Source organism: Cloeon dipterum, chromosome 3 (assembly GCF_949628265.1).
Source record: "Cloeon dipterum chromosome 3, ieCloDipt1.1, whole genome shotgun sequence".
NCBI lineage: Eukaryota > Metazoa > Arthropoda > Insecta > Ephemeroptera > Baetidae > Cloeon > Cloeon dipterum.
Window position 1 is genome coordinate 18,039,465 of NC_088788.1, and position 208,267 is coordinate 18,247,731.

At 39.7% G+C, this 208,267-nt stretch overlaps 27 protein-coding genes across 31 annotated transcripts; 11 read left to right on the forward strand and 16 right to left on the reverse strand.

Moving 5' to 3' along the window:
* Positions 1-2,670: 2,670 nt before the first annotated feature.
* LOC135940729 (uncharacterized) lies at positions 2,671-4,877 on the forward strand. The gene is made up of 4 exons (XM_065485751.1): positions 2,671-2,785; positions 2,988-3,056; positions 3,114-3,345; positions 4,055-4,877. The coding sequence occupies exons 1-4, from the start codon at positions 2,744-2,746 to the stop codon at positions 4,624-4,626; spliced, it is 915 nt and encodes a 304-aa protein (XP_065341823.1). The 5' UTR covers positions 2,671-2,743; the 3' UTR covers positions 4,627-4,877.
* A 92-nt stretch (positions 4,878-4,969) lies between these two features.
* On the forward strand, positions 4,970-6,802 carry LOC135940728 (uncharacterized). The gene is made up of 3 exons (XM_065485750.1): positions 4,970-5,508; positions 5,559-5,751; positions 5,805-6,802. The coding sequence occupies exons 1-3, from the start codon at positions 5,419-5,421 to the stop codon at positions 6,794-6,796; spliced, it is 1,275 nt and encodes a 424-aa protein (XP_065341822.1). The 5' UTR covers positions 4,970-5,418; the 3' UTR covers positions 6,797-6,802.
* Positions 6,803-8,748: 1,946 nt separating this feature from the next.
* LOC135939527 (uncharacterized) lies at positions 8,749-10,208 on the forward strand. The gene is made up of 3 exons (XM_065483983.1): positions 8,749-8,926; positions 8,983-9,037; positions 9,097-10,208. Exons 1-3 carry the CDS (start codon positions 8,873-8,875, stop codon positions 9,699-9,701), a joined length of 714 nt encoding a protein of 237 aa, XP_065340055.1. The 5' UTR covers positions 8,749-8,872; the 3' UTR covers positions 9,702-10,208.
* A 300-nt stretch (positions 10,209-10,508) lies between these two features.
* LOC135939257 (uncharacterized) lies at positions 10,509-12,887 on the forward strand. The gene is made up of 4 exons (XM_065483535.1): positions 10,509-10,600; positions 10,649-10,886; positions 11,294-12,025; positions 12,306-12,887. Exons 1-4 carry the CDS (start codon positions 10,562-10,564, stop codon positions 12,548-12,550), a joined length of 1,254 nt encoding a protein of 417 aa, XP_065339607.1. The 5' UTR covers positions 10,509-10,561; the 3' UTR covers positions 12,551-12,887.
* Positions 12,557-19,367, reverse strand: KLHL18 (Kelch like family member 18). Its single transcript, XM_065483534.1, has 11 exons — positions 19,071-19,367; positions 18,805-18,958; positions 17,503-17,633; positions 17,242-17,382; positions 16,951-17,149; positions 16,738-16,898; positions 16,256-16,392; positions 14,780-15,002; positions 14,512-14,728; positions 13,336-13,505; positions 12,557-13,272 (listed from the first exon to the last, which is right to left on the reverse strand). The coding sequence occupies exons 2-11, from the start codon at positions 18,949-18,951 to the stop codon at positions 13,017-13,019; spliced, it is 1,782 nt and encodes a 593-aa protein (XP_065339606.1). The 5' UTR covers positions 18,952-18,958; positions 19,071-19,367; the 3' UTR covers positions 12,557-13,016.
* A 1,693-nt stretch (positions 19,368-21,060) lies between these two features.
* Positions 21,061-24,815, forward strand: Eh (Eclosion hormone). 2 transcript variants are annotated; one of them, XM_065483537.1, is made up of 3 exons: positions 21,061-21,142; positions 23,230-23,302; positions 24,371-24,815. In XM_065483537.1, the coding sequence occupies exon 3, from the start codon at positions 24,371-24,373 to the stop codon at positions 24,602-24,604; it is 234 nt and encodes a 77-aa protein (XP_065339609.1). In that variant the 5' UTR covers positions 21,061-21,142; positions 23,230-23,302; the 3' UTR covers positions 24,605-24,815. The 2 variants fall into 2 exon arrangements, with proteins under 2 accessions (XP_065339609.1, XP_065339610.1); XM_065483538.1 differs by lacking the exon at positions 21,061-21,142 and adding an exon at positions 21,785-22,113.
* A 616-nt stretch (positions 24,816-25,431) lies between these two features.
* Positions 25,432-33,994, reverse strand: LOC135938343 (uncharacterized). The gene is made up of 12 exons (XM_065481958.1): positions 33,767-33,994; positions 33,524-33,647; positions 32,967-33,459; positions 32,664-32,911; positions 32,505-32,599; positions 32,017-32,189; positions 29,122-29,307; positions 27,685-27,761; positions 26,359-26,550; positions 26,198-26,295; positions 25,710-25,882; positions 25,432-25,653 (listed from the first exon to the last, which is right to left on the reverse strand). Exons 1-12 carry the CDS (start codon positions 33,828-33,830, stop codon positions 25,570-25,572), a joined length of 2,007 nt encoding a protein of 668 aa, XP_065338030.1. The 5' UTR covers positions 33,831-33,994; the 3' UTR covers positions 25,432-25,569.
* A 749-nt stretch (positions 33,995-34,743) lies between these two features.
* Positions 34,744-37,347, reverse strand: LOC135940020 (uncharacterized). Its single transcript, XM_065484661.1, has 6 exons — positions 37,117-37,347; positions 36,005-36,608; positions 35,638-35,918; positions 35,459-35,571; positions 35,001-35,185; positions 34,744-34,932 (listed from the first exon to the last, which is right to left on the reverse strand). Exons 1-6 carry the CDS (start codon positions 37,179-37,181, stop codon positions 34,828-34,830), a joined length of 1,353 nt encoding a protein of 450 aa, XP_065340733.1. The 5' UTR covers positions 37,182-37,347; the 3' UTR covers positions 34,744-34,827.
* Positions 37,348-40,214: 2,867 nt separating this feature from the next.
* LOC135939473 (uncharacterized) lies at positions 40,215-42,163 on the reverse strand. Its single transcript, XM_065483877.1, has 6 exons — positions 41,972-42,163; positions 41,408-41,891; positions 41,121-41,350; positions 40,967-41,061; positions 40,464-40,633; positions 40,215-40,408 (listed from the first exon to the last, which is right to left on the reverse strand). Exons 1-6 carry the CDS (start codon positions 42,085-42,087, stop codon positions 40,313-40,315), a joined length of 1,191 nt encoding a protein of 396 aa, XP_065339949.1. The 5' UTR covers positions 42,088-42,163; the 3' UTR covers positions 40,215-40,312.
* Positions 42,164-42,775: 612 nt separating this feature from the next.
* Positions 42,776-45,706, reverse strand: LOC135939472 (uncharacterized). Its single transcript, XM_065483876.1, has 5 exons — positions 45,399-45,706; positions 44,216-45,277; positions 43,402-43,496; positions 43,160-43,332; positions 42,776-43,102 (listed from the first exon to the last, which is right to left on the reverse strand). Exons 1-5 carry the CDS (start codon positions 45,554-45,556, stop codon positions 43,013-43,015), a joined length of 1,578 nt encoding a protein of 525 aa, XP_065339948.1. The 5' UTR covers positions 45,557-45,706; the 3' UTR covers positions 42,776-43,012.
* Positions 45,707-45,873: 167 nt separating this feature from the next.
* Positions 45,874-47,312, forward strand: LOC135939474 (cytochrome c oxidase subunit 5B, mitochondrial-like). The gene is made up of 3 exons (XM_065483878.1): positions 45,874-46,035; positions 46,248-46,321; positions 46,925-47,312. Exons 1-3 carry the CDS (start codon positions 45,954-45,956, stop codon positions 47,129-47,131), a joined length of 363 nt encoding a protein of 120 aa, XP_065339950.1. The 5' UTR covers positions 45,874-45,953; the 3' UTR covers positions 47,132-47,312.
* A 1,296-nt stretch (positions 47,313-48,608) lies between these two features.
* On the reverse strand, positions 48,609-99,437 carry Galphas (G protein alpha s subunit). The gene is made up of 10 exons (XM_065486539.1): positions 99,375-99,437; positions 97,801-98,028; positions 97,549-97,621; positions 75,222-75,276; positions 75,036-75,155; positions 73,160-73,257; positions 54,065-54,193; positions 53,827-54,006; positions 53,140-53,338; positions 48,609-52,602 (listed from the first exon to the last, which is right to left on the reverse strand). The coding sequence occupies exons 1-10, from the start codon at positions 99,415-99,417 to the stop codon at positions 52,456-52,458; spliced, it is 1,272 nt and encodes a 423-aa protein (XP_065342611.1). The 5' UTR covers positions 99,418-99,437; the 3' UTR covers positions 48,609-52,455.
* LOC135941201 (death-associated protein 1) lies at positions 98,755-100,293 on the forward strand. The gene is made up of 3 exons (XM_065486541.1): positions 98,755-98,976; positions 99,150-99,270; positions 99,704-100,293. The coding sequence occupies exons 1-3, from the start codon at positions 98,925-98,927 to the stop codon at positions 99,855-99,857; spliced, it is 327 nt and encodes a 108-aa protein (XP_065342613.1). The 5' UTR covers positions 98,755-98,924; the 3' UTR covers positions 99,858-100,293.
* Positions 100,174-101,405, reverse strand: LOC135941200 (coiled-coil domain-containing protein 103). The gene is made up of 4 exons (XM_065486540.1): positions 101,146-101,405; positions 100,804-100,954; positions 100,477-100,694; positions 100,174-100,423 (listed from the first exon to the last, which is right to left on the reverse strand). Exons 1-4 carry the CDS (start codon positions 101,310-101,312, stop codon positions 100,294-100,296), a joined length of 666 nt encoding a protein of 221 aa, XP_065342612.1. The 5' UTR covers positions 101,313-101,405; the 3' UTR covers positions 100,174-100,293.
* Positions 101,406-102,056: 651 nt separating this feature from the next.
* Positions 102,057-106,514, forward strand: LOC135938454 (protein CASC3-like). Its single transcript, XM_065482095.1, has 6 exons — positions 102,057-102,172; positions 102,592-102,917; positions 102,973-103,158; positions 103,582-104,105; positions 104,938-105,449; positions 105,521-106,514. The coding sequence occupies exons 1-6, from the start codon at positions 102,074-102,076 to the stop codon at positions 105,824-105,826; spliced, it is 1,953 nt and encodes a 650-aa protein (XP_065338167.1). The 5' UTR covers positions 102,057-102,073; the 3' UTR covers positions 105,827-106,514.
* A 38-nt stretch (positions 106,515-106,552) lies between these two features.
* LOC135938453 (probable phospholipid-transporting ATPase IIB) lies at positions 106,553-115,664 on the reverse strand. 3 transcript variants are annotated; one of them, XM_065482092.1, is made up of 17 exons: positions 115,496-115,664; positions 114,403-114,623; positions 112,732-112,876; positions 112,558-112,671; positions 112,103-112,501; positions 111,624-111,812; positions 111,451-111,572; positions 111,173-111,395; positions 110,834-111,079; positions 109,730-109,891; positions 109,498-109,674; positions 109,271-109,441; positions 109,033-109,221; positions 108,418-108,848; positions 107,770-107,936; positions 107,502-107,705; positions 106,553-106,770 (listed from the first exon to the last, which is right to left on the reverse strand). In XM_065482092.1, exons 1-17 carry the CDS (start codon positions 115,505-115,507, stop codon positions 106,637-106,639), a joined length of 3,306 nt encoding a protein of 1,101 aa, XP_065338164.1. In that variant the 5' UTR covers positions 115,508-115,664; the 3' UTR covers positions 106,553-106,636. The 3 variants fall into 3 exon arrangements, with proteins under 3 accessions (XP_065338164.1, XP_065338165.1, XP_065338166.1); XM_065482093.1 differs by lacking the exons at positions 114,403-114,623; positions 115,496-115,664 and adding an exon at positions 113,089-113,401; XM_065482094.1 differs by lacking the exons at positions 114,403-114,623; positions 115,496-115,664 and adding an exon at positions 112,959-112,978.
* A 115-nt stretch (positions 115,665-115,779) lies between these two features.
* Positions 115,780-158,078, forward strand: Dyb (Dystrobrevin). The gene is made up of 18 exons (XM_065486582.1): positions 115,780-115,942; positions 147,556-147,737; positions 148,413-148,626; positions 149,190-149,275; positions 149,333-149,484; positions 149,684-149,792; positions 150,024-150,190; positions 150,251-150,375; positions 150,441-150,542; positions 151,334-151,460; positions 151,673-151,714; positions 151,903-152,018; positions 152,077-152,257; positions 153,243-153,579; positions 156,124-156,177; positions 157,091-157,257; positions 157,575-157,622; positions 157,681-158,078. The coding sequence occupies exons 2-18, from the start codon at positions 147,593-147,595 to the stop codon at positions 157,783-157,785; spliced, it is 2,277 nt and encodes a 758-aa protein (XP_065342654.1). The 5' UTR covers positions 115,780-115,942; positions 147,556-147,592; the 3' UTR covers positions 157,786-158,078.
* LOC135941238 (uncharacterized) lies at positions 127,822-145,402 on the forward strand. 2 transcript variants are annotated; one of them, XM_065486585.1, is made up of 2 exons: positions 127,822-128,200; positions 143,182-145,402. In XM_065486585.1, exon 2 carries the CDS (start codon positions 143,256-143,258, stop codon positions 144,045-144,047), a length of 792 nt encoding a protein of 263 aa, XP_065342657.1. In that variant the 5' UTR covers positions 127,822-128,200; positions 143,182-143,255; the 3' UTR covers positions 144,048-145,402. The 2 variants fall into 2 exon arrangements, with proteins under 2 accessions (XP_065342657.1, XP_065342658.1); XM_065486586.1 differs by lacking the exon at positions 127,822-128,200 and adding an exon at positions 141,894-142,482.
* LOC135941236 (ATP-dependent RNA helicase DDX24) lies at positions 155,445-161,965 on the reverse strand. The gene is made up of 11 exons (XM_065486583.1): positions 161,680-161,965; positions 161,368-161,628; positions 161,178-161,303; positions 160,879-161,124; positions 160,679-160,824; positions 160,360-160,621; positions 159,774-160,133; positions 159,603-159,720; positions 158,645-158,825; positions 158,438-158,592; positions 155,445-158,223 (listed from the first exon to the last, which is right to left on the reverse strand). Exons 1-11 carry the CDS (start codon positions 161,836-161,838, stop codon positions 158,090-158,092), a joined length of 2,148 nt encoding a protein of 715 aa, XP_065342655.1. The 5' UTR covers positions 161,839-161,965; the 3' UTR covers positions 155,445-158,089.
* Positions 161,966-162,234: 269 nt separating this feature from the next.
* LOC135941237 (ethanolaminephosphotransferase 1-like) lies at positions 162,235-169,616 on the forward strand. The gene is made up of 8 exons (XM_065486584.1): positions 162,235-162,497; positions 165,233-165,301; positions 165,357-165,549; positions 165,811-166,073; positions 166,207-166,361; positions 167,036-167,216; positions 167,276-167,461; positions 168,367-169,616. Exons 1-8 carry the CDS (start codon positions 162,450-162,452, stop codon positions 168,427-168,429), a joined length of 1,158 nt encoding a protein of 385 aa, XP_065342656.1. The 5' UTR covers positions 162,235-162,449; the 3' UTR covers positions 168,430-169,616.
* On the reverse strand, positions 168,548-170,203 carry LOC135941239 (coiled-coil-helix-coiled-coil-helix domain-containing protein 7). Its single transcript, XM_065486587.1, has 3 exons — positions 170,044-170,203; positions 169,883-169,981; positions 168,548-169,823 (listed from the first exon to the last, which is right to left on the reverse strand). The coding sequence occupies exons 1-3, from the start codon at positions 170,095-170,097 to the stop codon at positions 169,713-169,715; spliced, it is 264 nt and encodes an 87-aa protein (XP_065342659.1). The 5' UTR covers positions 170,098-170,203; the 3' UTR covers positions 168,548-169,712.
* An 832-nt stretch (positions 170,204-171,035) lies between these two features.
* On the reverse strand, positions 171,036-171,630 carry LOC135939657 (cuticle protein 12.5-like). The gene is made up of 2 exons (XM_065484144.1): positions 171,473-171,630; positions 171,036-171,413 (listed from the first exon to the last, which is right to left on the reverse strand). Exons 1-2 carry the CDS (start codon positions 171,482-171,484, stop codon positions 171,120-171,122), a joined length of 306 nt encoding a protein of 101 aa, XP_065340216.1. The 5' UTR covers positions 171,485-171,630; the 3' UTR covers positions 171,036-171,119.
* A 4,064-nt stretch (positions 171,631-175,694) lies between these two features.
* On the reverse strand, positions 175,695-176,479 carry LOC135939123 (cuticle protein 16.5-like). The gene is made up of 2 exons (XM_065483327.1): positions 176,345-176,479; positions 175,695-176,254 (listed from the first exon to the last, which is right to left on the reverse strand). Exons 1-2 carry the CDS (start codon positions 176,354-176,356, stop codon positions 175,841-175,843), a joined length of 426 nt encoding a protein of 141 aa, XP_065339399.1. The 5' UTR covers positions 176,357-176,479; the 3' UTR covers positions 175,695-175,840.
* Positions 176,480-179,961: 3,482 nt separating this feature from the next.
* On the reverse strand, positions 179,962-180,981 carry LOC135939655 (cuticle protein 16.5-like). The gene is made up of 2 exons (XM_065484141.1): positions 180,832-180,981; positions 179,962-180,727 (listed from the first exon to the last, which is right to left on the reverse strand). Exons 1-2 carry the CDS (start codon positions 180,841-180,843, stop codon positions 180,107-180,109), a joined length of 633 nt encoding a protein of 210 aa, XP_065340213.1. The 5' UTR covers positions 180,844-180,981; the 3' UTR covers positions 179,962-180,106.
* A 2,236-nt stretch (positions 180,982-183,217) lies between these two features.
* Positions 183,218-184,237, reverse strand: LOC135939656 (cuticle protein 16.5-like). The gene is made up of 2 exons (XM_065484143.1): positions 184,088-184,237; positions 183,218-183,983 (listed from the first exon to the last, which is right to left on the reverse strand). The coding sequence occupies exons 1-2, from the start codon at positions 184,097-184,099 to the stop codon at positions 183,363-183,365; spliced, it is 633 nt and encodes a 210-aa protein (XP_065340215.1). The 5' UTR covers positions 184,100-184,237; the 3' UTR covers positions 183,218-183,362.
* Positions 184,238-186,473: 2,236 nt separating this feature from the next.
* LOC135939879 (cuticle protein 16.5-like) lies at positions 186,474-187,494 on the reverse strand. Its single transcript, XM_065484483.1, has 2 exons — positions 187,345-187,494; positions 186,474-187,239 (listed from the first exon to the last, which is right to left on the reverse strand). The coding sequence occupies exons 1-2, from the start codon at positions 187,354-187,356 to the stop codon at positions 186,619-186,621; spliced, it is 633 nt and encodes a 210-aa protein (XP_065340555.1). The 5' UTR covers positions 187,357-187,494; the 3' UTR covers positions 186,474-186,618.
* Positions 187,495-189,276: 1,782 nt separating this feature from the next.
* LOC135939881 (cuticle protein 12.5-like) lies at positions 189,277-190,290 on the reverse strand. The gene is made up of 2 exons (XM_065484484.1): positions 190,135-190,290; positions 189,277-190,040 (listed from the first exon to the last, which is right to left on the reverse strand). The coding sequence occupies exons 1-2, from the start codon at positions 190,144-190,146 to the stop codon at positions 189,423-189,425; spliced, it is 630 nt and encodes a 209-aa protein (XP_065340556.1). The 5' UTR covers positions 190,147-190,290; the 3' UTR covers positions 189,277-189,422.
* Between the last annotated feature and the right edge of the window lie 17,977 nt (positions 190,291-208,267).

Below are 208,267 nucleotides of genomic sequence, written 5' to 3' on the forward strand. Positions count from 1 at the left end.
CTGACATTTTTTTTTAAATTTACCATTTCACAATTTATTTATTTCCTTACATGCCACAAGCATTGGCTATGAATTCTTACAGTTTTCCTCTAAAAGAAAAAGGTAACTTAATATTAACAAGTCAAAAGTGTTTTATGAGGGCTATCTAGCAGTGGACTGGACACGCTGTTAGCGTTGTCCTTAAAATACTTGACAACTCATTCTCGTTAGTTTTTTTGGCATGTATTAATTTTTGACAGCTGCAGAGGAGTAAAACCGATTTGATTCGCTTTCGGCTGTTCGAAAGTCTGATAACACAATTTATTTACTTTTATTATTTGCTTTTTTTCAGCATGTTCATTGGTATTGCCGCTCTCGCCTCGTTCTTTTCGTGCATAAAACGCGGCAGCATTTAATGCATTCCTTTCAATAAAGATCGACGCTTGCTCTCTCTTACACACACGCACACAGCACTCGTGCCATAAAAACTGCAGGGGGCGATAATGCGCGCTTCGATGCAATAATTGCACCTCGTCGGCGCTCAAATAAATGCCAGCAGACCGGATCCGGACTTTCTTGTTTCGCGCGCGAGAAGTTTTACAGCGTCAGGTCTCATTCACATCATAATCGCGCACGCCTTGAGCAACTTTGTCGCGTCTGCGATGCATTAAAATTTTACTATTATCACTTCCGAGGTGAATTTTTATTATGACCAACTGACCGGTGGTCTTTTATTTGCGCTGGACGGCGTCTTGAGTGAAAAAATCTCACCGTCTTTTGTCTGCACGCTGACCTCGTAAAGTGCGAGGTCCTTTTGCAGCTTCTGTCGCACCCTGCACGTGTGAAAATATTTGCGGAAACTTGTCTCGTAAAGCATTTTTTATTAGGCTGGACCAAAAAGGGCAAATATTTATTATTCCGGCCAGCAACTTTGTAATCGCCAAGATGATTTTTTTCTTCTCCTCGCTGCATGCATGCGGCGAGATGGATTTTGTAATATAGCAGTTTTATTATTTGCAGGCGCAGGGGGATATAAATTTCCGACTGAGGAAATTGTTTGGCAAATTGCCTCGTTAAAGCCGACCAGGCGTGAAATAAGGACGTGATTTTCAGTTGCTGCATGTGTGCCGGTCCACCTCGCTCGCCAACCGATTGAGCGACCAAGCATGATTGTATGTTTATTCAGATGAAGAATGCCATGCATGGAATTTTCAGCCATCACCATTGAAAGTGTTGGAATATGGAATTTGATTGCAACGAGAAGAAGGGACTATAAAATCAAACAAAAATAAATTAAATAGTACAGATGGCACTTCAATATAAATTTTTAGTTGATGTCTATAGATAGGCTATTGACAAATATGCAGGGAATTTTAAAAATTGTTGAAAAGTAGGAAAATTAGAACGTATAATCTATAAAAGACTTATTTCTTTAATTGTTAAAAACGTGGAAAAGGCAATGACGATATTATTTATTCTGCAGACATGCCTACCTTGAGTACGAAGATAAATCGTTTTTAATATGACATCTATGGGAAGTAGATTGAACCCCCGAGCATTTCGATAAATAAGTTTTTAAGAAAACGTTAGGTAAAGGGGGGAAATTGCTATATGAAATGACATAATTTCTCTATTTAACAGAAATTTTGGTTTTGGTCTTTATAGTTTTGATTTTATATAAATGCGGGTAAAATTTGATTTTGAACCTCATATATAATTATGTATAAAAAATATATTTTTATTCCGCTGCTAAACATTTCCTCGATAAATCAAATGATTTTCATCTTTTATTATATTAAAGAAATCAACTCTTGAGAACTTGCAGGCTTCAGCCTCGATTAAATCGAACGCATCCAGATCGAAGTCAAGGAAATTTCATTTTGCTTCTCCAATAATAGAAAGGATGCAGTTCCAGCAAATAATACAGTAGAAGGTTGAGAAACACGCAATTTTCCAGTTAGGATGTATACTGGCTGTTTATTAATAGGTAAACGTCATTCGCAGCTTTCATGCAATGATTTATTCCGAGGCTAGATTTCTTAATGAAACCTGATATAGAGTAATAAAAATATGAACTTCAAATCATTTATTTATAGACTCTAAAAATAGTACTATTATTTTATAATCAAAGGTAGGTACGTTAAGAAAAACTATTCATTCAGGTCAAAACTCGAATGATTCGAAAGTCAATCCGCAACAGGTTTTATGAAAGAAACGCTGGAAGAAGCCGTAAGTCTGTCGTTATTAGCCGGCCGCCTGGAAGTTATTCAACATGTTGATCATCGGCGTCGCACAGCTAATCTACTCTAATTTTTGCAGGCAGTCACCAAGAGAAACAAGTTATTTAGAAACGAGCGCTGACGACCCGTGTCACACGTTTTTACTAAACATATTCAAAGAGTTGGGTAAATTTAAGCTTTACATTTATACTCAACGAAAGAAATGGAAAAAATTAATAGTTATCCAAACTCACCGAAACAAAAATGCAATAATTATTTTATAATAATCGCAGAACATCAACAACCTTCTTGCACTTTAATTGTTAATCAGATTTAGACGTTAGTTGGCTTTAAAATTTTAGCTACCTTTGGCTGTGCTTTGTGACAAAGAATTATTCTAGCTCGTTTCGATTTGCAAACGTGACGTGTGCAGCAGGAAGCCACCAGCGCCGCTGCGCTGGGAGTTGTGCTAGTGGACTTGCCGATCACCAAGGCTAAAAGTACGAGGCCTGATTTTATAATAGAAAATATGAGCTGAATTCAATATGCAAGATAGCTTGTTGACGGTGATTGGATTATCTATGATTGTGAGTAGCAAGATTGAAGTGAAAATGAGCAAAAGCTGGCGTAATCTGTTTGTAGCCTGATTGAATGACTTATTATGATTTGGTTTGGTGGATTTGTGCTATTGCTATATCAAAATGGCGCATCAGAATTTATATTCTTTTTTACTACACAACATATACGCTAAACCAGATGATATAAATTGAAATAAGACTTCTTTTTTAGGCATTTGCAAACATTGTTGGTGGAAACGACAATATCTCAAAAGATAATGCTGGAATTACGGAGGAACAGGTATACAGGAGCAGTTTATTGTTTAATAAATCGTTTTTAATGAGTTCAATATTGCAGACTGAAGTTTCAGATTATAATTATGAAAAGAAGATACTGTTTGTGTCAGAAAGTATGGAAGAATTGTTTTTTTCTGGAGCATCCGAAGTTTTAACACTCCTCACCAATGAAATCGGATCCAACTTAGACAATTTTAAAGAAGCAGTCCCAAACAATTCATATTTACAAAGGCACTTGAGGAATATCATAGTTGAGAATGGCAGAGCAATGCTGAATATTTCCAAAGTCCACAGTAAGAAACAACAATCTTTTAATATAATATGACTCCAAACCATTGACTTATTTTGCACGAAAAAAACGTACAAAGCACTACAAAACAAATCCGATCCGTTTTTACATGGCTAGCTTTTTAAGAAAAAGTCATCATCTAAACTCCTCTTTTTCCCAGTGACAGAGCACTTCGCAAATTTAATACCGAATTTTTCCCTAAAAAAACAAAAAATTGTGTATAATTGAAAGATTACAGACTTGTTGCTACTTTTTTAAAGGTTGAGGAGTTGGCTTCAATTGGATTTTAGTCACAAAAATCAGACCTTAAAACAGTAAAATAAAGAAGCAATTGTCAGTAAAATCTCTCAAAGTAAACTTCTTCGTAAATTGTTTTATTAAATCTCATTTTAAAAACAGATATCTAAAAGAACAACACGTCACTAAGTCAAATTCGGAAATTAATTTGTACCCTTTGTGATTGATGCTTAAATGCTCTAAATCGGTGATCAACAATTTTAACATCATAGGCTAAAATTGATCAAGAAATATTAAATTTATAAAAGCAAATTTATAATGTTTCCCAGATTTTCTGACTGTTGGATAGTGGGATTTCTCTTTTTAATAGCATTCTGGGGGTAAAACCACTAACCAGTCTTGCTGGCAAATTTCCACCCTTTTGCAAAGTCTTGATTAAAAAATACTTATTTTACACCTCTCGGATTTCCTTCAAGGTCGTTTAACAAGACAAGTTCGCAAATTCGTGGTGCGCTGCTGCGGATCGAGTTCGTGCTCGTACAGTTCGCGACAAAACCAGCGTCGCACCGGCTTTGGAAACGGCTACGGCTTCGGCAACAATGGCATGGGCGGTTTCAGCCCCTGGAACGGCTTCCAGTCCAACTCGAACGTGAACCGGGGCTCTCAGGGTTTCGCGTCCAAGGCCATTGCCATGGTGCTGCCGAGCGGAGTGAGCATTTCTTGCCCCGGCTGTGCCCCTGGCTGGCAGCAGAACCTCAACTTCGGACACGGAGTTGGTTTCATACCTATCACGTGTCCAGGGTGTCCGGCTGGGTGGCAGCAGATGCTCAATATGGGGCCCGGCGTGGAGTTTGAGGAGGAGACCACGACGGTGACGACGACCACCACTGTGGCAACCACTGTGGAAACAACCACAGAAGAAACAACCACGGAAGAAACAACTACTGAAGAGACAACCACGGAAGAGACGACAACAGAGGCAGGAGGAACTACTGCTGCGAAAGGGGGAGGGTTGGGTGACCTCATTGGAGGATTCCTCAGCGGGTGATAAAAGACCGTGCTATCAGTTTTTTTGAGTTCTAAAGAAGCGTGGAGTTTGATCTATGTTTTAATCAGTTATTTTGAAGATAAAATAAAATTAATTTATCCTCATTTGAAGCGTCACTTTATTTTTATCTTCACAGATGTCATCCTGGCGTGAAATCTTCAGCATTATATGAATAACTTAAAATTATTAAGAAAATGTAAAGCGTTTTCTATGAAGAATAAAGAAATAATAAATTTTACCCCTGGAACAAATTTGAAATTAAATATTTTTTTCTAAAAATAAAACAAAAATTTGCTTCTTTGCTCCTTTCAAATAACAACGAAAACTGATTGCGTTAATCCGCAGATAAAGAGCCACAGTTTAAATTTGGCTATTTTTCTTAAAAAGATTCATAGCCGAGGCCGTAATAGCTCAACAGCTGGGAGGCATACCAGTACCGATTCGCCGCAATTTCTGGTTTTCGCACCTTTCCCGCGGCCTTAGGAACAAATTTAATGTCTGAACGTTTCAATTAAAGACCTCAGTGCGGGCGAAAAAATGGCCACATTAGGCCCAAGCTCCTCTGCGGCCACTCGGGGGCCCCATGTTATCCGCTCCGTGGTGTTATTGGGACCCGGAGAACTCATAGCCCACGGAAAGTGTTGAGCAGAAGTTCTTAGAAAATAAAATTATAAGAGACCTATCCTGAAGCCCTGAGTGATTAAAAACGAATAAAACGGGGATATTTTTCCAATATCTCTCTCGTGACGTAGTGGACACAGGATGTAGCAGCGGAAAGGCACTGTTGAAATCATGCCAGTAGTAAACAGTTCCCCATTGGGCACAGTAACATTTGGTTGTGCTTTTGATTTCGACTATCGTGACATGGAATCCAAGCTATTGGTATTAAAGTTTGTTACTAAAATAGTATTTATTAAATATGAAATCAATAGCAAACGTTTATATTTATTTTGATCGCCAACAACGACCTACTGTTGATAGATGGAAGGCCATATTCCACGCCATACAACCATAATGAAACAAATAATGGAACAGAGGGGGATTTCTATATTCCACCATACAGATCAATATTTTTGACAGGAAATGAACATTTGTACAAGTCAAACTACACAATAGGTGGAAAAGGTGAACTTTATTTAAATTTAAAACCACTCAAAAAACCGTATTAATTAATTTAGAACTGCTGAAACGACCGCGACGGGCATATGTGTCTACTTGTTGCGGCTCAACTTCATGCAATAGCGAATACATTTTGTCGCAAAGACGCCAAGCAAAGTACGACATTGTTGGCTTTAATCAGCGGAACAACAAGCTGTACGTAAGAAAACGTAATCGGCGGCCTAAAACAACACCAGCATTTGCAAATACCAATAACGCAGGCTATACGGCAGTTGCACGAATCGTGAACAACGGCCTCAGCATCTCTTGCATCGGCTGTCCTGTTGGTTGGCAGAAAGAACTACGGGTGAGGGACATGGTCGGCTCCATTCCCATCGCGTGTCCAGACTGTCCGACTAACTGGATGGAATATCTGCCAAACTCCGATGAGGAGGTAACCGAAACTCCACCATATGATGAATATAGTGAAGAAACCCCCTCGACTGAGGAGAGTTATCCTGCAATCACCATTGATGAGAATGGGAACCCAATAGAAATCGTCACAGAAATCGTGGAGGTGGATGAAACTGACCCAGACACTACTTCTGAAAATGAGTTAACAACAGTCGAAGAATCAACAACTGTAGAGGAAACAACAGGAGCCAAGAAAAAAACAGTCGCCACTACTAAGAAAATCGTTGCGTCCAATCACACAACAACTCCTTCACGGAAGGTTGCGAGCGCAGTTGTAACTACAGTGCATCAAACAGCCGCCTCGACCACTAAAAAGGCCACTACTACCTCAAAGAAACCAACAACTAAGACGCCTGCAAGGACTACAAGTCGTACAACGACTACAGCTAAATCAGCTCCTATTACCCTTCCAGGCGGGATGACAATTCCACCTGGCCTAAATCTTCCTGGAGGAATGACCTTACCAAAAGGATTGAATCTTCCAGCAGGAATGACTATGCCTCAAAACCTTCCAGGTGGCATGACATTACCACCTGGATTTAAGATTCCAGACAAGCTACCGTCGAATTTAGGAGATCTTGCAGCCCTTCTTGGCTGATAAACGCTACCCTGAATATAATTGAACAGATTATTTGTTATTGTCATGTTTCTTTGCAATTCATTTTAATAAAGGTAGTTGACAAATTCCTCTGAGATTATAAAAACAGTTTTATTTAATTCTCCATAATATTATTATTTGAGGCTCACCAAGCTATGGTAGCAGAGATTTGCGATAGGAAAAAAATCATAGAAAATATTCTGTAATTTAATAGGCGATTTCGACGATCTCCTAAAAATCCAGTTTTTACTTGTCTAAATTTGGCAATTTGAATAAAACTTGCCAATTTTTTCATGCAATCGGAAATTGAAAACAGTTTTTACTGACAAATATATAAATTAAGACCAGTCATCTCCTTTAAATGTGATATAAAATCTCTTTTAGGAACTGTCACACGTTTCTGATAACATTAAACAAGCAAAAGGTACAAGGTCCTCCCGCCAAGGCCCTTGACTTTGCCTCGGAAAATTTGGAGCAAGGCTATATTATGGTCCTTTTCCGATTTCCTTTGTGAATTTCAATTCCAGCTCTCAAATCAGCACTGATGGACGTCAGTGGCTACAATATGCTGGTGACTTTTTAAGTTTGAAAATCTTTTAAATAAATGATTTTTTTTCGCAGATGTGCCTGTTATTTTTTGGTATTATTAGTGAGAGCAACTTGAGTTCAATAAGAACTAGGAGGACTGATTATGATAACTTTCAACACATTTCCAGACAGCAATTTGAACCATTAGAGTCTATAAAAAATGAATTACCTTACGAAAGAGTATTCCCAATTGGCAATGAGAATATTTTCAAGAGCAATCACAGCCGAATCAAAAGAGGTGACTTTTAAAGCAAATTATAAATTAATCAGAAACAAAATAAATTTATGTTTTTCCATGTCAATTAAGCAATATTAAAACGGTCTAGGAGGGTATACGTTATTAGCTGCTGCGGCTCAAAAACTTGCGATGCCGACCAATTGTCTGTCACAAGAAATCAATTCATGTACGACGTTTTGCAAGTCCACAAAAATAAGTTGGTTGTCAGAAAGCGTAAGCAACAACCAAAGAGCGCCTTCAAGGCAACCGCTGCGATGAAGAACGGTGGAATCAGCATTTCCTGTGCAGGTTGTCCCGAGGACTGGCAGAATCAACTTCGTATGGGAAATAGAGTTGGCAGCATTCCCATCGTGTGCCCAGGCTGTCAAAAGGATTGGAGGAAATATCTTCCAAGCGAGTATTCAACCGAACTCCCTCAAGTCAACCGAAGAAGTGTACAAAATAGCACAGCAGATGAAGAAAACTCAGACGACGAAGGAAACACCACCGACGAGGAGCAAACCATTGAGGTTGTTACAGAGGAAGAAGCGGCAGATACCACCACCGAAGAAAACACCGAGAGCGCAGACTACCGAAAATTCAGCACTGGAGGAACCCAAAATTGACGAAATCATAAGCACAGTAAAAGCGGTACAGAAAATAAGACAACGTTTTCTTCAACCACTATAAAGAGGGAAGAAACTCTCAAGTAGTACCACGTCTGCCCTAACCCTTCCAGGTAGTCTCACCTGGGCTAAAACTACCAGATAAACTTCCATGTGGCATTACAATACCTAAATAAACTATCAGCGGGGATTAAAATACCCGCAGATTTGGGAGGGCTCATCGTCCTTCTAGGCTGATATTGTCTAATTTATTTTATTGAATGATATATTAATAAATGTGCCTACCAAATCTATTTCTTCACTATCTAGCTTCCAAAAAAGCAAAGACTGACATGACTCTGTCTTGATATGACTAAAAATATACGTCATAGACATTTTGTATCAATTTAATTTTTAAAAAATTTAAGAAATCATGAAACTTTTTCAGTAAATTTTACCTTGAAAAATGGACCCTTGCTACCGAATGTTATAGTCGCGCGTGAGCAAGCATTAGTTATAACGACTGACAGTCGAGTTGTGGTTTCGATAGATAGCGGAAACAACGGGGAAAAGTGGCGCTCGATCTGATACAGAATTTTCATAGAACTGAAATCGCAGTTCACAACTATAACGCTCTGGAACACTCCATTATACTATGCAAAAAATATGGAAATCAGATGTTATATTACTATTGGTGTGATACTAATCTGTAGCTTACAAGTAAGTAAATTAATTATCTTAAAATTAAATGAGCTAAAGTTTGATACATTTTTCAGCAAACTTTTATGAATCCTGTGGACACGATTCATCTAGTAGACAAAAGAGCACTAGGTATTACAAAATAAGTTTAAAAGAGTTTTGACATTGTTTTACAAAATCAAAAATTTTAGCACGGAATTCAAACCAACCTCGGCGTAATCAAAAAAAATGTTGCGGAAATCAAAGCTCAGTTGGGAGAAAGGAAATTAATAGCCGTCTGGAAAGTGAACAAAAGAAATTGGAAGAAAAAATAGTGAGCGAGATGCAGTACATACGACCAAAAAAGCGTCTGCGGGCGAGACAAGGCGGAAACGGCGGACTGAGTCGGCTGCGCGCCTACGGCGTCTTCACCGATCAAGGAATCCACATTTCCTGTGCAGGGTGTCCATCAGGGTGGCCCGACATGCTGACCGTCTACCCTGAGTTCGAGGTCGGCATTCCGATTACCTGCTCCAATTGTCCGACCAACTGGCCCGGAGCTCTCAACTTGCTCGGGGTCGGAGGGGACCCATCGTGGGCCCAAAGCAATGATCCGCCGATCAACGGGGACAGGAATTCTGGCAACAATTTCATGACCTTCGACACGGGCAGCAATTTCGGTGGCGGGAGGGACAATGCTTTCCCAGCGAATGAATACGGTGGCGATGGAGGCGATAATTTATATGGTAATCTCGATGGAGTAGATCCTAGCGATTTAGGACAGAATGAAGGGCTACCAACATCGGACATGACGTAAGAAGGCAGATCAAGATAAAGGTCTCAGGGATGGATGCAGAATATGAAGCTTTGTTGTGCTGATTCTGAATTTAAAGCAATTCCTATGCTAATTTAAACAATTGATTTAATGTGGTGCGATGCAAATTAAAGAGGGTATTGTTCACTGCAAAACTCTGGAAAATCCTTGTTTTCCACGATTTAACTATAACCCTTAAAGATTCATCTATAGTCAAAATTGACCTAGGTCAGACTGTAAATGTTTTAGCTAAGTGTCTACAAAGTTAGGTATGCTTTTCAAAAAGTGAGGACTGTGAAATCTTGTTTTATTTCCAACAAAGAGTTTCCCCAAAAAGTGCCAGATACCGTTGGATAGATATATCGACGAAAAGAATAAAAATCTGTTAACAAAATTTTGAAAAAAAAATAGCCAAATTTTAATTGTAGCAAAAGGTATTCTTTTGATTATTCCACAAACATAGTAGAACAAATTGTTTAAACTAACAGCTTGATCACTATCTAGGCTACTATTCTAGTAATTTTCGTATCAATCTACTGCTATTTATTTTGTGTAATATTCAAGGATAAAAGATTCGATAAAAATAATAGACTCTGTTGAATTTATTTTATGGGTTGCTTGTTGGCTCTGCATTAATTATACCAAACAATACAAGATTCAAAAATTGAATCACCGATTCCTAGTCTTTACTTTCATTATTTGGATTATTTGAAACTAGGAGCAAACAGGACGGATACGAGGGACGCGGATTTTTAGGCCAATGGCAAGTAACACCGTCCACCATCATCATATCAATGCTGGTGACGTAAACCAGTCATTCCAGTTTCACTCTGAAATGCCAAAATAATGAAACAACTGGCGTTATGTGCAATTATTTTGTTTTTCTGGTTTTGATTGTTTACGTGAGTTAAGTTGATTAAATTAAACACAAAAGTTAATTATTAAAAAAGATTAAGGTTGAGGGAGGGAACCAACACAGGAGAAGCGAGGACAAAAAAGAAAGTGATAACAATGACAACAGCTTCATGCGGCTCCAGAAAAGCCACCAAGAGAGTCTGGCAGATTTTCAAGCAAGCAACGAAGACAGTTTGTCGTGGAGAACGTATTTTTGGGACGCATTCTCGAACGTCTTCGTGGTTCAGCAAGAAAGAAAATACAGAAATCTTACTGCCAACTTACCACACCTCGGTAAAAACGATTTATTCTTGATTTTTTTACTCCCGACACTTTTATTTTATCAAAAATGAATTTGAATTTAATCGCATTTATAAGGCTAAGCATTTTCCTGCAAAACAAAACAATATGAAGAAAATTAAAAAAAGTCCAAATTTTCTAATGGATCGAATCGAAAAAATCTGAAATTTATTTCAACGTCAGCACCCTGACACATTCAGATCGTTTTTCGGGTATTGAGTTTAGTGCACTCTCCGACTAAGAGAATCCATCTATTAAAAATTCATAATTTGATTCTAGATTTGATAATTTATTGCCTGAGAATGTCATATCCCTTAATAGTGAGTGCGAACAAATTCAAAATTTAATTTTAATTATAATGAGAGGGAAGTGACATTTTCCTAAATTTAACTAAATTTCAGTCCGAGTAAGGCGCTCAAAACGACGCAAATTTGTCGTCAAGTGTTGCGGGTCGAATTCCTGCTCTGAGGAGAGCGCCGACAGCTACGAGAGGCGACAAGGCGAAAAAGCGCGCAAGCAGCAAGAGACAAACATCGTGAACGAGCTGCAGTACAAGAGAAGGCGGCAAATGAAGAAAAATCCGCAAAGGAACCTGAGCCAGTTGCATGCGTACGGAGTCCTCACCGAGGCCGGCATCCATATTTCCTGCTCGGGATGCCCTTCAGGGTGGCCTGACATGCTCACCGTCTACCCTGACTACGAGTTAGGCATCCCTGTGAGTTGCTTCAACTGTCCAAACAACTGGCCCGGCGCGCTGAACCTTCTGGGCGTCGGAGGCGACCCTTCGTGGACCACCAACCAGCCCTCTGGCTTTGGTCAAGGAGGGGGCGGGGGAAATAATTTCAACGCCTTTGATACTGGCAGCAACTTCGGCGGGGGCGGCAATGGGGCCGGCAGTGTTCCACCTTTAAACGGGGGCGGCGGGGACGGACCTGACTACGGGGAACCTACAGATGAATATTCTGACCAGTATGATACTGAGCCGACTTTAATGTTTACCAAGGGCCAAGGATTGTCAACAGTTGCGTCTGCAGCCCAGCCGGCTCAGGAAAGTGGAACAAGTCAAAATGATGACACGACCACTGAAAGTGAATATGAGGGCGACGGAAGCGACACTTATTATGATGAAGAAGGTAGAATTATTATTTTAAGGGGTTGAAGTCAAAGATAAATGTTAAGGGCTGTGAATTTTAAATGATTACAATTTTATACTTAGCTTCCAACTGTCATGGGATGACCAAATGAGTGTTAATGATGAAATTTTTATGCCATTTAAACCACACTCAAAACCACCTCAAACAGTCTAAATTGGCTTTAAATCCATCTATAGAGCTGTCTTTTACGTCTAAAAATCTAAAAATTCCATTCCTACTTCCTCAATTAGTACAATTAAAATTTTACGACATATTTCAGATGAAACTACAAACGAGACTACGCTGGCTTCCAAGTCTGAAATAACAAATAATGTCAAAACAACACTTGGAGCAGCCAAAGGGACAGCTGGGACAACTACTAAAGAGTTAACAACTACCGATGTAGAAAGTAGTGCCGATGATGCAACTGAAGCAGGGGACGAAGAAGACACAAGTGAGCTTAATTCTACAGCGGATGCCACATCCCAGCCAGCAGAAGAGGGAGTAGATTTTGGGAGTAAATGAAACCAGTTTGATAACGTGCATATTAAAAAATTTCAATTCTATTGGTGTATAATACAAAATCTATGCAATCGTGGAAATTTGAAAACAGAATGTCTTTGGCAATCACAATAATAAACAGCTAGAAAGATTCTGAGGGAAAGCTCTTGGCAAGAGCATTGCTAAATTTAAAATTAACGCATTTTCGTGAGCAATACATTGCATCGAAACCCCTGCCCAGGTTACAATAATTAATGGAAGATGTGAATACAACACAAGGACATGTCTGTACCACTGGCAAGAAAGGAAATCATTACAGTCTTGTGAATAGTTATCAAATAAATTTCCTTCGCTGAAACAATTCAAATCCTTTGGATTTACATTAACTATCAATAATTAGTACTTTGGAAATGCATCAAGCTAAACGTAGACAAGACATACTAGAAAATTTACAGTGAAAGAGACTGCGGTTCTCATTACAATTATACCTCTAGAGACTAGTTTTCATAGATTCCCAGGGCTGGTGAAGGGCAGAGGACACCATTGGAATGACCCCGACGCCAACTCCTCCCTCGTGAGCACACATGGACGAGACGAAATTCCATTTGTTGATCTCTGGATCGTAGCATTCGACTGTGGACAAGTTGCTGACGCCATCATAGCCTCCGATGGCCCACAGTTTGCCAGCATTCGCCACCAGCGCCACTCGACTGCGCATCACATTCATGGGAGCAATGAAATTCCATCTGAAAAATAGCGAAAATTTTTAAATAAGTACTTGGATCATTGCGGAGATAGAGAAAACGCACTTGTCTTTGATTGGGTCGTACTGCTCCACTGTCTCCAGAAACGTGGAGCCATCATAGCCGCCGCACACATAGAGCTTGCCATTTAGGGTTGCCACGCCGAGTCGACACCTCTGGGTGAGCATTGGGGTCACTGAGGTCCACTGACCAGTGTGAGGCGAGTATCTCTCCACCTGAGGAAAGAGTCCATGGAATATGAGGATCTATGAATATGAGCTCTGATTGTTAACTAGGAGGTTACTAGCGAACGTAAAGCAAACTGAAGGGGAAAAACACCCAAACAAAAACCTATTTGAGGCATTGAATAAATTTCCAATTTTCATTGTTTCCAATCAAAATAATGCTCTTTGCGAGCGGTTTAATGCTTGAATTGACATGCTACGAGCAAACGTCAGGTTATTTCAATAGCTGGATTTTCTGTAAAAAAAATCCTAGGTTTCCAAAGATTGGGAAATTTTATGTATTTTTTACTTGTGTATTCATAGCAAATTGCCTATTATTTGCAATTTAACCATGAGGAAGCAACCAGGAAAACGCTCAGGAAACGCCACGATGAGTCAAAATTACGGTGAATATGAATATATCTTGCAAGCTTTCGACTTGGAATTTCCAACAGTGTGCAAACGCAAACTATGCAGAACGAACCAATACAGAGACCATCATGCGTCGTTAAAGTAGCTATAAGTTTTAACTTAGTATAGTTCTCAGTAAAGCTGCCGTGCTTTTCTGGGAAATTTTCACAAAACCTGGTGTTTACAACACCTCTCTAAGCCCCAATATTTATCAAAAATCAAAATTAAGTAATAACAAAAATTCAAAAATAGCAGACATTATCAAATCTCTCCTGCTGGGAACCACCCTTTTATAATTTCAGTTTAAAACTGTGGGGGTTCTCTGTTTTTCTTTTGCCACACCATGTTTGCAAGTCCAGTTTTCAATACTTTGTGTGCAAGAGAATAACACATCCCCCCAGCGTGAGTGAAAATATTATGGCAGAACAAATCCATTTTTAAACTTTGCTTTAGATAACAAACTTGAAGGTGTCTTTGTCTGTCCGCAAAATAAATACAATAAATAAACATGAAAATTTTTTTGTTAAGAGTCCTGTTTGCATTCAAAATATTAATTTCATGGCCACAATTCACAGCTATCTCTGACGTTTGATTTATTTAAACTCACCGAGTCAAAAATCGACAGCCCATCATGGCCTCCTAGAGCATAAATGTGGCCTTCGAATGCAACAACACCTCCAGCGCTTCTGTGCTTGGTCATCTCTGGCACGAGTTTCCACACGTCCCTGTCCGGGTGGTAGCACTCGACGGTGGATAGGGAGGTGATGCCGTCGTAGCCGCCGCACACATACAGACGGTCGCCGAGAGCAGCAGCTCCAACAGCGCTAAACGTAGTTAAATTTGAAATCAAGTAATCCACATAACGAGGACTTTACCTCCTCTTGTAGTGCATGGGCGCGACTTTGTTCCAGGCTTTGAGAACCGGATCGAAGACTTCCACGGTGGACAGCCTCTCCGCGCCGTTGTAGCCACCGATTGCGTACAACTTCCCTCTCATTACGGCAACGCCGACCCGGCTGCGCAGCATGCTCATCGGTTCGGCTTGGTCCCACCGGCCAGTGATTGGGTCGAAAGCTTCCACAGTGCTCAGAGAGTCGCCTTTAAGTAAAAAAACCCAATAAACTGTGTATTTCGAATTCAGCGTTTTATGAACAGTAGAGGTTGATAAATTCGGGAAAACGCAGAAATTATTATTAGCGAGTTTTCCGACATTTTTGCGCAAAAACAAGTGGTGTATTTTTCTTCCATTGCAAAATTGGCAAACACTGGATGAGAGAGATTTGATCTTTAAAAAAAACCTGAAGCTTAATGCTTGACAGAATAACAAATACGTTAAATTTCAGTCCAATCTTGATAGACCAAAATCAAATGATTAGGTTGATCAAGTCCGTCAGTTGTTAAAACCACAGTGGATTAAGACTATTTGAAACGGTAAACAACATGCAGATAATAATCTTGTTAATTTTTGCACAACTTAATTCCAGCATGGCTTTACATTCCCATCTGCCTGTTATGATGGTATCATAATTTAATCGAGGATAAATTCGACATTTAATTACCATGGAAAACCAACCTTGAGTTCAGATAAAAAAGCTCAAGCTCTCTTATGAAGAGACTTTTTGAAATTTAAAACATGAATTGGTCTGTGGATTTCAGCCTATCGACAATTTTTATTTTCAATCGTCATGGCATGATGAAATGAGCACAAATTAAAATTTAATCCATGCCAATAATAGGATAACAGTTTGTGGGAAAGTGCATAGTTAATTATGTTATGCGTCAGGTATTTTTCCTCTAGATAATTTTTTTTGTGAAAATTTTAGCCCAATATTACTTAAGCCTTGTCTGTTTTGATGGTTTATAAAGAGCACATGAAAGTAAATACATTATGCGATTCTTATAATTACGATCAAAACTGGCGTTCAATTCATGTAAAAAGATTTGTAAAATTACAAGTTTTCTTTGTTTCATTCCTGCTGTTTGGAAGAAAATTCACAATTTTCAACTTCAATTTCATTCTTAAAACTAATAAATTAAAAATAATGCAATTTTTAATTGAAACAATTAAAATTTGTCTCAAAATTGTGGTGTCACAAAATCTTCTAATTTGGCTCGTAACACATATTTTTTTTATTTTTCACCAGAAAAGAGTCTGAACACAGCTGAATATTCAGCGAAAAAACTATAATAAAATGCCAATTCTTTCTTACAGTTATAATTTTTTCCAGAATAAATACAACTCCTCCCCCTGTCTTTGAAATTTAGTGCAAAAATCGAACAACCTAGCTGATAAACACAAAAATGTTTGTGGTAAATACGTTATGCACAAATTCAACGCGGAAATTACCTACCAGATTTGGTCAGACCACCAACAGCGAAAATGTGGCCAACCATGCAGTGACAACTTCTCAAGCGGGTTCGAAACCCCTGAACTAGTCCCCTGCGCTCTGGAAGAAGATGGTAGTCCCTCGCCTCATCAAGCAGGTCTCTAAAAAATGAAATTATTGTAAAAACAATATTTATTAGCATTTGTTATTTCAAACTTAGGGTGGATCAAAAAAAGTTTCAAGTGGTTTAATAAAAATTTGATCAACTTTCTAACTTATCTAATCTTGTGTTTTTAAAATTCCCTCAATTACAAGTGGTCACTTTTTAATGCAGGCTTCCTGGCTCAAGAGGATCCACTTTATCTTATCTAACATGCAAGGCTTTAAAGATCTACAAAATGCAAACATTAAAAAAAATAAAAAATATATATCACTGGTCACGGTTGTTCACTAAACAAATATAATTTTAAGTACATACACGATAAAGACAGGATAAAAAATAATACCTGCACTGATGTGATGCCTTGATGAGTTCCTCAGTGGCAACCCTATCAGCCAAGTACTGCGGAGTGAGTAGTGGAAGTCGCACTAGAGAAAGCAGTTGGGGAAGATGTTGCGTTCTGTTCGGCTGGTCTTTTTTAACCCAACGAATGACAGCTTCGAACACCTGATAGAACACACAATTGAAATAGCCATCCAGTGTGATTGGTCATTATTACAGTCTCTTCTGAGGCGACGTGGAGTTGGTCGCTGGAAATTAGATCCGAGATGCTTTGGATCGGCAGACTGAGGTACTCAGCGGTGACGGAAACCTCAGCAAAATGGTGTTGGATGAATTTTTCAGCTGCCTGTACGAGCGCCATGCAGCTCAAGGTGTCGGCAAAATTGCAAATGCCCAACGCGTTTTGCGGGTGTAATCTGAAACGTTGATAAAAATATTCAGACTTGTTGACAAAGAGTGCTTGGCCAAATATAAATAGGTGGCCTCATTAAGCGTGAGTTAGACGTACTTTCCCATTAAGAAAGAGGCGCACGCATCGCGCACTTTGTGCAACTGCAAGAACGAGGCGCCGATCATGAGGCTCTGCACGTTGTTGTTGTCGATGGTGACGCGGCCGCTGTACGAGAAATTCACCAGCGCCTCCAAAGCTCTGAAATGATAGGCGCTGCTCAATAATCCGACCATATGGCCAAAGTCCAGGACGGATAAATAAATGCACCGGTTGCATAACCAGAGGCAAAGTTCTCGATAAAGTGAGGAAAATGCATACTCAGCGTCGATGCCTTGAATGGTTATATCTCGCTGCTTGCTCTCCACCATGTCGTTGGTGAACATGGCGTTGAAGTATGGAATGGTCGAAGCTAACACAATTCGGTGTGCGGTAAAGCTTTGATCGTCAACCTGCGCCCACATAAAAAATTGTTGGTTATTAGAGAAAAGAACGATCAGAAATCTCCAGTAATAAATTATTTAACAGTCTACTTTCAAGGAGCCACGTAGGCTGTTTTTTTAATTAAATTTGACTTCAGTCTTGCTTTTTACTACATTAGTATAGAAGTTAGGAATACTTAAAATAAACGCAGATAAATTACAAATTTATTAATTTTGACGTTTTAATCAGTGTCAATTTCAAAAAGGAAATTGAAACTACACAAGTCAAAGAAGTTTACATTTTAATTAATAATTTAATAAGGATAGATTCATAATGACGACTTTGCAAGATTTTACTAAATGAGAAGAACATAAATTACAACTACAATTTAGATTAAAACATCTGGAATTTTTAAATAAAAGAGACAAGAGATTTTACACTCTTCAGAAAGAGTTTGACAGTTTCAGAAATTTTTTTACTAGCAAAGGGAACTGTGAACCCTGCGTGTTTTTCACTCTGACATGCTGTTTTTTCCACAAATGTGTTCCATTTTGTGATATTTGGAAAGCCCACCAGTCCAAAGTACACAATCGAGCATTGTTTGCGAGTTACAGACTGTACAATTAATTTTGCAAACTTTCAAATCAATTAAAATATACATTTTTTTATTCGTGATTACTTCTGGTGAGACGAATCGATTGATAATTTTAACACGAAATTAATTTTAAAGATCGAGTTTTACGCAACAAATTAAGCGATCAAATATAAATCTGGTAAGAAATCAATTTTTGGCAAAAAAAAAACTGATTTTAGATATCATCTGGGAAATTTAGTTTTTTTTAGTAAATATTCTGACATGGGGTTGGCATTCCATGAATCGCGCTCATTTTGAGTCGATTAAAGATAATTAAAATAACTAAACGCGCAGAATACTAAAATAAAAATGGACAGTGAAATCGTATTAGCATGGCTGTACAATTCAGCAATAATTGAATTCAGAGAAAAATAATTGCAAAGTCTGTCTAAAGTACGGACTTAAGTTTTATGCATGCACTCGCCGCGCTCAACAAACAATCCATGTGAAGATCAGAATAAATTATTACTAATCCCATTAGTAATCAATTGACACCGCCAGTTAGAAATACATAATTTCTTGGCAAACACCACGACGTTCAATCGCAACCAAAATCGGGAGCTCACCTTGAGAGTGACGTCGCAGAGTTTGCCCTGACGCCGGATGTCTTCCATCAGGGCGAACCCTTGGGCAAACAGCTCCGGGGGTTGTTGGTAAACCACCCTCTCCTCGTCCTCGGGCTCCAGCTTGAGATTCTGCTTCAGCAAGTCCATTTTACCGCTGACAACACGAGAGAAGTGATAATTCACAGACAAGCGGACGTCGAACGAAAAAAATTGTAATCGGATGGTGACAGAAAGGCAAAGTCCGAGAGGTCATTGGTGGCGCTCACCGTGCTGTCTCTCGTCTTTATCGTCGGGCGGGGCGAATTCCTCTCGATTGTCTTCTCAGAGCGACGTCATGATGCCGAGTGGACAAACGTGCGCTCGTGTCCGAACAGTGGCACCACGCGTCAGACGCCAGACGAGTCGACGACGTTTCGGCTCGTTGGCTCCCTTCGCTTGCTTGTTGATGTTTTGTTTCCGTTTTCGTCAGCTGCGGTCGATCTGTTGCCAAAGTGGGCGCACCTCACGCTTGATGCCATCTGCCGGTGGGAATGGAACTGCGAACCAACTGCAAGTTTTGCCACAAACGGCGCCAGGGGAAATAATGAAGAATGGTGCAAGTAGTAGTAATAATTTCTTCTGCTAAATTTACGAAATTTACTTCTTTTAATTTTTACATATAATATAAAATTAAAATAGGAATTATTAGTGAGTACTTCTGATTCTTCTATATTTTTTTTTAAATAAAAGGTGAGAAGGGTTGGATGATAAATTGGCAATAAAGTATTAAATGACTCATCTACCCTTATTATTGCATAGAAATTTTGCAAAATCTGTAGTTTACAATTAATTGTTTACTGGCCCTGATTTGACTATTGCAAATTGTGAGAGTATTGCTGAAAACGCAAAAAATATATTCGATTCACTTGTTTCAAGAACCAATAAAACGCTTTTTATTTTTGTCTTGGATAAAGATCTACTTGAATTAACAAATTGATTTTGTTTATTGCACCAGTTTGCATTTTAAAATTATTTGTTTTTCTGATCAACCTTTAACATAAAATGTCAGAATTCGTAATTAATAAAGTAAAATATTATATTGATTTATTTTTATATAATTAATCATCATACATTTATTTATTTATTTCTCCGATCATCTATATTACGAAAAAGTGAAAAAATTAAGGCACATGTACAAAGCCAACAGGTTGCTAAAACGTGCAGGCAAATCAAAAGATAGTCGAGTCGGACAAGGCCTACACAGTTAAATATATTAATTTAACCGAACTGGTTCTTTGCAACATCCGGCAGATACAGAAACCACATCAATCTGATACATTATTTCTTCCCCTTTCAGTCAAAATAAAAGCCAAATAATCTTTTTAACTACTCTTGAGATCAATGCCCTCTGCTATAGTGGATTTCTTCAAGGCGTTTGAGCATTTCTCTCGTTTCTTTTAAAGATCCTAGTTTCGATTTCGCTCACAAATAAGCGTATTTACAAAATATATATCAATTTTACGTTGCAAGTGCAGCCCATTTCAAGGAATTATCGGCTGTTGTTTTTCGGCTTATTAATTACATGTTATGCAATGAAAAGTAAAGCGTGGGCATCTAAAATATTTGATGCAACATGAGAGGAAAATTGCAGAAGGTCATCTTAAATTAATCACGCTGGCGCCCATCGATAAAATATATAGTCTTGGGGCAGTCCACTCCTTAGACTAAATTTACTTTCTCGCACGTACCATTGTGATTTAATAACGGTTCTGAGAATCAATAAATAACCCTATGGACTTGAATGAGGTTTGGCACACATTTAGTGGCGCCAGAGCAGATATGACTTTCCAAAAAGCCTTGGTCGATATTATGCAAGTGAAAATCTTTATATAAAGTGACATCACACAATATACAATGTGTTTGGTGTCTTGCATAAACGTTTTCTTACTAATTCAACATTGTCGCTTGATGAAATACTTTCCTCCTATTAATCATGGGAATCCCAACTTTCTTCATAACTCTCAAAAACATTTGATCTCTATTGCGAATCCACAAAAATGTTTGAAAACTACGAATTGATTTTCAATCAAAATTGGCATCCAGAATTAAATCTGCTAACGCGTTGAGTGGGCAGCCGGCTTTTCTGACCGGCCGCCAGCAGAGAGATAATCAAATTGCGTGCGAACGCTGAGGAAGCGGTAATGGGTGAGAGAAAAAGACTGTGGGGGGCCGAAATGAGTTTTGCGAGCAGCAGGAAGGACCAGAGATTGCTTTGTATTATATAAACCGTCCTCCTGCCCCAGGATGGATCAGTTCGACTGCCGTCTCAGAGCCCACTCGACGACTTAGCTCCTAGCTGGTGAGTACTCCTCTCTTACACCTTCTGCTATATTGAAATATACTATACTGTCAGTGGTCATAGCTAACAGCATAAATTCTATCTGGGATAATCTTCTAGCCATTCTAAATTAAATGATAGAGGATAGTTTGGTGTCTTAAAATTTTCGGAGTTAATTTTTTATTTTTGAGACACAAGTTAAAATTGCCAAGATAATAATTCTCACCGTGAAGGAAAAAACCCGGATCTAAGTTCGGGCTGAAATTTTTTTTCTTACACTGAGATTGGCAGTAGGCTTCGATCTCACGGTGAGACGAATTTTTCAGTCAATATTTTGGCCTCACGGCTGGATTTAATATTTAAGTTTATCACATGTGCGAAAAAACGTTGGTGCTGAAATGACGTTTATTCATCATATGGGAATGCATGAGTGAGTTTAAAAATTTGTTTGAATTAATTTTTGCAAGAAAAAGTGCACGCGGAAAGTTTGCCGGGAAAAACGGTATCCAGAGAAAACGTTAGGCAAGTAAGTATATACATTAATGGAGAATACAAGCCACCTACAATGTCAAATTTCACAACTCTCGCGGTTTTTCTGAGAAACTAGTTGGATTAATAAAATAAGTAAATAAATAGTATTTTACCTCATCACTCCTCTCGGCGGCGTTTTGCAAAAAGGATTGCGTACCAGCAGAGCGTACGGCTACAGGCAATAAAAATAGTTTGCAGCGGTGCTGAGCCAGCACGCACACTTACTTCCAGATCAATTTTCTCGGCGACTGATGGATGCGAACTGTCCCGCGCCAATGCAACCCCTCGTTTGCCGATTCCGAGCACAAACCATAACCACGTCTCGGAACATTTTCATTTGCCGCGTGCGTCGAGTGAGTCGGATGCATTTTAAGCTAAGATAGCCGGCGCGTCTGCTGCTTTAGAATGTTTGTGCCTGCTCTGCGCGAGTCGAGATGAACTTGCCCTACTGAACTACAAAGGTAAATAAGGCATTTGCACTGCTCTCTCTGACGTAGACACGCATAAATCTCGACAGTGTGGCCGCGGAGAGAAAGTGATTTGATTCGGTCGGGCAGCTTCAGTTCCCCGTCGAAATTTCGACGCCGGCAAGGTCGCGACGGCAGGTTGACAAGTCAATTAAATTATTCCACGTGCTCGCTCATTAGCGTGGTAAAACGAGAAGAGAAAAAAGAACAAGTGCTAGAAGCAGGAAGCCGAGCTTTTTATACATATTCTCACTTTGCTCATTAAAATGCGTCTGCCGCCTGCTCCTTGATGAGGAGACTTGAATGACAGGATCCGCGCTCATCACGCAGCATCCGTCTAGTACTTTCGATTCTACTCTCGTCTCATTCTCACAATCTAAAATTCGAATTGAAGTTAATTTTAAAGCTTCGAATCCTACAATTGAGAAAAGCACTTTCAACTATCAGAACTTTTGCAATTTCAAATTCAAGTCATGACCGCTGGGCAAATTTGTTCGTTGACTGCGATGAATTTAAATAAAAATTGTTTGGCGAAGCCGTGAGCACGTTTTCCACAACACGACGATGCCCATCCCATAACACACTAGACGTTTTACTATGCTGCTCCTGACCGTCGTCACGTGTTCAATATACCTGCTCGTATACTATTTTTACGCCATTGTATCGGATAATCAGACGAGCGTGACGTTTGTGATTGATCTGATTGAGATGCAGTCGGATCGCTCTCTTCGTGTCCACTTTGGCATCCAGGAAGTTTCCCAGCGCGCACTGCTCGGGCTCTTTGGAAACGTCTTTTTATTTTATTGTCCACATCCGTGCGTGCGCGGTAGTAAAATACTCGAAAAGGCCTTGCCTCCTTCATTCATCAGCCAGCCTTGAGATTATTTCGCCGTCCATCTGCCGCAAGCTCTTCGGCCCTTCCGCATCCTTTTAATCCACCTTACCGTTTCCAAATCGATATTTTTCTTCAAAATTCGGATTTTATCGTTTTAGCAAACACTTCTGAACGCGACTAGGGAATTTTTTAAGTATGCTCGTGTTGCTGTCAAGCAGTTATTATCGTTCGGAACGAAAATTGATTACTATAATATGCCTATTTTTGTTGCGCAGGTCAGTGCCGCCAGAGCAGCAAATCCAGACAACTGTCGGTAGCAGTCAAATTTCTTCTCACCTCAGCAAAAAGGTGAGGCTTAAGCTGTTTCCAGGAGCAACACACCAAAATTTCCACAGTGCTCTTTCTACAGAGCAATTACAATCGCTCTTATTGCGTTCACTTCCCAGGAATTTTTTAACTACCACGCCGATAAGCTCATTTTCAGTCTCAAGTCATGTCATAGCTGTCAATTCATTTCAGCCTTCACCAGGTTAGACAGGAAACGTTTTGCTTTTCCTAGATTACTTCCCAGACCAAATCTGTATGCGGATTGAGATGGATGGAATATCCCGTGCAATTTTCAATTGCTTGTAAGGATATTAATGTCCAGTTTGACCTTTTACGTCAAACCTCATTGCTTATTAATTACATTTTTAAAGGCCCACTGAGGTGAACTTTTTCCCCATTTTGTAATTGAAACGGACTGTTAGGATAAATTGTTTGGTATCAAATTATTTGCGATTACCGACCATTGAATCCCAACAAAGGTTTTATAACTTCAAAGTGCTCCTCTGTGTGCCTTTAAGAATGTGTTGAACCAGAATTTAACTGAAGACGTCAATTAAGTCAGAAGCACACGAGGGCGTCATAATTTATCAGTTGAAATGAAATGAACCTTTCTAGGTGTTTATTTTTCCGTATTTCTAAGGAAGTATCCTGCTCAACTAGCTGGTTGCAGCCCTAATTCAGTTATCTTCAGCCCTTAGAGAATTTTTTTGAAGTAGGGCTAAAGCCATCATCAGGAGGAAAGTTCTGTAGAATTACGGAAAAATAGCTTTATACACCAAGCATGCTTATTTAATATAAAATAAACCAAAATTTAATAAGATATAACTGAGCATCGATGATCAAGTAGTCTTTTTTGATTAGGATGGGATTAAAATACAAATTTATTAAAAAATTTCACAATTGTATGTATTATACAATTTTTAAAACGATTTTTTAGTTTTTCCATTTCTTGTTCGCTTTTGAGAGTGGCCATGTAAGATTAAAATAGAATTTTGGCAATTTTAAAAATAATTAAGCACATGGCAAAAAACTAAGTGGCGAAAAAGTAGCTTCACAGAGCCAACTGCAGAATTAATCGGTTCGTTTCAGATGCGCGTGAACACTTTGGTCTTGGTGGTCGTGCTGCTTGCGTGCAGCGTGTACCTGGTCGAGGGTAACCCGCTGGCCGTTTGCATCCGCAACTGCGCTCAGTGCAAGAAGATGTTCGGAGACTACTTTGAGGGTCAAATGTGCGCCGATTGGTGCATGAAGTTCAAGGGCAAGCTGATTCCGGATTGCGAGGACATTGACACCATCGCGCAGTTCCTCAACAAGCTTGAGTAGCAAGCGCCCCAATGGTCCATATCCCCGATCTCTTGCATGCTGAATTTTAGGCACGCTAATCGTTACGGTTTTGTGACTGCCGCTCATGATTTGCGAAATCGTTTTTTTTCTAGTCAGTCTATTCCACTTCTCATTTCTGTGATATTTAATTCTGAATCTACTAATTTTCCTGTAGTGTAGAATAATAAAAATAATCATGAAAATGAACTGACATCTTGAGATTTCATTTAAAACTCCCTTAAAAAAATTTCAATACGGACTACGTACGTCAACAGAAATGAATGTTAAGACGCTTAGTATTTTTCGAGTTCCTGATCATCATGAGACGAACAAATGCGGAGTATGAATCATGCCACTTAAACAACACTTTGAAACTGTTTAATAACAGCATATTATATACCTGTCTAAGCTGGCTACATTTGTACAGAGTATAAGTACATAATTATGTTTTGCACAAGTTTAATTCTCAAGATTAAAATTTCTGGCGATTCTTTGAGTTTGGAAGAAAAAAATTGATCAAACTTATTTTTTCATATAAAATTTCTGTCTACATTTCTAGTAAATAGCTGCGGGAAAATGATAGTATTTCTGCGAAAATCAAGCAATTTTTGAGGTAATAATGTAAGAAACAGTCTAAATTAGCTAAAAGACCCCCCATACCATTATTTAATTTGCACAAAATAACCTAAAAGTAGAAGACTATTTTGCAAGTAAAGAACTATAAAAGGAACAACTTGACCTGGTGATTTATTAATTTTTCTCAAAGTCACGCGATAGTGTTTTAGCTTTTTTCCATTGCCTTAAAATGTTAAATCGAAATAGTGGAGTATTATTTGATAACGGCTTTTATTAACTTGCTACATGCAAAGTGAACATTAATGTCAAGCTAGGATCAATTAAAGAAAAAAATGGGTTGAAAATCAAATGTTAAGCACCTAGCTTGAGAGTAGTATAGTTGTTAGAATTCAATTGTATCTCTCGGCTCCAGCTTTGGCCAGACGATCAGACATCTCATTTCCATGGTTGTTGGAGTGGGCTGGCACATATTCCTATAGATTTTGATACAATGAACAGATATTGTAACAAAATTCCAACAGACACTTACAAACTTCACATTCATGCCACTCATGGCATTTTTCAGCTCCTGAAACTGCGACTTGTTCTCCACAGGCTTGTTGGCAGACGTGGTCCAACCATTTTTCTCCCACTTGGGCATCCACGCATTCACACCTTTGACCATGAAGTCAGAGTCAGTGCGAATACAGATTCCAGACATATCTAGAAAATTTGAAACAAAATGAAAATTAATACCAGTTACAATTGAACCATAGTTGCCAGTATTCCTGACTGCTTGTGTATTTTTGAACCCCTATTTTAGGTAAACAGCAGTTTTTAAAATAATTTGGGGTGGAAGATTATAATGCCATTAGTGAACAAAAATTATGGTTGACTCGTTAAATTGTCCACAAATAATCAGTTTTTTTTTTAAAAAATGGCACACAATTAAGCACAAAATTTAGGGAAATTAACAAAAATTTCAAACATTAAGTAACTGTAAAGCTACTTAAAATTAAAAATAAATCGTTCCCATACTTGCATCCTTAGCTTGTTCGCAAGCTCGAGTGGCAGCTTGGAGTTCAGCATTGTTGTTGGTTGGTCTGGCATTCCCCCTGAGCGGCTCACTGATGTTGCTGGAATGTAAGAAAGATAAAAAATTAGTAATTAATTAAGTAATTAATTGATAGAGAACTCACTGCTTGCTGTCTGGACCAAAATAGGCTCCAACTCCAGCTTTGGCGCCGGCCCTTCCATTGTTGAGGCAGCTGCCGTCAGTGTAGACAATGGTGCGGCCTTGACTGTCATATTCGTAGCCGCTGCTTTTAGACCCAGAGCCCTTGCGATAGGCCATTTTTCTTAACCAATTTGGTGCACAATTCGTTTCAAATCTGTTAAAAAGAATCACAAAATTATAATACAGCCAATAACAACCCAGTTTAATTTAATTTCATGTAGCCTTTTTGCGCTTATGTTATAAGAAAAAACTGAGACTAGTAGGGTATAGCTGTTAACATTAAAAAAAAAATGATACGGACACGCCGCGTTTTAAACGAATAACTTAAATTTAATTTAAAAAATAGAGGATTTAGTTGGCACGCTGATAAAAGACAATCTTAATTTGTTTGATCTCTATAAATAGCATATTTATTTTGCGGGTGTTGAAATCACTACATAATATCCCAACCACGACTTCAATTTTTGCTACAGGCAGGGCCGAAGTCACTTTCCACAGCACATATTATACGGACTGAGAAGTCCAGGGTGTCTTGTCTCTCAAGACTTTCTTTTTTCCTTGAATGCAGATCTACTCTGTTGCGCGCCCACAAACAATCTTTAACTAGGTTGGAGGAAAATAACCAATTTTTGGGTCGTGCTATTTAATTGGTTCACATAATAATGAACGACCTCCTCTCTACCGCTTTAGAGCTTGTCAAAAGTGGCAGGCACCCCAACTTTGGTCATAAATCTACATTTGAGCATGTATTATTTTCTAAGAACACACATGTGCATGTCAAATCGGTCTTGAATGGTCCTACAAAATAAAGTCTCTGTGAGGAGAATGCGGTAAAGGAAGTCGAGTGGCTGGTGTCAGCGAAGAGGAAACAAGAATGAGAAGGCAAATATGCCGCAAAACTCAGCAAGAAGAATAACGAGAGCAACGGGCTGTCATTGCGTTTGCGTTAGAGTTAAAGGAAAAGGAAGACTATTACGACTATGTATTATATAATTTGTATTAATAATACATTATACATACATATGGAAAAGCTGCAGTTTTCGCCGCCGAGTTACAGTTTTCGCCACCCCTACTTTTACATGGGATTCTCATAAGAACTGGCGAGATGTGTAACGCGGCAGAAACTGTAACTTTTCCATAATATGTGTATTATGTATGCACATAATTACATATGTAGGCAAATGAAATTAAAATTACATAGCGATGGATGAGGGTTGCATGTTTAAAATACATACATAATATGATACATACATACGTAATATGTATGATAACATAATTATGTACATACCTGAATCCTGGATGCGGCTTGTGTGAGAGCTGCGGTCGAGGACACGTCAGGACAGAACGTCTGCTCAGAGAATAGTGAGTGTGAGTTAGGGTTGGCAATATCAATATCGATATATCAAAAAATTTTGATATATCAAATATCATATCAGTTATCATGGCTGATATTTGATATATCATATCAGGCTGATATTGATATCTAAGTCGGATATCAAGGTTGATATTAGTTGACATTTTTGACCGACAGATGGCATTTTTCATGCCGGTTTTCGCATAAAAGTTTAGGATCAAACTGTACTTTCCGTCCCCAAACATGGGCGTAACCGATATTGTAATTTTCGCAATGCACAAAGGCGCGAAAAATGTCTCAGCTGATCGATCACAGATGATCTCTCAGCTGTGGTCAGCTTATAGTAGCTTTTGTGTTGAATGAAAATTAAATTAAATTGTTTGTAAACAATGGTCAGCAACGTCAGGTAGGTCAGGTTAAACCCTGACAGCAATAAAGGCCCCCCACGCCAGCTGATCGGTCACAGATGACCTCTGTCAGCTGGCAGTTACCACATTTACTTGTTGAATTAAAATGATATGTAACAAATTGTTTGTAAACAATGAATTTTGATTTGAATGGTGAATAATTAAGAACTTATTGTAACTAATTCAATCAAAATGTGTACAAATAACGCAAATAATATTGCGAAAATTGCTCTGATGATGGCATAGCCTCAAATTAAAAATTGAAATACTTCATACAAAACAGCTGCTACGATTTAAAGTAATTTCATTCTGATTTCTCTTATGTGTATCTATTAAACTCAATTATTTATTACCAGATGAAGGTTGAAAAGCACATATGATGTGGAGAAAAACACCCCAATATTTTAATTTGAAGATAAATTGACGCTCTCACATTATCAGCTGATATTGTAAACATCAAACTTAAAAATTAATTTTAAAATGGCACAATTAAATTATAATATTTTATTTATTACCTAATAATAGCTATTAATTAATTAATTAGACACCCATGTGGCGGGTAGGGGGGAAGGGAAAGCAGCCAGATGCAAATTTTGGCGCCATATGGTGGGATCCGACACACCCCCTTCTCAAACATCTGTTTTAAAGGCGCGCAACATTTAAATTATTTGAATACTCATCACATATGCCTGTGGAAAACCGCCATTTTTCAAATGTTTTCTTATCTAACCGATATTTATGAAAAAACCGGTGTAAAATGCTTAAAAAATCGGTTTTTAAGCCTTAAAAATAGCCATAACCGGTTTCGGTTCATCCGGCAGCCATTTTTTGATCATCTGGAAATATCATCGTTGATATATCAAATTCTGATATTTTTTCGCTGATATATCAGTGATATTGATATTTCAAATATCATATCAAATATCGATAATTGATATTGTTTTTTTCACAAAGTCACAACCCTAGTGTGAGTGACTAAGGGTAAGGGTGAGCTGGGTGAGGGAGCAGTCTGCTTGTTGCTGCTTTTGAAGCGAGTGCCGAGTGGTGCTTGTGCTTGGTAAGTGGCGTAAGTGCTTGGTGAGGTTGTGCTTGTGCTGTTGCCGACTGCTTTGTTGCTGTAGCCTGTGCAACGTGCTTGCGCCTTGCTAATCTGCTTTTACAGCATATTTTCGGTGTCCTGTGGTTGTGGTTGAGTTTGGCTTGGCTGATGCCGAATCAAGAGCGAGCAGTTCTGCGCAGGCTGAGTATATTATTTTTATGATAACCACATTTAAAATATATTGCTAGGTTGCCGACTGCATTTTTACGCCACATCATGGATTGCGTTATGTACAGTCTAATCTATGTATGTACTCTTATGTATGTAGTCTGACAATTTGTCACACCATACATATCCACCACCCACGCCACCCACGCATCTAATCTATCACTGTCAATGTAGTGGGTGCGAGTGCGAGATCTCACGACTGTCGCTGTAAAATGCATTCTTCATGGTACTAAAAAATTGGTTCGGGTTAAATTTCCCATTTTGTATTTTGTAGCTATGCAAGCTACTCACCATACTACGTCGTGTTTAAAAATTAATTTATTGCTTGGAAGGGACGATGAAAAAACGGAAAAAACATAAAAATGTGAATTTCATTTTGTCACGCTCATATATGAATATAATTTCCCAGTAAACAAGCTAAGCCTTAAAATAATAATATACTTAGAGAACGAGCTGCTTTGTTTTCTAAGTCTGTACTATTTAATAGCCTATTTTTTTTCTCAAAAGAGAGATGAGTGAAGACTGAAGAGATGAAAAACATTTCCCCCAAGGCCAAACACATCTCGAGGGTTGCGGAAAGTCACGTAACAGCAATACCTCGCCACAAATAAGTCGGAAAATTTCAAATTTTGAGTTGAAGTTCATTTTAGGTGCCTAATTACATTTTAACTTCTTTCAACCCACATTGCTGACGAAGTATATTATGCATCAGTTTTTATTCCCGTGCTTACTAAAGAGGGCTAGAGGAAAACTATTGTCGATATATTTGTTTTCCATCTGTCTTATTGTTAGTTAAAGACTTAATAATCGAGTCTGCCTAATTTTTCTCTTAAGACCTTTCAGTAAAATTCAGGGATGCCGCGTGTAGCGAAGCGTGCCGTACGCTGGACAGACTTGTATTTAATTTGGTAATTTGTGATTCCGCAGTTCCAAAATTTAAATTAATAACATTAGGCTTGTTTGGCAAAAGTAAATTTATGGAAATGGCTAATTCCCTGCAACTAAATTATCAATAAAATTATTAATAATTGATCAAATTCATAGAAAATGGTAATAATGTATAGGACAAAGAAAAAAAGCATCAAATGCGCAAAATTGTGGAAAACCCCCTTAAAACAGTTTTGTTCGATATAGTCAGTTTTTCTCACAATCAGGGTTCGTGAAAACCCGCATTTTTTTGGAGAAACCAACAGTAACGCAAATAACTTTTTGCGAGTTTAATTTTTTTAAAAACGCTATCATATACTTTGCGCACAGAGATACGTGAAAGTTTTGCACTTTTCATTATAATATAGCTACATGTGAGTGAGGAATTTATAAATTCCTTCTCTCAAACTTAAACTATTTTCAAGATTTTTATCAATTATATTATTAACTGTGGTCTCTGGCCACGTCAGAATAAATACTCAAACAGCCAAGCGAATGCTTTTGTGGATTTTTTTTCACAATTAATTATAAATGGATATTGCGAGAGATTAATTGCCGTGCGAAAAATTGCTAGAGAAGGCAGGATTTGAAAATTTGAAAACATTATTGCAAAAAAGCTCCCTTTAGAAAAAAAATCATAAGTTTCATAATTAATATCAGAATAATAAATAATAGGTCTCATTGTGAGGAAAATTTGGGAGATGTGCAAAGAGCAGCGAGGGCGAGCGCCCAAGGCAGCGGATGTGAAGACATATGTATTAGTTACATGTGTTTTAAAATGACGAAGAGTGTGAACGCCCAAATGCAGCGTTAAGTAAAAAGGTCTCTGGTGAATGCTTTGTCAAGTGTAATGGCATTTAGATGGAATGTGCTGCGTATGTGAAAAAACGCAGTCTGTGTGGCAGTAGGGCCGCTGTGGTGTTACAGTCATGAAAACCTCTCCATATCAGTTTTTCACGCATTTATATCCTAAGAATAGCTAACTAGAAATTTAGGTTTTTATTTAGCACACTATTTATTTATGGAGTTGAAAATCTCCAGCTATTTATAGATTGAGTAATCAAACACAATAATTTACCAGCCCCGATAGAATGTTTGCCCCCTAAAAGTTTTTACATGAAAATTTTTACCTAAGAAAAAGGTTTTAGCCAGCGTAAACCGAAATTTTTCCATACTATCTATTTAAAAGCTTCTTTACCCTCTGCTCAACACTTCCTGTGGTCTGTGAATAACTCACCGAGTCCCATTAACACCGCCGCAAGTGCCCAATTCGGCCATCTCATCACCTTTCCTCGCCAAGGTCTTTTTATTTGTCTTGAAAGGTCACATCAGAAAGTGACAAAGGCGGTGCCGTGTTGCCCCTACGAGACATTGCCAAAAGCAATATTGTGTTGTGTGAGACTTAAAATTTGTATGCTTTTTATAATTCACTTTTCATTTTTATTCGTTTGATTCTCTAGAATAATACCACGTAACAAAGTTTTCGTTCTCAAATTCGCACAATTCTCCAGTATCAAGTATCACTTATTCTTGCATTGTCGCCTGCAAGGCCAACTTTAGAGCCATGTTAGAGCCATAATCTGTGCGAGAAATGATATGAGTCTGAAATTAAACACAAGGTAATTAGAACAGTGACGATAACCTTTTCATTTTAAAAGAACTTACCCACTTAACTGTCAAGCCTTTCTTTGCTTCATTTAGACACATCAATCCTTCCTTCAGAACAACAGGCTGGTTGCTTAAATTTAGCCAGCCATTTTTTTCCCACTTTTTTTGTAACTGAGTTACACCTTTGAATAAGAGTGAACTGGTTGTATGAATGTTGATCCTCGCAATATCTAGAATGATAAATAATGGCATATTTATATTTGATTATCTCTATAACATCCCGCATTGTAATTAAATCTCTTGGTTTAAAAGGACAGGAAATAGGAGAGGTGTAAATTCACGTTTTCCTATATTGCTCCAGACATGTTTCTTGCTTGGTGCTTTGCCCATTTAATTATTTAAAATGTCAAAACTATTAAAATAAAAATTGCAGCTTATCTCATTTTTACATGTGTAAAATTATCCTATTTTTAGTCAAAAAAATATCAAGAGAATTTGCGGAAAATTGAGAATAAATACCAAAATAACTAGAAATTGTCACTCACTTGACAGTTTAGCCACTTTGCAGGCTAATATTGCAGCCATTGCTTGAGCATTCGCGCAAGTTCTTGCCTTCAAAGGCAGCAATTCACTAATATTTCTAAAATCAGCAAAACAATAATTTTAGCTATTAACTTTTAAGTTGTATAATATCCACTGCTTACAATTCGTTTCCGTCACCAAAAAATACTCCTAGTCCTGATTTGTTAGCAGGATCAGAGTTGAGCAAGACGCCACGTATGTAAACTTTACAGAAGTTTTTGTTGTCATATTCGAAGCTTCCTAATTGTTCTGTATCCCTACCCTCATAATGTTGAGATATTTCTTTAGCTAATGTAGAGGGGGTTTCTTTTTGAAATCGACTCCGTTTTTGAAGTTTGGCTGCTTCAAATAATGACGAATTTAACTCGCGCTGTAAAAAGAATCTATGTTTGTTTACTTCATTTAATCAAGTAAGCTCAATTTACCTCCACTTCTGCTTCAAGTCTCTCCATATTGGTAATCACTTCTTTCATTACATTCAGGCTGTCAACCTTATCCTGAACAGACTGAGTAATCTTCGAAATTTCCTCTTTGAGTTCGCACTGTTTTTTCCTCAGCCTCTCCACCTCTTCATTCAGCTTTAAAAGTTCCTCTTTTGTTAGCTCTTCGGCTTTCTCACTTGAATCTCTTTTACTTAATTTGGGCTTTTTGGACTGCTGATTGTGAGCACTGCATTCTTCAGCAACAGTTCTCTTCATGGAAGGGGCGGTACGAGTTTCAACAGGCTTAGCTTCTGCTGCTGAATTATTTGCCGTAACTGCTATTTCTTGCTTGAATTTTTTATTTGACACATTGAAATTTGGCGTGCCCGCAACAACATTCGCATATCTTTTAACATATTCTTCGGCATCTTCTAAAGTCGAAAACGATCTGTGGTGGGAAAAGCTGACTCCTTTGGTTTGCTTGAGACATTCCTGACTGGAATATTTAATTGTTATTGTTCGCGTGCAGGAGTGAAGTACTTCTATTATGTTAAACTTACTGTGTGGCGAAAATTCCTCTTTTCTGGCCAACTCCAACGGCGTAGAATTTTTTACTCTTTTTGTTGCCGACTTGTTTTGGTGGAGTTTGGTTGCTGCTTGACACTGATTTTAATTCCTCTGCCTCTGAAATGGATCAATGAAAAATAATATTATGTAATTCACATTAAAAGAGCTTTATCGTTTCTATCTTAATATAATTATAACTAAGCATTTTCCGATGTTGTGATATATTATGTGCGCACTTTTAGCTTTCTTAGACGCTTTCCGTTTGATGGCTTTCCTTTTCCTTAGTTTTGCTTTCGACATAGTAATTTTTCTATTCAATGCAATAAATCCGGTTGCTTGATTTGTGCAGATAGGTTGAGATCTAAAAGCTCGTCGTTTCTATAAAATTTAAAATCGACTATATTTGACCAAACAGTGAGATAAACAAGACACACGACACACGTGTGGTTGTGTACGTTGAAGATGTAGCCGTGCTGTAAAAGTAGGCGTAACCATAACAAAGCGTGGAGGAAGGTGGCGGTAAGGACTAGAGGGATTTGATTGCTCGCTCATTACGTTTTTATATTGTAATAATTCTTCTCTTCTGTGCCAAAGGAATGATGAGATGAATAGATGAGAACTATTGATCCTTATAGTTTCGAACTGGTGGCGGTAAAATTGGGCATAGCTCCACTCCACAGCCAAACTCAATTTTCCTTGTTGCAAGAAAAGGGCAATTACCTCAACTACTATCATTATTTGGACAGCAAGAATATAAGTGACCATTGAGTGAGCGCAATTTCATTGTCGCCTAAGGACGATTTGAAAATTTCAGATATTTCAATTCCACGTTGAATTTCTCCATTTCAGTTTTGCAGCAGCTTTTCACTCCTTGAGAGTAAAATTCGGAAAATTATCAATGTCATTTAATGAAAATTTATAATTATACTAGCATGACAAAATTAAAGGGACTCTAAACTCGGGAATAAACGTACAAAATACCAAATAGTTTAATTGTAAGATCTAAATTATGCGCTGAATTATTTGTTAACTCTGGCACAAGTTGGATAATTATCACTTTTTCATTATGACGTGAATCTAAGAAGCTACAACTTTGAAGGTGTAGTTAGGATAAGTATGTGCACCCGATTACAAGGTGGAAGTAACTGTGATGGAACAAAGCGCGTGCGTTTTCTTATAATAATAATTTTATTGTAAATTGCATTTTTATTTAAAAAAAATATTAAGAAGTGTTTCTGTCGTCTCAAACTCAAAAATTTCTATGTATTGTTTTGATAAGTCACAAAATGAACCATGATCATCTCTTCAAACATTTTTCTGCTGCTTCTATCGCTAAACGCTCGGACATGGTGTTACCACTGACTCCTCTGCTCTTTTTGTAATTTTGGGGTTTCACCAGCGTCTATAATTTACAAAGTAAGTTAGTCAAATACACCTCAAAAGTAATAGGTTTAATTTTGGAGCACTCACCCATTTCACCTCCAAGTCTTTTGTGGATATCATCAAGCGTTGCAGTGCGTCCTTCAAGCTTGGGTTCACAGGCTGGTTGAAAAAATCTTCCCGAACCCAACCATTTTCCTTCCAAATTGGCAGGTCCTTCTTGATACGTTTTAGCATTGTTTTACGACTTGAGAAGATATGGATTTTAGGGATACCTGAAACATTTTTTGCAGGGTACCGTAAAAAGGGCATTAATTCACAGAAGAGGCATAAAGATCATAAGTTCATGTCAACAAATTTTTGAAATTAGGCGTATGTATTCATATTTTAGTGAAAAAATAAGATAAACAATATTTTATTAGGGTTGCCATTTTTGGTTTACTGTCTGTTAAGAAGCGTCATGTTTAGTTCAATTCCTCTCAATTCCTCAAATAGAATATTTTTTTTTTCAAAATGGTTCTTTGGAATTTTGCATTATGAAAAATTACCCAATAATTTGGCCACATTGCAGGCAAGAGTAGCAGCTAGCAAATTTACGATTGTTGGTTTTCTATCCATGTTATTTGCTTCCAAAAAGTCTTGGATAGGCTCACTCATGTTACTGAAAATAGATAAAAATAGAAGCGTTTCGTTATTTTTATTTTTTTTTAACTATTACACTACTTACTATTTGTTTCCGTCGCCAAAAAATACACCAAGTCCTGCTATTAACTTTCCTTGCTGTTCACTAGCCAAAGCGTTTGTAAAGGCAATGCAATAGCCATCGTCATCATATGAAAAGTCAGTGCCTGTTTGTTCATGCGACTCAACATTGGGCTTCGCCGTCACATCAACAGAATTGTGGTCAGTACTTGTTGGCATCGACTTCGAAGCTTGTTCCTGAACACGACTTTTAGCTTTGATTGCGATCAGATTAATGACATCCAAAAGATACTTTGTTCTTTGAGCCTGCAACAGAAAAACAATGACAAATTAATATAATATAGTTGTTGCAAATAATTCTATTGATTGAAAACTCAAATTTGGATGCAGACCTCCAGTTTTGAGGTCCTATTTTCCACAGCTGCAATTTGCTCTTTAATCGTCTCCAAGTAGGCAGTACTCATTCGAACTTGGTTCACACTTTTTGCAACCTCTTCTTCAACGTCAGCCTGGGTTTTCTTCAACTCTTCCATGCTTGCTTTAATTGTTTTCAAGTCTGGAGCAATAATTTCCTTGATCGAAGGCTCAACGCGTGCGACTAAATTATTTTCAGCTTTTGAAGGCTTCGACTCCGCTGACAAGCAATTATTATCAACAGTTGTAATTGTTTCTCCTTGAACAGAGTTTTTCTTCTTTCTCTTTTGAAGGGGCTTCTCCTCGTGGTCAGGAGCAAGCCTCTTCTTCGCGGAACTGGACTGGCTTTCACGTGGAGAAAGAGTGGCAACGTTTTGCACTTGTAGTTGCTCTTGATGAGATCCATTTTTAAGTGCCTTCTTTTTCTTTGCTTCAAGCTTAATTTCCTCCAATTCTTCTCTGCGAGTCGCAACAACCTTAGTAGCTTCCTTCCTACTGTCGAATTTCTCGATGTACATCGTTTTAGCCTTGTATTTTGGTAAAGTTCTCTTCATGTCATCCATGGCTTGTAGAGCCCTGGCACTGTCCAAAAATTAAATAATCAAAATTCATCAAACGGAATGAGTTTGAACGAAAGATTTTGTATACCTACAATTAATTAATATTTTTTAACAAAATATGAATGGCTGTGGGTGGGTCTGAGATGGGCTTGTCACCTCAATTGTCCCCTCACTCTTTAATATGATGTGTATTTATGTTCCAGCTTAAAATTGAGGGGACACATGAGGTGACAATAAACCTATCTCAGACCCTTCCTAGATATATGTAGATAATAATATAATAATTATATTGTGTACATCATAAATTATATTGTATGATAACGTCGCACCAGGCGGTTAATCTTTGACATGCGGTCAGCCTCATAGCCACCGTAAATTTGGTTGACTAACAAGAAGCTCTGTGTACATTATGTACTCCAAAAAGTACAAGTACCAGAGAAAATAATTAATGCCTCTACTACTTGAAACTATCTTCTTCAGTTGGAAACTGGGCACTGGGCAAACGTCAGTATAAAATATTTATTACATACCTGGTGCCGTAGATACGCCCAGGATGATGCTCTCCGAGAAATAAAACATGAGCTTGCTTCGGCATTTTAAAAGTAGTACATGAATTGAATGTTATTGTAGAATTATCAGAAAGCTTGCATGTGCCACTAACTCCGTTTTTCCGGTCTTGATTAAAAGAGAGTGAAGAGAGTCTAGAAACTGAGAAACAATATTGTTGTTGATTCGTGTAAGTAGACCCAGGGTAGACCGCATGCTTATGCTTGCTTGTTTCTTCGCAGTCAGCTGTGTCGTGTGTCGGCGGGGATCGAGACCAATCAGGACTACTCCGTGCTCCTTGCATCGTCATTCAAATATCAATGCGCGCGCATTCCATACGAAATCCACTTACTAATTATTGTAACATTCTGCGAGCAACCACTGCTTTTTAACTTCAATCATTTTAGATTTCAACGTTTTTTTTCCTATTTTGTATCATTATTCATTAATCTTAAACTCACACTTCTTGTTTTGCTACGGAAGATTCATATTATGAGGTAAGGGTAGAGCACCTTTCAATTGGTGGCCAAGAAGTGTGTGAGCGAAATTAGTTATTTTTCCATGAATAATTTTTTTATATTTTTATATTTTGGTGTCTGGTAACATAAAAAATAATGGATAAAATGTACCAGTAAACTTGTTTGTAATAACTAACATGTTAATTTGCAGTATTTCTCATTTTTAACTTACACATTACACTATTCAAATTAGTGCTTTGCGCGGGTCGCGGGTTTGAGGGTTGAACCCGCAAAACCCGCACCAAACCCGCGGGTGCGGGTCCAGATTGTCAGGGCGACGTGACCCTAAGACATCAGTAGCGCGAGCAGTGAAGGTGGACCAGGTGTCGTCACAAATTTGGTGTGACACTTCAACGAAAACACCTCGCCCTTTGGTGGGACACCCGCGTCATTCACTTCTTGCGGTGGCTGATGTCTTAGGGTCACGTCGCCCTGACATGCTACTGCGCTAGAGCCCCTCACGACCTAGAGTCATTGTCGCTCTGTCGTCGCATAACGTTTCGCCGCCGCACCGCCGCCTGTCTGAAACGCCTTGGGTTGAAGTGCCTGCAAGAAGAAATGACGTGCCGCAACCTTTCATCTGCGATGGTCCGGCAGTGCGCATGGGCGCACAGGTGAACTTCAGGGTAAAGGTTAACACCATTAGGTGGAGGCACTACAAGATTTTGCAAATCCAATATGGCGGATTGCGGGTGCGGGTTGGTGTTGTGCGGTTTGGTGCGGGTGCGGGTTGACTCGGCAAACCCGCAACTTTTATGTAATTGACCAGTTGCATAAACCTTTTGTTATTAAAGCCGCCAACAGATGGCGCAACCACAGACTTTTTTTAAAAAATTTTTGTTTTAAGCGGTTTTAAGGCATTTCCGATGCGATTTCAGACACAATCTAGCTATTTTGCTTTTTTAAATTATTTGCTTTTTTTTGACGTGCTGAAAACCAAAATCGGTTCAGCCATTCGCCGTAGAAACGTTGAAACATATTTTTTTTATTTCAAATAATAGTTTTTCACGATTCTACGGCGATTGGCTGAACCGATTTTGGTTTTCAGCACGTCAAAAAATAGCAAATTAATTGAAGAATGCACGGTAACTAGATTGACTCTGAAATCGCAGCGGAAGTGCCTTAAAAGCGAAAGTCTACGGTGGCGCCATCTATTGGTGGCTTCAAACACTTAGGGTTTATGCAACTGGTGAATTGAGCCAAATCTCTGAACTCAACAAATTGTTGTCCAGGGGTCGATGGATTTTGATGAATTTTTTTGCTTTAAATTTGCCCTAATTGAACTAAAAATCAGTTGAGAAAACCCCGACTTTCCAATTTTTGCGGGTTTTGCGAGCGTTCAAAGATCAAAATCTGGGAATTTTGAGTATTTCATAACTTTGCTCAGGGTGGTCCTAGAACAAAAATTAAAAACCCCGTAAACTCGTCTTAACGAGGCAAACAACTTTTACATTGACCTCAAGGTGGTAGGTCAAAGGCCAAGGTCACAAAAATTAATTTTTAGATTGTAAACTCAATTTTGAAAATGAATATATTGAAATTTTTATGGTACGTATTTTTTGTAAATAGGACCACCACAATCCGAGATTCGGGTGTACAAAGTTTTTTTTATCGAGACGGGTGCAATAAAATGCTTGATGAGCACCAAATCTCGAATTCTGCACTAAAAATCTTGTCGCAATTATAAAACAAAATATAAAATCGAATTATACCCCTTTAGTGCACTTAGGGATGTCGAGAGGAGTCTAACGGTATGTGGTTTTTGAAATTCGGATGATTTGAAGTCGACATTTTTTGGTCAATCACCGTTTTTACCTACCTCGACAAACAAGGGTTTTAGAATTTTTCATTTTTAATTAAAAAAAATTAGGAACAACGCCATTCCAAATTTTAACGTTTTTAACTTAATTTATGTGTTCTACAAAACGGTTTTGAAAAAAATAAAAAATTTCAATATATTTATTTTCAAATTTAAGTTTTAATTCCAAAAATTAATTTTTGTGACCTTGGGCTTTGACCTACCACCTTGAGGTCAGTATAAAAGTTGTTTGCCTCGTTGAGACGAGTTTACGGGTTTTTTAATTTTTGTTCTAGGACCACCCTGAGCAAAGTTATAAAGTACTCAAAATTCCCAGATTTTGACCTTTAAACGCCCGCAAAACCCGCAAAAATTGGAAAGTCGGGGTTTTCTCAACTGTTTTGCGCGGGTCGCGGGTTTGAGGGTTGAACCCGCAAAACCCGCGGGTGCGGGTCCAGATTTTGCAAATCCAATATGGCGGATTGCGGGTGCGGGTTGGCGTAGTGCGGGTTGGTGCGGGTGCGGGTTCAAATTTTGAAAAATATATGGGTGCGGTTTGGGTGCGGTACGAAATAAGCGGGTTCGGTGCGGGTTTGGGTTGAAAATTTGTACCCGCGCAAAGCACTAATTCAAATGGATAAAGGCTTTCTTCAGCTGCTGTGCCGAGTCAAGTCATTTTGATGGACATGGCCGAAATCTTAACCTACCTAATGAGTTAGACTACTATAATATAAATTGGAATAATGATATTGTACAAATAAATGTATAATTTTTCAATAATCTATTTATTATTCTTCATTAATTCAGAGTTAGCCAAATTCTAACTTATTAAAAGTTGAGTTTCATAATAGGCACAATAGTTACTCATTCAGCATTTTGCCACGGGATAATATTAGCTGCTTTCATGGCCAGCTGTTTAGCCATTCTACAGCCATGCGCATCTGCACCTCGAACGTAAGTCTAAAAATATTGAAAGGGTACATGATAATGTGATTGCTTCTAATGTAAATCTTACCCATTTAATATCCAAGTTTTTCTTTGCTTCGTTCAGACACATCAATTCACACTTTTGCCTTTTGAGTCTTGTATCAAGCCAGTGACGTCCCTCCTGTTTGGCTGGATTATTTTCAGTTCCAAATCTGTATATCGCGTGACAGTAGGTATGAATGTTTATCTTTGAAATATCTGTAATGGAAAATGATCAATATTATCAATCATTATTTTCGCAATAAAGGAAATGCGTGGCATTGAATTAGTGAACAAGAATATTTCCCAGATTAATGCTACAGATATTATTTCCCGATTGACACATTCATATGACTCTGTACTATGAGGAGGTTACATAAATTGTAATCATAACTAGATCAAAATATATTCTGAAAAACACCAGCTTGTCACATTTTTACTTTTTATGTCCATCTGCACCTCATGTGACTGGAGAGCTAAATTATCATTAGCCTAAGATATAATCAAAGCCATACCCTAAAAATATGGAAATATGTACAACTTTTAACTTACTAGAAAGTTTTGACGCATTGCAGGCCAGAACTGCTGCCAATATTTGAGCATTTATTGTATACTTCATTAATTCGTTAATCGGTTCGCTCAAATTTCTAAAGATAGCAAAAAAATTATTATGCTTAACAAGCACCCAAGTTGAATATCCACTTACAATTTACTGTCATCGCCGAAAAATACTCCTAGTCCCCCTTTACAACTAGAATGATTGTTTAAGCCACTTATGTAGATTTTACAGTAGTTGTCATCATCGTATTCTATGCAATCACTTTGTTTTTTATCCTCATGGTCAGCATATGATTTCACTCTTATTGCTTTTGAGGGGTTTTTGTGTTTTTTCGGATTTGGAGGTTCGGATACTTCTCTTGACAAATTCAAATCACGCTGTAATAATGAAAAGCTCATTTTTTTAATTAATCAAGTTATGTAGCTCAAATTTACCTCCATTTCTTCTGCATATCTCTCCAGAATGGAAATCTCTTCTTTCAGGATATACAGGCTCTCTGCCTTCGCCTGAATATACTGAGTGATCTTCAAAATTTCCTCTTTGAGCTCGCTTTGTTTTTTCCTCAGCCTCTCCGCCTCTTCGTTCATCTTTAAAAGTTCCTCCTTTGTTCGCTGTTCAGCTTTCTCACTTGAACGTTTTTTACTTAATTTGGGCTTTTTGGACTGCTGAGCACTGCTGCCTTCTTCAGCAGCAGCATTCCTCTTTGTGGAAGGTGGGGTACGAGTTTCAACAGGCTTAACTACTGCTACCGAGTTATTTGCCATTTTCTGATTGAATTTACTATTTGACACATTGACATTTGGCGTTCCTATAGCAACATTCGCATATCTGTCAAGATACTCTTCAGCATCTTGTAACGTCGAAAACGATCTGTAGTGGGAAAAGCTGACTCCTCTGGTTTGCTTGAGACATTCCTGTCTGAAACATTAAATAATTATTATTGTTCGCGTGCAGGAGAGTGACTATGTAATTATCAGCTTCATTGACGTTATGCTTACCTTGAGGCAAAAATTCCTCTTTTCCTGCCAACTCCTACGGCGTAAATTTTGTCAATCTTATTGTAAGAGACTTGTATTGGTGGAGTTTGGTTGCTGCTCGACACGGACACCGACATAATAATCTTACTATTCAATGCAATTTTATGTTGTACCTTTTATGTGCAGATTAGTAGAGCTTTAGTACATAGTTAATTAAATGGGATTTTGATCCAATGAATACAAACGTCTGGATGATCAAAGAATCAAAAAGCGAGTCAATGAACCAAGCTCAAGCATCCAGGCAAAAGCAAGACACACATATGCATGTGCATGTGGGCGTAACCATAATAAAGAGCGGTAACGGACGGAGCGGGAAGACTGAAAATGAGGAACTCGATAAAACAACAACTACTATTATACTATAATATTAATCAATACATAATTATTATTGCTTTATGGCGCCAGAGATAATGGGGAACGAGCAGAAAGTTGTTCGATTGTAAGAAGCTACTCGAGGAATTTTTGAAAAAATAGACTTCCATTCAATGACCGCTCTTTAACAGGAAAATTTAAAGTTAATTAGAAATTATCGATATTATTAATTGAAACTTTTAAAAATTGAAAATTCGTTTGGTTGTAAAATAATTAGCTTCAATGGATTTAAAATTGGAATAAATTGTTCTCAGATACAAAAATCAGATTCAACTGAAGCACTGATTTATTAAGTTTAAAATAAAAGTGAATGAGCAGTTTCGTATCTTATGGGTATCTGGCACGAATGTTTGTTTTTGGTGTGGGCAAATTATATTAAAACATTTTAAAAGATATAATTGTATAGCTCCATTTTATTTCCATAATTGATGCCTGGTTCCTGTCAAATCATCTTTGCATTATAAAATGTGATCAACAGTATAGTGATTCAATTTAATCAGGCATGCTCATCAATATAAAATACTGAATTCCTAGTAAAGTAGGTCTTTGAAGATCAGCACACAGCTTAGTGGTCATTTAATGGTCAATACAAATATTTTTTTTTTAAATCACTAATTGATCAGAACAGGTTTAGTCTGGGACGTACTGTTCAGCTCCTTCATTTGCCAGACGATCTGCCATCTCATTGCCATAGATATTTGAATGACCACGCACAAAAGTCTGAAAAAAAAATACATTCTCACTGCCTGATGATGGAAACAATCATGAAATGCATACCCATTTGACTTGCAAGCCCTCCATGGCACTCTTGAGCTTCAGAAGCGGCACTTTGTTCTCAACTGGCTTTTTGTTGGCTGTGAGCCATCCATTTTTCTCCCACTTTGGCATCCAGTTTTCCATGCATTTGATCACAAATTCCGAGTCGGTGTGAATATTCAGTTTAGTTAGTCCTGCAAGCATAAAAAAGAGGTTCGAGCAAAATACTAAATTTAAATATGTCAATAGACAAATTTTAATACCTATTAGTTTGCAAACATTGCAGGCGAGTGCTGCAGCCATGATTTCTGCATTGATGTTGGTTGGTCGCAGGCCTTTGAGCGGTTCCTTCATATTGCTGAAAATAATGAAAACTTAGGATGAAGTATTAGACAAAAAATGCAGTACATTCGTAGAAACTAGTTTATCCATTAAAATATCAACGATTCATGGAACAAAGATAATCTTCATTTCAGAAAGCCAAAGATTATTATTATTATTGCACAAGACTGAACATTGCAGATTAGAAGATCAGAAGACTGATTATTCTTGTTTATTCTTACAATGGTGACAATGGTCATATAAGAGATATATAAGAGAGTTCGAAAAACCCAACCACCAACTACAAATAATTTAAAATATCTAACCATTGAAATAGCTCATTACAGAATTCGTAGAGTTAACTTTAAGATTTACTTCAAAAATAGTTTAATTCTAATAATCCCTTAGTTGGTTTGATGTAAAATTGCAGGAGAATGAGAAAGTGAAAGGCATTCTGGATTTTGGGACCAGTGTCTGCAAAAACCTGAATGTTTTCGCTTGAATCCACAGCAACTTTTTCCAGAGTTTTCTGCATTTTTGCGCAAGTTTCCAAAAAAAAAAAAAAAAAAAAAAAAAATGAATTTAGTAGGCAATTATGAAAAACTTTTTCAGGCTTTTGTTCATGGTCACTGAAATATGAACAAAATATTAATTTAATAAAAATCAATCTTAGTGCCATTGCTTTGGGAAAATTAGAGTGGTAAATACTGGGTGGTTAGAAAAGCAAAGATGAAAACAGAATAACAATGCACTCACTATTTGAATCCATCTCCAAAGAAGACTCCCAATCCTGCTCTGGCATTCGGCTTTCCGTTGTTTCTGCAGCAGCCGTCCGTGTAGACAATGCAGTAATTCTCATTGTCGAATTGATAGCCGTGCTCGTTTTCTGTCTCCTCAGTTGGAGCTGATGATGATGATTGATCAGAGGGTCGTGCAGTCTCAATCAGCTGCGTTCGTCTCGGCGCCTGGCATTGCATTTGGATGCGGTTCACAGCGTCCTGCAGAGAAACGTCCTTCCCACCATCCTTGTTGCTGATCTGTCTCTCAAACAACGTGATTTGAGATCTCAGAATAGCCAATTCGTCAGTCTTGACTTGCAAGGTCTGCACGACGTCCTTTAAGCCGTGTTCCAGGCTGGTATACTTGTCTTTCAACCATTTCAGCTCCTTGCGGAGTTCAGTCAGTTTGTTCCCTTCAGGTTGGTCAACAGCCATCGAAGGCCCGGCCTGTGGCTCCTCACGGAGAATTTCGGCTGCTGGCTGTGGCACTTCGTCCTGGGGCTCTTCACTTTGGGACAAAAGTTCCGCTTTGACTATTCGCCTTGTGTTAGCGGCCTCGGAAGTCTGAGGGGCATTTCCAATCGGAGGTTGGTTTGAGGGCCCGGGAGCACGTTCCACAGGCTCCCTTTTAATGGTCTGCTGTGCAGGCCCAATTGAGCCGTCCAAGTCGAGAGTCCTCTTCGCTGTTTTAGCACTCAGAACCTCATCTAAGAAAGCCAGTCTTTTCTTGACCCTGAAGCGTTGGTCCAGCTCTGCTGCGGTTTGTGTAGAAGAAAGAGGATGCAGTGCAGTAGCAGCAGCAGCAGGTGGCTGTTGAGTTGCAGTGGCACCACGTTGCGGGGCTGTAGACGGAGCGCTGGATTGCGTTTGAGACATGGTTTGTGTGGGGAAGTTGTATCTGTAGTCTTTTGTAGCAGGTGTCATTGCTTGTGATGTTGGACTGCTGAATTGCTTCACATAAGCGTCCGCCTCCACCATTGTGGAGAATTTCCTGAATTTGGCGTTTTTGTATCCATTAATCTGGCTCTCGCATTCCCTCCTGAAAAAAACACGTGGAACATGAGAAGTGCATTTTACATTTTAAACGAAATTCCGGGTTATGTAGGGTATTTTACACGCAAAAAGATCATGAACATTTTTCCCTTTAAGTGTATACATACCAAGTTAAAAAAACTCCTCTCACATGTCCCAGGCCGACCGCATAAAAACATTTTTGTTTTCCAGCCATGGCTGAAAATGCACTTTGGATCCCTTGGATTCGCTCTTTATGTCTAGAAAATGCGGAGAGGAAAATTTTCTTCGACAAACTAACAAGCATGCGGATCCATCAAACGATTCTGACTTGATATTTATCCAAGCGAGGACTCTTGGAAAAAGACGCAATCGTTGGCTCACTCAGGAGAGTACATAGAGCTTAACTCTCATTGTCAGTTTCAGCTTTCAGGTACGTTAATATAGTGTTTGTTTACCGCACGTAGATACATATGGTTAAGCTACAGTTTCTGCCGGGTTACAAATCTCGCCAGTTCTTATGAGAATCCCATATAAAAGTAGGGGTGGCGAAATCTGTAACTTCGTGGCGAAAAGTGTAAGTTTTCCATACACATGAATGCTTGCTGAGCTGGAGAAGAGACACGCCTCCTTTCATTCTGCTAGTTGCTGCTCTCTTGCGGCAGCTTAGCGTATCTTCCACTTGGATTCGACCTTCGAAGAAAATGGCTGCCCTTTGCTGCAGAGTTTTGGCCCAGACTTCTCGCCGAAATGTGATTTATTCCACCGCTAGATACGCCAACAAAAGTGAGTTTCGATTTAATAATATGTTCTCTTCGTGCCGATTGAAAATTTCGCTCGAAACAGATTGAAATCGGCACAGACACGGGTGGTCACAAATCCCGGTCGGGCATCGATCGTCTGTGTCGTTGAGAAAGACCTTGCCGGCTGGAAAACTTTATTTCCGTCAATTAAGGGTTGTATTTAGTGAAATAACTAATATCTATTTCTTTCTGCAGTGATGGCGGATCCATTGGAGCACGCTACCGGCCTTGAGAAGAGAGAACTTCTGGCCGAGGCTGCGGGCAATGATGTACGTGACCCTGTGCCAAAATTTGCACCGTCCTTAACTAAATGCACCTTAAGAGTCAAAGTCCTCCCCCAAATCAAAAGTATTTAGTTTTAAAGTATTTCTTAAGCCATTCAATTCAAGTTGGTTGAAGTTTAAAATCATTTGACCTAGCTTATTCGTATTCTTATCTTGTTAAAAATAATGACTTGAAGATATATATTAACTTCTATTTTTAAGTGAGGGTTAAAAAGTAATTTTTAGTAGGGAATGAGTAATAATTTCCAGAAGAGTTTTGGTAATTATTCTTATTTTTTTTTAATCTGAACAAAATATTTTTGCCGTAGCCATGATATTATATTTATTACTTTATTTGGAGATGAGCCATTCAAAACCTGTTTGCCTAAAATAGCAGGTCGCCTTTTATCTCGGTAAAACTAGTTGTTTCAAAGCAGATGTGCAAAAAAAACTTCATCTTATGTGAACAGGGTACAAAATTGCTTGATTTTTCTTCGAAAGACTAAACCGAAAGTCTCAGTTGTTTTCTCTTATTTTACCTAACACAACCTCCATTAGTGCATCTTTTACAGTAGAGCTCTTTTTAATTACTCTTATTTATCTTTGCAGAACCCTTTCGATATGAAAATTTTTAAGCGTGGTCCTGGTACCAAGGACAGCCCAAATCTGGTGCCCTCGTGCTTCGAGTCGAGGATCGTGGGCTGCGTGTGCGAAGAAGATGCTACCTCAGTCAACTGGATGTGGCTGCACCAGGGAACCCCCAGGCGATGCGAGTGCGGCTACTGGTTCAAGCTGACCAAGCGTGCCCCCGTATAAATCTAGGGCCAGCCCGTCATGTATAGTTCCCAGCCATTTCCTTTGTTAAATTACTTACAGATGAATGTGGCGGCCGAAGCTCCGCGAAGTCCACCTTTCGTGGAGCTGCACGGCTGTGCATGTTATTTTCTCGAGTAAATGATGCATTGTAATTATTAAATAAACAACTTACAAGTTAGAATTTCTGGCTTTAATTTAATTTAATATGTACAATATTCCATTTAATTGAAGGATTCAATGCACTATCAGGAAAATTTAATCAAAGTCTGATATCAACTGTCAGCTGTTCAGGCGTTGAAGTTGATTACGTAATATTTATTGAGCAAAGCTAGTACAGTCCAAGTTAATTTGATAACGTTCAAAGGAAAAAATAGTAAAAAAAATCAATCTGTTTTCCTAGCGAGCAATGGTGTTTTAAACATCAATAATAATTGAAACTTAATTTTCAAAACAGTATAATTTATAATCTAAAACTATTTCGCTGAAATGGAGTCAAGAATTTCTCAGTTGAATTGAGCCTGCAGATGAAGAAAATGTTTTTTCCTTGAAATATTTAAATCGGACTTTGATTTCGTATATTTATATTTTTTACTTATCTGTAAAGCTCTTTAGTTAATTTTTATGCTCCAACCAGATCTTTCTTGACGGTCTGTGCCCTTTTTCCACTGCAGGATGGGACTGCAAATTTATCACTAGCTTTTTCAGTTTTCACACAGCAAAACTAATACTCTTACATTTTTATATAAACAAAAAATTTGTTTCCTTGTCTGGCCATAATTAATTTGTCAATTATTTGGTTTTTAATTAAATAAAATTGAATATACGCAATTTAACAGTGAATATTTCAATGTGTTGCACCAGTGGGGCAACTATTACCCCATGATTGATGAGATAACTGAGATAATTATATGTATATTCCTTTCTATAGAGAGGGGATTATATTTTTCCTTTATACTTTTAAGACTTTGCTGAACTAAATTGGATTTCATAAGCTATTAATATTTTTACGTCGAGATTGCAGAGAAATTGAATTAGATCTGAAATTGCAGCAGTGGAAAATAACCTAAAAATTGCAAATGAACGGCGGCGCCATTTTTTGGTAGCTCCAAACATTTTTGAATTGGCAATATTAATTTTGTTTGATGCCGAAGGAAAAATTTAATGGCCTATATATATATATATATATATATATATATATATATATATATATACAAATTTAAACCCTTACAAATCTGCTTTCAAATCGAGATTAAAAAGGGATTCTATTAATTTTTACTTACGTTGAATTTAATACATATTAAATATGTTTGCTAAAAAGTCTGTTAATATTTATCTAGAAATTTTTTCAAAATTAACGGAACAACATTAACGGGTACGCAGTCCTCGTAAAAGTTAAAAAAATAAAAATTATTTTTTCAAATAGTTTTTCTTGTGTGTGTAAATTGTTGGTAAAAAGCGTGTAAAGGAAACTTGGCTGTTATTCATATATTTGTATATATATTTTATTTTTTATGCTTTTGTCGTACACTAAAAAGTATCAACATATAACTTTTTACCTATATAAAAGAGAAGGCAGGGGGCATGAGGGACAACAATACAGGCTCTTGACTGCACTCAATAATCGTAAAGAATGTTTCACAGCGATTGAATAGTAAATAATAAATTCATCATCTTCATCTTAATGAGAAAACAAACCAGTAACTCGCTAGATATTCTTTTTTAATTCGTCGGCCTCGAATAGGGCGCGCGAATTGTTTGTGTTTAACCATAATCATCTCATGCTGTCGCATTCACCTCCACATCTTTAGCATTTTATAGACAAATTATGTGTAAACAAAAAATAGTTTGTCTCATCACTATTTCGATCATTTAGTCGCTAGAACATCCATTGCAAAAGAACCGAGATTGCAAAAACCTTGCCGCGGCTCTCTATAATTCATCTTTTTGAATTCTTTCTCTTTTATATGAAAGTGAGTCCAAACTCCAAAGAGCACGTATCATGCATGCACGCGCCAGAGAATTGCTGAAAGTGTGTCTGTCTGTGTGTGTACGTACGAAAAATTAAAAATTCTTCTCAACAAATAGTTTCCATATAGCATTATTATCGGAGGTCGGTATCAAAAAATGGTATTCACGCGCGATAAGGGGGGCGTTTATATATTTATATCATAGAAGCTGCTTCTTTGGAGTTCGGTTCGTGGCCCATTCGCACAGGAAACAGAAAAATTATTCACTTCATCCTCTTCTCATTTTAGCTGCGGTTATTATTTTTCATCTTGCATTTCCTTACGTAGACGACACAGTTTGACAAAAAACATTTTCAAACACTTCAGATAATTATAATTTTTGTACAAAATCACAAAAGCAGAGAAATATCTTTCTCGTCAGCATTCCTCGAAACACACACGCTCACTGAGATATACATACAAATCAAGTTACACTTTCGTCGTCGTTTTTTTTGCTCATAGTTGCCATTTGTTTGTGTGTCCAGGTGAAGCCAATGACAATCAGGATTGTAATGTGTGTGTGTGTGTGTGTGTCAAATAAATTAATGTGTGTTGTTTATTATGCATTAGTGATCGCGTTTTCACCTTTTGTGTTGAGTGTGTGTTTGTGATTTTTTTTTTAATTTTAACTCTCGTGTTTTATTTTTTCATTTTTTCTCCAAGCAGACATCTTACTTCATGTACGTGTGTGGTTTGATCTCCGTTAATTTCTTTTTAACTTTATAGCTGCTCTCAAGTGCAAAAGCGCGAAAGTGTGTGGCTGAATATTTTTTGTTTCGTTTCATTTAGCTCATTTCCAAACACGTAAAAGCTGTCAACTCGCATCTCGCTCAGTTCGGCATTGTTTTTTAAGAGGATTTAAATTTCCATTTGAGGAAAATTATTACTTTCCCTTGATGCAAATTCAAACCAACAATACTGACCTGGCAAAAACTACAAAATGCATTTGTAAGTTATTCACATGCAAGTGTGCCTCGTGGCAAAATATTTGTAAGGAATGAAAAATTAAATTTCGCTCTGCAGGCAAAACTTAGTATACAGCTCTTATTCGCAAAGTACAAAATTTACTTCCAAAAATCTCTCACTATATCGAATGCGAGACTGGCTCGCACGCGTTTTGCTTGATTTCGGGCGGGGAAAGAATAAGCTGCTCCGCAAAAGACATGAGTTTTGTTATTTTCTTTTCTGTCGAGTTACACAATCAGTTTGCTCTTTCACGATGAGAGGAGTTTCTTTGTAAACACTTACACTCTGTCTGTATTCTCTAACAACCAACACATTGCACAAATATTTTTACGTTTTTAAATTTTATTTTGATTTCTTCTTCCCAGTCCTGCTCTATTTTTAAAATTATTATTTTTTATAACTTTTTCAACACTGTTAACTCTTAAACACCCATTTCTGGATTATCTGCTGCTGCTGTGTTTGTGTTTGTTTTCTCTCTTATTTTCTTTTAATACTGCTAAACTGCTACTCTTTTTAAACTCGTACCCATCGAAAACAATACAATCAAAATAATTAATCATGAATTGTCTAAAATATAGAGTAAAGTGTTTCTTAGAAACAAGCCAATCAAGTCTGACACGCGCCTTTAGACTTTGTCCCTTAATAGTTACACAGGGCAACAGACTCTACGTCGTGAGAAAATCTGCTCTACGAAAAACCCAAAAAACTGATCCTATTGCATAACTGCAGCGCAGAGATGTGTGTGAGTGTACGTGTGTGTTCAGTGTGTGATTTGTTTTAACTTGAAAGTCACATAATTACTTTGACGTGTATGGCAATCACACTTGATTAAGTCAGAGTCGCAGTTATAGAAATCAAAAGGACTAGACATGTATTTTTTTCAATTCCTGCTTGTCTGAAAACACATCGTCGTTATCTAACTTGTGCCTTATAAGGAATTTCTGCTTCTTCTGAGAGTTAAAGAAGAGGTCCTGAACGCGGGCCTCGGTTTTTTAAGCTTTACATGGTTTGTTTTGTTACTCTCTTTCACACGGACTCTTTCTTTCTTTCGTTCGTTCGTTCGTCCACTCACAAAATCAAAACTATACACACCATCTCCTCTTTTTACAACAATTTTGTGCATCTGCCGCTGAAGAGCCACAACAACATTAACAACAGTTCACAATGTGCTCGTCACCTATATCGCAGAGAATCATATTTCGTAACAACAGAACGTAAAAATTATAAACACAATCATTATTAAAGATGCAAATGCAAATCCTGCTCGAGAAGGGCGCGCAGACACGTGTGTGTATGTGTGTGTGTGAGATTGGTGAGAAAGAGAGAGAGAGAGTGAGAGAACAACAAAAATAAAAGAGTGACAAACGAAGCACCTGGGTGTGTGTGTGTATGTATGCTGGGTTGCAGTAATTTGTGCCGTAAATTCAGTCGCATTTTAGTCAGCACCACATTTCTGATGCACTAAGAGGGCAAAAATCAACTATGGCACAGCGTTTGGAATCGGGCAGGCTCACAATCAGCGACCTGCCTCACAGTGCCCCTTTTTGTCTACACACTTTGATAACAATTTTTTTTTCCAACAACAGAGTCGACTGTTTTAAATGCAACAAAATCTAGCTCCACTCGACAGGAAATTAACATAAAATGTGTGTAAGTTGGTGCAACATAACATTGGTCGAATGTGTGTATAATTATAATATTCCTAACAAAACACAGCATAAAAATACGTGAACTGATAAAATCTCCAAGCGAAGAAAACAAATTCTGTTGTCAGGAATCTGTATAGTTTGGCCAGATACGTGTAATGTCATCGTCAACAGCATAAAATATATAATTGGTAAAAAAACAAAACCGTGGGCAGAGATGAATCCCCTTCTTCGAACTCGCAGCACACTCTCCGAAAGTAAATTAAAAATGTAGCACACTGCATAGTTGGCCCACTGTGTGTCAACAAACAACGCAACTTCTTCCTCTCTCCGTCGATCGTGACAAGGTGGCCTCTTTTGCTTTAATCGCTAATTAATTGAAACTGCATTATTCTCACTGCGCAGGTTTTTTCTTTTGTAGTTGTAGGAGAAAATAAAATGGAAACTCTCATCTTGCTCTCTCTCTCTTTTGTCCTCTGGATCGTCGTCGGATTCTCCTCTTCTCTTCGTATATTAATATTATAAGCTTGTTTTGTCGCGCCAAAGAGTGTGTGTGTGTGTTTATGTGTGTGTGAGTGAGTGTATGTGTGTGTAAGTTGTTTCTTCAACCGCTTCTTCTACGGACGCTGCAGACCTTTGGGTATTTGAATGTGATGCAGAAGTGAGGGGCGGCGGGGGCAAAAGGAAAAGTCAAAGAGCCTCGACATCACAACAGTTCGTACTGCCGCAGGTGCATCCTTTGGATGATGTCCCGACAGTCGTTAAACACCCTCCTAATGTTCTCTGTGTCTACGGCACACGTAAAATGTGGATAGCAATAGTGCTTGCCGTCACCACTTGCTGTGCTGATGCGCTGTTCAGGAACACACACACATAAAACATTATTTTAGCATGATCATCTCAAAATAAAAAGTCAATTTAGTTCAAGGAATTGACAGGGAAATCTGCATACCGACCGGAATTAAATGTATTTTTTAGTCTTTATTAAAAATTACCATGAAAAGTCTGATTTTGGCAATTTTTTTTACAAATTTTACTGATAATTATTCTTATGTTGGCTCAGTTAAGAGCTTGTGTCTAGCCAGGATTTTCATGTTTTTCCATTAAGGTTTTGTTTTGTTCATAACTAAAAAACAATGCTTGATAGAGCAATTGTGATCAAAGGCTAATGTTTAAATTACAAAAGTATTTTTTTGCACAAATGTTAGGCGCAGAAGAACCGCAGGGTTTCCTTGGAAGAACAAAAATTATAATGAACTATACTGCGATAATAAATATAACTCAAAAATTAAAAAAATGATTATTTCAGCACAACATAAAGTCTAAAACGTCGAATTCCTTGTTAATTTGTTGTAAGAAAAACAAATTATAGAATAGCAAAAATACAAACCAGAAACTCATCTCGAATGAAATATTTTGCGCGGATCACTTCAATGTCCTCCCCTGGCTCAAAAGTGGCATCCATGGGGGTTTGGTAGCGTAAGAATTCCTGGAAGTAGTCCTCCAGCTTGGACTTTCCAGCCTTGATTTTCTCAGCCAGCAAGTCTTGTTTGTTAAGGAACAGGATCACCGAAATTGTTCTCAGCCATCTGCGGAGCAACAAATGCACTCATTATAGTATTCTTCAGCTCCAGAAAATATCAAGTCGTTCATTTATAAAAATTAGGAGAAAACTTCCAGATTTTAAAACATTTTTTTGTCATTTATTCACCAGCTCCGAAATCCTGTAGTTTTTTAAGCCGCCAAAAGAGAACCACCGTGTATTTACGTTTATTAGGTACATTAGCAGCGATTTTAACAAATCAAAAGAAATAACGCTAAGTGCAGAATGTACATCAGCAGGATTGAGTCCTGATTGTCCTGAATCGCAGCGAAAATGCCTTAAAGTCGTAAATGTATAATGGTGTCCTCTATTGGCGGCTTCAAACTCTACAGATACTTTCGCAATGAATGAATTAAAAACCAGGGGAATGTGCGCAGCATAAAGTATGCATTTGCACAATATTTTTTCTAGGAAGTGAGTAGAATAGTGGCGGAGTAATTGCACTCTGGGAAGAGAAAAGAGAGCGAGCCTCACCTATTGTTCCATATGCTTTTAAAAAGGTCAAGTGACTCCCTGAGCCTGTTTTGTGTGGGGTCTTCCCGGAGCACCATGTTGTAACTGCTGCACGCCGTGACGAAGATGATGGCCGTCACGTCGTTGAAGCACTGGATCCACTTCCGCCGCTCGTCCCTCTGCCCTCCAACATCAAACATGCTGCAAATTTCAGTCGGTTACAAATTGCACCCATCGCCAAACACCCTGCACTACTTACTGAAAATTAACTTTGTCCACTTGAAACCGGGTTTCAAAAATTCCTGAGGTCAAAACACGACACCTAAGAATGTCTTGTTCCGAGGGAGTGTAGTTGGGTTTTTTGATTATATGAACCTGATCCAGGAAACTGAAAACAGAGAAGAAACAGACCATTACAAATTTTGCGTTTAAGAAAGAGGTTTCAGTAAATAATCAGACGGTTGCATGGCAAAATTTTGATCGTTTTCAAGGGTTCATAGTTCAGATAAAAATTCCAAAAACCCTATAGAGGAATTTAAGGATAATTATTCTCATTCAAATTTGCGTTTTATTGAAAACCGCACTTGATACTAGATTATAAACTTTTTTATAAACTTTCATTTACATCTCTAAAACAAACGTTCTTGTTTGAAAAGATAAACGTAAATCTTTTTGTAAAATAACAATTATTACTTCGATTTATACCCAGGGATAATTTTATCCCACTCTCATTTAAAGATTGAGTTATTAACCAAAATCACGATTTAGGTTTTATAAAAATGATAATATTTCAACGATGCATTCAGAACAGATGATTTAAGATCAGTTTTTACGCTGTCTAAACTTTCTTGAAATTTCATAATTCGTGCTCATCGAAAACTTCGTACATCACGTCCAATCCAAAATAAATGCGGCATTATAGACTTTGATCCAGACATCAGCGGCCAAATCGAATTTTTGCAAAAATAGCAAGTGATTGATAATGGCGAAATAATCGAGCCAATCAATTGTGTTTGTTGTGTCTAGGTAGTGGGGTGGTCGGGGGCGAGTCGGACGCATCCCCGGCCCAACGAGCGGGAGGGCGGGCGGCTGAGCGAACGCGAAACGAGTTGGTGTTGTAGGTTGGGTTGCATAGCAAGGTCATCTGTGTGTAGAGCTTCCCTATAACAGGTCGATGGTGTCTGGTGCAATACATAAAGCAGCTCACTGAGAGGGAGACCCACCGCTACCACTCACTACCACCACCGCTCTATATTGATCTCTCTCTCTCTCTCTCGCAGGCACAATATCTGCTGCGTTTGGGCATTTTTAAAGCACGCCGCCGCACACAGGCGAACTTGGCTCGCTCTTCTCTCTCTTTCTCCTCGCAACGATTTGTTGTGGTTTCTCGGCGGCAGCAGTTGGCGGTTTCGCTCTGCTATGTATTTTCTTTCTTTCCTCGCTATCCGCGCGCACGGCCTGGAGAAATTTTGGGGCCGACACCCGCTCGCGATAATTTTTCGGGCCAAAGCTCTGATCAAATAAGGCACCCTTTGATATTCGGCTTGGAAAGCAAACATTTACTAGATAATCGGATCGGCTAATCCCATGGCAAACGCCGCCGCCGCGGCGGCGGCTCAAAAAACGATTTTTACGAAATAATGGCCTCATTTTATCGTCCATTTGCGAAGCTGCTACAATAGAGAACATCTTCCTGATATTTTAATGTCTGTCGAAATTTTCAAGTTATGGGCTGATTTTCATACAGGTTTCGTGAGGGTTGAAAATGAAAATGAAAGGATATTGGGGATTTGAGGCAAAAATAGTTTGTTTTAAAATAAGATCATCGTTGATTGAATTTTGATGATTGTTTATAAGATATATTAATAATTATATTTAAGGGGTGATGTAAAGAATTCAGAGAACACTTCAGCATAATACTAAAATGTTGATATCTGTTCTTGTTGCCGAGCCAGTTTGAGTTACATAATAAATAGAACAAGTGATTGTATTTTGCCAAAAAACTGTGGCAAAGTTACCAAGTGAATTGGTAATATTGTTGCAAAAAAGCGTTTAACGGAAAAAGAATGCACCTCCATTTTCAAGATTCATTGAAATTGCACACTATTTAAATAATCAAGAGCTGCCTTGTTGCAGCCGAGAAACACCGGCTGAAAATTATTTGGATTTATTTACTGCTTTTTCATTTAAGTTACAATTTAATTTAAAAAGCCATAAACCATTACAAAATATCAAAACAAGAGGAAATCCTACAGCAGGTCAAATCTTTCTTTGATTGTTAAAATCAACCAAAATAAAGAGGGAAAATCTGCTACTTTGAGTTTTTTGTATTTTATTTTTGGCAATTCAATTTTGTGGAACGCTTGAATGAATTCCACATGCCAAAGGGCTTTTTATTCGAGCTCATCCATTTCATTAATTTAACTCTTCAAATAACTAAAATCGTTTAAGCCCACATATTTATCTTTAAAATAAAATATAATATACTGAGAAAACTCTTCTGCGGAAAATGATTTTCCTCAAACCACTCCCTCTTTCAACAAAGTCGTTGGTTAAATTTCCATCAACAGTTTTTCAAGAATAGCAGTTTCATCTTGATAGCGCAAAAGTGTCTTCCCCTATTTTCGTTCAACCTTGGCCTTGTTCGAGAGCAGCGTCATTAAATTTCCATACATTTCAAAGCGAGACGAGGCGCAGGGGCAGGGGAAGCTAAACTTTCTTTTTGGCTGGCGGCCCAAGGCTTTGTCTTTTCCACCCTGGGCCCATTCTGGCCGAGTTATTGCACCGCTGACCGCATGCACAAGGCTGCTCGGATCAATTCGCTTGCACGACAATTAAAAGTGGAAAGTTGAAGCAAATACTCTCGCGCACGAAACACGCGTGCAACCTTTTTACAACTGACCCTATTTTTGAGGCATGGCTATTTTCAGCCCCTTTTCCTGCCGCGACGCGATATTTTCGGCCCAGATTTGCGGGGCGAGAGGTCAGACGCTGCATTTTGACCTTGACAAGGACGGGGAAAGAATGACTTGCTTTAGCTTTTCTCACAAGACTGATAGAAGTTAGAGTAAAAAGTAAAATGACTTCGCTATGGAATTAAAATTTAATAAATTCTTAAAATTTATTATTCGTAGATCAATTAGATTGTTTAAACAGGAATTTACCAATATACCTCAATTACAAAAATAAAAGCAGGAAAAAATGTAAAGAAAAATCAGTGATAAAAGGTGTGGAATTTTTCCCAATTTAAAATGAATGCTGATTAAGCGTTCATATTCATATTATTTTTTTAATTTTCAGTGCAGGCAACTCGATCATTAAAATTCAGTTGCATTATGCTTATTTCTCTCCACCGTTATTAAAATTTCGTATGTATCTGATCCTGTGCCCTCTTTAAAGTTTCTGAAATAATTGGAATATTTTGTGAAATTTCTAATTATATGTATTTTATTTTTTTTTTATTTTCGATACACTAAAGATTCCTGACAGAATGAAAAAAACAGGTATATAAAATTGATTTTTTAAAAGAATATTTTTAATACGTTTCAATGTTATCCAAAATTATTTTATAAACATAAATATATTTTCCAGCCGGGAGATAGCTAAAATATATGCCACCCAAGAAGTGTGTCCAAAAGTGGCCATCTGATCGAAGAAAAGAAATCGAGAGAATTCAATTATTTGCTATTTCGAGCAAACTAGCTCTCGAGCAGTTGGCGCGAAAAAACGACAAACAATTAATTGGCGAGCACGCCTTCGAATTGCTCGGCTCGGTGGGTGGGCGGGGGCGAGCGGGGGTTGAGCCGAGGGGTGGGTGGGTGGGCGGCCGGGCGAGTGGAGGCCACGGTCGGACCAGAGTGAGAGAGAGAGAGAGAGAGAGAGAGAGAGAGAGAGAGAGAGAGAGAGAGAGAGAGAGAGAGAGAGAGAGAGAGAGCGCGCGCCATTGTGCGGTCCTGAAGTTCAGATGGTGCATTCGCACCGCGTGACGTCACACACCCAGGCTCAGCCAAATCAAACCGTCACACGCGCGCGGGGGTGGGAAATGTATTGGGGCTGCTGCGTGGGTGTGAGGCGGCGGCAAGGCGGGCGGGCGGGCGGGTGAGCAAAGCGAGAGGGTGGCGTTTTTAACAAGCCTCTCTCTCACAACTCGCGGCGTGCCCGGTTTTGCATGCGAACAGAGCCACCGACGACGACGCTCGACGACACCCACCTCCGGAATCTGCGTGCACGCCGCTGGAATTCGCGCGCTCGAAACCGTACCGTACACACACAACCATTGTATTTTTTTATACATTTGTTGACGAGTTTCACAGTCAACGTTTGACAATACAAAATAAATAATAGAAAATATTGTAGTTTTTCTATTGGATAGGAGTTCAAAATATTCGGAAGTGTAAGTTTCTAAGTTTCCACCCTTTTATTTAATCAAAATTTCTCTTGATTTGCAGGAGGCAGAAAAATTTAGGAAGCGCTAAAGGCGAGGTAAATAGTTTTAGGTACCAAAATTTTGAGGATACAAAAAATGCAATAATATTTGTAAAAATTCCATGTCTTCGCGCAAGAAATTAATAAAAAATTGATTATTAAAATAGTAATAGCTACAGCGGTGATTGCACGATTGCCATAACAATGCTACACTGATCGTGGTTTTGAATTCACCCAATTCATATTTAAATTACGCTATCACTGCCTGGGGAGCTGTAAATTTACCTAAATTAAAAATAAATAAACTGTGTTTTGAAAAGCATAAACGTGATTTCTTTCAATTTTTTAATATTCATTTTTATTTTGTTCAAAATTCACAAGTTCTCTGGATCACCCAGATACCCAGATGTTAGATAATATAAAGCATTGTCCCCCAACAACACACAATGGAAAAGCCTCAATTAAAAGAGAAAAACCAACTACACCGTCCGGCAATGCTATTCTTGATCAGCATAGTGTGATTGATTACGTTGCGCACTCATGCAGCGAGATACACTCTCCATCTCCATATGAAACAATTTAAATTAGCCGGGCAGCATGTAACTGCGGCGTAAAAATAAACAAGCGCGATTACGTGATACGCAGCTGCCATAGGCTGATCAGGCAACTGGCAAGGCCTTGTAAAAATGGAGCCTCTTGAGCTGTGTGTTCATACGTACGCTCAAACGCACAGTTATTATTGATGATGGAATTCGCTGACAGCCACACCTGACCTCCGTGATTTCGGTTTCACATTATTTAGCTTATTCAGTCCACGCAGCCTCCGCACCCTGAGGTTTGGCAATAGCGTAATGACATCACTTGAAGCGATGAATGTAATGTTTTAAGGTCGTTTTCGATCATAATTGGAAAGGTTCTATTTTCACAGAGAGCAATCGGGGCCACATCCTAAACGTCACGTGTGTTCGACCGCAACAAAATATTTATTTGTTCGGAGAAATTAAGCGGCTGAGACCTATTAAATGCATGAAAATGTAACGAGTCTTGAGGGCCGGTCTGGCACTTTTCTCTTTATTAACAGGCTTAAAGTGGACTGATGCAGACCAACATTTGTAAAAAATTGTTGGCAACGATAAGCAGTTGTTAGCTTAACAATTTGTTCTACTAGGTACAGTAATCAAAAGAGGACCTTGCTATGGTTTAAAATCAAATTTTGCTAATTTTCTGCTAAATTTAGAGAGCTTGACCACAATTTCTTGGCAGATTTCGAGATCTATCCAACGGTGCATGCCAATTTTTGGGAAAATCTTTGTTGCGGGAAACATAATAAGATTTCAAGTATAATCGTTACCGAATATTTTATGAATTGACTAAGGATTTTGCAGTATCAGTTCTCTGTAAATTCTCAGAAAATTGGGGTTTCTTGTTAAACGATCAAACCATAACATCTATTAAAAACAGTAATTAGGAATAATTACACTTTCCTCTGAATAATTATATTATCAGATCTCCATCAAACTAGTTAAAGGACAAAAGTTATTCCTCATTATAATAAAACTATAGGAAATCGTCTGGCGCTAAGTGCTCGCATGTCTGTTTCGTGTGTGCAGTGGCGACCGCCGACGACGTGGACAAGAGCGAATATTGGCAAAGTCGTTGTCAGCACCGATAGAATCGGGCCATAAATCTTCCCGGAACACGAATTGCGTCTGAACAGAAGGAAAAATTCACGTGAACCGACGCATCGGCTGGAGCGATGATGTAAATAAAAGCTTTTAACAATATTATCCTCGTCATCGATGCGCGCGATCGTCCTTTTGTGCAACTCATAAAACGGAGCGCGCACAGCACACACGACATCACATGTCTGGCTGACGTCAAGTGAGTATCTCTGCGTGCGTTCAGCGCGCGCGGACAATCGTTTTCGTGGCGATCACGAACGGTCGCCGGCCGATTCATAATTCACGGACGAGCAGGAAAAAAAGTTACAAATCCGCTCGGCCCGTAATGAAAATTAATGGCACTCGCAGATGAGCGCGGTATAATTATCGAGATTGATGCGCACGCAAGCTTAAGATTGACGCGACAGCAAGCTTCTAGCCAGCCAGCATCCTGCTGTATATCCGTGTTGGCCAATTTTAATTAATGAACGAAGCAGGGTGGCTTCTGCATTTCCTAAGATGGATGGAGATGGATTTTGATATGGCTGTTGCAACTTGTGCTTTGTTGCGTAAACAGGTTAATTACAAAATTAACCATATGTGCGAAGCCCCCTTAGAAATTTAAGCTACTAATAGATAGTGCCAACGGCTTTACAATTTTGATGCAATTCCACCTCTTTTTATATGACGACAATACTGTGACAGCTTCCTTGCTAGCTAAGAGATCTTAAATGACAAAAAAGAAGTGAAACATATAGGCCCGAAAATGGTTTTTGTGTAAACCTCATTCAGAACTCTTAGGGTTTTAGCGCATCGTCTAGTTAAAATAAAATCGATTAACTAATGATTAATTTAAAACATTTTAAGTGCAATCTATTGGAGATCAGTTTCTTGCTCTTGTTCTCATATAGTATAGTTTTTTAATGACCCATAATTTAAAAAAAAACAACCTCTGTAACTGAAGATTATATTTTCTATTTCTCATTCATGTCAGGCAATTTTTATGATTTTTATACATTTGTCCTTAAAATTAAATCGTATGCGTGTCAAAACATAAAAAAGCATACAAAGCATAAAAAGAGCTGATACTCCTCTTTTGAATAAACTGGACTTTAACCGTTTTATAAATTAAAGTATAATTTAAAAAACCCTTCCGTCGGGTAACTGGTGCAAGTCGGCAGGCAGACTGCACCTGGGAAGAGCAGGTTCTGGGCCGACTGTGAGGCGGAGAGAAAGAGAGAGAGAGAGAGAGAGAGAGAGAGGCTGCTGTGCGCACCGAGAGCGTTTCATGCCGAGTGACTCGTTACACTTATCGATCTGTCTGTTGTGCAGAGAGAGAAATAGAGAGCGTGGCCCTCACTCACTCACTGACTCGGCGGCGCGCCTTCGTCCACACATATCCATCGGACTGCCGAATGAACGAACGAGCCGGCTCATCATATAATTTGCGTCTGGCATACAGACTCACGCAGTGTGTGGCAGCTAAAAATGACTCGGCGTGTGGTCAACCGAAGCACCGGTCTCGTCGCTGCTGTCGTGCATGTTTGCATACACACTGTGCACATATTGGGCCGCGGAGAGAGAGAGTGTGCACATAAACCGGAGCCCCGGCACACACTGCTTCATCCAATATTCATCCCCGCGACCGTGTACTGTGCCACGGCTGACCTCGAGTGTGCCAATAAACAAAAGGAAGCGCCCGTCCGTTTGCTCTGCTCGTTATGTGCACGCTTACTTATTAGTTGCTGGAGAAAGGGTCGCCTGCCCGCCTGCACGCCCGCCCGCTGCCCGCTCACCGAGTAATCGGCCCGTCTCGCGCACAATCCTCTACATTTTGCGCGCCTCTATGCTTTTTCGAAAACGTACAAGTGTCTGCTGCCTAATTATCCGTTGCGAAACACGAGCACAGTTTGTTTTTGCACCGTGCGCAACTGGTATAATTCGGGCGCACGAAAAACCAAATTATTTATTTCTATCTGACGTGCTGCTTTCGATTTGCGTGGACTCGTCACGTGTTTATTTTCGAAAATGCGTCCGTGTAATTCGAATGCCAGCGAAACTGAAATCTGACCTCTTCCTGCCGCGCCTGCTAAAAATACTCGATTAAATGAGGAAGGGCGAGATCTTGACATGATTTCGATTCCAGTGTGCGCATAGCAGCGCCGTCTCGGCTCAAAAAATGCAAAAGGGATGACTCATTTCGCAGGTTGTTGACTTGAATTGATGTTTAATTTTAACACAATGTCATGACATGTATGAGATCATCATTTCTGACTCCCTGTGCCCATCAGCATAAGTATTTTTGAGATTGCAGAACTCGTATTACCATTTCACAAGCCTTTGACAAAAATTTGAGGAAACCGATCCCTGGAAATAAGCTAAATAAGACTCTAAACAATCAATTAATTTAGTTATTCACAAGAGTTCCTCATTTAAAAATTAAATATTTTAGAGGACATTTCTGGGATCAGGTCTTTCTTGGCATGGTACAAAAATGGATCAGGTGGAAATTGCTAAACCAAGGAAGAGGTTTACATCTGATGCGTCAACCCAAAAAATAGGAATAAAAAACTTAAAAGACTTATTTAACACCCTTTCCATATTTTAAAATAAACTAACATTTTTTAATCTACCCTGATTACCTTATTTACTAATTAGCCTGACGTTAACTCTGTAAACTGAAAGAATTTTCAATAAATATTTAAAATTTTGTATTCTTTTTAAAAAATTTATTTTTTCATCTGCATGGAGACAAAACAATACTTAAGACATTATCGCTATCGGACTTTTGCCCTTTTTAGAGTTAAATATCGAAATTTTCACTCCCCTGAGCCACTACTCATCAGATTCACGTGCAACGCTTGAAAGCCGCCAGGGCTGTCCATTTCTGGTCATTTTGAAAAGGATTCAGACGTTGCACAAAGTGTCGAGGGCAGAGAGCAACAACAAACACACCAACCCTTTGAACGAGGAATCGCACGGGCGCATAAACCAACGAACGCGGCCGGCGTGCGTCTCGTACGTGTGCAAGTAATGTACAAACGACGCGGCGAGCAAAACCACATTGCACAGCAACCAAGTGCGAGAGAGAATCTATTGCGGTAGAGGAAAAGTGTGTGTGTGTGTGTGTGTGTGTGTGTGAGAGAGAGAGAGAGAGAGAGAGAGAGATTTGCTCTCGGTGGTGTTGGGGCGGCGATTATTTTTAGCACGCACTCGAGTTAATTTGAAATTCACCACTCTATTTTCGTGTATTTGTGTTTACAGTTGCCGCGAATATTTAGCAGAAGGGCAACACGACGAGCATTTCACTCTACATAAAAGGGCGAACGGCCCTCTTTCGCACTCCGTCACTGAACAAACATTATCCGAGAGAGGAAAGGCAGTCCGTTCTCCGTTCGACGGATGATTCAACCGACTCGTCGACTCACGCAGCCGGGTTAACCCCTCTCCGGGGAAGAGCGAGGCTTAATTTGTTTATCTTCCCGGCGACTAGCTCATTAAGATTCGCGAACAGCCAGCCAGCCAGCCGTTCCGGTCGCTCGCTTGCTCCGCGAGCCGGCTGCTGCACGCACTCCGGCGCTTTCTCGATTGCGGGAGACGCGCGCGCAAAAATTGAGCACCGAACGACAGATAATTGGATCATTCGGAAAATGCGGCAGCAATTAAGTGGAGACGCTGTTTGTATTTCCATCTTTCCACTTTGTTCATCTCTAAGAAAAAATATATATATTTCATTCTCCAGCTAAACCTGTATGTTATCTCTTGATGGGTTTTTTCTTATTTAAAATTTTGTTTTGAATGACTTTCATATTTTCATGTGCATAAATTCAGCCAAAACCTGTAAGGGAATTAATGAAGTATAGACTAGGCCGATATAAAAAATGTTAGAGATAGTAAATAAGGAAATAAATCTTTGGATGGAATGATAAATTTTCCCTTGATTGTTGAGCCCCCTATTTGAATAATAGTAAATATGTGCAGATAATAATAACAACCCGTAGTCATGGATCAATTGTAGTAATCAATCTCTGCACAAGTTTTAATTTTATTTTATCAATACTGGCTGCAGAATCTCACTCCTTCTAGGGACTTATTTTCTTATTTGACACTCCTTACAAATATTCGCATGTGTCACTCTTGCTTCATTTGATAGATGTATTCAGCCATAATTTACGTGATCATATTTTAAACTCTGCAGGTACCACAAAAACAAGGCACTGTTTGACCTTTGTTTCGTTTCATTGAAATGACGCCCGCGCATTTGGCAAAGTGACCTTAACCAGCAGTTTCATAGTGGGTGGTCTTCTATAGAACTTTTTTCAGCCAACTTTATCAAATAATCCTCACTTGACATTTACATCATCTCCAGTATCACCAACACTACAACCCAATTGGAGCATATAACTTGGCATTTGTCTTTTTGCTGTTACCACTCGGCTTGCAAATTTACTTGCAAAGGGAAAAAACCACAGTTATGAACAGAACTGTTGTTTGTATTGTAACAAATTAGTCATGAGCAAATAGCCTTTCTAGATATCCAGATTTTTTAAGCCTCACTCAAATTGAAAATCAAAGCTCAATAAGCAATGCGGATGTGAGAGAGAAAATAATCGAATCACCCACATATCACGCGAATCAGCCTTTGAGTTTGAGAGTGCGGGTCCGCAAGTAATTCGTAGCGTACAATTCAATTAATGCGCACTTTATTTTGGTGCGTGGGCTGCGTCATGTCGGTATTTCGGTTCAATATCGAAAAGGTGACGCCGTGCATGCTAATGAGCGAATGTTATGTCAATGAATAAGCGCGACACGAAACCATTGTGCCACTGGCGCGCGCTGCTACATATAAATACCAATTACACGAGGCTCATGAAACGCAGATTGTTCTCTGCCGGATTTCATCGGCATCCGACCGACCCTTGTTACGCAACCTTTGCAGTGCAGACGAGGTTGCATTACCGTTCAGGCTGAAAATATATACACCGAGGGTATGGCTTGCGTCCGGTAGGAATGCCTGCAATCGAAATCGCACCGCAATAAAGCCACAATGTAAATGGGTTTCAAGAGTTTTTAAGTGCGTTTTGTTTTTTTAATTTTAATTAAATTCCTTAAATTCAAAGCAAAGCAATTTAAAACCCTTATGATCAATGCATGAACCGAGCCTAAAGGATTTGAGTTCCTTGTGATTAAAAAAATCAAGGAGTTTCCCCGTCATGAGTTGAGAAGATCTTGTCTAGAGGAATCAATGTTTGCCAGGAAAAACCGTCAAGCGATGATAATTTTCGAGAAATTTATCATTAACTGAATTTCGGCTGTGTAGCTTGTTTTTTAATCTTTTCTTCCTTGGAAAGTTTAAAAAAATCATCTCAACTAAAGCCAGCAATGCAAATTATTATTTCTAAAAGTGAAATTAAACCGCAAGGTCCCCTTTTCTGGAGTCAAATATTCGGCGTTTGGGTCAGCATGGAATTGAGCCCATTGTCAGACCACAAGTAGACGCGAGGGGAACTCGATCCGTGGTCCAATCCCTCTCGTCATTCCGGCCTGATGGGACTGAAATCAAGTGGGCACAATGGAGGCGGGCGTTATTTTGGGCAAGCGTATTTTTCAGCTCCGGGTCGGGATCATACGCGCACTGCTCTTTTTTATTTTTGGAAGAACTAACTGGCGGCGGTGGCGCGGTGTTGATCCCACCTTGCAATAAAATAAAGCCGGCCTCCTCGGCTGGAGGACACATTCGAAAATTGACGTCAACAAGTTGACGAGGTGGTGCGAAGCCCGTGTTTTTGTGTGTGTAAATGACGACACTAACTATGGAGCAAACAAGTCTTTAAATATATCCGGCAGCACGAATAAATACAAGTGCTGGCGGGCGCGTCGCCACCGCCGCATGGGGATGAAAGGGGTAAAAATAGCACTTGTGCGTGCACTCGGTGAGTGCGATCAATTGGTTGCATATGTATCGGGGCGAATGCTGTGTTTTCGCACGCAAATCACACTCGGCCGCTCGCTCGCTTGCTGCTTGGTCAGCAGCCGCTGAAAAGAAGTGTCGCCCGAAATACCCGGCAAACGTCCGAAATAGACTTTCGTGACTCGGTGCGATTTTTAACTCCATTAATTAGGGAAGCCCACGCCGCTTCGATTATAAAAATGGAGCCTCTCTCTCTGCGGTCTGCACGTCGTGACATTCTGCAATTCGCACCTCGGGCCTAATCACGATCCTGAGCGTGCGGTTGATGATCCTTGGTATTTGCACAAGAGTTTTCACTTCATTTTTTCTCTTTGAAAAGCTGGTGACAACTCAGTACCCTTTGCATCTTTGCAACTAATATGACTCTGGGAAATCTCGTTTGCTTCAAAATTGTCATTACAAGATTGGCTGTTCAAACCATTAAATAAAAATTAAATGCCTGAGAGTCTATTGATGCACTTTTATCTCATCGATTTCGTGTGTTAAGAAAATATTTTAAAAGTCAAGTTTACAAAACAAGTTCCTCAAATTTTTGAATCAACCAAACAAAGATTAAATTTAGCGATAAATATTTTTTAAGTGTTAGGTAAAACTATACAAATCATTAACAGAAGAACAAACAAAGATCTAGATCACGAAAAAGTTCATTTATGTGTGAAAAAGACGTTCAATGATCTCCCTGATGGTGGATATTTATGTAAATATATGTTCGTATAAACTCGTTAAATAAAAAAGAGGAATTTTGTGAGTGAACAAAAGAGCGATTGTGAATTACCAATGAGGGTTTGACTGTTTTATCTACATCTAAAGAGCGTAGAAAAACAGATGAAATGCTCTCATTTTATCTCTGGCACCATATCTGCTGACAAGAATGTTTGTACAAAAATAATCGTATGAATTGAGGAAGAGGGAAATCAGCATTATTATCCTGCTAGGGCGGGTAAACAAGATTTTCATAAAAGAACATGGAAGGGTAAAGTTTACTTGACGCGGAACCAGGAAGTAAAGCAAAAAGCGGCCAACTTCCCCGAAGGCTTTTGGCGGGCGGGGAAAAGGTGCGAATCAAAGCCCGCAAAGTGCGTCGGCCGGCGGTTCCATTGAAGGGCAGGAGAGCGACGGGAACGGTGCCCATTTGAGTAATTGGACTGAGCAGCAGGACAAATCAATTTTTGTCCGCCTTAGGCAGACAAAATATTCATCAACTCGGTCGTCATGCCTGTGGGCCCTCATCGCAAACGCACACGCACGCCGAGTCAGCCAGCCAGGATGGATTTATACACATTATGAGTGAACGAACGCGCGCGCTCTATGCCCGGTCTAAAAATAGCGCGGGCAACATGGTTGGTGTACTGCCAGTGGAGCGCGAAACGCGCAGTTCATATAAATTTGGAGGGTGCCATCATAATCATTATCAGAACGGCGAGTTGGATCCCATTCAGAGGGATGATTCACACGCAGGAAATTTGCGTCCAGAAACCCAAGGAGAGAGCGAGCGAGGAAGTTGGGCCGGGGTCGCACGATCCGGTGACGCCAAGTGGAGATAGGATATTATCTTTGGTTCAATCCGCATGAGCGCAAACTACGAAACGATTGCGTTCTATTTAATTAAAAAATCAGCGTTAAAGACAATTTTTTAGGAAAAAAGGGACTTGCAACGTAGAGAGGGTGAATGGCACTTATAATTCGTGATTATCTGGTTTGATTTATTCAGCAAACAGAAAGTAGTTTACCGATTCCACCAGGTGGTGATTAAGAAACTTCTGCAATTAATGATGTTTAACAGGTAAGTACCTCTGATAAGACCCGAGAGGCTGAATTAACTACTATCCATTACGAGTATGTGCGAGATATTTTTTTCTTTTAATTTGTGTTAAAAACAAATGAACCGAGTTATTTTGAAGCTCATTAAAAGTTACGACAGATTGCAGGTAGATCGCAGCTCATACACTATTTGTTTGAATGTCACCGAGAGCCGCAAACGTTCCAGAAATATGTACTTAGAGACGGACGGACTTCTCCTGTACAAACTTTCGTACCGGGGAAATGCTATTAATAGAGTCAACCTTGCCGAAATACCCACGCAGAACGACAAAAGGTCGGCAAAGTTTGTTGTCGGTTGCGCCGCGACATAATGCAAAAGACACGGAGGCCCGGGAGGCGCGCGTGTTTCGCGAAATCTAAATTTGTTGCCGGATTTTCAGCATCATCAGATAAGCAATTTTCCAGCAGACTTAATTTGGAAGTCGGTGCGCGCGAGAGTGAAATCGATACTTGAAGCTCGACGGAAAAGTCTCATTTGCAAGCGGCTGTGCAAACAGCACCCAGCGCGCGCCACTGCGAGCACCGAGTCAGTTTGAGAGAGTCACATTCAACAGTTTTGCGAGAGCAGGGATGCACCACCGCAAAACTCTTAAATGAGGCTCGCGAGAGCGGCTGACGTTTGTGCGTGAGCTCGCACCCGCCGAGTGCTCCTTTCGAGCCAATTGAAATGTGTCCGGCCGTTCGCAACGAAAGTTTCCATTTTCCTCACGATTTCGTCACACCTCGTCTTTGCAACACCAGTGGTCATGAGTGCAGCCGTGATGAAATCATTACTTATCGTCCGGCGCGCTCTAAATTGAGTGCCCGGCTTGAATAATTGCGAAATTGGCTCGCCGAGATTAATGATGCCTGCCTGCACTCGTTTATTTTCCTACGTCCGTGCGTGCGCCGAGAAGGAAAAAAACTTTGCCCGCCTGTGGTTGCCGTTAATTATTTTGTAAACTCGGGCTCCGAATCCTTCGGATTCATTATGGATGATTAACTATGTGGGGGAATTAACTCGCTGAAAGGTCACAGCAAGCTCAAATTGGTTCGTTAAAATTTTTCTTACAGGAGCTATTCCTTAAAAAAAAAAAAAAAAAACAGGATTTGCAGGAAATTTTAGATTAAATGACAGGCGTTTTCTCGCACTTTTATTACAATACTATTCTCAATTTGAAATGACTATTAAATAAAAAAAGAGGCGGTACCAACCTCAGCAGGACAGAATAAAATATTTGGGGATTAGCATGGCTGAGAATTTCATACGTTTTTATATCTAGTGACCTATGTTTTTAAAACGGTTATTGAATTTTTGACATATAATTCACACCTATTAGAGGAGACAAAACTGATGAAGAAAAAAATTGCTTCATAGGTCTAAATTTGAATCTACAAATGTCACGAAACAGACTTTTTGAAAACACAAGAAACATTTTTGGATTGCAAATCTGCAAAATATTTTTGGGATGAAAACTTCTCCGTCGACTTAAAAAAATTATCACGCAAAACTAAAATATAGCAATCAAGCAGGAATTTAAAGCCAATTTCAACGATAGTTAAGAAGATTTAATTATTACGGTTCCGGTTCCAATAGCTTTGTGCTCATTTGATGGTTTCGTGACGATTGGAAGTTCAGAATAAAAACGGATGATCGCCTGAATTCAATTTCTTTTGAAAACAATTATTAAATTTTAAGCTGTTTTAACAAGTTAACTGGAAAGAAGGAGCGGTGTTTGCCTCATGTAAAAAGTGAAAAGCTTAAAATGAGGGCATCGGCAAAATCTGTTTCCCGTGTCGGTCAGCCGCACCGTGAGCGAAAAATCACTTGGAGAAAATTTGACACTCCCGTTGTGCACGTGATTGCGGCAGGGTCTCAATAAAATAATTGGCCACTCGAAGCGTCTGAAGCGGCCGTTGCTTTTTATTCGTTGCTGGCCGCGCGGCACCATGTGTGTATTTTGTTTTGCGCGCTCGACGCCGCGTTGTGACACACAAAAAGACTAACACCCGCGACGGGGGGTTCTCGGCGGCGTTGTTCTTGCGAATGCAATTTGTTGGTCGGGGTGTCGTGACCTCCCGAAAGCAGCAGCCGCGTGTCGAACAGCGTGCCGTAGGTCGATCCATTAATATGAAGCACCGACGGGGGGCGACGAGAGAGTGAATAAAAAAGGCCCGCCTCCGCCTGCCCGTCGCTAGCTCGGCACGCGTGCGGCCGCTTGTGCAACACCAGACCGCGCGCACCACTTCACCCCCGTGCTTCTTTATCTCGAGCAAATATGGCTAACGTGTTGTTCCGACGAGCTGCTTTCCCGAGATAAAAAATATCACGAGGCAAATTATGTCTCGTTTAGACTTTGATGCCGAGCGGATAAGCAACGTATAATGGATGAAGGGTGCACCAGGTTGAACCCCCGAAGCTCTCCAAGATTGATGAATTCGTTCGTCACTGAATTATTTCGCCTCATGCATAAATATGGGGCATTTTGCACCTTGTATCAAGTCAACAAGCAAATAATCGACTCTTGTAGGATCATGGATCTCGAAATGAAAGAAATTCGAAACAAATAATTAAGTAGATATCTACTGGAAAACCATTAAAAACACTCTGCAATATTGGCTCCAGCAAGTGGTCCATAAAATCTTTTGTGATTAAATCTGATTAATCTGATTAAAATTTCATCTACAAAGAAGCAAAAATTGAGTCTCAGATATGGCCCAATTTATTAAAAATTTAACTTTTATCTATAGCCCACGTTTTTGGCTTGATTTCAAATCCTGTTGTTGGATCTATCCAACGGAGTGCAAATAACGAGGTAAAACTTACCATCTGATGGAAAGAACCATGATTTTCAAAAGGGAGACAGAGCAAACTTTTTTTTATGAAACGGAGCTCCGGGATAAATATTAGCTTTAACATAATTATTAAATAATATTTAAATTTAAGTTAGAAATGGTGTTTTAGATTTTTTCAGTTCAGCTCTACAAAGTTTGATGCTGTGTAGAGAATGCAGTTTGAAGATTATGAGAGATTGCGGGTTATTCGTCATCTAAAATTCGTTTTCTAACACATAATCAGAATAAATAATATGATGAGATAAAAATAAATGGATTAGAGTTTATTTGTAAATTGACTGTTCTTTCTAGTGCAAGTTTCACCCATCATTTTACTGTACATCAAATAGCTGCAAATGCTTTTTTTATGTTCTAACTCATTATCACTAAGCGAGCCACAAGCGAGTGCGCTTTGGCGAATATCACTTTCATCTATCTGCTAGGTTTCTGACGATGAGTGACAGGAACTCCACCTCAGACCACTTGATCCAATTAATTTTCAGACGGCACATAAGAGGCATGATAATATCACGCACTAGTGACCTTTCAATTTTCCCTTCACACCCAAGAAATGTCAGTTTCCTGTTTCTAATGCATTCTTCGATTCCCTCATAACTACTTTCACCAGGAAACAAGTTAGAGACCTCCTGGAAAAACTGCAAAGCTGACAGGTTTCTTCTGTGCGTCTGATTGAATTTTTGACAATTTATGACGAATCGTGTAATTTTAAGACTTTTGAGACGTATTTAAAATCACGAATAGGGATTTCAAAATCGTCTAAATTGCTCACTAGACCAAATAAACACCTTACAAACGCGGAAAACGGTCCCGCTTTTGGTGCGTCTCAGATTTTTCTGCGAAAATTTACAATCTCTCTATAGATTAAAAAGTTTCTTATTCAAACCGGATGGTTCTCGAAATTGAGTAAAAAAGTAAAATTCACGTTGAGATTTATTACTTTTTAGCCGTTACTAGATTTTCAAAGTGATAATCACACAATAAGGCTTCGAATCACAATTAACGTGTCTCTTCAAATTTGTTAGTCTTGTCATCAAAAACTGATGGTTGAAGGCCGAGTTAGTTTTTTTTTTGTAAATAAGTTAGACTGGGAAATTTTGTTAAAAAGGAAAACTTCCCGTTTGTGATAAATTTTTGTCGAAAATGATTGAAACTCACGAAAGAAACCAAATGAATTGTACCTTGAAGTTATTATTACGTAGAAGTTAGTTTTAAGTATGTTAAGGAACTGGAACATCCCAAAATGTGATTTTACTGGCAAGGAAATCACCAAGAAAAATTGGTGAAAAAAACAGCAGTTTTTTCGCGCAATAACCTTAAATTTCCAACCTTACAGATCCCTGTGAGGTTGCGCGGGCGGAAGTGTATTCGGGCTTTTCGCCTGGCTGCCAAACAGAGCGGGTTTCGTTTCGGTGGGTCGGGGGCAGTGAGATGGGGCCAAGAGAGAGTATTGGCGGCGACGGCGGCAGAGGCGGCGGAGACGCCCGCAGCTCGGCTGGCTGAGCCAGGGAGGGCCTACATCGATCGGGAGGGCGCTCGCTCCGTCCGTCGGCCGCCGCCGCCGTCGTTCCCAGCTGGTTCACGCACTCAGCTGACGCCGCACGATATACGTGCATTCGTGCCCGAAAAGCCCCGAGCCGCGTCCAGAGTCCCTCCGTCCACCGCCCCCTTCCCCCGAGTCCGTGCGTCGGGCGGGGCTCGGGTCATGGGGCCTCCCGGGGCCAAGGGCTGCGGGGTGTGGAAAGGTCGCGTCGTCGTTTGTTTGGGTTGGCGGCCGGCGGAGAGCTGCGCCACACCGAAAAGCGGTGGCCCACTCGCCGCCGTTCAGCCCGCCGACGCACCCCATTCACGCGTTCCTCTCTCAATTAGTCTGCCAGCGGCGCAGTCGATGATTTTCACCCTGAGATTTGTCCCGCTGTGCGAGTGGCAAAGACAATTCCACGATTTTATTTTTTTTTTGCAATTTTTGCAGGTTTGATTTAATATTTGCTCAGACTTCAATTGGGAAGAGACAAGTAAATTAAGTGGAGGGGAATACCTTTGCACAATAAATCGATACGAAAATGCAACCGCCACTGTTTGAGCGCTTTTTTAACAATTTTAGCAGGACTCATATGACATATAGAAATAAAGATCGTCGGTTTAATTTAGGAATATATTTTTATAATTTTCAATTGGAAAATATATGAATATTGTTTTAAATATCTTACCGCATCTAGCTTTTACTCCATAAATTTCCTTGCGAACAAAATTGGAATTTTACCTTCAGTGTACCGCAGAAAAGATGAAATTTCTGTCCTTGCAAATTTAAATATAAGTGATCAGCAAATTGCATAAAAGAACCAGTTTTAAATTTCTCATTTCACTGCTAGAATTGACTAAAAAACCCATAAAAGTCATAAAATGCCAATCGATTTCTCTAAATGAGCACGTTTTTCGATTTACTGTACCCCAGTTGATTTTTTTTACGGAGAATCAATTTCAACCAGTGTTCAGTTGCGAAGCACACGGAATGCCGCAGTGCAACGTGATGCAGTCTGATCGCCATTTGCTCAAGGACTCATTAGAGCACTTTAATGGAGCACCTTCTTTCCCTTTATCCGACTACAACTACAAGAGAGAGAGAGAGGAAACAATACTCAACTATTTGGCGCAGTCTATGAGCTGATATTCATTGGACCTTTCGTAGCACGCTTGCACCCCTCTGTCCTTCCATAATCTTTCTGTATGCTCGTAGAATTCCTGAAACACGAGGCAAACACATTGATTAAATTTTCAGGGAAGCGTCACGAGCATGCTGGCCGCTGCACAAACACACACACTCACACACACGCAGCAGCAGCAGCAGCAGTAGCGCCAGCGATTTCCACTCAACGAAAACAAGGCAGTGTAATTAACAGGAAAGGAAACTGAGTCGCTCGTTCTCTCTGTCAGTCGGGCGAGCACCTCTTTCACGCGCCATCTGCAGATGAGATAGCTTCGGAACGAACACTTCACTGGATTGCCGATTTTCCTGCTACGCGGATATGTGCTTCAAAGGTGTTACCGAGAAAATACTTGACTTTGAATTTGATTGCGAAAATTCTAGGAAGTGGAAATACTACACGCCAAATAATATTTCAGCAATATAGACGAAATTTGATAAGAACAAAGAACTAACATCCTTGGTTTCAAATTAATACGTTTTTATTTTTAAAAACTGCCAGAGGGTTCGGATAAACGCAAAATTTGCTATCAGCCATTTCCAGCAAAACTGCAGCATCACCGACAGGCCGAGTGAGAGTACATACATATTTTATTCGTGCTCAAATAAAAGGTGAGCTCGCGCGTTATCAGCTGTACAGAACGCTGGCTGGCTGATAAGGCGAAGCAGCAACAGCCGCAGCAAATGTGCTACAAAAAAGACTGTGTTCCGTTATCAACAGCTTGCATCATTAACTGGGCCGAGTGAGAGAGACGGCAGCCGCTAGATGGAATAATAAAACGAAAGGGGCCGCGCGGCTGCTCTTGCTGTGCTCGCCTGATTTTCGGTCCCAAAGCAATGCAAAAAAGAAGCAGAGAAGATCGAACAGCGCCTGCAGAGCATGAACGTACGCAACCGTTTGCACTCGCGCGTCACGCGGGTCAGTCGACCGTTGCAGGGGCCGTGAGCAGCGAATTAAATTCAATTTAGTTGGAGGCATTAATTATCAAAACGAATGTTATGAGCTATTGAGTGAAAAACAACTGTCTAAAAATAGTTTCACGATAACTTTCTGTTTTTTTTTCATTCTGGATTGACAAAAGTAGACAATCATAATTCGATTAAAATGTTTTGGGAAAAATTAAAAAAATGTAGCAAGATTATTTGACTAATGCTGGGTCAAATAAGATGTTTTTTCGTTGAATATTTAAATCATCAAGAATATCAATAATGATTTTGAACAAATGCGCCAAAAATTAAGATACCTTAATTAAATTAAATTTCAATATCTTTAATCTGATATTTTTTGCAATCTCTGGCTTAATTCCATCTTATAGTATCACTTATGTATCAATAAAATATTCAATTTTGAATGCAAACAAGCTCGACTTTTGATGAAGGATGAAGAACGGTGATAAAGAAACTCTTAAAAACCACTTTGCAGACTCTTTTGGCGTCAGAGAAGGGAGCGATTTGACATTGTTTTGATGAGCCGGCTTATTTTGAAACCACTGTGTCTACGGTTATTTTTGCGTCAGAGCCATTTAAAAAAATTAAACGAGTACTTTCAACAAGTAGAGCTCTTCGAGAGTATTTTGCAATGTAAATGAAACAAGGTGAAGCAGAGAAAAGAAGAAAAAAAGTCAAAGTTGGACGGGCCAAGTAACTTTGACAATCTGCGTGTTTGTACTCGGCAACTGACTCGCCGCGTATATTTTAAGGAGCCTGCTCGTTACTCAGCCCGTTTGCAACGACACTAGGCCGAGAGAGAGCGATTAATCTCAGATTCCTTTCGTGTTTTTTTTTTACTCGGTAAGAGTGCGAGTAATGTACTTACTGAAGGGTAGTCGAAGTCGTGCTGCGACGCCACATCCTGGATATAGTCTACACTGCCCTGATTGGAGTTGTGTTCCAACGCCACAGGAGGAGACAGGGTGCTCATGGCGCCTGTAATAGTCTGTCGGAACAGAGAAACGCAGCGATTTAATTGCCGGAATGACGGCGCTGGCTGGCTCATACTTACAATTATTGCATCTCTAATGTTCTTCTTAATATCTTCTATCTTTTGTCTCTTCTCTCTGAAAAAACATAACGAGGCGTTAGTTTCGTTACGAATCAGAGCGGCTGAAGATCGATATTTTTTCGGTCCACTGGGCGAGAGGGTTAATCGGAGTTGGCCAAAACAATTTCGAGAGGGCAACACGAGCTGCTCCGACAGCTGTGTATATATGTGGGCCGCTTTCATTTGATTGGAGACCTGAATTGTGTGTGTTGTGTGTGTGATCAGCCTACTTTGGGTTTGATACAACATCACCGAGTTTTAAAATCCAAGTTGCAGCACGTGTGATTGAGAGAGAAAAATAAATCAAAATTTCCTCTGATGCGAAGAGGTTGTTTACAAATCGGAGTAAGTAGGGCAAATTTGCTTGGAGCTTCTCCTTTAAATCGTTGCATTTACGGCACGCGAACCTCGAAACCGGAGCTGCAACCGTCTCATCTTTGATTTCGACACCAGCGAGCAGGAAAGGAGGAAAGAAACGCGTGCATGCACGGATCGCGGTGGAAATCTGACGAAAAATCGAGGTAAATAAATAAGGAGAAATTACGGCGGGCGGCGAGGGAGACGCAAAAGAGCGCGTGTCTCGCGCCAGCAAAGCCTTTTTGCAAGGCGGCCGAGGGTGGATGGGCGGGTTGGGGCGGGCGGGGGTGCGGGTGAAGCGCGCGGCTGGCTGTAGGGGAGGGTGGATGGATGGAAGGGTTATGCAACCAGCGCCTAAAATAGAATTCCGTCCGTCCGTTATCGATTACCACCACCGCCCGCCGGCACACCAACCTAGCATTGGCCGCTCGAGTGTGTGTGTGTGTGTGTGTGTGTGTGTGTGTGTGTGTGTGTGTGTGTGTGTGTGTGTGTGTGTGTGTGTGTGTGTGTGTGTGTGTGTGTGTGTGTGTGTGTGTGTGTGTGTGTGTGTGTGTGTGAGCCGTGTTCCGACCGGCCGACGCATTCGTCGCAACTCACTGGCACACATGCACCCCAGCACACCACCGACAACCACTCTCACTGCCGGCCGGCAACCTAGGCCGCCAGACCGTGGCCTGTTTTCGCGCATTTTGGAGCCGCAGACGAAATTTTGGGACAATTTTGTAGTTTTGGGCCAGGTCAGGGCTTCTTTGATTCGGCGGCGGGTTCATATTTTCGTTACTTCATTTACGTTTTAGTGAAATAAATAAATTTAGCGGGGTAATGAATTATTAATATAGGTTTCCTTTAGCGTCCAGTCATTTTACTAGAGCTCACAAACATATTTTATTTTTTTATTTTTTAGAGGACGTTTTATTGGAAAATAAAAAAAGGAAAAATCGCTCATTTTATATAATTTATTTTTTGTTTTTTGCGATAGCTGGTTTCTCAATTACCAGAAAATTCCCCAAAAGCAGGGAAACAGTAAAAATTTAAATTGCAGGAAAGAAATACACACTGAAAGGGGGAAGGAATTAAGAAATCCGCTTGCCACGAGGCCCTGCCGTCCGAAGAAAACAATTTCCGTTTGGCTTTTAATAAAAAATGCGCCCAGCTTACATTTAGCGGGAGCTAGGTAGGAAGGTAAGCGAAGGAACGAACGAACGAGCGCGCACAAAAAATACGCTGGAGAGAAGAGGCGAAATAAGCGAGCGGCGCGCATTTTCTTGGAAATAACGCAGGCAAGAGAGGCACGTAACAATACATGAAAGAGTGAGCTCGAGAGGTTGCTGCCGAAATAACATTATGCAACAAACAAGCACGGCAAGGAGGAACGAAGCCTCAGCCAGCTGAATTTTTATCGAAAATTGCAGTCAACGCACAAATAAAGCAAAGAGCCAAAGGCAGACGTGTAGAGATGAGTGAATGAATAACGACCGGAACGCAGTTTTTTCCTAGTTTATCTGATCGTGCTTTAATTTGCATTTTATATTATCGGAGAGGTTTTTATGCACTTTGAGTGGATTGATAAAGGGCATAATAATTTATGGCTACAATAAGCAGTCGCTTTGCTGGTTTTAATAATTTGTTTCTACAATGTCAAATAATCAAACGCTTGAACATTATCTAGGCAAATTTTGATTTGTCTCGTCTAGATCTGTCTAACGGTGCATGAAACCTTTCGGGGAAAGTCTTTGTTGCGAAATAAAATAGAATTTCAAGTAGGGAGACAGTCCTCACTATTTGAAAAGCATGCTAAGTTTGCTGCCACTTTTCAGCAATTGGCATTGGAATAATTTTCAAGCGTAGCAAACAAGACAAAGAGTGAAAATCCGACGGTCTCACGCTGCTAGTTAGCATTTTATTGCAGCGGCCAAATTATTATTTATGGCGAGTGAACTGCGAGGCTGCTCATTTTTCTCTTTTATGGCCGCGCGGATCAAAAGATCGCTTGTTTCATAATCGATTTCTCTGCTCTCAGGATCAGAACAGGGGACGAGTTTATTGCTGGGAATTCGCCAGTGACGTGAGAAAAAGAAAAGCCCGGCCTGTCTCTCTATTGCACTGATCTCCCTCTTTCTTTGCACTCGTTGTATGTGTACACTTTTAATTAAGCGAGCCGTGTTTGTTTAGCCTCAGAGAAACCTGCTCCGTTTGCCTGTACACGTACAACCAACCGTCAATATACATGTGCGACTGGATGCAATTTAGCTATTAGACTGGCAATCAATTACCTCACAGTTAAACGTTTAACTCTGGGCATTTCGGGGAAAAGTCTGGCTATGTTCTCTGGGTCATGTTCTTCGCAACAAAAAGACCAACACAAAGGTACAAACATTTCCTTGGGTGGCTCCACTGAACTCGAACTAAAAGACGAAGACTCTTGCAAAAAGTTAAGCATGAGACAGGTTCACGCCGACTTCTCCAAACAGTGAAATTTGAGTTCTCATTGCAGGGAGTACCAAGAGCTGATAATTATTCAACTTGCTGGACTTAGTAAGGTTTTCAATGAAACGTAATAAATATATTTTGCACCAAGTCGAATCTTGTACTGCATTATGTGAATGAGGAACAAGCAGCTGCATGAAATTTATTTTACTCGTAAGGCAAGCAACCTTTCCATTGCTTTTAATATTAACTTTCTTCTTCGACGTGGCTAAAACAAGTTCATCTAACAATATGTATGAATATTCATCCCTATTGCAGTAAATGAAGTTTGAGTCCCAATTTTACCCGCAATTTTTATAACGATGACGAAGATAATACAAATAGGAAAATAAATCTATAGCTCGAATGACATGATTTCTAGAACAAGACTTAACTTCTCAAAAAAGGAACTACTTCTATCATAGTTCCCTATTTTATTTTTGTAAGACAAATTTTCTTGTTATTTTGAATAAAGTGAAATGGTACAAATTTAATGTTTGACAACAAGGCTAGACTTCGAAAGTCTTACAGAAAACCAACCAACCCTAACCTGCCATATAGCTACTGCTGTCCTACTTAACTAAATTTACATAAATGCGACTGAATTACCCTCCACAACTACAAGGCCTCAATTGTGCACAATCTAGATAACAGAGGACAAATAAATCTATTTTCGTCCACTCTCACAATCAGTGAAATTCCATCTCCTTAGTGAGTTGTTTGCATTATACGAACCAAACATAATTTTTCTAAATTTAATTGCGCTTAGTTTTACAATTTCCCGTAGCTAAGATTACAAGAAATAGTTATAAGTAGTTTATTGACATTGGTGATGTAACGGTGGCGGCCCGCGAGTGCAAGGTGGTGTGCTTATAGGTGTTAGTTGGCACTGGCGCACACACACGGTTGGAAATAAATACCAGCCAGCCAACGAGCAAATAATGCACGTACGTACGGCTTCTCAATGGCATGACGACGGACGGACGTACAGCTAAAAAGATTTCGCGCAAAACACAACAAAACGAGACAACTCGCGTCCGGAACCAACCAGCTTTGATTCCTGTGGACTCGTTGGGGATAAATGAATTTGATACTGCTGTTGTGAAACCAAATTTCTGATAAATAACCGTCTGAAATGATTTGGGTCTCTGATCAAACTTGATTACAGGCAAACGCGAACGGCAGATTTCCAAGCCGATACATTTCAAAATCTCTGCGTGAAATTTCAGCCCGGGGAGGAGTTGAAAACGCTGGCCGATCGGAATCACAAGAAAGAATTTTGTGGCACAGTAATTTGAACAGCGGGGCAAAAAACCAGCTGCAAAGTTGTTGAGTCACGTAATTCGAGTCTGCGGCCAAGACGGGCAATCCTCCTCGCGCGTATAATTACACGACTGGCCCAAGTGCGGATTTCTATACGCATGCTAATGTGCACGCAACGCCACTCAGGTAGCGAACGAGCGAGCCAGCATCACACCTTAATCAGCGGAACGTGGCAGCCGAAAAAGGTCACCGTGATTATGTCGACCGGACCGACCACTGTCCATGTCCATACATCTCGGACGGAAATTGTTTGCAGTCGGAGAAAATAAGTCGCTGACGCACGAGTGGCTGCCTCCTATAATAGGACTAGTGTCTATGGTCACGTATGCTATGTATCAAGGCGTCGTATTTTTAAATCTGGGCCAATTATCTAAACAATCGTTAAATAAATTAAGAGCTCACTGTTCAGGCACAGCAATTTATAGATTTTCACTGTGCGTGGCCTATTTTTGTCTATTCGCACAAAACTAACAAGGGTTCCGCTCTAGCATGCGATATTTTAATTTAATTAACGTGCACAATAAACGTGCAACGTTTAGAAGGGCGTTTCAGACAGTAAATTTTGTTGGGAACACTTTAAAAAAAACTGGTTAAATTGTGGTGATTTTGCAAAGATGAATCGAATGATGGGGCATTTTTTACTTTCCAAATTTTTCGGAGAATTAAAGATCACTTTAGGGCAATGAATTATATATTTTTAATTTAACATGAATTTCCTAAAACAATTCACCTTTTTCCTTATACAAATTTGTACATTTAATTATTGGTTTTATCATTTATAACATGCTTTCTCCTAACACGTATTAGGCAAAAAAATTGCATTTCAGAGCGGAACGAACCCAGGGGTTCTCTTTTAAGCCAACAGGCTCTGCTGGCTAGTGAAGCAATTTGACTTTGTACACAAATTAATGCTAATTTTCCCGTTTAAAATTCAACGATTATGGTCGTGGCTCGTTGAGCAAAAAATGACATTCCTGCGGATGAATCAGATTCCGCGAAGCCATCGGCAGAGACGAGTGAATGAATGTGCCAAAAAAAGGCTGCAAATCGCGGCCAGTCTGCAAACCGGCTGGCGAGCGTCTGAACAGGCCGCCTCGGGCTGGCAATCTCGGTCGATTTTGGCCGCTGCAGCCGCCGATGTGATCGATAGGCGGTGCTGCTGCACCTGTGAGAGCCAGCCGATCTTGGAGGCCTGCTGCACGCGCGTGCCGCTGGAGTCGGCCTCTTTATAATTATAAACACGCGGCCGGTGTGCTTGCCGACAGAAATACCCGTGCAAATACCTTGTGACGTCACCCCAGCACCGTCGAATCTAAAATTACTGCGTTACATCAAAGTGCGCCTCGCGGAATGACGAGGGAGGACGGCGGCGGCGGCGCTCTCTGCGGCCGCACCAACATTACTCATAAATTCATTTCTGCACAGGCTGGCCATTTATTATTTTCCTCTTTGAGACGCGCGGCCGAAATTTCCGAGTCCCGTCGCGCGCGCGGGTAAATATTTTGAAACGATAACCTTTTCGGCCCGCTGGCTGCGCGTCGCCGTCAAAGCAAGGGCTTCATTCGGCTCCAAGCCCAAGCCGCGCGCGACACATGCGTACGTACGCGCTGCCACAGTGCAGTGTATGAATGTGTGCAAATATATATTGGGTGTGCGAACGCACACCAAACAGACAGGGCGGGCGTTTCGCAGTCTGCAGATTCGGCTGGAATTCGAAGACCGTCAAGGCCTGAATTGATTCGTGTGATATAAATCTCCAGTAATTGGGTCGGTAAGCAACCACAAGAATAGATCCGCTATCGTGAACTGGAACTGAGTATGAAATATTGGTGAGCACTGCACGTGCAATTATTTTTCCTTTCTTTCCAGCGACGTGTCTCAAGGACGAAGCTGTAGTTTTAATTTTGATATAATTCAGCGCCGAAAATAATGAACAGCAATTTAATTCATTCTAGAAAAAATGGTTCAACGAATATCTAAAATAATATTTTTGCACATTACAAGCCCAGCCAATAGGCAATTCAGACGACAGCTGACACATAGCAAAATTGTGCATACAAAAATTAGTGTTGCAAACAAGATAACCTTTAAAATAATTGGCATTCAATAAAATTAATTTTAAAATTTTCTCAACAGATCTAACATTAAAAATACGATTTTCAGTACAATATTTTAACCGGACAAATAGACAGCAGTGAGGGTGTTATTTATATGAACGGGCAATACATTATTTCAAGAATTTTGGAAAAAAATCCAACTTGAATTCTGGTCTAAAGAGAGACCTAAATATTTTGCCGTCTCAGCATGGCTCGCGTGATCACAAAATTCGGCAATATCATTAAATTTGCTCCTCCCTTTAATGAATGCGAAGAATGCAGCTAAAAGTAATTTGGAAAACACGGCGTGCTGCACGCGGTGGCATTAAGAATTGATTTCTCAATTAAGCGGCTCACTCTCGAGAGGCTAGTCCATCGCCATCAATCATCCCGAGTTGGCGTTTCACTGATCTTTGAAGATGCTAATCTGCAATGCATCTAATTTAAATATCCACACGAGCTGCCTATTGTTTTCGATCGTTTACGTCAGATAACATACACACTCGCAATAAAATACAGAAGGCCGCTGAGCCGTGCACATGTACTTTAATTTGTACTGCTTTTATTTCCACGGCGCGCGCTTCTTTAATCCGCCACGGCATTCCTCAAGTGTCATGCACTCGCGGCGGATGATAAATTTCTTGCGTAGCACTCAGCATCGTTCGTTCCTTGTTCAATGCTGCGTATTTTATCCTCGTTATTTGTGTTTACACATTCAGAAAGGCGGCAAGTGCAGACAGAAAGATGCCGTCTGTCAGGGTTGAGCACGGCTCTTGTGCGCGCCGCGACCTTCGAACAATTGTAACCTCATTTGCGGCCCATTTGAGAAACGATTCGCGCGCGCGTTGGCCAACTGATGCCGATCGGCAACATGCAAATGATTGACGATGCTTTGGCAGTATAAATATTTTCGATTAGAAATTTCCCAAGCAGACTGTGCTGTCTTTGTGTCAATCCACTGAAACATTTAGCTCGGAGGAATTTCATGATTTTAAAAATAGGACTATGTTCAGGGAAAAAATTGTTAAATTTTTTGTTGTTAGGTCGGTTTATCTAGTTAGGTGAAAACTTGACAGTGCGGAACTCAAAATTAACGTTGAAATCTAATTTTGATGAATATTTGAGGATTTGGTTTCAGATTAAATTCAAATTTTAAGGCAATTTCAAGGTAATTTGTAAAATAGAGACTATTATTATAGAGATAGTTATTTTGTGCCCTCCCAGGTGTCAGCGGCGGCTTCTCGAAATCCAAAGATTTACATGTTAAATTTGTATAATAAACTTCCAGCGCAGATTCGGGGTGTGCCGCAGTTAGACGAATTCGAGAAGCAGTTAAAGATTTTTGTTTATGCTGACAAATTTTATACTTGTGATGAATATCTCGATTTGAGAGCACCAATGTAGCGAAACACACACTCGCTTGCGACACAAACATAACGAAATGTTTACACTATGTTTCTTCTATCTATTGTTATTAATATTTTGTTGTTTGAGACTCATTTGTACATGCGCGGACAGAAATGGAGAAGCTTCGATTTTTGTACCGCTGTGTAATACAAATAAAGGAAATTAAATTAAAATTAAAAATTAAAAATAGACTGGGATACAGTTATTCAAGTGGAAAATAAATTAAAATATAATTTTATCTGAACAAAAGAAGAATCGATATTTTTTTACAAGATTGTACGATCATTGCAGAAATAATTTAATGTGCTAAATTACAATAAAATTGTTACACTTATCTCTGCGTAATATTTTTTCAAATATTCTGTCTTGGAAAAAGAATCCATTCCATCATAAGTTTATATTTGTATTTAGTTAAAATTTCTCCACTTCAACAGCAGAAGGTGTGCCAGAACAATTTTTGTCACTCTAAGAGATTTTTCATCAAGTACATGTAAAATTAGCGAGTCCGACTGACCTCTAATAAAAATGCACGACGGCACGCTCTCTGTGCATGCGACAATGAGTGTCATTTGATGAGCAAACTAACAACTAACTGTCTGCAGCTGCAGCGGTGAACTTGAACAATGGTCGGCGCCGAAATAGCGATTAGCTCACTGCGAGTGCTGTCAAATGCACGCGTTTGGCGAGTGCACTAATTAACAACACACGTGAAAAGAAGGAGGACCTTGCAGCGCGAGCCAACAGCAGCGAAAGCGAGTAGCCGCGTGCGGAAAAGCAATTTATCGAAGTCTCAATTGCTTATGATTTATTATTGGCACTGCTGCAGCTGCGAGGGCTTTCTGGAAGCGCTCCACCAGAGCCAGCAAGCCCGACCGCATTTCCGAGAATCATGGGGGTGCGTGGGCTGTATTGCACAGCGGTGCTTCCTAATGAGCCGGCCATTGTCATTATTATTCCGATTCTGCACAGCATTCCCTTTGGCTCTGATTTCACTTTGAGCACACATTGTTCTCGGAAACGATCCAGCGATTTTTCCTGCAGGCCGGGACGTTTTCAACTGAGGAAGAGCGACATACGCGTAGGTTAATGAAAAAACACGCCAAACAGACGATCATCAGTGCTGCGAAGAAACGGGAAAATGCTGACCAGCGTGGGCGCTACTAGTATTTATAATGAAGTAAAAAACGTTTTCCAAATAGGGAAACTGCTTGTTCTAATAATGTGTATATTGGTTTCTAGTATTTATTTTGCTGCTCAGCGTTTGAATAAATAACAATCCACTCAAAGGATATCGTAAATGGCAGACAGTTTGGTCCGTTACACCCCACTAAAATAAAGATATACTTCCAAACGAAATAGTCTCGTGCATTGCTTGTCAATTTTACATATTTAGGAGCCATGAATGTCGTTAGAATAAATTCGTTTCGAATTTCAAATACGACGACAGTTAATTTACCAAAAAATATTATTCTCATGAAAATGCTGTGAAGTAATTCTTTTAAAGTGGGAACTTAACAATTATAAGAGTTGATTTTGTACGCATTTGATGTTTTCGTAGTTTAAGGTTTATTATAATGGCGACTTATAACTAGCGATCTTTACAATCCAGATCGCGGCATTTTGGCAATCAGATTTAAACACTAAATAACGGAAATGTTATTTCACCAGCCATAAATCCAAATTCTGAACGTCTACAGAGGCAAGTTCACATTTTTTCCGGTTGTTACGTAACAAGTCAAGGCTGTCTATCTCCTGGGGTGTTTCCTAAACTTGAAGTGCAGTGGTTTTTATGGTATTTACCAGTTTCGTGCGGGGTTTTCGCTATTCCATTGATTTAATTTCTCTCAACAATTTGCAAAGATTCTCAACAGTTCCGGTTAAGTTTTTTAAAAGTTTATACCAAATTAAATAAAAAATCTTCAAAAAATGCTTAATTCTCACGTCTAATTTCTCATGATTATATGAAACTAAATTCATCCAACGAACTGTCTATGCAAATAAACCGAGAATATTCACTTGAAGTGATTTTCCGTTAAAATTAATTAAAAAAATATCGTTGCAAAATTGTCTCATTCGTATGCAGTTCAAGCGTCGAGAGAAAAGCACCGGTTGCGGCTACAGGTCATCTCGGTGAAAAGAACCGCGCCTGGCTGGCTGGCTGTCTGGCTGCTTGGTTTGCAGACAGCAGCAGCCCGCCCTTGTTTCGCTCTCCACTCGTCGTCGGTGCGGCGTGAACATCATCTGAGGTTGCCGCGAATAAATTAAATTGAAATTCAATGTGCCTCGTCACAACAGATTTAATTAGATTCGGAGGCATGTCGTGCTTACATGCTCTTAGATTAATTAAGTTTGACGGATGCCGCCTCCGCTGTCGCCGCCGCCGCGAGAAATCAGCACTTAGTTAGGCCGCCGCGGAGCGGAGAAGACGCTGTGTGCGTGTATCTCGGATCGCGCCTTCAAATTGTCGTGTTCCTGCGAGCACCGCCGCGTCTGCTGATCTCGATCGAACTAGTTTGACCCTTCGCGATCTTCTAACGTGTTGATGCATTTCAAGCGAAAATGATTTTCGCTATGCAGAGATGATCGTTTACTCAAGATAAGAAGCGGCTAAATATCTTGTCCTGACGCACCTCTTTTCAAATATTAAATTTTCTAGATCTGACGAGGCTTTGATTTTGATCGTAATTAACGGGCTGGGAGCTGAGAGGTTCCACTTGCTCGTTTTTGCACCTTTCCAGCGGCTTTATGGACAAATGTTTGGCGTTTCAATCAAAGACCTCGAAGCGGGGTGTCGAAAAGATGGTCATATTCAGCCCAAGCTCCTCTGCGGCCACTCGAGCCTTATGTTATTAGCTCAGTGGTGTTTTTGGGAGCTCATAAATAACACGGTATGTGCTGAGCCGAGATCCAAAAACGTTGTTACTCTGCTGGACAGCTGGTATATCAATTCAGGATGGCCATGCTTTGTACTGTATTGTCAATTGCTTTCCTTTCGAAATTGCACCACTTCTCAAATTGGGAGAAGCAGACTCCTACAGGATGCATTTTCCATTATTTGTGCGGTATCGACCGACGTCGGACAAATGGAGCGCGCGTGATTTAATTAAGCATATATATACATAGTCCTTCCCGCTTCGCTGGCCGGGGCTCTCCAATAATAATAATAATAAGCACGACGACGACAACAATAATGCGTGTGAAAGGTTACGGGGCCAACCTCCTTTGCAGCTGGTGCATTCGACAGACCGCGGGACAGAGGAGTCAACGAGTGTTTTCCATTAGGCTGGGGCCAAAGGTTGGGACTCTTATTTGTCAATTAGACCGCTTGGGCACAAACAAGAAACAAACTTGCCTCTTATTCTGCCAGCGCAAATAATTTATTCTCTCGCACGCGGCGGGCGCCTTTCTAAAAATATGGGTCTCGAGGCGCGACAAAGAGGGCCTGTGTGCAAACACACTTTACACTTGTTGGTAAAAACGGCATTGCTTCACTAGAAAAAGAATTGCTTGCTTGCTTGCTTTGAAGGTCATTTAAGTTAAGCTTAAATGTATGTTTGTGTTCATCTGAATACATGAAGATGAATTGTTTACTGCAGTTTTGTTAGAGTAATTGTAGAGCAGAAAAAAAAACTGAAATAAGATCGATCGCTTGTATTATGTATGTGCTATGCTATTTCAGCATGTTTAAGATATTTTCGCTTTAAATAAAAAAGTGGAATCAATAGGCAATTAAATACCAGTACTAAAAGAAACTCAAATCTTGTAGAATGTTACATGAGCATCCCAAACAACTATGGATTGATAAACGACAAATAGCTTTTACAGTAAAAAGATACAGAAACTGTGTGAATGTTTTATTGCATTTTCTCTTAAGTGCATCTCCTGAGGGAGACATTTTGTGTACCATTAATAACACGTACACACAATAGCACTGCGTCCAGGGTCCTGGGAGACCCTGATGAAGTTCCCAGATATTTTCTTCCAAAACAGCCAACGTTTTGAGTTCACACCCTTCCTGGACCCTTGAGGGATGTTCAAGAATTGCTCAAACTATTGAGTTTAATTTACATAAAATACTCGATTTACTTCTGTTCCTCATTTTATTTCATTTTTTTTCTGAGGGAAAAGTCCGGTTAAATTAGCAAGACTTAGATTTTTTGTATTAATTAAATATCATCCAAGGAATTTCTCATTTATTTTTCATTTTGGAGCTCAAAATTAATAACCTGAGAACAAATTAGATGTTAAGTCAAAAGTCAAAGTATCATTGCCCTAGCTTGTAATTCGAATACAAACTGGAAACACCCGATTTGCTTACTCTATTCCGCGTGGCACGAAAACATGGATGGGCAAATCCGGCTTATTCGCGTCCCAAAATAGGCGGCGCTCATCGCACTTCGAGGAAGCAGCCCGAATCGAGACAAAAGCACCTTGTTGGTGGAGTGCGCCTGCCGTAAGCGTCCTTCCCAAATTATTCGCACACGGTCGAATTCTGCGAACACGCGCGCGCGTGCAAATTTCAATCCGCTCGGGACCCTCCGAACAGATGCGAAAGTTGGCGACGCACTTTCTGGACTAGAGCGACGTGGGGGCGTTTTGCTCGCTCGCTGAACCAACGGCTTTAATCGTGCGACCTTTAAACTTTGGAGCACAGCACCGGCACCCACGCATGCAACACGCCGTGCAAACATAGCCCAACTCTACCTGTTGGGGCTGGCGTTTCTGCACAGGTGCTGCTGCTGCTGCACCATTGTCTGCCTTTTGTGTTAGTGCGATGGGTTAATGTACGCGCTGAGGCGTTGGTGAGATTCGCGGGCCTACATGCCGCTTCATTGAAATCTTCCTACATTTGCGTCTGGGGAACGCTTCGCCGTTTCCGCCATTTGAATTTTCCTAGAAAGGCCGTTTACCTCGGCGCATTTTTATTGAAATATTTTTTTAATGAAGAATTCAAATTCCAAATTTTGTCCGTGAAGCGAATAATTGTCAGCTTTATTGCTCTATGATTGTTTAAACTGTTTTTAGTCTAGCAATAAAGATGTGGGAAATTTGGTCACTTAGAGGAACTTGTCCAGAATTTCAATTCCACGTAAAAATAACCCGTTTGGAGTATCCAAAAAATATATATTTAACACGTAGCAAAATGTTAATATCCCAAGGAAATAAATTGTAATGCTTGCCATGTTCAGAACATTATGATACTAATTGTTTTTTGGAAGCAGATAGCAGAAGGTGTTGTGCAGTAGATGGAAATAAAAAATTAAAAGAAGAAAATGAGAAGAATTGAGCTCTAATAATTTTAAGATATACCCATTCCATATGGTGGAGACCGATAGGAGGAAAGAAACTGGTTGTTAGTCTAGTTCACAAGCAGCGATCGAGATAAGCTTTTGATTGACTATTCCAGGAAGCAAAACGATAAACCCTAGTGAACAAAGCAAACAAAGGCTCTTTTAGAGGATGGCATAGAAACGTACAATTCAAGTGCCTTCAACAGGTATAAGCTGAATTTTAGGTCGAATCTATGATTTAAAAGATAGCTAAAATATTTTTCTCGGTTTCAAGCAATTCAATCCATTTTTAGGATTTCACGACATTTCTACGTTTCGACATCCTTATATTGATGCGATAAAGTTAACAATAAGATATCAGCTTTGAAAAAGTTACACCTGTTTACAGCCTCCCTATATTAGATATATAAGCCTACCGTTCTGACGCCTTACAGCCACAATCAAAAATCAAATTTAAAAAGAAGGAAAATGTAACCAGACTTAATATTAGCGCAAAAAATACATCCGCTAAACCCCTATATTTTTGCAAGTTTCCGCATTTTTCCCGAATTTGACCCGCGAAATAGTCGTATTTTACGTCAAACTAGACAAAAATCAAATTTTGATCAGCCAGCAATTGAAATTTTTGATCTTCAATATAAAGCACGTTTTTCGGAAAAAATGCGCAAAAGTGGAATTGCAGAAAAACATACAAAAAGGATTTTGGCGATGCAGTGGGGTTTTCGGAAAAATGCGGGTTGTAGCAAACCCTGTGAACGACACGCACCAGACGATTTTTAAAAAGACTAGCAACCGTTTCCACCTGATTTGCAAGGGGGTGCGGATTTGGGCCATTCGTGCTGATTATTGGCAGCGTGCGAATTGCGAGCCGGGCTGTGCTGTGCGACCTTGGCTGCCTGCCGTCTGTGTGTATGTGTGCTGAGCCGAAAAACACACCGTAGAGAAGAGGAGGAGGAGGAAGAAAAGAGAGTGCGCCCCTGCGCCGCTAACCAGTGCGAAAACACACACAGGCGGCGCGTGCTTCATTTTCGCCGGCCATTTGTGTAATTAAGTCGCCCATTTGTGTGCGTATTAAGCGCAGCGCCGACGAGCGCGTGTGCTTGTGTGCTCGTGTATGTATTTACTCTGCACCTGGGCAAGGTCGACGCGAATTAACAGCAGCCAGCAGCCGGCGTGTTCAAACAGCTAGCTTAAAATTAGCACTGATAACGAACGGAGACGACAAGTAGAGCACACATTCACGGGCCACGCGCGTCTCCTCCCTCGCTCTGGCTTTTCGGCAACTTTTCTATGCAGCTTCTGATTGTGCTAATGGCTTTTCGCTGTTGCCCTGCACCCTCCCGACCAGGACAAAGCGCATTTTTCGCTCGTGCGCTCTTGCACTTGACAAATTCTGCTTGCGGCCGACCCCGAAAGGCCGGGGACTCGCTGGCATCAAAGCTACCAGGTCCCGGGGAATCTTGATTTGCACGCCTGCGTGCGGTTTTGTGTCAAACAGGAATGCCTTGTTTAGGATTCAATAGACAAATTAGCAAAGTTAAATAATATATAAAAAGTGAGGAATCCGAAACAATTTCAATAGTTTAATTCAAAATTATGATACGGATTTTATCCTCTAAGAAAAAACTAGAATTTGCAGTTATTTCTGGCCGATTATTTCCCACTTCCAGTTTCAAGAAAATCTTTTGTTTTATATCCATATATTTTTTTTTAATTTTCCCTAATTGTTCCTAAATTGCCATTGCATTAAATACTTATTGACAGCAAGGAGGATAAAATATGTTTTTAAAAAGATAAGATTTTGGTATATCAGTAAATTTTTATCATGAAAAGTCAAAATATAATATTAAAAAATACTTGCAGATTCAAATTGAAGTTAAAAAATAGGAAAAAATGGTATGTAAATACACATTTAAGTTATAAATGTGAAATATTGAAATAAAAGTCCACTACAACATTAGAACATTTAACACTAGACATTAACCGTCAATCTTCAAGGTAGAAAATAGTCAAGATGGATAATAATGCAACCATCAAGATAAAATTAAATAATAATAATCTTTAAGATTAATATCACCTTCTTGCCAAACAAAGGCACTACGTGACATCATTGATATTTTCGACTTGCAAAGGGCAACTCGATTGGAATGCACTGCACATTTTGACCTCTATAAAATTGGCTCGTTTGGAATGCTACGCTCAATGAAAGGTAAACTACACTTCTCGGAGACGACCACCTGCGCTCTGTTCCATTCAATTGCAAGCACGGACGTTAAGTGTTAGTGTAATTTGTTCTTTCTTAAGATGAGAAAAAATAAAATTTATCTCGTTGCGTTTTAACCTGCGCTAAAAATACCGTGTGAATAAACAGGTAATAATTTCTTTATTTTATGCCAGAATACAATACAAGGGAAAACGACACGCGACTAATGAAAACAAAGCAGCGCAATGTGTGGTCCGCGCGCTTCAAAGCAATCTGCCAACGACGACTGGGTGTTTTTATCACTTTACAACGACTGCGGCGGCGGCGGACATAAAAATTACGTCGCCGAGGCATTAAAATAAAATTATTGTTGTTGTCATTTTAAAAATAACATCTGTACCCGACAGAGCAGATATTGTTTCCACGCGTGCGTCTCACATGTCACAACTGGGCCTGCTTTGTTAAAAGAATAGAAGATCCTGTTTTGCTCGCGCGCACTGCAAACAAGCGCCTATTTACTGGGGGAAGACAGGTAGGAAAGTTCGGCCGCCGAATGTTGAGGAATAGCTGCGAAACTCGAGGAGCATCTTGTGAAAAAATGCACATAGGCGCGACGCCTGTTACACGATCCTCGTATCGCCAAACACGTGGATTTTTGAATAAGAAAAAAATGTCGTGTTCATTTTTTTTTAAACAGAACTGAAAGTCCCGTCGCATTTTGTGTGATCGCATGAGTGTCGAAGACAATTCAGTTAAAATAACAAAGTCTTTATTTACAAAAGTTATGATAACCCGTGCGCTGTGTTTTACAACAACATGTACAAAAAAGGAAATGTGTTACAATCAGCATAACATAAAAAATAACAGCAAGACTTTGATGCTCTCCACGTAAGGCGAGACCTTGGGGGTGATGTCACGACAACTGAAAAAGGTCAAGCAACTCTTGGTATATAAAATGCCGATGAGATGAATAAAAAGCTATTTTCTCCGTGATCTTTGGTGACAACTTTAAACTTTTGGTGTTTGGAATTTATTTCCGGCGACAGGCGACATTGATTCAACAGTGCAAAAACACATTGAAACCTTGCAAATTACGGCATGAAGTCTTTGTGAAACATGCCCAACACGATCGTGCTTGAGCTTCTAATCGTATTTCGATTTGCAAAACCAAGACAGATGTAATCGCGTTCGAATTACTCAACAAGTAATCTCTTTATTCGCGTCCTTTTTGTATACGCGTTCTGAGAGTAGTACCAATTCTATCACCACGATCCAATAATAATCACAACGCGCGAGTGCAGCGGCAGCAGGTGCAAGTGGCATTGGTGCACTTGTGGTCACATTTCAATAACGGCCATTAGAGCCGCGGTGACACATGCACGCGGCGCAGCGAACGCTCGGCCTTGCTTTGCGCCGCTCGTTTAATAATAAAGAGCCGCGACTTCTGGTGGCCCCCTGTCAGTGAAAATGATTATTGTTGTGCCATTAGCACTCGATTATGCACACCAGTCACATCGGCCAGCCTTGGAGCGGATAGTTCTCGTTGCATTTCACCTTTTTCCGCTGACTGACCGGCCGCCCAACCTGAGTAGCACTTCTCTTGCATTTTGCTCCTGATCGCTTCAGTGTTGGGAATGAACGCATTTTTTCAAATACGGTTTTGACTTATTTCAACCAATTTCACATACATGAATTTTTTCGTTTTTAATCACTCAAAAATTATTTTTAGAGCATGTTCGTTTAAAAAATCTGGGGAAAATAAAATCTCTAATATATTTTACTGCACAAGACCGATATATTGTAATTCAGAGCACCGAGATAATATTAGCGAATCTCCAAAAAGAAAAATAAATCTTTCTTCTGGAATTAGCTGGAACCAATTATTTCGGAATTTGGTGTCAAATTATTATTTTTTTTTCAATAACATAGCCTTCGTTAAGTTATTAGCTTACGTCAAAAATCCGATTTCAAGTAAAAAAATGTGTTGTGGCTCTACGACACTCCTGATTCATTCAAATAAACTGTAATATCCTACGTGTTTTGAATGGCCGATATTGATAAAATACACACTCTATTTAGAGCTGAAAAGTATTTTACATTTGGCTAAAACATCACTAACTAACATTTCTACCAAAAGAAGTAGTGACTTCTTTTTGTGCAACCTAGATTCGTAAGAAATTGGGAAAATTGAGTGGCACAAAAACGATAAAAACCAACACGCTGGATCGCTTTGCACTGGCGCACAATGTGTGGCATTGTGCTGTTGAGAGCTTTACTTTTGCAGCCTGGTTTGCAGGATAGCATCAAAACAAAACACTTATTCGCTGAATGCGTGACCTTAACCAGGAAAAAGACGGAGGAAAATGTTTTCCATTTGCGAAAGTAAAGCATTTTGAGCCCAAAAGCCTAAAGAGGAGCAACATTATCGCAACAACGCAATCCTTGAAATATGTTGCTACAAGCTCAAAATCAATTTACGAACACGAAATGCACTCCCCGGAGAACAAAAGTGCTGGCAGACCGGCGTTCGTTTAATTTTGATAAGCCAAGGGGCAAACTGCTAATTGAAAATACGCCATTAGCCTGGCACAAAACAAGCTGTTTGGGAGACAGTCGAAAAACAGAGCGTGAATAATCGAAGGCTGTGCATGCACGCTAGTGTTGCGTTGTCTGCTCGCATATTATTTCGCAATCACTGCTTTTTGATCGGATTAATTGAAATGCTATTGTGTCGCGGGCAAAAATTGAATATGCCTGCAATTAATTAAGGATTAGACTCTTTGGCCTGTCGTCTGGTTAATAATCCTGTGCCTGAAATTAATATCCACGAGGCGCGGCCACTTTCTTTTCCTTTTCTTCGCTCCGACAAAGAAAATTGGATCGGTTTGAGCTGAAATTCACAGGCTCTCATTAATCAAAAACTCGTTAGGCGAACCTGGAGCGACCGACAACAATTAGCCGAGGTCAAGATACGCCATCAATCTCTGGGTGAGGCTCGCGTGCAACATAATATTCCAAATTCACGGGCAGAGGAGGAAAAATCGGCACCGTCCCACGCGTCCATAAGTCCTCTACTCGCTAAAGAGGATTCAAAGACATTTCATAATTCATTCACGTCTCTTTTAGTTTTCTTTTCCTCCTGGGGAAGCGAATCAGTCTGGAATTTTTATGTGCGGTTTACTAAGTACCAAATATGACTACACAATGACAGTAATAAGCACAACACAAATAAGGATACGAAGCAAAGTCAAAAACGTCCATAACTAACGGTAGTTGAAGAACAGTCTTTGACCAAAACATTGTAGCGTTTGCTAAAATGGTATTCTTAAAGAAGTAAAAATCTGATATAATTTGAGAGCTTTTATGCACTATCGTAGTGTGTCGTAGAAACGAATTTTAACAAAAATTAGGCTCCGCTTTAAGAGACGGGTCGCGCCGCCGGTCTCGAAAAGGCACATAAGTGTAAATCAGTGCTATGAAATTACGGTGTCGTGTTTCCCGCTCTCTGCCGGCATTTAAATAACGCGGCCACTTACGGCTGTGTGTGTATTAGGTTGCACGCCGCGCTCAAGCTTTTTATTGTGCGTGCTTTTAGTTGAAAAATCCGCTGCAAAGTGGGCATTAAAAACGCCGTCCCACCCACACTGCGCCGCGCCAGCGAAAAAGACGCCCACTCGCTACTCTTTGCGGCCGGCCGGACTCCCAGCCGCATGTTTGTGTGCGACCGGTCTTTTCGCAAACGTCTCGACCGCTTTTATTCAATTAACTCCTTCTCTCCGCAGCAAGAGCGCGTGTGACTAATTTTTCGGCTTTGAGTTGAACTCGCCGTCCGTCACGCAGATTGCATCTCCATTTCGCGCAGCGCATTGTGTTTTGTGTAGTAGAGGAATTATCGAAAAACGCGTACAGGTAAATTGGACACATGTTCCATTAAGCTGCGTCAAAACAGGGTTATAAGAAACAAAAACTTCTAGAAAAATGTAGTCTGAGTTTTTTTTCCAATTTTTTTTTCAATATTTTACAGGCAATTTTAAAATAATTTTGGCCATTACATAGACTTCAGCTCCGGGTAGACAAAAAGTTCTGGCAAAATTGAGAGCATAGCATTGTTTCAAATCGAGAAATTTTTAAAATATAGCCACCAATTTTGAATTCTTGCAAGTAAAAATTAACAATTAATTTCTTGCATGTTGTGCGCAAGAAAACTAGGGTGACGTTAAGCAAAAAGTAAGGTGTGTGCGTGCGAAATTAAAAAGAACCATTCTGTTTTTGAGCAGTTAAAGCTGTGCTGATCAGTCACAGCATCAGGCGTAGTGGCTAATTAATGGGCGACATTAATAGTGTACAATAAAAGTCGAAGTCTGCTGTTGTATTACGTTTCAATGATTTTTTGTTGGTTTCATAAAAAGGGATCAAATGTTTTTGATAGCGAAACATTTTGAAATGCTTTATCCTTGCTTCCATTTCAGAAAGTTCAAAATGTTTGTTATATGACTCAATCATTTAGACTTCCTATCCCCTATCCTTGATTATACATTCTTCCGAGTTTGAGTCACACCTCTCTAAATCTAAACATGGAAATATATCTAACAACACAGGCTCCCGTTTTACCACCCGGCAAGTATTTCAGGGAGATATTTTTTTACTTGCATTTAATTGAAGCTAAATTAATATATTTTTGTGACACATTATTTCTAATTAATACTATCCTGACACCAACTTAAGGCTAAGTTGAATGTAAATCACAGAGAAATAAAAACTCTGATGCTGCGTACATTATTTTAAATACGTCATAATTGAATTTTTTACTCTTGTAATGGTTGACCAAAACAAGTCAGCTTTTTTCACAAAGAGATATGACTGTGTTCACACGACACGCCTGCAATGCTTTCCACTTACTGAACCCACCAATATGAAATTAATTGTAAACTCCAGCATTTATTTTTTTAATAATTTCTTGTACACTTTCGTGTTGAATAAATTATATATTCATTAAAAAAATAACAATAGATTGCCACCTGATCGAGAAAGTTTCAAGTATGTTGTAAATGTGACACTAATAGAACGTACTCATTGTCTCTTTCACATTTAGTTGAAAGAACCGTGACAATTAGCAGCAGCTATTGCAAAAAGGCAGAGTAAAATCATTTTTGTTTGGACAAGCCGACCGGCGCAGTGTGATTCGGCGTAATAATGTCCGTGTCACGACGCAGACAGCCCTGAAGAGCCTTCTTTGCATACTTGCGCCGGCAATAGTCCTTTTAACGCCGACAGCCGTGCACAATGTGAAACAAATTTCGACACCGCGTGCTATATAATGTACACTCGAGTGTGAAAAAAGCCGTGGATTTCAAAGGATCGACATTTTATCACTGTGTTGTGTAATAAATAGTGTCACTAACTGTTGATGGTCGATACCGAAAGTTTTTTATTGAAATAAAATGGTAAAAATATATAGGATTTATTTTCAAAAGTGATTTCTTCTTCGGAACCACGGCATTTAATTACGGTTTAATGAGGATCATTATATCATGATTATTGCTCATCATCAAACAAATTAACAATCTGATCAACTGTTCACTCTAAATTTTTCAATGTTCTTTAAAAGATGCAAAGACCTCAGCTCTCATTTTCGCTTTTGCACAAGAAAATATCCTTATCAAAACGTGACTCGCGGCGAGAGTTGCGAAACTCGCGCTCCAGCTGCAGAAGCATCAGTTGCGGAGCTCAAATCAGTATGGCAAACAAAAGTCTGCGTAGACGGCACCTGTGCTCTCAAACGCGGCAGCAAATTATGCCTGCCCGACCATTTTGCATTATGCACTTTGAACCACCGCAACAGGTGAACGACGCGTCAAAAATGCAAGGCGGATTGTAGCAGTCGAAACAATTAAAAACGCAATTAGTTCACCATGAAATTCGAATGAGTCAGGGCAAATAAGAACGATATTATTTGTGTTTTGCAAAACAGATAAGATGCAGCTGAGAATTTTCAACATAAAATTCTTTGGCTGAGTGAGCAAGACAAAAAACAATCTAAGCAAAAGAGGAATGAGTGTTTTTCTCAAAGAGGAAGAAATTTTTCAAGTTTTCCGCAAAATATTGAATCATGGCACATCATTAAAATTGCTTAATTATTGCCGTAACAAGGTAATTCTATGGAAATACAAGTTTGTGAAGAGACACAATTCATTGATCAACCAGAAGAAGAAATAATGATGATTACGCAAGCATGCAATATTTTTTGATAGCCACTCACTGCAAACTTATTATTAGATATTAGGCAAGGAGCATTTTTTTACTCGAATTGGATTGCGTCTGATTGATTCATTTTAAAATTCTACTCAGTATTTATCAAAATGACAAGTTTTTTAGGTGTTAAAAAAATCCCAATTTACCTAGAGAATTACTTTTCAATGTTGTAACATTTTAAAAATATAGCTACTGGTCTAGTCTTTATCATTTCATACTTTCTCTCGAGGAGGAAATTTGAATTTTTGCTTCAAATTACGATTGTAATTATTTCTTAACAATTCAAGCGAAATTTCCTGGCGGATCTTTGCATTAAATAACTGTATCGGATTCGGAGACAACCGCGACAATTTCTCCAGCAGCCAGCCCCAAATGGGAATTATTTCTGAATTTCAATTGCATTGGTGAGGGTAAAAGGGACCGAATTGGGTTGCAGGAGAGCAAGGTGCGGCTTGAGTCGCGTTTGTTCGCTGACTCGATCTACGGCCACCCCTTCCCCGGCGGTGGAGCGGGCGGGCGGGCGGGCGAGCAAGCGAACGAGAGTATGTGTGAATGTGTGTGTGTGTGTGGTGTTCGCAGGGGCAATTACGCGAGAACCGAAATCGTGATTAAGCCCCAAAACAGAGAGATACTATTAATAAGCGTAATCGCACTTGACATTCTGCGGCAAATGTCAAAAGTCGCGCGGGCCAACAGCTGATGGGTGTCGAGCGGTTCGCAGCCGCTGCGACCGACTGGGGCGAGCGGGCGGGCGGGCAGCACACCCTTTAAAAATGGAGACGGCGGGGGGTGCGCTGCCGAACCACCCTCGGGGGCCGACTGGACGCTCGGGCTGCGAGCAGCGGAGCCGCGGATGGGACCGAGAGAGAGAAAGAGATAATGTGGAAACTTACTCTTCACTGAAGCCATTGACGTGCAGAATCCTCATCTGCTTGACTATTGTGCTCTTCCCAGATTCACCGGCACCTTGAGGGGGAGACACACGGCAAATTAAAATAAATCGATAAATGAGCAATCGCAGCTCGCACAGAGGCAGCGGTGCGAAAACGAAAACAAGGCGTTTCGGGGGCGGACGGGGGTGCGGGCGGGGGCCTCGCGGGCCGGGCTTGGGGCTCTGGGGCTGAGATCTCAGTGCTTTTAAATACCTAATAACAATAGTCTGTGCGTGGCCCTGTAGACCTGCTTGTCCTTCTGGATCTGCTGGTTTATCTTTTTGTTCGCCTCTTTACGTCTTTTGTTTTCTTCTTGGTCCGCTTTTGAGCTCGCACTTCCAAAACAACCCATGACATCAGGCCAGCTCTCCAGGAATATGGTGGCCGGGCAGCACCGAGGGAAGTCAGCTTGCTGCTGCCTCTCGTTCGCCAAAAGGTTCCCTATTTTGTAGCGGCACAATGAATGAAATCAAAACGGGGCCACGCCACAAATACACTGGAAACGCGACCAGCACGGCTGCATTCAACACAACACCATCACTGATTGCCGCTGCGCTAGGTACCAAAACCAAAGATAAACACTATGCGACTACACACTCCTCTTTAATCGGTCACAAGACATAAAGAAGTCCACTTTCCCACACACTGCCGAGTACCTGAAAAGAAGGGGAACCCGAAAAGAGGGGATGGTGCCTAAAGGAGGTGTGGCACTGGGCAAAATCGGTCCGAGCAGCAAATGGGAGCCTCAGAGTTCCGATTGCAACTTGCAGAGGGCATTACTGCTCGCGCCCAATCCTAATTTTCCTTCAAACGCGCTTCTGTGGGAGACTAGTGGATGTGATGTGAACAGATCAAGCGCTATGCAACCCGCAGCACAATCGATCAGTTCAGACAGTTATTTGCAAACGTTAACCGGTTTTTTAAGGTTTACGCATCTTGAAATATTACAGTTGATTTGATACTATATTTTGGCTGCTTTGCTGTAAAATAATAGTTAATATGTAGTTATTTTAAAGGAGGAAAATATGTTAATCTTTAAAAATCTTCGGAAAAAGCAATTATTCTTCATCCCACTTCTCCTTTGATAATCGGTTTTAATATAGAAAACCAATCAAAATCTCTTTTCCCCCTGCCAGTCAGGCTTGGCAACATTGCAAAGACAGAACATAGGACAACAACGCCATAAGCCAGGGGACAGCCGACGTGCGACGTGTGCGATCTCTTTTGACTGCTTATCTTCAAATTTTTCAACGCGTAGAGGTGTGTGATATTGCCAAGTGAGCAACCACGCTGACTGCCCGCATCTTTAAAAACTGCGTAATTTCCCAATCGTGAAGATGTCTTCGCCCCCGAATGATTCTGAGCTGAAGGGTGGACATCCTCCTGCAGGTAATGCATTTCGAAGCGTATGTTTTGCTTAGTAACACGAATCTCAAGCATTCCTGCGCCACAACTTCTTTTAATGCTCTGCAATACAAGTCGGCTCAAGGCTGACGGCAAACGTGCTGACCGTCAATTTAACAATCAATTTAAATTCTTGACGCAGTATGGCTTTTTTGCAGTTAAGGTCGGAGGAATGCGAATCACGCAGCACAAACCCCCCAAAGACGCGGCAGAGGGTGCTTCCAAGGAGAAGGACGAAATTATTGATGACACCACCAATGCTCTGAAGATTTCCACTAGGTACAAAGTTCAGATACACTTGCCAACATAGCAAATTATAATTAACACGCATATCATATTATGAGAATATTTTTTGCTGAACAAAATAAAAACCTAAAATTCACCTGTGATATTTAAATCTTCTGCTCGAAGCTTCGCAGGATTCATTTTTTATATAAAAAAATTATAAACGTTCCAAACAATCAAATCTTAATTTGAATGATTTATTTCATTGTTAAAAAAAACAATTTTCCACTAAATCGCGTATTTTTGCCTGCATTACAACCTGCAATAAATGGATGATAATAATAATTTCTATTAGTTTCAACTTCCTAATTTTAACCTGATTTATAATAAATGTACTCAAAGTTATTATTATAAGAAAAGTAAAATTTAGTAGTTTTCCCCCAAATTTTTAAGTGCAAATTAAAACGATGCCCTTTTTTAATTGCAGTCCTCCCAAAACGGTGAGTGTTTCTGGAGCTCCTGTGCGAGGCAACGCTGATTTTCCAGTTGAGGCGGTGCAGTCGTTCCATGACAAACCTCAGCCAACTCATGATGCCAGACCTGCCGCTAGGCCTAACATTATCCACCAGCCCAGGAAGTAGATTGAAAGACATGTTACATACTTTTTTCTTTTTCTTTCTACTTCATGCTAATCAACTGAAATTTGAAGTCACAAAATTGAAAATAAACAACTCGGTGGTCTATAAACTAGGCGTGGATGGAAAATTTTCAAACACTTATTTAAACACTGGCAAGTGTTAAATTTCATATAATTTTTAGGTTTGTTAGCCAAGCTTGATTATTAACATTATTTAAAATGGTAGCCCGAGGGTCTTTATTTGGTCTGTGTGAATGGAACCTTTAAAGCTTTGAGGATTAAATCCGGTCAAAATGTGTGTTAAATCACTTCAAAGTCTATTTTTCTCTTTTCAATTATTTTATCTGCATTTTATTTTCATTCCTTTGAATTCAAGAAGACTGCTCCACAAAAATAAATGTTAAATGATATGAGACATTAAAATGCTGTGAGTGGAATAATCACTGTTGTTTTACTAAGCCAAATCTCTCCTTCAGATGCAGCACTACGTCGTCATTGCCCAATGCGTCTAAGACGTTGGAATAAAATTCTAACTCATCTTCATTTAAGAATAGCAAATTCAGTGCGAACCTGTAATCGGTATCTTGATTGCTATGTAATGCAATAGGTTTTAACCATTTTACCTCTTGGATGACACCATGGATTGCAGGAGTTTTCGCATCCAAGTCTCAAGATCTGGTGTATATTCTATGATTTTCGTCAAGTCTCCTAGCATTCCTGGTGGAGTTTCTACTTGCAAGAAGAGGTGCAGTTTATCTGCGTCTAATTTCTTCAGCAAAATTCCCCTTCCTCTATAATCTAGTTTGTTCCATAGGGCAACAAATTCTGTAGAAGTTTTGACCTTCACATAAATTAGAATTTTTTAGATAACTCCTCACTGCGTAGAAAACTAATTCATCTTGATTAACAAATAATGCAATGTAATAAAAATATTTTAATTTACAGCTTACATCAGCAGAGGTTTCTTCAGAGAAGTGAGATGGCAAAGTTTGTGCTGAAGTGTTAGCCATCGCAAAATATTCCTTTCTCTCCTTCTTGCCTCTCATTTCGGAAAATTCTTTTCTGGAGATGGGCTTCAAGTGGGCAGTTTTGACAATGTCGCTATAGATGCATTATGAAAAAATGCTATCATGGATTAAAATAACTTTTCTATCATTTTCCATTTGCATGATTGCAGTGGTTTACACAAACATTTTTTTATTTATAAGCTTTGAGAACAGAACGGTATATTTATAATAAAAAAAACTAGTAGTCAAACTAATTTTACTTGTTTGTCAATATTGATAACTTACCAAAATTCTTCGTAACTCTTCGCGTCTGTAATGGCTCGAATTTTTGCATCGTTTTCCAACCAGTATTTGGCATCAGCAGCTATTTTCTTGTTCCAGTCTTCTTGCAACGATTTAATTACGCCTTCGTCAATAACTGGATTAGGCACCGTTGACTGATTTTCTTGCATTTTGCTGCATTCAAATTACTTTGTATTTTGTTTTCCCTCACTAGTAAAAATTGCAATGTTATTTTTAAATTCAACTATACTGTTACCAAGACAACCACATAAATAACGAAATCTATTTATGTATGTAGTGAAAACAGTATTCAACATGAAAATATTATTATTTGTTATATTCATTTGAAAATGAAAGAAGTGTAGGATAAAAATAAAATCAAAAGATCATTTCGTCCTGGTCCCGGCAAAATTGCGTAACTTTCAACAACCAAACGAGAATTTCCTTATTGCAACAAAAGGTCAACAATCAATTCGACAATGTAAATTTGGGTGTTTGTTGAGCGTTGCGCAATTTTGCCGGGACCAGGACGATTTATACAATTTAATGCGTGATTTTTTTAAATTTAGTATTTAAGGTGATTTGTAGTTATTTACCATTCTATGTGAAAAAATGGGTTAAAAATGCGGTCAAGTAAAGAGGAAGATACGGAGAGAGAATGAGCCCGCCCTCAAGATTACCCGCGCCGACTGTACAATAGCCAACATTATAAAACCCGAGAGCTTAGGATGGGCTGGAAAAATGTTCAAATTGGCCAGAATTACAAACAATCAGTTTTACAAACTCTCCTGAAATACCAAACCGCAATGAATGATGTTACTGTATTTGAATCGCTTAAAACGAAAATAAGTAAATAAAAAATAAAGAAAAGGCAACAAAGCCGAACGCTGCACCTATACAAATTTTCAGTTGGTCACCCTGCTTTTCAAAGATGTCGGACACAAATAAAAACTCGGACGACTGTCCTTCCGAAAAGGTGGAAATACCGAAAGCTAGCGAAGACCCGGAACCTTCTAAAGAACCAGAAATGGTGAGTGTAATTCTTTTCATCACATAATGGTACGAAAAGCCACATTTAAGCTTGTCTTTCAATATTAAGATGTTCACATTCCAATGGGTGTACCTTTCACGTCACAACCTTGTATGGTCAATGTCCTTTTTAGCGCGCATAGAACGTTTCTAAAAATTGTTTTCAAAACAAAATGATTGATATTATTTCGCGAGCATGAAATTATGACGCAGGAAACTTAACAAACGCAGACGGAATCGAATTTCGCACTGCTCCTGTTTTTGCGCGCATGCTTGAGCAAACGCCGGGTCACATGGATTACGATCATACGCCCGTTCGTTAACCTACATCACTCATTGGCCTTTTCAATTTGCGCTATATCTGATGAAATTACACCTCAACCGGTAATAGCACTACTAATCAAATGGTTTCCTTTCAAGGATCTTGACACCTCGGCCACAACCACCACCACTACCAAGACAGAATCGGATTACGAGAGTGCCGACTCTGAGGAGGAGATCACAGACAGGCTGCGAAAGAGGGACACCGAGGACGGAACAGAGGAGGAAGACGAGGATGAGGAGGGCACTGCGGACGATGAGGAAGGGTACAGTGACAAGAGAGAGGAAGGCGATGGTCAAGAAAGCTTGCCGGCGAAAGAAAAGAAATTAGATGATGACGAAGATCGCAGAAATCCGCAGTATATTCCTAAGAAAGGCAACTTTTACGAGCACGATGACAGAGGAGCTGACGAAGTGGAGGAAACGTAAGGCTTTCTAACTTTCAAACAATCTACATTATTGACAGTTCTAATATTTCAGGCCAGAAAGCAAAAAGGATGACAAAATTAAGAAACCATGGAAAGAGAGCACGGACAGATGGTCTCATGACAAATTCAATGAACTTGACCAAGCTCCTAAGTCTACTGTTGAGTTAGTTAATTCCTATGGATATGATATTAGAAGCGAAGAAGGACCACCTAGAGCGAGAAGGAGGAGAAGATATGGGTGATTAGCGAAATAACCAATTAATTTAATTGAGAACCTAAAATTTTACTATATTTTCCACTGTATGATAAGGGCTGTGAGTTAACTGGTTTGTGGTTGGAATTCAAATCATCATTTTTTCAAAACCAACAAATTTTTCCTAAAACCAACTATAATTTCACGTTTAATATGTATTTTATAATTTTTCTGCGTAACTTTTAAAAATAATTTTTACAATAACAGAAACAAATTTTGCCCGTCAACATAAACAAAATTAAACTATAACAACAAAAACAAAATAATATTTTGAAATATTTACCCCCTTTGCAAAAAAGCAGACCTACCCATGATACTTAAATATTAAGGAAAAGTCATTGAAATCAAATTTTATGTCTTAAAATATTTTTGGAGCCACTCTAGAACTGCTTTTTTTCTGTCTCGCAGGCGAGGACCTAACAAATACGACCGTAATTGGGAAGACGAAACTGCCTACTCTAAGCCAACAAGAGGCGGCGGAGCTCCTAGCAGAGGCGCTGGGCCTCGCAGACAGTCTGAAGGAGGTAGACCAAGTAGTGAAGGTGGTGATGGCCCAGAGGATATCCAGGTTGACAACGAGAACCAATTCCCTTCACTTCCCGCTAAGAAAGTCCTGAACCCTCGACCAAGAAAGGGTACGCCCGGTAGAGACAGGGAGCCTGTCCCGGAGGAAGAGGTCCCGCCAAGACCCACCAACCAGCCCACAAAGAGTGGTCGAGGCAGGGGCGGAGGCCCCTCTGGTAGGATAATCCGCGGCACCGGCAGAACCATCGAGGGCCGTGGTAGAGGTGGAAAGGGATCTGCGCCGTTCAGGGATATGAAAGATGACGGCGCTGATAGGATCGTGCGTCTTGAAAATAATATCAAGAATCTATCTATTAAAGATCCCAATATGGAGCCCATCCAGAGCAGAGACTTCAGAAGGCAGACAAGTAAGTGGAAGTTATCGTTAAATTTTTCGTACATAAAACCTGCTTCTAAAATTAAGGCATTTTTCTGAAACAGTTAGTGATAAATATTAAACTTTTCTTGTTAAAAAATAAACATGCTAATTTTTATTTTTAAATTGATTTTATAATGGCTTAGGTAAACAAAAAGGAATGGGTGACTAAAAATTGAAATAATTATAAATGATAAAAGTAATCCACGCTCTTGTACTGTACAGCAGCTGTTACAGCCCCTCAATTTTTAGCCACCCGTTACTTTTTGTTCGCCTATCGAAGCTATTGTGAAATCAATTTTATAAATAGGTGATATCAGCCACATATTACTCAAATTGTACTAAATTTTTCCTGTAATATCGATGTCTTGATTTTCACAGTGTTAAATGTTGTTCACAGTGAAAAATGGTATTCAGTAAAATTTCCAAGCAAAATTTTGAAAAAAAATAGTATATCTTCATCCCAACAAGGCTATAAAGTGCGACTAAACTTGATTTTTAGTAGATTTTTATGACAAACAACGTTTGTAAAGAATCTTTGAAATTACCTTAAATAGATGGTTAAAACCTTTAACTCATCCTTTCAAAAACTACCATGAATTGGATGACAAAAAAATAATTTCAGAAAAAAATTCAGCGCTTGTTTTATCAAAATAATTTATACATAAATATTCATTAGAATTTTTCACATTCTGTTTTTTGTGCAAACTTTGATGATTTCTGAATCTAATTCCAAAAAACGCGGTCAATTTCATGTTTTCTTGGCAGTTTTTGCATTTTTTCATGCGTACCTTTGATATTTAATTTTCCCTCCTTTGTTGTAGAGCCCAAAGGAGAGCCATTCAATCAGTTAGCAACGCAAGATCGGCGCCAGGCAAACGTACCTCCCAGGATGCAACAAGAAAGTTCAGCCAACAGGCCCAAGAGATACTCGTCTCAGAGGCAAAGGTCTCTCCCTGAAAGTAGTTCTGCGTACGAACAGCCTCCTGCCGCTGTTCCTGGTCCATACTACGATCAAGGGTACCAGCAGCACCAAGTGTACCCTGACGCTCAGGGTGGACAGCCGTCGCAGGTGCCAGCACCTCTGGCGGCCGCAGTTCCTACAGATGCTGCGATTCTGCCGCCCGGAGCTCCATTTCCCCCTAACTATCCTTCGGTGACGCAAGCGCCGGCCTTCATAGCTCCTTCTCAGCCTCCGGCGAGAATTTTCCCTCCTGGACCACAACCAACAGCACCCTTCATGGCACCCCCGAATCCACCCATCTTGAACTATGTTGCGCCTCCAGCCGCTCAATTTCCAGCAGCTTTTCCTCCATTCCAAAGTTTCCCAGCCGTGGTAAGTGTCCAATTTTTGCGATAGTAAACTCTAATATGATGGTGCTAACTTTTTGCTTATTTGTCTTACAGCCGCCTGCAGCCCCACCTGCAGCCCCTTCAGAAATGTACGTGCCTACAGGAATTACATACTACAGCACTCAGAATCAGGTTCCCCGTCCAACACCGCTGAAACGACCAAAAGCAGCAATACCTATAGTTCCGCCTCCAGACGAGGAGGAAAAGCAACAGGAAAACCACCACGAGGAACAGTATGAAGGGTCGCCCGAGATTCCTGAACAAGTGGTCGAGAAGGATGTGGATTTGGGAACTAATAATTTGGTCCACAAAGTAGAAGAAGTAAAGCAGGAGGTTCAGCCCACGGAAATATCGGCTTAGTGCTGCTCTTAATTGTTTGACCTATATAAACGTACTGCTAATCGTAATAATTATTTTGTTTATTACTCCCTGGAAACTCAAGTTGGGTTAACATTTATTATTTTTATATTCAAACAGGTGGTATACCATGTAGCAGTAACTTAACTATCTATCAACTCTTGCTTTGACAGGCATTATTATATTTTCGAGTATTAGTTGTGAGCTGGGTCTCCTTGACAATTTCAACTTCTGTTTAGTTCAAGTACTTACCACTTAGTTATCTAAATTCCTCACTTCTGAGCACACAATATATTTGTAGGTAATACGAAAATTACAATCTTTTGATCACCCACAAAATTAATGTTTTTAATATGAAATGTATTAACCACAAGAAAACTACAATGTACACATAATTTAATATTGACTGTTGATTTTTTCAGCTGAAATGTGAGTCTATCAATGAAAGAAATACTACATTTATACATTTGCAATAATTTATATCCCAATATGTAATAGTAGCTCCACTGTTGAGTAAATGCTCGCGATATTTCTTCACGAGCGTGGTGCAGGATGGCAACAACATAATTTTTTGCTGTGACTGCATAAATTATTTATCAATGCTATGGTAATTGAATTGTATCTGTTCATAGATATCTCACGACTTTAACATCAGAAATATTGAAAAAGAACATTAAATTTTGCAAAACTACCCAATGACTTTGATTCAAATCAAACCATTCATCCATATCTGTGGTGAATAAAATATTTATTTGCTTGCAAATACATGTATTAAGCTTGAATATAACAATTTTATCTGAGATACAAAGTGACTTAAGACAGCTTTGAATAAATAGGGGGTGAGAATTTGCGTCTAAGAAACTTGAGTATGTAGAGCGGAAGGCAAGTCACCAAAGTGATGACACTCACTTTCCACAAGAACTGCGGGGTCTGAATGAATTCCGAATCTGAAATCCAAATAATAATAATATGTCATTAGTTCAATGTCACTTAAATTCATTAATAATTAGAACTTCGAATTTTATACGGTTATTTTCTGAAAATTGACTATTGTTTTTCGTGCAGAATAGATAGTTTCTGAGCCAATTTAGATGGTTGTTCAACTCATCATTAAAGCCAAATTTTCAATTGAATTTTTTATCTTTCATTTAATGCAAAATATTAAGAAAGGAAACTTGGTAGTTTTATTCTTATTTTTATATGAATGGAACATATTATTTTAATTAAGCTAATAGGAGTCTTATTATTCCTTAACTTAATATAATAGTTTTATTATCAATTTTAATACTTCTTGCATGCCATCATTAGAATGTTTGAGTATATTCTTTGATGAATATTTACCTCAAAGAAATAAAAACAAAAAACCTGTTAAATAAAGCAAGTAAAATCGTCTTTCGCATGCGAAAAATAAATAGGTTACTGGGAAACCAATCTAAAATCGCTTCAGGCTAATTTACCAAAAAATCCAAAAAATAACAATTCCCTGATGCAAAAAACAAGTAGTATGCTTTTATCTTGACATCAGCTGCTTTAGAAGGTTTTAAGATAATTTAAATTGTGGCTTGAGCGTATTAAAATAACATGATTCGTGCTTAAATGACTATCCCAGGAAGATAGGAAGCTCAGATATAAATTAGTTGACGGTGTAAAATTCAGAGGCCTCATCAATAATGCTTACCGAAGTATCCTCTTAGCAGAATTAGAGACAAGATGTAGATAGCCAGGCTGACCAATTCTGCCAAAACCATCAAATAGTGCCAGGTGCGTACAGTCAGGGCCACCATAGTGAGTTCTGTCAGCACAAGAGCAGTGAAGCTGATGGCCACTATGTGAATGAAGTCATCTTCGAACAGAATCAACGCTCCATACATGATGATTCCACCTGTAAATTTATCAAGACAGTGGATTTAGAAGCTGCTAGTAAATTTTTTGATCGAATGCAATACCTTGGAAAATACTGATCAGGACCCAACTAAAGAAGGTTTTGAAAGACAGCGATCTGCCTTTGCTCAGTTCCTTGTACAGTTCTGGGTAAGTGAGAGCAATTTTCGACGAGACATCCTTGTCTAGCACAAGCGAAAACACTGGGAACATGGTGTACACGGTGGCATAGCTGCAAAATCCAATTCACAAAATTATTCACATGAAACATGGTTTATACAAATTTGTTGCAGCAACAAAAACTAACAAAACGGAATTCTTCCGCTTTAAACTTTCAAATTAAATGCAAGTAAAATATTTATTGTTGATAAAAATTTTAATTAATAATTAAATTTGTTAGTTTGCCACATAAAAACAGTGATTTTTTTCTACAATTTCCTGACATAGCTTTTTGTTTTAATTAAGAAGATTTCTTTAAATCCACAATAGGTTTGGCTGACTAATAGAGTAGTATTTGGAGTATTTGAAGCCGTTGGCGACAGCATAGAAGCTTTGTTTTCAATGAAAAAATAATCAGTTAATAAAAATTGAAAATTCTACAGTTTTCCATTAAATTTCATAACTTTCATAATAAATCTCAATTCAGACATAAATTATGAACAGTTCAATAGACAAAAACCCACAATATTGGCCATATATTCATCCGCACTTACCCAACCATGAGGAATCCTTGATAGAGTGCCACAGATGAAAAGTAGAAGACTGAACTGAACACAGCTTGCATGGTCGAGATTATCAAGCCTCTGTGGATGACAAACTGGCTGAGGGCGGCCGAGCGCTTGTAGCTACGTCTGCCATGCACCAGTAGCAGTCTTTGCAAGTAGGAAAACTGCGGAATGGAGAAGTCGGCTGCCAAGGAGGCTTGTCTGCCTTCTCGGCCCTCGATTCCCACACCAGCGTCGGCAGCCTGGATCATGCTGACGTCGTTTCCTCCGTCGCCCACGGCCACAGTTCTTTTGCCAGTGTGTTCCTGGATCAGTTTGACCACCTGCGCTTTTTGGGTTGGCGAGCATCTACAGCACACCACTGCCGGCGAGCTGCACGCCACCTCCATGAACTCGTGCTGGTAGAATTGTAGGCAGATCTGTTTCAAAAGGGGTTAGTTTAGTTTGATTGTTTTGTTCAGGGTTGAATTTTCTTTTCTACCTGTTGATATTTAACATTTCTCAGGGAAGAAAAAACTTTCCAAAATTTTTATTAAAAACCAAAATTAACAGTAGAGCATTGCATTTTTTCAACTTGTGAGTTCTTAACATGACGTTTCTCACCTCTAAAGAGTCGCCTGTGATAACAAGGGCGCAGTCCTGTTTTTTTCTGAACGCGTTCAGTTCTAGGTGGGCTTCAGTTCTGTTCACAACGTTGCGGAAAATGTGCAAACTCTGCGTTCTGGCAACCAGTCTCGAGCTCTTTGCAATGCACGTCGCCGTTTCCAATTTGTCTCCAGTCAGCATCCAAATCTAAATCAATATGTAACAGAGGGGACCAATTTCTCAAGTGTAAACCAACCTTGATGCCAGCATTGCGCAGCAGTTCCAGTGTAGGTCTGACACCGTCTTGCAGTCTGTCCTCCACGCCTGTTACACTCAACAGTTCCATTTCTCGCTCAATAGTTTCAACAACAGCGGCGACACGAACTACTCTCTCTGAAACGCTCATCCGTGCAGCATTGTACCGAACCTAAGAGGGAGAATAACGTAAGAATTTACTTTAAATTTAAATATGCAAGTGCTAACCTCAAAATCATTGTATTGCTCTTCGGACAAAGTCTTCTTGGCAACAACCAGCGTTCTCAAACCCTCGCGAGCCATATTTCCGCACTCCTCCTCCAGCCAATCATTGTACTGCACTATTCCAGACATGACGACATCAGCGCCTTTTAAGTAAAACGTGATTTCCCCTGTGGACTCCTCCTGTGTTGATTGAACTTGTAGAAAAATGTCAAACAAAACTAGGTTTTTGCAGTACCTTAACGATGATACCCATCCTCTTCGTTTCTGATGTGAATGGGAATATTTGCAGGATGGTGTAGTTTAGAACAGCTCCATTTGGCGTTCTCAATTGCATCGTGGTCAAATCTCTGTGAATAAGTGCCAATCCTGACTCCTCGGTCCATTTCACAAGAGCCACCTAACAAATCAATAATTATTCTTGAATAAAATAAAAATCAAGTTAAGAACAAAAATGGCACAAAGATTAATTTTTAACAGTTCATTTCGCTACCTTTACTCATAATTAAACAATATATAATATTTTTCTCTTAATGTTTGTAACTTAAAAATTTACTCTGCTTAAAAAAGAGAAAAATTCTTTCAACTCTGCCGCTTCGACTGGGGAATGAAAGCATCTATGACAATCCCAAATATTATATAGCTTTTTAATAAAAAATATATTATATTAAATATGTCAATTTAATTTCAAAAAATTAGTTAATTACTTAATAAAAAAATGGTAATGAAAAATGTTGCGTAGTTGATAGGTTGTAGTTTTTTTTTTTATCAGTTAGTCAAAATGGGTGACCCCATGATAGCAAACAATTCGCGTTAACTCCTCATCTCAATAATATCGCAAACGAACAAGGGCGTAAGGGCCTCGATTGGAGGAAGCTCAGTCCAGAAAAGGATTAGCTCGTGTTACTGCCCCCGCACCGGGAACTTTTATACTTAAATGCTAAGACGAAGACATTATCGTCCCATGATATCAATTCAAGCATGCTGGAAAGGTGCAAACCAGCTAATAGCGATTCGGAATTCACAATCCTCCCAAATCCGAATGGACTCGTCATTGCAATGGAGTTGAATAGAGAATCAAATGTAGGCACAAATTAGCCAGCAGTCAACCATATGGCGACTCTCCCCACTGGAAACTCCCAGACGTTTCCCAAGCATGTTCCAGAATCTCAAACTAAAAATCGCTCTGGATTCTCACATTGCAAGTGTACCAAAGAGCATTTATTTTGCTCAGCAAGTATTTCTTTACAGTTTACAGATTTATTTATGTGATGACATTTTTTGGATAAATAAAATTGAATTGCCTTTTTGAAAGATCAAAACAAAGAGCAGAGAATGGTACCTCATCTGGACTTGACGCTTGGTAGACAACTTCTTGACTGGTATGCTGGTCAGCCTCAACTTCATCGCTGCCGTTTTCAGACCTGTCATTGCTTTCGTAGGTGGGGGTGACATTGTGGCACAGGGCGAGTGCCTTCACAGCTTCCAGGACTCTGCTCAGTTCCGATCTGCGCGCTTTGCCAGATGAGAGGCCTCTCATTTCACTCTGTTGCTGCTTGTCAAACGCTTTCCGTAAATGCAGAACTATCTGAAAATCATAATTTACAGGCGAATTTGAGTTACAAGATTTATCTTTATCATGGTTCTGGCATTTTAAATTAAATTTAATAAAAGCACTGACCTCTTCAAAAGTTTCTGTTCCGTAGGATACTGTTCCTAAATGCAATTTCTTGAATATCATTTCGTTCTGAGTCAGAGTTCCTGTTTTGTCCGAGAGCAAGTATGAGACCCTCCCCAGCTCCTCTGGAATCGTGGTTGACCGCACTACAGTGCCCGGAATAGTTGGGTCTCTCTGCATCGCCCACGAGTAGAAGGCTTTACCCATGTCCAGATTTACTCTCAAACTAACCCACAGAAATTAATTTGATTTGCATTCGGATCAAATAGATGATAATATACCTGATTGGAATGATGTACGAAAAGAGGAGGATAAACCGGAAGGTGTATCTGTACCAAGGACCGTTGAATCCCTTCAGGCACATCATGACTAGGGCCAAGGTGATCACAGCTCCAAATAGGACCTTTAATATTTTTAATTTTATATAAATCATACAAATTTACTTTGAATATACCTTGGTTATTTGATTCACTTCCATGTCCAATTGCCCAACTTTTGATCGTGGCGCCGAGTTGTTCATAACACTCCTTGTTTCTGACCCAGTGTACACAACCAAACCTAGAGCTGTGCCAGAAGCAACAACGCAATTTGCCCAAAGAGTGTTTTCAACATCCAAAGACTCTTCTGTGGGAGTGCCATCAATCTGAAAATACAGAGGATTTTACTTAAGAAAATAAAACGCAATCCTACCGCTCCTAACGTGCATTATATATATTAAATATCAAATTTGAACCTTTTGTTGAAATAACCATTATCAATCAGTCGTGCTTGTGCACCCAAATAAAAAATCTTAAATACAAAATAGTAAAAATCTCAAATCGATCAATTTGACTCGTCAATACTAAATTTTCCCAATAAAAAAACCTGGAGACTGCATGGAAATGGAAATAACAATAAGCCGAGGGGTTTTCTTGTAAGCACAGGTATATTTACCCTATTAAAAGTGCCAATAAAGCTGTGAATATCTTTCTGCGGCTTTTCAGCATAGAGGGTAGCCTGGATTTCAAACAAGTCCTTGTCATGTGCCAATTTCTGGGTGCCTGGAACGGCCAGCCTCAGTTTCCAGTCGGTTTCTCCATCAAGCTGGTCGGTGCGGACGAAACAGGCGCCAGATCGTTCTGTGGTCCTCACCAGCACCATATCAGCTGGAACTCTTTGGTTTTTCTCCACAATGATCAAGTCTCCAACTTTGATTTTCGAGGAGGGTATCGACTCTTTGGAGCCATCACTCAGCAGCCTCACGTAGCGTTGGCAGTTGACCTCTTTGTCCCTCTGGTGCCTTCGGATGTCGTCGACTGCTTCTCGACAGATAGTTACTGTCAAAACAAACGTCTGCAAAATAACTAGGAATTAAATTTACTGCAATGATTTTGTTTATCGCGACTTACAAGAGGCCCCCAGTAGGTGTACAAATAGCCGATTCTGATATCTGGGATGAACTGGCTGGTAGCCATAACAAGGAAGTACAAATTGAGGAAGAATTTAAATTGTTGAAACAAAACCTGTCAAAATCAAAATATCGTTAAATTTTGAAAACACATTTTGCTGTTGTTTCGGCTTACCAATGGTAAGAAGGTTATCACATTGTACTTTTGGTTTCTAATGACATTGGCTGGGTATTTCTCTGCTGCCAATCTGCCAACCGTGATGGTTCGCGATTTCAGCTCCTTCGGACGCCAGCATCGGCCCCAGAGCCATTGGCAACACCTGAAATCAAATTTCCGACGGTGAATAACCCTCTCCATTTCAAGTCCTGACAGGGCTTATTAGATTAATATGCGATTTCTACATTTTATTTTCCTGTTTCTGCTGCGTCGGAGTTGCACAAAGGCAGCGCCCCCCCCTTGCATTCGAACAAAATATCATCGCGCCATCGAACAACACTCAAAACTAGTTTGCTATTTTTAACCCAGCAATACCTCGAGCACAAATCGCTTCGCTGCTTGTTTATCAACGGAGTATCCTCAGCCTGCATGATGTGAGGAGCATCTGACGCTACGGAAGACAGGGTCTGGATCGACTCGGCCCGAGTTTCTACAAAACTCATGCTTCCGTGCGCTGAGAAAACCGTAACTTCCAGTTCGGATCGGTCCAACTTCTACTTTCACGGTCAGTCCAGCAAATTATGCGAAGGCACGCCGAATATTTACAAGCAAAAAAACATTGGGAAAGTTTTACTGCTACGTTTGGTCAGCTGAACTGTTACTGGAGACATTGGAGAAAGGTCAATAGCAGCGCTGCCAACGTTGAAAGTTGCGTACTAATTTTTCAGGCGCGATGACTCACACTCACAATCACAGCAAGAAATCGTAAAAATATTTATGACGTGTCTCCTAAATATTTTTCGATGAGTTTAAGTTAACTGAAAACAAGTTGATTTTACGCTCTAAATAAAATAATTGATGCGCTTTCAAAGATGGCAGTTATTAATTTTTTAAGTAAATCTGAGCAGAAAAATTGTGAATATAAATTCTTTTTACACTAAAAACTGCAAGACAAATTGAATGCAGTTTCCTCGGTGTGTAGTGGGCCTTTGGCCTTGCTGTAGAAATATGGAAGAATAAATAGCTCACTACATACCGAGGAAGCTGCATTTAATTAACTCTTCTGACAATTCTGAGAGCCTCGCGTGCTTCTGCCAGCCTCCATTAGCACCTATCAAGAAATTATTAAACTCTAAAAACAACAGTTTGCATGCTAATCAAGCGGCATCCACATAGAAAATCAGTAATCTAGAGAAATTTACACAATGATTCACACTTCACACTCCGTTGGATATACTGAGTCGAGCGGAATCGAAATCGAGCGAAAAATCATTGACAAACCGTTTAATTTTTCGAGATATTTGGTACAGTATAGAATTTAACTGTTTCTCCGTCCTGATTTTATTACTCATCTTAGAGATCAACAATTGTTAAATCGAACAAAGCTCCACTTGAATCCTTACCTTTGCTTGCCAGAACAACAGATTTTTTCTTTCAGCCTAGATTTCGTTCTTTGAGAATCAAAAATCAAAATTTCAGACTTGGTTCGATAAATTGGAACTACTTGTCTCTGACTCATTTCACCAGGACAGTCTTAACAAAACTGCGAGAGGCTGAGAAATCGGACCAGCATGCAAATAAAAACTTATCTAAATTCTGTTTGCTTTTTACAGCAAGTCAACATCAACAGATATAAGCGTGTAGTCTAAATATTGATCAAGCAGTAAAAATAAATTACATTGTACTAACCCACAGAGGAACAGTTGTAGAATCTTAGGAAAGGAGTTAGTTCGTTGTCGACTTCGTCCGCGAAAAGTGGCCACCACCGGATTCTCAAAGTTGCGTCGACGTCCATTATTAGAAGGTAACAGGTAGTCAGTCTCATCGGTGTCCATTTCCTGGTCGCTGCCAGCCAATTGCAAAGGCACCTCTTCGAGGTAGTCCTCCTGGCGCCTCACTACTCTGTAGCCCTACAAAAATAAATTCCACAACTGAAGTTATTGTGAAGAAATTTTGATATGATTGTATCAGAAGTTGTTTACAAATGGAAAAAAAGAGAAACCGGTAAAACACTATGGGTGATTGGGCTCCGTTAATTCTAAAAAAAATTGTAAGCAATATACACAGGCAACTACTATACTTAGTTAGATTATTGTAACATCTAAAATCAAGATTTAACCTTGGAGAACACAAAATAAAAACAAGGAAATGATTTCAAAAGAATCATATAAGCTAATGAAGGATAAACACAAAATATAAGACAAGTGTTTTATCTTATCAATAGTTGTGACGATATTAACAAACAATGCATAATATTATCCAACACAATGCGGTGAAAAATTCCAGAAAATTGCAAGGTGGTATCAGTAAAAGAGAGTAATGTCATTAATACATATAAAAATTCAACACTAATACGTGGATTAAGTTTAGAATAGCAAAATGAAATAGGGAATTCTCGGAATTCTAAAAATTGAATCATTTTTACAATGAAATATATAATAGATAGCAAAAGTGATACACAATTTAAAAATAATTGCCTCAAATTAAAAAAAACGCAAAGCATAAAGCAATCGATTAACTGAGACAGAAATGTCAAAATGCACGAGCTAAAATTGAAATTAATTTGAGAATCTGGATTTTGCTTAATTCGCTAGTTTTTTATTAGCATGTTTATTCAAAGGTGTCATTTTAAGTGCACTGTATTTTAGCTCGTTGAATAAATGAGTATAAAACTGAATGTCACATTCCTCTAGAGGAAATTATTCACTTTGCTGTGATCACTGGCCCAAGGGCACCATGCGTGTCCGGCTTTCCTTATCTCCCCCTGTCTTTTTTAACTCACCATGCGGTTCATAACTCAAAATTAATAGCAGGGCAGAAGAAGGTGGCAGTCACCGGAAAGGTCATTCATCGGCGGGGGTGAGCACCCTCGCATAGTGCACGACGTCGTTAATTAAAGGCGACATTCCACAAGTCCCTTGCTCCTTTGAGTCCTTTGTTTACAAATCAGCCGCAAAAGAGCAGCAGCAGCTGCGAGGAGGGTGTGCGATAGGCAGCGATAGGTAGGGCGGCGCCCCTCGCGGCCAGCTGGCCGAATTAGTATATCAGGAGCAAGCAGAGCCATCTGCTCGGCTGTGGCGGCAGTCGAGCCACGGGCCAAAGAGTTTGCCTTCAGCTGCGGCGTTGTCACAAGAAAAGTGTGTTTGTTTATTGACGTGCGTGCGAGTCGGAGGACTTAAAAGGAAATTTCTACTTTTTCGTCTGAGAGCAGCACGAAGAATCGGTCCAGGTGAGTCTCTTTTTGCACGCGTTCTGCACACGAACGCGCTACCTGCTCAAAAGCCAATCGATTTTCGTGCACAGCACGGCGTTGTTATACGGTATTTTGACAAGCTGCGAGTCGGCAGTCTTACGCACGCACCGTCAGGTGTGTCCGACTTTGCCAATTTGGTTTCACTTTCGCCGGCCTTGCGACACCGTTTCGCGAATTCGTCGGACAAGGGCCATTCAGAATCTCGAGTGTGAAAAGCTAACGTTTGAAAAGGGGTCGTTAATTTCCAAAGCATTCTTCTTCGGTTTGATTAAGAAGTAAAATTTTCATTGATAATTGATGAACGAAAATGCAATTTAAAATTATTCGCCTCATATTCGTTTAAATGTGGTTTCAACGTACAAAGATTAATAAAACAATTAAAATCTAAAATATTAATGATTTTGTTTGCTAAATGAAAATGTTATAAACTGAGTTTCATTTTCCTTGCTGTTTTTATATTTTTCACGCGTCTATATTTCGCCTGAAATTCATTACTTCACGTTTACCCAGCAAAATAAACACATTTGAGTTTTTGTTTAAAATTAATGTCTTTAAAATAAATTTTGCTTAAATTTTCATCCTCCACCATTCCTCAAAAACTGAAATATAGGCTAAACTACAAGGCAAGTCTATAAATCTATTGCTTCAAATTGAAATTTATAAAAAATGACACAGAAAGTTCACCTCTGCACCTTCATTAATTAACGGGTCATGTTTTGAAAACTTAAAAAAAAATAAATAACTGAAAAATGAGTTTATTATTGATATTTAACTCTCTTAAGTAATGTTATTCATATGAAATGTGCTCCATAGTTAATTGGTAGTTTCCTTTAAAACACATTTTTTAGTAACAGTTTTCTCAAATTAATTTCAGAAATTCAAAGTATGAAATTCAAATCTGGAGCACAATACGGGTTGGCAAAAATATTGAAACCCACGTTTGAGCATTTAAAATCCAATTTTATCCGCAGCAGCAGCTGAACCAGAAATCTCAAGTTCATAGCGTGCTACTTCAGGAGCGTCAGTGTCGTGTGAAATCTCAGGGTGTTGTCAATTTCCCGGAATGCATTTAGCGTGGGCAGGCAGCTCGAGGTGCAATTCGAGAGCGTGGGAGGTGCCGTGGTGAATTATTGATGAATATGATTTTTCGAGAGGCCGTGCGCAGACGAAACAATGGAGACGCCCGCCCTCTCGTGAACTGCATGATTCATGAGCGGACGACCACGTCCCATGTCTTCAAATTGAATTGTTTTCTTTTCAGCACCTCCCTCGGATAACGATGATTCGAGTGTGCTAAAGCAACGCGCTTAGGATTTCTTTCTTTCTTTCCTGCCGCTCTCTGTTAAGTAAACAAAAATAAACACCGCAGCACGCCCCACACGCGACTAAGGTCTCTTGGTCGCACGTGATTTTAACTGGCGATTTGCGAGAGAATGCCTGTTAGGAACCACAAAACTAACAATCAATTAAATTACTATTAACTTTTTACTGCTTTTCAAATTCATTTTAATTGGCAGCAAAAAATATTACTTAGTAAAGCATTTTGTATAGAAAATTTTCTAACAAGCGGGAATAAATTTAAACCAGTAAATCGAAAACAGTGCTATTTTCCTCGCCTGATGTAAGAATAATTTTCGCTGGTATTATAGCCTAATAAAAATTCAAAATTTAACAACTTGAAAATAGAAATTTAAGTGTCAAATTTCCATTATTTTTTAAAACCAATTCAGTTTTCTAGAGTTTGATTCGTGTTCATCCCTCTCGCTTGGGCAATCTGCTGCGATGTTTTCTCGAGGGGAAATGCAAATTTTACGTGTATCCTAGTCGGTAGCTCAGATTGGCATTTGAATATTTAATTTGCCTGCTCCACACCCCTGCAGTTTGTAATCTGATAGGACATCGCGAGCTTTTGAAATAAGACAAGCCGACCAGCAACAGAAGTGTTTGCTGGGTATTAAGTATCACGCGAGCATAAAATCCTTTTTATTGCAGATGGGCAGCTCTGGAAATCTTTGCTCGTCGTACAAGGCATGCAAATGAATTTTTTGTCGGGATTTAAATTGTTGAATCAGTTTTGAAAAATATTTACAGTGAAAGCGCTACTGTTAATCCTCAAACCGTGGAGTTTTTTTTGCCAAGCATCTTTTGATTGTGTTTGATAAATGATAAAAGAAAAAAACTTGCCAAAGGAATTTTTCCCGTTAACAGTGTTCTGGGAAAATCGCGTACATAAATGTAGTGTTTTAATCTTTGCTAAGAAAGTATTCATAAAATTAAGCTTCATTTCAAATTTGTTTGTACGAGTAAATTTTTAAAACGGCTTTTCGGATACATTTGGAAGTGCACATTTCTTTTAGAAATGTTTAAAACTCAAAATTTTATCAGCTTCCCAAATTTTCAAAGTTATTTGCGCCAGCACTCTTAGCCGATGAATTGATTAACCAAACTCGTATCCCATTCGAAATTTTTAAAAATAAAAGTTTTTAAATCTGAAAAAATTGTCAATCAACACATTAATTAAATCCCAATCTGTCCAAATTTTGAGATTTGACGTCCATAGCTCAAAAACCTTGAATTATGGAAAATTTTAATCTAAAAATCGGAAGATTGTGAGAAAATGTCAATTTTTGCTCTCCTTGTGAATTGGATTTGGAACGAAAAAATTGCTGTTTCCAACACTAAATTTTATTCCAAGGTATAAACCAGTCTCATTATCAAATTAAAATTATAATGGAATTAATTTAAACTTATCGGTTTTAGTAGATATTTGTTTGACGCTATAAAAATTGTCACTGAAGAGAGGAAAATTAATTTGCCTGTCGCCGTATTTCGTAACTACCGATCTCAGTCTACAAAACGGCTCTTGTGTTGGTTTTGCATCGCGTTTGGTTGATCACAGTGGCAAGAGCTGTTTATCAGTAAATATTTGCCAGCCTTAGAGACAAAATCGATATCAGCGTCGTTCACCCTCCACCAAAAATAAAACAATGCGTGCGTGGTCTATACCTCAGCGAGCATAGTATACTCTCTTTCTCTCGTCGCGATTTATCTTTCGCTGCGCGATATTTTTATGATTCGGTGCTCTTTCGCCCGGCGCTGGATTGTGCTATTTTCGCGCAGCGTGATATATTATATGTCTGTTTGTTTGTTTTCTCGGCGGGGTACTTGATGAGGCGCCACACTGGCGCTAATAATATTTGTTGTGACGAGTCTGTCTTCATTACTCACCGACGGCCACCTAGCAGGAAAAGACCTTGCGTCTCGCCACCGTCTGATTGCATGTCTCTCCACGGTCGTTAACCCCAAATTAAAGTTAATCTCTTCCATTCATCATTCAGCATGAAGCAAAATTATTTATAACATGCATAACATGTTTTCTTTGCTAATTTTTATTTTTTTTTAAAATCTTCTCGCATGCTCTCCTATTTGACAGAAGCGGTTTCATCCCCTGAGGCCTCACAAAATAAAATCAATTAGACAGCAACTTGCAGAAAAAGAAAATTACGCCTCACCGTCTGTTGAAAAAACAATTAATTGCACTCAAAACTCTGACTAAATCTTGTGTGAATCGCCATTCACCCTGCCTGCAATAAATACCTCTCTTAAATATTCAGGAAAAAAATAAACTTGCAATTACCCCTTAGTGCGGTGCAATGACGTTTGCATTTTGATGCAGGTTCTTAAACTGATGCTGGTGCACCCGACGATATTGTGCCTCATTCGCGATTTGTGCCGCCAAAGCACTTTCTGCCAGTGGCGGTGATGAATGCAGCTCCGTTTTAGTTGAGAGTTGAGACTACCATTCACGACATGTATGTAGCTCCAGCTTTCGCAATCAATAATAGTTGGGATTGTAGCAGGCTGAAAGACTGCTTTATTCTGTGCAGGGACAATTGCAATATTTCATTGCATAGAAGTAAAATCGGATCGTTCATGACTCATGAGTTTCCCAGTGATTTCTTTAAGAGTCAAAGTTTCTCTTACCGAATAAATATTAAGTTTGATGATTTCATAAATATAAACGTTTTTTCTTGAAATTCAATGACCGTCGGCTCGCATTGTTCATGAATTTCAAGACAAGTCGTTCAGCAGAAAAAAACCTGAAAATACGCACTGACCTTTCACAAAGCTGCGTTAACTTGAAATTTTGAGGCAGGGAAATGAGGGAAAGATCGAATATTCGAAGCCGTGCGAGGGCTTCGTAACACGATTGAATTGAATTTCAATTAAGGCCCCGGCACACCATCTCAAATATTGATTCGGCCAATCTGCAGACGACACTCGAGATATGCACGAGTTGCCCCGGCGCTGGTAATTATAGCACAAAAGGCGATCGGCTGAATTGGCATATTACACACGTAGCTAGAAGTTATATCTTTCAGTACTGCCGGCAATCGCGCTTCCGCACGAGAAGACCGATTCAATGCGCGTCCCACGCTGATTGGCACAATTCCAGCAGACTCACCTGCCGTATTTTTGCACGCAGATTTTCCGCTGCTTCCTCATTAAATTTTCGCGGAAGCCAATTCAACAAATCCCCCGACTGACGAAAGGAGCAGCGCGCTCGCACTTGATGGCTTTCACGAGCGGCGGCGGAAATTGGAAAATCGTTGTTCCAGAGATTCTTTCAATGGACTGCATTGTAATTGTGTCTGTCCCTGTCTGCTGTTTGGATTTAGACTAGCATTGGGATTTTTTCTCTTTGAATTCGAGATTAATAACTTCATGAAACGAAAGTGGCATATATAGCTTGGCAAACTGTCAAAATGGATTCCAGTTTTTCGCGGACAGGAAATGATTTTGTATTAAATACGATTAAAAACTGCAAGCTCTAATTTCTTGTTCTCTGCAGGCGTGAAATAATTTCAATCTATATGCATAACATGAAAATCGGCCCAGTGGGAAGATGTAGAATGAGTGTTCTTGCCGAAATTGACGTATGAAAACATGAATATTGATTTGGCATACTCCCAATAGTCTAATTCCAGCGTTCAGAATTGCTTTCATTTTGATTTTCAGGAAAATATTAATTAAAATGACAGGAAAACTTTCCCTTTATTATTATTATTATTGAATAACTCCAAATTTAATATACTCACAGCAAAATCAATTGAAATATCAACTGAGGATCCCCAAACATAGATTTAGTCAAGTCCAGCGAGCATTCATTTAAAGTTTTAATAAACCACTTGTCGTCAGCGAGTGGGTAGTTGGCTGGCTGGCGAGCTCGACGGGCGGAAAAAATCGCCTCCACTGCGTCTGATAGTGATTGATGAGCTAGGTTGGTCAAACACGTGAGTGCATTTCGTCTGGCCGGCCAATTAGGCTGCGCTAATTATTCCAAATGATGGATCGATCTTCACTGTTGGTGAAACTCGTGCATCTCGTGTTCATTCTCCTACTCGTAGCTCCCATAAAAATAAATAAAAGTGTGGTCTCAACTAGCATCCCATGCGAAATTATTCACGCAGCCGAGCATGTGGTACATACAAATAAATATACAATGGCAAGCAAACGCAGGACAGCCAGCAGGATGGCTGACAAGCACAAATGAGCCCAGCGTCTGCCACTGAGCCCACCAGAACGGTCGCCAACCCTTAGAATGTCGCTGCGAACCAACGTACTGTCGGTCTCGGCTTCTCGTTTAGGCTCATTTTACAAGCATTAAAGAATTTTTGTTTTATTTTGATTGATAACCACGTGACTGTGAGAGTTGCAATAAACATGGGCTGCTGTTAAATAAAATTTCAAAAACAGATTATGCAAATCGAAGAATCCTTTACACAAACCGAAATAAAACATTTTAAAAAACCGATCAATAATGCGGTTGAATAATTATTCAAAACTGAAGCAGTGGCCAGTTCAAAAATGTATGTGCTCCTTTTTCTAGAGTGCCTTGTAGGACAGCTATCCCGCCTGCACATAACGACCGAAAGATTGGTTTCCATTTCAAATATATCTCCAGAAGGCCATTTTCCACAGAAATAAAACAGTGAAAACATCACGGAGGCAGACGCCCAAGGCAGCCTCAGTCGCTAATCTAATAGTTTTATGGACGTCATAAAGTAAATTTACGAGATTCCCATAAATTCAACTCGAGAATTCGGCCGAACTGAATATTATACTTTCCACGAGAGGTGTTTTGCTCTCGAGAGCCAGCCGTAAATAGGCTCTAGCTGTTTTTGACGGCTCTCCGACGGGGTGACGACAGAACGACAGAGTGCAAAAAATGAAAAGTATTTATCGGTGCGCGTCCGACGTTGCTCCGCCATTTCCTTGGTGATAAATTTTTGCCAAAAGCACTTTTGCTTTTGTTGCTGTTTATGGGCCGCGCGGCTCTTCATAAATTATTCAACCGCGTGGCTGGCCTACATATGTTATGTACTTCAATAACGTCGGAGGAAGCGACTATATACATCTTTCTGCTGCCTTCCCTTATTTCGATGAAGCCGCCGTTCCCGCACAAAGGCTCCAAGTGAGTGTTTATCCCTCTCGTGCAGTTGGTTTCGCTACGGACATTTCAACGGCATTCACTTAGAAATAATGTACCTCCATCTCCATTTACTTTTTAGACTTCATGTTGGAATTCTAGTACGGTGCTCTACAGGGAGATAAGCCTGTTGTGTTGGTGGAACAAAATTGGAGCATGCTGAACGGTTCTGTTTCTATAAATTAATATATTTCGATTAAAAGATACAAAAATTGATGTTTGAAGTAGCACTGGTATTTCATTTTTGACAGAGCAAAGAGCGAATCGCTTCCTGAGAATCCCGAGGGTTGAATTAGGTTAGGCAACCAAATCACTCAGCCGACAATTCGACACGTTGTGCTGAAAGTCGGCGGAAATGGGGAAACCGTTGATTCAGCGGCTTGTGGTTTGAATCCAGCAAAAAGTGTCACGAGAACGCCTATCAGAGAAGAGAGCTGTTTTCTGATTATTGGACGTAGCGCTTGCCTAAGATCTAGACAGCAGGGACACAGCGAAATCCAGCGCAATTAAGCAAAAAAGTTGGCTTTTGGCTGACATGCCCTTTCGCCATATTAAAACTCCCCCAAATAAAAAACAGCTCATTAATTCTTTGTCCCCTAAACAGATTACTATTTAAATTTTTTAATTGCGCAGCAAAATTTCGTTTTCACTGATATGGCACGCATACTGAAATACAAAACTCGGATTAATCACAGAGTAGGCTTATTTCACTCGAGGTTTGCATATGCACGCGGGCGTCGTGCTCATTTTCAGGGCGGCGGTCATGCGATGTCAGAATAAATTAGCGGTCGCTGGGTGCATCGCACACTCGACACTCTGCATTATGAATGGCCACAACAATGTTTTGTGTGGCTGAACCGCCGGGTACACAACTTTTATCGTCGTGGGACATGAAATATGGAAGTGGACGAGTGGCCCAGCTGAGCTCCGAATTTACTCTCGGCCGTCTTCTGGGAGGCTGATACACATACGTGCACGCGTATTTTTCGCAATGATGCTTTTTGCTTCCGAGCCGCGGCCGGCCCACAGACCCACCGACCGGCGATCGATGCCACCGCCGCGTGCTCGTTGAAAAGTTTGTAATGCGATGTGTCGAGTGCAGTTTACGAATAAGAGGGCATTTTGCTCTGCATTGTACAAACGCCAACGCCAAATATGCGATAGCAGGCAGAGTGGTGATGAGTTAGTTTTTTCGCTGCTTGTTGAAAGAAAAAAAACTATCCAGGAATGCTTTGTTTAAGTTCAAAATGTTTTTACCACCGACCAAAACACTATTTTTGAATGCTGATCGAAGTAAACAAAAACAAAATTTAATATAAAACTAGTAAATTTCGAAATGGCACTGATCTCAAAGAGGATGGGGACTATATCAGTGATTTTTTTAGAAAACAAATCTAACGTTTCCGTGTTTAGCACATCTAGGTGTTCCGGCCTCGCACGTCTCTGTTTTGGCCACATAGCCATAAATACATAAATTATGTGTATCCAAACAATGTTTGTTATGATGAATGAATATCTTTGTCACGCAGACATTCCTGTGATCTGACCAGAGAGGTTCAGTAATTCAACACGCGATGCGTCACTTTACGTTGTGTAACGCTGCACCGAGTACAAAACAAGGGCGAAACAAAATTGCATGCACTGCAAGGCACAAACAAATAATCCGCACGTGGTTTGCTTTGTTTTTAACTCATACATGAGCAGTGGGGTGAAAAACTAGTTTGGCTTGTTGACGATTATAATGTTATTACTGATTGTAAGACATCGCTGTATCCGATGCGAAAGGAAAGGAATCGTGCCGCGCGCAAAAGGGAACGACCGTCGCCAAATTCGGCCCTTTGACGTAGAAGCACCAGTGGCACAGGTCAAAATGGCGTTTGTTGCGAATAAAGCTAGCAAAGGCTTCGTTATTTCGACTAAAACGCCGCTCGCCCGCCCAACTGTGACTCTTCTTGCGTGCTTTTTATTCGCCTCTAGGGTGGTGAACTTCATGCGCGCTTCTTAAAGAGATTGCCGACTTCTCTGCGCTCACGGTGTGATAGCTATTTTTTGTCATCTTACGGCCTGATAGATTGCAAAAAAATAATTTTCTGTCGAAGCAAATCTAATTTGTTTTAATCTAAAATTAAATTTTGAAGTCCAAAATGTTCCTTATCAAATAAATAATTGTTTAAGGTTGCTAACCCTGGCAATGCAAGTTCTTCTGTTCCTTCTTCAATGCTCGCGGACGAGATAGTGTGCGATATATAAAAAAAGGAAAATTGTGACGCAGCAACAGCAGCAGCAGCAGCAGCAGCTGACTTCATAGCTTTATTTCTGCCCGTGTGTCGCAGTCTTATCTTTTATTTAAGTCACGGATGGGGGCAGGTTATGGAAGTGATTCCTTACTCTCGCTTCTTTTGTGCAGCCTGTGAGCACCAAAAGAGGTGTTGCTTATTTATATTTGGGAAAATATGTAAGAGAAATTGTTTTGATCCCTTTTTTCCAGTTAATAAATAAAAAAATTTAAAAATAGCTTTTCTCTCTTTTAAATTTTGGGTAATGTGTTTACGCTATAGATGCTGAATTTTGTAAAATAATGCACACGCAAGCTATCATTAATTTAAAATTCGAAGTGAAATAAAAATATTCTCAATCATGTCACGTATATAATGACTGATTTAGTTAGCTCATCATCTCAATTATTTTCAAAGAGCTTCCAACGTGGTAGTCTACATTTTCCACGTCCATAAACGCCAAACGAGCGTTCCGCGTGCATCGTAACATGCATCCAATAACCTGCTCATGCATGCTACGCAATCTCTTGGAGCGGAAATTTGCAAAGTTTAATGTATTTACAGGAGACCGTGCGCGATGCACGTTGCAATAAATCATTTACCGAGACCGAGAAGGCAGGCTGCCGGTATTTCGCTCAATCGCGTTTGATTCAATTTGGTAAAAGGTTTTGCGGTGGGTGGCAAGCATCACGTGCGTGCACAAAAACGCAGGCCGCACCGTGCGAATACTAATTTGATGCGGCATGTGAGTCACGACTCAGTTCGTGACTTATCCGCCGCTATCTCGCCGCTGATGATGCTCTGCACCGTATAATGAGTCGGCTTGTTGCCGCAGCTGGCCGCTCAATTGTGCAAAATGTGCATAATTGGGGGTCGTGTCTGTTTTCCGCGCGCTAACCCCTTAAAAAAAGAAATCAAGAGAGCGTCAGCCAGCCAGCCGCGTCTTTTTGATCTGGAAAACGAGAGCCTCAGGGTGAAGGCCTTTTCTGCAAAATGTTTTGTGTGGCACCATAATATCGCTGTATAAATGGAGACGCGTGTCACATGTCTCCCTTGCAGCGCCATGACTGACTCAACCCTTTTTCTGTCTCGTGTCAAACGCGAAATGCTAAAAGCTGACTGAGATGAAACTCGTCAAAGTTTTAGCAGCATACATAATGTGGCCATGTCTCAAGCTGAAGGTACGGTGCCACTAGTTAAATTTACACGCTCGTCAACAAATGGAATAATTTGACTTTTCCATTTTGACTGAAAGGTTCTGGCAACAATTAATTTAATTTTTTAAATATTTTAATAGCTTCAGACGTACTTAAGCTTGATTTTGATCAGTCTCTTGATATTTTCACGCACTTTTTTTAAAAATTAGGTGTTTATTTTTTAAAAGTTTAACTAGCTTTTTTTATAGTCATTGCGGCACTGGATAAAAATATTATTCTTGTTCAGGAAAAACCTCCTGCTGTTCATATTTTTTGCTATTCGCATCTGAATGTGTAAAATGCAATCTAATTAGCTCTCTGGAGCTAATTGTAAGGAACAACAGAAGGAGCGAGTGTCTATTTCTTTGACTGTTTTTCTAGCCTCTAATTAGGATGTGATCCCCGGAGATGAGTCGACCGTGCCACAAGGCAGTGTCTGCTGGTTAAACCACTACAAATTAGCCGGCGCAACTAATTGCCTCCATAAACATTCAAATATTTGCCAAACGGCCTTCGAGGCGGCGTGCATTGAGCTCACAGTCGCTGTCGGCGCTCGCGAAATGAATTAATTATGTTCTATTTGCGAACGCTCGGTTTCAAAGCTAACAATGGCGCGAGGAAAGAGATGTTCACGTCCCTAACACACTCGTCCGGTCGGCAACACCCCGAAACAGCGCTACAGGGACAAAGGTTAAAGGTCGCAGCGTTTGTTAATAACGCGCGACAGACGGACGCCCACTCGACGCTGAATCTCGACCGCCAACCCCTTTGAGCGTACGCAAAAACACATTGTAAACAGAGAGCAGCGCTTGTCAAAGAGCAAAGGTGCCAAGGCACGAGGCGTGGAACATCATTCCAGCGTGGGCAGCGTGCGCGACCTTTTCAGATGTAGCAATAAAAACCTGTGAAATGATTTCAATGTGATGTACTAATTATATTTGCGGCGCGTATTGTAATTTTTATTCGGCTGGAGAAATATAAACATAATAATAAAACCTTAAAGCTACCCTGCTGATCTGCAATAAACATAATTTTATGAGTCTAAAAAGTATAGTTATTTTGTCCAACTTAAAACCTTGCCAAATACTGTACTGACTGATTGATTTTCTTAATTTCCCTCTGTTATCAAAAAAACAAAAAACAAATGTTTTTTTTATTTTTATCTGTTGTGTTCTGAATGTCGGAAGGTGTGGAGCATAGTTGCTCTGCTGATCCGCAATAAAAAAATCACTTTGAATCTAAAATTATCTTGTACCTAACAAACATAACAAAATATCGTACACATTATTTTTAATTGATTTAGGAATTTTTTAGCATTTTCCAAAACTTTATATTCCGACGTGATACATTTTTACGCTTTTTAGAGGGGTTTGAGACTTGAGACAGTTCGAGACCAATTTAGACGGGTTTAAACGAATTTTACTCCATCATGATCGAGTTCTTTTATGGCTGTACTGACAGATTTCAATTTTTTAATTAAAAATTAACTTCAATAGAATTTTTACTTCATCAGCTTTTCCTTAGGGTTGCAAGTTTTATAAAGATGTTACATTGAAGCTAAAGTTTTAATTTAAGCCACCAGGGAATTTATGGTAGCATAACTTTTAAGAAGCGTTAAACAGAAAAATAAATTTAAAGATAGGAGTGATAAATTTTTCCAAGCAAAAAATTGCCTGTTCAAGCTACTTGCTAAGCAAATATAATTTTACACAAATAATGACTGCAGGCTATGTCAGACGTTTTTGAGTACTCCAGACCGTCTAGAATGATTTAAATAATGCTGCTCATAAGTCTTAAAATTGCGTGACTCTTCCTTGTAAAAGTAAATCAGAGTCACAAAATTAAAAAATGAAGACCTCGCCTACATCAAATGAGGTTGCGAATAAACAAAACAATAATTTTCCATTTTATTTTCCTTTCATTTTCGTCAAGCAACAATTTGCCCACAACAACAACAATGGCAAAATGTATTATTATTTCCGTATTTGGTTCTGCTGGTGGTTAGAAACACGGATCGCGCAGGCTGACGGGTGGGCGCTCGCTGGGGCAGGTCGGAGGGGCGACCGCGCATGGACGTGTGTGCGGAGAGCGCGAGAGAGAGAGAGAGAGAGAGAGAGAGAGAGAGAGAGAGAGAGAGAGAGAGAGAGAGAGAGAGAGAAAGGAAAGGGCTGCTGCATATCTCTCCGGCAGTCGCTCCTCGGCAGCAGAGACGCCGACAACGCAGAGTCTGTCTTTGGTGTGCGGCCGGCCCCCTCGAGTGCCACTTGTGATTGTGAGTCTTGACATTTTCTTCGCATTTTTCACCCACGCGTTCAGGCAAATTTGCTGAGCTCGAGTTTTCTGCTTTTTTGAAAAAGGGCGATTTTGCCCTCGTGAAAGAAGCTGGCGGAATGAAAGGCGCCGCGCTCTGAAGATAAGAACGAAAAGGAGGCGACACGTCTTCCTCCTTTCTTCGCTCGATTTTCAGACAACTTTCTGCACACAGCCCGAGAGCAGATCTTTTTTTGCTTTTGTCCCTTGTTGCCTTTGTTTGGCCACTTTCGATAAGGTTCCAAAATAGAAATTGAATGGCGAGCATTCAGCGAGTGAAAGAATGGCACTCGCTAAAATTGCCAGCCGCCTCTGTCTGGTATTTTTAAACAGATTCTAAAAAACATTGGTTTTGTTCTGTTATGAGCCTTTAATGTTTTTGATATCTTTTACTCTATTTTCTTCGTGGTATTCAAACGGTACCAAGCACGATAAAATTTTCCAGTCCAGTTTTTAAAAATAAACATGCTGTGAAATTCTCTTATTGATGTTCTGTGTTCGACCAATGAAAACGCGGGGTGCGTGTTTTAAAATTAAATTATTCACAAAGAAATGTCACAGCACCAAAAATTATGTTCGGAGCTTCTCGCTACTAAACTTCCCCTCTGATTGAATTATTAAAGAGAAAAGTAGTGTGCAGGGGATTACACTTCTGAAGAGGAAAACTTTTCAACTGGCGCACACAGTTGCGAGAGAAATGCAAATTACTCACAATTATATCACTCCAGAACGAAACTTTGACATTCAGATGTGAGCACTGGCGCGTGCGTGCTCCAGTCTGTATTTTGGCACAGTAGAGGCTTTTCAAAATTAAAAAAGGCACGAGTTATTTATCGAGCACGTGGACTATCGCACACGGGCTGAGCGCCGAGAAATTGCTTTTTCTGCCTTTTTGTGCGCTAAGCGCAGATTCACACTAGCAGCAGCGTAATGATCGATAATGGGCAAATGGGCAAGACGCGAAATGGGGCAATTTCAATGCTTTGTAAGTGCGTTGCGGCATAGGCGAAAGAACGCTCCCAATATTTCAGGTAGACGTGTGCCTCATTATAATAAATCCTCATTCGCAGAGGCGAGCGTCTGTTTGATTTACTGCGCGAAAAAATAAATTCTCCAGACGCATTACAACGTGATAGGCGCTGCAACAATTGAGATAGATGCATGCTTGAAGAAAATTTTATTTAATATTTTTATTCAACTTAGCATTAGTTTCTTGAAAATGGTACACATTAACATTAAAAGTTCAAGGAGTTTTATAGTTTTCGCATCCATCTCTAAAAATAGTTTGAATTGAATCCGGCTAAAATTTTGAGTTCCGTAGTCAGCCGCAAGCCGTCGTTACTTTGAAGCTAAGACGCGCCAGCCACACCAGCCGCTGGTCAAAAAAACCGAAAGAATCGAAAAGTTCTGGAGAAAAATTTGTATCCGGCACTTCAAGCCGTTAAGCACTATCAAACTTCACTTTTAAAAATTTGTCTGCCGCCGACCTAAAATTTGGTTTAAGCCGGGCAGCCAGCCGCCGCCTCAAAATTACGCGGCTGCATGAGACCTTTAACTACTACTAACCCTATGAAGGCATCTTTTTTAAATTTTCCTGTCAACAAATTTTTTCTCTTCTCCGAATGGGCCATGTCCAGTTTTTGCATGCTGACTCGCTGAAAGCGGCGTTCATTTGACTGTTCTGTTAGGAATGATTAGCAGAACTAACGCAGTCGGTTTTTGCAGAGTATTGCATCATTCCATGCCGCCTCTCTTGAGCAAGCAACCCGCCGTTTTTGCTCGAATTTCATCGACTAGCCGTTGCATTAATTATTTGGCGCTCGCTTTTCATTAGTCTCTAGCATTTATTTCTTTCTCTGCGCTCTAGCGTTTCCACTCGTGGGCTCCTTTCAATATTTCATGTGCACGAATCAGCTACGTCAGACGAGCAGGTAAAGCGACTTGAAAGAACCGACCCGTCGTCTTTAGACATCGCGCAGCAGCGAGGCAGTCTACTTGTGTTCTCGGGGTCGCCATGCCAAAGATATACAGAGTGTATAGTCAGTCGTCCATCAAATATTTAGCGGCGACTTTCTCCTCTCTATGCGCCGGCTTGTCACTTTTTGACATTTTCTCTCTTGGGACGTCTGAGAGATTAATCGCAAGGAAATATATCTCTCTACGTCTATTCGGGCCTTCTAAATTGCAGTCGAGCCTTTAGAATTGAAACGATAGGATCTGTCGTCTGCTCCACGCAGCTCTAGAGATTTTAAACCTGATTTGTTTTAGCGTCTGGAAACATAATGTATTTGATTTCTTCAAAATATTCTTTCGCATGGCACATCAAACAACCGCAGAAACAAACTCGTTGAGGCTTTGATCTGAGGAGCTCGTCGAATAATTCTTGCTTGACCTCTGGCCAAGCTTCTGTAACGTATGTGACATATACGCGCGTGTATACACATTTGTGGTTTTATGCTTGTTGCTCCCCTCAAATGTGACATCTCCATCTCGATCTCCGTGTGTGCGGTTTCGCCTTAATAATCACGCACGAATTCACTGCTCGCAGCAGCACAAATACGGGCCAATGCTTTTGGCCCGGGATAACCGTCTGCCGGCAAAGTTCTTCTCAGCTCTTTGCCGCACGGCAGAAAATTTTTAGCGCGTTTCTTTGAATGGTACTTGACCGGCAGAGTTAGTCTGCGATGCGATTATCGCACGGAATTTCTTTCTTTTCCCGAACGAGATTAGCAGGGAGTGGTCTCTGCCGCACGAGCGAAAATTGTCTCTATTATGACAGCAAGAATTTCATCTCTTGCACGTGAGTTCACCAAAACTCTCTGAATGTGTAAGATATCATTGAAATTCGGATAATCGCGAGCACTTTTCATGTCTAGCTACATTTGAGAACACTTATTTTAATTATCAGACTAAACGATTCCGTTCGAGCCAAAACACGCGGTCCTAATTAAACTGATTAAAGCGACAGAGGGCACATGCATAAATGATGCTTTGCTCTGGCTGTGCAGTTGAGCCTGCCTGTTAACAAGAAATCAATGCCACGCCGCAGACGCGACCAGTGGTATTTCATCGAGACTCTGATCATCAGCCAGGCCAAACGGTTAGAATAATTTATTATGCATGAGCCTGCAAAACACAACCGCAAAAATAGTCTGTCGCTCGATTCACTCGATTGCGAGGTGAAAGTTCACGCCGAAAGGTTTTTGAAGCGCCTTCAAAACAAATCCCTACGAAAGTTAAACTGAAAATACTTATATCATTTAAACTATAGAATGATGTGGTTACATTTCGTTAAAAGATTTTAAGTATTTTAAAATTATATGTAGTTAAAATTTTGGTATAATTAAACATCCAGTTAAAAAATTTTGCTACGCAGATCCACTTAAATATATTCTTTTTCTTAATATATTATTTGAACAATATCCCATTTAAATCCCCATCTGATGAAGGAATATAGCAGCTAGAATGACAATCTTGTTCAACTTCTCTGTGGATTCCTAAATTGTTTGAGCCGACAAGCGTTGAAATGCAAATCGGGATCGAACGGCCCATCTAGCCCATTTCACGGCTGAAGAGTCTCCGGCTGAAAGGAGTGCCGTTGTGTGTGCGCTCTCGACATTTGTTCTTGGCAATCACAATGTCGGCCGGTCTTTCGTTCGGTTTTGCCTGCTGTTTGAAATAATTAACGATCTCTCATTCCGACGCGCGCGCGGCTATTTCGGCGAATAAAAAACAGACCGTTGCCGGCCGACACTGGCAGGGGGTGGCGGGCGGGGTTTCGCACGCAAAAACAAGATGATTCAATGTAGCAGCCGCGCGCAGAACACTTGGGCGAACCGGTTCGGAACACTTGAAAATTGATCGCCGCAGCAACTCGACCCCATCATTCGTCGGCGGGCTCGAGTTTGTTTGTTTGTATTTGATCTGAGTGAGCCAGACGGAATTAGATCAATCCTTCTATTGTGATTGATGCTGATTGGCGCGCTCGTCAAGGTGTCGTGGAAAACGAAAACATTAGCTGCGAACCATTTAGCAAACGCGTGACATCACTCTTTTCACCTGGCTGACCCGGCGAGGACAGATTTACAACTCCAGCGACTTGTTTCGACTCATCTTGTCATGTATGATTAGCACTGCTCCTCGTACGTCGGCTCTGGCTTTCTTGATGGTTGCAAACAGCCTGTCAACGACCTCACAATGGTCTGCAGCTCTGAAGCAAAGGCTGGATAAACTCACTGGCTTAATTATCAGCAGTGTTGGCAAAAAGAAATTTTAGTTGCTCGCAATTTGTAAGAAAAATCCATTAAAACGCAACAAAAACCGACATAAGAAAATGTAAAAATCTGGAAAAACCACAAGTTTTCTACACATGACAGCATGTTCAGAAATTAACTGAAAATTTAAATTGACAGCCGGCGCAAGCGACAATAGATTAGCTGCTTGTTAATCTGCCTTGTCCCTTCGCTCGCTTAATTTCTATGGCTATCGCTGTGGCGCTGCTATCTTAATCTTACCTTTGTTTATGTCACCCATGACTGACTGAGTTTAAGTTTCATTTGGTCTACTAGAGATGAAAACTAAACTGTTTTCACCCGAAGATTAGTTTTACTTTTCGTTCATCCCATATTAATATGGTTGAATTTGTGTTCAAAGGGTCCTCTAATCCGATTCTGGTCAAAGCAAATCCAAAGCCAGTGTGGCATACGCGTCAAAAACGAGTTGTTTCAACCGTTTAAGTGCTTCCTCTGCCTGACAGCATTAAAAATCCCGGCTCGACTGGCCTCTTGAAATCTGGCAGACGTCACGCGCGTATAATGTTCCCTCTCTAATGTTTTTTGATTTAGTGCCAGCTACACATTTTGTGAAAAATTTCGCAGCAAATGTTGCCGTCACACAACGCGCTTAGTGCGATTCCGCGAGCAATTAAGCCCGGCTAAATCTGCCCTCGAATTTACGGCCGGTCTAATTGCAAAAATGTGCGGCCATCATAGCCGCGGACAAATGTTTCGCTTGCTTGTTTTCACAGCGACCGGGATCGGATTTTCACTCGCCTACAACCATCAAAGGGGATGAAGCCGCAAATCTGTTGAATAATGGCGACGAATCGCGGGGCTAATCGTCTCACGTTTCTAATCTTTTAAAAGCTCAAATAACACGTGAGAGACTGGAGGGTGAAAAAAATTAGAGCTACCCTACCCTGCTCGCACGCTCCGAGGCTAATCTGGAATCAGCGGCTCACCGCACCCGATTTTGTTTCTGTCTTTTCTTCCGGTGGCGATTTTTACGTTTCCTCCACGCTTATTTCTCATTTTCCCCGAGCGTGATCGAATAACGTCACTCTTCAATAATGTACCACGTATTCTCGCACGTGCTGTGCCGATTGAATCAAGATCAAATCCGCCCTCGACACCTTTTCCTGCATCTCGTCCCGATTGATTTCGTCAAAGGTGGGTTTCTCGCCCTACATGGCTGCTTGTATCTCAAACAGTCGAGTTTTGTCGAGAGAAAACTTGAAAATTTCATTTTTCGCTTTTTGTTTGGATTGGTATTTTTTTTTAAAGATACAGAATTAGGGTTTGAGAAGGTATGTTGTAAGGTTTTTTAATTTTGCAAATCTTCTAGTTCCCTTTTTTTAACTCAAATTTTGTAGGTAAAACGTGGCAAAAATATTTAAACATGTTATTTTAAATTTATAAAGTCATTCCCCAGACTTTCATCAGTGGCCAGCAACGCGCTCATTAAAAGTCGAGCACAACTTCATTGCCAAAGAATGAGCTTTATGCCCATTGATTCAGCACTTAGTACAAATTCAAAGGAACTTGAAAATGCATATGGTCATTAAGAAATCTCCATCTCTCATGTCATTATAATTCTGGTGCATTTTGCTCATTACTTCTCAACGGGGGAGCATCAAAGCGCTAATTGCTGAAGAAAGTCGAGACGGCGGCAAATATTTACCGTGTCCCTGCCTCGCCCGCTGACACGGCTATCGGCACATTTTGAAATTTGCATATCATTTTGTTTGCACTCGGTCGACGACTCTCATTGCGCCCCGCGGCGAACTAGGTCAGACCCGGGGGGTTGAGGGAGGCGGCCGAGGACGAATCCACCGCGCTCCAGCCAACCCCGGCGCACCGTTCTCCCTCTCCCTCTCTCTCTTGCTCGCCCGGTGCAATCTCGTGCATTTTTATCACTGCGGGATCGGCTGCCGGCGTCTCTGATTATTAGGCCGCTCGGCAAAAGTAACAAGCTGCCAAGGAAGAGCAGCAGTTTGCTCGCAATATTTACGCGTAATCTCGGGAGAATGGCCTCGCATCAGCCCGCTCTAACGCTCGCCGTCGCTTTGTCTGATGGGGAAAATCGTCCTCTTTGCTTTGTAATTTGCATCGACCTGGGAACGTCCAAATAAGTCAAACATCTAATTATTGTTATTTAAATAAAAGCTTGGAATTTGATTGTAAACTCCGTCAATCTCGTCAATTTAAATGGAATGCGCAAATTATTCAGGTATAATTTATGTCTTAACTATATTATTAGTTTTTAGCAGGGTTGCATTTCCTTATTACCCGGTTTTTCACCACTGATTTTAACCGTTACTATCTAGTTTATATTTATCAATTTCTTACGCTAAAAATCAATTATTTCCTCGAAAAAAAATATCAAGTCAAGGGCATAGACAAAAAATTAACTAATCATTTAAAAGTAAAATTTTTTCCTGAAAGTAATTTAAAAAAAAAAAACACGAGATGTAGAGCTCAATATTTTCAAAAGTTTCGAGTTTTATGTCTCCATTGTTTGGTAAATTTTAAAGTTTATATTTTGTTTTTAATTCATTTTTATTTTGATCCTTAATAGATTTGTCTTTGTGCAAAACAAACGTTTGGCAGGTTCAACGCATTCATAATCTTGACGAGAGTTTCATTCCAATATTTAAAAGCAATTAAAATGAAATCAGCTCTATCCACTGACAAGCTGCAATTAAAAAGTTATTATCTGGATTAGCTCTGGAGAAAAAGCTGACAGATTTGCTGCACAAAGCAGAATAGTACAAAAGCAAAAATGTGCTCTATGTTCATCAGCTGCGATTTGGCCGAGCGAATGCGACGTGCATTGCACATATTATCGCGCAGCGAGTTTCTTTCCGCTAGCCCCGCCTCTGGGTTCCGATTCCGTTCTCGCGGGAGCTATGCAACCGGTTGAACCGGCGTGCCTCACCCGGCTGCATAAATCCTAGCAGCCAGGGGGTATTTTATTTGCCAGCCGGCCCAAATGGAGGCGCCATGTGTGAGTGTGGGCGAGTTATCTGCTTGATTTAGTGCGGCTAATGACAAAAGAAACCTTGCACTCGCCTCATAAATAACAATCAATGTGCATACATTCGCCGCAGGCTTTTATCAATTTGCGACACGAGAATAGATGACTGTCAGGGGATAAGAGAAGTCCAATCACCGGGGCAAAAGCTGCTGATGACTCCATTTCCGCATGGAAAATTGCTTTCGCCACCCTCCTTCCATAAATAAAAACCAAAGCTCGCGCTGCACCGCTGGAAAAATATAACGTGGCTTTCATCGATTTTTTTTAGAGTGTGGCAATTACAATTCGTAATGTTTTCCGGACCACAATGAACTGCTGTTGATTGTGGTCACTGTGATTTTTTCCTACAAATTGTCATTTTAAAAAGCTACATTTTCCCAATATCTAAGGCCTTTCTAGATCGTGCAGTGTCAATCCAGTAAATTTCAGTTTTTCCCCAAAATAAACAGGTTTGCATGACATATCCTTCTGAGTGAATTTTAATAAAGTTCTCCCAACTGAAAATGACAAAGCAGTAGATACCGAGTTGCTAAATTCTTCGCGTAAGCATCATGAAGGAAAATCACAGTTTAATATAAACAACAACCGTTTTTCCTTCGTAACTCCTCAAGCGGAATAGCTGAATTTTCATTTGAACAAATTTCACCACTCTGGCGGTGCTAGCTGGCAAAAGCAGCGAGATTCACCCTCTCTGGGGCAATGAACTTTGCTCCTTCTCTGGCGTTTTGCTGCAAGTTGACACAGCCCTGGCAACCGTGAGCGCATATGTATGTAATTTTGCAAGCTTGTAATCGACGGCAAAGCGATGTGAGCACGTCGCAGAGCAAGCAGTGCGTTATGTTTTTCGCATTTCAGTCAGCGAGGCGCACTTTTTTAATGGCACATTTGACTTTCCAGCGGTGCGGCCAGAAATGGATTTGCGCGATGCGACCGTCGTTTTTCCCACTTCAACAGCGCGCTTGATGAAATGATCCGTCTATTTGCGAAATGTTCGTCCGGTGTTGTTATTCATTGCAACACACACACACGCCCTGAGAGCCGCTCCAAGTGCGCAGTCAAATGAATGCGCCGCAATTCGCCCTTTTGCCACGTCGCTCTGCGAATTAAAGCGGTTTCGTTCCATCTGTCTGCTGAATTATTAATTTGCCGCTGCTGCCAGCGGTGGGGCCAAATTTTTAGAAGCAATGTAGACGAGCACGCCCTTACAAACAGTTTAATTGCAAGAGTATGAATGGCAAATTAGTGCTCCTATTTGCATTTTGCAACCTGCTACTAGTTTAATTAGCTGGCGCAACTTTGCGCTCACTTCACGAGAATTTCGTAGTCTTGACGCAAGCGTGAATAATTTTCATATTTTACATAGTAGTTTATTTTTATTCCCCAAAAATAGTTGCTCGAATATAGTTTATTTTTTCGTTGAAATCTGTTTTAGTTTACTTTTGGGGCTTAAATTTTTTTATCATGACAATATTTTGGTAAATATTATTTTAAGTGGAACTGTTCTTGAACATAACTTAGTATACTAGCAAAATATTAATTGCAAAATCAACCAAACGCACAGCTCTAAAAATGATTGATCTAATCTCAGGTTAAATTCAGAGCTGAAAATTGGATGTGTACCAAACTTTTGATGTCAACCCATTTTTGACTCACACAAATTCGAAAAAATATAGATAAACAGTGCAAAATTTGCTGCTAAACATGAATCAAATTGACAGCAGAGCTCTCGATTGAGCTTGTATGTATTTTCCCAAGCCCTTGCTCGGTCAGCATCGAGCCCTGGGCAAGCAAACACGATGAACGAGCAGGAAAATGAGGACGTCGGCGAAAAATGACTGCCAATTTGGCATACCGCCTCGCGCATTCTGTCCCTTCCTCTCTGTCAGTCAGTCGACAACATGCAAATTCGTGTGTGTTGACCAAAATTTGCATATGCTTTCCCGTTTGAAGTTTGAATGCGAAAAAATTGTGGTTTTCAGCCGCACGTGCACGGCCGATAAGAGGGAATAAAAATCAGCGAAGCAAACGGACGCGCTGCCAGGCAGGCTCTCCGCAATATGGCCAAATTTTACACCCGATGGCCAATAAAGCGCGACAGCTTTTATGGATCAGCGCTGCCCCTATTCGCACCGAGCGGCGTCGCTGCTTCGTTTAGACGAAAAGCAGCCTTCCAATAAACCCCTTTGCAATCGCCGCACACGTGTATGACTCGCTCGAGTGGCTCTTACAACGCGCGGCCTCTTACTCGGCTTTAAGTAATCCGGCCGATGTGGTTAAAATTTAATTAAGTTGGGAATTCTTACAGTTGATGCTTCACGTAAGCCCAAATTAACGTAAAATTCACACTGAAATGGCACTGGCAAAAGGTTGAATTTTAATTGGAATTTAACACTCGAATTTGTATTTCATTTTGAGCAATTACTGGCAATCGCCGCTGCCACAGCGAAATTATTTTCTTGGCAGATTTCGATTCCTCTCGTGAGACCTTATCACAGTAGAAGGTGGGATGCCAGTACAGGAGAACAAGATTCTTTAGGGTGGCTCAAATATTTGGAAAATCTCAACATATTCACACAAATTGTGGAAAGACGTAGCAATCAAACATCCGAATTTATATAAAATTCTTTTAAAGACGTCGATTTAATTATATAGACGTTTCAGCCAAATGATAATTTCAGGGGTTAGTCAATACAATATTACACATTCATACTTATCAATACACAAATAGGGCGTTCGACATGAACGTTGGACTTCACTCAGAGTCTTGCACTTTAACGTTTCAAATCCGTTGGTACAAGGTCCTCTAAACTCAGATCTTCCGCCGTCATCACCGAATTATCTAATATCAGTTTCGTAGTCGTCACATGGGCGCACTACAGCCAGTTGGCCAGGTATCAAAAATTTGGGTAGATTGTACAATCAACTTGAAATGGTTTGAATCCGCAACTCAATGCGAAACCGTTCTCGTGGTCTTGGCCCATCGTGGCCAAGCCACCCTAGGCGGACGAGTCGTGCTTCACTCGGCCAGCTACACTCTCCTTATGCCGAGCTGAGCATAAAGCCCCTGCTGGCTTACAAAATAACACAAATTCACAAATACAATTCTTTCTCAAACGCCCTAACAGATGGCAGAAACAAATCAACTAAACGAGAATCTAAATACTCGTTACAATCAAATCTTCTCTGCTTTAAATTTTTCATCGTTTGTTTCTAACGTTTGATTTAAACTTGCTTTTGTAAACATTAAAAAGCTCTTCCAAACTCTCGTTTACGGAGTCGATGAAGGTTTTTAAGTTCACAGTCGTATATTATTCCACCCCGCGGAAAGGATAAGTAGATCTGTATGTATTGCAGGTTGTGAGGTCAGTCTCCTGAATTATTACGCTTGCTGTGATCCTCCGAGAATGCAACGAACCGCGGCAATTTTTCATCCTTTTGCCCGCACTCTAGAGTGCTCGACGTTACATTATTCATCTGCAAGTAGAAGTGAGCGCTAAAAAGCGGCAAATAGCCGTGCACACAAAAGGAAAATAAATGCCGCCTTTCTCTCTCTCTCTCTCTCTCTCTCTCTCTCTCTCTCTCTCTCTCTCTCTCTCTCTCTCTCTCTCTCTCTCTCTCTCTCTCTCTATGTCTCTCTCTTGACGTGTGTGCAATTAAGGTAATTTAAGACGGTGGCAGTCTCAAATTGCAGAGTGCACATACGCAGACGTGTGGATGCTTTGAAGTGGCAGCCCTTAAGTTAATTACCAAAATGGCTACTTTGCGGCCCGCCCGCGCCGAATCACTTTGCTTAATGGGCCTTTTCCAGACGAGAAGGAAGGTAGAGGCAGGTGCAACGACCAAAAATCAGGAGGAATTACGTTTCCGAGCCGCTAATTTTGAGAAATTTCTGCATTATGCTATACATTTTTCGGGATTTTGGCCTTTGCGCAGGGGCGAGGCACCCCTGGTGGCGGTGGTGCGGTTTTGCCCGCAGAATTCCACTCGTAGGCAAGGTATATGCCAGCAGCCAATCCATCACGCCTGTTTGGAAATTGCGGCACGTCGGCGGCATCAACACTGCTTGCTTTTGCCCGCCGGTGCCGTGTGTTGTTGCTGCTGCCCGATTCCGTCCATTGTACCAGCGAACCTCAATAAACAGGCACAACAGGCAATTTTTTTCCAACCGCGACTCGGCTGCTTATCTCCAGATTCTTTCTACCTTTTCACTTTTCCTAGAATTTTATATTGAAATAGATTACGCTCGATGAATGGCGAGGATGCCTCTTTTATCAAATAAATTTTCCGTGCAAGGCGCTCACTAATGCGATTATATAGGCGACCCCTTTTCATCATTTTTATTCGCATCGAGGTTTGAACACAATTCTCTCCCCCTCGTCCAATTTGCGGGAGCAACACACCGGCTTTGATAAAAGCAAAACACGGCGAAAGTCCATCCTGAAAAGGTCCTTGACAAGAGAAATTTCAACTGGAACCAAAGAGGGCCGTGAAAAATATGGATTCAATTTTGAAAACGATATAATTATTCGAGTAACTGATAAAATAAATCAGATGATTATATAAAAATGTTATAAATAATTAGGGTGTTAATATAAGTAAGCAATTTCGGTTAGTGTTTCTCTTGGACAAGAATTTTTATTAAGAAATCTGGATGATGGTATTGCAATTACCTTTCCCTCTGTACCTGAAAAAACCATTCCAAATATTATTTTTCAAATTATTTATTTCCTAGTTTTCCACTCTTCAAAAAGATTTTGCAACTGAGATATTTTTTCCAGCAATTTTTTAAATATCTATCCCTGTTATTTCGATCATTGTCACAGTCAAATAAATATGTTTCAAATATACTATAAACTGTCAGCTATGCAAATTATTCATACATAAATGCAGAAAGTACATATATACAGCCACATTCTAACTTTTTTTATTTATTTCTTCTGCAAATATTGTTCAATATATTTTAAGTTTAAAAAATATTGCATAAATTTTAATTATAAAATAATGCTGTTAAGATATACGTGAAAATGTCTCGAGATCGACTAAAATCTAGTCTTATCCTACGGAAACTATGGGCGTGGTCTCCTTTAAGGTCGTAAAAACGTTAATTTCTAACTCTTCGAAAATTAAGTCACAAATTGGACCGACTAGCGACTTTACATATATTTCTCACGCCCCTGGCACGGAGCGAAACCGCCGCCTGATCACATTCGCAAAGGGCCGAGGGAGCGCAGGGTGAGGGAGCCGCGGCGCCAGTTATTAAATTTCCAACTGAAAGAGAAAAGCGGGGGACCAACAGGCTGCTGCTCGGGCGGCCTGGGGCTCGAGGCAGTCGAACAACTAATTGACTCCCTTTGATCTGGCGCCGCAGGCCGCCTCATTTTTTCGCCTTCACCTTAAGATTTACGCCGGCCGCATCGAAAATAGATGCCGGGAGGAAGCGATTTTTCTTGCTGCACGCGCGGCCGCGGCCAATTTTCGATGGGCTTAATTAATAAAGCAACACGGACAGCTGGCGATCAATTAATTTATAATTCGCAACGCGAAAAGCGCGTCGCCTGCAGCGTCGGTGCATGCCAAATCCAATTATCGCCGCCGGCGCCCGTCACACATCGCGCTCGCGCTTTATTCAATTTCGGATCACAGAGTCATGCCGAATTCAATTTGCACGCTGAATCGTAAAGCCGGGCAATTTGCAAATATTGGCTTAAATGGTGCGCAGGAGATTAAGTGCTTTAGAGGGAGTGTGCCAAAGGGCACAAACGCGAATTGTACTTTAAAAAATGCGACTATTATTTTTAAGCTGGCTCGTAATAAGCATAAATGATAAATACATAGTGCACTTAGAGGTTCATAAAACCCCGCATTTTCCGGTCAGCCACACTGCCTCGCAAAAATCTGTTTTTTTTTCAACTTATATTCCGCAATTTTTCTCTTTTTACCGAAACAATTGAATTTTCATAGTTGATAATGAATTCAAGATTTTAAATTTCAAAGGATTTTTGCGCTAAATAGTTGACTAACTCTGTTTTGATGCAAAAAAATGTGTTTTAATGGCAAGTCACTTTGGGCGAAATAACTAATAAAATAGCACTTTCCTGAAAAAGCAAGTGACGAAACCGTGTCAACCCCGCCACTCGCCCTCCCTGTGATATAACCTCGCCTCGCAAGCTCTAAATTCCCTAAATTCCATCCTTTGTATTGTAAATTTAATTTCAAATTAAGAATTTTTGCTTTTTATTAACACGAGAGTTCTCGAAGGAAAAATGAGGATAACCATAAAATTTTTAACCTTCTACATTTAAAGGCAAAGTGCTTAAGATGTCTTCCCTTACGAGAAATCAGTTAAGAAAATAAAAAAAATCAACACATGCTCAAAATTTATGAGGGCACGAAATGCGGCCCAAAACACGAGTTTGGTAAGGTACGAGGGGTGTTTTCGCTTTGTTGGTCGATCGACTGGCAGGCTATTCTATTTGTCACATCCCCAGAGTGCACGCCGTCTTTTTCGCTCGCACTCACTCACTCTCTCTCAGTCATTCACTCATTCAGTCAATGCTCGGTGGGTGATCAATACGTGCGGCCTCCCGCCCGCCCGCCAGCCCACCCACGCTGCATGTTAACAACCCATTTAATGTGTGCCGTCCCACTTTCTGCACACGCAGATTCCGCCGCAACTGCCGCTTTTCAGCTGATTCGCGCGCCGAGGAGGAAAAATCTCTTTCCGCAACCATATTTCACGTTTGAACCGTGGTAAATAATAAATGTATTTCTTGGAGAAAACACCTGTTTTGGCTTTTAGCCATTTTATTGTGAAATGTGGCGAATATTTCACAATCATTTTTCTCGTTTTCAGCGGTTTGGCAAAGATCCCATTTTGCGCGGTAAAAATCTAGAGCCAAATGTGATAAACTCCATGCCAGAAAAGTTGGGGTGAGCTGGAAAATTTATGTTATTTGACAATTTAACGTTACTCCTCTCGGAAAAATTACTATCCTGTCGTGATTATCTGACCAAAGGGCGAGATGATTTTAAAAAGCCATAATTTCCAAAGAAAATGCATTATTAAAAATGATTCATCTAATCATTCTCTATGGGAAATCGGTTCAAAAATCGTCCACCCCCCTCCTTTAAATATACACTGATTCATTGATTATGAAGAAAATATATGCTTATTTTTAATATTAAATATCCCACCAATTCAGACGATTTGTTGGCCGAACACACTTAAATAGCATTATGCATCGTTTACGTTTTTTTCAGTCAGGTTGGAACACGCGCCAATGGATGCGGTAAATCCTAAAGCTGGTCAGTTGTTGAATGATCTGCGCCATATAGCAGATTTGGCCAAGAAACCTAAGGACAAAATATTAAATATTTTCAAGTAAATTTTACTTTTCATTGTTGGTTTAATTACAGGATCAAATTTACTCAATCATTTGTACCATCTTTTTTCGTTTGTTCTGTGCCAAAATTACCAACAAAGGGTTTTACATTCAATTTAAATATTTTGCACACACGTTACGTTCCATCACTCACAGTATACACACTTGAATGTTTTTTGGGGATTTAAATTAGAGAAACTCTGTTTATTATTTTCTTTATTTTTATTTTACGCCCCATCTGTTGCAGGTTGCCGTGTGTACTGTGTTAGGTCTGGGTGAAAAAGGTGCTAGTGTTAGCCGGGTCCTTTTCAGGGCAAGACTATGGATTTTGAGGGACCCGTAGAAAACCCATTGGAACTGATCTCGAACGGCGCACCTTGGCAGGTGCCGCCAGAGGAAATGAAAGAATACTGGAGGCATAACCTGGCCCAGTACAAGAGACGCATCATTTTACTGTCCGAAGTGAGAGAGATGGAAATGGCAACGTTGCCATACGCCATGCTAAAACACATCTTACCTACAGACTTTGTTGCCGGAATTTCCGAGGCACTCTTTAAAAGTACGCACGAAGTCACCTTCAACACGGTCAAAAACTTGGTCATCTCCTACTACTGCACGTATGATACGCTCAAGAAGGAGCTGGAGGCATCCGGAAAGCCTCAGCCAAAAGAACTGCCGTCCGTGGTGCTGCACAGGTTGCAAGAACGGATCAGGCTAGATGGAGACGGTGGCAAAGCGGTGCTCAAGTTTTGGATTGGCACCCTGCCGAAAATATTCGCGCACCACATGGAAAAGTTCAAGTCGTGGCCGTATAATGAGCAGGCCATCGTCGCCGACACCTTCTTCAGGGTGGCTGGCAATGCCCGTCAGACGGAGCCCACCGAGACGGGACAGCCCCCCTCGCTTCTCGAGAACAGGCTGGATTCGTTGGCGCAAACGCTTTTGGCACGCGGCTACACACCCTGGAAGAGGAGCCACCGGCGCAGTTACTTGAGGGCCCGTTTCAGCCCACAGGGTCTATGCTACTACCACAACAAATTCAAGGACAAAGCTCGCGTCTGCGTGCTCGGTTGCACCTACAATAAGGAGCCGCCAAAGCCAGCTGAAAATTGAATCGCAAGAATGCCCTACTTTTGAATAATTTGATAGACACCTGTGATGTGTACAAGTTTGTCAAGACACTGCTTGAATTAATTTCCAGTGAAACTTCTATTTTATAATTTTATTATTAGTAGAACTGATCGCCATTTCTTGCTTTCAAACTGTCTATTTAATGTATAAATTATTGTATTGACCATTGCAAGAATAAACGAGAATAATTAATTAAATTGCTCAAATTTCGTGTGTACCAAACTTTTTATGTCCAAATAAACAGAGATGAATGTTAACTGTACGAGAAATAGGGATTTAAAATTTTTCTCTTAAGTTTCCACTCGTCATAAGCAGGTTTGGGGATTGTAGAAGGTTTTCGAGCCATTTTTACGCTGACGTTTTTCGATTTTTTTTCATGCCAAAATTATTACATATTCATGAGGTTGCCATTAGTTGCTTTTTCCTAAAATTTTCCTAAATATCATATTTACACCACAAAATTCACACTAGACAAAAAGACGCTTTAAAGGTGTTTTTCAGATGGTTTACGGCAGTTTCAAATGGTTTTTGGCTAAGGAGGTTTTTTTAGCGTTAAAAACCCTAAAAATTGGGGGATGCCTCTATATTCTCTGCCGAAAAGTAGTCCTAACTCGCTATAAAACACTAGGTCGTCTTAAATTCCCAGGCCTAATCAAACGAAATCAACTTCAATCAACTCTGTGCAGAGTAGAACAATTTCGATAAACAAATAAATCACCATTGAACCTGAAACTCGTCATCTGGCCTTTTTATGACCAAACATATTTCCTCAAATTTCCCTCTATTATCGATTGTCAGACCTCTTTAGTTCGACGTCGTTCGTCGTCGCTCTATGAGGTTGGGTTGAACCAAAATCTCGAGTTTCTCACGCCACGCGCCCTCCATTTCGCCGTGATTGGCAGGCAAGGTGTGCAAATAATAAAAGATGCTAGAGTTGGAAGGGAAAAATGATAATGCCTGCAGGGGAAAGAGCCCTGTGGCAATAAAAATAGGGGTTGCCTTAATAAAGGAGCACTCGCGCCATAAATAGGCCGCTGTTTTTTATTGCGTTCGCCCGGCAGCAGCCCTCTCAATAAAGCTGGTCGTTTTATAGGTCAAATGTCAACCGGCTCGATGGAATGAGATGTGTGATTGCTCGTATTTTTCCATCTTACTTATTTGTCTTCCAGCTGCACGAGCGGACAAATCACGACAGGCCTGTTTTCTTTTCCCTCTCGGTCTTGCTATTGGTTTAGATTTTTCACTCGCTTTCATGAGAGTTTGCTCGTCTGACAATGCGTTAAACCATAAAAATATTATCCAGTTCGCGTTTGAATATTTTTTGTGCTTTTGACCATCAGCTCCATCCTAATTAGATTCAATAAAGAAAATATAAATGATTTCGTAAATCATAAATTTAATTTTTTCATTCAAATAATTTGTATTGCTTGTTTAACACTCACGCAACGCTAAAAATTGGCTAACCGAAACCGCAAGTCAAGGAAAAAATTCATTCAATCTGCCAAACAACACATGATGAAGCAAGACTTTCTTGTTGGATCGTGTTTCTCGCCCGCACCACTTCGCATATCTGAACCAACAAAACGCTTTGATATTGATTTTTTAGATTGAAGGCTCAAGGGGGAAGGCGAGGACATTTGTGGCCTTGTTAAATTAAATTAATTGAAGAGCACTGGACCGGACCTTTTTCTGGACGAGGCCTATCCTACAAACGCAACAAAGGCTCCGTGAGCTGGCTGGGTTTCCTTTAGCTACAACATGTAAAAAACCAGGGACGAATTAAAAAAGTTTGGAGCAATTTTTCTATCAGCTTATACAGCCTAAAATATTTAAGTCTCGTTCGTTTCCATTTTGAAACGTGATTACACTATGTAGACCGCCGTGAAATTATATTTTCAAAAAGCAATTTACGAGACACTCGCAACGCGACTGATTAATTGTGCAAGTTTGTGGTGCAGAAATTGCGAGTCACCGTCCGCGACGGCGCGCTTCGAGCTGCGTGATTTATTTAGAAAACTTTATTAAAAAGTGCGGTTGAACGGCCGGGGGCGCAAAAAGTCGGCTTTTGCGGTCGCAGAGCATCAGGGGTGCGCGGATTTGCGACGAATATCGGTTTGCTATCTCATCCCTCCTTAAGCTGGTGAGTATTAAAACCCGGAGCTCTGATCCTGCTGCGCGGCATTAAATGCTGAAAACACGCCGTAAAGTTGTTTCTTTTCTACCACCGGAAATTGAAATTCTTTCTCGCCTGCATTCTAATTAAGCGATGTAATAATAATGCATCACGCTCCACATAGCGGCTACACTGGTTGCATAACTCTGCCGCGAAAATTGAATTTTATGACACCGCGTAAAATGGACGCAGCGTTTGCATAATTTCAAATGAATCCAGTACATTTATCGACCTCTCTGCGCAAAGTTTGGTGATTTTCTAACCAGAAAAAGTTGTGCTTTAATAAATACAAATTGGAAACTAATCTTTGCGATATTTCTCATCTGAATCATTTTCTTGTCCCTTTGCTACAAATTTACTTTGACTGAGCTGAAAAGGAATCTATTTCTAACTCGACGTTTTAGTTTTTAGTGAAACCACGAACAATGGTGGAAAATTTTGTATTCATCGATTCTAGCGAATTTTTTAGATTTTAAGAAGATGGCACAACATGACCAAATTTATTGAAAAATATAGATTTTGTCTAATTTGACTGATATTTGGCTAGTAGACATTTTTCATTGAAAAAACGATCGATGGGCTATTATTTACGACTTGGAAAAAACTTCCATAGTGGTTCGCTAAATCTAAATTTCCTAGGAAAGCTTCAAAACTCGGAAACTCCGTCAAATCAAAATTTCCTTGTGAGAGTTAATAAACAATAATATAGAGTCTTTAAAGAGGCCTTTAAAGATATAACAAGGCTGCTCTCGAAGGAGTAGTAATTCAAGGAATATCAAACGAATCAATATCTTACTCTTTTCCTTCCACTCCACTGAAAATTATGCACATACAAGTTGCCGTCCGTTCTGCTCTCTTATTGATTGGCAGTGAAATTAAAGGTGCCAAATGAATATTCACTGCCGAGGCGTCTTCTCGATCTAAAAGGAAGACTGAACTCTCTCCCCGGGGCTCCATTCCGCCTTCTATTTACCTCCGAATTTTATTTGCTCGGGGAACAAAAAGCGAGCAGGCGTCAATTGCATGATTTCGCTCGGTCGGTCGCCCGCCACCGTCGTGTTTGCCCGTGGGCCATCCCACTCGATTTGCGGGATGGCTGGTCAAAGAAGTGACGCAAAAGTGGGGCATGCACCGACTCGAGCATTGTATTCCCGCACATGAATCCTGCCGCCAGATTTAAACGCGTGTTGCTTCACAGATAGAAAAAATCGATGATAATTCTATTGGAATAACATATTAAATTATCAAATAAATATTTTCACAACCTGCCACCAATTATATTTTGTTAAGGACTTGAATTTAATTTTTCTGTTTCAGGCTGGAGGTTCTAGACAGCGAGGTTTGGCTGGCTGAAATGGCCGCCGAGGTGGCCGCCGTGGAGAGCAGCGCCGGCCACCGGCAGCTCATTCAGGAGATGCGGGCTCAAAATCTGGACATGATCCGCTTCGCCTCTTACAGGACCGCCTGCAAACTGCGTTACGTACAAAAGAAAACGAACCGTAAGCCTAAACATTAAGTAGCGATTTTCTTTCCATTAATTTGCCTGGTCTTTGGTTCCTAAAGGAGCTGTAATGTCAAATTATCTTTTTTGATCTCGTCAAAATTAAATTATTTTCGATGAATGGATAAACCTCAAGACTATTTTAGTAACGAGAATAAAGAATTTAACGAATTTAATTAACACCCCCTTAAAAAATATGAAGGTAGGAAAATCTTAAATTTGATTCGTTGTGCGTTTTTTTAAATCTTTTTTTACAGCTTCATGAGAGAGTTTTTTGCCGTTCTAGAACTCCAAAAACGGTTTCAGACGAAAGTGTTACATTTGAGACCAACAGGAAACATTATTTTGACCAACTTTAGTTTCCAACCACTTTAAAAATCAAGCATTGCCAAACACTGCCACTATTTAAACCGAAAGTGGCGTTATAAAGATAAATCAACGAAAAACTTGCCAAATTCCATTTTATTTCTCACAAAATAATCTTCCTCGCGTCCACTCGAGTTCAGAGGAATAAATATTAAACTGAGAAAGAAAGAGAGAGGAGCCACAACAACTCAAAAAGATTTACGCCCGCGTGTCGGACTGACATTTACGGCCGCGCGCCAGAAATAAAGCTCTTTTAAGCGCTCAAGACGCAGCTGATAAGTCGAATAATCACGCTCTCGTTCGGTAGTGCACATCATCGACATTTGGAACGTTATCGAAGCCTTTCGGGAGCATGGCCTAAACACTTTGGAGCCCCAGGCTGAGGTCAACGTGTCCCGGCTGGAGACGCTACTGTCCAGCCTGCTGCACAACCTGAACAAGAGACTGCCGGCGCCACAACAGGTGCAGGTCGACGCGTGCTCCTCTCTTTTGCTCAACTGGCTGCTCGCCGCGTACTCTGTGTAAGTAGTTTAGGGTTGTCACCTGACACCTTTTGTTTGAATATTTGAGAAAATTGAGAAAAAATGGCTTTCTTTTCAGTCATATAAGAAAAAACAGGGTTGCATTTTGTTACCACTGGATAGGATTTATTGTACTTATTTTAATAAAATAGCCCGCAAACTGCAGTATCCAATTTTTTTAAATGTTCACAAGGATGTGTAGAATAAATTATTTTGTCGACAATTATAGTCGATAATTTTAATCGGTGTCTTGAAGCTAAACAATCTGTTTAATATACGAGTTCGTAACGTGCAAACGGAACCCTGAGAAACAAACGGAACCCCGGCTGTCAAATATCGTCTCCTATTCTTTCTTTGCGTTTTATTAAAATCGAGATCCGCATGATGATCCTACTGTCCGCAACAGAGCGCCCTGTGGCCGTTATTGTGCCCACCAGGCCCAGACTGCCGCTCGAGGGGCGAAATATTCATTAAAATTCTGTGCTGCCGTGTCATGGGGGCTGTCAGATCAGCAGATATGGACCAATGCGGCACCACGAAGTGAAACTAATTTCTGATTGCAGAGAAAATGTGGGTCGCATCAGAGTCTTCTCAATTAAGGTCGCGTTAGCCACCATGTGCGCCGGCAAGTTGATGGATAAATTACGATGTAAGCAGAGTGCAAATTAATTAGCTATCGATCTCATCGGCGCTCTTTTCCTCGTAGATATTTTCTCGCAAATTTCCGACGGCAACGGCCACATGCTGCAGATACGCTTCGCAGAGTATTTGCAGGAGGTGCTGGCGCTGCCCGCTGCCGTCTACGAGTCGCCCTCGTTCAGCTACTCGGACATGCTTGAAACTTCCATTTTCAACGGGGTGAGTGCAAAATAAATAAGAGTATTTCAAGCTTTGAAATATTTGTTCCCCTTTGAATAAATTGATGAAGCTTTGATTGAGTAAAATCCACTCAATTCTGTTTTATATATTGTTGAGACAGTGCAACATTTTTAGAAAAAATAGTAATCAAGAAAAAAATACAAATTTTTTTAGTTTTAAAGAATAATTTTGCTCTCAGGCGTCGAAGGTGACGGTGAACGACTTCTTAGATGTGATGATGTCTGACCCAGGACCGCACAGTCTCGTTTGGCTGCCCCTGTTACATAGACTAGCAAGTGTGGAACAAGGTAATCACCTCGTCTGCTGCTCCATTTTTCCTCTCATTACGCCGATCATTGCATAACATTTTGCGGGTTCTCATTGTCATTTTAACGGGAGCCCGTAGAAGGGCAAATGCCACAATTTAAGCCTTTGAAGTGTCGGCTCAAGTCGCCACTGCTTGCGTTAGTCGCGTGCCGCCGCCCAGCCACTTAACATTGCGAACGGCCTCGTTTGTGACCGAGCAATCATGTTTCCAGTGGTCCATCCCATGATTTGTGATGCGTGTCAGAGGGACAACTTCACCGGGTTCAGATACCGGTGCCAGAAATGCCACAACTACAACCTTTGCCAAGACTGTTTCTGGAGAGGCAGAATTTCGGGCCAGCACACCAACGAACACGAAGTCAAGGAGTACACGAGTTACGTGAGTGAATTGAAATTGAAATTTATTGCGATCTTGTTTTGACACTATTTTTCCTTGAAGTCGCCGAGCAAGCAAATCGGCCATTCGCTGAGAAAGTCGTTCAGGTGCGTTCCTGAGAAGGGCCGGAACAACATTCCAAGATTTCCCGACGAGCCCGAGAAAACCCTCAATCTTTCGCACATTGTGTAAGAAAATCGTTTGTCTGATCTTGAACTTGGAGTTTTATTTATATGTTCCCTTTCTGCTGCAGTCCTCCATCACCTCTGCCAACTCACAATGGATTTCCAGAAGGCTCCTCATTTTCCGGAGCCTTTGACGTCGGTTCTATGGACAGCAGATCCACACATAGAAGGTATTATTTCAGGTTTGAAATACACATTGTTGACACCCTGTTGGCATGGATCCTACGATTTTGACGGTGTTATTACGCTTGAAAGATAATTTCAATCGACTATCGTGATTCATATCTTTTGAATAATATTTAAGCTCTGCTTGTGATTTGAGCAAATCTTGAGAGTATATTCTTGTAATCTGGGAAGTCTGTTTCCTAGAATAGTTTTAATTTGACTGTTTCACAGTTATCATATTTTTTTACGCAAAAAATATAGTTAAAAAAGTAATTTTTAAAAGATTTTGTTTCCTCAATAAATTCTACTCCTCAGAAAAAATTATCAGTTGCAGGATTTTGTGCGCTGGTGACTGAAACTTCCCGAAGTAAAATTGGCACATGTTTAAAAATACTAAAAACATAAAATTTTGTAACTGGAAAAGGACAAGACAAGAAATTCAAATATTTATTCAAGAGCGCGAACATGTTAACTGGAAGTTCACTGAACAGAACGAAAAAGGCCTGAAGTAATCAAAATAGGACCAACAATAAAAATTCCAGTTTTGTGAATTTTTTTCTAAAATTTACATCGCTCGACGATATTTTTTGCAGATTTCGATTCCTCTTGTCAAGATCTATCCAACGGTGTCTGAAACGTTTTGGGGAACTCTTTGTTGAGAATTAAATAAAGATTTTCGTTTAGTGTAGTTCAAAGTAGCTTAAAAAATTATCTGGCTGAGATCTCTAAATATTTCCGTTTTAACTAATGATCCAGTCTTTTTGTTTTTAAATATTAACCATAAATTTATCGGCAGTTTCAGCCCTCTGTGCTCAAGTCCAAGCAAATACAACACAACGTCACTGGACTCGGCTCGCCTGGACGACGAACACAAGTTGATTGCCCGGTACGCAGCTAGGCTGGCTGCCGAGGCTCGCTCGGCTGTGAGTATCGCTCCAATCGTTTCATTTTACTATTGAATGTCTCATTGGGTTGTAAATATAACGAATTTTTGTCGCCTTGGCACACTAACACACCAGAGTAGTTTTGGCTTGTCTGAAAGAAAACCGAAAAAGCTCAATGTGCACATTTTTGTGAGTGTTTTCTTATCACTGGAACTAACTCATGATTGGTCTCTCCTTCTCTCTCACTCAAGTCGCAACACATTCAATGGATTATGCCTCTTCACGATTTCATAGTACGTAAGCAAAGCACAAACACACACATATCCCATAGTCAGCACAATTTTTTTCTTGATCATCCTGCCTGCTTTAGAACTCATATCCCACTGGCCTAAGTCATTGTTCAATTTTGTTACTGGAGTTTCAGCTAGCTGAGTGTTTCAAGAAATTCGAAATTTCCGCTTTGAAACAGTCTCTTTTGCAGAACCGAGCGCCCTCCGAAGCCAACCTGAGTCTGGACACCAGCAGAGCTCAGCGGGAACTGATTCAGCAGCTGGAGTCCAAGAACAGGGAAATTATGAGAGAAATCGCCAGACTAAGGTAATTCAAATGCACCGCATCAAAAGGGAAATATTTTAATCACTATTTTATGCGTCAGAAGACAACAGGAGTTGGAAACGGCTGGGATGAACGCCAGTGCTGAAGAGAATCCTGCTTTGATGGCTGAACTAAGGGCTCTCAGACAGCGGAAGGGAGAGCTCGAGGGCCACTTGACAGCCTTGCAGGATTCCAGAAGGCAACTCATGGTGCAGCTTGAGGGTCTGATGAAACTTCTGAAGGTATGTTAGGTCGTTAAACCCGAGAAGCAGAGAATTGTTGCATATAATTATCTCTATTGTTCCATTTATGAGAGGTGCCAAATATTTTTACTTTTAAAATGCTTTCATGTACATGAGATGCCGTTCGTTTTGACGCGCAAAATTGGCATGAGGTAAAGCAAACTTAACTAACTCACACCTGAAATCGATTCTTTACTAGTAGAGTACGTTATAAAATTTACCCACAAAATATTCAATTTTACGGGTTTTACGGGACAGTTTTGGAAAACTTTGAGACGTTGAATCTCACCTCACCATTTTCAAATTAAATCGTGCTTTGTATTCCCCGTAGAGCCCGATCAAAGTCACTACTGTTAATAACGGTTTCTAATTGAATTTATGGAAATGAGCTTAGGTGGCTTTTGGGAATTTTGAAAATTTTGAAAATGTTCTTAAAAGTTGTTACATGCCATGTGTGAAAATTTCAGATGTTTTTTTTCTAAACATTACGCCTTAATACTTGCAAAACACGAATTTCACGACTTTTCCGCGTTTTGAAAATATTTCCAATTCCAAAAATTAGGTTGGAACGATCAGAATTGCAAAAACTACCCACCGTTACACTCGTCTTGACCTCTCTTGCTGACAAGCTGAAGAATTTAGGGGTTGCTTACCCTCCTCCTTCAATAATATCGTTGATTTTGTACACCCTAAAAATTTAAATGAGGAAACTGGTCAAATTATTTGACTTAATGAGTTTCATTTATATGTTTTTTTAAATTACAAATGTTCGACTTTCATCTGTTTTGTGGGGAAAACATAGACCGATTTCTGGTGTAAATTTCGTTGAGTTTGCTTGATCTCATGCCAATTTTTTCAGCCGACCCAAAACATTTTGTCTGCTGCTTTTTTATTTTTTGAAACCAAATCATTCCCTATCAGCAGGATAATATTATTAATGACTCTGATATAATTCGAGTAAAATTAATGACGGACCAAATTGCAGAACCACCAACCATCGCCCCGTTCGACGCCAAACTCGTCGCCGCGGTCGACCAAGTCTCCGCCGCTGCCGACCAGCGGCATGCCAATGACGGGCAGCCTTCCATCGTCGTCGTCGCGCTCGGCGCCGGCCACACCGGGCGTGCTGTCCAGCTCGATGAGCTCAATGAACACCGTCGGGCCTGGCGGCATGGCCGACTCGCTGGCTGGGGACGTGCGGAGCGCCTTCGGAGGTCAGCAGGGCCCGCCGCCGCCGCAGCGCAGCCTGCGCAACGACCTGCTGGTGGCCGCCGACTCAGTCACCTGTGCCATGTCCACGCTGGTCAGGGAGCTCAACTCAGGTGAGCAGGATGAGCAGCATCAGCAGCAGACTGGTAGTGCTGAGCGTAGACCAGAGGCCGCCGCCGGCCAGTCCGAGGCTGCGACGGCCGCCGACTGACGCCGCTGCCCAAGGATGTGCCTCTAGACAGTATTATTTTTTTCTTTATCCGTCATATGGCCGATTTTCACTCTCAAATCGCCTTTACTTAGATCAGCTTTACTTACTTTTTAATTCAGAGAGGACTCGGGAGATTATTTATTTAATTTATTTTCCTTGTCCAGAATAGAAACATTCATTGATATTATTGAATCCACCCCAGGAAAACGCATTTTTGTTTGATTGATAGAGTTATGAATTTGAGATGGTTTATTTTTTTCTGTTTGACTGAATTGCCTTCAAACTCACAATTTTAAAAAAGTGGCTCCAAAAATCTGAGTCATAAACCCTCGTAAATCCTGATGAAACCAAAATGGTCAGTTTGTCAGTGTAAAACAAAAATTTGGTTGTTTCTTTCAGATAATTACTAAAAAAGATACTTTATGAAACCTTTTTGGTTCTAGAATAGAATCTATTACCTCTGTTAAAAATAAAAAAGGCGAATAATTGGAGATTCAGATACTTTTATTAGAGCTTTACTTCTTAATAACGAAACAATGATTGCTCAAGAAATGAATTTGGGGTGGAGAGTGGAGTGGAAGGGCAAGAATCCGCCAAACACTGTGATCTTTTGAGTTGAGCACATCCTTGGCGGTGGAAGCGTTATTATAAATAAATTACTCTATACTTAGTGCTGATGTTCTGTACCTACATTTAACATACGTATACCTATACATATTATATTATTTTGCATGTAGTACTCAATCGACTCTTCGAATTTACCTCGTGAGACAGCCATATCTCAGATTAACTCATTAACTCATCCTGTAATGATTGTACAAATTACTTTACTGCTACTTAATTCTGTCCATTATTCCACACCTCACACATACTCAATTTAACTTTGATGATGATGATGATGACAATTACGATCTACGAGTCAGTTTCTCTCTCCTCACTATTCTTATTATTGGATGACTTAGTCTGGTACCGCATATAAAATTACGTAGCCTGCCACCCAATGGGCACGATGGAATTTTGAACTTTTGCGAATCGCTGCCGAAGTGTCCCCGTCATGCGTTCCCTCTCTGACTTTTTTGTACGTGCGTGTGTTGTTATTCTCTCTATCTCAGTTTTGCTCCGGATGATTGGTGACTCTTTTTGATTTTTCGTCTCCTCGTCATCCCTATTTTTGTCCCTGTTTGTCCAAATCGTTGTCTCCCCGATCTTACCAGCCTGTGGTGTGTGCTTCCCTATTGGCCCCGTTTTTTCCCCCAACACATAGGCAGCAGATCAAACAGCTCCTCGTCAGCTGGAAGAGGTGATGTATTCTCAAATTGATTCCAATAATCAAAACCCATAACTTGGAGATGACGGCAAGACAATTATTTCTCTAGTTTTCTATAGCAATAACGAGAGCGTGACAGAACGAAATGCGCCTGACTTAAATTTAATTTCAATTATTAGTTTGCGCTTTCTCAGGCGATTTTTTTATTTAATAGCATGGTGATTTGAAGTTAACCAATTTAAAATATTGATCAACATTTAGTTTATTTTGGAGACTTGAAAATCCAGGTTAAAAAAAAGGAATTTCGCCATAGACATATATTTTCTTCTCATACATAAAACCTTCGAACCATAAAGTAGCATAGCTGCATTGAAATCTCAATATAGGCTGATTTTACGAGGGATTTGATATGGTCTGCAATTTTTTAAAAACGCCTGTATATTCCGAAGATCAAAATGAAACGATCGTGCAAATTATATTTTCTGACCATTCACCCAAGCTCATACCCTTTTATCTCCCAAACAAAGAGTTTCCACATCCTGAAAATATTTCGGCATGCTGCACACTAACGGTAACATTTTATCCTAAAATCAGATAAATACAAAATGCCTTTTTTGAGACATTCAAAACTGAAAAATAAATTAAAATTACGAAAATTCGAAACATTTTTGAAGAGACATGTTTTGTACTTAAAAGTTGTAAGCCGTTTAAATATAAGCATCTTTTGGCACAAAATTTGATGTTCTAGCATCATTAGAATCCGAGATATTCTCATTTTTGTGAACGCCCAGTGTAAAAAAAAATCCGGCCAACTTTATTATTTCGACACCTCTAGACCACCATTACAAAAATCAGGAACTAAAATTAAAAAAGTTGCAGACGGTATTATCAAATCGTGGAATCACCCAATAGTAAAGCTACAAGTTAACTAAAATTTAGTTTTTGAAGAATAATCATAAATGCTTATACGTTGTTAGATAGTAATCAAATTACGAAAACAATTATATGTATTATATATATTATTTATGCTAACAAGCTCACTTAGCGTTGACAAACAAAATTGCGAGATTTAATTTTGATGTGATGCAAAGTTCAAATAGGCGAGCGAGTTGTGTGAAAGCAGTAAATTTTGGTCCCCGTAACCACCCCTATACACAATCTTGTCGTCTCTAATTGCAGAAGGGTCAGATCAGGACGAAGAGCCGAAACGGCCGATCATCAGAAAACCCCTAGGTAGGACAGTGCTCAGATTGATCAGTGAAAATCCTTATTGATTTTGAAACATTGATTATGTCGATTGATCAGCATGTGTGTACCATAATTATTACTTCTGTGTGTGTTTTATTACTGTAATCTCTGGTTCGTTTCGGATCATGGTTTAGTTGGACATTCCTTGATTCCACCTGATTGTTGATTAGTTTTACGTTTGCTGGCAGCAAATAATATAATGGATTATGTTCATTTTATATACAAGAAACGCTACTCTTGTGGGTAAACAACATAAAAGTCTGATTCTGTGAGAGCAGCTAGCCGCAAAATTATGTTTTATTTTTACTAAATGGATATATTGTATGATTTTTATGTATTATTCTGATTGTTTGGCCAACGGCAATATATAGACCAGTAAGATATTACCATAAATATATGCTCCATATATATTTATTGAGTTTGAACAGTATGCGTGTGTTTTCTTTTTCTTTACCTTTTCCTCTCTATCTCTGCACTTTGCAACCTTTGAAAAGATGCATTTTGCATGTACTCATACGACTTGTTTGGTGCTTACTTATTCAGTATAGTAGTATAAAAGATCTGCAAAAATAATGAAATAAGCTTTCCTTTTCAAAAAGAAAAGAGCTAAAACTTTTCGCTGAATGAACATCCGACTTGAGTGTGAGCAATTCACATGAATCCGCTTCCACGCATGCAAAGCAACACCGCTACAACAGCAATTTATTAAATAGGCGCTCTTCGAAAAACTCGAGAAGAACCCTAAAACTATATAATTTTGCTTTTCACGAAATATATCACTTTCTTACATACAAAGTAGGAGAGAGTCTCTCCTCCTTTTGGTTGTCCACCACCTTTCGAGTTGCCGATTTCGGCACTAGAGGTGACGGCGGTTGGCACTTCTTTGTTGCAAATGCAGACTTTGAGGGCGATGACGAGGATCAGGACGAGCTCTCGAGTCGGACGGCCAATGGCAGCACCGTCCTCTGGAGGGAGGAAATGCACAAGCGATTCCAGCAGGAGCAACTCATGGCCGAGTTGCAGGCCAGGAATCTTGGGAACAATGGAGATTATGCAGGCGATAAGGTACTGAGTTAGCAAAACCCGCATTTTGTGGATTTTGCCGCCAAATTGCGCGTTTTTCCAAAACACAACTACAAGACATTACATATTGGTACTAATTTTCATAAAACAATACCAGATAATACTTCTTACAAGTTAAAGTTTCAGAAATATTTGCGGAACAAGGCAAACATTTCAGGAATTAATTCTTAACATTAATAAGAACTAGACAAAAAAGACATTCTAGACTAAATTTCAACCTCCAACCCTTATGTGATATACCTCCTGTGTTTAATTTTTTCGGCATGTCTACTAAACCTTCCTGTACTTTTGCCCTTCAGGATGATTTTGATGACGATGATACCGATGTTTTCGGACAGAATTTACAAGTATGCCAAATCAAACGCATCAAAATTCCCTCCCGTCTAATTTACCACAAATTTCCAGGCTCTCTTGAGGAGTCAGAGGGAGGATAACAGTCAGAAGGAAAATGGAAACGCCAGCACGGCCGACTGGGAGGACGCCATGAAGCGCTGGGCGACCAACCGATAAGTGTGGTTTTAACGTGTTTAAGAGCCGCCATTGGCCGATTTTAATGCTAAGTTTTTCTCTGGACTAAGTCAAACGCTCGTGCAAGTCGTTAATTTGTGTCAAAGTTTGGAACCACAGCTGCGCCTGAATTTGTTTATGAGCACAAGTAAATGCAGGAGGCCGCAATTGTAGAGCACGTAGGACCATGTACAAAAGTTGACTCATCTTTTCTGTCATTTGCTTCACCGCTATTTGTGTCGTGCAACATTCCAGCTAATAAAAGAGGCGAATTTAAAATCTGACCAACATATAAATGGCATTTATTTTAAATTCCCTCCTTCACTTTCTTCTTCTTGTTGAACCTTGGCCGCCTTTTCTTTTTTATTCCAAGCTCCTGCCCAAGACTTTTCATGCCTGGACTTTTAGATTTGACCATATTTAAGGCCTCACCAGATGATCCTGTAAAACGCCCAATATTTATTAATTCTTAAATAAAGTAAAGGGAATTAATGCAATGAAGACCAGTCTAAGGGCCATTTTTGGGCTATTTTGTCAATGCAATTTCCTTATAAACAATTTTTGTGAATTATTTTAAATCTTGAAAAATTCATTGTTTAACAAGATTTGCTACAAAAGCACTTTAAAATAATTTTGATATCAATGTCAGTTTTACCTGAGGTGAATGGAACTACAAGGGCGCCAGTGGAAGTGGGATATTTTCCTGAAAACCCTTTGCTGTTCAAAGGCGCTCTCAACAGTGCTTCCAGCGACTTTTTCTTCAACTTCAATGCCCTTTCAGCACTGGGATCTACAGGAGCACGCAGTGGCCTTAAATAGAAACGCTATAATTTTGTTTAAAGAGGGTTTTAAAAGAGCATACAATCGATCATGTTCGTCAAAGTGAAGGTCCAGCTCTTTGGCAGCCTTTTTCAGCCATCCCTCGTCAGAGTAACTCCTGCGATGTGAGTGATCCAGCTGCTCCAGCTCCTTGGCCAGCTCTACTCGCTTCTTGACCTCATCCAGCATGTTGCGATCGACAGGAAACTCTGGCAGGTCATTATCTAAAGAAAGAAATCGGTTAACAGCGGTCAAAATGGATTTTTCATACAAAAAGATAAGCCTGGTTTTTCCAATGAACAGACAATGGAACTTCATCCAGAAAAGAGCAATTTGAAAGCTTTGAGGAAAAATACCTTTCAAAAGATAAAGAAATCGATTTCACTTTTAGTGATGAAAGAAATTAATGGAAGCTCTAGTAAACTAAAAAAGTTTACAATAGACAAGAAAAACATTGAGATCAACGTTTAACGGCTGGGGAAAAAATAAAAAAGCTTTTAACTACAAAAACCCTTGAAGTGGCAAAGAGATGAATCAGGTGGCGCCAAGTTGTCAATTAAATAAAGGGTTCTTATCTGTGGTGAAAGACTATTTTTTAGGTTCAAATCAATGAATCATCCATTGAGCATAAAGCCAGAAATTTAAAGCCATTTAGACTAAACTTCAAACCATATAAAAGCATCTAAAACGTCTAATTCATTGTCAGCTCAGCGAAGTTCCGCATGTAAAAGCATAGTTTGGTTGCTATTTTTGGACTTGTTATGTCGATTTATAATTCTTTGAAGATTGAAATCTAGCAAAGAAAATGTTGCTACTTTTGAACATTTGAGATAAATTGACTTCTTTAAACTGTAAGCATCTTTTTATGCTGTCAGCGTCCTTACTCATGCCTGGTAAATTGGTATTTGTTTATATTTTTTGATACTTTCGATAATGACCACTAAACTCTTTTTGTCAACTGTGTATGCTGGGTCATTTAAATCCAAACAAATTCTGCTTACGTTTTCCCAAATTTTGGCACATCCTGTTGAAACCAGACATTTCTTGTGGCTCCACAAACAATACCGTCAAACCTTCTTTGTGCGCTCGAGCGGTTCTTCCACTGCGGTGAACGTAATTCTGAACAAAAGGATATTAAAATTCGGTTCAATGAGCGACTTTAAAAGCAGCACCTCTGACGTTCTCGGCACGTGATAGTGGATGACGTGCTGGACGCCGACAATGTCCAAGCCTCTGGCTGCGACGTCGGTGGCGAGCAGCAGGCCAGTCGGGTTGGACGAAAACTTTTCCAGGCTCTTGAGCCGCTGCTTCTGTATCATCTGCGCGTGCAACGCCACCGGACTGCACTTGAGCAGGGTAAAGACGTTGGCCAGTCTGCGCACCGAGGAGATACTGTTGAGGAAGACCAGGGTGCGACCAGGGTGGTTCTTCAGGAAGATGTACAAGAGGGCGTCTTTTTCCTCGAGCCGGCACGGAATGTATGCTTCTGTCAGCGATTCGGCTGTGCCTTCCTTGGCAGTCAAGTCAATCACCTGGATTAAAGTCAAAAAGTGAGAAACAGCTTTGTGTGTGTGTGTGTTCCTACAGTAAAAAGTATGAAAGATCACGCCTTAAATCTCGCAGCCAAGACCTCTAGTTCATGTTAATTTCTTTAATTACCTATGTATGTATTTCTTTTTTATTTTTATATATGTTATCATTGAAAATACAAACCTGTATAGCATGATTATGAAATGCAGGAATCACCACTTCACGTACCTTGGGGTTTTTTAGTCCAAGCATTGAGATAAACTGGTTCAGCTTTTGGCCAGGAGTGACTCTCAAGGGTTGTTTCGGTCCCTTCTTCTTCTTCTTATTCACGGACAGCCTCTTGGGCGGCTCATGGACCAGCGTGAGCGTGGCAGAGAATACAAGCGTTTGGCGAGCGCATTTTGACAGCTCCAGCCGCTCGATCAGGTCCCCCAGCTCTTGAAAGTGGCCTCTTTCCATCATGCGGTCTGCTTCGTCAATCACCAGGCACCTGACAGGTGCAAATATTTAAACAACTTGAAGGTTTAGACTGGTATTTGACACTCACGTTAACCGGTCGACTTGCTGCAAGAAGGGGTTGCCTTCTTTGATCAGTTCCCACAGCCGACCTGGAGTGGCGACAACAATTTCAGGGCACTTTTTCAGCTCTCGCTCCTGCTTTTCCTGGGCCATTCCTCCGACAACAGTGGCGATCTGAATATCTTGGAATTTAAATTTGTTCCATTTCTTGCGTCGCATTTTTAATACCTTGATATTGCAGTACTTGGAAACAGCCACAAGATGGTTCTTGACCTGGATCGCAAGCTCTCTAGTTGGCTCCAAAATCAAGGCATGCAGTTTACCCATTTTCCGATCAGCATTTGTTATGGTTTTAGTGGTTTCCACTTTGACACAGCCGATTTTGCCATCATCCTCTACTACCTCCTCCTCCTCGTCACTGACAGAATCCTCCGCCTCATTATCCTCATTGATGATTCCTACAAAATGTTCAAACTTATCAATTTTTCATCCTTCACAAGCCCATTAAAAACAAAACCTTTTGAGACTTTGTCTCTGTAGTCAAGGATTCTGCTTATGATGGGAATTCCAAACGCCAGGGTTTTCCCACTGCCAGTTTCAGCAGCACCCAAAATATCTTTTCTTCCTGCTGTTGCCGGAGGTAGAGTCATAAGCTAATAATTTACAAAAAATTAATAAGAAATTCACTTGAGATAAATAAATATTATACTGTCACACCTGAATACGGGTAGGCTCTGTAAATCCAAGCTCTTTTAGTCTCGTGAGGACAGGTTCTGGAACGAAAAGGTTATCCCACGCCGACATGTCCAAGTCTGTTTCCTCCTCCACGATATTTGTCACACCCCATCCATTCTTGGTTCCAGAGTTATTTTTAGAAGCTTTCTTTTTCTTTTTGGGCGCACTCTCATTGTCAGGCAAAACGACCTCTTCCGCTGATGTTTCAACCAAAGATCTCTTCCGATCAGCACCATCTTCAGACTAAAAAAATTTAAATTATTTCTCACGCTATTTTTGGCAGTAAAAAAGGACCTGTTTCTTAAATTTCGGCTTCTTGAAAGATTCGATATTATAATCAGACAGTTCTTCGATGCCGATCAGGCCATCACAATTAGTGCCTTCCAAGAACAAGTCATTAGCTTGCACTGGCTTCCACTCTTGCCCTTTGCCACGACCTCTTTTCTTTCCCATTATTTACTATAAAGTTCTAGATCACTTAAATATAAGAGTAGTTCCGCACAGAAATATGAAAACAATAAAAACTCTTCTCAAAATTTACTTTGAGGGGCAGTCAGTTTAGAATGGTTCCAATATTACGAAAAACACGTGTGTTTAATCGTGTTTATGTGTGCATAGTGCCATCTAGGAGCTAACAGAACTAATGCTTCCACATTTGAAGTGGGCGTCGGTGAATTTACGGACTGAATAAAATTGGAAAGTAACGACCTAGCGCCATCTTTTATTTTCCCACATATAACATCAAGCCATCAGACTAGAATAACTAACAACATTCTTCAAACTTGTTAGGCTCTTAAACAAAAACAAGATGGCACCAGAGTGAGCCTTTTATAAACGAGCCAGACCCACCGCTTAACAGTTTAACGTCAAAGCACTGAAGCAAAGGCAGCAGAGCAGCAACGGGAGCCTAGTCGACACCGAATCACGCCACTTTTTTTATCGTTATACTGCTGGTAGGTGACGGAAAAGTGGTCTTGGTCGCGCAAAGGATGAATTAAGTGAGTGCGGCGTACGACAACATCTGATCGGCAGCGTGGACGTGGGGCCAAATCCAAAATCGCAACATGAAGTACCTCACCAAGGAACAACTCTCCGGCTTCGAGCACTACAAGGTTTGCTTATACCTCTATCCGCCCGCCGCAATCATCCGACCTTTCCGCGCTGTTATCGTTGCACGGACGTTAATTATTGCCTCACATGGGATTAGTTAGCGCCGCGAATCGTCCTTATTCGTTCCTGCGGGTGTGGCGCGCGCGTTTCCGCCAAAAAGCCACCCTTTCCTCTCGCGGGACACGTCGTGCATGTGCGCTGACCAAAATAGCCTTTTGTCACTCTCATGAATATTCACGGCTTCGCGAGTGCCATCCAGGGTGCGTGTGCGCTCGCAATTTGCATTAAATTATAATTGAATGTGTGCGCGGCTGGTGATAACTTCGTGAGTGGCTGCCCGGAGAGCAGGCCTCTAAAAGCTATTTCTGCAGTGCACTCTGATAGACTGATATCGTTGGTTGCATTGCTTCCTTGTTATTCTATGTATCTTACGAAACATTGAAGGAATTCGGAATTTTCAATGAAAATGAAATGATGAAATATTTTCGTCGTGAGCAATGCTATAATGATGTTGAGCCGTTAATTTCATGGATGATCTATTTATTTATTTTTCCTAATCAGAGAAGTGCGATCAATATTTTTGTTTTTCATTCAACAGTAATAATGAGCTTTTTTCCTCTAAAAACTGCCTTTCACAGTCAATTTCAATGAATAGCCACTTATGCTCATTCTACTCAACGCACAAAAAGTAGCCACAAATTGCGGTTTCCTCCTTTGGAAAAACCGTTCGCACGTTCCCATAATTCTAACCTATCAATCATATTCCCAACCACAATTGCAGTATTAACATCGTGTTTTCAACAAAATTCTTTTGGCTATAGAAAATAAAACTGAATACGGTCTTGACTGATTTATTTTTCAATAAATAATCTGAATTGACCATAATAGACAATAATAACACAGCAGTGAGTAATTATTATCACTGGAAGAGGTCAAATGTGCGGTATTTGGGTCCATCGGAGTGCAAAGTCAAGGAACGAATTGTTGTAGGATCGTGCAATCTGCATTTATTTGACCTCTGCTCCATCGTAAAACGTTTCTCAGCCGCACTTTTGCGAGCAGCGCGGACCATTATTTTGATGCAAATAATCTGGTTAAGTTAAGCTATTTTGGTTCGGTGGGCTGTTGGGCTCGGAAGCTGAAGAAAGAACGGATCCGGATCGCTATCTTTGCTACGTTTAGTTGCTTCATTAAAAAGCCCGTGAAGGCCGGCTTGCTGGTGAATGAAAAGGAAGCCGAACAAAGTTGCACTCTATTTTAAGACCTGCAAGAGCATTAGCCTCTTTTGCCGAGAAATTATGAAATGCGGCTGTTGCCTTCGAGCGTTAAATTTAGCATCCAAACTTTCATGCGACACGTCACACACCGCTTACATCACAATTGAATCCTGATTTTTTCGTGACGAATCATTTTTATCTATTTTACTCCTCAGTACACTTGGAATGTATTGGGTAAGGCTCAAAAGCAAACCTTAAGTTGTGGAACTACGCATTAGTCATTGCGAGTTTCATAAGTCAACGTGGGGAAGAGCTATTACGTATTCATGAATAATAGTTGAAGCTATTGTTTTTCTTTCGAAATTCAGATTTCCTTGTTTATCATTAATATATTATTTAACATATTCTAATTTGGAAAACAACGTTACTTTTAATGTAATTTAAGTTAAATTAGACTTATTCTCGTCCACAATTAATAATTTATTTTTTACTGATCGTGAAGATATGATTGAAATCCAAGAGGTTGTTGAATTCAGTGTTGTCAAACAGGATATTGTCGCAGCGAAATTAAGTCGGACTGTGGCTCGCATGAATGAAGCTATGTATGTATTATCTGTGGCTTTTAGACCTCACAAAGATAGAAAGAACCACCATGCTTCTAGAAGACCGTGACACTCAACTTGATGACCTTGCGACCTGCTACACTTTTCTCAAACAAAAAGTACACGTGTCACGACGACCAGACAGCGGAACAGATTTTCGCTCGTTTCGTTTCGTCTTGAATTTATTCTCAATAAAATGCCGTGCCAAAATTTCTTGATAGGAAGGTGCCAAATCACTAAAATCGCTCAAATTTAACATATTACTTAAAAAATTAAACTAGAATTTGAGAACAGAACTCAAGGTTACATTTTATTTTTCGCGAAGATTTGCAATATTTATGTCAATTTTTTCCTAGCAAAAATCCAAATTTTGCCGTTAGAGGTGAAAAATTTCTCTGCTTCGCAGAATTTTAATTTAAAAATGCCATAAATTTCGCCAGAAATTTCACTAGTTGATGTCATGGACAAAGAACTAAAATAATTGCTATACTCTTAAGTGCTAATAATGACCGCAAGATGTTATTAAAAATTGAGAAAATAAACAGTGTACTTCATATAAAGAACTTGCGGGTTTTTTGTAACTTAGACGGAATTAATTAGATGGTTAAAAAATGCAATATCTCGCCGATCTAAGCCACAATTACAAACCGTTTTAATTACTGTACCCTTGCCACAGTTGCCTTTTGCAAAGAGAGGGAATTGTTTTTTCTTATTAAAATCTTTTGTTTAAATAAAAAATTAAATGTTAGGCTTTTGTGGGATGAACGTTTGTATCAAATTAAATCCATTCTATACCGTTCCAATCCAAATAAACACAAAAAGCTCGTAACAAATCGCCTATCATGCTGACTATCTCCTATTTTCATTCATTTATTCACAGCCGATTTATTCATTTAGTTTTTTTCCGTTTGTTTACAGTACAGCTCGATAGACACCAGTCCCCTGAGTATTTACGTGATGCACCCGTTTTGGAACACAGTGGTCAAGGTAAGCGATTTGTTTTCTGTGGCGCGTGGCGGAATGAGAGCAATTTTTCCTGCAGCTCTGTCCAAGATGGGTGGCGCCGAACCTGCTCACCTTTGTCGGGTTCCTCTTCACAGTCCTCAACTTCATTCTGTTCTCGTACTACGATTACAACTTTTACGCCTCGAGCAGCGATCACCCCGAAGTGTCACCGCTGCCGCGGTGGCTTTGGGCAACGGCTGCCCTCAATCTCTTCCTCGCCTACACGCTAGGTGAGCCCACAATTATCTCATATTCAATCAAAACAGTATCATTTATTTCGCATGACAACGCTATTTCTGTAATAATTATGAGATTTGTTGTATTTTTTTGTACAGAGGAAAAACATCATAATATATTTTAAATTTAAAAAAAAATCAATGGAAGAAATTTAAAAATTCAACTGAAATTGCTGTATTTGATAGTTGTCAGATTTATTAATTATTAACACTGCGCTGAGGACGTTCCTTTAATTAATTATTTGGTCACTTCAGATGGTATTGACGGCAAGCAGGCGAGACGAACGCAAACGAGCGGCCCACTGGGAGAGCTCTTCGACCATGGCCTCGACTCGTACACAACTGTCTTCATAGTCACGTGCATGTACTCTGCATTCGGCCGAACTGACCACAGTGTTTCGCCCATCCGGATGTACTTCTGTTTCTGGAACATTTTTCTCAACTTTTTCATTTCCCACTGGGAAAAGTACAATACCGGAGTTCTCTTTCTGCCGTGGGGCTACGACGCTTCAATGCTGGTACGAACAAATCTGCTCTGTAATGATGTTGTTGAATTTATTTAGCTTATGTTAACTGATAATTATGTAGTTATTTTGGAGCGAAATAAGGTCATTGAACCGGCACAATATATGACTTTGAACCGAATTTCAGGCCACCATGGCGACCTTCACAGTGACTGCATTTTATAGCCATACCATATGGAACTTTGACTTAGGAAGTTTATCATGCGGACAATTATTTGAAATTGTATTCTACGTCAGCGCAATCCTTTTCAACGTACCAGTTGCCTTGTGGAATGTTTACTTGTGAGTATTTTTTATGCCTTATAAATTCTTTTGAGAGCTGGGTTTCACAATTTTTAGCAGCAGATTAGGTCTCTTTATTTTTCCTCTGTCTACATTTTAAGACTTATCAAAAGAGCTTAAATTCTTTAAAATTTTCTTTTATTTGACCCTCAAGTTGATAAAACGTCTGAACTTGTCACTGACAAGGAAACCCCGTGGTTCTGTCGGCGTCTGCCGCACCTATCAAGTATTTTTTTGCATAAAACGTGTTGATTTTAGTGATATAAACATGAGCCAGCGATCAAAATTTAAATAAAGGAATCAATAGATATTCAAAATGACAAAACGTACATTTCGATTGATTCTTCTTGTCAAGGAGAGTCGTATCAAATTTCACAATGATTTTACGAAAATTGCCCAATTTTCAAAAACTAACAAGGATATCCCCCTTAAGACTTCATACTAAGGTTTGGCTCCATGACTCACCTTTGCGCGAGATACTAACTTTTCATCAGTCATTTTCTTATACATATTTGAATAAAAATCTACATGTCTGATGCTAAAATTTACTTAAATTTTGGAAGGTATGCTGGGCCAGGGGTTTTCTTGTAAATATATTTCATGTTGAATCATTGAATTTTCCATCATAACCATGAATCATTTTAGCTAAACATGTGATTTTCCTTTAATAACAGGTCCTACAGGGACAAGACGGGAAAAATGCGCGGTCCCCTGGAGGCGCTGCGCCCGTGCTTTTCAGTAGTCAGCTTTTTGGGTCTGTGTTCCTTCTGGATGGTGAATTCGCCGAACAATGTGATTGAAGTCGACCCGCGGGCGGTTTACTTCATGACGGGCACGATCTTCTCCAACATTTGCGTACGCTTCAGACTTATCCCGTCGCTCTCAGCACATTTCAAAATTTTGTTTCCATTCAGTGTCGTCTGATCGTCTCGCAAATGTCGAACACGCGGTGTGAAGCCATGCACTGGATCATCGCGCCTCTCTGGCTGATGGTGTTGCTCTTGGTCTACGTGCCTGCAATTTCTGCGTTCGAGCTGCCCCTGCTCTACGCAGTCACCATGTTAGCCACAGTCACACAAATCCACTATGGCACCTCCGTGGTGAGTTCAAACATCTCTTTTATCTCGTAATCTTTATTAGTTCTTGATGAGCCATGGATCAGCACTTAAACTTAAAAGCAATGTCAATAATGAAGAATTAATCCTTAATTTAACATGTTGATAAGCGTCATGTTATGCACTAACGTCTACTGGGAGTTAAATTAAATAATTATTTCCTCTTGATTACATTATAAAGAGATTTGCCAAGTTTGCTTAATTATTTAGAGCTCAATTTACCTTTATGAGTAATATTTTGAACTAAATGATAATATCTTTGTGTTGAGAGAAATTAGACATTTTTACTTACAAGAGGAGTGCATCTTTTAATCCAAAAACTTTAGTGCATTTTCGCTCCCATTTGATAGTGTTTGTGTTTGATAAATCATGACAATTTTCCAAAAGAATAGTCCACGTTATTTATGGTTTCTTTAATTTAAAACTTGAATATTAAACAAATTTCAACCTGCCATAATTTCTTGAAAAGTAATCACATAGCAACTCCTTTTTTATGGTGTGATTTTTACCAATAATTTTTCAATCCAAATTACAATACGTGTTAAGTCTCCATAATTTTATATATTACGGATATTGCATCAGTAAAGTTTTCATATCTTTCATATTAGTTTTCATATTTTTTGTTTTAAGTTTAATAATATTTTTATTGAAATTGTCCTCACCTTCTGATTTCGCCTTTCGCCTTGCTAAAAATTAAACTGAAATCCCCAGATCTTAACCTTTTGAAATATACCTTTCAGTTCTAAGCTATCAATTTTCAATTTAATTGTGAAAGAAAGCAATAATTAACTGGGAAAAACAAGAAGAAAAGTCGAAATAAATTATATTTTCACCTTTCAACGTGTATGAGTATCATTAAACTAATTTTGTGACTTTCGTGTTGCTTTCAGGTGCAAGAAATGTGCCATCACTTCAAAATAGAATGTTTCCGAATCAAAGACAAATCTGCCTGACTTTTGTGGGACAACACAAAATGCTAACCCTCAGCAGCATTTCGCCTTTTCCTCATTTCCCTGGGTTGCATATGTGTTGTCAGTCGAGTGTTTCTGCAACCTCGGACATCGTCAAGTATTTTTTTTTTCGAAATCGGTTTGATTTATTATGTACTCCAGAGCTTGCTACCTTTGCAGCACTCAAACGAGAACTTTCAGTCGTTTTCGCCGACAGATTTTGAGCCAGTTTTTGGCCATTACTTTACACATCGAGAACCTGCAGTTTTCCCTTTAGTTTAAGTGCGAATATTTAAACGTGTTTTAAATTTCCATGCAGAGTGGGCCCAAATTGACGAACTGACCTACACAATCAACAAATTGATCAAATGTATCGGGAGATCATATCAAGGTGGGATTGATTGAGGGTTACAAAGTGTTTTATTGTTTGAACCAGTGTCTGCAATCTTGAATTACGTTATCATTGAGTGTAGTAATGTGCTGTTTCCAACGAATTCTAATATCACTTGTTTAATCATTCCTAGTCTCGCTTCTGTTGAACTAGCAACGCAGTACCAGATCAGTTTTTAAGTGATTCGAGGTTGCGTTTGGTAGGTTAGTCTGTCGCAACAAAATGTCGAACAGCTTTGGAAAATCTTGATGTCTTTCATCCTATCTGAATGTCGCCAGTTCTAATATATACGATGTAATAAATACGCAGAATGCAAGAATTATACGTGCTCACTACAAATTAAGAAGCCATGCGTCTTAGAAAATTTCAGCCTTCCATACCCATGTAAAGTATACATCAATTAGTGTTATTATTTATTCCTGGAAGACGCACACGCAGCTTTTTCATGAAGAGATTATAACTTTTAAGGGTAAATGCTTAGAGCAGCTTAATATTTGCATGTTGTGCAAATTGTATACACCCAACCATGAAGCCAAGTTGTAGAAGACAGTCTCTTGTACATACACAAACTTGTTAAGGCGAACGTAAAAAATTAGTCATAGCTGGCCGAAATGTAAATTTGCATAATTTGAAGTAAAGCCGAAGATGTTGCTGTGGAATATAGATTGCAGGTGAGGAACAGCTTGGTCACTTTTTTAGGATCATAACGCATCAAGCGAGTATCGAAGATCAAGAAAACACCACTGGTTTGTGAACTACTCAACAGATTTAATAAAAGCCATGCTAATATAGCATAAAATCTCGCTTTATTTCATCCATAGAATATCCGACTTACATAATATATTATTGTACACCCAACGAAAGTAATATTTTTAACAGTTTAATTTTTGAGTCATTACAACTTCTTTCTACTGTTCAAATAGTCTGACTTAATTTGATCCCTCTCCTCAGGTGGTGGCATGTACGGCTTGATACCATCTCTGCGCCTTTGCACTTTAATGTGATTCTGTAGAACAGATCGAGGATTAAATATAATTTAGTGATTCATTTTTTTAATATTATTACCCAAAATTCCTTGCACACTTGATAATTTTTAAAAACGTTTGTGCAAGAGTCTCTGTCAAAATTGTTGTCGTGCATACACTTGAAAGACAATTCCTGCTCCTAAACTTACAAAATATAATGTAGTTAATAATTTTGGAGGATTTTCACATTTGTTTGCAGACCTTTAAACAGGGATTGTTGTACTCGCTAGTTAGCTTAGCTGGATCATTTCTCATTGTGGCGAGTGAATAATTACTATTATATAATCGTTACAATCAACTTGTTATTCTATTCCCGTATTCCAATAACAAGCACTGTTTTTGTCGAACATCTGTTCACAGGCTGATTTCACTGTCATTGGCTGCGTCCAAGGCGGCAGCAAAAAACGCAGGCCAACGGCGGGAAAAGCTGGCTAGCTCTTACGATACAGTGCGTTCAAAGTGAGCCAAAGAATTTACATAATTGAAAGTAGTGGCGATTTTACTCTCAATTGAAACAAATAAGTAAGGTTGTGAGTGTTATAAGATAGTTTTTTTTTCATAAAAAATATGAACAAGACGACTATTGTGAGACTGCTTTCGTCTGGGCTTCTTTTGGGTGATTATTAGACGGTCAAAAGGATCCTACACGCTCTACAATCACACACCATCTCGCTCTCTCATGATGGGAAGATTGCAATCATTTCAGTTTTATGAGATTGAGGCCCATTAGGATACATAATGATATCAGAAACGACTGAAGTTTAATAAATAATTCAACTATTTTAAGCCGTTTATCTTTTAAGTATTGTAAGTACTTAAAAATGGCAATATTTAATACCTTGATTTATAGTTTTCAGCATTACAAAGTTTTCTACTTAAAAGAGGGTTTTAGACCGAATCCAAAGGGGTGTAGGCTGATTTGCTGATTTCAAAAGGCGATCAATTACATACATAGTTAAATTATTTTTTGGCTCTCTTTATGGGAAAAATGGTACAATGTCAAAGTCTCTTTAAAACTTCTTGATTTATGATAATTTGATGGTCCCACAACAATTGGAGGATCACAAAAAAGTCGATCGTTCAAACTATTATATTGTGCTGTTTCTAGAGAAAATCAATATCCCAAAGTTTAAATCTGCCGAAAAATGAATTTTAAGTTTTGAGAGCTGAGCAAAAAATTAAAACTCCGTTCGTTTTTCAGTTCATAAAATGCAATAATTTATTTCAGGTTCCAAATGTGGCGCAAATTCACCTTGTTGAGCGAGTTGACTAGTCTCTTAGTGGATCAGGGTGGTGCCATAGGCGGAGTAGGCGAGGGGGGCCTTGTAAGCGAGGGGAGCGGCGTAGGGAGCGTAGGCGGGGGCGGCGTACGAGGCGTAGGCGGGGGCAGCAACAACGGGGGCATGAGCGTAGGCGGGGGCGGCGTAGGCGACGGGGGCGGCAGCAAGGACGGGGGCCTTCACGGCGACCTTGTAGGTGTTGGCGTAAGAGGTGGCCACGGGGGCGGTGTAGGCCAGGGGGGAGGCGATGAGTCCAGCCTGGGCAACGGCCACGAGGGCGGCGAAAGCGACCTGCGAATTGAAATTGTGTTAAAGTCGAACTGTGGGGGTGCGGAGGGTGAGAAACTCACGAGCTTGAACATGATGGGATGGGTTGGTTGGTTGCTGCGAGTGAACAAGTGATGAACTCTGCAGGCCTGGCGATTTATAAAGCAACTCGGCCTCTCAGGGTGGGGGCACGCCGGCCCGGTGGGTGGAGGCGTTTACCTGCACTGTGTACACTTACGTGAGCACCTGACGGCCGCCGCAAAAGACGCAAGCTTATCGAAGCGAAGGTGGTGAGAGGAGTACGGCCGAGGTTAAGCAAAAGCGATGGAGCGTCTGAAAAATAAAACACGCTCTGCGTGATATTAAATCCGCTTCCGCGTGACGCGTTTGATAACTGAGACAGTGACACTGCAATTGCAAAATTTAATTGGTCCTTTTGTTAAAATGTAAACTATATAAAACGCTATTTATTCTGAAAATATATATATATGAATTTTTCCTATCGTTAATCAAATGTTGCAATTTTTTTGTAAATTTTACTAAGAACCGTAATTTTATTATTATTGTTCCATCACACATAGCTGCAGTTTACAGCCGGAACTAGTAGGGTATCAATAAATAAAATACATTTTAATGAGGAAATATCCGATTTTTCCTTCATGAACAAATCCTAGATATCTTAACCTTTAAAGAAATAAAAATGCAAAGAGTTTTTAGGTCACAATTTTCCTGCATCAAAAGATAACTTGCTAATATTCAGTTTAAAATGGTAATGGTTTATAATTTCAAAATTAAATTGTTTGGTCAAATATATGCCAATTTTTTATGATGCGCATGCCAAGGTATTTTTATTTGTAACCAATTCAAATGCTAATTTTCCTCCTTCAACTTTAATGTGTTTTTTAGACGTTAATTACGAAAAATATAAAATTTCAATTTAGAGAGTCATAAATATACATCATTTTGTTTAAAATTTAAATTTGAGATTTTTCACCAAATTTTAATAAGGGGTCCACGTTTGCTGCTGTCAGATTTTATGCGAAAAATGATTGAATTCTAAATTTTATCAAGGAAAATTTCGGAGTATTTGTTTTCACGAAATAGCACTACTCTGTGCAGAATTGACTTAAGGATGGGAGGTATATAGAGTATGACCAGTTTTGTATGTTTTTATTAGTTTTCATTGGATTCCCTATGTTTTTATTTCCTACCTTTTTTCTGTTATCTCTTCTATTAAAAAGTGTCGATTTTAGGTAAAAAAATTTGTATTTATTTTTGGTAAAAATAAGAGAGATTTTCCTTGGTTAATCCTACCAAACAAAATGTGCGCTGACATTCACAAATTTGAGTCTAGGACCCAATTAGTCATAATTAAAAATTTCTTGTTTTAGCACTTCATAAAAATGCAAGGGAGATAAGATAAAATCTGACACAGATTGTTGGCATAATACAGTCATTAGAAATGATTTTGAAACGCGATACACTCGCATTACGTGTAAAATGGACTCAGCCTTGAGGGTCATCGCCAAACGCAACCTTCGTTTCGCTTGCCTGCCCAATTTCGATTCGAGGCGTGTTCACTGCATTGTTGTAACAATTACTTTCCTCGAAGTGTCTGCAAAGGAAAAAACGCATAATTCGAAGCGTAAATAACTATAAAGTGTATTATAGAAAAACCAATATAGAGCATGAGAGGCGAGGCTAATGAATATCTCATTAAAAGTGCCTTGAGTGTAAAAAGTGAGTATAAACGCACTGTTCTAAGCGCGACACACTTGCACTCGATGAGGACAAATTAAATAAATTTTATGCATTTCAAATGGGAAATGTGAAAAGCCTTGTTTCTTGCCAGTGTACGACCACATGCTGTCCGGCGTGCGCACACTCACACACAAACACACACACACACACACACACACACAGGTGGCGGCCGACAAACCAGGCTAATTCTCTTGACAATTGTGGAGCAAGGACCAGGTTGAGTTATTATTTTCACTGCCACGCAGTATCAGCTCTGAGACGCCCATTTTGAATTTATTATTGCAACGGCACAGCAAAACCACATCCCTGCAATTAGGCAGATAACAAGCTCGGCTCATTGTAGTGGCATAGAGATCAAAGATATTAATGTATAATTTTACAATTTATTTCTCTTGAGATTGCTTGCAGTTCTGAATGTTCTAAATACTCATTTATGATCAAATGCTCCTTTTGATAATATATATCATTTATATAACATGGATTTAATACCTGTTTTTGAAAAATATTACCACGTTTTAGGGGTGTAAGTCGCAGAACGGCAGAACCTAAAAAAGCTGAAACTTCTGTCTTTTACATTGCAATTTCGTTGAAAATTTTGGATATCTAAACTTTCAATCATTGCAGATGATTGAAACATAAAAACGCCTAGCTTGAAAACGTACAATTTTTTCCGGCTATCCACAAATAACTAGAAAAAAAAAATCATTTTTGCTTTTAACTTAAGTTCAAGCAATGCGCTCTTCGAGTCAGCGATGTGGAAATGGAATTTAACGCGTGTGCGCTCGATGGCATCGAATTATGCCTGTTACACAAGCGAGTGTGTGTGTGTGAGTGCTCTCGATATCACTTGCACTAGGCTTGCATCGCGAGAGTGTATTACTTTATTACGCTGCGAGTGCCATTGAAGCGACAAGCGTTACTAATTGGAGAGGTGAAAATCAAACTCCATGCCGCCGACGCTTCATCAACATGACACTTAGCTGACGTGTCGTAAATCTCATCAAATTTTAAGCCACGCGTCAAAGATATTTTATATAGAATCAAAATGGACGAGGTTGATGAATTGACACCTTTGCCACCTGACGTAAAAATTACAAATTAATAATGCTTTAAAAGTTAAAAGTCTCTTGTGGCAAGAAAACAGTTTGAAAAGCGAAGAAAATGAAAGACTTACTCATCATCTGATGGAGCCCTACAAAATTGAGATGTTTTTATGTGTTTTAGTGCTATCAAATGTTCTGTAAAAGAATAACTGTTACAATGCCACAGTTTAACGACCGGAAAAAACAGCAGTAAAAATGCTCAAGCAGAAACAAGTCAATAAAAAATTTAATGAATCCAGTATTATTACACCTCACTATCTCGACAATTACCCTTCCCATTTATTAACGAACATTAGTTTGATTGAAGGAGCTAGATTAACTTTTGGTGATAAATTATATGCAATAAAATGAGTAAAAAAGAAGAAAATTTAATTAAACGTACTATATACGCACAACACTAAAATTATTTTACACACAGCCTTGAAGTTTATTTTAAATTGAATGTGTTGGTCTGTGTATTGAATGGAGAGTAAATAAGTAAATGAAGCAGATTTATAAAAATAATTTTGGGCAATCTGTGCACCACCTAAAAAGCATGGACCGAAAATTCTTGATTAGGCTCAAAAACGGTGACATGCAACATCTGAAACAAACTTAGCTCTGTGTTTAAACCATACGAATATTTTAAAGAAAATTTGAACGTGCTTAGGAGTCTGAATGAAAGTCTCTCTTTGTGTTTTCTACAGAGCTGTCTTGAAAGGATAGGCAACCTGCTCTATTCTTGTGTAAATCCAGTTGCCTATCCTCTAGCAAGCGTAATTTAAGTTGTTCTACTCCAATAATTCCGGCATTGAAATAAAGGTATACATCCGATGAAAGCGAGAAGTGCAAGGTTACAACTCGAAACAAAAATAGTGGGAACACCTGCTTAAATTCTTCATTGAATTCCTTTGTCAAGCCACAAAGTGAGTAGTGAGTAGTAGTACTCTTGCAATTACAGGCATTGAAATTACTTTCTTAAATTGGCAACCTCAATTCGATTTCAACTTTATATCATAGGGCTTATAAAATAGGCTATGGAAATAAATAAAATATTATGTTTTCTGCTTTCTAACACAAGATAATTAGTGAGTTGTTCAGGAGTTGATTATTTTTTATGCAATATATAACATCATGCAATATAATGTATCACTTGTTTTTTATTGAAAATTGTTCTATAATTCTTTTAATATTCCAAGCAATATTTATGCAACAATACTTAGTAAAGTTAAATGAGCAAGTTCTAGATTACTATGATCTGATTTCATATCTTTGAAATCGAGCTCAAAATATATTCAGACAAAAGAATAAAATGATAAGCTACAAAAATTAATAAATGTTCCATAAAATAAAGTTATTATGAACTTTTAGCAATATCCAAATTCAAGATTAAATTTTCTGCTTGCATTTTTCTGTCTTCCAGACCGGCATATGTATTGTAATTTCAAGTAAAAGAGGAATGTTTTTGTCGAATTTGACTTTGTGTAGTCAAGTAATTTATTCACAATATGATGTTTACAAACAATATCTATTTGTCATTCATGGTGTTGGTGTGGAATTAATAAATTAGATGTAACATCACTCAGTCTATGTTCAAAGAGATCACTCTTAGTGGATGAGGGCAGCGCCGTAGGCGGGGGACGCGTATGAAGCGTAGGCGGGGGACGCGTATGAAGCGTAGGCAGGGGCGGCGTAGGAAGCGTAGGCAGGGGCGGCGTACGAGGTGTAGGCGGGGGCGGCAACGACGGAAGCGTGGGACGCGTAGGCGACGGGGGTCTTGACGGCGACCTTATAGGTGTTGGAGTAAGAGGTGGAGACGGGGGCGGCGTAGGCAGCGTGGGTGGCGTAGGCAGGGGCGTACGCGGTGTGGGCGGCGTAGGCAGCGGGGGCGTACGTAGCGTGGGCGGCGTAGGCGGGGGCGGCGTAAGCTCCGTACGATCCGTAGGTCAAGGGGCTGGCATAGGCAGCGGGGGCCAGGAGTTGTCCGGCGCTGGCGACGGCCAGGAGGGCAGAGAAAGCGATCTGAAATCAGAGTGCGTCGGGTAAGTTTCGAAATCTATTTCGGGCTGAAAAGAAAAAGTTTGAAATTTGTAAGTGAAACTGAGAACTCACGAGCATGAACATGTTGATGTGTTGAGGAACTGAGCGAACAGAATGATTTCTGGACACTAACTTTCGCTTTTATAGTACGGCTGCCGAGAGTAAATTAAGAAGAGGGGCGCAAATAGGCGAGTCCGCAGCGCCGGCCCGAAGGATTGCAGCACTCAAACGGGAATTTTAAGGTGTTTCCTTTTCCTTGCCAGCATATGATTTTTTGTCTACTCCACTTTAAACATCGAGAATCTTCTGTTTTTCTTTAATTTGAGCTGATTTTTAAAAGTCATTTCCTACGTGTTATATGAAACAGCTCCTTAATTATCATGCAGGAACAGGCCTAATATATAGCATGTCACTGTCATACGCAATCATAAAACTAGCAGCACAAATACCTGATCAGTTTAAATTAACTGATTCAATATTTTATATGTTTTCTCTTTCAATTTCTGATCCCAATTCGGAGCATAAAGAGAACGTATTACTTGTGTCCTAGAAAATTTTAGCCTTCCATGCTCTTGTAATTTGCAATAAAATTGTTTGATATATTCCTGAAAGACTGTCAGTTCCTTAAAAAAAATCATGTTAAGTTTTATTCAGTTAATAGCAAAGTATTTAAGTATAAGTAACACTTTGAGCTCGCGGTTTGACAGTTTATAGCAAAAGAATTCGTGTACAATTAATGTTTTCACTTCAAGAACTCAATTTTTTTTTAAAACAAACCAAAGCGAAGATTACATAACATTTTTACAAAAGGCTTAAGCTCCTCTAATCGTTTAATTTGTGGCGGAAATTGAATATTACAAATTCGTGGAATCACCGCAAACATCTAGATATTTTCTGGTGCACACAACCGCGCAAGGTTAACAACTGAGAGATTGGGCTGACGCTTAGAACAGCTTTTAAATTTACATTTTGTGAAAATTATCTAAACCCAGTCATGAAGCAAATAAGTACGTTGTTGGAGAAAGACACAGTAAAACTTTTATAGGAGAATTTGCAGCATACCAAAATGGGAAAAAAATTAAGCAATAAAAATCGATGCATCGATCACAAATCACACCTCTTGTCTCGCCAAACACAGTTAACTACACTATTCTTGTTTATTTATTCTTGCAGTCAATGCACAATACATAATGTTAAATTCAAAAGGAAATAATGCAAGGCAAGACAAACAGAGATAGCAAAATACTGCAAAAAGGGAAAAACTCAGGGTAATATCTTGCCGCTCTGAGCACAATCGATTTAAATTACAGATCACTGGAAACCTTCCACATATGTTTTTGCTCAGAGAGGGGTATTCGGCCACGGTAAAGTCCTTGAGTTTAGGTGGCAGGTCGTGGTCGTACCAACCTGAAGGAATAAGCTCGCTGGCCGAATAAGCTGCGCACTGACGGCGGCTGCAGACGCTGGTGACTGAGCGAGCTGAAATAACTTGATGACGTCAAGGAAGGTAATAATATGTGCTGTGAAAATTAATTTTTTATTTCAGATATGATTCATACAATTAGTTGTAAATTGGCGTGCAGTTGCAAAATTGGCAAACATGTAGCTTTGTAAAATAATTTATATTATTTTTATATATTAAAATATTATTATTCTATGTTTATGCTCAAATAATACTTTGTCATAAATACATTAATGTTATATCACAAAGTCAAAAACAAATAAAAATCATGTGAGAAAGGGTGACCCTTCAGGAAGACAAGTAACTAAGACCCTGCTCTGGAGGACAAAGCCGAAGTGAGCCCAGACCCCAGACTAGTAAAAATCATAAAACAAATCACAAAAAACCACACATTAAAATCTTGCTATCGCATACGCCTTGCAGATGGGAGAAAACTGTGCCGCGGAGCAGTCCCTCAATGCGGGTGGCATGTCATTCCACTCTTTCACGACACGAAAGTCAAACACATTTTTACCGAGGTCAGTGCGGGCTACCGGCTAAAATAATTAATTTATTTTTATTTTTGTATAAAATCCTCCACGGCTTTTGTGAAAAGTTACGCTATCGAGCAATTCGCTTATTTGCTCGCCTAGGTTTGCTCGCGTCGTCTAATGACACCTGCCAGCAGTAACTCTTTACAAATCTGATTTTATAAAAAATAAAATAATTATTTTACACAGCTACATGTTTGGCCATTTTGCTATTACACACAAATTTACAATTAATTCTACAAGATATGCATATAAATAAATAAGCTATTTATCTAAAAATAAGCATTTGCACACCATCAAAAAATTGATCGGATCAAATCAACTAATTCCTGATTAGACACCAAAAATAGTTGACTGAGTTATCTAACATTAAACTTTAATTCTTTATGTCTGCAGGAGTTCAGGTCAGTTAAACATGACGATTTCAATAACAAGGGACTGACTCAATTACTTTACTTTATTTGATAACGACTTGAAATCTAGTGTTCAAACTTCATGTCGCGAATTGAATTTTATTGCTGTGTATAATTAATCGGAATAAAATTTGGATTATCTTTATTGCCAGAATCTACAGAACATCTAATTTGTCAATTGATTATAATATTTAATTAAAGTCGATTTATAAAGAGTAAATTGGATACGAACGTTCTGAACGTTCAATGAGTGTAGAACGAGCGGGGTGTTCCTAGAACTTTTACTAGCGAGACGTATGGAAGTCTTTAGCAGATTAAAGTGAGGAGAATCACCACAAAAATACCATGAGATAAAGAAAACTGTATTGTCAGTACGAACTAGCTCGTTTTAGCAACCTATTCCATGGTGTGTTTTCTCTGCACGGCATTCTTGGGAAGGTAGGCAATCTGCTCAGCACGTGTTTCTATCCAGTTGCCTATATCTTTGCAAGCGACAACGTCGGTGTTGATCTCCAGCAGGCCGAGAATTTGAGTAAATGTGAACATCGGAAGTGTCCGTGAAGTGCAAGGTTATAACTTGGAGGATAGTATGCAACTAAACATCAAGATAGACTATTTATTTTGTAATTTAGCGTCGCTTAGACATCCATATTAATTTATTGCTCAAGCAACAAAAAGACATTGTGATGGTTTTGTCTCTGCAACTTTAAGCATTATCCATTTTAATTAAATGGAATTTCAAAGGAATGGCATACATATTATTTTATTCATATTATGAATCACAACTCTATAAGTTTGAAATCTTTGAGCAAAAATTTATTTATTTTGTACTTTAGCCAAAAATTTAAACGAACTCAAAATATGATAGCAAAATATTCAATAAATATTATCTTCAAAGAAACTGACCAATCTCAAACTAAATATCTTTTAAAAGAATCTAACTAACTGAAAAAATGATTTTTAGACGAAAAAATGTTTATTAACACAACAGAAAGGTATAACTAACACACCAAGGATATCAGAAAAATATCAATGACGTAAACAGGGGGAAAATCAGTTGGTTCGTTATGTTGAGGAACACATTTTGCTGAGAATTCTGGGACTAGGTTCCATGGGAAATTTAGATCATTTCAATTAAAAAAATAATCGAGTTCTTTCTTAGAGTTAAATAATATTAACCCGATGTCTATACAATATCTCATTTTGGAAACCATATTTGCTTCTTAACTTTAATTATTTTGCTGTCTTTCTCGGTGAGTTGTGTTTTAAAGAAAAAGAGGAATATTTCTGTCAGATAATTGACTTGGTGGTCATGGCATTTATTCACACGATGTATACAAAAAATATATCTATTGTTGGTTGATGGAGTTGGTGCGAAATTAATAAATTAGATGTAACATCACTCAGTCTATGTTCAATAAGATCACTCTTAGTGGAGGAGGGCAGCGCCGTAGGCGGGGGCGGCGTAGGAAGCGTAGGCGGGGGCGGCGTACGAGGTGTAAGCGGGGGCAGCAGCCACGGTCTTAACGACGGCGGGAGCGGCGTAGGAGGTGTAGGCGGGGGCGGCGTAGGAAGCGATGGCGGGAGCGGCGTACGAGGTGTAGGCGGGGGCAGCAGCCACGGTCTTAACGACAGCGGGGGCGGCGTAGGAAGCGATGGCGGGGGCGGCGTACGAGGTGTAGGCAGGGGCAGCAGCCACGGTCTTCACGACGGCGGGAGCGGCGTAAGAGGTGTAGGCGGGGGCGGCATAAGAAGCATAAGCGGGGGCAGCGACGACGGGAGCGTGGGCGGCGTAGGCGACGGGGGCGGCGGCGACGACGGGGCTCTTGACGGCGACCTTGTAGGTGTTGGCGTAAGAGGTGGCGACGGGGGCGACGGTCTTAACGACGGCGGGGGCGGCGTAGGCAGCGGGGGCGTAGGCAGGGGCGTACGCAGCGTGGGCGGCGTAGGCGGGGGCGGCGTAAGCTCCATAAGCCAGGGGGCTGGCATAGGCAGCGGGGGCCAGGAGGTTTCCGGCGCTGGCGACGGCCAGGAGGGCGGAGAAAGCGACCTGGAATCAGAGTGCGTTGGTTAAGTTTTTTGTAATCCATCCAATTTTTGGGCTAAAAGGCGAAAGTGTGCGGATTTCGTAAATAAAATATAGTGGAAACTCACGAGCTTGAACATGTTGATGTGTTGGGTGAACTGAGTGAACAGAATGATTTCTGCACGGTGAACTCTCGCTTTTATAGCACGGCTGCGCTAGAGAGGAAAATATAGAGGGGCGTGCATAGGCGAGTCGGCACTGCTGGCCTGAAGGCTTTGCAGCTCACTCGAACGACGTCCTCTTACGACAGTAAAGAAAATTATCATTTCCTACTCAATTAAAAGAAATGAAGATTAAAAATGTGCTGTAAAAAACTAACTTCCAACTTCCAGAATAAAAGATCAGGAATTGGTAGCTCAAATAAGATTTTAAAAAAAATACGGTCATAATTTGTGTTCGCACACTGTCCCGCTCGCTGTTTAGGCCTCGCAGGCATCCAATGTAAAATCGACTTTTTAAAAAAAATTACCAAAAATATATTCTTTCCTGCACCCTGAATATAGCAAGAAGTATCCTTATCACCTCCTCAGTTTCTATCCAGTTGCCTATTTTTTTTGCAAGCGACAACGTCGGTGTTGATCTCCAGCAGGCCGAGAATTCGAGTAAATGTGACCATCGGAAGTGTCCATGAAGTGCAAGGTTACAACTTTTAGAAGGATAGTTTGCAACTTAAAATCAAGATAGACTATTTCGTTTGTAATTTTCGTCGCTTAGACATCCATATTAAGTTATTGCTCAAGCAACAAAAAGACATTGTGATGGTTTTGTCTCTGCAACTTAAAGCATTATCCATTTTAATTAAATGGAATTTCAAAGGAATGGCATACATTTTATACACATTAAGAATCATAGCTCAATTAATTTGAATTATTAGAGCAACTTTTTTTTGTTCTCCTGCTAAAACTGTAATTGAACTCAAAATACGATAGCAAAATATTCATAAATATTCCTCAAAAAAGCTGATCATTGTTAAACTAAATATATATATTGGAAAATAGTCCAACAAACATAAAACTTATTTTATTTTTGTTTTGAAAATTGAGTTAGTTTTAGACAAAAAAATGTTCATCAATACATATCGGCGAAGTATATTAAAAGACACACATCATTAAAAGATATATTTGGGGGATAGGAAGTGTTGAAATGATGAAGACCGATAAATTCAGATGATAAAATTGGTTGGTGAATTGGTTACAGTTGCTGATCCGATCGATCGGACACTTAATCAAATACCAGAACTGAAATTGTTTTACAATAATAAGTTACACAATAAATTCTTTTACTAACTGATGGTTGGACTCACCCCTTTGAATCGGGTTCTGTGCAATTAAACGACTCACGTCAGCACTGTGTGGCTGACGGACGAAAACTGAATTCTTATTTTAAATTTATCTTTCTGCTGTTAAACAATAATGCAAAATTACAATAATTCAAACCGCCGACAGTAGTTGGCACCCAACAAAAAGCAGGACCGTGCTGTTGTACCGCTACATATTAGTCCGGGGGTCATAAACTGGAAGTTTGGAAAGCCGAGAAAAATTTAACTGGACCGACTTTGAATCGCCATCATTAATCCAGCACATCGGTGTTGCACTACGGTGTCGAGCTTTGCGTTCCAGACCAACCGCGCAGTCATTAACTACCAAAAAGAAAATATTTTGACATACTCTGTTGCACGGGAATTTTCGAACGCATTGACCAGACAAGAGCAAGTGGAAAGGAGCGTGAACACACCTATTCCACTTTAAAATTGCAACAACGAAAACAGCACGATTGAAATTAATTTTGTTTGAAATTTAAACGACTAATTTGGTTATCAGCAGAAAGGAAAATTCTTAGGCGACACATTTTTTGTCTTGGCATTAAAATTATGGAAACTCAATCGCGATCGAATTTAACCCGTGTCAAATGAGGCAAGCCTTTTTGTTGATTAGTCGAGAAGAACTAGGCGTCTCTTGTTCTTTCGCGTGGGCCCTACGCGGACGCAGTTACTGCTTCGCATCAGTATTCTTAATTTTTCTTCTCATTTGGACGGCCAAAAGATCTTCAGACTTCCTTACTCCACTGAGACAGGGAGGCTCTCACAATCAGGCGAAATTTTCGCGGCCATTGACACGAACGGGGGAAAAAACTTAGAAACCGCCGACAATAGTTGGCTACCAACAAAAAGCTGGACCGCGCTGTTGTAACGCTACAGATATCATCAAAATTTCAAGGAGCAAACAGAGGTTAAAATCAGTTGGTTCATTATGTTTTGCTGAAAATTTTATTATTAGGTTCCATGGGAAATTGAGATAATTTGAATTGAAAAAATAATCGAGTTCTTTCTTAGAGTTAAATAATATTAACCCGATGTCTATACAATATCTCATTTTGGAAACCATATTTGCTTCTTAACTTTAATTATTTTGCTGTCTTTCTCGGTGAGTTGTGTTTTAAAGAAAAAGAGGAATATTTCTGTCAGATAATTGACTTGGTGGTCATGGCATTTATTCACACGATGTATACAAAAAATATATCTATTGTTGGTTGATGGAGTTGGTGCGAAATTAATAAATTAGATGTAACATCACTCAGTCTATGTTCAATAAGATCACTCTTAGTGGAGGAGGGCAGCGCCGTAGGCGGGGGCGGCGTAGGAAGCGTAGGCGGGGGCGGCGTACGAGGTGTAAGCGGGGGCAGCAGCCACGGTCTTAACGACGGCGGGAGCGGCGTAGGAGGTGTAGGCGGGGGCGGCGTAGGAAGCGATGGCGGGAGCGGCGTACGAGGTGTAGGCGGGGGCAGCAGCCACGGTCTTAACGACAGCGGGGGCGGCGTAGGAAGCGATGGCGGGGGCGGCGTACGAGGTGTAGGCAGGGGCAGCAGCCACGGTCTTCACGACGGCGGGAGCGGCGTAAGAGGTGTAGGCGGGGGCGGCATAAGAAGCATAAGCGGGGGCAGCGACGACGGGAGCGTGGGCGGCGTAGGCGACGGGGGCGGCGGCGACGACGGGGCTCTTGACGGCGACCTTGTAGGTGTTGGCGTAAGAGGTGGCGACGGGGGCGACGGTCTTAACGACGGCGGGGGCGGCGTAGGCAGCGGGGGCGTAGGCAGGGGCGTACGCAGCGTGGGCGGCGTAGGCGGGGGCGGCGTAAGCTCCATAAGCCAGGGGGCTGGCATAGGCAGCGGGGGCCAGGAGGTTTCCGGCGCTGGCGACGGCCAGGAGGGCGGAGAAAGCGACCTGGAATCAGAGTGCGTTGGTTAAGTTTTTTGTAATCCATCCAATTTTTGGGCTAAAAGGCGAAAGTGTGCGGATTTCGTAAATAAAATATAGTGGAAACTCACGAGCTTGAACATGTTGATGTGTTGGGTGAACTGAGTGAACAGAATGATTTCTGCACGGTGAACTCTCGCTTTTATAGCACGGCTGCGCTAGAGAGGAAAATATAGAGGGGCGTGCATAGGCGAGTCGGCACTGCTGGCCTGAAGGCTTTGCAGCTCACTCGAACGACGTCCTCTTACGACAGTAAAGAAAATTATCATTTCCTACTCAATTAAAAGAAATGAAGATTAAAAATGTGCTGTAAAAAACTAACTTCCAACTTCCAGAATAAAAGATCAGGAATTGGTAGCTCAAATAAGATTTTAAAAAAAATACGGTCATAATTTGTGTTCGCACACTGTCCCGCTCGCTGTTTAGGCCTCGCAGGCATCCAATGTAAAATCGACTTTTTAAAAAAAATTACCAAAAATATATTCTTTCCTGCACCCTGAATATAGCAAGAAGTATCCTTATCACCTCCTCAGTTTCTATCCAGTTGCCTATTTTTTTTGCAAGCGACAACGTCGGTGTTGATCTCCAGCAGGCCGAGAATTCGAGTAAATGTGACCATCGGAAGTGTCCATGAAGTGCAAGGTTACAACTTTTAGAAGGATAGTTTGCAACTTAAAATCAAGATAGACTATTTCGTTTGTAATTTTCGTCGCTTAGACATCCATATTAAGTTATTGCTCAAGCAACAAAAAGACATTGTGATGGTTTTGTCTCTGCAACTTAAAGCATTATCCATTTTAATTAAATGGAATTTCAAAGGAATGGCATACATTTTATACACATTAAGAATCATAGCTCAATTAATTTGAATTATTAGAGCAACTTTTTTTTGTTCTCCTGCTAAAACTGTAATTGAACTCAAAATACGATAGCAAAATATTCATAAATATTCCTCAAAAAAGCTGATCATTGTTAAACTAAATATATATATTGGAAAATAGTCCAACAAACATAAAACTTATTTTATTTTTGTTTTGAAAATTGAGTTAGTTTTAGACAAAAAAATGTTCATCAATACATATCGGCGAAGTATATTAAAAGACACACATCATTAAAAGATATATTTGGGGGATAGGAAGTGTTGAAATGATGAAGACCGATAAATTCAGATGATAAAATTGGTTGGTGAATTGGTTACAGTTGCTGATCCGATCGATCGGACACTTAATCAAATACCAGAACTGAAATTGTTTTACAATAATAAGTTACACAATAAATTCTTTTACTAACTGATGGTTGGACTCACCCCTTTGAATCGGGTTCTGTGCAATTAAACGACTCACGTCAGCACTGTGTGGCTGACGGACGAAAACTGAATTCTTATTTTAAATTTATCTTTCTGCTGTTAAACAATAATGCAAAATTACAATAATTCAAACCGCCGACAGTAGTTGGCACCCAACAAAAAGCAGGACCGTGCTGTTGTACCGCTACATATTAGTCCGGGGGTCATAAACTGGAAGTTTGGAAAGCCGAGAAAAATTTAACTGGACCGACTTTGAATCGCCATCATTAATCCAGCACATCGGTGTTGCACTACGGTGTCGAGCTTTGCGTTCCAGACCAACCGCGCAGTCATTAACTACCAAAAAGAAAATATTTTGACATACTCTGTTGCACGGGAATTTTCGAACGCATTGACCAGACAAGAGCAAGTGGAAAGGAGCGTGAACACACCTATTCCACTTTAAAATTGCAACAACGAAAACAGCACGATTGAAATTAATTTTGTTTGAAATTTAAACGACTAATTTGGTTATCAGCAGAAAGGAAAATTCTTAGGCGACACATTTTTTGTCTTGGCATTAAAATTATGGAAACTCAATCGCGATCGAATTTAACCCGTGTCAAATGAGGCAAGCCTTTTTGTTGATTAGTCGAGAAGAACTAGGCGTCTCTTGTTCTTTCGCGTGGGCCCTACGCGGACGCAGTTACTGCTTCGCATCAGTATTCTTAATTTTTCTTCTCATTTGGACGGCCAAAAGATCTTCAGACTTCCTTACTCCACTGAGACAGGGAGGCTCTCACAATCAGGCGAAATTTTCGCGGCCATTGACACGAACGGGGGAAAAAACTTAGAAACCGCCGACAATAGTTGGCTACCAACAAAAAGCTGGACCGCGCTGTTGTAACGCTACAGATATCATCAAAATTTCAAGGAGCAAACAGAGGTTAAAATCAGTTGGTTCATTATGTTTTGCTGAAAATTTTATTATTAGGTTCCATGGGAAATTGAGATAATTTGAATTGAAAAAATAATCGAGTTCTTTCTTAGAGTTAAATAATATTAACCCGATGTCTATACAATATCTCATTTTGGAAACCATATTTGCTTCTTAACTTTAATTATTTTGCTGTCTTTCTCGGTGAGTTGTGTTTTAAAGAAAAAGAGGAATATTTCTGTCAGATAATTGACTTGGTGGTCATGGCATTTATTCACACGATGTATACAAAAAATATATCTATTGTTGGTTGATGGAGTTGGTGCGAAATTAATAAATTAGATGTAACATCACTCAGTCTATGTTCAATAAGATCACTCTTAGTGGAGGAGGGCAGCGCCGTAGGCGGGGGCGGCGTAGGAAGCGTAGGCGGGGGCGGCGTACGAGGTGTAAGCGGGGGCAGCAGCCACGGTCTTAACGACGGCGGGAGCGGCGTAGGAGGTGTAGGCGGGGGCGGCGTAGGAAGCGATGGCGGGAGCGGCGTACGAGGTGTAGGCGGGGGCAGCAGCCACGGTCTTAACGACAGCGGGGGCGGCGTAGGAAGCGATGGCGGGGGCGGCGTACGAGGTGTAGGCAGGGGCAGCAGCCACGGTCTTCACGACGGCGGGAGCGGCGTAAGAGGTGTAGGCGGGGGCGGCATAAGAAGCATAAGCGGGGGCAGCGACGACGGGAGCGTGGGCGGCGTAGGCGACGGGGGCGGCGGCGACGACGGGGCTCTTGACGGCGACCTTGTAGGTGTTGGCGTAAGAGGTGGCGACGGGGGCGACGGTCTTAACGACGGCGGGGGCGGCGTAGGCAGCGGGGGCGTAGGCAGGGGCGTACGCAGCGTGGGCGGCGTAGGCGGGGGCGGCGTAAGCTCCATAAGCCAGGGGGCTGGCATAGGCAGCGGGGGCCAGGAGGTTTCCGGCGCTGGCGACGGCCAGGAGGGCGGAGAAAGCGACCTGGAATCAGGGTGCGTTGGTTAAGTTTTTTTGTAATCCATCCAATTTTTGGGCTAAAAGGTGAAAGTGTGCGGATTTCGTAAATAAAATATAGTGGAAACTCACGAGCTTGAACATGTTGATGTGTTGGGTGAACTGAGTGAACAGAATGATTTCTGCACGGTGAACTCTCGCTTTTATAGCACGGCTGCGCTAGAGAGGAAAATATAGAGGGGCGTGCATAGGCGAGTCGGCACTGCTGGCCTGAAGGCTTTGCAGCTCACTCGAACGACGTCCTCTTACGACAGTAAAGAAAATTATCATTTCCTACTCAATTAAAAGAAATGAAGATTAAAAATGTGCTGTAAAAAAACTAACTTCCAACTTCCAGAATAAAAGATCAGGAATTGGTAGCTCAAATAAGATTTTAAAAAAAATACGGTCATAATTTGTGTTCGCACACTGTCCCGCTCGCTGTTTAGGCCTTGCAGGCATCCAATGTAAAATCGACTTTTTAAAAAAATTACCAAAAATATATTCTTTCCTGCACCCTGAATATAGCAAGAAGTATATTTAAACCTTATCCCCTCATCAGTTATCCTTTTGTGCAGATATACTCACCTACCTAGGTCATGCAATCTCTGATACGTCAAATCTCTAACACGAACTCAGCCGTGAACAGAAAATAGTCTAGTCACGTGACTTCCAAATAATTTCTAAAATCATGCAGACTGTTGCAGGAATATTACTCGTGATTTGTACTATGGCAACACGGATCTAAGGCAAGAACGTATTAAGAGCGATAAAAAAATGTAAACGGGATTCAAACCGTATATTTGAGCAAATATTTAAAAATTTTGCTGCCGCGAGGAAAAAGAGCCTCTTACAGAAATGCAGTGCGAGATAGTAAAGTTATTCCCACAATGGCTGGATGTGTTCTTATTATTTATGATTTCTCATCTCAATGGTTTGTATTGTTTCTGAATGCTTTTCTTAGCGAGGGAAATTATCGGATTGATATTTTTCACTTGAAATATTACTTGTTTATTATCATCTAGTCATAATACAAATATAGTGTACAGTTCAAAGTTAGAAATATATCGATCAGTAATATTTAAGTGATATTTAAATAGCTTTTAACATTTATAAAATAAAGTAAATTATTATGTTTGGGTACTGCGCCATCTGCTCCCCGCAAAATAGAGCTCAGACCGAAGACTCTGTCTTGTTCTGACCTAAATGTAAATATTTCCGGGAACATTTGGAAATTTTGTTATGCTGTATCCTGTTGTTCCGAAAATACGAAGAGATATTAAAAAACTTGTTTCTTCAGATGATCGTGCTCCAGAGCCGGAATAAATTGCGAATCATGTCTCAAGTCTTCTGCCCAGCATTCTAGGAAAGGTAGGCCACCTGCTCTGTTTGTGTGTAAACCCAGTTGCCCATCTTTGCCAGTTACACTGTCGGTGTTATGTAAACCAGAAATTACATCATTTAATAAAAGCAAACATCCTATGTATCCGCCAAGTGCAAGGTTACAACATGGAAACTGCTATGCGACTAAAAATGTCGAAAAGACTATTAAAATTCTTCATATCATTGCTTAATTAGTCAGCCACAGTGATTGCTTTTGCAACAAAGTACGAATGAAAGTGTAAAGGCTAACTCTCCAACTCGATTCAATATCCAGAGTAAAGATTGTAAAGATAAAAAATTTCACGGAGCTTCTAAAAAAGGAATTTCCATTTTTTAACAGCTGGCACAAAAGTTTATTGGTGCATTGTAAAAATGATGGCATTCTTTTCAGAAAACGATCATTCAAAACATTAAATATGATCGAAAAATTCTATTAACTAGAAAATTAATCCAGTTGAAATTATAAATGCATGTCAAGAGATTGAGATGAGCTATTGAATAGTTTATTTTCACGGAAATCATGATATGATGTTAACTGTTCCAATTTCAAGATAAATTTGAATTTGTTCCTTAAACATTATAATTTCGATTATTCTCATGTCTGTTGATAGGTGAATTGTACTTCAAAGTAAAAGAGGAATATTTCTGTCAGATACTTGACTTGGTGGTCATGGCATTTATTCACATGATGTATACAAACAATATCTATTGTTGTTGATGGAGTTGGTGCGAAATTAATAAATTATATGTTACATCACTCAGTCAGTCTATGTTCAAAGAGATCACTCTTAGTGGAGGAGGGTAGCGCCATAGGCAGGGGCGGCGTAGGAAGCGTAGGCGGGGGCGGCGTACGAGGTGTAGGCAGGGGCATGAGCCACGGTCTTAACGACGGCGGGAGCAGCGTAAGAGGTGTAGGCGGGGGCGGCGTAGGAAGCGTAGGCGGGGGCGGCGTACGAGGTGTAGGCAGGGGCGTGAGCCACGGTCTTCACGACAGCGGGAGCGGCGTAAGAGGTGTAGGCGGGGGCGGCGTAGGAAGCGTAGGCAGGGGCAGCAGCCACGGTCTTAACGACAGCGGGGGCGGCGTAGGAGGTGTAGGCAGGGGCGGCGTAGGAAGCGTAGGCAGGGGCGGCGTAGGAAGCGTAGGCGGGGGCGGCGGCGACGACGGGGCTCTTGACGGCGACCTTGTAGGTGTTGGCGTAAGAGGTGGAGACGGGGGCGACGGTCTTAACGACGGCGGGGGCGGCGTAGGTAGCGTGGGTGGCGTAGGCGGGGGCGTACGCAGCCTGGGCGGCGTAGGCGGGGGCGGCGTAAGCTCCGTACGATCCGTAGGCCAGGGGGCTGGCATAGGCAGCGGGGGCCAGGAGGTTTCCGGCGCTGGCGACGGCCAGGAGGGCGGAGAAAGCGACCTGAAATCAGGGTGCGTTGGTTAAGTTTCGTAATCCACAAATTTTCGGGGCTGGAAAGTGAGAGTGTGATTTTAGAAATAGAACTAAAACTTACGAGCTTGAACATGTTGATGTGTTGAGGAACTGAGTGAACAGAATGATTTCTGCCCGGCGACTTTCGCTTTTATAGTAAGGCTGCCAGAGAAAGTAGAGGGGCGCGATCCTGCGAGTCTGCAGCGCCGGCCTGAAGGCTTCCTGGAGGCGGCTGGTGGACCTGGCGGTGTCCGGCCGGCCGCTCTTGCGACAGGAGACCCGGCCGACGCCTCACCCAGCACTCCCTTTTTCCCGCCTGGCTCACCACTAATCGCCAGACAAATGAAAAAAAGAATCACAACTCCCTTTCCTCGTCGCGCGCGGGCCGACCGTCGCGGCGAATTAATTTGCAAGGTGCAGTGTGTCAATCACGCTTTTGTTTGGACCACTTTGACCTTCCTACTGCCTTTCCTTAACTAATTTCAAATCTACGCCCCTGCGGCAGCGGAGATTGAGATGGCCATTCAAAATGCTGTGTTATTATTTGTTTATTGTAAAAATATTTTATTAGAGATTGATCATCCACGCGAGGATAAAGCAATTATGGTGAAGCTTGGGAAGCAAGGTTCTGTTTTTGTATGATTGTTTATTCTTGCTTTATCGTAAATTTATAAATAGGCTGATTTTTAAAGAATGTAAACTGCAGAAGGAGCTTACAGTATGCAAATATTTTGCAAGCTATAGTGGCAATTTTTCGCCGCACTGGCAATGATCCGCAATTTATTTATTTTATTTTTTACTTTCAAAAGTACTGCTGATTTACGGCATGCGGAGCCGAAACATTGAGCCGTGAAGTGACATTTTTCCTTGCAATTAACTGAGCAATTCAATCTTTATTATTTTTGCCAATTGGAGAAGCATAGCCTTTACTTGAAAACCTATTTGTATTTTTTTTTAAATAGTCTGAATTTAATTGATTCAATGTAACATAAAATCTGGAACAAATTGGGTAAATCCAGTGGTAAAAGTTAAACTATATAGTTCAACTGTGCATTGAAGTACACCTCGAATTTTGTTCAAAAACCTTCCAGCTAAGAATACAGGTTTTATTGAGACTTGCATGTCTATATAGCCGAAATGAGATACACGAGTGCTGTCGTTGACCAGGATTTGTAGATCAAGGATGTCTTGTTTTGCGCACAATGCTGCGAAAATGTGCACAGAATCCGCCCGGCAAAGCGTGTGTGACGTGGGTGCCGCGGATTCAGGATCTGATTTCCGAAGGCCGTGCGTATCTTTGTTTCTTGTCCCATTCATCCGGTCTTCGTCCAATTAGCCGGTTTTTCCTATTGCCTCGTCATAAATACCACAGCTAAAATGGCCAAATAATGCCAATGCCAGAGATAATTAAGATTATTCAGACCAATTTTTGCAACAGACAAGCAAAACCCTTGGCCTGTTGTGTAATTGTTGATTAATAATGCGTTAATGAGTGCATTATTATTTTTTTTTAATTTTCCTTAATAGTTTCCCTCAGGTGTAAGTTTTAAAAAATGACAACCTTGCCCGTGTTCACCGAAGCATTATTATTTAATCGTTTAATAGCTTCAATGAACTAAAATATTCGTTATGCGGCTCCGAAAGAAAAATGCCGCCTCGCTTTACAATCTGTGAAAAGTCGAGCAATAATACTCGTGAGACGAAATGTGTAAATTGCATTATTATACTTATTACTGTGCGTTTGGTTTACAAAGAAGGGCCGCCACACTTTTGCTTTCTTCTCAGCTCGAGAACCAGTTTTCGAGTTACGCAGCTCGCCCCAGAGAATACGTATAAGAAAAAAGACAGCACTCTGTCAACGTCTTTTGTTCTTTTTTGATCTGGCGCAGAGGACAAAAACGCTCCATATCGTGCGTTTTTCTGTTGCATATGAGATCGACCTACGGGAATGCCAAGGTTGAGTCGATCCATGATTGCACCTCATACGATTACATGACTGAATAATTGGGTCGTGCGTATGTTTACTCATGTGCACACTCGAATAATGATTCGTCAATTATATTAGACTTGTTGGAACGCAATATTATGCTATGTGATAATTGTTCACGTGCGGCGCGATAATGAAGCAGCTTTGCATACGAGATGATTGTAATTATTTTTGTCTTTGAAGATTTCTGCACTTTTACGACGTGACACATCATGCTCTAGGATGTTGCTGATGTTGCAGATTAGCATCGCTAATTGCTGCTGCATATGCAGAACTCTTAAATCTTTCCATGAAAAGTCGTAAAAGGTTTTGATTTTTATTGACATTTTACTGCCGAGCCTTGGCCCACAGATGGACTGGTAGGGGCCAAAATTTAAAATATATGGTGCCTCGAGAGACTCATATTTTCGCAAAAATAAATATGACTGAAATATTCTGAAAGCTTTTGGTCGGATTGGGAGTTCACCGGTATTTGAGACCACCAATGAAGCAAACCAGCATTTTATCGATCAATTACACGAAAGCTTAGCAATTTTAAAATTGCTGAACGGTTGAACCGCTGGAATTATTATAGCCGCATATATAGTTTAATCTCAAGAACGTTTTTAACCTGATTTACTCGTCCATTCTGGATTATTGATGTAATTGCTTCACAGCAAAAATGACCGTAAATAAATCGTCCCCTAATAGGTGCAACGAACCATTTCCAGAAATAATTAGCTGCAATCTCGCGGGAACGGTTTCGTCACAAGACTGGAAAGATAGGGAATTTCTGAAAGTGTGTGTGAAACTGCAATTAGATAATTGCACGGCCCATTGTGCGGCTCTGCTACGAAACAATGCGTCGAAGAGCCGCACGCGCTTTCAACAGATCGCAAAATAATCGCCATTCGATCTTTCAAAAGAGTCCCAATTTTTTAGCCGAGAGAGATTTGGATGCGCGGCCGTTTAGATAAGAACTAAAAAATGCCTCACGCGCGCGTTAAAATCTCTGATTCCAACTCGGCAGTGCGGCGGTTTGACCTTGTGGTTCCGATCGTGCGACTTTCTGTCAATCACCCTGCTGCCGCCCGTAGTCAGGCAAATTAATGAGCGAGTGCATCGACGAGCCAGAGAGAGAAGTGACCCGCGCCAAGGATCTCGCGCATTTTCAGCCGCAAACGAGCGTTAGTTTAGTTTTTCTCCTCTTATCGCTCTTGGGAACTAACTTACCTTTTCATAGCATTCAAATCAGTTACAATTAGTCAGGCTCAGGTTATTTTAGCAGCGTCGAAGGTCTTTCTCGACTCGACCGTCGCAATTTTGTTTGCTGATGATCTTAATGCAATTTTGTTTCTGGCAAGACACGTGCAAAACCGCAGACGAAGCAATCTTCCAATCAGCTACTCAAGTAGTGACAATTTCAATGATAGTCTTATTGAGTTTAAAATTACCTCAACTGTTCTCTCCATTATCCATGATATTAGCCATTCTAAAAAATAAATAAATAAATTATGTTGCGGTAGATGCCAATGAAGGCTGATGCTCTCGAGGAGGTCGTACGTAGCGATAAAATTGAGCAACAAACTCCCAAATTTTCACTGTCGAATTTATGTTTGATATTTTTTTGCAACAAAGAAATTCGCGTTTGGTTGTTTGTTGAGAAATGCGAAATTTTAGCTTACAGGACGAATTTCTCTTTTATTTGTGGTGTTTGAAATATGTACGAATAAAAAGCAAATTCATGCACTCGAAATGTTTATTTTTATGCAGCAAGCACAATTATTTGTACAAACTGGTAAAGACGTTTACGGAACAGCGGCCGAAACATTAGTTACATTATGGTATAGTGTAATAACTCTTTTAAAATTTATAAAATACAAATAGGTGCATTAAATTTCATAGTAATAAAAGAGATGACCGGTGAATGCGAAAAACAATAATTTAAAAATATCATACGTTTATAGAAGAAAATGGACATTCCTAGTTGCAACCTTTTTTGCCTTTTAGTTTTCCCTATAAGTGAAGTCTAGCCCTATTTTTCATTTTTAAAGGTATTATTATCTGAAACACACAATAAAATCATAGAACAGACAGTTAAAATATATTTTCATCAATAGTTTTCACAAATGAATACAGCTGAAACTAATCTAACCAAACTATTTCTGGCCATATTAATCTAACAAACAAATTTCATCCTTGTGGGTAGGGGATGGGTTCCAGCCCCTAATCACGACCTGGGAAAGTCAAAATTAATTATTTACAATCAAATGTGGGGCGAAGCCGACAGAAATCTGCACAACAAATGCCATATCTAAAATATCCTCGATTAGTATGTAAAAATTTTCGTTTTTTTTTGGTACAATATTCGATTATCTTTTGTTTTGTGACGTTTCAGCGACTTGTTCTCTCGTAAAATTTGCGAAGTTGATCACCACGGGCAAGTTGGCGTCAGACATAGACCAGTTTTGACACCGATTTTTACTGTTCAACACTGGTCTTCTAGAGAAAAACCTCCAGAAAATTTTGTCCAAATCTTAGGACCCATGATAATGACAGGGCCTGACAATTTTTATTTCAAATCAGCGAGCAAAATAAAAGACAACTTTTGACGAGGAATGTCTGGTTTTTTCTATTTCTATGAACGAATCCATCATCTAAATAATCACACGTTCTTGTACGCAACAGCTGTTTCAGCCTCATGAGCAGTGCGAAGCAAAATAATAACACTGAAACAACCTGGAGAGCGGTTTGCCTCACACGCTGTGTAACTAACTAAGTTTGCTGCAAGTGTTGAGAGTTATATTTCAAAAAGAAAGAAGTTACATATGTGCGATGAATTTCAAGAATACATTTAGAGACACTAACCTTCCAACCGAATCCACTAGTCCGATGCTAAATTAAAGTTTCTTTTTGTTTAAAAATCATTTTTAGTTGAGTGGTGAAAATGACAAAAATATGCCTATTTGAAATTAAACTTAAAAAATGTGTCAAAATTTGGTAGCCACATCCAACCTAATTTTCAATTCAAACAGAACAATTAACCCGAGTTATGAAGACATGAATGGTGGTGAAGTGGTGATCAATCAAATATTAAGCCTGCTGTGCAAATCGTGTGGGCCGCGAAAAGTCAGAGGGCGGAGCGATTTCATTGTGCGGCGCACGTTATTAAAATAAGCTACCGCTGCATAAGTAGACACAATAATTGCCGGTTACCGCACAACAATAATTGTGTACAAAGGAGAACCACTCATAAATTAACCTCGTCTGAATTTCACTCTGCATGAAGTGAACTAGATTAAAAAATGCAAATAATAAATTGCACCCACACGCACACGAGACTCGCCTGGCTCGGCTCGCTCGGTATGGCCATTGTGTGTGTTTGTGAGAGAGAATACATAAGAGTGCGTCCCTGCGAGAGTGCTTGAAATCAGGGCACTCTCTCGTAATCGTGAAATTTCTAGGTCCAGCGAGTGTGCGCTTGTGCAAATGCTCTTGAATGTATATACATGTCCAACCGACGTGTATAAATAAAAATAATTTCAATTCGAAAAGAAAAACAACTCATTGCGTATGCACCATTGTCTTTGTGACAAATTACGCGATAAAAATAACACTTGGCTAGAATGTTTTCATTCCGCGCAAACTAGACATTTCAGAATAGGGTCGTTAACCGCGTTCCACAATTAAATGCCTTTTTTATCATTATATTACCCAGGTGTCACCGACTCAGGTGCTAAAGTGTAATTACACGTCTTTAAATCCACAGCGAGGCTTGTTTGAAGTGTTTTATGGAGCAAACGAAATAAGGAACGAAAACTCGATTTGGCAATTTCCCGTGCCGAACAAGGCACAACACGCAATACTCAAATGAGGCAGTGACACACATTTGCCAAGCATATATGCATTTTAAAGCTGTCTATTTTTTCGCACTCGAGCCACTCAGAAGCGAACTAGAATGTTGCACACGCAACTAATAGTATTGGTAGGTTAGTTAATAACTCGTTAACATTTTTTTTATTAAGAAACATTTAAATAGGATTTTAATAAGTCAATAATTAAGACCATTTTTTCATAGAATTTCTTTAAGTTTGAGGAATATAGAAAAAAATTCTTCTCTAAAAATTGTGAAGGTGAAATCTGGATCGAGTAACAGTTTTCAGATTTTGCATAATTTCTCAAAATATCAACGATTTAAAAAAATATTATTTCGCTTCATTTCAATTCGTCTCGATACGAATCTATCCAAAAGCGAGCGAATTATGACGTAAATTTCTCTTCTGGTGAAATAAATCCCTGATATTCAAGAGGCTCGCCGTTTGAATAGCATGCAAACGTTAGAGCCAATTTTCTCAGAAATTCAAATGGCAATCTGGGAAAATTATAGCTATTTCACAATTTTTACAGAAATTCAAGTAAAGGTAAAAAATAGTTTCACAATTTTCTGTACAGTTTTACTTTCGATTGACCTTCCAAATGCGGTCTTTAAGGAAATTGCTCTTTAAAAAAATGGAATATTTAACAGTGCTAATAAATACTATTGCTGAAATTTTAAAACGTATAATAGGATTTTTTGAATTTAGAGGTTATTTACAGGTCCAAACTGGTTTATAGGGACACGGCAGGGTCAATCAATTAATTACGTGATAAATTAAGAAACCGTTTGACGAAATTGCAGGATTTACGGTAGGAAATCCCTTTTAGAACCAGATAAAAAAATGATGGGTCCATAAATAAGGCGGCAAATGGAGCGAGAGTTGTCTCGTGAAGAAAACCAACCTTGCCGAGAAGCATATGGTGCGCGCATAATTTGGCAAACGCATTTGGCAACACTCACACACGCAAATTAATGGCCAGCGATCGCTCTTTTTGTGTCCGGACAGAGTAATAAGTCGCGTGACGCAGTTAAACCTTCTGCAGCTCAGCATTGTTGCCGAATCTTTCTTTCGCTTAAGTTTTGGAAACTGGAGCACTTTTGATTCATGGGACACGAACGAAAATGGACCGCTCGCGCGATGATAGCATCTACAAACACACACTCGCTCGAAAAATAAATATGTTTGCGGCCGCAAATTGCGAATCGTGCCATTTGTGCAAGGCTGAGTGACGGAGAATGATTCATGTGGCAAATAATCCAGTTCGATTGTGTACACCCTGCAGTCAATCTCTGGCCTTTAGCCTTCTGAAACTTAATTCAAAAGGCAGTAAAATCCAGTTAAAAATTATAAAAGTAGAGTGCAGTTTCTTTGATAACCTTGACAAAAATCATACGCCCAAAAATAATTAAATAATATGAGGCAATTCTAAACGCACACAAAATTATTGTGGTAGAATTTAATTATTTTTTGCAGCACAGAATAATTTCTCGCACCTCTCGGTTTGAGTTGAGTAAATATTGATCAGTCCAGTCGCTTTAGGGCACCGAATGCAGCTGCGGATCACGAAGTAAAACAGAAAGCACGCATTAAAGGCCACCGCTGGCGCAGTTTAATAGGCACACACAAGCCGAAGGCTTATATATAAGTATTTAATTTTATTGACCGCGTATTATATGAATTTTGCCATGAGCAGTGCTCGTGGTTGGCTCTTTTGCCATTCATTAAAATCGCCTCCAACTGTTATCGCGATGCAAACTAGATACTTAATTGCTGGCTGCCCGTTGCATGAGACAAACTCGCACACAGCACTTACTCTTTACGATATCATGGGTGCACGAGTGATTGTTTTAGCGCCAATCAAATTCGCGAAAAGTGAGAGGAGAAGGCTGGTTAAACTGGATCTATCAGCTGGGATTGTATATTGCCTCGTAATGCGCCGGCCATACATATTACGGTGTACACGTAATTCGCTCGGCTTATCAGCAGACCCGACTTTTCAATTTGGCTTGCGTGTCATATATATGTGCAGCGTGCGGTCCGCGTCCAATCGCTCTCGCACCGAATCATCTCGCTGAAAGACGGCCTGTTGCGCAATGCCAGGCGTAACTTGAAATTGATCACGCTGCTCCTTTTAAACTGGCACAATGCTGTCTTATAGGCTAAAAAGGGATCAGTTTTATGGCGTAAAAGGAGCCGAGTGGAACAAATTGCTTATATATGTACTTGTTTTTTTCGCTCCTGCGAGCGGTTCGCGTTTAATTGTCATAAATTGTTACGTAAGAAATTTCTCTCATAGAAAATTGTAATTTTCCTTACTAGTTAGGAGAACTCTCTAGATGCCCTGGATTTTATTAAATTTATTTTAAACGATTCCAGCTAAAGGAGTATTAAGATTTGCCCCATCATGTTTGCAAGATGAAAGAAATGGATTTTCGCAAGTTAAACTTTCCGTTTTTAATTTCATTCTAGATACTTGATCCAATTAATGTTGGTTTCGAAGGGTGGGAGTGTGGCGGGGTTGAAAAATAATTTTCATTCTTTTTTCATTTACCCTAAATTAAGAGTGTAGACAACTGCAAGTGATATTAAATTCTCTCTGCAATACGAAAATTGTTTTACAGGTAAAGTATTGCTGATGAAGCCTGCGGGTCAGAAACAGCTGTTACACGCATAACTAGAACGTGCGAGTAAATTTTTCTCTTTCAATTTTTCAAATTCAGCCTCACAATCTGATCAAAAACACATGGAGTTGATCCATATTCTATACTTTTTAAGTTAATTCAAATTCCCCCTTGCACCTGTAAAGTAGAAAGACTGCTTCATTTTCTGTTGAAGAAAAAGTTATAGATTAACCTCACATTAAATCATTGATACTTTGAGTTGTTAATGACTGATCACGTGAATATGGTTGAATGATATTAAATTACTGTCTTCCACAAGGAAGGAAAATTTTCTGATATCATAATCAGTCAGCGAACATTCACTAAAGATATTTATATCGAAGAAAAAAGAATATAAACTCGTTTTCATATAGTAAGAATTATTATTAAATCAGTTATTGCCGTTATTGCTTTCACCATTTAAACTGAATCGATAAAAAGTAGATCTAACTATTTTCCATTTCTTTGCAGCTTCATTCTAATTTTAGCGACAGGAAGAAAGTCGACACGGGGCGTGCGTTGTGCAATCAATCACGCATGCAACGCTAATTACACAATTATTATTTTTGCATTTTGTTTGATGGCAACCGACACGCGCACAGAAAATAAAACGCACGACTTCCAGTGCCAATAAGCATCAACAGGGACGATTGCAGAACGTCGTGCCACAGTGTTATATTTTTACGATTTCCCCGTGTGAGTGTGATTATTAGTTGCATTAAGCGATGTGGAACTCGCAGCCAGTCGGTAGTGAATCACACACCCATCATTTGGTTGCCTCATAAATAATCACAATCGTTTGGCACCGCGCACCATTCATTCTCTCACTGTTTTCAGTAATGAACGTTAGCTGAATGCACTCGGTACGTAATCTGTGAGTGCAGAATACTACACGGCTTATTATGATCATTTAAAAATTTTGGAGAGAAGGGAAGTGGTGGAACAAAACCCATAATTTATATTGAAATTGAATATTTAGTGCATTTTTAAAAAGTAAGACAATATCCTAAATGTATAAAAAGCGATAATAGCTTTTAAAACCACTAAACAATTTTTGCATCTGATGAAAATAAAGGTCCCATTGAATCATGTCATGCAACGAAAATAATTACGCTGCCGGCTTAAAATATTACCCTTTCCACGTTTATGATACCTTACACCGAAATTGACCGCATTTTGTGCATTGTTTCCGAAGTAGTCATACACGAAAGTAATTTCAATCGGTGTTTTCCTCTTATCCACCTTGCATTTTAAGCCTCGGACTGCGACTGGACACGCACGAGCAATTTTAGCAATCATTGCGGGCGACGCATACGCAGTGCAAGCATTTCTCCAAGACCAAGGTCGGGTTTATCAATACCAATTGGATCACCTTTACATAATGTCATTACGAGCACGTACCCTCAAGCCGTCGATTCGGGGAATCAGGCGCATTCGGTGCTCTTGATTCGCGGAAACAAATAATCGACGTAAATCAATCAGGGTAGTGAGTGCAGCTTTCTAAACGTCAGGCGCCTAAATAGAAAATGCAATTGCAGAAATGTTCACCGTTCAATTGCTTTGAGGTCGAGCAAAATCTCAATTCGACCTTGAATTTATTTTCCTAGATATTTTTCCCTAATCGATTTTAATCTAAATTGACGATTTAAATTACTCAAAAATCATATATTTTGTGGTTGATGCAACAGTTAAAAGCACATTACATTTCTTTGTTGTATGTTTCCTAAAAATTACTCTATATCGGGAAAATGATCTTGTAACCGCTTGTAACTTTCTTATAAAAAATTTTTTAACTGTTCAAAAATATTTTATTTGTTTAAAATCCATTGTCTCATAAAAAGGAGTAAGAGTCCAGTAAGAGTCGAAATATGTTGAGGCTAGTTAAGTTTCAACCACGTTTGATCAACTAGGACAAGTCCGAGCAATTTTCGTACATTGCAAATAGCATGCCTTCCTCGCGAGTGTGAACCTTCATGCCAGATGAAAGGCAGCATTTTGTGGTATTGTTGCAAATCTGAAACATTTTTTATTCCGCTTCAAACATGAATTTTTCGAACCCTCTAGTTTTTTTGTGAACTCCAAATCTCTGGTTCTAACCACCAGAATTTTAAAAACTGAACACCGTTAGACTCGTCTTGACCTCCCCTAACCAGCTGAAGGGTTTAGGAGTTGATTTGGAACTATGAATAAAAGAAAACCAGAATTATTTTAAATTTGGACCTTCCCCTCCCTTGGCCTGGCAGTAAAATGTTTCACACAGGGAGTCGAGAGGCAGCGGAGAAGAGGACCAACAACGTATAAGGTGAGTCTGCATCTGCTTGGGCGGCGAGACAAGCAAAGTGGCCAGAGCGCCGGTCAGTGATGCAGAACAAAAAACAACTCTTACTTTCAGTGCCTCTTTCTCACTCGCTCGCTCAGTCGCAGCCAGTCGGCCGGCAGTCTCGAATGAATCACGCCTTGTTTCACGACATGCAATCGGCACTAGAGCAGTGCAATCAAATAGGGAGCGCGCGCTGCTCTTGAGCACACATGCACATTAAATGCATGCACGTCTGTGTGTTATTATTGCTAAGTTGCTCGCTACAATAACGACGCGAGAAGCCACCTGACCCACATTCGGCCAATCTCGCTCGTCCCACTGGCTTCACGATCGATCGTTGAAATAAGCTAACCAAACCATACACTTAATTTGGTGTCCATTATTTTAGGGGTTTAATTTTAACCTTAAACTACTTTAATATTTGCAAACCCAATCAGTGTTTTAGTGTTTATTTTATTTTATTGTTTGGTACAAATTGGCCTGATCAAATTTGCGCTGCGATATCATGAAACTCAAAATTATGGTGTTTAAGTTGATAAGAGGAGTGCAATTATCATTATTCCGACCAATATAATTTTTTATTTCAGAGATGTTGAGTCTTAAAAATTACCTCACCACACAAAAAAAACGAAAATCGACAGTGAGCATAAAAAGAGAAAAATCGAAAGGGTACTACTTTGATTAATTCATAAATTACGTATGTAATATATTATAAGAGAAATGGCCCATTTCATTTTTTTCTGGATAAGAAAAATACAAAAATTATTATCAAATATTTATTTTACTCAGCCCTTTTTAGTTTGGAAATATTTATGAATATACAAGCCTTATTAAGCGATTTTCAAATAATAATTATGACTTTATTCAAACCACTCAATTTAAATCCTGAATCTTTTTCCTAAAACAAGTTTGGTAGGTATTAATTATTGTCTTAAAATTTCAGTTGGAATCCATTCCAAAAAGGAATGGCGTTAAAACAATAAAAATCTAAATTTGCTCGGCTGTCAGTGTAGCCAAAAAACGTCTCAATTTCACAGCCTTTTACTCAGCACGATTGAAATCACACCTTGTGCAACACACTTATCGGAACAATGTAATACTTCTCGGTGATCGCTCGATCTGCGAGATTTTACTGCGACTGGGCGTGTGTGTTTTCTGTTGAGTGAGTCAAGTCCCGGCGCGACTAGAAGATTATTAGTACCACGAGAGATCGAATGTGATCTGTTTTGAGAGTTTGTATAGTCTGCTGGTGCGCGTTGTTTTTCGCCAAACAGGCGTGGCTCGGTCGCGCTATGCCTGAAATCAAATAAATATGCATGCGTGCGAGCTGTTGCCCAACCCGGAAGACTCCGTAGACGAGCGGGGGCGGCTTTTTGTCAACCGGTGCGCTGGACTCGTGCTCTAATTCAATTATACCAATAATTTTAAAACAGGTAGCCGCGAAAATTATTTACTTCTGATTGTGATAAAATCGAAAGGTGTGAGTGAGTTAACGCTTTTCGAGGCAAAAGGGAGAGACAACTCATTCAGGACTGGTCAGACCATTATTTGTCAATGGCCTGGCACTTATATAAATGGGCTTGAGATTAAAAGGAGCGATATGAGGATAGCCACCGGACTTGTGAGTTTTCACATTAAACGACAGTGGCGGACAAAGTCAAAAGTGCGATTAACTGAACGGATATTGATTTTCAGATTCTCAAACATGAAAATTTTGCACAACAGCAGAATTGAAACTTCGAAAATGTATAATCGAAGGATGAACCCATTTTTTGGCGGCTCTGTACACTGTAAAAACTCTAAGAATTATTGGACAGTTAGGAAAATTAACAAATTATAGATAGGATTTTGTGCTTGATAAGTAGTAAATCTGTATTTTTACTAACAAAACTCTTTAAATCAGCAAATTGTAAAATACACCTAGCGCTATAACTTAGTTTTCATTTTAAAGTATTTTTGAGATACAGAATATATAACGTTTTAATTAAACTGTATGCAACTTGATTTTTTTAAAGTATAAATGCGTTATTAATGGTATTTAATAATTTTTTAAATAAACATATTTTGATTTTAATTAAATACAATGAATTAAATATTAATTTAATATTAAATTAAAATTAAAGTTTGCAATATAAAGTTTAAAAATACTCACACATTTTAAACTTTTAAATTAATATTTTAAAATACTTCTTAGTCTTTAACAGAATAACTAGAAAATATTTTATTTAAAATAAAGTGCTCTATGCCCATGGATAGCTGACCAGTTGGATAAATCTATTCCACATATTTTTTTTTACCGTTTTGATGTGCTTCGTTAAAATTTTTACTGTTGGGGAACAGATCCTGAATTCTGCATAAAATGAGATTAACTCCTAAATGGACAGTTAAAAAGTTACACACTTGTCGCTTGTTGAGTCCTCAAGTAGCGCATCGTAATCTCATTAATATTTAAATGAGGGAACAGCAAGGAAAGGGATAGGGATGATCACCAATTTAAAATTATTTTAATTAATACCGCAAACTATTTTAACCTAATTCAAAATGAGTTGTATAACTTGAAAATTATTTTGAAATAACAAAAGGAAAATCCATAAGGGGCGAATTTAATTATTAAATTGATTTTAATACTATGCCTTCTAACAGTAGGTGGAAAAATAAGCAATGGCAGCAAAAAATTTGAAAAAATTGTACATTCAAAAAATTAATCTCACACGCTCTTGTACTATACAGCAGCTTTTTTGGTCCCGTATATCGTTTTCTCTTTTCGTTTGCATTCAGAGATGAGTGCAGGCGGACGTTTTCAATATAATTGCCGAAACAAAATTCCCTGCAGCTTGTACTTAGGTATGAATGATGAATAAAGTTATCAAATCTCAATTTAAGAGTATCCCATATTTTATTTAACATTCAACGCATCTCAACAAAGCTATACCGACATTCGCATCTAATCGTGATTATATTTTAGATCAATTTTTATTTTTTAATATAATGTAGCATAATATAAGGTCACAACAAATAAAACAATTTTTTGTGTTTTTCCCGATTCCACCTTGAGTTTTGCATGAATTATGATTGTCGTGTGGATGGAACGAAGAACATAGAACGCCACTGGCTGCTCGCGGTAAACGTCTCGTTGCGTATCTCATAATAGACCGCTGCTCCTGCTGTTTACATAGCCAGCAGCCCGCAAGGAAAGCGTTCGTTCAATTCATTTGTGGCCGGTCGGTGTTGAACGCCGCGGGCCTGGCAGCTGCAAAATCTGACCAATTTGCATGCAGATTCTTGGATCCGAGCGACTAGCTACCAGTTAATTATGCTGTTGCAAAACATAATCGTGTTATTATGTGATATCACGCAGCGCAATACATCTGATTAATGGCGCGTTCACACACAGGAAGACATCAGTTGCGTATCCTGTGCAGCAGATTAGCATTCGAGAAATGACCTATATTTTCGATCCTCTTGACATGCTTTTGCAACATCTTCGCAGCTAACGTGTAATTTTGTATTTTAGAGTTAAGCAAATCCTTATAGAATCTCTTCTCTCTTCACTGCCCTGCTGAATTATAAAAGTGTGTATTAATTAGGGTATAACCAAATCTCCTGAATTAATTAAAACGTTGTTAATTAAATCAACATGATTCTGGTTTGAAAACATCACGGTTTCCACCTAGAGAAATTAATTCTTTTTTAAAATAATTTGAACGTTGATTAATTTCTGAATGATTTCAAGGATGATTTCTACGAAATTTGATTCAATTTTTCTTACTTCGCAATACCTCTCTTTCAGATAAATGTTGATAGTAAGAGTTTAATTGTTTTCATTAATACAATTTTGTTATTAGAGTCGAATTTTACGACAGTGGAGATATTTTTCATGTTTTGAGCGATTTTCCCTCCAATAAAATCACATTTACAGGGGTTTGTTTATATCTTTTAGTTTATATCAATATTCATTACAAATTGGTTTCATTTTTTGATTGGAACATTTTGACGATTTTTGACTAACTTTATTGATTTATCACCCAAAACGGATTCAATTAACTGAGATAATTAATAAAAGAACATTGGGTATAAATTAAAATCAAATTTAAACCAAATAAACTGTCAAATCTTACCCAAAGTGCTTTTACTGAAAATCAGATAGCATGCACCTAACCGCGACCAATTAAAAAAGTGTTAATCTTCTTTTCATTTAAACTATGATATGGAATGAGACAGAGAAAAATCGTTTATCACTTTAATAATTCCCAATTCTAACCATTAATCATAAAAGACATTATAATAGCATTTTTATTGAAGTCCTGTTATTAAATTAAAATCAATTAATATTGATTATAATTTACTGGGTGCGCCAAAAATAAAGATTTCACCTTTCATTACAATCAATAGCCAACAACACAAGAGGCGAGTTAATTTAATTTCGCGCTTTGGTGCTTCAAGGCTCACTCAGCATTTTGATCTTCGCGTCATAGTAAGGCCACACGCGCGAAAAGCGTTGAATTTGCATTGTTTGCTGCACCTCGGGAGACACTGAGCTTAACGATTTAATTGGACCGCTTTCCTTGTTGGGCCAAAATCTTGCTTTCAGAATATTACGGACAGTCATCGTACAGCCTTCGCAATTTATTTGCCGGCGAGCACTCAGCTTGCCAATTCTGAAAAGATTGACACCACACGTCGGCTTGCTCAGATATCGCAGGTTCTCCTCATCAATCACCCGACTTGGTTTGTGTTGACTTCAGTAGCCAACTAGTTGTTGCCAAATGTATAAATACAGCTGGATCAAATAGAACCGTAAACACATCGGCGAAATTTCACTTCCTTTGTTTTTATTTTTGCAAGCAGCAACTAGCATCATGAAGCAAACAATTTGCAGTGGGGAAAATCTATAGAGCTATTAGAGCAGTTTGATCGATAAATGCCCTTCGGCGAATCTGGTCCTGGTCGAAATATCCTGTTCCCGCGAATCAGTGAGATCCTGCATGCAACGCCCTGATGACAGGATGTGACTAATTGTGATTCATAATTATGTTTTGCTCAAAGTTGCGCAAAATATTCGCCGTGTATTGCATAAAAATTTTCAGAGATAAAATATTGAAAAATTTAACTCTTAAATTAAAATGAAAATCTCTGCTAGAGGGGGGAGAGATACATAAAGGAAATAATCGAAGAGAAAATTTTCATTTTTATTCTAGAAACCAAAGCAGGGGAAATAATTTTTCATGAATTTGCAGTTTATTTTGAGTTATATTTCTATAACAGCCCTTTTTCGAAATAACCAATTTTTTAAATAAATCAATAGAACCTTTAAATATCTACACTACACCGCCCAAATTAAAAAAAATGATTTTAAAAGAAATATTTTTTGTTTCGGAGAAATTTCCAAAATTATTTAATTGATTCTCAATTGGTTTTACGGCAATTCGCGGCTTTTTTCGAACCCTTCTTTCCGAACGATAAGTGGGAAACTACTGAATTAAAATTTCCTTTAAAAATCTATGGTTTATTCATATTTTATGAATTCGTTTTAAAATAAGCTTCAATATGCAGATTAATTTAATATCCAGAGATTTCAAAATGAACTAGATTTGCCAATTTAACAAGAAATCATAGACCAGGAAAATATAGTTTACTTTGCAATCGCAGCCCACGAACACGTTTCCGCAGTTAATTCAGGCCCTGGCTGATGTGCTAATTTTAATTGGCCACCGCGTGTGTGTGAGTTCTCTTTTGCAAGGCGCGCAGGAGAGAACCCGTTTGTGAGATGCGAGTTGGCCGATAATCGGCACCGAGTTGGTGTTGCGTCACATTTGGCAGACAAAAAACCCCGCGTCGGCTAGAGTAAAGTATACTATTTATTAGCAGCGCGCGCGAGTGAATAGCTAATTATTCCTTTCAAACGGCTGACGAGCAGATTCTCACGATCTTCGTGATATTAGAGGACGAAAAATTGAGCCCAATATCATTGTTGTGAATGGATTTGGTACAAGGTTCTTTCAGCACTCAAGGAAAGGGAAGTCCAGAATCCGTGAAAATCAAACCCGTTTAATGAATTTACTGCCTTTAATTGGTGTTTGTCTTTGCCTTCAAGGTATGACGAATGGATGAACAAATATTTCTCTCCTTGTTTGAAGATCAACAAGTGTTTTAAAATTTCATTTACGTGGTGAAGCGGATCATTAAGCATGGTTTTCCGTGCGTAAATGAATTGCAAAACCAATATACCATCTCGTAAAATATAATTTGTAATCTGATTTTGCCAGATTATGCGGGCATGATTTATGCTAATGAATTTCGTGGATGGTTTGCTAATAATATAGGCATTACACGCGCAAGGATTCGAATTTCTAAAAATGACTCATTTATCTGATAAATGAAAATGTGCCACATTAATTAAATACGCGTGGCGCAGAAGAAATAGGGACGCACGACGCTTTACAGATACAGAGTCAACATATGAGTTCATTTGACTTTCATTTATATATCCCGACCTTTCCCACGTAAGGAGAGCATTGTAACCAACGCCCATAACATGACTATCTTTAATATACAAAACTAGACAGAAGCAAGTGAAGTTTTGTAAATTCATCATTTCGTAGCAACGACCTGAATGAACACGTTCCTTACACAATTGCGGAAAGTGAACGCATTTTCTGTTGACGGCATCTTCCCGTATTTGAATTTATTGGCATGGCACAATAGCCGACGTACAATTGATCGCCAACGAGCCATGTCCAGTGCATCGAGCCGTTCTTCGCTCCACCCTGCATATTATACATAATGTTATGCAGACATTTATTAATCACAAACCTGCGTGAGGTATCTCTCTCACTTTCTGATCCCAACCGTACCGCCGTGTGCTATGCAGTGCGTGTGCGTGTTTAATGCGTTATATATTATACACATAAAAGGTTCCATCTGACGGATTACTTTACCAGACGGCTTATTTACGAGTGCCTTAATTACCCAGTTGAGATGGATTAGATTTGATGTCATAATAATCTCAGGCGAGCTTCACACCGTGTTATTAGGAAATTGTTAGTTTTTTCGATCATTATAATTCCACACGTATCGAAGAACAGCAATTAGAGTGAAGTCGTGACTTATGGCTTTTATTTGAGTGATTTTCCTTCAGACATATTTAAAATTTTAAGAGTTAACTAGCAATTGAATGAACTGGCTCATTCATTTACCTATTTTATCGATGCAGACGAGAGCGATCAATTTTAACACCGAACTTATATAATGGAAAGCGCTCCTGTTAATTCATACTAAAAGTTGTAGTTGTATTAATACCATATTAGCTGCAGATGAACATCATTTGACAAAATTTTCCGTTGGTCGTGGTTTTCAATCTATGAAAGCCCAAATTTTGGATTTTGGGGAAC

Coding starts and splice junctions, on each gene's coding strand:
- LOC135941238 (XM_065486585.1), top strand. CDS start 143,256: ATGGATTTTGAGGGACCCGTAGAAAACCCATTGGAACTGATCTCGAAC.
- LOC135941201 (XM_065486541.1), top strand. CDS start 98,925: ATGTCTTCGCCCCCGAATGATTCTGAGCTGAAGGGTGGACATCCTCCT. Junction 98,977..99,149: donor GGGTGGACATCCTCCTGCAG/GTAATGCATTTC, acceptor GCTTTTTTGCAG/TTAAGGTCGGAGGAATGCGA. Junction 99,271..99,703: donor GCTCTGAAGATTTCCACTAG/GTACAAAGTTCA, acceptor TTTTAATTGCAG/TCCTCCCAAAACGGTGAGTG.
- LOC135941200 (XM_065486540.1), bottom strand. CDS start 101,312: ATGCAAGAAAATCAGTCAACGGTGCCTAATCCAGTTATTGACGAAGGC. Junction 100,955..101,145: donor AAGAGTTACGAAGAATTTTG/GTAAGTTATCAA, acceptor ATGCATCTATAG/CGACATTGTCAAAACTGCCC. Junction 100,695..100,803: donor CTGAAGAAACCTCTGCTGAT/GTAAGCTGTAAA, acceptor ATTTATGTGAAG/GTCAAAACTTCTACAGAATT.
- LOC135939473 (XM_065483877.1), bottom strand. CDS start 42,087: ATGTCGGTGTCCGTGTCGAGCAGCAACCAAACTCCACCAATACAAGTC. Junction 40,634..40,966: donor CAATGCGTCAAAACTTTCTA/GTAAGTTAAAAG, acceptor TTTCCATTACAG/ATATTTCAAAGATAAACATT. Junction 40,409..40,463: donor AAAACTTGGATATTAAATGG/GTAAGATTTACA, acceptor CAATATTTTTAG/ACTTACGTTCGAGGTGCAGA.
- LOC135938453 (XM_065482092.1), bottom strand. Junction 111,396..111,450: donor TCGTACATCATTCCAATCAG/GTATATTATCAT, acceptor TCTGTGGGTTAG/TTTGAGAGTAAATCTGGACA. Junction 107,706..107,769: donor CCTGATCAGTATTTTCCAAG/GTATTGCATTCG, acceptor ATAAATTTACAG/GTGGAATCATCATGTATGGA.
- LOC135939527 (XM_065483983.1), top strand. CDS start 8,873: ATGGAAATCAGATGTTATATTACTATTGGTGTGATACTAATCTGTAGC. Junction 8,927..8,982: donor TACTAATCTGTAGCTTACAA/GTAAGTAAATTA, acceptor TACATTTTTCAG/CAAACTTTTATGAATCCTGT. Junction 9,038..9,096: donor AGTAGACAAAAGAGCACTAG/GTATTACAAAAT, acceptor CAAAAATTTTAG/CACGGAATTCAAACCAACCT.
- LOC135938454 (XM_065482095.1), top strand. CDS start 102,074: ATGTCGGACACAAATAAAAACTCGGACGACTGTCCTTCCGAAAAGGTG. Junction 104,106..104,937: donor AGACTTCAGAAGGCAGACAA/GTAAGTGGAAGT, acceptor CCTTTGTTGTAG/AGCCCAAAGGAGAGCCATTC. Junction 105,450..105,520: donor TCCAAAGTTTCCCAGCCGTG/GTAAGTGTCCAA, acceptor TTTGTCTTACAG/CCGCCTGCAGCCCCACCTGC.
- Dyb (XM_065486582.1), top strand. CDS start 147,593: ATGGCCGCCGAGGTGGCCGCCGTGGAGAGCAGCGCCGGCCACCGGCAG. Junction 149,793..150,023: donor ACTAGCAAGTGTGGAACAAG/GTAATCACCTCG, acceptor TCATGTTTCCAG/TGGTCCATCCCATGATTTGT. Junction 156,178..157,090: donor GATCATCAGAAAACCCCTAG/GTAGGACAGTGC, acceptor TTGCAAATGCAG/ACTTTGAGGGCGATGACGAG.
- LOC135941237 (XM_065486584.1), top strand. CDS start 162,450: ATGAAGTACCTCACCAAGGAACAACTCTCCGGCTTCGAGCACTACAAG. Junction 162,498..165,232: donor CCGGCTTCGAGCACTACAAG/GTTTGCTTATAC, acceptor GTTTGTTTACAG/TACAGCTCGATAGACACCAG. Junction 165,302..165,356: donor TTTGGAACACAGTGGTCAAG/GTAAGCGATTTG, acceptor TTTTTCCTGCAG/CTCTGTCCAAGATGGGTGGC.
- LOC135941239 (XM_065486587.1), bottom strand. CDS start 170,097: ATGAGAAATGATCCAGCTAAGCTAACTAGCGAGTACAACAATCCCTGT. Junction 169,982..170,043: donor ACAACAATCCCTGTTTAAAG/GTCTGCAAACAA, acceptor TTGTAAGTTTAG/GAGCAGGAATTGTCTTTCAA. Junction 169,824..169,882: donor AAGTGTGCAAGGAATTTTGG/GTAATAATATTA, acceptor TCTGTTCTACAG/AATCACATTAAAGTGCAAAG.
- LOC135940728 (XM_065485750.1), top strand. CDS start 5,419: ATGCCAGTAGTAAACAGTTCCCCATTGGGCACAGTAACATTTGGTTGT. Junction 5,509..5,558: donor ACATGGAATCCAAGCTATTG/GTATTAAAGTTT, acceptor TGAAATCAATAG/CAAACGTTTATATTTATTTT. Junction 5,752..5,804: donor CTACACAATAGGTGGAAAAG/GTGAACTTTATT, acceptor TAATTAATTTAG/AACTGCTGAAACGACCGCGA.
- KLHL18 (XM_065483534.1), bottom strand. CDS start 18,951: ATGGACTTGCTGAAGCAGAATCTCAAGCTGGAGCCCGAGGACGAGGAG. Junction 16,899..16,950: donor ACGTCGCCTCAGAAGAGACT/GTAATAATGACC, acceptor GTGTTCTATCAG/GTGTTCGAAGCTGTCATTCG. Junction 13,506..14,511: donor GGCTGTCGATTTTTGACTCG/GTGAGTTTAAAT, acceptor CTCTTTCCTCAG/GTGGAGAGATACTCGCCTCA.
- LOC135940020 (XM_065484661.1), bottom strand. CDS start 37,181: ATGCCGAAGCAAGCTCATGTTTTATTTCTCGGAGAGCATCATCCTGGG. Junction 35,572..35,637: donor TTTGGCGACGGAAACAAATA/GTAAGTAGTGTA, acceptor ATCTATTTTCAG/TAACATGAGTGAGCCTATCC. Junction 34,933..35,000: donor AAGACTTGGAGGTGAAATGG/GTGAGTGCTCCA, acceptor TGTAAATTATAG/ACGCTGGTGAAACCCCAAAA.
- LOC135939474 (XM_065483878.1), top strand. CDS start 45,954: ATGGCTGCCCTTTGCTGCAGAGTTTTGGCCCAGACTTCTCGCCGAAAT. Junction 46,036..46,247: donor CGCTAGATACGCCAACAAAA/GTGAGTTTCGAT, acceptor TTCTTTCTGCAG/TGATGGCGGATCCATTGGAG. Junction 46,322..46,924: donor CCGAGGCTGCGGGCAATGAT/GTACGTGACCCT, acceptor TTATCTTTGCAG/AACCCTTTCGATATGAAAAT.
- LOC135939257 (XM_065483535.1), top strand. CDS start 10,562: ATGTGCAATTATTTTGTTTTTCTGGTTTTGATTGTTTAC. Junction 10,601..10,648: donor TTCTGGTTTTGATTGTTTAC/GTGAGTTAAGTT, acceptor TTATTAAAAAAG/ATTAAGGTTGAGGGAGGGAA. Junction 12,026..12,305: donor CACTTATTATGATGAAGAAG/GTAGAATTATTA, acceptor GACATATTTCAG/ATGAAACTACAAACGAGACT.
- LOC135940729 (XM_065485751.1), top strand. CDS start 2,744: ATGCAAGATAGCTTGTTGACGGTGATTGGATTATCTATGATT. Junction 2,786..2,987: donor TGATTGGATTATCTATGATT/GTGAGTAGCAAG, acceptor CTTCTTTTTTAG/GCATTTGCAAACATTGTTGG. Junction 3,346..4,054: donor GAATATTTCCAAAGTCCACA/GTAAGAAACAAC, acceptor ATTTCCTTCAAG/GTCGTTTAACAAGACAAGTT.
- LOC135939472 (XM_065483876.1), bottom strand. CDS start 45,556: ATGCTTGTTAGTTTGTCGAAGAAAATTTTCCTCTCCGCATTTTCTAGA. Junction 45,278..45,398: donor AGAGGAGTTTTTTTAACTTG/GTATGTATACAC, acceptor TGTTTTTTTCAG/GAGGGAATGCGAGAGCCAGA. Junction 43,103..43,159: donor AGGGCTTGCAAGTCAAATGG/GTATGCATTTCA, acceptor TTTTTTTTTCAG/ACTTTTGTGCGTGGTCATTC.
- Galphas (XM_065486539.1), bottom strand. CDS start 99,417: ATGAATCCTGCGAAGCTTCGAGCAGAAGATTTAAATATCACAG. Junction 97,622..97,800: donor GCACAGACTATTGTTATTAG/GTATTTAAAAGC, acceptor CTCCCCCTCAAG/GTGCCGGTGAATCTGGGAAG. Junction 53,339..53,826: donor AAAAGCATATGGAACAATAG/GTGAGGCTCGCT, acceptor GTTGCTCCGCAG/ATGGCTGAGAACAATTTCGG.
- LOC135938343 (XM_065481958.1), bottom strand. CDS start 33,830: ATGTCGAAAGCAAAACTAAGGAAAAGGAAAGCCATCAAACGGAAAGCG. Junction 27,762..29,121: donor TACCCTTAGTCACTCACACT/AGGGTTGTGACT, acceptor CTAACTCACACT/CACTATTCTCTGAGCAGACG. Junction 25,654..25,709: donor GTGGCATGAATGTGAAGTTT/GTAAGTGTCTGT, acceptor CAAAATCTATAG/GAATATGTGCCAGCCCACTC.
- Eh (XM_065483537.1), top strand. CDS start 24,371: ATGCGCGTGAACACTTTGGTCTTGGTGGTCGTGCTGCTTGCGTGCAGC.
- LOC135941236 (XM_065486583.1), bottom strand. CDS start 161,838: ATGGGAAAGAAAAGAGGTCGTGGCAAAGGGCAAGAGTGGAAGCCAGTG. Junction 159,721..159,773: donor ACGTGCCGAGAACGTCAGAG/GTGCTGCTTTTA, acceptor CCTTTTGTTCAG/AATTACGTTCACCGCAGTGG. Junction 158,224..158,437: donor TGTAGTTCCATTCACCTCAG/GTAAAACTGACA, acceptor GGCGTTTTACAG/GATCATCTGGTGAGGCCTTA.